The sequence below is a fragment of the Mus musculus genome, chromosome 5, assembly GCF_000001635.26.
Source record: "Mus musculus strain C57BL/6J chromosome 5, GRCm38.p6 C57BL/6J".
NCBI classification, from domain to species: Eukaryota; Metazoa; Chordata; class Mammalia; order Rodentia; family Muridae; genus Mus; species Mus musculus.
The window spans coordinates 99,979,405-100,204,031 of record NC_000071.6 but is presented as its reverse complement, the minus strand read 5'-3'; the positions used below and the strand labels follow the sequence as shown (position 1 = coordinate 100,204,031).

Genomic DNA, 224,627 nt, shown 5'->3' with positions numbered 1-224,627 from the left:
AAGGGGACTGCAACCCCATACAAAGAACAATATCAACTAAACAGACCACCCACCCCCAGAGCTCCCAGAGACTAAACCACCAACCAAAGAGTAGACATGGAGGGATCCATGGCTCCAGATACATATGTAGCAAAGGATGGCTTTATCTGACATCAATGGGAGGGGAGGCCCTTGGTCCTGTGGAGGCTTGATGCCCCAGTGTAGGGGGATGCTAGAGCAGTGAGGTGGGAGTGGGTGGGTGGGTGGAGCACCCTCATAGAGGCAAGGAGGAGGGGGCGGGGATGGGGATGGTTGTAGAGAGGGGGCTGGGGGATCGGGAAGGGGGATATCATTTGAAATGTAAACAAATAAAATAATAATATAATAATAATAATAATATGCCAAGCTAGGAAAATTGATCTAACTTCTTGTTGTCCTAGTAACAGTTCATCTTGAGGTTCTTCGTTTAAAGCACAATAGAAAGCTAGATAATAAACAAGTGTTCCTTTAATTGAGGTGAGTGGAAATCAGTTTCCTTCTCAGCTGTCAGAGGCTCGCTCAGAGCAGTAGGGAAGGGAAGACTTGAGGAACATCACTTTCACCGCTTCACCCCTGCATGCCCACCTTCAGGTGCGCCATGGACGGGATCAGATCGATCTTATCCATGCACTACACTGCCCTTGGAATTAATAACGGCCAACAAAATGTCACTGAGGGGCACACTGTTGGCTCTTAGTGGCCCTCTTTGGATGGTGGTCTTCAGGGCTCTGGGCCAACCAGAAGCTGTAACAGTTGGTACAGATCCAAAGCAGGGACAAAGACTTGAGCTTTTGTGAAGGCAAAATCTCAAGGTATTCTCTAGAAAACAAGCAAGGTCAGCGATGGGCAGTAAGCAGAAACTACAGCCGGGGATCCCAACCGCTGACTTAGATTAAGGAACCTGCAAATAAAACTCTAGAATCCCACAAGGATCAAACTGAAAGTTTCTTCCTGTTAAAATATCAGGATAGAGCCTCTAGTGAGATCTGGCTGTAAGATTAGTGTTTAAGAAAGAAAGAGAGAGAGAGAGAGAGAGAGAGAGAGAGGGAGGGAGGGAGGGAGGGAGGGAGGGAGGGAGGGAGGGAGGAAGGAAGGAAGGAAGGAAGGAAGGAAGGAAGGAAGGAAGGAAGGAAGGAAGGAAGGAAGAGAGAAAGAGGGCGATCTGGCACTGGGACAGTGGATGGTACGGACTACAGGGTCTGCTGCAAGGTCTGGACCCTCTGAATAGACTGTGTGAAGCTCACTCATGGTCATCCTGACAGGCCTGGCAGCTGCGTTCTTCTAAGCATAAATATTGGTGGCCAGACTCTAAGAATCTAATGCCAGTGTCATGTGGATTTCCCTTGTTCTGATGCCTACCCAGTATGCATGGTCTAATGATCACTCAGTTCCTCCTGCAGTCTATGAATACCATGAGCTATGCATACAGTATGTTTCTCATTGTAGTTAATACCCCAGCCTTTGGTTTACTGCACAGTCACTCATACACCAGGCCACACCGAGTCTTTCCTCAGGGAAAGCAAGACCTGAGAGCAAGACCTGAGAATACTGATGTCTGGTGCTAACCAGTGAAGCCTGTTAGTAGATGGGAATATGGTCAACCTTTTATTATGGCTGACTGTCTTCTACAGAGCGTTTTAAGATGTCACATGAAGATGAGCTGAATAGTCAGCTGTGTGATTATCTACTAACAAAAGTGCAGCAAGAAAGTTGGTGGTGTGTGTGCAATATGTGGCTTGTGTGTGTATATGTGATGCGTGTGTTATATATATGTGGTGCTATGTGGGTGGGTGTGGTGCATGTATGTGTGGTGTATATGTAGTACGTATGTGTGTGTGGTATGTGTGTATGTGTGCTATTTGTGTGTGTGTATTGTGTGTATGGTGTTCGTATGTAGTGGTATGTGTGCATGTACATAGCATTTGTGTGTGCTGTGTATGTGTATGCTATTTGTGTATGCATGTGTGTGTATGTGTATGTGTGAGTGTGTTTGTGTGTGATGTGAAGTCCTGAGAAAGGTAGCTCCCTAGTAAAACTAGATACCATACCTCATAGTCTTTTGTTAAGGTTACATGATCTTTCTTTTTTTTTGGGGGGGGGGGCTTCCAGACAGGGTTTCTCTGTGTAGCCCTGGCTGTCCTGGAACTCACTCTGTAGACCAGGCTGGCCTCGAACTCAGAAATCTGCCTGCCTCTGCCTCCCAAGTGCTGGGATTAAAGGCGTACGCCACCACTGCCCGGCAGGTTACATGATCTTATTCCTAAAAGGACTAGAATATAGTCATGGCTCAAAGCCAATGTTGGGCGGGCAGACGGGTGGATGGAGCTGAGGCTGCGTAGCTCTGACTCTGCCTTCAATGGTTCACAGGTGCCGCTACCAGTTGGCGAGTTCTAAGGCTGATTTGCTTTTTGCACATGAATTTTTCAAGTTCCTCCTTACACTTGAAATATGACTTAGGGAATTGCTAAATTCAGACTATAGCATTATGGATTTTTCCTGAACAAGATGCAAGCAAAGGCATCTGTTTAAATCCTCACTCTGGAAGATATGGCTTCAGCGAAGGAAGTGCCATGAGCGGGGACATTTGAAGACGCACACTAAGTGAAGAAGAGCCTCTTTGTCAGTCTCAGCTGATTCCCACAGAAAGTGGAGACCATGAAGAGTGGCACACCTTTCATCTTTGCAGAACTAAAAATCTGGGTAGTTTTTGTGACTCACACTTCTTTAGGACATTAGTTGAAAATCACTTATAAATGTCTCTGGGGGTGTCCAACTGTACCTGATATCTGTGAATGTCATGAGGCAGTACATCAATTAATGCCCAGTCTGCAAACAAAGCGACAGGATAACTTCTCTAGCATCATCTTTTCAGATATTAAAAACACTGATTATTCAAATTAACCAACACAAAAGCGACTAGGAGGTACAGAGAAAGGTCTCACCATGCAGTTTGGCTGCAGTAAGGGACCAGGCGGGTGAACCACGGAAGAGCCCTGCTGTACAGGTTTCCTTGACAACTGTTCCCATAGAAGCAGTGTTCAAAGATAGACACAGGCACAGCAACTAGGAAGATTAACTGATGAACATGCCCCAGTATCTAGGACAGCATTGTTTGACAACATTGTGGCACCCACTTCTAAATTACAGTGACTGGGTGTTTTACGGTGGAGTTCCCCATTTTTCTTCCCCAAATAAGAAATCCCCTTTTAAAAAGGGTAACAACCACAATTCAATTGCTGCCTGGGGGGGGGGGATCTCTCCTATGTAACCTCTATTTTTTTTTTCATTTAAAATTAAAAGTTCTGCCAAAAGGACAGCCGATGAACCCTTCACAGGTTGATGGAGGTTGGTTCTTAGAGATTTAGTCATGGCTCTGTTAAAACATCTCCTTTGTGGGGGTGTGAGGTGTGCCTCAGAGATCTCAGTGCACTGTCAGATACCAAGAAAGCAATCCTTAGTCCAAACCACCATGCGAAGAGTCCCCCTGAGCCAGCCACCCTCCTATTGGCTGTGGAACACACATGTCTCAGCCAGCAACTCCCAGTGTGAAGAGATCTGTGTGCAAACAGTGGAAAAATTGAGAAAAGGAAAAAAAGGGGAGAGGGGTGGAGTTAGAAGTGCAGAGGATGCGAAGACCAAAACGCACAAAAGGAACCCAACAGGTCGGAATAAAAGAACCCTTTGAAGTGTTAAAATAGGATTACTAAGCCAATTCTGGTCACCCACATACTGAAAGATCAGAAATGTAATTATCCCAGCCCTGAGAAGTAAATACAGAAAATAGGACGCCAGAGGGAGTATACCAAAATAAAGGCTTAAATTAATAGAAGCACCCTAAGAAATTGCCTTCCTCTTGTCTTGTTTCCTTACTGGTATTTGCGATGCCTTTCCCCAAATGTACAATTATCTCGGCAGAATGAAGCAAGAAATGGAATTGCAGTGTAAAGAGGGCCGAAGGCCAATTCCTAGGCCCAAGCCTTGACTGTCACCTGGGAGGCTGGCTGCTAGGATCCCAGGGTAGCCTGGAATATCACAGACTCAACAGGTCTCTGTAAAGCCTACAGAAACGCTTACGAGCTATTTCACTTAAAATGATACACGCAGAGGCAGGTGGATTTCTGAGTTTGAGGCCAGCCTGGTCTACAAAGTGAGTTCCAGGACAACCAGGACTATACAGAGAAACTCTGCCTCGAAAAACCATAATAAAATAAAATAAAATTATACAAGCAGCTGTCCCTCCTCCATTGTGAGAAGTCTGCCCATATCTCTTTGCCCTGCTGGGAGAAATGGATTGGCCAGTGTGGTGGCCCCTCCCACTTTGTGGCTTGGCCTTGGCTTTCATGTATGGTGGTGTTTGAAACCAGAGATGTGTTTACTCTACATGCAATAAAGGTCAACCTGCTGTCTAGCCATTGTGGGTGTCGTCATCCCAACCAGATGAAGATCAGAGACAGGCTGGCCCAATCACTTCCCACAACTATCGATTCCCTCAAAGAGAAAGAATTGCACTGGGCTTTTGTCTTTGACTAAGTAGCACGGTTCAGTCACTTCTAGTTTGTTGGTTTCGAAGTGTTAGAAGTAAAGAGTTCTTGTTTGTTGCTGCCACTAATTGGAACATTTTAAAGCCTGAAGTGTGTTTAAGGAAGCTGTAGCCAGCAGGCCAGCCAATTAACATTCCCTTATGGTTCCCTCTGTGTTCTGTGCCACAGACACAGCCTGGGCAAGGTAGACATCAGTCCCTACAGCACCCGCAAGCCTTCTTGTGCCCCACCCCTACCCCTTAGGGCCCCCATTAAGAAACTGGGGCAGACAGCTCCTGCTTCAGGGGTACCGCTGAGAGGAGAGCAGCAGGAAAGAAACACAGAGCTGAAATTTCTTGTCAGGGAAGTGGGAAAGAACAGAATGTTCCAGAAACACACAAAAAAGTGCAAAAGTAGGAAGACAAGAAAGGTTTCATAAGGACCCCGCTCTTCACCTGTGTACTTACGTGCGAGCAAGAGTGCGTGTGCGTGTGTGCGTGAGTGCGTGCCCTCCTCCGTCAGCCTCTGAGAGCTGAGATTGGCAGGCATCAGCCCCCATGCCTGGCATGGATATTTTCACTTGATTCGTCGGGCAGAATAAAGCGATGGGAGGGTCAACCCTACACCGTGTCGGATGGTCTTGCAGCCTCTCAGTTTCCTCACTGTACATCTGCCTGGTCATTGTTCGGTTATATGTGAGCAAATCTGTACCGCTTTCCCCAGACTATACCTCTCCTCATAGGGGTTTACAGGACATAAAACAGTAGGTCTATGTGACACCTAAAAAACAAAAAAGAAATTAAAAAAAATCATATTTCACATGTGTGTTTTCCTTTTGAAGCAGACCGTGGGTTTTGTTAGTTTGCTTGTTTTTGTTTTTTGTTTTTGCTTGTTTGTTTGTTTTGACAGCATCTTGCTCCATAGCCCAGGCTAGCCTAGAACTCACTAGTCCAGGTTGGCTTTGAACTATTGATGATTCTGCTGTCTCAGTGTCCTGCGTGCTGAGTTTACAGGTGTGCTTCGCCACACCTGTCTTTCTTCCCCTCCTCTCCCTTCCCCCTCTCATATTCAATGCCAGGCCTCAATGTATTCTGTCTAGCTGGGCAGGATCCTTCAGTGTGTGGAGTCTGGAGCCCAGGTCTGCTTCACCGACCTGGCACTAGCTTCCCTGTGTGAATTTGAGAGGGTTGCTTGAGCCCCCTGCCTTCCTTTCTCCATATGTAAAATAGAGCTAAGAATAGCGTCTTGTGAGCTCCTCCTGCCAGCTCAGTGCCCGGCAAACTGTACGTTATCACTTTCATTGAGGCAATACCAGTTACTTTTGAGAAGACCAGAACTGCAGGTGTTAACTTCTGACTGATAAATAGGCAAAAGCATAAAGCACTAAACACCGACAAGCCGAGGTGAGTTTAGAAAGACTTTCAATAACACTGATAAAATACCAGATTAAGTGACCTTTCTGTATCGCCTCCTGATTTGTAGGTCTGGGTTCTAATCTGCTCAGAAGCATCAATTAAATGAACACTTGATTCAGATCAGATTATTAAAGTAATAACTGCTAATAACAGAAGATTCGAAGACAAAAGAGACAGAAATTAAAGTCATTCATTCTTCTAGCATTAAAAACAATTACTAACGATTTGCTACACAGTCTAGTACGACATGCCACTTTTCTGTAGACTTTCCCCAGGGCATACGCACATATGTGTGAACATGGGTTTATTCTTCAAAATCAAGAACACTCGAGAAACTCATATATACTAGGTTCCCATAGCTGCCACACAAAGTCCCTCAAACTGGGTTACTTAAAACAAAAGAAACGTATTCTTTCCAGGGGCTGGAGCTAGAAGCCTAGAAACAAGATTTGCGCACAGCCTCCATCTGGTGGTCCTGGGGAGGTGAGGACCGGGCCTCCGCCTGGTGGTCCTGGGGCGGGTTGGGGGCAGAAACCCTCTCTTGCCTCTTTTAGCTTCTGGAATTCCTGAGAGTGCCTTGTTTGCAGCAGTCTAACTCCTGACCTGCTTCTGTTCTCACATGACCTTTTCCGCTGTGTCTCTCTCTCTCATTGATCCGATTTAACTCTCCCGTCTCTCTCCAGTATGATCTTTTCTTAGCTGAGCTCATCTGCAAATGTCCCACATTCTGCAGTTCCCGGTAAACCTGAATATCCGGGACACCCCTGAGCCAGCAGTACAGCACAGCACGTAAGGAAGGTATTTGGCGTCAACCATACGATATGCTATACACCCCTCCATCCCACCGCAGCCCAGAGAGCAGAATCAGATTTCCCCCTTCCATTTTGGCCTCCAGCCCAGGCAGTCTAGCCCAGCTTCCTTCCATATATCACTCCCTGAGCGTCTATTTGTTAGGTAGGGTAGATGTGGGGCCCTGAAGTGGAATTTGGCGCTTCTGTTATCCAAGACCTTGGAGAGAGGACTGCTTTTTCCCAGAGTCACAGAACCTGTAACTCCGATGCATAGAATTCACCGATGCATAGTATTATACATAGCCTTAGCGTCGGCTGCCATGGTAACCACAGTCATCATATGGTTACACTCCCCAGATTGCTGCCCTTGAGTAGATCCTGTCTACCTGTTCACTGGCCCGGAGTTCTTTCTCCTTTTCCATCTTTGTTTATTGTACAATTGACCTCAGGCCACCTCTGTTTACCTTCAATGTAATTTTATATCAAAACACCTCTCTGTCTCTTGTTATTGGAATTATTTAGGGTCCTCTCAATTTACCCCAGCACTGAACTTGAGGGACTGCTGTTGTTACCTTAGTCACTTTCCAGTCAGGTCTTGGGCTCCGTATGCAGGGAGCCGCCTCCACGGACGGGCTGCTAACAAGCAGTCTGGAGACGTTGTTGGTTGCGCAGAAAATGCACTACCTTCCTTGGGGAGGTGCCCGTCCTCTGCTGCTGCAGAGCCAGCAAGTAACTGCGGTGTCACTTTTCCCACAGGAAGCACCATGTGCTTGAGCCAGAGATAGCTGCTGCAAGTCGCCTCTGCTTTAGGAATGGCTCTGCATTGCCTCAGAATACACAACTTATCAGTTTTTGTCACATTTCATAACTTAGGGTGATTGCCCACCATAGACTAACTGTGATGAATATCCTCATTCATTAAATAAACATACATGAAACACCAATGCATGAGCTATTGATTCAAGCCCGCTAGGATTTGAAGGTCTTTTCTTCAGTAACCCACACCTAGTGCCAGGAGGGGGAAAAAAAAAACCAAACATCTAAAGAAAAAATGGAAAATAAGTCTCAGAGACAGCTTAGTGGGTAAAATGGTACCGTGCAAATGTAAGCCCCCAGAATCCTTGTAAAACCAGCTATGCAGCACCTGTGTCTAATCCAGAAGCTCCTACAGGGAGAGGGAGACAGGAGAATTCTCAGAAGTTCACTGGCCAGCTCATCTGCTGTATGCAGCAGTGAAGTACAAAGAAATCCTCAGAAAAGGTACCCGTGGTGGTCCTCTTATCTCTACATTCTAGTTGTGGCACACACATTTACACACACACAACACACACGCAAACACACATACCGCACACATCATACACACACACACACATTCATTATACATACATACACATCATACATGTATACACACACCATACATACATATCACAGACACACACATTATACACACACATCATGCATGTACATACATCGCACATATCCACATTTACACAGACACACACTCATACATGTACATACATATACATCATACATATACACACGTCATGCATACATACATACATATCAGAAATAGACATACATAGACACGCACATCATGTATGTACACACATCATAATACTCACATGTACACACACACGCACACACACACATACACACACACACACTGAAGTGGAGCTAGATGATAAAACTACAGAAACATCGAGTGAGCACAGTGGGGAGTTGGGGGGGAAGGAGAGCCTGCTCTTTGATGTCACCTGTCCCATCTGTCAGGCTGGAAAAAGAAAGGGTTTTTAACAAAGCAAGCCACACCCACACATGGATTTGTCTTTTTGGTTTTCTTCTGTTGTTTTGTTAACAGAATCAACAGAAATCAATCTACCACGTGAGGACACCACCAAAAGCAATGCATGTTTTATAAAGGCAGATGACAGACATTGCTGGTTTAGAAAACCACCTGCTCACACAGACAACTAATATATCTACTCCAAGAGATAATTGTTGTGAGTCCAGTGAACAGGATGACAGTGGGGACCCAGAGCAGCCAGCAGGCCGTGTCCTGGTGAGGTGTGGCTGAGGGCTTTCACAGTGGCTTCTGTTTGCTTGAGAGATTTCAGAATTCTATGCTTCTCCGTAGCTCTGTCAACAACCAGGTTGGCACACAATGAAAACTTGCAGAATTGCTCAGATTCTGAGAGCAAATCTCTGCAGCCTTCTATTTCAATTTCCTTACTGAAGAGACCCTGCCTGTCTGAGAAATGTTGTCCTGAATTTCAAATGCATAAATTTTTTTTGGCACACTGAAAACCGATTTTTTTTTACAATTTTGTACATTAGTTTTACATAAACGCAACATTTTAAATAGCCACATGTCTAAATGTTCTCAAGCGGGATTCCTGCACTTTTTAAGAGTGTGTGTGAGTTGTGTGTGTATGTGTGATATGTGTATGTATGTGTGTATGTATATGTACATATGTGTGTGGTATGAGTGATATATGTGTGTATGTATAGTATATGTATCATGTGCATGTGTGGTGTGTGGTGTATGTGTGTGTTAAGTGTGTGTGTGTTGTATGTGTGTATGTGTCATGCATGTATGTATATGTATGTGGGGATATGTGTGTACATGTGTATATGTATGTGGTATGTGGTGTATCATGTGTGTATGTGTTTGTGTGTTGTGTGTGGTATATGTATGTTGTGTGTGTGTGTCATGTGTGTATGTGTTGTGTGTGGTATATATGTGTGTGTGGTATGTCATGTGTGTATGTGTGGTGTGTGTATATGTGCATATGTGTGTGTTTGTGGTATGTGTGTGAATTGTGTGTATGTTTTTGTGTGGTATGTATTATATGTGTATGTGTGCTGTATGGTGTGTGCATGTATTGTATAGTATATATGTATGTGAATGTGGCATGTGGTTTGTGTATGTGTTTGCATAGTGTGTGTTGTGTGTTGTATGTATTGTGCGTATGTATGAGTGTGTATTGTGGTATATATGTGTTTGTAAAGCATGTGGTGTGTGTGTGTATATGTGATGTGTGTACTATGTGTATGGTGTGTGTAGAGGATGGTTTCAATTCTTCATTTAGGAAGTTTGTGTAATAAACTACCTTAAAGCTTGGTGGCCTAAGACTTAAGCCATGTTTGACTACCTTATTGTCTATGAACCAGGATTTCAGGCTTCGCTGGGAATTTCCTATAGTCTATGTCACAGCAGTTAAGCCACTCAACAAAATTCACTGGTGGCTGATGGAACTGGAGCAGAGAGCTTCAGTTACCTGCAACAGTTCCTTGATGGCTAGAGAGCTGTCTGCTTTCTCTGTGTCAAGATCTAACTGGGTAGGCTGTCAAGGCTCAGGGCTCCAGACCAACATTCCAATAAGCAGGGGTCAGGTAGAAGCTACTGTTCTTTAAAGCCCAACTCAGGCCCTAGGACAGAGTCACTTCCTCTGGGGATGGTGGTGCATACCTTTAATCCAAGCACTCAGGAGGCAGAAGCAGACAGATCCCCCTACAGAGGGAGTTTCAGGACAACCAAAGCCACACAGAGAAATCCTGTTTTCAACAACAACAAAACCAAACAACAACAACACCACAACAACAAAGTTCAAGAGCCTGCTAGGATAAGTGGAAGTGATATTGATTGCTCCACCTCAAATAAAAAAGTGATTTGTAGGCCTGAGAACTTAGCTCAGTGCTGGGGAGGTCCTGAATTCAACTCCCTAGCAATGAAAAAAAGAAAAAGAAAATGGTATCTGTATCTATCTCTTTAATTTTCTACAGTGTATACTTTGTTTTTTATTGGGAAACAATATATTAAATATGTATCAAAGAAGACAAAATAGTATCCAGCTCTCCAGATACATATCTACCATTTTCAGCAACTGTTGACTCTTGGGCTCTCTCATCCCCACCCTTCCACTCTCTGTTCCTGTAGTATTTTAAATCAAATCCCAGACACCACATGAGCTATCACTCATCCACTGACGGGGAGCCAGCAGTAAGGGCAGCTGTCAGAGGAGCTGTCTACTCCGTCCATCCAGGAGCTTTCTTTCATTATTAACAAATCGCCCTCACTACCCAGAGGACCTTTTCTTTCAGTAACTGCTATTGGCACTTCAAGGAACAACGACTTTCCTGCTCAGGCTCTGGTGACACTCACTAGACTGGAGACTCAAGAGATTTGAGAGACTCGGGACACTCGGATCTGGTGTCAGCACCTACTGGCTTTGATGGAGTGACGTTGGCAATGGCTTTTCTGCCCCACTGGTGCATCTTTAAATCACTGAAACTCACTGTTGGTCCACTTTAAGATTTGGTTAGAGACACTAAACAACTTGCTTAGGCTCCAAGGATGGCAGAAGTGAATTTTCCTTGAGTCACACTTAGACTGGTCCTACCTTGGTCCAGTGACATTATCACATAATTTCAACCTTCTTCCCTGAGGGTAATGCGGTGAAGGATTAATAAGAACCTTTGAAAATGCTTTACTGTCTTAAAAAAAAAAAAGCTTTGAGTAGTTAATGTATTTTCTGTCTAATTAATTGTTTGACAGTTCTATACATGTATACAGTATATAGGGACTAAGTGACCCCTTCATTGTCCTCCATGATCACGTCTTCATCTCTGGTGACCCCTTTCTTCCAAATTAGGATTTATCCTGTTTGGACGCCATTTTGTGTGCATGGGTCTTACCCAAGTCAGAACAGCAGCTCTGTGTTTACATAGACTGACAGTGAGCGTCAGTCAATGCAGAGACACTGAACTGATCTAAGAGCTGAGATTGAGTAGGTATTAGGTGCTCAGCCCTAAATGGGGTATCTATCCCCTACAAAGGCCCATGGAACATTGCAGAATAGCTTTTTTTGGACTCAAAAGTCCAAAAGCTGTAAAATGGATTCCGACCCCCGACCCTCTTCTGCTTGTCTCATTCCCCTACTCACTTTCTCTGTACAGGTAATACCTTACTCCTTGTATAATTTATTATTTATTTAATCAAAATGTGAATATATACATACCCACATGCATGCATATTTTCCTACTTCCCCCACTCTTATACAAAAGATAGTACTTTTCTATATTCTAACTGTAGTGAAGGTATTCCTAAACATGCTATGTAGCCCAGGCTAGCCCCAAACTTACGGCTATTCCCCTGTCTCGGTTCACCAACTGCTCAGATTATAGACATGAGCCAGCATACTTAGCTTCTCAATGGGTGTTCATCAGCCCCTAATGTAGACCAGCTGATGCCTCTCTAGTGTGCTGAGCGTGGGAAGTGTCATCATCAGGGAGAGGTGGGTGGGAAGGTAATGGCGTCAGAGAGAACTCTGGAAGGCTGATGGCTGAGAACTCTAATTCCCTCATTAATAGAAAGGAAAGAATTAGAGATCAGAGACATGTACAAGGGAGGTGGGTGGGTGGGTACCCAAAGGAACATTGTCTTCTTTCTAATTCTACCCAAGAGCAGCGCTGTCTCTTTAGATCTTTACTACGGAACTGAGCCGTATCAGTTGTGTGACTGTGTGTTGTGTTCCAGCTTTGCTAGTCTAGCCATAGATCAGAATCTAGAGAGGGAGCAAGGTCCAGCCAGGAAGTTAGCGCGCGTAGGTGGCTAGCTAGTATTACTGTTAGCACTGTGGTTTCACACAGAACGTTTTGTTTCATGACTGAGTTTTCAAAATTCTCAAACATATCATTACACCCACACCAAGAACACAGAGAAACAGCTTCTCTTGGAGCTAGGAGTTTGAAGGAGGGGTGACATGCAGGAACAGGAGCGATGTGCACACTTTCCAACACGCAACAGAAAGTCTCAGCTGTGTGCATGTCTCCGGTCTCCATTCCTTCCTTTGTAAAGACACCCAACTGCTAGTTAAGTCTTTCACAGGAGATGCCCCCACCTTCTTCATATCCTGGTAGTCTCACTCTTCATCCATGTTTGAACAGATTCTTCTAGAATTCAGAAAGCCCATCATGCAACATTATGTGTGTTGAACCCTTTGAAACTTGACCCAGGGGCTCTCCTGACATCTGGGGTAGTTTGTGGGTCTCCTGTCTGCCTTCACTTTTCCCCTTGATTGACATGAGTATTTCTTGAACTCAGAGTCTTGGCAAGTATGGGACAGTGATCCCTTAATTCCTGCCCTAATAAATAGCCTTTCCACAACACAGGGCTGAGATTCTCCTTTATTTATTCATGATTTTTTTGTCATTTTATTTTGAAGCAAGGTCTTGTCATGCAGCCTAGGCTGGCCTTAAACTCACAGTCTTCCTGGTTGAGCCTCCTGAATGCTGAGACTGCAGTATGACCCATCACACATGGCTTGTTAATAAATCTTATATTTTAGAATCATTTTACATCTGAAGAACAACCACAGAAACAGGACAGAGGCTTCATGTCCCATACCATTTCTCTGTTGTTCACACATGACATCAACACATCAGATATAGTTGCAAAAATGGACTCAATTGTTGTAATTGAATTCCATAGCTTGCTTGGATCTCTTTAGAATGTTGTTATATTCCAGAATTCTGTCTAAGATACCACATTTTTGAATATGTTTTAGGTTCTTCTTTCCTGGAATAGCTTATGACTGACTTTTTATATTTGAACCATCTACTCCTAGGGTACTAATCATGATTCTCAACACCACCACTCCCCAGCCTCAGGATTGCGCATGCCATGGAGACTTGATTTTAAGACAGGTTGTTGGTTTGGGAGAATCTCAGATGCCTCATAGGAAGTTAAATTGTTCCTAGTTACTTGGCATCCAGATTTGTTACAGTTCTAGAGGGCGTGTAGTCTCACCTGAAGGTAAAGGAATATTCTAGATTTCCCCAAGGTTCTTTGCATCCTCAGGACTCCCTGGCAACACATCCTCTGGTGTCCTCAGGACTAGGGGAGAAAAGTGAACTGTGCTTCAGGAGGAGAGCTGCAATGAGGCTCGACTTGGAGGAGTGCAAACAGAGGAAGGGAGAGGGGCTACAAAGCAACAACCGAGAGAGAGAGAGAGAGAGAGAGAGAGAGAGAGAGAGAGAGAGAGAGAGGGAGCCAGCTGCCATGCCATATGGCGATGCAGGTTACAGAAGCTTGTGTGGGCTTAATAAGGTGTCGTGCAAGTATCCAAGGCATGGCTGTTCCATCTAAGAGGGGAGGCCAAGATCAGAGAGATCTGGTACCATTTTGGGGTGATAGTAAAGAAGTCTTAGAGGACTGTTCATTGGCCCCCAGAAAGCTATGATGTAGACCCATAAATATGAGGGGAACATCAATGCTTCATTCACTTTCTTTGGAGTTTAGATCTGTAGATGTTAGAAAAATTCCTCTATTGGAGGGCAAAGTTAAAGGCCCTTAGAATTGTCTAGAAACAGTGATCGGTCATTAAAGACACTGAAATGTGAGGCTGGAGGATGACTCAGTGGTTATGAGCACTGATTGCTCTTCCAAAACACCGGCACCCAGGTACCACAACTCTCTGTACCTCCAGCCCCATAGGATCTAACTACCTCTTCCGCCCTTGTCCTGCACTGCATACACATACAGACACACACGCAGGCAAAACATCCATACACATACAACTTGTAATAAATACAGTCTTGAAAAGAAGCTTAAATGTCAGGAGATGTTAGGAGTTTATATTAGGACTCAAACCTAAATATTCAAGTTTCTTGCTTTTACCCAGAGCCAAGAGCTCTCCTGTCCCTCTAGGGAAAAAATATCTGAGCCAGCTAAGGGTTCTCTCCCATAGGCACTGCTGTGTAATCAACTTCTAAAAGCTGAGTGGCTGAAACTATCACCACCATTTAGTTGCTCAGAATTTTGATATCAGGTGAGGATAGGTTGGTCCAATCTAGTGCTGCTTCACGTAGCATCTGCTGGGACACGTCACTTTCAAGTTGACTGCTGGTTTAGACGTCTTGATCCTTTTCCATGAGAACTTCTCCAAGTGGCCACTTAGGTTCCCTCGCAGTATGGACATCAGATTCCAAGGATAGAAAGAAAGCCAAGGCCCAGGAGAAGCACATACCTTGATATCTTCATATCAGGTCCAGACCACATGCAGAAAGATGGGAAAACTCTGTCTCTAAGTGAGGTAAGGAACAGACTGTGTGCTATCTTTAATGTGCCACATGGAAAGGTTAAAAGCAGAATGTCAAGCCTGGCCATGGTGGCGAACACCTTTAATCCCAGCACGGGGAGGCAAAGGCAAGGGGAGCCCTGCGTCCTATTTTTCTTCTAGACTTTGGATTTTGATTTCCCAGACCCTCCTAACAAGTGCCTGAAGGCTAAGCAAGGTTGGACTCCATTGCTTGAACCACAGACTGATCCGAGAACTGCCTAGTCCAGAGCGGAGAGGAGTGAGCGGTCACAGAACACGAAGGACAGGGGATTGGGAAAGAACGCATGGGAAAGCATCCTGAACAGAGGTTCTCAACCTGTAGATCTTGATCCCTTTGGGGGGGAGGGGTCAAACGACCCTTTCACAGGGGCCACATGTGAAATGTTCTGCTATCAGAAATTTACATTATGGTTCTTAGCAGTAACAAAATTACAGTTAGGAAGTAGCAAGGAAAATAGTTTTATGGTTGGGGATTACCATTATGTGAGAGCTGTATTAAAGGGTTGCAGCATTAGGAAGGGTAAGAACCACTGGTCTAGAAAGCAGAAGATAGCTTAGATATCAATGTTAGATTTTAAAACATAAGCTAAGTGTGTGGGTGTGTGAAGGACCGGACACAATCACTTCCCACTGAATGTATAGAAGAGACACTGTAAAAAGGTGAGGATCACTTGATAATTAAAGGGAAATAGTATTTATTGAAACAGAAGGAAAAATATATCCTGATTGGAAAGTCCAAGTGTGTTTAGTTATCTGGGAATATAGTTGTTCAATCTACCTGAAGCAGGAAGGACTAACAAAGGGTTTGGAGGTTTAATGGTTACTGCATTCTATTGATGTTGAAGGCTAAGGTGTCTTAGTCCAATTTCTGTTGCTGTAATAGAATGCCAGAGGCTGGGTAAAGAATAGAAGTTGATAAGGCTCACAATTAAGAAGTAGTTGTGGTAGGATGCTGTTGGCATCTAGTGCGGGCTTCTTGCTGCATCCTGACATGGTGGAGGACATCCCGTGGTTAGACTGAGCATAGAAGTTGCTCTAATACAGTCACTTATGCTACCACATGGCTCTCACTCCCCTGACATAATCTAATCCTAATTATTTCCCAAAGGCCTGACCTCCAGGTTCCCAACACAGGAAATCTGGAGGACAGTCCCAAGCCAAACGCTAAAACACAGACATTGGATTTTATTTGGTGGGTCCCAGGGAATGGGGACTGCTGGTGTTTAGGGAGAGTCACTGGCAAAGGATGCATTTGGGTGTAAAATCTGGTAGCCATAGATAAAGCGGCCAGTCAGGACCCTGCTGAAGGCCTGGCTAACTCTGAAGCCTACTGGTGCTGGTAGAAATGGGGAAAACAACGTGCAAAATGGAAATAAGAATTTGTAAACTGACAGCTCCCCTGCTTAAAAAACAGCCACAAAGCCAACTTTCAGTATGCGTTGGCACAGCCTCTGTATTTATAAATACACTGTATTTACATAGGGAGGAAGGGAAGCCTGTAACACTTCCATATGCTGCTATAACATAACTCTCCTCAACTACTTGACTGGAGAGCTTGCTCTATACATTAGTAAGAAACAGAATAATTAGCCAGAAAAAAAAATCTCTGCACCTTTCTATGAAAGTACTTGTGTGTGTGTGTTGTATATAATATGTGTGCACTGTGTGTGCATATATGTGTATGCACTGTGTATGTGTAATTATGTGTATGTATATGCACATGTGTGTATGCAATTGTGTACATGTAGGCATGTGTATATGTATGTGTACATATGGTATGTGTGCATATATGTGTTTGTATGCATATGTGTGTGCATGCATCCACTTATTTTTAATGTGGTTTGCAGCAAAATCTTAGACTTCAAAGGATGCATCCAGTTTCATTGAGGAATCAGATGGCTTCCTGTTCCCCTTTTTGCTTCAGTTAGACCTAGTGTTGGATGCAAGGGACTTCTGCTGAAGCAGAGGGAAATTCACTCACTGAGTTGTCAGTGGAAGGTGAACTTGGTAGTTCCCAGGACAGTGACATTGTGGAGGCTCCTTAACAATGGGCCAAAGCAGCCATGTGATTTGCTGCTCTCCCTCTACCATGGGTCAAGTCTGTTGATTCTACTCCATAATCTAATTTGAAACTTGAATCTCCTCACTATCACCCACAAAATTCAACCCACACTACCTTCTTGGTCACAGAATGTCCAGTCAGTTAGGTCCTCAGCTCTCCTGTAAAGAGATCGACTGGCTGTTGTCTGTCTCACGTCTCCCTTCTCTCCCTTTGCTAAATACAACAAGGAGGTCCCAGACTCCTGCTCCAGCCACTCTGGGGCCAGATCCAAGACTGATGAACGAGGGTTTTCTCCTTTAGGAATTTAGAATTAGGACTCAAAGACACCAACAAGCTGTTGAAGTGCTGGGTCTGAAGACCGGGGAACCGGAGGCCGTTTGAGGGAGGCCAAGTAAACAGAGAAAGCAGAGTTTATCTAGAGCACGATAGTACAGATGAGATCCAGACAGAGGGCATTCACCTAGAAGGAGAGGAGATGGAGAGAGAAGAGAGGCCCCAGGAGAGAAGGGGGGAGGGGGAGAGGGAGGGAAAGGAGGGGGAGATTGGCTTAGTTACCTGGTTTCACAATATCACTCCTTCTAGCTCCCAGATGTTCCTTCCTTGGGTTCAAATCATTTCCCTACAACCTTGTCACGCTCCCACCTGCCTTCCAGACAGTTTAAAGCCATTCCTATTTTTTGTACCAAGCATGCCCTCATTAACAATCTATGGTATTTATTCCATGTTCTGTCTTACACTAATTGTATTATACTGTAGCTGCTGCCTCCGGGTCTCTCTCTCTCTCTCTCTCTCCTGGCTGCCTTTGAACTTCCTTAAGGGTTGAAAGTTTGTCTGCTATCTTTTGAATTCCGGTGCTCAGGAGAGTGACAGCCATACCTCAGCTAACTATCTAGAAAGTACTTTTCTAGTTAGAGGTCAACCCTTTCACATCCTGTATCGATCCCAGCTTAGTATGACTGTGTTTCACATTGAGTTTTGACAACATGAACATCAAACACAAGTGATTGCTTCTGATTGGCCAGAGTCCCTGAGTGGTGCAGTCGGAGCTGGTAAAGTCGGATTCCTGGGGTGGGAGGGGCCATGGGAGGTCACTGCGGTCTGGAAACAGGGAGGGCATCAGATTATCATGGAGCATTCGCCATTTGATTTTATTTAAAAATAGATAACTTCACATACACGAAATGTGTAGCAACAGTAGTGCAAAGATTAAACAAACAAACATGCAATGCATGTTCCTACAGTAGGGCAAGTGTCTAAAGCCCCAGATAGTTCATATTCATATGCATTCATATAACTTACAGGGTGGGAGTATTCCTTCTGCTAAAAATGTATTTCATGAAACAACTAGAGGTTTCTTTCTGCTCGTGTCTGGATTTCCTAAGTTTTAATAATAGCTCTGTGATATCTCAGCTAATTAGATATGCATTAGATTCTTGAATTTTCCTATGATTGCTTTGGTCCTCCCTCCCCCTTCCTCCCCTCTCCTCCCTCTTCCTCTCTCCCTTCTTCCTCCCTCCCTTCTTCCATCCCTCCTCCCTTCCCTTTCCCTCTCTCCACTGTTCCTCCATTTTCTCTCTCCCTCTCTTTCTCCTTTCCATCCATTGTTGATGTGGTTTCTTTGGAAAACATCACATGAATTCTTCTCTTCTTTTAGTTTGATTCTTTTAGAATAAATCTACCCAGATCCACATTACTGTCATAGGGCTGAGCTTTTGTTCAACAACAAAGTTCACTGAGGATGTAGTACGCTGGCTGCTAAGCAGGACAATGGTGTGATCCTGCCTCTCAGCCAGTTCCCTTGCTGCCTCTTCCCTTCTGGCTTGCCAAAGGGTGCCATGCAGGCTACAGTGGGGGAACTGGCATCAAAGGGCTTACTCAGCTGTGGTCCCTGCATGCTACAGTACTGACTGGACAGGAAGTGTCCCTGGAGCAGTAGTGGAAAGTCTGTTATGAGGGTAGTTAACTGCTGCTGTCTACCCGAGCTGAGGCCTCTGCCTCAGGATACAATCCGTGTGTGGTACTGCAAACCTGGTCAAAAGCTGGTGACTGGGATGAAGCCATGGGCATTACTAAATACTAAAAATGCTGCTATTGTTCTGCTAAATGGGTATAATGTGCCCATCAAATTGTAATCTAAATAATTATGTTTATTTCCATGCTATTATTAGCTTTGGTCAGAGACAGTCCTTTTGGCAGTGGACAGTAGTAACTGCAGAGATTTATAACTGATCAAAGTGGTGAAATTAAGAGACTGTTGCACACTCAGCCGTGGATGGAAGACTCTGAACTACCCCTCCTAGGCTCAGCCATGGATGGGAGGTTCTGCACTACCCCCTCCTAGGCTCAGCAGATAAATTAGAATATGCCATGGCAAAGTGCTATCCCATAGGGAAGAACAAATAGCTGTGAAGCCAGACTCCTTTGTCTTGGAGCTGGCTTTACATGCTATATTTCTTACCAAAGGATGCCATGTTCTCTGTCCACACCAACACTGACCCGGTGACATTAACCAGGAGATCCAAAGGAAAGAATTTGTGATTCTTCTAGTATTACTAGTAATAAAGACCATCCCTTTGCTGAGGACTTACTCTCTGGATTGTATGATGTAATACAATGTAACCCTCTCAGTGATCCTGTGAGCTGGTTGGTTACTTTTATATACAATGTAACCCTCTCAGTGATCCTGTGAGCTGGTTGGTTACTTTTATATACAATGTAACCCTCTCAGTGACACTGCGAGCTGGTTGGTTACTTTTATATACAATGTAACCCTCTCAGTGATCCTGTGAGCTGGTTGGTTACTTTTATATACAATGTAACCCTCTCAGTGATCCTGTGAGCTGGTTGGTTCCTTTTATATACAATGTAACCCTCTCAGTGATCCTGTGAGCTGGTTGGTTATTTTTATGTACAATGTAACCATCTCAGTGATCCTGTGAGCTGGTTGGTTACTTTTATATACAATGTAACCCTCTCAGTGATCCTGTGAGCTGGTTGGTTCCTTTTATATACAATGTAACCCTCTCAGTGATCCTGTGAGCTGGTTATTTTTATATACAATGTAACCCTCTCAGTGATCCTGTGAGCTGGTTATTTTTATATACAATGTAACCCTCTCAGTGATCCTGTGAGCTGGTTGGTTACTTTTATATACAATGTAACCCTCTCAGTGATCCTGTGAGCTGGTTGGTTACTTTTATATACAATGTAACCCTCTCAGTGATCCTGTGAGCTGGTTACTTTTATATACAATGTAACCCTCTCAGTGACACTGCGAGCTGGTTGGTTCCTTTTATATACAATGTAACCCTCTCAGTGATCCTGTGAGCTGGTTGGTTATTTTTATATACAATGTAACCCTCTCAGTGACACTGCGAGCTGGTTGGTTACTTTTATATACAATGTAACCCTCTCAGTGATCCTGTGAGCTGGTTACTTTTATATACAATGTAACCCTCTCAGTGATCCTGTGAGCTGGTTATTTTTATATACAATGTAACCCTCTCAGTGACACTGTGAGCTGGTTGGTTACTTTTATATACAATGTAACCCTCTCAGTGATCCTGTGAGCTGGTTGGTTCCTTTTATATACAATGTAACCCTCTCAGTGATCCTGTGAGCTGGTTGGTTACTTTTATATACAATGTAACCCTCTCAGTGACACTGCGAGCTGGTTGGTTACTTTTATATACAATGTAACCCTCTCAGTGATCCTGTGAGCTGGTTATTTTTATATACAATGTAACCCTCTCAGTGATCCTGTGAGCTGGTTGGTTACTTTTATATACAATGTAACCCTCTCAGTGATCCTGTGAGCTGGTTGGTTACTTTTATATACAATGTAACCCTCTCAGTGATCCTGTGAGCTGGTTACTTTTATATACAATGTAACCCTCTCAGTGATCCTGTGAGCTGGTTACTTTTATATACAATGTAACCCTCTCAGTGATCCTGTGAGCTGGTTGGTTACTTTTATATACAATGTAACCCTCTCAGTGATCCTGTGAGCTGGTTATTTTTATATACAATGTAACCCTCTCAGTGACACTGTGAGCTGGTTGGTTACTTTTATATACAATGTAACCCTCTCAGTGATCCTGTGAGCTGGTTGGTTCCTTTTATATACAATGTAACCCTCTCAGTGACACTGTGAGCTGGTTGGTTACTTTTATATACAATGTAACCCTCTCAGTGATCCTGTGAGCTGGTTGGTTACTTTTATATACAATGTAACCCTCTCAGTGACACTGTGAGCTGGTTGGTTACTTTTATATACAATGTAACCCTCTCAGTGATCCTGTGAGCTGGTTGGTTCCTTTTATATACAATGTAACCCTCTCAGTGACACTGTGAGCTGGTTGGTTACTTTTATATACAATGTAACCCTCTCAGTGACACTGCGAGCTGGTTGGTTACTTTTATATACAATGTAACCCTCTCAGTGACACTGTGAGCTGGTTGGTTCCTTTTATATACAATGTAACCCTCTCAGTGACACTGCGAGCTGGCTACTTTTATGTAACTCTCTCAATGGTGCTGTAATCTGGTCACTTTTATATACAATGTAGCCCTTTCAGTGATCACGTGAGGTGGTTACTAACCTCACTGTTTCTCACAACAGAGCCTCAAAGATGTGAAAATAACTTGCCAGCTTCAAAAGTTAAAAAAAAATGAAGGGAGAAGCTGGGTAACATTTGTAACTCAATATTTGGGAAGCTGAGGCAGGAGGATTATGAGTTCAAAACTAGTCTGAGTTACACAGAAATTCTGCAGGCAGGCTTGGTACTCAGTTAGTTTAGGAGATCTTTGTTTTGTTGAAGAAACCTTATAGGCCAAGTCTCAAGTCTCTTCAGCATAGCCTCTCTTGTTTGTCAACCCTCACGGTCAGGTCTAACCTTCTCTCAGTCCCCAGACAGCAATGAGATGATCACTGGATCCTCTTTTGATAAGGCTGTTCTGGGGTACACATGGAGCAAGCCACGCTGCTTTAGTTTGCATTATTCAGCAACACACTCTTCCCAGAAGATAGCTTTTGTCCTCCTTGCATATTTTGATTTCTAGTCACAACAGCGCATGCAGCACTGCATACCTAAATGTGTAAGCAGCCATGACCTTCTGTATATTCCATCACATGGCATGCTTACATGTTTCCTGTTTCAGAAATTATTAGCAACGAGCCTGAATCCAAAGAGAGAGAAATTGTCTTTGGCTGGGATTCCAAGAAACAGTCCCTGAACAGGGGTCATGAGCAAGTGATTTACAGAGGAAATGCTCCTGATCGCCAGTGACAAGGGAAAGGGGAGCATAGAGCAAAGGTGTGTGCAACTTCTGCTCTTGCCTGTCCCAGGGGAGCTCAGCAGTATTAGTTAATACCTCAGACTTGGTCTCTAGCAAGGCAGGGAGTTGAACTTTGGTTCTTCTGCAGGGCAGGCACTGGCTTAAAGGCTGTAACCCTGCACATCTGGCTCTCTAGACTTCAATAAACCAGGCAGCTGCTGGGGAGTCCTCTGGGGAAGATGATAGGAGTGAACTGCTGGGGAAAAGGTAGGCAGAAGTGGTCTGGACATTCAGAACACACGGGGGCATCCTGCTCATATTGCCGTGCAAACAATGTCCAAACTACAGCCCAGTGGCTAAAAGCGCAGTCAGAGGAAGCTGCTCTGCATTTACACCCCAGCTTGGCTCCCCCAGATGCACAACCAGCTAAGACTTGGTTTCCTTTGAATAGGTGAGACTTGAGATCTGTGTTGGAAGGATTATTTTGATGATAGTCACAAGCAGATTTTCAGTAACTCTGATTCAATACAAAGATAAATTGTGGAACGTCCCCAGCCCAGCTGGACCATATGCCTTTATCCTTGAAAGTTTTTTTTTTTTTTTAAGTCCATGCTTGTAACAAGATTTGGCAAGCTTTACAGAAAGTTACACAGCCTTCATCTCCTCTCACTTTGTCTGTGCAGAGAACCCTTGCCTTAAAGAGAGAACTCAGCAGCTTTTTCTAAGTTCTTGCTCACTACTTCTTTCTGTCTTTAACACTTTAGGATAGAAAACTTTGAACAGATTTTTTTTTAAGGGAAAGAACATAATGAGCCCCTGGAGAGAAATAGAAAAAACCCAACCCAGTTCCAACAATTATCAGTTCTCAGCCAGCCTTGTTTCATCTGCACCCTAAATTTATCCCCTTCCTATTATCTGAAGCAAATATTGGACACCGTTACCATTGCATCCATGAATATTTTACTATGTACTTCCAAAAGATAAGAACGCTTTTGATTTTAATTTAAAATTAGCATATGCTAAGGCTGCTCTTCTTCTTTCAATGCAAAGAGTTCATGCCTGTGAATTTTCACGCTTGTATAGATGTGTGTGTCCATCCTTATGATCACACTGCTGAGCAAACATGTCACCATATAGGAGGTGACATTCACCAGAACAATACCATGACCGGAACTTTTTAAAAAGCAGCAACAAGTAAGCTTTCAAGGATACATGTGACCCTGTCTCTTTATAACCATGAATAGCTCCCCAACCAATATGCTCACAGTCTAATGCCTGCTGTCTCTCTTACAAAGGAAAAGGTCCTGCCTGAGCACTCTTGCATGTCCTACACAGCATGTGTTCTAAGCAAGTTCTGACAAGAGGACCAAATAAACAAGGCACTTCTCCACTGGCCAGTGATAGGGATACAACTCAGGTCTTCTTCTGTGCCCCCTCTCTACCACTGACAGCGTTTTGCTTTATTTCACTTTAGGAAAGGTGTCTTGGCATTATCAGGCTGGTCTTGACCTTAAGATCCTTCCAATTTAGCCTCCCTAGTTGCTGAGTTCATTGCACTCAACCAAAGCGATACATTCTACAACAATGTGTTTATTCTCTTCTGCACAGAATCACCTTCCTGTGCTACCCCGATCTCTCTCTTTGATGGAAATTTTGTGACACCCCCAGTTCTCATACAATACAATTAGCCATGCTAACATGACTTTACATTTTTTAGGGGATGGAATATTTTAAGATGGTTCATGCCTTCTTTTTTTCAATGACATGGACTTTTAACTCAATACTGGTTTTATTTCTTATGAAAATCGCTGCAACTGGTAGAGCTGAAAAGGAGGGCAAGTCCTTCGCTAACGTGGGTGTGATGGCACATGCCAGTGAGGGTGACATCTTCGAGACTGAGGCAGGAAGATCTAGAGTTCAAGACCAGTCTGAGATACATAGTGTGATCCTGCTCCAATGAGGAGGAAGAGAACAAGAGGGGTGAAGAGGGAGAAGAGAAAGAGGAGGCAGATGGGGAGGAGGGTGTGGAGGAGGACGAATCACAAGTGGGGTCACCTTACTTCACTCAGGAGAGTGGGAGAAACATTGGCATAAAACTGGGACTAACAGTTGGAAATGCTGCTTCTGTTGAAGGACTCTTCCCATAAGATCAAGTGGCAACGCAGGGGCACGACATTTCCATCATCACAGTGAACTTTAGTTTCCAAGGTCTCAGGCGACCTCTAATCTATAGACAGCCTTATTCTGGATGTTTTGTGTAGCACTTCCTTTTGGTAGCTTCACATGCTCCTACATGGTACTCATGCCCTATAGATATGTCGACAGAGAGAGAACCACATTCCAGTGACAGGAAGAATGAAGGAAAGGGCTGTGTGTGGATATTTAGCAGCACTCTCTGGTACTAAGATGTCTGGAAGAAGCAGTGTGGCTAGGTCCAGCTGTTCTGCATTGTCTCCGCCTCCCTCCTGTTGCCAGTGTTCAGTCCTGAAGAGCACCCAGCCTCTCTGCCACACTACTCATCCCCTGCCTCACACACCCCACACCCCACCCTTCTGCCTCTCCCCCAACAAAGCTCTGAAACAGACCCACAGAATGGACAGAAAGCAGATCCAACATGCTCTTAGTGTCTCATCCAAGTGCAGGTCCACCACAGCTGGCTTCTTGTCACTAGAGAAAAACAAAACAAAACAAAACAAAACAAAACAAAACAAAAAGAATTAAGCCACGCTCCTGTTCCCACCCCATGCAGGAAGGACTGAGGAAGTGAATAGAAAGTGACAGTGGGGCAGAGTTATCAAGACTGAGTGCTGAAGTCACTCACACTGCCTCCTGGGCCAAAGCCAGGTTTGTTGGCAAGAGAAAGGGTGAGGAGAAGTGCTGAGATGGGTCTTGAGTGGGCAGCAGAGATTGTCTGCCATGCTAGGAAACTCAAAACAGTGCCAACTGTTGGGAGACACTCAACGTTTTCATGGCATGGTGGATTCAACTAGAGTGCTGGAGAGATACAGATGAATTGCTGTGTCTTCTCTACTGCTATGGCCAAACTGCACCCAAAATTCATACGATGAATCCCCAGTCCCCAGTGCCTCAGAGTGTGGCTGTTTGCAGACAAAGAAACCACACAGTGGCAACCAAGTCGCTATTAGGCCACTAGGGTTGACCAGAATCAAACCTGGCTGTTCCTATGAGACAACCAGGACAGGATCACATGAGCAAAGAGAAATGGCCAGGCAAAGAGACAGCAGAGCCTGGGTACCAGCCCACGGAGTAGGGAGGCCCTGAATGAAACAGGTCCTGCTGGCACCTGAAGTGGAAGCCTCCAAACTTCAGAGCTGTGGGAAGATTAATTCTTTGTTTAAGACATTCAGTCTATGGCACCTCATTATAGAGACCCCAGAACCTAGCCCAGCATTCGCCCTCTGATGTCATCAACTATCTTGTGCCTCTGCTTTCTTCACTATCAAAGGGGTTGGCTGCAATCCATGCTCATTAGGGACTGGCTACAATGCCTGCTTATTGGAGGCTGGCTGCAGTGCCTGCTTATTGGAGGCTGGCTGCAGTGCCTGCTTATTGGGGACTGGCTGCAATGCCTGCTAATTAGCATTAATGAAGAACTAAATGAGTTGTCTCTATGAAGAACTAGAACAGTCCCCAGCACACAGAAAGCTCTATGTGGGTAACTGTTAGGTGCATGTGTGTAGTTACATGCAAATGTATAAGATTGACCTATCTACTCTCCCTTGTCCCTCCTTTATTAACCAATAGTGAATAAGAATAACTAATCTGATATGAGCCCGACAGTGGAGTAGACATGGATAAAACCCTGACCAAGGCAGATTAGTGTCTTCTGCTCTCACTGAGCTTGTGCTCTGGAGGAAGAAAGCTACAATAACTAAGTTTTTAAGCCACTCTGTAATGGCTGGGATTCCTTATTGTGCTGAATGCTTTGAGCTAGAACACCTAGTGATGAGAGAGAAAATAGAAGGTGAGAGAGAGTCAGCCACGTGGAAGAACTTCCCAGTGCAAAGGGAGTTTGACCTGGGCTAGCCTAGTACTGGAGCCAGTGTTGCTGGAACTGGATGAGGTTGGGCCTGGGCCAGGATAAGGCTGAAGTCCTGTCCAGGCTCCAGACCACACAGAACCTTGTAGTCGGGGGGGGGGGGGGGGGGCGGGGGGGGCGGGGTGCTTGACTTTCATTTTAGTGCAGAGAGAAGCCGCTTTAGAAAAGTGTGTTTGTTTAATGTGCTTGTTTTTAGCCACTGTGGCTGCTGAATGGACAATCATTGAGAAGTGTGAGTAAAAGCAAGGAGACAGGTTATAAATAGTAACAGGATGAAGAAAGGTGGTGGTAAAGGAAGGGAGATCCAGCGGGAGGAGCCTATCACACCTGTGCCTCTGTGTGTGCGTGCATGCATGAGTGTGCGTGTGTGTGTGTGCATGTGCATACGAGTGTGTGTGTGTGTGTGTGTGTAAAATGCCAACATTGTACTCCTGTATCATGTGGTTTCTGTAGAGGACCTCAGGCTCTGTCTTTTCTCACAGGTTTAGGCTGCTCTTCCAATTCACTCCATTCCTGGGGTATCAAGATACACGTGTCACCTCTGGATGGAGTTTGATGTGCAGCAGAGTCCAGGGCTGCTGTACAGGGAGTCATCCACACAGAGATCAGGGGAGAGACAACATCCCTGACTTAGAGATGGGCTGGTGTGTCCATCATGGCTGGCTGGTTATGCATTGGTAATGGATGGAGCTTCCTCTGGAAAAAGCATGGTGCCTCGTGCTGAGACTCCCCTCTGCCTTGGCTCTGCCTCCTCGTCTTCCCAATCCTACATTACAGTGTAGAGGGAAGTCTGTAATGTGCAAATTCACCCCAGTCTTCCAGGTTAGGCTAGATATGGCAAATGCATTTGAATATCCCCTTCAATCTCTCTACTTAGACTAGGTACAACAAATGTGTGTCTCACTGACAGCATTTAAGGTTCACGATGTCTTCTCAAGGTAAGCATTCCTATGTCAGTCAAGAAGCTTCTGTGTGGGCTGGAGCGATGGCTCAGCAGGTAAGAGCACTGACTGCTCTTCCACAGATCCTGAGTTCAAATCCCAGCAACTACTTGGTGACTCACAACCATCTGTAATGGGATGCGATGCCCTCTTCTGGTGTGTCTGAAGACAGCTACAGTGTATTTATAATAAATAAATAAGAAGAAGCTTCCGTATTTGCCTTCTCTGGTTTAGGGCAAGGGCAATCCCCCAGGGGCAAATGGGGGAAGAATCTCATGATGTAGAGGACACTTTCAAATATTAGCTAAATGTGTGTAGGATGGAAATAAGAGTGGAACGTTCTTCTGGAACATAAGTTTCCAGGGAGGTAAGTTTCCTGGTGCTCCCCGAACACTTAAAGCCCAAGGAAGAGCACAAGTGTCCCTTCAGTCAGCAAGGATGGCCTGAAGCTCTGGTCATAAGAAGGTCACAAGCAACCTTGCCAATTGTAGCTAAAAAGACCCGAGCCCCTCTGCCAACAAGGGCCTAGGCTGGTTGCCTGGCAACCAGAATGCATTCTCCTTGTTCAATGTTTGAGGCTTTAATTCACCAACCAAGATTGTTCTTGATGTTGTTTACAATCCGGATTCATCTGTACACCTCTACTGGCGAAGGACTTATCTCCTCCCCCTACTGAGTGGGCAAATCTAGACCAGAAATGGCAGTCTGTAAGAGATGGAAGATTGTCTCATGCCCATTTCACATCTGAGACCCAGAGAAATCAAGCTCACCCAGTTAACAACACAAGAACCCGCCTGTACGCACGCAGTCTACTCCCCAGGAGACTGTTGGGTAATTTCAACACCTTCATTTGACCCCCACAGGGACCTCCTCACCCAGGACTCCAGAGCCTGGCTTGCCTATTGATCATGCAAAGCGGCCCTGTATGCTTATGGAATTACACCCAAGCTCACTAACTCACACTCAGCAGGAATCATGCTGAACCTGTGGAAATCATCAGGCCAAGACTAAAATGAGGGCCCTCGTTAGTCTCATCCACTGTATCCATAGTGACAAAAGCTACTGGCAGAAGGCAGCCAAGGAGAGGTTCAGCCAGCACTCCTCAGGGAAATGACAGAGGCAGCCAGCCTTTGCAAGGTCGAAGGCTCTGAGTGCGAAGGGCCACCTGCGGGAGAGGGCAGGAGCTGGGATCTGGGAAGACCAGGGTCCAGACTGCAGGCAGTAGTTTAACGCGCAGGAAAGTGTGTGTGTGTGTGTGTGTGTGTGTGTGTGTGTGTGTGTGTGTGTGTGTGCAGGGCTGAGCTGTTCAGCAAACCTAGCAGTCAGTGGCAGTCATGCTCTGAGACCTCAGGACAGGCTGAGACCTCGGGGCAGGAGGTTTTCAGGAACCTGTTTTTGTTTGTTTGTTTGTTTTTTGTTTTTTGTTTTGTTTTGTTGTTGTTGTTGTTTAAGAGTCATCAATGTTTATTGTTACTTTTATTCTGGGAAAAAAGACCCTGAATGCACTTGGGATTCATGCTGATGCTAACTTTCCCCAGACACCCTCCACGTGTCACCATGATGCCCAAAGAGTCCTGGGCATCCTTCAAGGACACAAGGGTAGGGAGGAGAAACAAGTAGGTTGTGGGGTGTTAAAATCGGGCTTTGTGAGTCAGGGGCAGCCTCGGATTTCTGAGGGGGGAAGATGAGAAGGCTTGCAGCTCAGTAAGCAGCAACCGAGTGCCTGTCTTCACTGTGATGAACTGGCTAAGGCAGGGACCTGCTGACGGGGGCCAAGCAGGTTCCTCGGCACAGCCCACTCTCCGCTCCGCCTGTGGGCATCAGATTCAAGGTTCACTTTCCTCTTAGTGTGACTTGGTTCTCTGCATTTCACCACCTGCCCAAAGTGGGCCTAGGGGTGTGGGTGGAGTGTGGAGTACTAGCAAATTATAGAATATTATTAAGTTGTGACAAAAACATTAGCTTAACGCCTTTCCCGAGACCTGTATTGCTCACGATTCCAAGCCAACGACATAACAAGAAAATAACTATTCAAGTATTCTAATTGGTTTTTTAAAAGATCTTTTTCAGTTTGTGTGCTTTCTTAATTACCCCTCTCAGTTGTTGATCTTTACATAAATATATATTTAGGAGTTTATAATCCACAATCTATCAACACGGTCTTAGGGTCAATTGTTTAACAAATAAATAATAGGGAGCAGGGAGTGTGTGTCTTTGTGAGGGCGCCCATCACATCTCATTGACATGACATGCTCATGAGCCTGAACCACCCCTGAAAGCAAGCTCACTCAGCAAGCATTTGTCTAACATCCGTATTTGTGTCTCTACCACCTTGCACAGGCAGCTGCCACTGAAGGAGCATTTAACATATCAAAAGGAGCATAAAACTTTAATATTGGGGTGACCTTCCAAGGGTGGAACAAGAAGGCTGGAAACCTGGAGATGAGGTAGTCTGGACATGTGTCCATTTGGAGGGACAATCATAGTGAAGCCAGACGAGAAAATGATCAGGCCATGCCAAACAGCTGGACAGGTCTTTTGTCTTGGTTTTTGAGACAAGGTTTCATGTAGCCGTAGGGACCTTGAACTCACGATACACATAAGGATGACTGGAACTTCCGAGTCTCCTTCCTCCCCTCCCGAGTGTTAGACTTTTAACAAATAAAATATCCAACTAAAAAAAAAAAGAAAGAAAGTTAAAAATAAAGGAAGAAATACACTCGTGTGCACAGGAATCCTTAGAAATGGTTAAGAATGTGTGAGTATCTTTGGGTGAAAGAGACTTTTTCATTTTCAAGTAATTCTGGAAATACAGAGCTCATGTTTTAAGAAAAAAAAAAAGAAAAGAAAGAAAGAAACATTTGGCTTTATATTCAGACTATTTCATGTCAAAAGCCATCAAAGCCAAAGTGAATATAAAGAGGATAAACTTAAAAGAATTTGTTAGGGACATCGAAGGATAATGTCAGCCCTGGTTACCAGAAAAATAACAAGAGAAATGGGGGAAAGCACTATACTGACTATATTTAAATCTCTGAAAATAATAAGAAACTAATACTTTTATGCATGGCTACAACCCTTTAGAAAGTTATTTGGAAACATCAGTGAACACGAGAACTATACAGCTCACAATGACTGTATTAATTAACAAGCTGACGTCGTTTGTTTTATTAGACAAAGTCTCTTGTGGTCCAGGATGGTCTTAAAATTCTGATGCTCCACCTCAGCCTCCCAGTGCCAGGGTTTAGTATGTACTACCATGGCCGAGTTGAGGCACTGATGATAAATTATAGGCTCTAGTGCATGCCAGACAAGTCCTTTTACTGAGCTACACCCCTAGCCCCACAGCTAGGAACTTGTCTCAATATTAAAAGCACACATACTTAAGTCTATTTATCCTACATGTTGTTAACTGCAGGAACAAAATGGAATCAATCTAAATGTTTATCAAAAATGTTATTATTAAATAAATTGTAATATATCCGAACTATGGACTATCTGTGAGGTTTTGTAAAGTAACTTAGCTCAGCTTCTTTGGCAGTGAGAGTTGTCTCCATTTTTCTTTGGTTTATGAAAAGGCCAACAACAAAAAAATCCACTGCTGACACTGGATTCTTTAATAAAGGGCTGAACATTTTCCCTTAAGATCAGGAGAGAAGAAAAATGTCCACTCTGGTCACTTCATTCAATCTTATGTTGAAGAATCTATGTGGAACCATTAGTCAAGAAAACAACAAACAGAAACATCCGTACTGGGAAGAACGATGGGAAACTGCAGAGACTCCTCAGGAATGCAAACACCTAAGAAATTCCGCCAAGAGTGGGTCAGGATACAAAATCAACCGTGCTTCCTCTTGGAAGCAACGGACAAACTAGGAACAGAACTAAAGAATATCCATTCGTAATAACATAAAAAACCACAATATATTTAGGAATGAATTCAGCAATAGAATTAACTATACTTTAGAAACTATAAAACATCTCTGAAATAAGTCAAGGAAAACTTAATAGCACGGGACTGACTGCACTTCCAGTCTGGGTCTCATCCCCAGTGCCCACATGTCAGTTCACGGCTGCCGTAACTCCAACCCAAGGGAATCTCGTTCCCTCTTCTGGCCTCCAGTAGGCATACATGTAGTACAGATATAAATGCAGACACAGCACCACCCACATAAAATAAGTATAAAACTTAGGTAAGTGGGAAAACGTCATTTTTTCAAGTACTTGAAGAATAAATAAAAAGACGGTATTCTCCCAACTGGTCTGCAAATTCTCCCCAACCCAAGCGAAAATAACAACTGGCTTTGCAGAATTTGACAAGTTAATCTAATTATGCCTATGCAAATGAGAGTTCCCAAGAATAACCAAAACAATATCAAATGAGAAGACCAAAGGTGGAGGCTGTCTCAGCCCTGTGACACAACAGCACAGAGCACTTTGTAATGAACAGAGAGAGACACACTGGCTTACACTTCTGTGAGACAGAAAGTCCAAGATCACAGGAGTGGCATCTAGCCAGGCCCCTCTCGGTCTGCCCTGCCGCAGCAACAGCATCAATCCACTCTCAGGGTCAAATACTTTGGATGCTAATTATCTCTATTGTGACCTACTTCCCAAGTTTGCAATACATGGTCTTTGGGGGATGGATTTAAGTCAAAGCGGACGATTCATACATCCTGATTTCAAAACCAGCTATAGTAATTAAGACAGTGTGGTACTGACATGAGGTAGACACATGGATCAATGGAATAGAATTAAGAGGCCAGAAATAAACTCTTACATTTGCAGTCAATTGATTTTCAATAAGGGTGCCAAGACCGTTCGGGGGGGGGGGTTAATGTTTGCAACGAACAATACTGGGCCAGCAGGATAGCAGCTACATGCTAAAAATGAAGTTGGACCCCTTCCTCACACATAGAATAAGGCAGAGACTCAACTCTAGGAGCTTAAACTATGAAAGTCTTGGAAGAAAATATGGGAGTGTCTTTTGTAGCCTAGCATTAGGTAAAGTCGTCTCAAATAGGACATCGAAAGGATAAATAACAAAAGGACATAATTTAGGAACTCATAAAAATTAAAGATGCTGCTGTCTCACAAGACACTGTGATAGGAATTCAAAGACAGGCAGTGGCCTGGGAGAGAACATTTGTAAAGCACACACCTAGTTAACACCCAGCATGAAGAACTGTCACGACTCAATAGCTGACAGTCAAGCGTCCTAGTTTAAAAGTGAGCAGGGATCAGAGGAGCTTCCGAGATATGCAAATGTCCAATAACCACATGAAAAGGTACTCAAGACCCTGAGCATCCGAGCAAAGACTATTAAAGCCACAATGAGACAACACTCTAGTCACTAGGACGGAGCTCTACGGCTCCGTTATTTATTAGATTATTTATTCTATGTGTATAGGTGGTTGGGTTTTTGTTGTTGTTCTTTTAAATATATATATTTTTTTATTTACATTTCAAATGTTATCCCCTTTCCCGGTCCCACCCCCACAGGAAGCCCCCTATCCCACCCTCCCTCACTTCCCCTGCTTCTATAAGAGTGTCCCTCTACCCACCCACCCACTCCTGCCTCCCTGCCCTCTATTCCCCTAAACTGGGCCATCTATCAAGCCTTAATAGGGCCAAGGACCTCTCCTTCCACTGACGCCAGACAAGGCCATCCTCTGCTACATATGCAGCTGGAGACATGCATACTCCTTGGTTGATGGCTTAGTCCATGGGAGCTCTGGGGGGTCTGGCTGGTTGATATTGTTGTTCTTCCTATGGGGTTGCAATCCCCTTCAATTCCTTCAGTCCTTTCTCTAACTCCTTTATTGGGGACCCCGAGCTCAGTCCAATGGTTGGCTGAGAGCATCCACCTCTGTATTTGTAAGGCTCTGACAGGGGCCTCTCAGGAGACAGCCAGGCTTCTTTCAGCATGCACTTCTTGGCATCCACAATAGTGTCTGGGTTTGGTGACTGTATATGAGATGAATCCCCAGGTGGGACAGTCTCTGGGTAGCCTTTCCTTCAGTCTCTGCTCTACACTTTATCTCCATATTTGCTTCTGTCTGTATTTTGTTCTCCTTCTAAGAAGGACTGAAGCACCTTCTTCTTGAGCTTCATGTGGTCTGCGAATTGTATCCTGGTTATTTGGAGCTTTAGGGCTAATATCCACTTATCGGTGAGTGCAATTATGTATGTCCTTTTGTGATTGGGTTACCTCACTCAGGATGACATTTTCTAGTTCTATCCATTTGCCTAAGAATTTCATGAATTCATTGTTTTTAATAGCTGAGTAATACTCCATTGTGTACCACATCTTCTGTATCCATTCCTCTGTTGAGGGACATCTGGGTTCTTTCCAGCTTCTGGCTATTATAAATAAGGGCTGCTATGAACATAGTGGAGCATGTGTCCTTGTTACATGTTGGAGCATCTTCTGGGTACATGCTCAGGAGTGGTATAGCTGGGTCCTCAGGTAGTACTATGTCCAATGTATATAGATGTTTTGCTTGTATATATATCTACTCACCGTGTGTGTGCCTGGTGCCCAAGGAGACCAGAAGAAGGCAATGGATCCTCTGGAACTAGACCTACAGACACTTGTGAGCCACCATGTGGGTGCTAGGAATTGAACCTGGGTCCTCTGGAAAACCTGGGCTGAGCCATCTCTACAGCCTGGATAGACTGTGTTTCTTAATGGACAATAACAACTGTTGATGAGGATGTGGAGAAATTAAGATTCGAATGCACTATTGGTGGTAGTGTAAGATGCTATAGCCATGTTGGAAAAGACATAGACAATGCCCTAAAAATTAAACGTGGAATCACTGTCTAACCCCTATGCATGTCCCTAACAGAGATGGAAATGCCTATCCACAAAGGAACATAAGCATATGTCACAACAATATTACTCGGATCACCAAGAAAAGTGTCATCAAAAGATGAGTGGGAGTGCCGGAAGACGGCCCAATGAGTAACGTGTTTGCCACACAATTGTGAGGATCCAAATTCAGATCCCCCAACACCCTTGTAAAACTGGGTAGGCCCCTTTAGTGGCCCTCTTGTACACCCAAAGGTTAGACGGTGGAGACAGGAGATGCCCAGGACAAGCTGGCTAACTAGCTAAGCCAGTTCAACAGACTCCATTGCAGACTGCTCTAGGTGCTTTCCGTCCTGAGAAAAAAGTGCTGACCAAACCAACTCAGGCGAGGAAAGAATCTGTTTGGCTTACACTTCCACGTCTCACTCTTTCACTGAGAGAGGCCAAGGCAGGCACTTGAGGCAGGGACCTGGAGGCAGGAACTGAAGCAGAGGCCAGGGAGGGGTAGGTGCTGCTTACTGTCTTGCTGCCCATGGTTTAACCAGCTTGCTTTCTTACAGAACCCAGGACCACCTGATGCAGGGTAGCACCGCCCACATGGGCTGGGCTCTCTCACATCAATTATCAATCAAAAAAATTGTCCCACAGATACACTGACAGGCCTGTGTGATGGGGGGCAGTTCTTCCCGGTGACTCTAGATTGTGTCAAGTTGAAAAAAAAATAACCAGTAACCAGCTCACCCTCCACAGCAAATAAGTGGAGCCTGATCAAAGACCATACGTGATGTAAACCTCTGACTTCTACACGCGTGACCACACGTGCCTCGGCACCAGCACACACATGCGTATTCACCTATATGCAAACACGTATACCCACATGCACATACATGTGTACATACACGTGCACAAAAAGAAGAATGACTGAATAAACTGTGTATTTATTCAATAGACTATTATTTGTTTTAAAAAAGAAATTAAGTATTGCTACAAACTACAATATGGGTGCCTACATTAAATAATCCAGACGCAAATGGCCACATATATAATTTCAGTTGTACAAAATACCCAGCCTGGGGAAAATCCGTGGAGACGGATTTTTGGAAGAAGTGGAAATAGCATAGAATGAGATTTGTTTCTGAGGTAATAGAGGTGAACTAAAATCTGTTATTATTGTACAATCATATGAGTACAGTAAATAGTGCTGTGTCTTTATATGGTGTTTTGTGCGCTGTGTAAGTTACATCCCAAGGTGTGTGCTCTTAACAGGTTAGTCAGTTGTCTGTGATAGACTTTTAAATTGGGAAAGAGACTGCCATAGTAATGCATGTTTGAGCAAGTATACAAATATTTCCAACAGCTACACACCAGGCTAACACTGAAGTAGGGAAGCAAGGAGGAGCTTGGAGACCTTGGAAATTTATTATTTTTTAAGTATATATATTTGGAATTTTTCCAATATATATATACACATATAAACATATACACATACACATATATACACATACACACACACACACACACATATATATACACATATACACATATACACACACATATATATGTTTGGAATTTTTCAACTTTTTGACTGAAAATAGAAAACCTTATAATTTAAATTTTTTGCCATTTTAGTTAACATACAAAGTAATACATGTCTTTATATTTTGGTGGAATGACATACTTTTTAAAGTGAAATTGGCCCGGACAGGTAGCTCAGTGGTTAAGATCTTAAGCCAGCATCTCGTTCCCAGCACCCGAATCAGGCAGTTCTGAACTGCCTGTAACTCAGGTGGTTCTACCAAAGTATAATGGCCCACATAGAGGCAGGGGACGATGAATGGGCTCCAGGTGACCACCAGGACAGCCAAAGAACTAGCAAGGGTGTTTTTCTTCCTCCTCCTCCTCCTCTTTCTCTTTCTCTCTCTCTCTCTCTCTCTCTCTCTCTCTCTCTCTCTCTCTCTCTCTCTCCCTCTTCCCCGCCCCCTCCCCCCTCCATTTTAGTCAAAGACTGGACTGTGTAGCCAGCCTAGCCTCAAGCCTGCGATTCTCCTGAGTTAGCCTCCCAAGTGCTGGGACTACAGACATGCACAACCAAGCACAACTGACCAGTGAGCTTGAAGGACAGGGAGGCCGGGCAGGAGACTGGCAGCAGCCAGAAGAACAAGGTGCCTTCAAGCTCATTCATTGTAGATCTTCAAGGGATGGAGTCCAGGCTTCTGGTTCACAGGGTAGATGAAGGAGCATAGTGCCCAAGACCTCACAGAAAGTAAGAAGATATGGAATGGGAGTGTGAGTCAGAAAATGGGTATGGAAGGTGTTTTTAGAACACGAGAAATATGTTTTGTAAGGCTGAGGGTGTAGAACCTTGTGTTTAAATGAGGGGTTGTTACAAACACATAGAACTGGGAGAGAAAAGGAGTGTCAGATGGTAGATTTATGTTTGGATGTAAAGTTGGGGCCCTCATCGTCTCGAGGCAGAAGGGGTGTGGGGAACAAAATGGAGAGAGGGTTACAAAGGATCAGAAGGTGTTGGGGGACAGAAAGGGTGAGAACATCTTCAAGGAACCAGCATCCAGGACTGATATTTAAAATATACTTAGCAGCCAATGCAAAAAGGAGACCAGCACCGGACACTGGCTGCGCCCCCTCCTGGCAGAACCCGGGAGATCTCTGCTTGATCAGCGCTAACTCTTTAGTGGCTGGTGAGGCCTCAGAGTAGATGTGGATGGATGCAGGCACCTGGGTAGCAGATCCCAGAGTAAGGAAACCAAACCCTGCAACTGTCGGTTGCCAGGAACTTTGAAAGTCTGAATGAGAGCTCGTTAAATTCCTCAAAAGCAGCCATTTGTGGTTTAAAGAACACCACACCATAAAAATCATTCGTCCTTAGCACTCTGCTTCGGAATGGCTTTCTTTTTTAAGTCAAGTCAACAATGGATGCCTCACATAAATGAAACACACGTTGCTAAAATGTCCAAAGAAAGCACTGGTAGACATTAAAACCCTTTGCAGACTCCCAGTTAACAGGGAGTATGGAACCACATGGAACCGGACAGCACAGGATCTGTCCTTTCCCTGAGGTTCTCCCTGGGAACTGCATCACAAATGCTTCAGGACAACGCAGCCTCTCCCACCCGAGCAGAGGAACCAGTGTGATGAGCACTCAAGAGAATATGGGATGGTGTGTGGGGAATCCCAGGTGATACAGGGCACACAGTGTGGAGACTGTCACTATGGTAATCGCATCAGCCCTAGCCATGAGTCTGCCTCTGACAGAAGACAGAGTCCCAGCCACCCTGTTCACAACCCCATCTTAGGAAAGACTGAGAGACACCACTTCAGATATGCAGGATGAGGGCTGAGCCTGGAGGACAACCTGGAAATTCGGCCCTTCTCATATGGTCTGCTTCTTTGAAATATAGTTTTCTGACTGACGAAGACCTTGCTGGTCTCCTAATCTGGCCTGTTAGAGATGAAGAGCATTTACATGTACTTATTAGCCGCAAAAGAGGGGGTTTGTGACACACATCACTTCTTTATCATTCAAGGCCTAGAGGAGACAGCCTCGGAGGCTCATGGGGATGATGCGGAATGCCTCGGAGACTCATGGGATGACGTGGAATGCCTCAGAGGCTCATGGTATGATGCGGAATGCCTTGAGGCTGGTGGTATAGTAGCCAAGGCCATGGGTAAACTCCTAAACAGTTGAATTCTTTCCCACTTACCCTGTTCAGAACTGCCCTATAAAATGTTTTGATTTGTTTTTCTACCTCCTGATTAATGAAGGCACAGGGCATGTTCCTTTAGAGGGCCCTTTCAAGAGCTAAACAAGTCTATGGTTACATTTAGCCAAAGGGGGGGGGGAGATTTCAGTAATTAATATGTCTGGTACAGGATAATAACAAAAACCACCCCCGGTGGGAAAGGGAGTAGGGTAGGCATCCCCCACCACCACCACCACCATGTTTCTTCCAACCTGGCACTTGTCCCTGCCCTAGGCTGGCCAGCTCCTCCAGGAAGGAGTGGGGGGAAAGAGCTAAGGAAATGAGGTTTGGGAGTGCTTGCATGCAGGATGCTCCTGCCCACGGCTGTGTTTCCACTCCGTCTCCTTTCTGGGGCTTGTCAGAATTCAGCTTCTCACAGGTGCCCACTGGCAGGTGCTGACCACCCAAGATCCTCTGATACCATAGGACCATGCGCCCCATCCCCACTGGTGGCTTTAGCTACCCCCCCCCACGCCCCCAGCCCTTGACATGAGGTAAATTTAGTGCCTCTTTCTGCTGAGGTCACTTGGTCATTGAGTGGGACCTTGGTTTCACACTGTGGCACTCTCTGTGGGATTAAATTGCTTCCCCCCTGTGATATTCGAGCTCTTTTTTTTTTTTTTTTTGTCAGTTTTGATTTCTCAGACCTAAGCCACACCTTAGTCTGTACAAGGTGTACAGGGTAGAGTACAAGGAACACACGCTGTGCCGTGTGAGAAGTCTGCCCTGAAGCCTCTCAAACCAGAGGCTGAGACAAGCTGTCTTGGCTTCCCTGCTGTGGAAGTGAAGGAGGTGCCCACTCCTCAGAGCTTTGTCTACAGAGACCTTCCCTAGTGCTCGGCAGCCCTGTCTGCATCTATATATAAGGTAACAGAGACATCGCACAACTCCCATAGTTCTTGCAAATCCTCCCTGGTGATGTATAGCACCGGGGTTTGGTTAGAGTGTTGACAATTAGTATAGTCAGGGAGGGGGACCCTGCAGAATGGGGGGACACTGAGTTCACAGGAAGCATCCACTTAACACCTCCATACCAGAGTATCCCTACTCTTCCAGTCACAACTAACTTCCAAGATCTTCCTTCCTCCCTCCTTTTCTTTCTTTCTTTCTTTCTTTCTTTCTTTCTTTCTTTCTTTCTTTCCTTCCTTCCTTCCTTCCTTCCTTCCTTCTTTCTTTCTTTCTTTCTCTCTCTCACTCTCTCTTTCTTTCCTTCCTTCCTCCCTTCTTTCTTTTCTTTCTTTCTTTCTTCCTTTCTTTCTTTTTACTTTTCTGTTCTTTTCTCTTTCTTTCTTTTGTTTTTTTCTTGGTGTTGTTTTGTTGGCAACTGTGGGTGAGACAGGGTCCTTCTTTAAGACAGAGTACCTGGCTATCTTAAGTTGCAACATGTAGACCAGGTTAGCCTCACAGTGCAGGCAATCCTCCTGCCTCAGCTTCTCAGGTGCTACAATTACAGGGATATGCCCTCCTACCCAGCCAGCTAAGAGGGGTTCTTCAGCAGGCAGATCTAATGCCATTTCTATAAACTTAGCTCAGCTTCTGGGTTTCCGGTTGTCGGATGAGAGCTAACTATAATTTCATTATGCAGGGGTTTTTATCATAATGGGATTCATTGAAATTTCACCAACAGCAAGGATTGCCAGAATCTACAGGAGTGTTATTTATGAGCTGTGCAAGTCTGATGTTTCAAATAAATAAGGGAAGTGATTTGAGTCATGAACAATAACAAACTGGCTGCCCTTGAGAAAGAAAATGCACAAGAGAATAGTTTCCTTTGAGTTCTAAGTGTTCTGCCATGGTGTGCATTAGAATTCACTTATATCGGTAAAGCCAACACCCTTGCTCAGTCGCATGAACTCTGTGCAGGTCAGCAGAGGCCAGACAGCAGAGCTATGGAGCAAGACGGTGCCACAATCCAATGTCTTGTCATAGCCCTATAGGATAATGTCCCCATCCTTCCTGATAAAGTCTGTGACTGGCATATACCACAAATCGGCCTACAGCCACCTTCCTAAACCCCTTGGTCTGTAACTCAGTGCTTGGCCCTTTCCTTACAGCATGAAGTGTTTTGAACTCCATCAGTAAGTTGCTTGAAGGCACAAGATGAATCTCACATGCACCAAGAGATAACCAGGTCTGGGATGTTAATGTTGTTTTTTTAATTAATTACTTTACTTATTTACATGCCAAACGTTGCCCCGTTCTTGAATTTTTTTAATTTTTTTAGATAGAATCTTACTATGGAGTCCAGGCTGGCCTTGAACTTGCAATCCCCCTTACCCCCGTTTTACCTTATAAATACTGCTGTTAAGTTATGAACCACAATGCCCTGACTTAGTCACGTACAGATTTAGTGTCTATGCATAACAGACAGCAGATTTTAATGATTGGAATGTCAGTTAAAGAAAGATAAAAGCACAATCAAGCGTGTATTTTGTCTCCGGCCCTCTTGAACCATAGAGCATAGAACGGAAGTCCCATAAATGATAACGGAATCTGCTTTTAGCTACGAGTTCTTCTCTGTAGCCAGCCTTTTAACATATCCTTCTACACTGTCAACATCACTGTCAGGTCTGTGATTCACTCCACTCTGGGGTGATCTCTATGGACATTTTAGAGACAAAGGAGGCAATGATGGAGTACTGATGGCAGTTGGAACTGAGCCTACTGTCTTCATAAACTCAAGTCGGTTTCTAAAGCAAAAGTGGGCGGAGCTCTGAGTGAACGGAAAAGCATGCGCAGAGCAAGCTTTGTCAACTCTGCTACGGAGAGCCAAGGAAGGAACTCTCATAAACTGGAACTTTCCCCCCCACAAAGGCTGTGACTCTCACAACCACATCAAAAACCATAGCTGGTTCTTCATCAAAATGCCCTGGGGCTGGAGAGGTGGCTGGAGTTAGGGGCACTTGCTGCTTCTGTAAAGGATGGGGAGGGGGAGGCTCCAACACTCACATAATTGCTTACAATCATCTGAATCTCCAGTTCCAAGGGCTCCAACATCCTCTTCTGGCTTCCTTGGACACCAGGCATGCATACAGGCAAAGCACTCATATACATAAAATAACATAAAATAAATAAAATAAATCTAAAAACCACAAACCAGGCATGGTGGCACACATATGTGGCATGTGCTTATGACCTCCGATACTGGGAAAGCTGGGACGAGTGACTGCAAGCTGTGGCCTGCTTCCAAAGCCTATTATGTGCCTGTTGGGTAATAACTTTGAGGGAGTGGGAAGTTTGTATGTCAGAAAGTAAACAAAACTTGCAAGTCTCTGAAAGCTATAGCTAGATTCCTAAGGCCCCCTCCTTATACAAGAAATAACAGGCAACAGTAATGACTTCGAAGGGGGATCCACCCTCTGTCCTGGGATCCACTGCTGGTTTTCCTCTCTGCATACTTCTTGTCCCCTGACCTATAAGGATAAGGAACAGAGAAGAGTGAGCAGAATAAGGATTTATTAACCAAAGAGAAAGAGAAAGCTCTAGATGGGTCACAGCAGCAGCAAGGAGACTGGGAAAGTTTACCACCAACACCAAAAACTCCCTGACAGAATTAGAACTAGAAAAACATTAGCTTAAAAATCCTCTTTCACAGGTCACGTCTACTGTCTGTGTTCGCTCCTTGGATACGTGCAGAAAATGTATTTAATACAGAAAGTGCAAAATGTAATGTGAAGGTATATGTCTTGCACTTTGAATGCCTATTCAAACTATATAGATTCATATAGACTTGGTGTCTGGTTAATTTTGGTGAGTGGTCCTTTTGTTTATTTGTAAGTTCTCTTATAATGAAATTTATTTTAAAAGAGTGATTGCCATTGAAGAGAGAAGGTCTAGGAGTTTTTAATAAGTTCAGGAAGGTCCTAATTGGCTAGCTGTATATATGCAAAATAGGTGAAAATACAAGCCAACCAGAGGAAAGTTCACCAAACTGAGAAGGGTTCTCAATTAAGACCTTATCTCAGACCTCTCTTCCCCTTTTCAGGGTGTCTCATGGGTATGGGAGAGGTAAAATGAGGAAGTGGGGGTATACCTAGAGGTTTCCAGCCTCCATTTCTGGGCATTGGTGCCCATCACAGCCTGGAGCCTTTCCTACCTCCTACCTCTATCAGAGCACAGTATTTGTGCTGCCCACACTGGGGTGGGCTTTGTTTCTAGTAATGCAACTGTCTTTGAGTGATTCTAGCTCTTGGAGTCGTCCCTCGTTCATGCTCTGTATGGAAGTCCAATCAACTCCCTGCTTTACCAAGTGCAATCCTTCCTTCAGCCTGCTGGTGGTAAACATGTTTATTCTCTGAGAAAAAGCCTCACAACTGCACATCAGGGTTGTATTAGTTTTCTCCTTATTGCAAACAAAACAAAACAAAAACCTGCAAAGCAGCTTAAGGAGGGATGGATTTACTTTGCCTTACAGTTCCAGGGTAGAGCCCATGGTGGTGAGACGTGTCAGCAGAAACCTGAGGTAGACGGCACATTGTATCCGAAGTCAGGAAGTAGAGAGAGATGGATGAGACACCCAGCTTTCATTCAGTTCATAAACCAGAGCCACCTAAGTTCAACTAACTTAACCTAAATAATCCCTACAGACATTCCTGGAGGCTAACCTAGAAAATCTCTAGGTTATGCCCAGAAGTTGGTCTCGGAGATGAGTCTAGATTCTTTGAGTTGACAATCAATATTGACCATGACATGAACCTCTCCAAAAGACAGATGCCAAGCTGCCAATAATCCCACCACTCAGGAGGTGGGGGCAGGGATGTAAGGCCAGCCTTGCTATAGAACAGAGTGAGTTCTAGCCCAGCTGAGGCTACATGAGACTTTGTCTCAAACACCCCACGCCCAACACACACACACACCACATACAAACACACAAACCACCACCACCATCACCCACATGCAAACACACACACACACACAAACACACACACTGACTCCAGGGAGCTAGGATGGGCCTTTGTGCTTCTTTTTAAGTTCCATGGGTGGGTCTCATATGCAAATTAAAAGGAACCACTTTGGCTGGATCTAGATGATATAAAACAGGAGTCTGTGAATGTAGGTCAGTGGTAGAGTGTCTGCCTAGCAAGCCCTGAGCACAACCCCCATCGCACAAATGTACACATGTACCCATGCACATGTGCACACACACAGAAGAATAAACTAGAGGGGCTGGAGAGAAGGCTCAGTCGCTAAGGGCCTGCACTGCTCTAGAAAACGACCTAAGTTCAGTCCCCAGCACCCATATCAGGTGGATCACAACCCGCCATGCCTCCAGTTCTGGGGCTGGGGGTTTATGGATGCCTCTGGGTTCCAAAGGCTGCTGCACTCACATGCACAGGCACTCTAATAGACACGTAATTAAAAATAAATGGCTTTTAAAAGAATGAATCAGAAAAAAAAATGTCTAGCTAGAGGACTCTTCCAGTCAACTTAAAAAGAAGTGAGCGAGCGACAGAAGTAGATCGGGTTGAGCACCCCTGGAACCTCAGCGCCTGGGAGGCTGAAGCGGGAGAAACTCTCGGGGATTCTCTACCTACTCTCCCACGGTCAGCTTACTCTTTTCCTCTCCTTTCTTGGTCAGGTAGTCATAAAAATGTACGAATTGGCGTTTTAATAACGCCTCCCACCCCAGGCCCCAAACTCCCAATAATGTTGTGTTCATAACTCTTAGCAGCAGCAGCAGCAGCAAGGATCAGTGGTACCCCACCCCCACCCCATGCATACCAGATTAACTCATGGTTCCAATGCAGTCTTAATAGCCAGCCTGGGCATCCCATAAGGGGACAAGAAGTAGGAGTATAATCCTCAGACTGGGGCTCAGGCTGGGCCTCAAGCAATTTTTAACCTCACAGGCCACCTGGAGAGTCTGAAAAAAACAAAGTTAACTCTCTTCAGAAAACGCCCCTCACCACTCAGCACGTGCTTTCAGGGGGTTCTATACTAGAATTAACTTTTGAATTAACTTAATTGAATAAATCAAAGTCCCATTCCTTAATATATGGTAAACAGAAAGCCGTAAGACCTCAAGAATCGAACGGTCTAGTAGTCAAAACAGAACAGTGGCCAGAAATCAACACATGCGTAGATAATGACAAGCGCCATGGAGAAGAGAGCATTCTAGAAGCCAGTGGCAGAGATTTTGTATAGGTTGAGTTGAGGAGGGAGCTTAGAAACTTAGAAACTTGTGCTTTGAGAGGCAATGGTTTTAAGTAGATGGGTGTGGTGGATTGATCCAGGCGACCCTACCAGGCATAGCAGGCCAGTCAAGTAAGTTAATGAAGAATTTAAGATTAACATGACTCTGGGCTGTGCTGCTTAGGGGTCAGTGCAGTGACAAAAGTTGGGGTCTGGGGTGGGGCTGCTACTAAAATGCTGAGTAGTGTCTTATGAACATACACACACACACACACACACACAGGGGAAATGAGCAAGTTTGGCTGTAGGGGAGCGGCCTTGAAGTCCTCCGTCCATTATCAGGGTCAGAAGTTAGCCCTGTGTCTGCTCAGTAAGATGAAAGAAAACCACGGGAGGGCAGCGGGTGGTGGAGAACTACGCTGGGCTCGTGGGCCTGAAAGTGAATTTTAGCTGCTGTATGCAAAGTCCTTGGTGTGTGGACAGAAGGGAGCCGGTAAGAAGGTTACAACAGGTCAGGAATAAATAACCAGCAGGCGGAGGATCCCGGATCCCGTCCTGCCTTTTGTTGGGTGAGGAGCGCCAGGCAAGCGCGTCCACCTTGGCTTAGGAAGGAGGCGATTGGACCGTCCGCCCGCAGCCGCAGCCCCGGGTGACGGTGAGGGAACCGGGGACGGGGGGGGGGAGGGGGGGAGGTACAAGACGGGACCTCAGAGCTCTGCTGTCCACCCGAAGCCCCGCGACGGGGACCCCGGAGTAAGTCGGGGACGGGCCGCGTTGCGGCGGGAGGGGGCGGGCGGGCAGATCCCACCCCTTCCTGAAGGAAGCGCCCTCCCCACCGCGACTGCCACCGCCGCCGCTGCCGCCGCAGGTCACGGCCCGCGAGCCGCCGCCGCCCGGAGCAGGTAGGCGCGGCGCCCTCATCCGCCCCTGGCCCCTGATGCCCTGCTCGTCCTGCTCCCGACCCAGCGAGGACCCCACCCGGGCGGCCGCGGTGCCTCCCCAGCCCCCGGGCGCGTACTCCCGAGCCCGAGGCGGGCGGTGCAGCTCCGCGGCGCGCCCGTCCCGCTCGCCGCCGCCGCAGTGTCGCCTGCGGCCCCCCGCCCCGCCCAGTGACAGGTGTCCCACCACCGCGGGTGGGGTCCGGGGAGGAGCGGCGGAGCCCAGCCTGCCGGCCCCGGCGCTAACTTGCGGTGCCCTGAGCGCAGCCCCGCGGCCGCCCTACTGGGCGCGCGTTCCTGGGAAGAATCCAGGATTTCGGGCTTAACCAGGGGGAGTGCGGGGGTGGGGTACGGGTCGCGGTGCACGAGGCGCTATGGTTATCCACGGTCATAATAATTTTCAAAAGTCGACATTCTTGGGTTATGGAGAGAGCCTTCGCTGAGTGGTTTTCCCCCTCCTTAAATGAATCAAAGAGGGAATAAGGGGTTTCCCAGTTGAAATTCATGTTCCTTCCTCCCCACCCGCCCTCCATTCATCCCTCTCTGTCCACCCCTGACCCCCATGGCACTTTATTATACCCTAAGCACTTTGCTGGTCTTTTGGTCGCGGTTTTTCCGACCAGATCTTTCAGGGCTGAGCCAGGGTGGTGATTGCCAACGTGAGAACAGAGCCCAGGTGAATGGAAGCCAGCCAACCCCCCTGGGCGATCCCAGGCTGACCTCCGACATACATGGTCCTGATAGGGAACCGAAATGCACGGATGCATTTAAAAGGCAAGACAGAATAAAGCACTTCTTAGATCTATTACAGTAACACCGCCGAAAGGGCGATATTAGTTTCTGCTTCTTCAATTCTCTGCTTGAATCGAAGACAGATTTTAATAATGCACGACTGTAACTCCATTCTGGGCTGCAGTTAATAAAAAGGGTAGGCGAATGTGAGTGTATGAAGTCCATGGTAGCAGTTAGTAAGCTGACCCACATAAAATGTCCCGTGTTGAGGGTAGACCGTTAGGCGCATACACGTTAATAGATGCAAAATGAATAATTTTACAATCTCAACTTGGGGCAGATACCTAACTTTTTCTTACACATGTCCTGGAGAAAACCCTGCTTCCAAAGTAACCATAGCTGTGCACGAGCTCTCTCTCTCCCCCTCTCTTGGCCTCCTTCTCCCTCTCCCTCTGCTCCTCCCCACCTTTTCTCTGTCTCTGTCTCCCTCCCTCCCTCCCCACTCACCCCACTACTGACCCACCTGAGGCAAGGTCTCTCTATTATGTAGCTCTGGCTGTCCTGGAACTTTCTATATAGACCAGGCTGGCCTGGAATTCGCAGAGATCCACCTGCCTCTGCCTCTGAGTACTGGGATTAAAGGCACGCACCACCATGCCCAGCAACTGTCATCTCTTAATGAACTAGAAGTGTGAATTTAATTTTCTTGGCATAAGCATGGGGATTTTAATGGTTTGCCCTTGATGTACAAATTACTTAAATGTTTTTTGCAAGCCTCCCAAGTTGGAAGCTGACAAACTGGATATAGTAAATAAAAGGGTAAGGAAGTTTTGCTAGCATTAGTAATAATTGACAGATGTTATGACACTGGTCAAACATAAAGAGTTTGGGGGGAAAATGCATGCTTATTGCGATCTGCAGGTTAACTGAATAAAGTCTGTTTGGTTTACTTAAATTTGCATTATAATATCTTGATAGCGATTTCTTAATCTGTGTTTCTTGTCCAATGCTTTTCGAGGGAGGTCGGTTGCTTTAAAGGGTCATCGTTTTTTCATGGACACAGCAATACTGTCAGTTGGCCTTTGTTACAGCCTGCTGTCACCTTGCTCAGTCACCTTGCAAGAATTCTGTGTTCAGTTGTGCTATTCTTGGTTTCCCTGTGGCCAGTACCTCTTTGGTTCATGGTCAGGTGAGCAACATTCTGGAGACCTGAGGGAGCGAAGGGTATCTGGCCCCACAGTCTTAGTCCTTTGTATCTCTGTACATCAGGATCATTTCTGGGGCCTATTAAGCCAAAGGATGCGGAGAAGATAAAGTTTTATCTGCCAGTCTTCCTGTTCCTGGAGGAACCTGTAGCATCAGACTTGGGACTCAGTAGTAATAAGGTTGACCTTGCCAGGCCCAGGCGCCTATCATTACTATGCCGTTGTATGTGTTGGGTATATATGAGTGTGGTGTGCACACATGTGCACATGCATGCACGAGTGGAGGCCTGAGGTCAACACTTCTTCCCTTCAGCTCTCTCCACTTTTACTTTTTGAAGTAGAGCCTCTCAGTGAGCTGATTTATTCAGTCAGGCTGGCCCAAGGAGTTTCAAGAGGTCTACCTGCCTCCCTCCCCTACCAAAGCCTGGGGTTATAGGCACCCAACACCATGCTTAGCATTTAACACGGGTAACTCAGGTCCTAACGTTTACATGCCAAGCACTTTATAGGCTGAGCCTCTCTCAGCCCAGAGTGGAAATACTTAACTGAGAGGGATTTCAGACAGGACAGTATATATATATATATATATATATATATATATATATATATATATATATATATATATATATATATATATATATATTCTCTTGTAGCTCAGTATTACCAAGTATAACTTTCTACACTGATGGGAATAATCTATAAATCTGTCTTATATGATAACCATAAACTTTAACATGAGGCTGTTGAAACGTGGCCAGTACAACTGTGGAACAGATTTTAAATTTTATTTAACTTTAATTAACTTAAATTGCCACATAGAGATAGTGGCTACCATGTTGGTCGATGCATCTCTGAATTCCCACCACTCATTTCTGATAGGGATACATCTGATGGCAATTATCCCTTAATTAGGAAGAAGTAGAAAATTGCATTATGCTGCCAGGACTTAACTCAGGAATCGTGTTTTATAGAAAGGCGCTTGCATGCATGCTAGAGTTCTTGTCTACTCTAAAAACACTTGGCTTTTTAACTCTCTGTCTCTGCCACTCACAAACATAGTCATCGGTCCAAGTTGTTGGGGACAGTGTTCTGGTGGGCGCTCACAGAAGAGCATTATCTGCCCTTGTGCACACTGTGGCCCATCAGTCAATCTACGTTGGCTTCTGCTCTAGCTAAGTTTGCAAGCCAGGGGGGAGATATTTGGAGAAAGGGAGGAAGGCTTATGGCCATGCCTGCCTGTACCCTTCCTCTCACACTGTCAGCCCTGAGACAAATGGCACACGAGTCGCTCCCGGGACAGCCAAGGGCTGAAGTCTTTGCTCTGTATCACTCCATGTCTGGTTTCTTTCTCTGGAGCTTTAAGTTAGACACCCCACCCCCTCCATGGCTCCACACCGCCTGTAGGGTTTACCAAATTCACTTAAAATACCGCCTACTATCCTTTTTAGTGAAACAGGGTTTGAGTAAGCTTCTACTGGAGAGCTTCCATTTTTAAACTAACTTGCTTTGGTTAAAAACCGTTATTTTGATGCTGAAGACAGCACATTTTAAATTAGATTTCACAAGATATTGCCTCTCACCTTTCTTGAATGAGCAGCCCTCACCCATCCCAGAGACCTAAGATCCTCTCTGCAAGGGAGAACTGAAGTTTCTGAAGATTCCAGTCTCTGGGAAGTCACTACCCTTCAGTCAGTTATTTAGAAATTATTGAGTGTGTTGAGATATATTAGAGATAGGTTAAAATAGCCCTAAGGTGTTTATGCCTTGAAAGTATTAACAGTCTAGATGGGCCACTAGCTCATGGTTATTTCATTAGGTAATAGGGATGCGTAAATAAATTTAATGAATATGCCACATAATTCCAGTACCCTCTGAAATAAAGTAACATGTTTATTTAGCTTTAATTAAAAAAGGAAACGTTGTTAGTGTTTTCATACATCATGGTGTTTTTCAAACTGCTTGTCTTGGGTCTTACAATCAATTAGTAGATGAGGGCCATCCTTTTCCTTCTGAAACAGAGCCAGAAAACTGTCTGTGCATCGTCCTCAATGAAAGTTTTTCTTTCTTCGGTGTATAATAATGACCAGGCCACAAGGAAGCGTGCAGAAGCAGTTTGAGTACCAGAGACACGGGACCTCTGGGTTTAAACCTTTGCTGCACGGCCTAGTTCATCTGTGCACTGCAATGTACATGTGTTCATTGTCTGTAGTCACTGTTGTGTATGTGTGTATCCTAGTTCAGATCCGACATCCTGCCTGTGAAAGTTCCTCTCGGGACCCCTCTGAGAAACGCTGATGGGAGATGTAGGTAGCCTCTAGCAGAAACTAGTACTTAACAGTAAGTAACTCCACACCAAGTGCCCCATGTGAGTTGTCCTGGTTTTCCCTTGATGGGGGAGTTCTGTTTCCCCACAATACCTACATCTATCTTATTAGGTGGAAAGCGATCAGTCTGGAGACACGCCATGTATTCAATCACCCTACGCCCCATATTCTATCATCACAAACACAGATGAGCATCTGCAGACCTGTGGCCCTCATAGACACGATACACTAATGCCCTGTGCAAATGTCAGCCGACAAACAGCGACTTTCTGCGTGAGACAGAGCCTGATGAGAGGGGAGTCACCACAGTTGTAGGCTGCAGAGACCTCGCTGCTGCCAGCCAGTGTTCTCTGAGGTTAATATCCTTCGAGATGCAGCCTGGTACCTAAAGAACCCACGCATCCTGGAGACTGCCTGCAGAGTACATCTCCAGAAGTGTTTCCGTTCCTGCCTATACGCCCTAACTTCTGCATTCTGGTTTGCAGCAAGCAAATGAGAAATACTCTAACAGGTCCATCTCCAAGCCCCCCCACTGCTTACAATCACCTGCATTTTCTTTTCAAAAATCACTTCTTACTTGTGAATGCCTCTTCGCAGTTCCTAATACAGTGAACGGAGACTAGCCCAGTGGTAGAGGCTTACCTAGTGTTAGAGAGGCATTGCATTTATCCCCCAGCACCACAGCTGGGAAAAAAGTGTTTAATATAAATAAGGGCATAAACATCAGTATCTTAGGAGGTCTTAAAGCTGAAACTGGAAAGCCTTCCCCCAACCCACTCTAATCTAGAAGCAGATTTCAGTTTTCCTTAAAGACCAGGCTAAATACAAAAGATCACTTATCCAGAGACCCTGCCAGGTAGGAGAGGCCTAAGCATGCTATCACGCTAAATTTACTTCGGTTAAAAGTCCAGAGGCTGCATGTAACACACACACAAAAAAAATCTATAAAATATTCAGACTTTGTTCGAGGCTCCGGAATTGTCTGTCTCTGTGGGCAGTGATAGACTTTGCCTCTGGAACAGAAAGAGGCTTGAAGAAATGTCTTTGAAAAAGCACTGAAAGCCGTGTAGACGATGCCTAAGGAGTAATCATGCTTAGCTATGTCAGGAGAGGAAATTAGCCTGTTGTTGAAATGGCATTGTCTCACGCCGAAGCGTTCATAATGAATGATCGTGATAATCAACTGACTGTAGATGTAAATGTCTCCAAACAGGGCTTGGAGATCCAGCCTACTTTTCATTAAACCTGTGGGAGACCGAGCCATCTCTGCAACCCCTCACCAAATACTATTTTTTAAGAAAGCATTTGGTGTGTTTTTGAAAAAGCCTCATGTAATCCAGCATGGCTTTGAAATATATGTACATACGAGTACATGTACATGTATGTGGATATGTATATATACATATAGATGTATATGTGTATATATTATTCATCTCTCATTCACCACATCCTGACTGCAGTTTCCCTCCATCTGCTCCTCCCAGTTCCCTCAGCACCTCCCTTCCCCCCAGATCCACTCCTCGCAGGTTTCCCTTGAACCCTTTATATATCAATATGAAAGATAACCTGTTGGGAACAAAAAATGGGGCCCTGGGGAAGAGGGGGGAAAGACCCACACCCTGCCAGAGTTTTACCTATTCTCTGGTCTGTCAGGTGTGGGAGAGCTGCCATACACTTTCCACTCATCCCTGAGTGGGCATTCAAGCCTCTGACCCACTCTTCAGGGGGTGGCCAACGGGCAGCCCTATCTGGGAACCCTGGAACTACTTTACTAAAGCCACCAGGGTTATTAAGAGAGAGGGATGAGGGAAGAGGTTCCCAACACTGACCAGAGTAAGTGCAGCGGATCTTGATGGAGCAGAGACTCTCTATGGTTTTAGAGCTTTGTTATAGAAATGCAGGAGGAAAGAGGGAAGGAAGGAGAGAGAGAGAGAGGAGAGAGAGAAAGAGAGAAGGCTAGAGAGAAAAGAGAGTAAGGGAGAGAGGAGAGGAGAAGAGAAGACAAAGAGAAAGGAAAGAGGAGAGGGGAGTAAGAGAAGTGAGAGGTAAGGGAACAAAGGAGTGAGAGAGCAAGAGAGCGAGGTGGGGCTGAACAGCCCCTTTTATGGTCTTCACTGTTGCTAGGTAACTGGGGAGGAGTTTAACCTGAAGGTCAGAAGCTTGGGCCATTGTCCACTTGACTACTGACCATGCTTCTCTTGTGGGGGCTGTGGGGGGCGGTAACTTAGGCAGGGGCCAGAGTTCCAGGAGCATGAGGGAATGCCTACCGTGTCATAAATGTGAATTATGACTTTGGGGTTCAGACCTCAGCTCAACTGGAGACCAACCTGTCTGTGCATAGCCCAATGTCCCACAGTAACCAATGGATTCCAGTCCTTCTTTTATATGCTGAAATTATAAGCACCTGGCAAAATTAAACATTTTAATTAGATTTGTTCTGTTTTTCTTCATACTTGTGGTGAGTTAACTGACAAGGAAATGTTTTTTAGATGGCATTACTTGGAAGTTCGAAAACATAAATTAAAACTGGCTTTCTGTAGCTACAATGGGTGTTAGACTCTGTGGAACCTGTACTTGTCAATCAGTCTTCAAACTGTGTTCCTTCTGTCAACTCATAAGTGAATAAAATTGTAAAGAAATGGTGATATTGGGCTGGAGGGATGACTTCGTAGTTTAGAGCACTTGTTGTTCTTGCAGAGGACCAGGGTTTGATTCCTAGCACCCACATGGTGGCTCACAACCATCCGTAACTCCAGTTTGGGTTCTGACATCTTCTTCTGACTTCTGTACACAACAGGCACAAGCACGGGGTACCTATGGACAAAACACTTACACACATTAAATAAGCAAACTGGGGTATCATTGTAAAACAGCATAAGTGGACATATTGGTTTCCTGTGAGTTTAGAAGTATTTGTCTATTAAAATGTGACTCTGTGATGCAGCTCTCTTAGAGTTCCTAGCAGAAGTGTATCACAAAACGTCTAGGTCCAGTTTTGCCAAGAGGTTTATACAGAAACACAAAGACTTTTATGACTGTGTTCCCACATGCCCTCCACATCAAACATCTAACATTTTGCCATTCTTGTCGATGGCAGCACAGTGGCTGCAAGAATCATATTTATATCCTTGTAACGTTAGCGGCTAATGCAATTGGTCTTTTAAAAGGCGATTATCTTCCCTGTGACATTTTGATTGGTATTTCTCCCTTTTAATTTCAGCTTATATGTAGCATAAAAATTGATTTACATGGAGAGGAGTGGGTTGCCATTTCATACTGTAATTTTGATTGTATATCTAGGCTTGTAGAACTAAAGAGAAAATTTCTCCATTAACTGAATTGCAGAGCAGACCCAGTTATGATCCTATAGGGGCAAGTTGTGATTTTTTTTTTTTTTTAAGATCAGGCCACTTAAACTAAGCCAGTGTCTGCTTGCAAAGCCATAAACAGAGTACAGAAATGTGGCTTCTTATTAGCTATAGTGGCACTTGAAGTATGGCCCCTGGCTCAGAATAACTATTTGTGGGGAAATGTGGGGTGTATAATTGTGTGTGCAAGCAAGCACGTGTATGCATGCAAGTGTGTGCATGCATCCATGTGTGTGCATACAAGCGTGTGTGCATGCATGCATGTGTATGCGTGCAAACATGTAAAGCTCAGAGATCAATGTCAGGTGTCTTAATTTGTTCTTCATTTTTGTTTTTTGAGACAGGGTCACTCACCAAACCTGACTCTCACCTTTTGATTAGTCCAGCTAGACTGCAGACTGTAGGCATCCTGTCATCTCTGCTCTTTAAGCCCTGAAGTGCATGCATGGCTTTCACATGGCTGCAGAGGATCTGATCTCAGTGCTGACCAAGATGTTGTCCCATTCCCTCTGGATAATTTTTCTCTCCTTATTATTATTATTATAATTATTATAACATGGATTAAAAAGATTTATTTATTGTTATATGTAAGTTCACTGTAGCTATCTTCAGACACACCAGAAGAGGGCATCAGATCTCATTACGGATGGTTGTGAGCCACCATGTGATTGCTGGGAATTGAACTCAGGACCTTTGTAAGAGAAGTCATTGCTCTTAACCACTGAGCCATCTCTCCAACCCCACATGGATTTTTTTTTAATCTTTTTTTTCCACATGGAAAATTGAAGAGAATTCTTCTAGGTGGCGATGGCTTCTAAAAGCTAGACAAAGCCTTTGGATGTCACATGACTTATTTCTTGGAGTATAGTCACCACAGAAGGAAGTGGCTTTTTTACTCTTTCAGAGCCTGGCTATTTTACATGAGTTCTTGACACACTGCTGGCCAGGCTCTCTTAGCGTGACTCCCAGCTTAGACTTACGAGTCTCTTCAGCTTCACTCCTCCCCTCAATTAAATCATTGCCTCTCTAGGGTTAGAAGTTATATTGTGCAAGTTAGTTTTATCTTAGGGAATCTGACTATCTAATGGCATAGGCCAGAAAAATACTATAAAATTTTACTGGCTAAAGCCACTCTTCTGTTCCTACATTACCTGAACTGCTCATATACCATCTAAGAGTTGGATAGCTGGCTTAGTGAATATTTGGCTCCCCAAACTAATGGTATCCACTTCCAGGCCTGTTGAGGGCAATCTTTAATTTTGACTAATTTAAATTTTACCAGCTTTGTATGGTGCAGCATCCTTCCATCAAATGGTTCAAAGACACAGGCATGGGCAGATGGTGAGCTGATAAAATTCTTGAAGACTTGCTACCTTGGACAGCGCCACCCACATGAGGCTGGGCAGGCAACCCAAGAGGTTCCTAGCCTGGTTGTGTGATAAAATCATCTGAGGAGTTAACAATCAAGTTGCACCCTCAAACAGTTAAATCAGAATCATGCGTGCACGTGTGTGTTTGGGGGTGGTGGTGGATGGACAGCACACTTTAAAAAAGAAACTTTCATGTGATTTCATCAAGTTTGGCTGGTTAGGCAGCATCAGGATGTCAAGGAAGCCTGTGTGCCCTAGTGTTCCCTCAGGGCATCACAGAGTGTGCCTTGGGCCAAGGGCCAGAAATGAACACAGGAAGGCCAATGGAGCCCATCTTATCCTAATCAGGAAGACTCTGACAAATCTATGGTGTTAGATCTAGGCCATTTTCCTATCATGTTGCCATAGCAACAAGGGCTCACTTACCCCATAGTGTCCAAGTACCAATTTGATTTGCTCAAATTGGAGGTGGGGGAATTGTGGGAGCTGAGGGTGTGGAGGACACCAGGAGAACAAGCCCCATAGAATCCACTAAGCAGGGTTCATAGCAGCTCAAAGAAACTGAAGCAACCACCATGGAGCCTGCCTGGAGCTGTGCAAGGTCCTCTGCATACATGCTATAGTTGCCAGCTTGGTGTTTTTGTGGGACTCCTCACAGTGGAAGTGGGAATGTCTCTGCTTCCTCCCCACACCCCCAACGGGTTGACTTGCCCAGCCCTGATAGGATTTCTTTTTTTGTTTGTTTTTATTTATTTATTATTATATGTAAGTACACTGTAGCTGTCTTCAGACGCACCAGAAGAGGGTGTCAGATCTCGTTACGGGTGGTTGTGAGCCACGATGTGGTTACTGGGATTTGAACTCAGGACCTTCAGTGCTCTTACCCGCTGAGCCATCTCGCCAGCCCTTATTGCATCTTTTTTTATGCCATATTTAGTTGATATCCCTAGGATACCTGCTCTTTTCTGAAGAAAAACAGAGGATTTCACCTGAGAAGAGAGGTGTAGGCAGGGGGAGGGGGACTAGAAGGAGTGGAGGGAGGGGAGACTTCAGTCAGGATGTATGAAAGAAAAATAAACGGAAAAAAACTTGCTTCAAAACTAACAAAAAATACAGATTCATGTTTAAAGTTAAAAAATAAAAAAAGTTGGTCTAAAACTAACCAACAAAATTGGTTCCTTGTCAGCTTGACACAAGCTAGACTCTAGCTGCTAGAGTCATTTGGGAAGACAACTTGAAGAGTCTCATCTTCCAGCTGTGGGTCCTGGGAATCAGACTCAGGTCATGAGCTTGCCATCGAGCACCTGACCTGATGAGCCATTTCACCAGCCTATTTACTTCATTTTTAGTTGTATCATAAAAACACACCCACACATAAAGCTTACCATCTTAGTCATTTTAGAATGTACAACCCAATTGTGCTAGGAATATCTCTATTATTCTGCATCCTGTTTCCAGAACTCTTTGTTTTACAAAGTTGAAACTCTATACTGATTGAACAACTTATCTCTTCAGTCATTCTGTCTGTGTGTCTATGTCTCTGTGTGTCTCTGTCTCTCTCTCTCTCTCTCACACACACACACACACACACAGAGAGAGAGAGAGAGAGAGAGAGAGAGAGAGATTGTCATCCGTCTAAATGGGTTTTTAAAATAGTAATATGGAACAATGGCTATTGCTGTTATTGATAGGAGAAACGTGTCTAGACATCTGCATTTTAAGTATATGAGACTTTACCCAGTCCAGTATACACACATTTCTTCACTATCAACCCATATCCGGACTACAAGATTAAGAGCCAGAATGTGGGAAGCTTGTACGTATTTCGTGGGAATTCACTGACTGTAGACAGTGATTTGCGGTTTATTGCAGGCTCGTTGCTGATTTAGTCTGATTTGTCCTGTCATTCACCTTTCTGTGACAATTTAACACATCTCGCAAATGCTAAGATTTCATCAAATTTAAGACATAATGAACTATAATTCCACTGCCAGAGCATACTGAGCATGTATCACTAAATACCCTTTCTCCCTCCTCCTCCGTCCTCCTATTCTCTCATAGTGGGTAACAAATCGGGGATAGATTATTTTAGGAGCTGTGTAGACATATAGGAGAAGGAAACATGCCCTCTCTAGGAGAGCACAGCTGAGTCCACAGCCACACGGCCACTGAGTGCTAATGGTAATATGAGTTTGCCCCAAATGAGGGTTAGCTGTGCAGGCAAACTTTGTTCAGAGAAAGAACTAGAAGCTTGCTGCTCACACTTATTAAGCTCTTAGTGTGTGAGGAGTGCGGAGCTAGGTAAGTCATGTGACTGCATGCTCACGCAGATATGTGACGTAGGTTCATTAATCTAGTCTTCAAAAATAAACGAATTGGAATGTCCCGTGATGATATAAATCGCCTAAAGTCAGACAGCTAAAATTCCCCCATCTCCTGAAAGACAAACTCAATGTGTTAACAATGTAATAGATATTTAATATTGCTACAAGATGGGTTTTAAGTGTTCTCAGCAGAAACAGTGGTATGTGAAGTGTTGTGTATGCTAATTAGCTTCATTTAGCCTCTCCTCAGTATGTACCTGTCTTAGTTAGGGTTTTACTGCTGTGAACAGACACCATGACCAAGGCAAGTCTTATACAAAACAACATTTAATTGGGGCTGGCTTACAGGTTCAGAGGTTCAGTCCATTATCATCAAGGTGGGAGCATGGCAGCATCCAGGCAGGCATGGCACAGGAGGAGCTGAGAGTTCTATGTCTTCATCCAAGGCTGCTAGTAGAAGACTGACTTCCAGGCAACTAGGGTGAGGACCTTATACCCACACCCACAGTGACACACCCATTCCAACCAGGTCACACCTATTCCAACAAGGCCACACCTCCAGATGGTGCCTCTCCCTGGTTCAAGGATATACAAACCAATTCCAAACTCATCTCCCCGAGGTCTTCTCTTATTGACTTTCTGAGTCCCACCTTCTGTGGGGTCTTCTCACGTCCATTCTTACTGCAGACAGACTCAGCTATTTTAGGGGGGCTGTTGCTGTTATACATTTATTATATTTCCTTTTTTTTTTTTTTTTTTTTGCTTTTGCTGTAGGATTCTGAGACATTTACTTTTCTGTGCTTTATCAAACCCTTTCTATCAATGCTCATTAACTTCTGTAATATTTTAGCTCGCTCTCTGGTCTCACTATTTCTGCTATCATTTCTTTATGTCTTTATTTGTATCTCTTGATAGAACAACATAGTATACACAGTAGTATTTATTAATTTACTCTAGTTTTGCTTATGGTGAAAGCTCTCTTCTCATACCAAAGAACAATATTGGTGGATAGAGAGGGAGGAGGGCGACCACAGAACCACCTGCCACTGGCTTCCCTAGATGGTCTTTGTCTTAGTCAGGGTTTCTATTCCTGCACAAACATCATGACCTAGAAGCAGTTGGGGAGGAATGGGTTTATTCAGCTTACACTTTCCACATTGCTGTTCATCACCAAAGGAAGTCAGGACTGGAACTCAAGCAGGTCAGGAAGCAGAAGCTGATGCAGAGGCCATGGAGGGATGTTCTTTACTGGCTTGCTTCCCCTGGCTTGCTCAGTCTGATCTCTTATAGAACCCAAGACTACCAGCTCAGAGATGGCACCACCCACAATAGGCCCTCCCACCCTTGATCATGAATGGAGAAAACGCCTTATGGTTGGATTTCATGGAGGCATTTCCTCAACTGAAGCTCCTTTCTCTGTGATAACTCCAGCTTGTGTCAAGTTGACACAAAACTAGCCAGTACAGTCTTTATTAGATGTTTTATTTTATTAAATATCTTTCCACATCCATGAACTTCAGCTTTGACACGTGGATGCTTTATGTCAATAATATCAATATATTTCTCAGAATAAACTCTTTTAGGTCAAGAGGCTGTTCTGAGACTAAATCTGGCTATGTTGCCAGGCTGGCTTTTAACTTCTGAACCCTGATAATCCTCCTGCCTTACCTTCCTGAACATTTGGACAAGAGGCATGCATATTTTAGTGTCTTGTTGACATACCGTGTTATATCCGATTTGCGATTTTTCCCCATGTTGTTCATATGAGCAGTAAACATGTGTATTACATGCAATAATTACCTTTAGGGGTCACATTGTACATATTCTTTTATGTCCTGAAGTTTCTGTCTATATACTATAAGAGTCTTTAGATGGGTTATTCTTTAAGACATAGTTTAATGGTTGCATAATATATGATGGGTTCCTTATAATTAAATCCTTACAGTTTTTAAAATGTTTATATTACATGTTTGCTTATTTACCATGTCAGAGAATGAGAGAACAGCAGGCAGAACTCACCTAACTCCTTCTGCCAGAGTGGAACTCAGGTCAACAGACTTAGCAGAAAACACCTTTACCCACTAAGCCATCTTGTCGACCCCTTGATCCCTATTTTTTTTATACTGCTTCAAGTTTTCCTGATTGTTTACTGTCACAAGGAATGCAGGTGTGTGTTGACCCATGTATAAACTTTTCCTCCTACCTCTTGAATTAGCTTCCAAAGGCCTCTGTGAATTGCCACACACAGGGTAGCTTAAAACAGCAAGGGCTTATTCTCTCCCAACCATGGAAGCCAGAAATTGAGATTTAAGTTGCTGGCCCTTCAAGGGCTCATGCTCCCCTCTAAAGAGTCCAGGAAGCTGACTGTCCTGCCTCTGCCAGCTTCTGGTCTCCCTGGCATGTGGTGCTGTCACTGCTCTCTGTGGCTGTCCTCTGTGTCCCTGTGTCCTCCCCTCTCTTCACAAGGACAACAGCCACACACCATAAATCCATGATGACTTCAAGGTTGTCAACACCTGCCTCTGCAAAGGCCCTGCTTTCAAATAGTCACATTCACGGGAAATAGGGATTAAGACATGGACATATCTTCTTGGTGGGTGCAAGAGTCAGCGCCACTATAAATTTGTGTTGGAGGACAGATTTCTCATGCCTCCTGATCCCATTAGCTACTTATTTTCCAAAGGCTACACTGAGGCTGTCCTTGGTCAGTGGTATAGATTGCCCCTCTTACCTATAGTCTTTCTTGCATTAAGTATCTGTTTTAAGATGATCTTTACCTTTTGGACAGAGTGGGGGGCGGGGAGAGGCAGAAATGAAGACTTTGCTGAGATCAGCAGAAATTCCTGTACGCAACTGCAGACGTTTCTTTTCCGGTGACTCTTGCTCTTTGTCTCTTGCCTTGGTCACACTGCCACACCACCGCCTCTCTGGAAGGCTGGAGAGATGGCTCACTGATTAAAAGCACTCATTGCTCTTGCCCAGGACCTGGGTTTGGTTCCCAACACCCACGGCGGCAGATGGCCATCTGAAACTCCAGTTCCAAAGGCTCTGCCACCCTCCTGACCTCTGTGAGCACCATGAGCACACAATGCACATACATATCTGCAGGCAAAACACACATGCACAAAAACACAATAAATCTCAAAAGGAGAAAATGAGGAAATGCTTCCCTGGCCAGCACCTCACTAAGCATGTCCCCAAATGTCCCCTCCAGGTTGTAGCTTCAAGTTTTAAATTGTCCTCTTGCACTAACTTCTGTTCTTTTTGGGGCAATCAAAAGCCTGACAGAAGCAGGTTAAGGGAGGGAGTTTATTTGGCTTCAGCTCACAAACACTGTCCGTTGTGGTAGGAAGGACGGTGCCAGGAGCTTGGGGGGGAGGGGAGCTGGTGGTTTTGCATCCACAGTCAGAACATGACGGAGATGGACGCTCACACGCAGCCCCTTTCTGCCTTTTATTTAGTCTGGGACTCCATCCTTCGGAATCATGATGCACACTTACAGGTGGGTCTTCTCATCCAGTTAACCTAATTGAGAAAGTTCCTCAGGCATGCCCATGATGGCTATACATCCCATCAACTAGACAACCACCTTATTTATTCCTTACCGATTCCTTTAAAACAACCATTTTCAGTGGCAGGTGACTGTTTTGTTTTGTTTTGTTTTGTTTTGTTTTGTTTTGTTTTGTTTTGTTGTTTTGTTTTGGTTTTGCCTCCCCTGTCCCAGACACATTCGGCAGTATCTGTAGGTACTTCCGTTGTTACAGCCAGATGGGAATACTATAAAGACCAACAGGTAAGTGGGGAGTGTGGCTAAAATCCTTACAATGCATGGATCAGCCCTCCACAACGAGGAGTTAGCTAGCACACGATTTCAGCCATGACTGTATTGAGAAACTCTGTTGTAGCCTTTACTGTAGGCTTGTGGGTCTTTTTCATTTTGTAAAATTTTAAATACATACAAGCCCCACTCCTCAGCCCTCTGGTACCTGCTACAAGAGGCCCACTTGAGAAACAACCCAGGTCTAGATTGGTACCTGCATCCCTTAGGTTGAATTTATAGACATCTCCCAGCTTCTCGCCTAAGGGGCACGCCCCCTGGCTCCCAGCTTCTCGCCTGAGGGGCACGCCCCCTGACTCGGAGTAGTGATGCCTCTGCTTACTCTGGCGAGCATCCTTCCTCCGAGACGGCTTCTATGCCCTGTGGCCTCGAACCAGTCAACCCAAACCCACTCAATTTGTTGGGCAGAAGTGCGGCAGTGTCCTGGTGACAATGTAAGGGGCACAAGGCCTTTTACTTCTGCAGCTGAAGAGAGGCGTTTGTCTCAGGGCTATGTTTTCTGTTCTGTTGATTTGTTGGTTTCTGTGCAGGACAACATTAATTTTATTGCCAAAGTTTATGATACACTTTGTAGTTAACATGTGTGAGGGCAGACACACACACCCCGCCCCACCACCTTTGTGGGCTTTTATGACACCTGAGTGAGGAAGGCTGTGGTAGCTTAACTCCTGACTGTGCTAATGTCACACAGTAGGTGTGCTGTGAGTTAAGACAAGTTCTTGGGTTTTTGTTTTGTTTTGTTTTTTGTTTTTCCCTTCAGGATTTTGTGGTATTTTTTCTTCCAATTTGGACAAATCATTGCATTGTAGGGCTTCCAACATGTTTTTCTGCCTCAGCCACCCTGCTGCAGTGATTATAGGGACTTACTGTCACACCTGCCCCAAGACACGCTTTGGAATTGTCCCCTCCCTTTCTTCTCATTACCTAAGTTGGGCTGAGGCGCAGGCATCTGGGCTGTGAGGAGTGTGAGCTGTGGCTTTGGAGCAGCCCTTGCTGGACCCCGATTAGAAAGCTGCTCCTGTGTGGCGTCCTGTCAGACCCGAGCAGCTCCTCACTGCCTCTCCCCTTATCTGATTACCCTATCCTTCAGCAAAGTTTGCCCCCCTCCCCAATGATACATCCTGTATGTGGTAAGCAGATTCATTTTTTTCTATTACACCTTGTAATTGCTGTTGTTGATATACAGGAAAACCATTGATTTTTTTTTTTAAGGGTTTGCTTTGTATCCAACCAATTTGCCCAGCTCTCTTGTCAAATTGAGCTTTTTAGTTAGGCCCGAGGGTATGAGGTGAAGGTGCAGCTAACGGAAGTCCTTCGCCTAGAACAGGTCATTTTAACTTCTTTCCGGTGTTACACCTGCTATTTCCATGTGACATGAGTTAGCAGTGGTGCTGCCCGTTGGTTTTAGATTGACATTTGTCTTTTCCCAGCCTGCTTTTTTCAGGGTGATTAGCAGACCTCACTCTCTAGTCCACTATGGCCTGGAGTTCATGTGGACCAGTTTAAACCAGACCGGCCTTAAACTCACAGATGTCTGCCTGCTTCTGCCTCCTAAATGCTGGGATTGAAGGTGTGCCCCGCCACGTCTGCTAGCCCACGATTTCTTAACGCTGCTTCTAGCAGCAGGATGTGTGTAGAGGGGCACAGGGTCACCTTTACAGGTCTCATTAATGAAATAAATTTAAAATAGACTCAGGATGGAACTCCAGGATAATTTGTAGGAGTCAAGGAGAAGAAAGAAGCAGGGCAGGCAGAAGGAGGAAGGGTGGAAAGAGGTTAAAAGAGAACATTTGTTTATAAGCTGGGCAGTGGTGGCATATGCCTTTAATCCCAGCACTTAGGAGGCAGAGGCAGGTGGATTTCTGAGTTCAAGACCAGCCTGGTCTGCAGAGTGAATTCCAGGACAGCCAGGGCTATACAAAGAAACCCTGTCTTGAAAAACAAAACAAAACAAAACAAAACAAAACAAACAAACAAACAAAAAAACCAACGAGTTTTGTTAGAGAATACAAATAAAAGATAAACCATGAAGGGCAGGATGGGTCCACTGGGGGTTGGGGTAGAAAAACATCTAATGCCAGGCAGGGTCTTTGTTCCTTGTTGATTTTATTCCAGGAGTACAGAATTGCTCTCCTCTGGCGGGTGGCATGGGTCTGGGGCGTGAGAGCAGATTAGGAGATGCTTATCCAAGGATCATTTGATTCCACCTGAGTCAGCTGGGGTGGCTCCCGGGAGCTTGAAGCTCAAGATGTGTCCAACACAGGAAGGAAAAGCAACTAACTGCATTGTCAGTTCTGCTCTGAGCCACCACCGTTAGCCCCCCACCTCCATCAGCCCATCTTCCACTTTGTCATGAGCCGCCACTGCAAGGTCCCCTAGTATCAGCTCATCTTCTGCTTCGTCATTGGCTGCACAATGCCTGTACATCTTGTACATCTGCACAATGCCTGAGAGGCCAGCACCAGCCATGGAGGCCAACATTAGAAACTGAGTTGTGAGCAGCCTGGAGATTCTCTTGCGTGGTATTTAAAATCTGCCTCCTGAAGACATCTTTTAATTCCTTATCTACCAGGGTATTTCTGACCACAGGCCTTGAATTTGTCTCCAAGAAAAAGAACACATTAATGTGTCTGAAGTAATGCTTGGGGAGGAGATAGCTCTTTCCTGCCCACCCTCCCCCTCATCTAAAACAACAGCAACGATCAATGGTCTGCTTTACTTTATATATGCCAATGTGTGGGTGTGTGCATGTGAGTGCAGGTACCCACAGATGCCACGGGAGCCAGGGTTACATACAGTTGTGAGCTGAGCAGCAAGGATGCTGTGTACCAAGCTCCATTCCCCAAAAAGAGCAGCCAACACTCTTAACTGCTGGGCCACCTCTTCCCACTTCTCCTTTAACCATTCTTAGCACAAAAGCTCTGGCTCCTGCTGCCCCAACTGGCTAGACTTGGTCACCCAATCCAATGTATCAATTAGCAAAAACAATAACGCTGAAAAGCAGAGAGAGAAGATTCAATAAATAGGCACTGGGAAGAGGACCAGATAAAGCGGTCCAGGGAACTCCCCAGTTCATTTTCAATGTACTTTACGTGAGGCTTAGCGTTAGAGGAAAATTTGGAGCAGAGGTCAAGATGTACGTGTAATGAAGCGTCTGTTGTTGCCGGAGCTTTGGTCCTGGGAGATCTTCTGGTAAACTGTTCTTCTGTAATCTCTTTCATCACCTGAGGGGACCTGTCAGATTCCTGCATGATCTCTCCTGTCCCAGGGTGTCTGTCCCCTTGTTCTCAAGTTGGAGGTGCCCATCCTCTGAGGTTCTGCTCTTCCTGGAACCCAGAGTGGCAGCGGTTTAGGACAGTGACTCCTCTTCTGCCTCGCCACTGAGAGGAGGATGAAGGATGAAGGAAGCTCGGCAGATAGAAATGGGCAAGAGTCCGACCCAGAGAAAGAAGAGGGACACAAAGGCCGAATGCCGGCTTTCATCCTGCCTGCGAGGCTTCCATCCTGTGCGCAGGCTACCTTGTAGGCTCAAGTGAAGTATTAATGCTCTTTAGCAAAAGCAGCTTCCTGGTGCCTGTGGCCAGGGGGAAGGTTGCAGATAGAAGCCTCCTCTAAAACAAGCTGGACTCGTTGGTAGTGGTGGGCTATCTTGATTTACATTCTTCCACTGATCGGGGCACATCTCCATGGCCCTTACAATTTATCAAGAGGCTGGCTGTGCCCTGGAGCTGGAAGCCACACACTAAGAAGATAGATCTTTCTGGAGCATTGGAAATACCCACCAGACCTAAGGACAGTAATAGTTGACATTTCTCTCTAAATTTTTAAAGATCATGTATATATATGTATATGCATGTATGTGCAGAACTCTCTCCCCCTCTTCCTCTCCCTCTCTGTGTATGTATATATACACATATGTGTGTAGATCTGTTTGAATGTGTGTGTGCATGTATGTGTGCATATGTGTGTATATATACATATGTGTGCAGGTCTGTGTGTACTCATGCATGGATGTGTGTGTGTGTGCATATGTGTGCATATACACATACATGTGCAGATCTGTGTGTGTGCATGCATGCAAGTGTGTGTGTGCATGTATACCTATATGTATGTGTGTATGCATGTATGTGTGTGTGCATGCATATGGATCAGTGTGTGGTGTGTGTGTGTGTGTGTCTGTCTGTCTGTCTGTCAGAGGAAGATGCCCAGTGTCCTCCTTTATTACCCTCTGCCTATTCCTTTGAGACAGAGTCTCTCAGTGAATCTGGAGCTCACGTGTTTGTGCTCCTCCCCATGTTGTGCCAGCAGCTAACAAGTCCTGCAACCCCCTCCCTGGATGCTGAAGCTGCATATTTGTCCTGCTACACGCGGCTCCTTGTGTGGTGCTGGGGATCAAATCACGTGTCCTCACATTTACACAGCAAGCTCGCTGGCTCCTGAGCCATCTCCCCAGCTTTCTTCATGCTTGTAAAATTAAATTCACTAAGTATAGGAAATAATGGTTTTATTTGTTCATATTCATCCCCCTCACCCTTCCTTAACCCAAGTTCTTTGAAAAAAATGTCTCACAGATGCTAACTGTCCTTTCAAGATCCACAGCTAGGGATGTAGCTCAGTGAGTAGTATTTACCTAACATGGGTGAGACCTAGGATTTAGTCTCCAGTATGATGGTAGGTAGGTAGGTAGGTAAGTAGGTAGGTAGGTAGGTAGGTAGGTAGGTAGACAGATGGACAGACAGACAGAAAGAAATAAAAAAGGTACTGACTGTACCTGAAAAGGCAGAGCCATTGACTAATGTGGATTTTATTTTAAGGCTGATATTCTGGCTTTGGCTACCCTTCTTCATTCAAGATCATGATGGCCTAGGAATGCCTACGGCAATTCACATTTTGGTTCAAGAGCAGCCTAAAGGATTCGGTTGATAGAACAATTCAAACAGAAAAGGTTTGCCTATTGCTTTGAACAAATACCCTTGGTTTTGACTCAGGAAATACAGTTCTTAAAGTAACTGCTCAGACTCTGGGACGGCTAGATGTGAAAGAGCTCAGAGAGCTACAGACAAGATCCCACAAGGCTCTAGCAACTATTAAGACAATTGTTGCTGGTACAAAGACCGCCCACGGGCTCTGCACTGTGTGGGGTGGGGGCACCTCATGCTCTTCTTTACTTGGTATACAGGTAGCCAGGCACTTTCATCACGTGTCCAGGAATTAAGTGTCACATTTTTGAGGCAGGTATCCAGAGAACTATGTTCCTGTTTTTTCTTTAATAAAGTTTGGAAAGTGACTGTGAGAGCCAGGATGTAAAACCACATCAGTCTCAAACTATGAGCGTTACTTTCCTTTTTATTTGGGAATGAAATTGGTCTACAGTTTCCAGTGTTTAGAAATATACTTACTGATTTGGGACATCGGAAATAGTCCATCTTCAAGAAGAATTTGAGTAGCTTACCATATTTTTTCCATGTTCTAGCATTTTTTTTCACATTAAAATGAACATTTCTATAAACACTTGTAACTGTTAAAGAATAATTTTCAGAAAAAAAGGTAATTTTGTTATTCTCATGTGGATTCAAAAGTGGATACCAGTTAAAAACGCTGAGCTCACTAACCACTGACAGAGGTGTTGGAGTCAGGCAGGCAAGTACACTGTAGGGCAAGTGCTCTATAGTTCTCAACCTGTGGGTCTTGACCCCCACAGGGGTCACGTCAGATAACCTGTATATCAGATATTTACACTGTGACTTATAACAGCAAAATTACAGCTATGAAGTAGCAACAAAAAAACTTTATGCCGCGGGGGCATTGCAACATGAGGCACTCTGTTAATGGGCTACAGCACTGGGAATCACTGTTGTAAGGCAGCAAGATTGAATTCCAGGTAAACAGTGCCCAGTAACGGTGTAAATAAATGGCTCTTCTGTGGGAGACTGAGAAAGCAGGAACCAGTTGAGCTTGTCCCTTACCGAACACAATCTGCATGTCTAGAGATAAGCACTATTTTTATTGCTTTCAGTTATCCATAGCTTAGTTTTACACAGCTTGTGTAGTTACTGGTGTTGGTTTATGCATGCATATATACACCAGTGTGCTGATACGCAAGTATGTGCTACAGACAAAGTTAATGCGGTTTTGTATGTCTTTCTCTTCGGGATATTTGATATGTCAATCTTCTGTGGTAGAACTAGCTTTCAGATTTCCCCAGGTCATTTTGCTCCTAGTAAGGCTGGATGGCTGGCATGGTCCCAGCACTTAGAAGACTAAGGCTAAGGAAGTGCGGAAACCCTGCCCTGACATTTCTGCTCCTTTAAAAATGTATTATTTGTTGCTTTTACTTTCTTGTTGGTGCCTTTGTCATTTTCTGCATGTCCTTTATTGAAGGAAGTAATGAAAATACTGTGGTCATTAATTTATCCTACGAAGTAGCCTGAGCTACATCACGCAACCTGCTCTTCTGAGTTGCATGTCTGGCTGGGTGCCTCTCTCTTGAATGAAGCATTGAATTGCAGGTCCTCCAGACTGGTGAACTTGTTAGTTTCCCTAGTCGCCTGAACTTTTTTAAAGATTTATTTATTTATTTATTTATTTATTTATTTATTTATTTATTTAATGTATGCGGGTACACTGTTGCTGTCTTCAGACACACCAGAAGAGGACATTGTATCCCATCACAGATGGTTGTGAGCTACCATGTAGTTGCTGGGTATTGAATCTGGAAAACGCAGTCAGTGCTCTTAACCGCTGAGCCATCTCTCCAGCCCGTTGTCTACCTTCTTGACTGCTCCCTTTTGCTTCGATGCTTCTGACCTGGCTTGTATATCACAGTGGTTCTCAGCCTTCCTAATACTGGGACCCCTTAGTGCAGGTGACCCCCAACCATAAAATTATTTTACTGCTACTTCATAACTGTTATTCTGCTACTGTTGAGTCATAATGGAAATATCTGGTATTCAAGATTGACATCTGACCCCCAAAGAAGTTATGTTCCACAGGTTGAGAACTGCTGGTATCTTAGCTGCTGATCGCTGGAGTAGAGGAAATGTCTGCTCTATTTAAAACAGGGTGTTTGGGGCTTTTGGGGAGTGTTTGCCTTTTTCAAGATGAGGCCCTAGTTGTCCTGGAACTTAATCTGCTCCAGGCTGACCTTAAACTCAGAGATTTGCCTGCCTCTGTCTCTGGGATTAAAGACCAGGATTAAGGCAGGGTGGTTTCTAAGTGCTCAACCCACTCCAGCCTCAGGTGATGACTACAGACTTATCTAGGCCGCTGCGTCTCTCCCTCTTAGCCTCACCTCTTTCCCTCCAGAAGTTGGCCTCACCTTACCTTAGCAGGGGAATGGACAGTAGGCAGGCTCTGAGTATTTATCCTCCTGACATGTGATTCCTCCCTCCTGTGGCTAATGACCATCTTAAGCTGTTGTGTAGTGCCCCAATCTCAAATGTTCAGTCTCCATCTCCTTCCCTATTGCCGTACAGTGTGATCACATCTCTTAGGTTTTGAAAAACAAGCACTGTTTACATTTATTTAGACCTCCATTCACCTATAACTATCCTTTTGCCTTCCCTTTTTATTAATAATGTTTTTGTTGGGTTTTGTGGGAATATTCTGATTTTTTTCTTTTCCATTTTTTATTAGGTATTTAGCTCATTTACATTTCCAATGCTATACCAAAAGTCCCCCATAGCCACCCACCCCCCCTCCCCTACCCACCCACTCCTCCTTTTTGGCCCTGGCGTTCCCCTGTACTGGGGCATATAAAGTTTGCATGTCCAATGGGCCTCTCTTTCCAGTGATGGCCGACCAGGCCATCTTTTGATACATATGCAGCTAGAGTCAAGAGCTCCGGGGTACTGGTTAGTTCATAATGTTGTTCCACCTATAGGGTTGCAGATCCCTTTAGCTCCTTGGGTACTTTCTCTAGCTCCTCCATTGGGAGCCCTGTGATCCATCCATTAGCTGACTGTGAGCATCCACTTCTGTGTTTGCTAGGCCCCGGCATAGTCTCACAAGAGACAGCTACATCTGGGTCCTTTCGATAAAATCTTGCTAGTGTATGCAATGGTGTCAGTGTTTGGATGCTGATTATGGGGTGGATCCCTGGATATGGCAGTCTCTACATGGTCCATCCTTTCATCTCAGCTCCAAACTTTGTCTCTGTAACTCCTTCCAAGGGTGTTTTGTTCCCACTTCTAAGGAGGGGCATAGTGTCCACACTTCAGTCTTCATTTTTCTTGAGTTTCATGTGCTTAGGAAATTGTATCTTATATCTTGGGTATCCTAGGTTTTGGGCTAATATCCACTTATCAGTGAGTACATATTGTGTGAGTTCCTTTGTGAATGTGTTACCTCACTCAGGATGATGCCCTCCAGGTCCATCCACTTGGCTAGGAATTTCATAAATTCATTCTTTTTAATAGCTGAGTAGTACTCCATTGTGTAGATGTACCACATTTTCTGTATCCATTCCTCTGTTGAGGGGCATCTGGGTTCTTTCCAGCTTCTGGCTATTATAAATAAGGCTGCTATGAACATAGTGGAGCATGTGTCCTTCTTACCCGTTGGGGCATCTTCTGGATATATGCCCAGGAGAGGCATTGCTGGATCCTCCGGTAGTACTATGTACAGTTTTCTGAGGAACCGCCAGACTGATTTCCAGAGTGGTTGTACAAGCCTGCAATCCCATCAACAATGGAGGAGTGTTCCTCTTACTCCACATCCACGCCAGCATCTGCTGTCACCTGAATTTTTGATCTTAACCATTCTGACTGGTGTGAGGTGGAATCTCAGGGTTGTTTTGATTTGCATTTCCCTGATGATTAAGGATGTTGAACATTTTTTCAGGTGCTTCTCTGCCATTCGGTATTCCTCAGGTGAGAATTCTTTGTTCAGTTCTGACCCCCATTTTTTAATGGGGTTATTTGATTTTCTGAAGTCCACCTTCTTGAGTTCTTTATATATGTTGGATATTAGTCCCCTATCTGATTTTGGATAGGTAAAGATCCTTTCCCAATCTGTTGGTGGTCTTTTTGTCTTATTGACGGTGTCTTTTGCCTTGCAGAAACTTTAGAGTTTCATTAGGTCCCATTTGTCAATTCTTGATCTTACAGCACAAGCCATTGCTGTTCTGTTCAGGAATTTTTCCCCTGTGCCCATATCTTCAAGGCTTTTCCCCACTTTCTCCTCTATAAGTTTCAGTGTCTCTGGTTTTATGTGAAGTTCCTTGATCCACTTAGATTTGACCTTAGTACAAGGAGATAAGTATGGATCGATTCGCATTCTTCTACATGATAACAACCAGTTGTGCCAGCACCAATTGTTGAAAATGCTGTCTTTCTTCCACTGGATGGTTTTAGCTCCCTTGTCGAAGATCAAGTGACCATAGGTGTGTGGGTTCATTTCTGGGTCTTCAATTCTATTCCATTGATCTACTTGTCTGTCTCTATACCAGTACCATGCAGTTTTTATCACAATTGCTCTGTAGTAAAGCTTTAGGTCAGGCATGGTGATTCCACCAGAGGTTCTTTTATACTTGAGAAGAGTTTTTGCTATCCTAGGTTTTTTGTTATTCCAGATGAATTTGCAAATTGCTCCTTCTAATTCGTTGAAGAATTGAGTTGGAATTTTGATGGGGATTGCATTGAATCTGTAGATTGCTTTTCGCAAGATAGCCATTTTTACAATGTTGATCCTGCCAATCCATGAGCATGGGAGATCTTTCCATCTTCTGAGATCTTCTTTAATTTCTTTCTTCAGAGACTTGAAGTTTTTATCATACAGATCTTTCACTTCCTTAGTTAGAGTCACGCCGAGATATTTTATATTATTTGTGACTATTGAGAAGGGTGTTGTTTCCCTAATTTCTTTCTCAGCCTGTTTATTCTTTGTGTAGAGAAAGGCCATTGACTTGTTTGAGTTAATTTTATATCCAGCTACTTCACCGAAGCTGTTTATCAGGTTTAGGAGTTCTCTGGTGGAATTTTTAGGGTCACTTATATATACTATCATATCATCTGCAAAAAGTGATATTTTGACTTCCTCTTTTCCAATTTGTATCCCCTTGATCTCCTTTTGTTGTCGAATTGCTCTGGCTAATACTTCAAGTACTATGTTGAAAAGGTAGGGAGAAAGTGGGCAGCCTTGTCTAGTCCCTGATTTTAGTGGGATTGCTTCCAGCTTCTCTCCATTTACTTTGATGTTGGCTACTGGTTTGCTGTAGATTGCTTTTATCAAGTTTAGGTATGGGCCTTGAATTCCTGATCTTTCCAAAACTTTTATCATGAATGGGTGTTGGATCTTGTCAAATGCTTTTTCTGCATCTAAAGAGATGATCATGTGGTTTTTGTCTTTGAGTTTGTTTATATACTGGATTACATTGATGGATTTTCGTATATTAAACCATCCCTGCATCCCTGGAATAAAACCTACTTGGTCAGGATGGATGATTGCTTTAATGTGTTCTTGGATTCGGTTAGCGAGAATTTTATTAAGGATTTTTGCATCGATATTCATAAGAGAAATTGGTCTGAAGTTCTCTGTCTTTGTTGGGTCTTTCTGTGGTTTAGGTATCAGAGTAATAGTGGCTTCATAAAATGAGTTGGGTAGAGTACCTTCTACTTCTATCTTGTGAAAAGGTTTGTGCAGAACTGGAATTAGATCTTCTTTGAAGGTCTGATAGAACTCTGCACTAAACCCATCTGGTCCTGGGCTTTTTTTGGCTGGGAGACTATTAGTAACTGCTTCTATTTCTTTAGGGGATATGGGACTGTTTAGAAGGTCAACTTGATCCTGATTCAACTTTGGTACCTGGTATCTGTCCAGAAATTTGTCCATTTCGTCCAGGTTTTCCAGTTTTGTTGAGTATAGCCTTTTGTAGAAGGATCTGATGGTGTTTTGGATTTCTTCAGGATCTGTTGTTATGTCTCCCTTTTCATTTCTGATTTTGTTAATTAGGATTTTGTCCCTCTGCCCTCTAATGAGTCTAGCTAAGGGTTTATCTATCTTGTTGATTTTCTCAAAGAACCAACTCCTCGTTTGGTTAATTCTTTGAATAGTTCTTCTTGTTTCCACTTGGTTGATTTCACCCCTGAGTTTGATTATTTCCTGCCGTCTACTCCTCTTGGGTGAATTTGCTTCCTTTTTTTCTAGAGCTTTTAGATGTGTTGTCAAGCTGCTAGTATGTGCTCTCTCCCGTTTCTTCTTGGAGGCACTCAGAGCTATGAGTTTCCCTCTTAGAAATGCTTTCATTGTGTCCCAAAGGTTTGGGTACGTTGTGGCTTCATTTTCATTAAACTCTAAAAAGTCTTTAATTTCTTTCTTTATTCCTTCCTTGACCAAGGTATCATTGAGAAGAGTGTTGTTCAGTTTCCACGTAAATGTTGGCTTTCCATCATTTATGTTGTTATTGAAGATCAGTCTTAGGCCATGGTGGTCTGATAGGATACATGGGACAATTTCAATATTTTTGTATCTGTTGAGGCCTGTTTTGTGACCAATTATATGGTCAATTTTGGAGAAGGTCCCATGAGGTGCTGAGAAGAAGGTATATCCTTTTGTTTTAGGATAAAATGTTCTGTAGATATCTGTCAGGTCCATTTGTTTCATAACTTCTGTTAGTTTCACTGTGTCCCTGTTTAGTTTCTGTTTCCACGATCTGTCCATTGATGAAAGTGGTGTGTTGAAGTCTCCCACTATTATCGTGTGAGGTGCAATGTGTGCTTTGAGCTTTACTAAAGTGTCTTTAATGAATGTGGCTGCCCTTGTATTTGGAGCGTAGATATTCAGAATTGAGAGTTCCTCTTGGAGGATTTTACCTTTAATGAGTATGAAGTGTCCCTCCTTGTCTTTTTTGATACCTTTGGGTTGGAAGTCGATTTTATCCGATGTTAGAATGGCTACTCCAGCCTGTTTCTTCAGACCATTTGCTTGGAAAATTGTTTTCCAGCCTTTCACTCTGAGGTAGTGTCTTGTCTTTTTCCCTGAGATGGGTTTCCTGTAAGCAGCAGAATGTTGGGTCCTGTTTGTGTAGCCAGTCTGTTAGTCTATGTCTTTTTATTGGGGAATTGAGTCCATTGATATTAAGAGATATCAAGGAAAAGTAATTGTTGCTTCCTATTATTTTTGTTGTTAGAGTTGGCATTCTGTTCTTGTGGCTGTCTTCTTTTTGGTTTGTTGAGGGATTACTTTCTTGTTTGTTCTAGGGCGTGATTTCCGTCCTTGTATTGCTTCTTTTCTGTTATTATCCTTTGAAGGGCTGGATTCGTGGAAAGATATTGTGTGAATTTGGTTTTGTCGTGGAATACTTTGGTTTCTCCATCTATGGTAATTGAGAGTTTGGCCGGGTATAGTAGCCTGGGCTGGCATTTGTGTTCTCTTAGTGTCTGTATAACATCTGTCCAGGCTCTTCTGGCTTTCATAGTCTCTGGTGAAAAGTCTGGTGTAATTCTGATAGGCCTTCCTTTATATGTTACTTGACCTTTCTCCCTTACTGCTTTTAATATTCTATGTTTATTTAGTGCATTTGTTGTTCTGATTATTATGTGTCGGGAGGAATTTCTTTTCTGGTCCAGTCTATTTGGAGTTCTGTAGGCTTCTTGTATGATCATGGGCATCTCTTTCTTTATGTTTGGGAAGTTTTCTTCAATTATTTTGTTGAAGATATTAGCTGGCCCTTTAAGTTGAAAATCTTCATTCTCATCAATTCCTATTATCCGTAGGTTTGGTCTTCTCATTGTGTCCTGGATTTCCTGGATGTTTTGAGTTAGGATCCTTTTGCATTTTGTATTTTCTTTGACTGTTGTGTTGATGTTCTCTATATAGTCTTCTGCACCTGAGATTCTCTCTTCCATTTCTTGTATTCTGTTGCTGATGCTCGCATCTATGGTTCCAGATCTCTTTCCTAGGGTTTCTATCTCCAGCATTGCCTCGCTTTGGGTTTTCTTTATTGTGTCTCCTTCCCTTTTTAGTTCTAGTATGGTTTTGTTCATTTCCATCACCTGTTTGGATGTGTTTTCCTGTTTTTCTTTAAGGACTTCTACCTGTTTGGTTGTGTTTTCCTGCTTTTCTTTAAGGGCCTGTAACTCTTTAGCAGTGCTCTCCTGTAATTCTTTAAGTGACTTATGAAAGTCCTTCTTGATGTCCTCTATCATCATCATGAGAAATGTTTTTAAATCTGGGTCTAGATTTTCGGTTGTGTTGGGGTGCCCAGGACTAGGTGGGATGGGAGTGCTGCATTCTGATGATGGTGAGTGGTCTTGATTTCTGTTAGTAGGATTCTTACGTTTGCCTTTCGCCATCTGGTAATCTCTGAAGCTAGCTGTTATAGTTGTCTCTGTTAAGAGCTTGTTCTTCAGGTGACTCTGTTAGCCTCTATAAGCAGACCTGGGAGGGTAGCTCTCTCCTTAGTTTGAGTGGGCAGAGTATTCTCTGCAGGCAAGCTCTCTTCTTGCAGGGAGGGTACCCAGATATCTGGTGTTCAAACTGGACTCCTGGCAGGAGTTGTGTTCCACTCACTAGAGGTCTTAGGATCCCGTGGGGAATCCTGTGTGGGCCCTTGCGGGTGTCGGGCGCCTCCGCTGGCAAGGTACTTCGGGGCTCGAGTGGAACGGAAGGGGCTTGTGCCCCAGGTCAGGCCCGGGTAGTCTGCTTCCCTATTTCCCGCAGTCTCAGGTTCCGCGCGATTGGTTTGGGGCAGGGGCTGTGTTCCACTCACCAGAGGTCTTAGGATCCCGTGGGGAATCCTGTGTGGGACCTTGCGGGTGTCGGGCGCCTCCACTGGCAAGGTACCTCGGGGCTCGAGTGGAGCGGAAGGGGCTTGTCCTGATTTTTTTTTTTTAAGATGAGCCTCATCTAGCCCAGGCTAGCCTTGCAACTTGATATGTATATAGCCAAGGCTAACCATGAGTTGCTGAGCCTCCTCCTTCTACCTCTCAATTTCTGGGACTTCAGGTATGTTCTACCACACCTGGCTAATAACACTTGTTTAAAGCATTTTCAATTTTTATTTATTTGTTTGTTTGTTTGTTTATTTATTTAGTGTGTGTGTATGTGTGTGAGTGTGTGTATTGTGAGTGTGCAAGTGTGTGCATATGTGTGAGTGTGTATGTGTGTATGTGTGTGAGTGTGTGTATGTGTGTGTGAGTATGTATATGTGCAAATGTGTATATGTGTGTATGTGTGAATGTGTGTGTGTGTGAGTGTATGTATATGTGTGTGAGTATATGAATGTGTGTATACGTGTGTGAGTGTGTGAGTGTGTGTGAGTGTGTATATGTGTGTATGTGTGAGTGTGTGTGTGTATGAGTGTGTGTATGTGTGTGTATATGTGTGAATGTGTGTGTATGTGAGTGTATGTATATATGTGTGAGTATATGAATGTGTATATATGTGTGAGTGTGTATAAGTGTGTGTGAGTATGTATATGTGCGAATGTGTGTATGTGTGTGTGAGTGCATACGTGCACCCTTACACAAGGGTGGGTGGGTGTGTTCATGTTCATGGATTCCAAGGACTGAACTGAGATCATTAGACTTGGCATCAAGTACTTTTACCATTGAAGCATCTTGCCAGTCCCAATAATATTTTTAATGGGCCTGTATTCAATACAGTGTGTTGCTGGGTTTGATAGGGACATTTCATGTGTATTTCCTGATACCTCTTTCTGCAACCCATACCCCCCACTCCAGCCCTCAGTCCTCACTGCTCCCACAGACAGTTGTACCTCTTTCCTGTGAAACCACGCATCTTGCCTTCCATTCACACCCAGCCCTTGCTGAAGGCAGGCCACATTTGCTTTCTCTGTCTCACTTCTTTTTTCCGAGCCTCAGTGCAGTGGATCTCTGAAGTCCCAGGGAAACTGTTGTGTGGGCCATGGATGGTGTCCTCATACTTCAGCCTCTCATCCACTCTCGTGACCCCTCCTCTCTGGTTGTCCATCCCACTTCCCTTTGCAGCGCCCCCTTTGTCTTTCCACTGCTTTGTCCTGTCTCCTGCTCGGGCCTCTGCTTAGCTCTCCTCTGTCCCCACTGTCCCCTTTCCTTTGACCTTGCCCTATGCTCCCTCTCTGTCACCCATAAGTTAGATGCTCAAATAGGCATTATCAGCCTTTGCACTCACCTGAACCCTAAGCCTGAAGTCTAGGTATATATTTCGTGCCTTGAATATCTCCGTGGTCACACCTCAGAGATGAGAGAAATCAAGGCCCATCAAAGATGATACAGAGGGCAGAAGAAGTCGGTGGAACTGGTGAGCTAGAAGAACAAGAGAGAACTCTGTGGCTAGGGACTGAGTCGTAAGTGACTTACTCCTAGCTTTATCTGTCCCTGCTGTTTAGAATGCCTGCCACCCCCATTCCAACCCTTCTTTCATGTGGCTATGGCTCTCTGAATGTGGGCACCTGCCAGTGATATCAACAGTAACTGGGAATTTGAAATACAAACTCATAGACTTGCCAAATATACTGTACTAAAACTTCAGGGCCAGGACCAAGGAGCCGCTGCAGGTGACTGTATACCACCTGAACTTTCAAAACCCCCCCACTCAGAGAATCCACACATTCTCCATGGTGCAACATCAGTGGTACCTATCTACTCTACATGGATGCAGCATCAGTGGTACCAGTTTATTCTCCACGGTGCATCATCATTGGTATCTATATCTATTCTCCCTAGTGCAGCATCAGTGGTACCTATCTATTTTTCATGTGGTAACAGCATCAGTAGCCAGTCTATCTGCAGAGATCTTATTGACTCTTCCAGACACAATTGATGACTTCCTCATCCCTGCCCCCCTGGCATTTTATTCATGCCAACTATGTAGCATTTGTTCTATTACAGCTCGCTCCATAAGCATCTCCCTTCCCCTTATGCCATCTCAGGTTGTTATTGATCATCACATCTCCAGCACCAGGCATGTGCCTGGAACCAAACACACAAATGTCACGTTGTCACAGATGGCTTTTCTGTTTTCTGCACCCAGGATCCCTTTTCATTTCCTCCATGTTCTTCCTTATTTTCCTGAAACTGCCTTTGGAGTATAAATAATCGGGACAAGGTCCTGCCATGCAAAGGGAAAATTTTCATAAGGTTCAAGCTTTTAACCCTCTTGTCTCTGTATCAGTCAGGGTTCAAAGAAAGAAGCAGGTCACACTAGAGTCTATGCACTTACGTGTGATAGGTTATAGGCATCGGAACCCACATAGTCACGGAGATACTTCAACTATTGGTGTAAGTCTGTTGTCTTCTTTCCTTCTGAGGCTGGGGCTTGACACACTTAGAATTCTGACACTTGGGAAGGGAGAGATGGATGTAAAGGAGGCATGGGAGGATAGTAAGGGAACACTAAATTCCATACGCACATGCCAGAGCTCATATGCATGATGATCAGAATCTATCGGCTTCTGGATCTGGGTTGGCTCCGCCTACCTCTAACCCTGTTACTGTGAGGGCCCGGCTGGAGAGAGGGCAGGGTACCATTCATTACAAAGATAAGCACATTTCTGGCCTGCTAGTGAAGCTGCAAAGGGTCCAGAGAAAGGGGACCAGATGCAGATCGAACAGCTGTCCTGTGTCCAAGGACAGATGCCAGCAGGCTCACAAGGACGTGTTAGCTACAGACACATGCTCAGCATTCCAAGGACAAAAGACAAACTGTTTATTGAAATCATCCCACAGCGAACATTTAATATCCTCCCAGTGGTTGCTAATTCGAGTTGCCCTCCAGACCTCCAGTGTTGGTGTTTGTCCTCCATCTTGACCAGAAGCACGCAGGAGGGAATCCTGTGAAACGTAATTCAGAGGAGCCTAACCAAACTGCTCTGAATCCACCACAACAGCCACGTGTCTGATCCTGAAATACCAGAATACCAGAGGCTTGGGGCTGAAGCAAAAGATCAGAGATTATTTTCCCCCTCTTTCTAAAGCAAAACAAGCAAAACAAGACACAATATAAGCTGGGTAATGAGAGAAACCCTTCAAAGGTTAGCATGCAATAAAATTGGCTCTAGAGCAGTGAGTGAGGTTTGCATGCGAAGCCAAAAGCTGCTTCTCCAAAGAAGACTTTCAGCAGCCAATAAAAGACAAAACTGTGCTCAGTAGATTGTCTCGCCGGTAGGGTGGATTTTGGAAAGATTATCAGTAAGAGATGAAGTCGAAACATCTCCATTTAATTAATTGGAGCATCGTCTAGGCATTAGAGTTAACTGAGAGGTTCTGGCAAGTGTGGCGTGTAATAAAGGGTAATAATGTTTAGTTGAATGTACTGGTGAGAGGCCAAGAGCTTGGATGAACTCCACCACTCTCAAGCCGCATGGCGGTGAGCAAGGTCCTATAGCTCAGTAAGCCACTGTAAACTGACAGTAAAGCTGGTCCACGCACTGCAGTTAAACCATGATGAATGAACAACAGAATCCACGTACGGTGATTGGCAAAGCCACTGCCAATAGTTGGTTACAATCATTGTGTGCATCTAACTTTTATTGTTGCTATATCCCAGGAAATGCTCTCCAAGAAGGTTGATTGCAAAGATGTTGTGGTGGTTTGAATGGGTTTGGGCCCCATAGATGCATGTGATTGAATGTCCCAGGGAGCGGCACTGTTAGAAGGAGTGGCCTTGTGGGAGTAGGTGTGGCTTTGTTGGAGGAAGTGTGTCACTGTGGAGATGGGCTTTGAGTTCTCCTATGCTCAAGCTCCTCCCAGTGTGGCAGAGTCTCCTGCTGCCTGCAGATGAGGATGTAGAACTCTCAGCTCCTCCAGCACCATGCCTGCCTGCAGGCTGCCATGCTTCCTCCATGATAATGGACTAAGCCTCTGAAACTCTAAGCCAGCCCCAATGAAATGTTTTCCATGGTCATGCGGTCTTGGGCACTCTATGGCAGGCCAGTTTGGTAGATGGATTATGTATTATCAGAAGAACTTCTCTCTACTTATTTTTATGGTTTCTTTAGACTCAAGTATAATTTCCAGAGCCCAACCCCAAGGAGTATCCCTCCGTTTTCCCATAAAAGGTCTTTCATCTGCATTTTGGTCAGGGTCTGCACTCTCAGGCCCTTGGGTGAGCATGTGGATCCGTGGTTAAAGCCACTGCCACCCTGTCTGCTTGGTGGGTGGGTGACTATGTCCCTTGTGTGAAGGAGTGATCGCATGGCCACCTTGTAACTCAGTTGGTAACTCAGTTGTTGGCCGAGGAAAAACAGACTCATGATCTTCCACATCTGTAGTTGCCATTTTACAACCGTAATCAGAAGCTGTTAGACTTACTGTTGTCGGAGAGAAAGGCCTGGATGTCTCCCTGTGTTTGTTAACACAATGAGAAACAAAGACTGAGGTGTCCTTTAATGTTGTCTTTTAATTAAAGCGCTCCCTAAGTCGCTTCCTACCTCTCGATTACCATCAGGGTTTCATAAATCTTCATCCCCTATAAATCCTCACTCCTGTCCTCCCTTCTCTCCATCTTTAATTAGGTGGTTGCAGCTTGTGACCCCTTGCATGGTGAGAATGCCTGAACTAGACTTTGAGAACAGCACAGTCCCTCTGGTTTTATTATTCCATTGCTGTATTGATCCGCTCTGCCCAGCTGTACTCATTGACATGCGTCTTTTGAAACAGTCGGCAGATCTTATCAATGCAGTAATTCCCGCCCCCCCCCCCCCCACCGTTTACCAAGCCCAAACAAGCTTTAATCCAAACATGAGTTCCCTCAGAATCAATAACAGGGTCTCCAGCTTTCAGAAGGTTTGCCTTAGCCCAGCTACATACTCAGATTAAAATGCTCCAAGCGTTCTTGGTACTTGCTACTCCTACCTCCAAACTAGCTCTTGAATTTATCTACTTCAGTGTCTAAGCCACTGCTGCTTCAGTTTGGAGCACCAGCTCTCTCCTCCTCGCACTCCCATCCCCACCCACCACTGCCTTGTGACCCACCTTGCTGGGGAGCCTGCTTTGGTTTGGGGCACCAGCTCTCTCCATCAACACATTCCCTTCCCCACCCACCACTGCCCTGTGACCCACCTTGCTGGGGAGCCTGCTTTGGTTTGGGGCACCAGCTCTCTCCATCAACACATTCCCTTCCCCACCCACCACTGCCCTGTGACCCACCTTGCTGGGGAGCCTGCTATGCTTTGGGGCACCAGCTCTCTCCATCAACACATTCCCTTCCCCACCCACCACTACTCTGTGACCCACCTTGCTGGGGAAGCCTGCCTCACTTAAATCCTGTTTCCATTGCTTCGTTCAAGCTCTGCCTAGAGCCACACCCTCTTTCTGCTTCACCTGGCAGGGGGATTCCTTAAGGATGACTCTGCTGTCCATCTCTGCTCCTAGGAGGGGTTGGGCCTGCCTTGCTGTGGGCTTTTTCCTTTGCACTGAACCAACCATAGCTGTGTCTGTCTTCTCTGGAGGACTTAAGGATTCAGGGCTTGCCTTCTTGGTAACCTTTCCCCAACACCCAGTACAGTCCCTCATCCAGAGAAGGCCTGGAACACTTATCCAGTGACTGGTAAGTGGCTCTCTATATACAATATACAGAGAGCTCTACATAGAATATAGATTAATCTATAGATATAGTGGTCTATACATAATAAGGAAAGACTAATAAAGGCAATTACTTGATTTTTTTCTGAAAAACAAATTGAGGTAGATGTACTTTGTTTACAATTTAAAAGACATGGCATAGTCCTTCATAGCTGATGGATGAAATTCGGGGTTCCCAAAACACATCTCTCTAGAAATAGGTAACTACTTGAATGTTGAGTGCAATAAACGCCTTGGAGAAAACAAAAAGCTATAATTTTTACCCAAAAAGAAAAAAGAAAATAAAAGAAAGCCACCCCCAACAGTAACATGTTGGTACATGTATATTCTGCAACCTAATTTTGAATTATGATCATGCTTTTAGTTGTGCTTTAATAAAACTGGTGACCATGACCTGGACAAAGACTTGTTGCTTGACTAAACATTAATCAGACTCCTGAGTTTTCTTATAAGCCCATCTGTACATGTTATAAAACTCTGGGTTTGCCGGGCGGTGGTGGCACACACCTTTAATCCCAGCACTTGGGAGGCAGAGGCAGGCAGATTTCTGAGTTCGAGGGCAACCTGGTCTACAGAGTGAGTTCCAGGACAGCCAGGGCTACACAGAGAAACCCTGTCTCAAAAATAAATAAATAAATAAATAAATAAATAAAATAAAATAACTCTGGGTTTAACAAGAGCCTCCGCCCCTCAATAACTAATAAGACTGTAATCCTCCCTGGTCTCCTGTATGATGGTTCATTTCTTTGTGAACCGCCGTGGAGGCAGCCTCTGAGCATGTCTGTGAAGGTGCTTCCAGTGAGGTGTAAGAAGGGAGATCCTGAATGTGGGCGGTGCCATGCTGTGAAACAGGGTCCCAGATGGGCAAAGGCGGGAGGGAGCAAGTTCCTGGGGCAGCGCTCTCTGCTTGCTGGCTGCAGATATTTCGCACTCCTCTTGGCAAGCTTTTCTCACCACAAGGACTGTATCCTCTCAAGCCATGAGCCAAACGAACTTTCATTCCTTACATTGCTTTTGTGTGAGACATGTTGTCATAGCAACAGACAACAACGTATCTCACTGGCTGCTGACCATACTGCTCTGTGTGCATCCTTTTAGGTACATTCAGTCAGAACTGTGCCACTGCCATGGTCCTCGTGGTAATTTCCCATTCTGCTCCTTTATGTTGATCCATGCCTGCCTGTAATCAGAATCAAGGTCCCTGTGACTGAGAGCAAGGTCCCTCTGCTACACGGCACACTCTGTTGCTGGGGCCATTGTGTCTTGCAAGCTTGTGCATCAGCAAAGATGCCACTTACAGGCAGTCATGCTTGCTGTGAATAGACACAGATCTTTATCTTCAGCATACAAAGCCATCGTCACTAGGTTGCTTGGTGTAATGGCCATTCCTGGTTGTCAACTTGACTATATCTGGAATGAACTACAATCCAGAATTGGGGAACTCTCCTGTGATCCAGATCTCGAGGCTGGAAGACACAAATTTCTGACCTGGATCTTGAGCCATGGTGGCCATGAAAAGCTTGGGCCCAGGAGAGGTAGTACATGCCTTTAATCCCATGAGACTAAGGCAAGGAGATCTCTGAGTTCAAGGTCAGCCTGGGACAAAGCAAGTCCCAGATGCAGGCTTGGTGGGTACACACCTTTAATCTGGGCCACACCTTCTGCTGGAGATGTACATAAGGACACTGGAAGAAGGAAGATTCACTCTTCTTTGCCTGCTTGCACTTACTTGCCAGCACATCTGTTGGAACCTACTTCTACAGAAGCCCAGCTGAAACAACTGGCCTCGTGGGACTGAGCAACTACTAGATTCTTAGACTTCCCATTCACAGCTGACCATTGTTGAGGAGATGGACTCTAGACTGTAAGTCATCATAACAAATTCCCTTACTATATAGAGACTACCCATAAGTTCTGTGACTAGAGAACCCTAACTAATACGCTCGGTATTCGGTCATTTATGTCCGCATTGATAACACCTTCAACCAAATCTCATTCTTTTGTTGTTGTTGTTGTTGTTGTTGTTGTTGTTTTGTGTTTTCTTTTTTTTTGAGATGGGGTTTCTCTGTGTAGTCCTGGCTGTCCTGGAACTCACTCTATAGACTGTTGGCCTCAAACTCAGAAATCCTCCTGCCTCTGCCTCCCAAGTGCTGGGATTAAAGGCGTGCACCACCACTGCCTGGCAATGTGTAACCCAGGCTGGCCTCGAACTTGCGATCCTCCTGCCTCTGCTTCCTTCAGCCATCACAACCCGCCCAAATCTCATTCTTGCAGCTGGCTTTTTATTTGGTTTTTTTTTTTTTTTTTTTTTTTTTTAGTTCCTTTTTATTCTTTTATTGTGTGTCTGGGTATTTTGGCTGTGTGGATGTCTCTGTACCACATTCGTAACTGGTACTCATGGAGGCCAGAAGAGGGTGTTAGATCCTCTGGAACCAGAGTTACACTTGGATGTGAGCTGCCATGTTGGTGCTGGGAATTGAACCCTGGTCCTCTGGAAGAGCAGCCAGTGGTCTTAACTGCTGGGGCATCTCTCCATCCCTCATCTAACTCTTTAGAACCTTCTGTTCCCATGCCAAGCATAGTGGCTTTCACGTGTTCTGTGCCAGCTGTCCATGGGTGTGGCCTTGTTCTGACACTTCCATAAAATGGAGAATAAAAGAAAAAAAAAACCCACCCTCTGAGTTGCTGAGAAGAAAAGGGTTTCAGCCCGAGAAAGAGTGGGATGGGAATGAATGGGACTGAAATTCATTATAGAAGGAAACTGTCAAAGAATTAAAAAATAAAGTCATTTTAAACTAATTTATGGAGGACAGAGGGGAGATTGGGGGAAGGGACTGGGAGGAGAGGAGGGAGGGGAAACTTCTGTCAGGATATAAAACCAATAAAAATTAAAAATAAAGTGGTATCAGTAAAACATAGATTATTATATTTTTTCATGTAATTTAAAAAAATCCCTCCCTGTCGAAGCTTCCAGCATGAATAGAACAAATAGATTAAGTACAGGACAGGATGCTCTGGGGGGAAGCGTTGCAGGATGCTGCAGGGAATTCTGGGACATGTTCAGTGCAATGTTCAGGAAGAGCTTTCCATGGAAGCTTTACAAAGTCCCGGGACAGGCAAGGGGCTGGGCAGGCCAAGGGCGCAGCCGTGTGCCACACTGGGGGAAAGCGTACTTTGGAGGAACAAGACAGGGCTCACAAGCCCCAGCAGGATGGGAGGAGTGTGTGCTGAGGTCAGAGGAAGGGTTTGAACCCTTTTGTCTGGCTGGCAGGAGTGGAGCCTGAGTTGTGTTTTAAAGGTATCTTCCTGGCTACTGTGGGGAGCAGCGTTTACTCTGGAACCTGCTTTGACTCCCTGGTACATTGAATCTGAGGTCTGTAAGATGAATGACCCTGAGGCTGTGGGGCCAAGAACCACTGTTACTGTACGATGGCGCACGGCCAAGAGTACACCCGTGGCCCTAGCACATACAGGTAAAGGACATGATAGGGTTAAATACGGGGCGGGGTCTCAGAGGATTAGTGGAGAAGCATTAACGTGTCTCGGATTTTCGCTTCTCGCTTTTCAATTCTCAATTCTCCACGAGCTCAGGTGACACGAAGAGAACAAAGCTTTGAGGGTGTGAGGTCTCTGCTTTCAGCGTACACAGAGAGTGAACAAGCAGAGCAAATGTGAGCTGGGCAAGCATCCCGGTCCGTGTACTCACGCGCTAAACCCTCAGCATCCTAGCCCATCTACTCATGCGCTAAACCCCCAGCCGGGCAGGTTTCTTCCCTCGGTCACTAGAAATGCGCGGACTCTGGAGACCACTACAAATCCGAATCTGAATCCTTAACCAGAACAGCAAAGCAGCCACAATGCTGAGGAAGCAATAGTAGTTGTTTGTTTGTGGAAATCCTCTCTTGGGAGTTAACTCTATGTGGAAAGCCATGCTCTAGGCCAGCAGGTGAAGGGTTAAAGTCACACGTAGAATGGTACCCTGGAGACACTTTCATTAAGAGCTACCATTCTGCTCTAAATTAAGAGATCAGCTGATGTAGAGTCTGTGTGTGAAGAGATCACAAGCGTTTGTCTCTCTGTTGTGGTTAAATTTATTTTGATGGGGTTGTTTTTCCCCTTTGTTGCCTTCAAATTAGATGAATTGCTGTATTTCTTTTTATTTTACTACTAAAAAATATATAAGCTAATACATAAAAACATGGACTGATGCTTTGATACATGTGTACATGGCATAATGTGTGAACCAGGTTAATTATGTCTCAGACAATGGTCTCTTCTTTACAGTGCAACTCAGAACCCTTCTGCTTTCCCAAGTGTAGGGGGTACATCATCCGTCCCCTGTTGTCATCCCGCTTCACAGTTGCACACCGGGGTGTGTTTCTGGAACTTACTACCTGCTCCTAGCCCCACCCTACCCTTGCTAGCCTCTGACAACTACCATTTTACTCTACATTAAGAGATCAACTCTGAGATCAGCTGACTTAAGAGTTTGTGTGTGATGAGATCATGTGGCGTTTGTCTTTCTGCTGTGGTTCAAGTTACTTGGATGGGGTCATTTTACCCCTCTGTTGTCTTCAAATATCTCAAATAAATAACATAGAGAACTTTAGTTTTATAATAAGCCTTAATAAGCACTAGATCTAGGCAGATATCAACCCCCTAACCTATTTTGTCTGCTTTCCTGTCAAAATCCCTAAGATATTACTTCCCACATATTTCATTTGGGTTGCTCCTGCTCCGTCGGGCCATCTCTCATGGCCATGTGTTCATGATCCATACTACCCCATGGTGACATCCCTCCTCCCTTGCTCTCCCCCATGGTCCGTGCCTGAGACCCCAAGTCTAGAAGCCAAAGCCCTTCCTTCCCCTCTTCCGCCCAGGCATCCTTATTAACCAATCAGGAATAACTTGGGGGGAGGGGGAGCAAGGTTTACACAACAAAAGCTTATGCTGTGTGTGGGGATTCACTCATGGGTACAACCAGGTCTCGAGGACCACTACTTAACATTTGAATGCATTGCAGCAGCCGACCAACCCCAGCATCTTTCTGAGCCTGGCATTCCATCTAGTACGACGATCTGTACAAATGGTGGGTTTGATTCTTTTTGAACGCTGAATAGCATTCACTGTCACGGGTCCATTTTCTTCACCCTTGGATCAGTTGATGGACAGGTAGCTTGTTTCCACATCTTGGATGCTGCGACTGGTTCTACAGTAAACATGGGAATGGCGGTATCTGCTGGGAATACTTGCTTCATTTCCTTTAGAAAGGGTACTGTCAGGTCATGTGGTTCGATTTTAACAGAAATCTCCGTGATCGCTACTGACTTACTTTCTCGCTGTGTAGGGATTTCCTTCCCTCTACATCCTTGTTGGTACTTACCTTTCTTCTGTTGCAGAACAGGAATTCTAAGTGGAATGACCTAGGGGTGGCATTGCGTTGTGATTTGATTTGCATCTCTCTGTGATTGAGCGAAGCATTTTTCATCATTCTGATGAAAAATGACACATCTCTTTGGACCCATCGCCCCTCTTCCTGGGGCTGGTGCCCCTTTGCTAGTCCGGATATTATTCAGTCTGCTGGGATATATGAGGCTCCTTAGACGTGTGACTTGCAGAGGCTTTCCCCCCTTTCTGTAGATCATCTCTTCACTCTACCAACTGTTTCCTTTGCTGTGTGCCAGCTCTTTAGTTTGCTATCATGCTGTCTATTTAAGAATTTGTATCTCGTTTTGGACAAGATCTTACTGTGTCGCCTCAGCTGGCCTAGCACTCATGATGATCCCCTTCATCCCTGTCTCCCAAGCACTGAGTCAAGTAATCACTCCTCACTGTCAGTCATTTCTCTCCAGAAAACAACGCTTCTCAGAATGGAGCAACTTTCCCCCTATATGTATGACACTACTCAGACACGCTGCGAATCCTAATGGTTACATCCCCAGCCCCCTAGTCAGTAAATTCACTCTTAATTTACCCTAGAGATAGCTCAAGATACTAGGGGGATTCCAGTTCATTAGCATACCCAATTAGTGTTCTATGAATTGTTTGTATCAGAAGGGAAATAGATTACCTAATAACTGATGAGATTTTTCAATCCCCTCTTCTATTGGGACCCAGGTGTTGCATATGCTACGACCAAGCCAGCCCCTGTTGAGCAATTTCTTTAAAGTTTGTTTTAGATGCTATTTATCATTGTGTGCATGCACATGCATGCTACCATACGAATGGAGGGAGGTCAGGAGAAAACGAAGAGGAATCAGTTTTTCCTTTGTGGGATCCGGGGATTGTGCTCAGGTCATCAAGCTTGTATGTATCCAAGCGTGTACTCACTGAGCCACGTTGCTGGTCCCTGACATGTAATTCCTATGAGACATTTATCCTCTCAGTCCGTTCTTGCTATGCTACCGAATCCCATAACCTTCTGCTTTAAGAATGAACTACAAAGTCCCTGGAGAGGAGACTGAGAGGCCCATGGACAACCACCATTGAGAAACCAGGCAACTAAATCACAATGAGAAGGGCCTGTGACTCTAGGGGAGTGGCAGTAGGAACAAAAGAGGGAGCTTTATCCACAGGTTTGCCATGGGGGAGAGGGAAGGGAGGGGGAGAGAAGGGGGGAAGGGGAGAGGAAGAGGAGAAGGGGAGGGGAGGGGGAGAGTAGGAAGGGAGGGGAGGGAGAGGGGAAGAGGAGGAAGAGGAGAGGGGAAGAGGAGGAGGAGGAGAGGGGAAGGGGAGGGGAAGGGATGAGGGTAAAAGGAGAGGGGAGGGAGGAGGGAGAGGTAAGAGGTGAAGGGGAAGGGGGAGGGGGAGGGGAGGGAGAGAGTCCCATCCACCAGCCCTTGCCTAGGAGAGGAAGAGAATGTCAATATCTGACCCATCTTCATGTAGAAACAGACAGGACATGAAAAGAGCTTGATTCTGAGCCATGAGGGGGGCAGTTAGGTGATGACCGCGGAGTAAAGTCACCTAGCTCCAAAGCCTGGTGCCAGCCATGGACACCACGTGGGCTGGGTTAGACTTTGAGGTTAGTTGCCACCCAATGCTTTCTGAACATGTTTCCTGATAGCTTCAAGGAGAGTTGGGAACCACTCTGTTCCCTTCGCTTCAAGCTCGAAAGCCCTTGTTAGGATGTGTGACAATTCCATGTGCTAGTTTTATTGACTAACTGGAACCACCTTTGCTGATGATGGTCTGAGTCAGGGTTGTCCACGGAAACAGAACCAAGAGGGTACAGGTATAAAGATGTAGTGTGTGACATGGCTCATGCCACTCGAGGTTTGCAGCCTGCTAGGTAGAAACCCAGGGAAGTCCAGGCTATGATGCAGCTGGAGCCTGGGGTCCAGCAAAGCCACTCCTGTTAAGTTTAGAGTTGTAAGGCTGGAGATCCCAGAGTTCAGCTGTTCAAAGATAGGAAATTGGATGTCCTAGCTGGAGAGGAGAGATCTGGCCTCCCTCTTGCTTTTTGTTCTCTCTGAGCCTTCCACAGACTGAACAGCGCCATTCAATGGGTGGGAGTAAACCCTGTGGACCTAATGTTCTGCTTTCCTTCTGGTAGTGTGAGAAACAGTCTGAGCAGTGGCAACTCGGAGGAGGGGAGAGTTTATTTCAGCTTACACTTCCAGGTCATAGCTCATCACTGAGAGAAGCCAGACAGGAACTCAGGGGAGAAACCTACAGACAGGAACCACAGAGCAACTGCTGCTTGCTGGCTCACTCTCTGGATCACTCACTGGCCTGTGCTTTTTATATATTCCAGGACCACCTGCCCTGGGGATGGGGCCAGCCACAGGGGGCTGGGCTCTTCCACACGATCAAGACAATCCCTCACAGAACTGCCCACAGACTCCCCTCCCCCCACAGACCTGATCTAGGAAGCCCCTCATTTGAGGCGTCTTCTCTCAGATAACTCCAGGTTGTGTCAAATTGACAATGTAAGCTAACCAGGACACTCAGTCTCCTGAAGCCTTCTCTGAGACACATCTACTTGCTATCAGAGCATCCTTTAACCCTTGCTGCATCAGTGTGTGACATGAACCACCCTTGGTCTGGGATGTTGCTCAGTGGTAGAGTGCTTGCCTAGTATGTGTGAGGCCCTGGGTGTGATCCCAGAACAGCAAACAAAAGAAACAAGCTGGTTTCAGCCTTTAATCTACAGCCACGTGCGCGGTTGTCATCTGTAGCCTTCTGGGTGTAACAAAAAGAGCAGTAGAAAGTGGAGGAAGGAAGAGTTATTTATGAGACCCACTCCAGGTTGCTTTTATTATTTTTACTGGATATTTTATGTATTTACATTTCAAATGTTATCCCCTTTCCTGGTTTCCCCTCTGGGAACCCCCATCTCATCTCCCCTCTCCCTGCTTCTATGAGGGTGCTCCCCCACCCACCCACCTACCCACTCCTGCCTTCCTGCCCTGGCATTGCCTTACACTGGGGCATCGAGCCTTCCCAGGACCAAGGGCCTCTCCTCCCACTGATGCCAGAAAAGGCAATCCTCTGCTACATACACAGCTGGAGCCATGGGTTCCTCCCTATGTACTCTTTGGTATGTGGCTTAGTCCCTGGGAGCTCTGGGCAGGGGGTGGGAGGGTGAAGGTGTCTAGTTGGTTGATATTATTGTTCTTCCAATGTGGTTGCAAACCACTTCAGCTCCTTCAGTCCTTTCTCTAACTCCTCCATTGGGGACCCCACGCTTAGTCCAATGGTTGGTTGTGAGCACCCACCTCTGTATTTGGCAGGCTCTGGCAGAGCCTCTCAGGAGACAGCTATAACAGGCTCCTGTCAGCAAGCACTTCTTCGCATCCTCAATAGTGTCTGGGTTTGGTGTCTGAATATGGGATGGATCCCCAGGTGGGACAATGTAGGGTCAAAGAGTGGAGCAGAGACTGAAGAAAAGGCCATCCAAAGACTGCCCAGATTGCTTTTATACAGGGTACTACATGGTGGAAGAATCTGCATGAAGGAAGTGAGCATTTACCAAATGTGGAGCGACCACTGGCTTTGGAAGATCAGGTCCTGGGCAGCTAACTACACTCCATCAGCTCCCGCTTCTGATGGTTGCCATTCTGCTGATGGAGTCGTTCTGCTTGGGTTCAGGGGACGTGAGTTCAGTTTTTGATTAGTTCTTGCTGAAGGAAGGATGCCGGATGACGTACAGCATGCTCCTGTACCCTCTGCGCACCAACAACCTCTGGTGGTATATTTCACGTGCTTTCTGTCCTTCAGGAGAAGTCATTGGCATAAAATGATCTCCAAGAGACTTCTTAAAGAATTATTTATATATATTACGTGTGTGTGTGTGTGTGTGTGTGTGTGTGTGTGTGTGTGTGTGTATTTTCCAGTTAGGAAGAGCACATGTATGTCACTGATAGGTTAAATCTTAGTCTTAACTGCAACCCAAAGAAGTAGGTACTATATGAACCCCATGCTGTGATGAGAAAACTGAGGCTTAGTAAGGTTAAGCAAAATGCATCACCCCACTGATCCAGGTCACACTCGTGGCCCTTGCTCTAGCCTGAGGTCCATACAATGGGATGTAGAAGAATAATCATCAGTTTCTTTGCATTTGTAGCACTATCCACCAAGAAGCTGGCAGCTGATTGACAAGGAGCTCCACCGTCAGTGGTCAGGGATGGCTGGTCCTGCTCCTTGCTCAGGGTCAGGATTCTCCCACTAGCCAGGCAAGCTTCAACCTGTTTGCCTGTCAGATCTTTATCTCCTGGAGTTCCTGGGAGTTTTCTGTCCCTGGAGACTTGGCTGGAACATTTCTTGTTTTGCTTTGATTTGTTTCAGGTTTGCTTGTTTTCCCTTCACTGAACTAAGTATTGATGTCAGAGCCTAGGCAAGAGAGAGCCTGCATCTCGTGGGCTCAATCTTGTTCTAGAGCTCAGAGCTGACACGGCGTGTCAGAGAGGCTGCTGTTGTGCAGTCTCGCAGCTGGGGACCAGGGCACACATGGCGGCTTGCGGTCAGACTATTGTATGGCTTTTTTGTTGTTGTTTATTGCCTTTGGAATAGGCAGATACATGAAATAATTGCACACCAAAGGGCAAGCAAATAGACTTCAGAACTGTCCCCAAACAATCACATCACCATCGACAAATCACATCAGTGACAAAACCCAGGCTTTCCCCTGCCTCAGAGGAGGCTTGAGTCCTTCAGGAAGTATTTGACAAGTAGGGATTAGATTTGTGCATCTATGAAAGCTCTGTGAGGATGGGGCTGAGGGGGTATCTCAGTCGATGGAGGGCTTGTCTAGCAGGAACCTTTGTTTAATCCCCAGCACCACAGAATCCAGGGCTGGTGGTGTGTGCCTGTAATTTCAGGACTTTGGAAGTGGAGGCAGGAGGATCAGGAGTTCAGGGACATCCTGACGATGTAGCAAGTTTAAAACCATCCAGGACTAGATGAAATCCTCTCTCAAGGGAGAGAAAACTGGAAATTTTTACATACGTAGGAAAGATTAGCCATTTTAAAGTCAGGACACCGTCCTCTGGCCTCAGCTCTCCCATGGACTGGGGGAAACACGGTCACTCTGGTCTCCTGGGTATCACCTAATTCCCAGGGCAAGGTTATGTATGTCACTGTCACCTAAGGATCATAGGATGTTTCCAGTAGCTTATGAACAATGGCTTTGCCGTTTGGACTTCAGCATCTACATATACTAATTAGCCACAGAAGAAAAGATTCCGCTGTGGCAACAAGAATCTAAAGACAAGATGGCTTTAAAACATGGAAGGCTTGTTTGTCTTTTTAATTTATGTAACAGAGGGTGGGTGTTACGAATCAGTGGGAGAGGAGGTTCTGATAACAGCTAGGCCATCTGCAGCGTTGTGAATGTGCAGGGTCGCTGTTGTTTTAGATCAGAGGCAATCCCTCCTGTTCATGTCCCATTGGTAAGAAATTAATCATTAGCTGTGCCGCAGCCCAGAGGAACTGGGTTGCCATAAGTGGGACAGCTGTGTGCCCAGATCTTCTGCTCACACAGGGGAAGAAGGGGACGTTGACTTTCATAGACAGCTGGTAATCTGCCACCACCAGCTCTTTCCTGGCTCCCAGAAAATCTCCATTTCCTACAGTGCTCCACCACTGTAACTGGAAGGCATGTGTGAGTGTAGAAGGTGGGTAACCTGCCATTTAGTTTATAGTGTGTAAGACTGCATGCAAGCACTCCAACCTGAGTTTGATCCTCTGAACACATACACAATCACACACACACACACACACACACAGAGAGGATGTATACTCACATGTGCATGCACATATGCAGACATTCACAAATATCACACATACATATACACACATTATATATACACACACATTATGCATAAGTAACATGTACACTCACGCACATTATATATACACATGCACATACATGCACACACATCACACATACATACACATCACGTATGTACATTATACATTCATATTATATACATATATATACACATACACACATTATGCACACACAAACATACATACATGCAGTATACACACATATACTATACATACACACAAACATATACATACATGAATATATGCACACACACACACATTATAATCACACAGTAATAAGACTATGAAAGAATCACATCTACCCAGGCAGAAAGGGCAGTGTGTTACCCAGAAACCATAACTTCCAGGTGGAGACTTACTGTACTCACGAAATACAAGCATCCATTCCAAGTCCACCCCAGAGCTAGCACCTGCTTTCTGTCCATCCTGCCGTCTCTGTTGGTTGAGCCACTTTGGTCTCCATAAGTGAGACCACACAGCACTGTCTTATGTTCATTAAATGGCATTTGTCAGAATTCCCTTTTTATGGCTGGCCTTGCACTTGTGACAACCCTTGAGTGCTGGGATTGCAGATGGGAGCCACCATGTCTGCCCCCCTCCAAAGCTACGTAATATTCCATTGTATGTAAAGTGCCAAACTTTTTCGCCCACTGATGGGCAGGCACTCGGCTTGTTTCTGTCTTAGGCTGCTGGGAATGCTGCTGCTCTAAGTGTGCGTTTACATGCATCTGTTCACATCGCTGGCTTCCATTCTTAGGGTTTGAATTAGGTGCTTTTCTGTTGCTCGGATAAAATACATGACCAAAAGCAACTTCGAGGAGAGAGGTGCTTACTTTTGGCGTACAGGTCTAGAGGCAGAGGGTTGTGGCAGAGGAAGGAACAAGCAGCTGTTGATCACATTTTTTTTGTCTACACACAGGAAGTAAGAGAAAGAACAGGCTATCTAAAACTTTAGAGTCTACCCCCAGTGACAGAATTCCTCCAGCAAGGGTCTTCCTCCTAAAGGTTCTGTAATCTTCCCAAGCAGGCCCAGCCACTGGGGATCAAATGCAACCATGCTGCTATGCGGCCGTGTGGCCATGTAGCCATGCTGCTGTGCAGTCATGCAGCCATGCTGCTGTGTGGCCATGCAACTGTGCAGCCGTGCAGCCATGCTGCTGTGTGGCCTTGCAGCCATGCAACCATCCAACTGTGCAACCATGCAGCCATGCAACCGTGCAGCCATGCGGCCATGAAGCCATGCATCAGTGCTACTGTGCATCCATGCACCCATGCTGCTGTGTGGCCATGCAGCCGTACAGTCATGCAGCTACTGCACTTTATTTCTAGCTTTTTCATCTCTCTGTTGAAATTTTATTGGGTGACAGACAGTTGGTATCTAAATGCCTTGGAACACATCTCTAGAAGGAAGGAACCTTGTCCCATTGTTGTGAAATGAATCTTTCCTCATATTCTTTGGGGCGAGTTTCCTCACAAAGCCACCCCTGCAAGAGAGGGTACTTATCATAGTACAGGTGAGTGGCCACTTCCCAGGTCATAGTAGGAGGTGAGCGGACAGTCTAGCACTATGCCAGCCTGTAATGAAAACTAATTGACCTCCGTTTTGCGTGGAGATGGGTGGAGCTGGACCTTTAATGATGTCACCAAGAACGTGTTCTTCTGCCTTCTATTCACCCATGGTCACTGTGGTGGCTTCGGATCCTCATGTTTATTGTCTCATGGCTACATAGCAGATGCCATAGCACCAGGTACTGGAGTTTTACTGCACCATCCCAAGTGAGAAAGAAGGAACATAGATGGAAAAAGTTTTCTTCCCATCATTGAGGATACAAACCCTTCCCATTTACCATCCAGGGCACTTCCTTTTGTACCTCAGTGGCCAGGTCCAAGAGAGTCTGGAATGGTAACTTGTCAAAGGAAGGTGAGGCGGCTGTTTGGCTTATCCAGTCAGGGCATATATGGTGTCCTTGGGCTGAGCACATTGCTGTCCTGAGTAAAATGAGATTGTTCTCAACTAGGAAGCAAAGTCAAATCATCCATACATGGGTAGTGCTTGTTGTTATTCATAACCAGGTAGGTGAATTGAGAGGCTGCAGGGAAAGTCAGGTCACAGTGGATCCAGGTGCTAGTGAAGGGATTTCCTCTGGGGGTTATCTTTGCACGGCATGGAACAGTAAGTTCCATCTAGTTCTAAGAGAAAGAGTCCTCTGGGCCATGTATATAGGGGGACCCTATAGTCATCTGCCAGGTGAATGAGGGTGACTGCTTTTAGAAATCAAAAGAATGGTGGAGGAAAAAAAAAAACAGTCACTGCTGGTTCTGTTTAGAAACCATCATATTTGGGGAATGGCAACATTTTACGGAAATTCTTCACTACAACTGTATTGCATGGTGTGGTTTGATTTGCCAGCATTCTTAAAATTTTTGTGGTAGGGGACTGACCTTGTAGATTTAATGATGCTGCTTGTATCTGTTGATCAGGGGAAGTCGTCATAGACTCTTAAGGTGATACCAGGTCACCTGACTCTTGTGACATTCAGAACTCAGGATGGGGTGAAAGTACCTTTCATCTCTGGGCTGGGGACTTATTTGTTGGCTCCCCTTTCCATATCCTCGTGCTGATTGTATCTCTGGGTCTAGAAAAACCACGGAGAAACAAAACAGATAGCCCTGGTCATTCTCACTTATAATTACAAATGGGTTACAATATAATACAAGCTCTCCACGTTTGCGCACAACACATGTGGCAGAGATTCATTCCCAGGAGGCTCTGGTTCATAGGCATTGTGACAATTCCGGCCATTAGTAGGTGGCTCATTCATTGTTTCTGCTCTGTACCGCTGGCCCCAAGGGTACATGAAAAATTACTATAGCAAGGAGCCCATCTCCTGATGAATTACAAAGTAAGAAAGGGAAGCAAAGACCTAGGTAGAGCTTGTGGCAGAGTACAGAGTCATGTGTCACTTACCAGCAGGGACACATCCCGAGGAGAGTGCCACTTGCTGATTCCATCCTCATGGGAACACACGTCCACAGACTGACTACAAGTCACCAGGCAGTGTCATCTCCGGGGACTACAGCTGTGTGCAAGCTTCCTCGTGGGCAGTACTAATTCATGATGCATGACAGCACTTGGCAGTTCCTGGGAGGCTGGCCAGACAGGAAGGAATGGTTTCACTGTATTTCCAGTCTTTATAAAGACATGCAGAGGCCAGAGCCATTATTCTCCCCCACTTTACTGATGAAGAAACTGAGGCACAGACCAAGCTTAACTAATGTGACATAACTAGGAAGTGGCAGAGTTGGGAATCTAAGCCCTTGTCCCAAGCAGATTAGCCAAACCTGCCTGCCCCCACTGGCCCCAGGCAGACAAAGATTCTCCTCTCCAGACAGCCTGTGCTGGTGCTGAAAACTGTGAAGTGCTGTCTCAGCCTCCGCAGCTTGTCAGTCACCAGTAGGCGTGGTTTAAAGAGCTTCAAACAACAAAGATCTGGTGGGCTTTTCCATCTGGAGATGAGAGGTGTTTTCCATCATATGGGACAATAAAAGATTTGTCTTCAAGGCCCTCATACTGACCACAGGATGCCATTTTTCAAGGCTTTGATAGCTGGAAGAACTACATGTTCCCTGATAGCAAAAGTATGAATAAGAATATTACTATCGTTGTTGGCGTTTTCTAATAGGGTCCCTTTATGATGTCTTCGATAGCCTCAGCCTCCCACGTGGTGAGATGACTGCCATGAGCCGCTTTGACTTATAAACTTCCCCCTTTTGAACAAGTTATAAGGTGGCTGGGGTCTTCGATAACAAGCTCGTGTGGGAATAGAAAACACGTTTTCAAGAGAGTATAACTAAATGGTGGGAGATGCCACAATCCTTTAGCTTTACCTCCGGGGGAGTGGGGGGAAGACAAGAGTTTTGGGGACACAAAAGGAGCAGAGGTAACGGAGGTTCTCACTGTCTCACGCAAGACACTGAACAGCCTGTGCAGAGCGGCCTGCCTCACACCCAGATTGGGTAAGCGCACCGATCGCTCACACTTGGGCGGTGACAGTCATTGGAAGAGAACACATGGTAAACCCACAGAGCTGGCAGCACCGTCTCTGTGAGCTGTGACCATCTGGGTAAGAGCTTAGCAAGTCATTTGGATAAATAATGCCGTTTGGAGGAGAGTTCCAAACCAAGGCTGAGTGCCAGAACCCTTTCAAGACAGTCTTCACAATCCTGGCTCTTTCCCTCCTTTTGTCAAAAACTCATCAGATCACATGCCAGATATGCTCAGCTCTCTGGGGCCATGGGAACATTTATCCTGGGTTTCTTCATTGTGAAATATTATTGGAAGATTAGTGTCAGCAGAGTAAATACTGCACAGAATAAAAGGAATCGTGGGGCTGGAGAGATGGCTCAGCAGATAAGAGCACTGACTGCTCTTCAGAAGGTCCTGAGTTTAAATCCCAGCAACCACACGGTGGCTCACAACCACCCATAATGAGATCTAATGCCCTCTTCTGGTACGTCTGAAGTCACCTACGGTGTACTTATGTAAAATAATAAATAAATCTTTTGGGCCAGAGTGAGCAGGGACTGAGTGAGCAGGGTTGACCTGAGCAAGCAGAGGTCCTAAAAATTCAATTCCCAATAACTACATGAAGGCTCACAACCATCTGTGCAGATACAGTGTACTCACATATGTAAAATAAACCTTTAAAAAAAATCACAACTACTAGACAAAGATAAAATTCTTTTCTAAGGTAATTCTCTTTTATTTTCTATGTATGGGTGCTTTGCTTACATGTATACACACACATATACATATGCATGCATACACACACACATATATACACACATACATACACACATGTGTATATATGTGTGTATATATGTGTGTGTGTATATATATGTGTGTGTATATACACACACACACACACATACACACACACACACACACACACACACACACACATATATATATACCATGTATGTGCCTGGTCCCTAAAGAGGCCAGAAGAGAGCATTAGACCCGCAGAAGCTGGAGTTACAAATGGTTGTTAGCCACCATGTTGGTGCTGGGAATTGAACCTGGGACCTTTGCAAGAACAACAGGGCTCTAAGCTGCTGAGCCCTGATCTCTCCAGTCCCAAATCCTTAGGTGTGTGGAAGAGGCTTCTTCATCTAACTCAAGAGAAGAATGGAATTTATCCTTATGTCTTAGGGTTGCTGTTGCTGTGATAAAACACCATGACCAGAGGTAAGTTGGGAAGAGAGGGTCCATTCAGCTCACAGTTCCACAGAACGGTTCATCATCGACAAGAGTGAGGGCAGGAACTCATGCCAGGCAGGAACCGGGAGGCAGGAGCTGATGCAGAGGCCATGAAAGGGAGAGTTAGGCCTACTGGCTTGCTCAGCCTGCTTTTTTATAGCACCCAAGACTACTGCCCGCAATGGACTGGGCCTCTCCCCTCTCCTATCAATCATTAATTAGGAAAATGCCTTACAGCTGGACCTACGGGGACACATTCTCAATACTCTCTCCTCTCTGACAACCCTAGCTTGTGTCAAGTAGACATAAAACCAGCCAATGTATCCCACTAGTTAATGAGAACTTTGAGTGATGTTTTCCCTATATTTAAAAAACATTTGCTATTAGCATCTGTATGTGCTTATGTGTGCATCATATGTGTGGGAAGGAACAGCCATACTACGGCACATGTGGAAGGCAGAGGACAATTTTGTGGAGTTGACTCACTCCTTCTACCTTTGCCTGGGTTCCAGGGATTGCACTCAGGCTGCCAGGTGTACGCAGCAAGTGCCTTTTCCAGCTAAGCCACCTCTCCAGCTCTGGTGACATTTTCTAATGTAAGTGGAGCAGTGGGCCAGTTTGTGTTCAGGAAATATAGAGAACAACATCTCTGCCTTTCCTTCTGTTCTTAGACTGACGCTACAGTCATGTGACCAAGAGAAAGTTACACTGTTGAAACGTGTATGCAATGCCCACATGACCTTGAGACCCCATCCAAACTTTTAGTTCAAAAGGGGGACTTTGTAAAGTCAGAGTCCCAACTGGACATGGTGGCTCACATTAATAATCTCAAAACCTGGGAGCTAAAGCAGGAGATGTTTGAGGCCAGCAAGGACTCCATTCTTAGACAACCCCGAGACAACATCTGCAGGTTGACTTACCAGACCTGTTGTTTCCAGGGCTCTTTCCATCAAGTTCCCTTTCTGAACTTGCCCGTGATCCCAAACAGCACACAGTAAGTCTTGCTCATCTTCCTGGAACCCGACAAACCTCTAGCAGCAAGAAGGGAGAACATATCAGTTGTATGTCTCCTGGAATTTCTTCTAAGCTGAGTGTGAACTAACAGAAGACCAGTGGATTCTCTGTGCCAAGAAAGGAGGTGTGTAACAAGGGGCACCGGAGAGGCAGAAAGGAGCAAAGTGTCATGATTTGTCACATGGGACGTTGGCAGGCCCATGAAGCCAAAAGGAGGCCTTGAGCTCTTCACTGAAGTCTTCTGCTCGATAGATGGTCTTGATGCCTAACAGAGTCTTTTGCAAAGAAAAAGTGGGCAAAAGGGTGGTGTAAATAAGAGGACTTTCCCCTTCTACACAACACACACATGCACACACACACGCCCACATACATGTGCACACACACACAGGCATGCACACATGCATGCACACTCACACATGCATGCACACAGATACATATGCATGAACACACATTCTTTCTCTGTTTCCACACACACATGCACACATACATGTGCATACACATTCACAAAACATGCACATATATAAACATGCATGCACACTCACACATGCATGCACACATGTACACATACATGTGTACACACACAGGCACGCACACAGATACATATGCATGGACACACACTCTTTGTTACCACACGCACACACACACATGCACATGCACACATACATGTATACACACACTCACCCTTGCAGGCACTCATGCACACACTCACACAAGCATGCACAAAGATACATATGCATGGACACACACTCTCTCTGTCACATACACACACACACACACACACACACACACACACACTCCCTGTTGGTCTTCCGCTCATACCTGTTAGCTCCCAGAAGAACATAGTATGGTGAGTTCTACCGTATGTCTGATTTATGTCCTTTAGTGTACAAATCTTTTTCAATGACTTCATCTGACTTATCTCATTATAAGCTCCTCAAGTCTTACCAAAATAATTTATAACTCTTTAGGAGCTAGTCAAATTCAATAAAACAATGGAGACTCACAGCTTTTAAAGACAAAAACCAGATGACTGATTTCAATATAAAACCACAAACCTCCTAATAAAAAGGACACAGGAAAAACTGAGATCAAGGGATGATAGGCAAGAAGTCCCTTAGATTTGACATCAAATTCGGAACCTTTAAAAATAGAACTGGGCAGGTTAGACTGTTCAAAGCAGACTTTCTTGCTTTGCAAAGCTCTCATAAACAAGCGAGGCACGATGGTGCACACCCATCCCAGGTGTTGAGAGGCAAGAGGAAGGAAAGGAGTTCAGGACCCGCCTCCGGCATCTTGTGAGTCTGAGGCCAGCTTAAGCTTATGTGACTCTGTCTCAAAGGCAAGTGAGATGGCGATGTCCCAGGGATAAGAGTGCTTGCTGCACAAGTGTGAAAGCCTGGGCTTGGTCCCAGAACCTGTGAGAGCCAGATGTGGTCACGTGCACCTGTAACCCAGCACTAGGTATGACCAGAGACAGGAGGATTACTGGAGCTTGGGGGCCAGCTGGTCTGGGTGGGGAGGGTGGTCAGCTCCAGGTTCTGTGAACGACTGTTTCACAGAGATAAGGGCAGGGTCAAAGAGCCTTACACCTGACCTGACACCTGTACATGCATGCACAGGTGTGGGTATGTATGCATGCTTACACACAGATATCTGACCGGTTACTTGCACATACATCCACAGGTATGGGTATCCACACATGCATACATACATACAGACACCTGACCTGACACCTGCACATCCATGCACAGGTGTGGGTATCTATGCATGCTTACACACAAATATCTGACCGGTTACTTGCACATACATTCACAGGTATGGGTATCCACACATGCATACGTTCATACAGACACCTGCACATGCATGCACAGATGTGGGTATCCACACATGCATACATACTACACACTCCACACATAAATACACAGATTCTTTGACGTGCCATTTTGTGGTGAGAGATACTTTTAAAAACAGATAGTTATGGACCTTTAATATACAAAAAAAAAAAAAGGAAATCACATTATACCACATACTTTGAACTCACAACGACCTAAACCCCTAAACAGGAAGACCTGAAGTTATAAAAACAATGAGAAGGGAAGAGAGAGAAAGCCTCATGACAATGATTTTTTTGTTTAGAACACTAAAACTTGGGGAACAAAGGAGAAAGTAGACAAATGAGACTTTGTCAAAATTAAAAACGTGTGTGCCCCAAAGGATGCTCTCGACAGTGAGATGGTGACTTACATAATTGGAGAATTGGGGTGCATGATGGGAGATGAATATCCAGGACATGTGAGGATCAATAAGACAATTGAAAAGGTGAAGGGTCCGTAGGCGCAGTTCCGTGGTAGCGCGCTTACCCAGCATGTACTGGGGCCTGCATGTGCTACCTAGTGTTGAAAACAATGAAGTATAAATAAATTAAGTAGACATTTCTATAGAGAAATATACAAACGACCAGTAAGTGTGTGACCACACAAATCTAGGGAGGTGGGACATTTACATAAAACTCTCTGGAAAGCCGCAGACGAGGTCAATATAAGCTCTTGAGAACTGGTCATATTAAGGTCAGTTCTTAGTTGAAGATGTTAGACATTTACTGGTATGCTAGAGACTGCCAGTGGGGAGACAGTGTGAAGAATAGACAGGGTCTCACTGTATTATTTCTTGCAACCGTGTGTGGATTTGCAAGCATTTTAAAAGGGAAGACATCAAAGCTTACGTGAAATGTTTTGGAAGAGGCACTGGGGTAGTTTTGCCGCGAGCTAATAATGCGACCGTTCATAGACGGCTCCCCTGGCATCTCTTCATGGTAAGAAAGGGCAATTCTCACCTAACCTCAGGCGGGGTATAGAGCACGTTTCCTATAATTTAGACATAAGTTGCCCTAAGAGAGTTAAACTAGCGAAAGTAAAACAATTTAGAAACCGTTGGGGTGTCTAAAGCATCAAGTGACACGTGTGAAGAATAACAAAACGGGCCCCACCCGCCTGATGAGAACCTGAGATCACAGCCCTTGGGAGGTTCAGGCAGGAAGATGGCTGGAGTCAGCCTGGGCTACATAGTGAGATCATCTCAACACAAACAAACAAACAAACAAACAAAACAAACACCACTCACACAAAGTAGGGGAGGGCTAAGGAAATGGCACCATGGGTAAAGTGCCTACCAGGCAACATAGGGACCTGAGTTTGGATCCCCAACACCCAGACATGGTACTGTGCACCCCTAATCCCAGCACAGGAGTAGGTTTGAGGACTCAGAGATGGGTGGGTCCCCAGAACAGCCAGCCACTCTAGCTGAAATAGTGAGTTCAGTTATTTTTTGGAAAGACATTTAAAGAAAAAAATGTTATTAGCAGAAAAGCTATCTGTGCCTTTCTAGAAAAAGTGGTTCCCTGAGAAGGAAGTACTGTTCTGAGTCCTACTCTGAAGATGGGAGCCCAATGCTAACACACCGGGCCATCTGCTTAGCCTCTCTCTATAGTTACAGCACTTCCAGAACAAGGATTGCACACACTCGAGGCTCTTTACCCACACTATTGTCAGTCCTCAGCATGGTCCTACAGTTGTGCTTAACCACCCAGGCACCTGTGGTTCCCACGGGTGAGGACCTCCTGTGAAGTGGGCTCTTCGTTGTCTTTCTCTGCCTCTTCAAATTCAGCAATCTCCGTGTGGTGAGACAAGAAAACTACAGATTTCAAGAACTAAACTCAGGCCCAAGAAGCCAGTTTCTGACATAACTGAGGTTAAGGCCAGGATGGGATCCAAACATAGGATCCAAACTTAGGTCCTTATGTTGCCCGGTAAATTCTCTTTCCAGGGGAACCACCCTGAGTGGAACCCATCTGTAAGTGACCTATTTAGTGATAGATCTACAGTGATCTGTTGACCCAGTCACTGCTAGCTTCCCTCCTTCCTCCTTCCTTCTTTCCTTCTCTTCCTTCTTTCCTCCTTGCTGCCTTCCTTTGCTTTCTTTTTTTCTCTTTCCTCCCTTTACAGATGTCTACAGATAGAATTGTGTTTGTCTGTCTGTTTACTATAACTCATAGCTTTATTATGGGCACACATACATTAATAAACATTTGTTATTCATATTGTATATGCTGCAAGTGTTCAACATTGTGCATTCTATAAATGGAAGCCATTGGTGACTAGGCCATCCTGTAGCTTCCAATAGCATCAATGCATATCCATTCACTTTCCATTATATTAGCTATCTACACTCAGCCATGATCCAAGACATCAAGTGGAACATTCCAGAAGTAAATATGTCATACACTAAAATCTGTGCTGTTTCTGAGCACTGTGATGAAATCTTGCTAGTGTTTATAAAATCTGGCCTGCAAGGCTGGAGAGAGAGCTTAGCAGTCAGGAGCGCACACTGCACACAAAGGACCTGAGTTTGCTTCTCAGCACACAAGACATCCACTCTCCTGTAACTCTGCTCTGGTCTCTGATGGGACCTGATGTCCTCTTCTGGCCTCTGCAGAGACCTGTACACACACTCACACTCATGCTCCCATACACAGACACACACAAACACAGATGATTAAAGGTAAGATTTTAAAACTGACTTACAAAAACATTTTATCCTTTCACTAAATGAAACACTTCAAATATTTATTAGATTTCTCCAAATAGACTGTTTTCCCAACACCGGGTAAATGACATAGTCACCATAGGTTGTATTTTACTGGCCAGAAACTGAAATGTCTGTTAATTGGACCCATTATACAAAACCTCATCATACTTATGATCTCCAGTCCTGTAGATTAATAATTTAGTAAATAATTACTATAAATAAATTTGTGACTCCCTCCAGCCTAAAGAGAAAGGACTCTGTATTTCTTAAAACCTGTTCTACTTAGAAGATATGCTATATATGTTATAAAAAATGACTAATCGATTCTGATAGGATTTTTTAAAAGATTTATTTAATTATTTATTTAATGTATCTGAGTATACTATAACTGCCTTCAGACACACCAGAAGAGGGCATCAGGTCCCAATACAGCTGGGTGTGAGCCACCATGTGGTTGCTGAGAATTGAACTCAGGACTTTTGGAAGAGTAGTCAGTGCTCTTAACCACTGAGCCATCTCTTCAGCCCCTGATAGGAATTTTAAGTAAGAACAATATTAGGCCATTCTGGGATAACTGTTTACCCAGATCCCTTTAGGTAAATTGTTTGGGGTTGCGTATACTTAACCTCTTCTAAGTTAGAGTTTCTCTCTCTCCCCCTCCACCCCATCTCTCTTTCTGGACAGTCTCACTATATAGATCTGACTGCCCTGAAACTTACTATGTAGGACACGCTGACCTCGAACTCACAGAGATTCACCTGTGTCCGTTTCCAGAGTACTGAAAACCTATCTTTGAAATGGTGCTGGCCACATTCAGGGCAGGTCTTCCCATCTCAAGTGACCAAACTAAGAAAATATCACAGGCACCATCACGGGATAGCATGCGTCAGAGAATTCCCTGTTAATAGTCCCACCCTGGGTAATTCTTCATTGTGTTAATATGATGGCAAAACTCTAGTCATCACAGTGGTAACACATTTTTAAGACAGTGCAGGTCTCTATTGGTGAGATCCTCAGAAGGGGAGATCTCTGTAATAGTCAGAGCTTCCATACAAATGGGGGTGCAGAGCAGAAGCATGGTGTGGGCAAGGAGGGTGAAAAACTTCCTTTGTGGTGTGTGTGTCTGTGTCTATGTATGTGTCTATGTGTTTATGTGTGTGTCTCTGTGTGTGTTTATGTGTGCACGTGTTTGTATCTATGTGTGTTTGTGTGTCTGTGTGTGTGTGTATCTGTTTGTGTCTGTGTCTCTTGGTGTGTATGTCTGCATTTGTTTGTGTCTGTGTGTGTGTGTTTAGCTGTGTGTGTCTGCATTTGTGTGTCTGTGTTTGTGAATGTGTCTGCATCTGTGTGTGTATCTGTTTGTGTTCGTACCTGTGTGTCTGTGTCTATGTGTGTTTCTGTGTGTTTATATATGTGTGTGTGTGTGTGTGTCTGCATTTGTGTGTGCCTGTGTCTGTGTGTGCATGTGTGCATGTGTTTGTGTCTGTGTGTTTATGTATGTGTGCCTGTGTCTGTATGTTTATGTGTGCATGTGTTTGTGTCGGTGTGTTTATGTATGTATGTCTGTGTTTATGTGTGTGTCTGTGTGTGTATCCTGTTTATGTGTGTGTGTGTGTTTGTGTCTGTGTGTTTATATGTGTGTGTCTGTGCCTGTGTCTGTGTGTACATGTGCTGAGACTGGCCATTGTTAGTAGTAAACTGATAGCGAGCCGTGAATAATAGAACATCAGATGACCAGTAACCATTTATTTTATCTGAGATCTGCAGGGGTGGGTCAAATATAATGCTCCCTGTGACCCGTAGTAGAGGACTCCATGGGACCCTGATTCATGGAGATTCAGGAAGATGTTTCTGAAGCACGGGGTAAATCCTCTGTATCTAAGGCTGAAGAGGCTGAAGAGATTGACAAGCACTAACAGACCCAAGAGTTCACCACAATGAACACAAGACACTGCCGATCTGGATGGCTGAGGGGAGGGTGGTAAAGACTGACCAAATTCCCTGTCAGATCCTTTAGTTAAACACTAAAATCAGGAATCCCGGCTTTAGTTCTGGGATGCTAATTACTGTGGTTTCTGGAAATTGCTACTATTCAACCAAAACATAAGAACTTTTCAAGATGAAATTGGCCATGGCTGACATTCCCGACTCTGGCTTCTAGAGATGGGTGGAGAAGCCTGTTGGACTCAAAACAGCGAGTCTTCTGCTCCGCCCACACGACTGCCTTCCTCCTCTACCTTCTTCCGTCCTTTAGAAAAGGTAGTCGTCAGCTATCTTCAGCTATGCAGAGAAGCAAATGCCTTTTGTATTATCTTGGTAAATTGTCTGTGCTCTTGGAACTGGCATAAGAGCTAGGATTTGACCCTCGACTTCAGACTCAAGATGATTTATCTCAAAGCATCTTTCAAACTCCCCTGACCTGAGTCGCGATGCACCTTGACTCTGTAACAGGTTGAAAGTAGAACAAAACAGCTCAAAGTGAAAGCATTGTGCCTTTGAGAACAACTAAAAATGTTTCTGTATTTACACAACATAAAATGCCTGTAGAGCGAGAGGCTAAGGAAGTTTCTCAGCCTAAAAATCCACAGTGGGTGACTCTACACCACAGTTTAGTAGGGTTGCCTTCCTGGATTTCTGCTGAATGTTGTAACATCAGTTGAAGACGTTTGTATCTGCTTCTTGCATCTCTGTCAGAACCCAAAGCACTGCAATGGTAGATCTTTCTTTGGACCATGAAAAAACGCAAAAAGATTTTTGATTGTCCTGTTTTCTATGGGATTTGCCTGGGAACTTAGATTCTTCTAGTGTGGCAGTATGCATACAGGTTATATTAACTTAATTAGATTATGCTATGTGTGTATTTTGAATTCAATTCTCTCTCTCTCTCTCTCTGAAACAGGATTTCTCTGTGTAGTCCTGGCTGTCCTGAAACTCATTCTATAGACCAGGCTGGCCTGGAACTCAGAAATCCTCCTGCCTCTGCCTCCCAAGTGCTGGGATTAAAGGCGTGCGCCACCACTGCCCGGCTCAATTCTCTTTTAACGTAATGATAAGCTTTCTTGTTAATGTTACTGTGTCTTAAGGTATTAAGAAAAACAAAAACAAAAACAAAAGGGAATCAATAAGGAGGAAAGAAATCTTAGAAAGCTGTAAGAATTGAAATGCTTTTAGTAAAGATGGATTTGTGTTAGGAGATTAAGATGGCAGGTGTTTCTCCAGAATGGGGAAGAAAACTGGAAAGCCCAAGCAAGTCCCCAAAGCTCCAATTAAGTTATGTAAGGCACGTGGAAGATGAGAGCCAGGTAGCTAAGCGAACTTTATTCAGAAGCATTTAAGCTATACCTAAGCTTTAAATATTATACACTAACTAAAAGTACCACACTGGTGTAACAGACTTCTCGCTATTAAATAAATGTACCTGGAAGCTATCCTAATGTGGAAAGAGATTAAAACAGACACTTTGCCCCTTGCCCTCTGAAGTCAACTATGTCCCAGAGATGATGAGACATCTCCCGAAATGACCTCTATGCCTGGTGATTCTTCTTTTGTTTAGAGAGACCATGGCAACTTCACCAGGTGGCGTCTACCCAGTGTCCATTGTACAAAGAAGGAGGTCACCACAGGGCAGCACTTGCCTCCATGTCACCATGCAGAGCTCTGACTAATCCTCACAGTAAGGAAGGCACTGGTAACAGAAAGGTCCAAGGAGCCAGGGGCTCCTCCTGAGAACTCCTGAGGGCTAAGCCTTCAGCTAACCCTAACAAAAGAAGAAAATGATTAATTTTGGCCTCCTGCATGATCTTAAACACACAGCAAGAAAGCATCACCAAAAGTAAGACTGTTGATAATAATAAAAGACAAAGAGTAGACCAACTCGTGCCTGTGGGCTACTGACAAGTGAGGTGAGTAACCACAGCCTCCCTGGCCATAGTCCAGTAAAGGGCTCTCATCTTTTCTTAGCAATGAGCACATTGCTCCTTTTATATTCCTGGTATTTTTGTTTGTTTGTTTACGACATCAGACTAAGGCCATGTTGGCATCCGCATCCCAATGGTAAAAGTTCTTCATAGGGAACAAGGGTTAATTCTATGATGATCTTAGCACTCATGCCGTCAAACCCTAAACCTTGTGTACTCCGATACTGCCTTGGCTTTATCTACTCTTTACAGTCTGTTCACCCTCAGATGGTCCTGGGATGACCTAGCACTATCTCATCCCCTTGATCACCCTCCAGAAAGTCAATTAAGAGCCAAGTTGTGAGCCCTTTCTACACCCCCAGTGTCCTCTAGAATCACCCAGATTGATTCTATGTCCATCTTCTAGATGATTCCAGCTCTTAACATTTGAGGGGAGAGTGTGAGGTAGCTACATAACCATTGGCAGGCTTGGAAGCCATCAGGGATGCCATCCTTCATGACATTTCCTCCCTCCAAAATTGACATCAGGTAGCTAAATAACAGGCTTGGAGGCCACTGAAGAAGGACCATTCCTTCAGAGCATCCTTGCCCTTCAGTGCCAGATACTGCTCCAAGAATCCCCTGGTGAGGATGTGAACATCATCCGGCAGGAAATAGCCACATGGACCATGGCTGCACCTTCTCCACCCATCATCTCTAGAAGTCGAAGTTGGGAGTGTTAGTTCTCATATTTTGGTTCAGCAGTAGCATTTTCCATAAACCACAGTAATTAGCATACCAGAACAGAAGCCTGGATTCCTGCCCCATCCCACCCCTGAAGACCCTTGACATTGACTGTCTGTAAGGGATGTGTTTTGGTCACCTGGCCTTGTGTTTTTTTGAGACAGGGTTACTCTGTGTAGCCCTGGCTGTTCTAGAAATCACTCTGTAGTCCAGGCTGGCCTCAAACTCCCAGAGATCCACCTGCCTCTGACTCCTGAATGCCGGGATTAACTGCATATGCCACCACTACCTAGCAGAATTCTTTTACTTACCTATCCACCATTCCGTTTTTCACCCTAGCAACAGCCAATCCTGAGTCAGAAAGGAAGCGTTCACCCTCCTTCCTCACACCCTGCTTCACCCCAGTCTGTGAGGGATGGAGGCTCTGGTTAGGTTCCCCGAAGTAAAGACCTGCACTGTGGGAAAACTCTGCTAATTAAGGTTGAAGTCCACCATGACAGATGGCCTCTGGGCTTGGCACAGTATGAGAGACTCTTCACTAGCGGGACTTCTCCTTCTCTGACCCTGTCTGGGGAATTCTAAGCCCCCACACATGCCTGCACCTGAGGAATGTCACATAACCTTAGTGTGGCTACAGGATCAATTTCCTTTCTCCTGATAAAATCTATTTGGCTAGTACCTGAGATTTCTGAAGCGCTTCCCCGTGCTAATGAGGCATTTCCATGCCTTAATCCCTCAGCCAATGACCTTTGCCCACCTTGAATGATCCTACCCTCAGCCCCCCAAAACTTTATAAGCCTGAATCACCCTAAGTAAAGTTGATCTGCCTCCTGATAGCAGGTCCTGGTGTAATTATTCACCAGATGCACTCACTGGCTTTCTAAACACCTTACACACACACACACACACACACACACACACACACACACACACACACACTCACACACTAGTTGTCTCCACTCCCACCGACCTTGTGGACCTTACCAACTTATGATCCATGATTGTGGGGAGACCCACGCTGCACTGTCTTTTTAAAAAAAATTTGTTATCCCTGTGACAGCTAGTGTTTTATTGTCAAGTTGACACAATGTGGTGTCACTTGTGGTGTGAGTATCAGTGGGTAATTGTCTGGATTATGCTGGTCCGTGAGCATGCCTGTGAGAATTTTTTAGTTTGGCCAGTTGAAGACAGAAGACCCACCTTGAATGTGACCAGCACCATTTATAAATTGGGCCCTGGACGGAATGAAAGGGAGAGCAAGCTAGTGTGAGCACTAAGTATGTATGAATTAACTCACGACTCCCTGCTCACGATTGTAATGTGTTACGGTCAGTTCTCTCTGGCTCTTGCTGCTGTGACTTCTCCATAATGATGGGCGGTAACCTGGGACTGTGAACTTTTGACCCTTAAGTTGCTCATATCGGGATAACTTATCACAACAGCAGGAAACGAAGCTAAGACATTCCCCAAAACCCAATGTCTGTGATTTTGCCAATATGCTTATTGGAGCTAATAGAAAACATTGTTTGCCAAGTATTTATTCATTTTGAGAATCTACTAGAACTGCTCAATAACAGCCACAAGGAAAGTTCAGATTTGCAAAACATCTGTCATTTCCCCCGAACTGCTAGTTTATTTAGTAGCCATTTGTTTCTCACTCTTCCATAGACTTAAGCACATGTAAGATTCATCAGGCCATTAATGGTAGTTCTAAAAGTACTCTGGACTATACTGTTGGTACCAACCCTTCTACATTCCATACTACAAAGTTCTTAATCTCTTCTTAAATGAGTCACTGAGTATGTAAAGCTATACATTTTCATGAGAAACCTCCCAGTGGGTCACTGGTAAGATCTGGAATCTCTAAGCTAGTAACAAGCAATAGTAAATAAAGTTGAATCGTGATTTTGTAAAATACATGGGGTGTTCTTTCTTCCCTGTTGGGCTCTCCATCTTGAAAGCGTTATGTGGATTTTTGTCTACGTTATTAACCCCTGTTCATTTGATTTCAGTTGCACAGGCATGGACGGGAAGAAATGCAGCGTGTGGATGTTTCTACCTCTCGTGTTTACTTTGTTTACTTCAGCTGGCTTGTGGATAGTGTGAGTATACTTCAGTTGATGATTTAAGGATTCAAGTGTAAGGGCTGGAGAGATGGCTCAGTGGTTAAGAGCACTGATTGCTCTTCCAGAGGTCCTGAGTTCAAATCCCAGCAACCACATGGTGGCTCACAACCATCTAGAATGAGATCTGGTGCCCTCTTCTGGTGTGTCTGAAGAGAGTGGCATTGTACTCACATACATAAAATAAATAAATCATAAGCCTTCCACTCTGGGAAGGAGTGGAGCTGGAGCAAGAAGAAAAATAAAATAAATAAGTAAACAAGTAAAGGATTCAAGTGTATAAAGGATTTCAGAGAAAAATCCAAGCTTTGGTATTATGACATATTTATAGAAGTGTACTTATAAGTAACTTTATATATAGCAAATGATGTTTTTTAAAAGTAAATATATATTTATACATATACACATACATACTAGTTTAACCTTACTAAAGTCTCCATTTTATCATCCTTTATTAACAATAACAATATTTAATAATAAATTATGCAAAAATAGGTAATGAAGAAGACTGGTTTTTGTCTTCTGTTCCATCTCTCTTTCCCTTAACCTCTAACCCCCATCAAGACAGGTCTTGCTGTGTAGACTAGGCTGGCCTTGAACTTGCAACAGTCTTCCGAGTGCTGAGATTACAGGCATGTACCACCACACACAGCCATGTGAACTTCTTGTGAAGCTTTTTGTTTACCCAGAGTCTTACTCTAAAGGCTGTTATGGAGCCTGTCCTGGGATGATTGGCTTATACCACTATAATGAATCTTGAAAACTGATGATATGAGTTAATATTTGCAAGATTTTCCTCATTTGACACCGATGTGCTGTGGACTCCATCTGCAATCTAGTTATGACAAGATATGATGTATTTATAAAATAGTTATCACTGTGCCAGAAGACCTGGCTTTACCACAGAAAAAGCTCCCTTAGTTGATGATTCAGTCAACATTTGTCTCAAGAAAACTCATGAAGAATGATGTCACTGGCCTGGGACTGTGTGGCCAATGGGAGAGCACTTCCCTAGCACATAAAAGGCCATGGGCTCTGTCTTAGCTTCTGTTCTATTGCTGTGATAAAACCCCATGGCCGAGACAACTTATAAAAAAGAAAGCATGTGGTTTGGGGTTTCCAGTTCCAGAGAGTTCATGATTGCAGAGCAAAGACATGGTGGCTGGAAAAGCTGAGAGCTCACATCTTGATCTGCAAGTAGGAAGCAGAGAGAGCTAGCTGGAAATGATATGTCTTTGAACCTTAAAGCCCACCCCACAGCAATACCACCCTCAACAAAACCACACCTCCTAATCCTTCCCAAGCAGTTCCACCAACTGGGGACCAGGTATTCATTGTCATTCAAACCACCACAGCCTTGATTACAAAGAGTGGGAAAATAAAACCAAACAAGCAAACAAACAGAAAAGGAAGAATTGAGACCATATATTCCTGAGAAATTCTATTAAAGCTATAAGGTTTACCCCCACCACCAAGTTTTCAGATTATAAGTATCATTGCTAGTTTGGAATCTCTTCAAAATTAACTCTTGTAAGGAGTTGTTGTTTTTTTTTTTAAATCATATATATGTCTCTGTGTGGTATGTGCATATAAGTGTAGATGTCTATGAAGGCTGGAGCCATCAGATGCCCCTGTAGCTGGAGTCACAGGAGCTGTGAGCCACCTGGCACCAGTGCTGAGAACTGAACTCAGGTCCTCTGGAAGAACAGCGCATGCTCTTAACTGTTGAGCCGTCTCTCCAGGTCCTGATAATCAGTGACCCATTAACCCTGGCATTTAGCTTTAAAGAACTAGTGGTCTATGGGTAAACAATTGCAATTGGCACGGTTGTGGTGGTGCACACCTGTAATCCCAGCACTTAGAAGGCTGAAAGAGGGGGATCGTAGGTTTTAGGCCAGTGTGAGCTACAGAACAATTCCAAGGTCAACCACTGCCATAGTGAGATCCTGACCCAAAAGAAAAATAAATGTAGTCAAAGACCTTTTTCTATTTTCTGGTTGGTTGCTTAGTTGGTTTATTGAGAGAGAGAGTCTCATATAGCCCAGGCAGGTCTTGCACTCCTGATGTAGCTGAAGATGGCCTTGAATTCCTCATCCTACTTCCTCCATATCCCAAATATTGGAAATACAGTTGTATGTGTGCAGACATTCCTACTTAAAGAGTGTTTTCTTGCCAGGCGGTGGTGGCATACACCTTTAATCCCAGCACTTGGGGGGGCAGAGGCAGGCAGATTTCTGAGTTCAAGGCCAGCCTGGTCTACAGAGTGAGTTCCAGGACAGCCAGAGCTATATACAGAGAAACCCTGTCTCAAAAAAACAAAAAACGAAAAAAAAAAAGTTTTCTTAGTTAGAAAATAATAGATATGGCATGATATAGATAAATTAGACATTTAACCCAATTAAATTGACAAACAATTCTTAGGGTTTTGTTTGTTTGTTTTAAAATTTTTAAAGTAGTCATTTTCTCTTGCTAGGTACTTTATAGCCGTGGAAGATGACAAAATTTTGCCATTAAATTCAGCTGCAAGGTAAAGATTTCCTCTAGAGAATGCACTCACTGTTCCCCCAGAGTTACCAGTGACATTGTCCTAATCCGTGCCTCTGTGCTTTGTCATCTAGGAAATCGGGTGCGAAGCATGCTCCATACATCAGGTAACTCTGAGTCTGCCTGGCCTGTTTAAGGAAAGTGCATGTCAGATGCACCAAGTTACAGACGGGGACAGCCGGACCCTAAGGCTTTCCCCTCTTCCAGTTTTGCAGGTGACGACCCTCCTGCGAGCTGTGTGTTCAGTCAAGTAATGAACATGGCCGCCTTCCTAGGTAAGAGGAGCAGGGACAGAGAGCTTCCTGTGCTCTGATACATCTCTGCTTTAAATCTTCCTAAATCCTTATCAAAACAATGGGGTACCTGGCTGAAATTTAGTGTCAAGTCAAGTCAGTATGCTGAAGGCAGCTTTTGTTTTAAGGGCCCGTTTTCCCCCTCGTAAATCCTTTTGCATCCCCCCTGCCTCCCTCCAGCCCTCCTTCCTTTATGGTGCTCATCTCTTCCTTCATACTCCGAACTTTATTTCTTTTGCTGCGCGAGATAGCATATTTCACGTGTCATAAAATCTTGCTGAGACTGTAAGAGGGTGGCATGTGGTTGCTTTGAAAAGGATGCCTTATTTATTCCTTCCTTGGCGAAGACGGGTACGTACGTAGGCTCTGTGATGAATATCTCCCTTAACATTGACCCTAGCACGGCATCCTCCTGTGTGCCCACATACATCAGGCTGCCCTGTGAAAACATAGGTTTCACGAAAAGTACCATTTCTCTGGAGCCCAAAATCCTCCTTTAACATCCTGCCCCTGAGGATCTGAAAGTACTTACACAACCCTGCCAGTCCTCTGGGAACAGAGAAAAGCAGCCATGTTCTTCGTCTTGTTGAATATCACCTGCTCTTCTAAAAACACCCACGCATGTGCCTTTAAACCCTGAGAACAGAAGCAACTGAAGTCAGCCTGGTCTACATAGTAAGTTCCTGGCCAGCCTGGGCTACATTGAGAGCCCCTGTCTATAAATAAACAAGTAAATAAAGAAATAATCCAGTAAACCCATTCACTCATGGCCTACATGGCTACTAACAAACGCTCGCAGTTAACAGAGCACAAAGCCCCAACGGTGAACCTGAACAGCTGCGCCGAGGCCTCCCGCAGACCCTCTGTGATCACCGGATCACAGCGTGTGGGCGGGCCTATAGGCTGCCAGCCTCAGCCCTGAGCATCTCCCGGGGGCTCAGCACAGACATTGGCAGCCGTGATTTCTGCTCCAGACCCATGGCTGAGTGTTTTCCCATCTCTGCCTCATTTCCTCACAGTACACAGGAGCTTTCCCTCTCGCAAAGGCTGCCACAGCTGTCCTCCACGGGGCTTCAAGGAAACCAGCGAGCATGCCGCGAAGCTCCACATTATTTCCTTGGTATACTCTGCACAAATTGATACGTCCCAGTAGTCTTTGGGATAGGCTCTAAAAACTGCCAGTTTGCAACAACTTACGTGTCCCGTGGTCACAAAACCTGCGATTAACAAATTATAAAAGCATTTGCAGAAGCAAGCTGTGCAAACGACACCCTCTTCCAGGTGCATCGTCCCCTCATTCTCTGGCTCTCCCTGCGCCTAGAAGAACAAGTAAGCTTTTACCAGCCTTTGCTGGAAGGTGTCAGAGTGGTCTGTGTTCAGCCGTTGTTACCAATCATCATGCTTGATGCCAGCTGGTGGACGCAAAAACTGATTGAGATTGGTGTTCAGTGAGAGCAACGCCGCAGTCACTTATTTATCAACTGAGAGTGGAAAAGAATCTTTTTTTTTCTTTAAAGATTATTGTTGTGTATGGTAGCTGCTTTCTTCTCCCCAAGGCTGGTCCCCAGTAGACCTCAAGCTATCACTTTAAGCTCTCCAGCTGCCTTTAAAAATAGCTTTCACTGCTTATAAAGTCGCTGCTTTTGACAGCCGTATAGGCAGTAATTTATAATCTGAAAGAGAGTCCATGTGGCACTTATTAAAATTAGTTAGCGGGGATCTTTTATCTTTTTGACAGACTAATCAAAGATTAAATGCTCGGTTATTCTCTTCACAGAATTAGCTGCCTTCTCTGTCCTGAATGTACACTTTCCTCTCCACTGGGGGCAAGGACCCAAGACAAATGTGTTAAAAAGAGCATTACCTTGCCCTGGGGAGGATGAGAGGGTACTGCAAATAGCTAAGTGATCCCAGCCACCTAACAGCAGCCGCCCTCCCACCCCCCTTCAGCCAGAGCATCCTGGCTGCTGTGCTTTCCCGCAGCCATAAATAGGAATCGCTGATGGATAAACAGTAGAATTAACAAAACAGAAGTCAGCCGCGTGCCAGCTGAGGATTGTGACGGGGAAATGTTATTCTGAGTTCCCCGACTGGAAAACTCCAATCAGTCCTTAGACATTTCATTTTTCAACGTCAGCTATGTTTCTAATTGTGATCTTTTATAGAGAGGAAAATTAGAGAGGGGACTCCCATATAACAGCAACAACAACAACAACAACTTATGTAGGTCCCAAAATAGCAGAGGGGTAGGTTTTAAAGTTCTCATTCTAAAGCTGTTTAATACAAATATAAATTTCTTTCATTACATCTTGTTTGGGGGCGGGGGAGGTAGTTTACACATGTCACATGTATGTGAAGGTCGGAAGACAACTTTCAGAGGTTAGTGCTCTCCTACCATGAAAGACCTGGGGATTGAACTCAGGTTCTCAGGCTTAGTGGCAAGTGTCTTCACAAGCCATCTCACTGGCCCCCAAGTCAGTCATTTTTAATGAAACTTAAAAGTATACTTACTAACCTATTAGGGGATAGAGAGATGGCTCAGATGTTAAGAGCACTGGCTGCTCTTCTTGAAGACGGGGGTTCAAGTCCCAGGATCCACATAGTGGCTCGAAACTAGCCAGTCCCAAGGGCACCTGACACCTCCTCTTCTGAACCCTGCAGGTATTGCATATCTATGGTACACATACATGCAGGAAAAACACATAAAGTAACTATTTTCCAAGTTGTAAGTATATCTATTGGTCAAAGTAGCTGTAATGGGTGGGAGATAGATGATAAATGGATGATGATGATAGATTGATAGATAGATAGAAAGATAGATAGAAAGATAGATAGATAGATAGATAGATAGATAGATAGATAGATAGATATGAAGATGCCATACTTCCCAGAAGCTACTTTTGAGAAGTTATAACTTGATCACTATGTTGAAAATTGGCTCTTCTAACAGATCTTTTGACTAAAGATAGATTAAGTTCATAAATTCTTATAAAGCCAAATCCTCATTAGTTCTGTCTTTCTAAAATTCAGACTAGAATCTATCTTGAAGGGAGACATTGTCTCTTCTGAGCTGGTTGGTACAGAGTCGGGGCTGAAAAGGGCAAAGCCTGGTGTTTGGAATGTGACTGTCAAAACTGGGTGTCAAATCATCACATTCAGATGGAGGTTTCTGCTCATGATAAAGCAACTTCTCACCCATATTCCAAACAGGAAGCCGCTGCTTCCAGGAGGTAGGCACATCCATGATTCTAGACAAGACATTCATAGTTTCCAAAGTGATCCACATCCCCTGTGCTGGGCGGGGGGCCGGGGGGGGGGGGGAGACACTGTCAGGTGGGTCAGCATGAGAAGCCATACTGGATCTGTGTTTACATTGCATGTCAAAGTTCTAGCACAATACGTCCACAACGTTAAATGCCCGGCAGAGAGTTCCCAGGAAAAGGCTTCTCACTAGTTGTCTTCAGAAGAGATCAACAGTGCTAAGTTTGTGTTTTGTTCTTCTGCCGTGACATCATACAGTGTTAATTAGTGAGTGTTCCTTCCCATGGGGCGCTGTGCTAAGCCCTTCCATTCTGATCTAAGGCTGCTTTACCAGTCCTGCCTAATTAGCCCTCTCCTACCTTCTTCCTGTTCCCATCGTAACAATGAATATAGTGTCATGCTTTTGTAACTAGTAGACTTCTAGTATAACCTTCCTTGTAACTCACAGCCTTCTGGTATACCTCCAGAGATATTGATTGTAGAACAGTTGTCAACGTGGTTACTCTCTGATCAGTCATAGGCCTTAGCTGGAACATATGAATCAAGTTTTATTCCCATTGCTGGTCGGAGGTACTCAGAGTTACAAATGAGCTTTGGATCACACCGCTCAACACAGTGAAACCTAGCAACTTGGGAAATGCAGGCATGTAGATGGATGGCTTCCCTCTGTTCACAGCTGGAGAGACGAGGGTCTGGAGTCAAGGGTAAACCCTTAGTAAATAATTTCCAGTTAAATTGCTATATAAGTAGGGTAATTTTGTCTTTTCTGATGAAATACAATATCAAAATAGTCATAGGAAGTTGTTACTACATTCCCTTATATGTGGATATGTTTAAGTTAACTGCCAATTATCTTTCTTCATTTATAGACTAACTTTAAACACACACACAGACACATAAAGACACACACAGAGAGAACTATCTCTACATAAGCAGTAATAAAAGGTGATCTTTTAGGTTAGTGACTTGAGTTCAGACTGTCCTCAAGGCCTCTAGTACAAGTGGGTTGTGCCGATATGCCAGGGCTGTTTGACATCCATGGGAGGTCTGCCTTTTCTGAAGAGAAATGGAAGGGGTGTTAAGTAGATAGAAGGAAGGTCAAGGTCAGGAGAGGGACTAGGAGGAGAAGGAGGAACTGTGGTTGGGATGTAAAGATAGGTAGGTAGATAGATAGATAGATAGATAGATAGATAGATAGACAGAACAGACAGACAGACAGTTGATAGATAGGTGAGGTAATGGGTGGGAGATAGATGATAAATGGATGATGATGATAGATAGATAGATAGATAGATAGATAGATAGATAGATAGATAGATAGACAGATGATGTAGTGGGTGGATGGATAGATGTTTAGATAGATGGATGATAGATAAACAGATAAACAGACAGACAGAAGTGGGGTTTGAAATCTAACCCCCATTCTACCTTTATACTCTCAATTCACTTTTTAAAAGTGTCCTTTTAAAAGCAAGTGACTAATATCACTTGAAGGAACTACTTTTCGGTGAATGTGATTTGTCCAGATGTGATAACCTTGTCCTCTTTCCCGTGTCTTCTGGCCTTTCTGTTCTAACACTGCTATAAGCCAAAGGTGGCTGACCAGCTAATCCCGAATCCCGAATCATGTCATTTGTCCCTGTCTGCTTGGATTGTGCCATGACTCTGCAGTCCTCTCCTGGCCCAGCCTGGGCTTCGCTTTTGAAAGCTTGGGGAACAGCCCTGTTAGCAATGCTGTCATCCTTGCATCAATGCAGGGGAAATGTACACTGGGCTGCTTCAGGTTGTCCCGGCCTGCAGGACAGTGGAACAGGGTCTGGGGAACCACCTGTGGAGAGAATGAGAGGCGAGAAACACAAGGACGGACAGCAAGTCTGATTGATCAAGCTGTCAAATTTTTATTATTCCCAGGCAGGTTTTATGGCCAGGCAGGTTTTATGCCCACAGAAGCAGGGTATGGGGAGGGGGATGACACAGAATTGCTTTGTTTCTGGGGGAATGCACCTGTTCCCAAAAGCAGGATATTGGCTAGGTAAAAAGTTCAGCAGGAGGAACAGAACAGAATGGGTTGCTAGGTACATGTCCACAAGATCTATAGCTATTTGTTCTTAACTGGGGGTAGTACTTTCCCACAGAGGCCTCAACTTTTCCCACAGAAATCTCAACTAAGCTAATACTTTTCCACTAAGGCCAAGACTTTGTAAGTAAGCACTTATGGCTGACAAGGCAGTTAACATTCAAACAGGGTCGCTCCCAACATCAGGTCCCCTCTGATTCCCCAAAAGTTCAGAATAATAAGGCGAATGGAGAGTCTAAGCATTGAATGAAAAGGTCCTTTGAGAAACTGTCTGTCTGTCAAGAACTAGAGGCAACTAAGGACTCCTGAGAGTGGACAAAACAGTCGATCCCCGGGGAAGAGCACACCAGCTGGTTATCCAATATCGGTCAGTCAGTCCTGAAAACACATTGGCAATCAGCATTACACAGACCGAGCAGGTTGTGTTTATGTATTTAGGGATATGTATATATACATATACCTATGCATACATATATGTGTCTAATAACAATTAGTGAGAAAAAGAAGCCATGCGTGAGTTTGTAAGACAGCAAGGAGGTGTATTTGGGAAGGTTTGGAGGGAGGAAAGGGAAGGAGAAAATGACATTCTAATAATCTCAAAAATAAAGAAATAATAAGGAAAATGTGTCTGTGGTGAGATTTAAGACATGTCGTGAGAGCCAGCCATGGTAGCTCATGTCAATAATTCCGGCATCCAGAAAGGTAATGGAGGATCCCAGCACTCGGGAGGCAGAGGCAGGCAGGTTTCTGAGTTCGAGGCCAGCCTGGTCTACAAAGTGAGTTCCAGGACAGCCAGGGCTATACAGAGAAACCCTGTCTCAGAAAAAAACAAACAAACAAACAAACCCAAAAACTAATGGAGGAGAATCTTGGGTTTGAGCCTGAACTACAGACTGAGTTCCAGACCAGCTTGGACTGCATCTAGACTACATTCTGAGTTCCAGAACAACCTGGACTGCATAGCCTGGACTACATAGCCTGGGCTACATAGCCTGGACTACATTCTGAGTTCCAGGCCAGTCTGGACTGCCTAGCAAGACCCTGTCTCAAAACAAGTTTTTAAAGCGTCTTACTGTTTTGCCATGGTTTTAGACTTCTACCTTTGTCTAGGCCTGTGGTTTACGTATTTTGATTTTATGGTTTGTTTCCTCCCCAGCCCTCGTGGTAGCTGTTCTGCGCTTCATCCAGCTAAAACCAAAGGTTTTAAACCCATGGCTGAATATCAGCGGTCTGGCGGCGCTGTGTCTGGCTTCCTTTGGAATGACCTTACTTGGTAATTTCCAGGTACTTCCTCTGGCATTTCTGCCTCCCTCCAGTGCTGGTAAGATTATTCGCGTCTAGATTGTTGCAGGCTGAGGTATAGTCACTGTATGTATGGCCCATGTTATTCTGCATGAACTTCAAACACAAGTAGACACTTGGGTCCTGCATCCCTGTCCCCAGGGTCTGACACGTGAGCGCTAACTGCAGGCATAGATGCCACAATGGCTGAGAAGTAGCTCACAATGGCTGGGTTTCTCCTACAAGGATTCCTTTAGAGGGCGGCTAACGCTTGTCTTCATTGCAAACTGTATCCCAGTGTGCTTTCCTAGATAATTCAATGCTGACCAGCGTCTATAATGAACACGTGCATTTCACAGTAACACGTTTACATGAAAGTCAGGATGGAAAGCTACGAATTTCTCTAGAATCCCTGATTCATACAGAGATGTATTAACCCTGACTCACCCTCCCAGAACTCAGGAGCCCTGTACACACACCTGGAAGAGCAATTTCCTCTTGTCCTGAATGGTTTTTTTTTTCTTTTCTTTTCTTTTTTTCTGTAGTTGGCTAATTTCCCTGCCTCCCTTTGTTCCCCCGTTCCCTGCACTGTGAGCAAACAAGATATATATCTGATCTCCTCCCTGACAGAGGCACCCAAGACCCTTGGCATTCAACTGCACTCGTGTCTTTGTTTTTACCAAAACACGCTAGTGGGTTTTTCTGCAGCTCTTTCTTGTTTTCACCCTGCCTGCAGCTGATTCATTAAACCAGGGCCATTTCCTCCTCAAGGCTTCGCCTTGGCACCTAGCCAATCGATATTTTTTTGCACGATGCGTTGTTAACAACCCTATTCCATGTCAAGCTGGATAGCCAGGAAGCTACACTCTTAGAGCATATGGCCCAGGATAACAAACTGCCAAGAGCACCTCTGTTGAGATGGCTGCCAAGATCTTGGTGGCGGCCTTCACGAGGGCTGGACATGGAGGTGTAGCTTAGTTAGTACCCACCCCAGGGCATTGAGCTCTGATGACTACTGAAGTGCATATTTCATTCTGAAGTCCTAGAAGAATCCCAGAAATGGGTTGTCTTGGAGAAGGACGGATTTTAAAGCTATGAATGATGACACCCAATGAGAAGAACACCCTTGCTGGATTGTCTGCGAGGAGCATTTAGGGAACCGATAATCAGCCCTCTAGTATATGGGATGAGAAATGTCCCCATCACTACCTCCTTTTACAAATTTGAGAAAGTTTGATCCAAAATATTACCTATTTTAAAAATCAGGTAAAACAGGAGTAATAAACGAAATGGGTTACATTCAACATGAGAAATTGATTTCCTAGAAGTGAAATTTAGCTTGAGAAATCATTGCTTTAAATGAGTTTTGAAAATATACCTTTTGAATTATGAGGGGGGAAAGTGGCTTCTTAGTAAAGGGTGGGGCAGGGGAATCTATAACCAGAAACAATAGAAAGATCTTAAGAGAAAAGCAGTATTAATTTGGTGCAATACTTACAGCAACACTGTCAGACAGTAAAAGAGCTAAGGGGAGTGTAAAGTTTTAAAATAATATTTCACCGTGGTTTAAAAGCTGTCTCCTGAGCAGATTTCACTTTCCTGTAGGTGCGGTTAAAGTGCAGATGATTTTATCAGGAGTTTTTGGTGAGAGGCACCTTCCGTGCAATAGCTGCGTGCTCATGTGGGGAGTTCTTACATCCCTGACAGCCAACGGAAACAACCTAGAGGAGCCTCAGTGTTTGGACTCCGCCGGTCCTTGAGACTGGATCTTCAGACACAGTTGTTCTTTAATGGCCTGTGGCTCTGGCTAACGCTCAGAGCTTACAGTTTTCTTTATGACTATAGGAAAACAAAACCCAGAGAATTCCTATTAACATTGAGTGGGCCTGTGTTACACAGACAAGCCAGTTGTCTCAAGGGTATCACTGTGTGCCAATCAAATCTTCCCATGCCAGAACTGGCGGTTCTCAGTAAGCACGCATCCACATCCCGACCCTCGTTCTCTCTCAGCTTGAAAAGCAGAGTCTGGGATGTGTGCCCATAGGAACTTGACATTTTCCTTTTTTATGTAACTCTCCTGCTTTTTCATTTCCTTTCCTTAAAAGCTTTTTCTGGAAAATAAATTCAGGAAATAGATCCCTGCCTCCTGCGGGGTTTTCTAAACAAATGTTTTTTAAGTTTGGTGAAAAAAAAAAAAACAAAACGATCTCTTTCCCTCCCTCTCTGTGGATTTTAACCATTTGAGAATCAACACAAAGAGGCTGGAGAGACCAGGAAGCCCAACCGTTCTAGTCTCTGCAGCCCCACGCCTGAAGACCTTTCCCCATCCCTCCCTGTAGTTGCTCACAGCCTGTGTGTCTCCCACCGCTGTCTCCTAGCTCACAAACGATGAAGAAATCCACAACGTGGGGACATCCCTGACCTTCGGGTTTGGCACTCTGACCTGCTGGATCCAGGCCGCACTGACACTCAAAGTCAATATCAAGAACGAGGGGCGGAGAGCTGGGATCCCGAGAGTCATCTTGTCAGCTGTCATTACCCTCTGCGTAGTCCTGTGTATCCTTTGAGGGCTCTTTGTCAGGGACAGCAGAGCACAGGTAAAGACCATTGCCCTTCCCCCTGTGTAGAAAAGCTGTCAGGTCAAAAAGCGTCAAAATGAACCTGTGCCTTTGTGCTCTACCTTTACAAAGGTCTAGCCAGGGGCTACAGAGATGGCCGGGTGGTCAAGAGCACTTGCTGCTCTTGCAGAGGACTGGGGTTTGGTTCCCACCCCCCACATGGTGGCTCACAACTGCCTGTAATTCCAGAGAGGGTATGCTGTACCCCCATCTGGATTCCTCAGATACTGGGCACACTATGGGTGCATATACATACATGCAGACAGTAGTCACACACACACACAAATAAGTCTTTACATAAATAAATAAAAATTAATAGTCAGGTCTGGTGGAGCATAGATGAAATTCCCAGAACCTTCGAGATGAAGGCTAGAGAACTGGGAGATTAAGATCAGCCTTGCCTACATAGTGAGTTCAAGGCCACACTGGACCACATCAGACCCTGTCTCAAAAATAAAAGTAAATAAAAAAAAAATATATATATATATACATATATATATATATATCTCAGACCAGATTTTTTTTTTATACCAAGCCAAAGAGAGACGGGTAACTTAAACCAAAGCAGGTTCTGCTCTCTGAAGATCCTTTCAGCCTACAGGAAAGGTGTCAGGCATTCTGCCGCCAGCCAGAGATTCCATTCATGAAAACCACAGTACAGAAATCCAAAAGTGTTGTGATATTTTTTCCATCTTAAAAAAATGTATCCATGACTTTAAGTCTTACTCTGGGTAGGTTATTGGTTATCCTTAAAACGAATCGCAGGGGACAAATGCTTATATCTCTCAGGATTATACGTTTTTCTGGAAAACAAGTTCAGGAACTGGGTAGCCTAGGGGTGTGGTTTTCCTGGATAAAGATTTGAGCCTTTGGGGTGCTATGCTTTTTCTCCCCTTAGACTTTGAACCAAGGGAGGAGAGACAAAGAGGAGCTGGGCAAAAACCAGCCTTGATTCCTAGTGAACAGGGGGGGGGGGGGATCAGCTCAGACCCCATCTGCACCCTGTCATCAACAAGCAGAGGGAGGGAAAGGCAGAGTGTACCTCATTCCCTCAAACCCCAGACAAGCCCCCAGAGAGCAGGGCAAGCCAGCGCATAGCCCTGGCTCAATAGAAGTCACCAGTCCCTGTCTGTGTTGGTCACTCTTCTGTTGGTCTGTGTTGGTCTGTTGCTGTGATAAAAATACCCTGACCAAAAGCAACTTAGAAGATGAAAGGTTTGTTGAAGCTTACAGATCTACGGGGTTCAGGTCCATCATGACAGGAAAGCTTAGTGGTCAGAGCAGGAAGCTGGCTGTTCATTTTTTTCACCCATACACAGGAAGCAGGATGAGGAAGTGGGGCAAAGCTCTAAAGTTTCAAAGCCTGCATCCGGAACATACTTCCCTCAGCAAGGCTCTGTCTTCTAACAGTTCTGTAATTTTCACAAACAGAACCCCCCAGCTGGGGATGAAGTTTTCAAATACACGAGTCTGCGGTTGGCATCTATCATTCAAACCCCAACCCCACCCCACCCATTACTTACACTGAGCACAGAGCAGATGAAAAGAAATCAGCTTTTATTCCTAGTAAAGGGGGTTCGAATGGCTCGGGCCTTGTCTACACCCTGTAGTAACCAACAGCTACTCAGGCAGGTTCTCCTCAGAAGAGGGAGTCACAATTCCTAAATGGTCACCCACAGCTAACACTTACACACCCCAGTCAGCAATACCCAGTGCTTGCTGAGCGCTTACCCCGTCTAGGCATCGTTCTAAGCTCGTGAAATGTATTGATTCTTTCAATCAGAGGTTGAGCTTCACAGGTAGGCTAATTTGTCCAGGATCCCACAGATTGTAGCTACCTGATGCCACATGGTCAAAGAAATCAAAGCTGCCATGTCCCCAACGAGTTAACCCAGCCCTGGTGACATTTTCTACCCTCAGTCAGAAGAATGTGCAGACTGTCTGTGACTCTGGGGCTGACAGTTAATGGTTCCGATTTGGTTGCATCTGAACACTTGGAAGCGCTGCTGCCTAAGTTAGGGTTTCTATTACTGCGACAAAAACACCATGACCAGAAAGCAAGTTGGGGAGGGAAGGGTTTATTTGGCTTACACTTCCATATTGCTCTTCATCACTGAAGGAAGTCAGGACAGGAACTCAAACAAGGCAGGATCCTGGAGGCAGGAGCTGGTACAGAGTTCATGGAGCTGTGCCTACTGGCTTGCTTTCTTGTAGAACCCAGGATGACAAGCCCAGGAGTGGTATCACCCATCGTTGGCTGGGCTCTCCCCCACTGTTCACTATTTGAGACACTGCCCTACAGCTGGATGTCATGGAGGCATTTCCTCACCTGAGGTCCCTTCCTCTTATGACTCTAGCTTGTGTCAAGTTAACACAAAACCAGGGAGTCCAGTTGCTTAGTGTCTGGGTTTCCTGAATCCAGGTTGAATCAGGAGAGTAAAGATTGCTGAAGTAGTTCCACCTGCTCTTGCAGTCTCTGGAAGTCCCTGAAGATAGGTCTGTGCATTAAAGACAGAGCACGGGTCTAAGTCCACAGATAAATCCAGGGGGCATATCTGATTTTTCTGAACAAATGTTTTTGGTTCTTAGACTGTTTGTATTTCACCAAAACATGCTGTGAGCTTTTGCTCTCTGCTCAGCCCCCATACTTCCATATCCATGGTCATATGTGTGTGCACACACTATATGTATTACACACATATATATTTCTTTGATATGGGTATATACACATTTAGGGAAAGGACTGTCATCTAATATTTTATTGGTCTTTTGAGATTATTTTGGGTTTTTTTCAGAAGTTTTTAGATTTTAAGTTTATTTTTACATGTATGACTGCTTTGCCTGCATGTGTGCATGCTTGAATATATGTGAACCAACTTTATACCTGGTGCCTTTGGAGGTCATAATAGGGCATCGTGCTTTATTTAGTACTGGAATTACAGATGGCTTTGAGCCACCATGTGGGTGCTAAATGAGCTCCATGGAAGCTGAGAGGATGGCTCCATGGTTAAGAACACGGTTGATCTTTCAGAGGACCAGGGTTCAGTTCCCAGAATGCATGTGGGGCGCATAACCACTCATAATTCCAGTTCCTGAGACCTAATGCCCTCTTCTGAATATCAGACCGATCAGGTGTAGCCCATTAGTTTGTCCTTGGGGGTGTGATAGGTGGCCAAGATTGGTGGATTGTGTAAATCCACCAACTCGTGCCTGTATGAGTGACTTCCAGCAAGCTCCCCACTTGGCCTCCATTTCTTGACTCTCAGTGATGTTACAGGAGATCATCTGTGAACACATCTAGAAGCATGCCCAGCGCGGCACACAGCTCAATACAGTCTAATACCACATGCAATTATCAGCTTCAGCGAGCCCTGCTGCTGTTAGCTTGCCCAGTGATGGGAAGACTAATGTGGTTATGCCCGATTACCTTCCTTAACTCCTGTGCCCTAGATTTCATCCTGATGGCCCAAGATATCCACATGTACGCAGCCAGGGTCCAGTGGGGCCTGGTCATGTGCTTCCTGGCGTACTTTGGCACCCTGGCTGTGGAGTTCCGGCACTACCGCTATGAGATTGTGTGCTCCGAGTACCAAGAGAACTTCCTGAGCTTCTCAGAAAGCCTGTCAGAAGCTTCTGAATATCAGACGGATCAGGTGTAGCAACAGTTTGTCCTTGGGGGTGCGGTGGGTGTGGCAACAGGGGAGGGGCCAGGAGGATACACTCACGGGACTCGACACATCACCTCACGATGCTTTTCACACACACACACACACACGGATGCACACTCACGGCCATATCTGACAGAAGAGCTTTTCAGGGCAGGTTACTTCTTTCTTGAACAAGCACAAGCCCTCATGTATGGAAATACACGCTGTCACACCGAAAACATGCACGACAGAGCCAGAAGCTTGTGCATGACCACCTCCCCGCCCCCCACGCCCTCCCAGCAGGCCTTGCGCTTCTCATCCTTTTCCCGGTTCCAACCTGGCATCTTCCTCCTGCAAAGTAAGGCCGGCCGAATGTAAAGTGAGAGTCAAGCCAGCTCCCTAAGTCGCCTTCAGGTTGGAAGGGTTTGAGGCGAGCACGAGGGGAACTTGAGTGGAAACCTAGGAGCATCTGGCTGCATGCACCCCGCACTAAAGCTGGCCGTGGCCTGAGAGGCGTGGGCAGAGCTTTCCCATCAGTCTGACATCATCACTGTTCAGCGGTCGGCTTTGTGGATCCAGAGAGAGAAGCATGCTACAGAGAGTGAGCGGGAAAGAAGCCGGCCACCAGCATTTGGACTTGAGTCACTCTGCCTGAGGAAGATCTCCAAACGTGAATGCTACCGGGGACAGTCAGCCGCGAATGGCACGAGGTACGGCTGAGAGGGCGTGGCTTGGTTTTTCCTTCCACAGTGCATCACCCACAGTTCCAGTTTGCATTTTCTTTTTGAAGTGCCACTCTCACGGGTCTATGTAGGCCTCGTGGGCAAAGGTGTGGACCAAAGGCAAGAACCTTGTTTTGGCTTCAAGTATGAAAGGGGTATACGTGCAAGCTTAATTTATATCTGAAGAAATAATAAGAAAAAAAGATTCTCGAAGAATCGCAAAAGAAATCTACATGGAGGTGAAAGGTATGAGGGCTCTGAGGAAAGACAGGAGGTTAGCCCTCTTGCTGCTAGTCCAACCCAGGGGAGATTTTAACATCCGTGTGTTGCTCAAATTTTATAGTTTGAGGACTGGGGACTTTAAATTAAATTTGGAAGTTATAGAAGCAAATTAAAAACATCGCCCTCCCGCAAATCACATTGGCACAAATGGAGCTGCAATACTGCTAAGCTGTTCGGAGATGAGCCCAGAGGTGCAGGAGTTCAAGGCCATCCTAGATCCCTGTGCCAACAACAGAGTGCCAAGTGCACAAGCACCCCCTCCCCCAACCAAGTGCACAAGCACCCCCTCCCCAACCAAGTCACAAGCACCCCCTCCCCAACCAAGTCACAAGCACCCCCTCCCACATTGTTTCAAAAAACTCTCCAAACTCCTAGGGGGCTCAGACAGCCCGGAATGTAATGTGGAAAACGTTGTTTTGTAAATTCACCCTGAAGTATAGCTTCCCAAGGAAGGGTTCAAATGCTAAATCTCCGCCCCCCAGCATAGCGCCGAGCACGAGCACACAGTAAATGTCCAAATGAACAGATTTGCTGCTCGTTTCTGAGTGGAGGTGAGGAGCATCAAAGAGATTCAGAGACAAACGACAGAGTGGAAGACAGAGTGAAGAAGGAGGGGGAGGACTCATCACTACAGGGCAGGGCAGGGCAGGGAGTGAAAAGCCCCCAGTGGTGTGAGAAAGCCTCGAGTAGAGTATTCTCTTATTAAAAAAGGCGTCTTACCGTAAATACTCCAGGGGGATGTCTGTTAGTTTTGAAACTGCTATGAGGTTTCTCTTCTTTCCTCCTTTTCACTTTTCTATTTTAAAGATTTTTATCAAAGAACAAACGGTTTTATTTTACTCTCCACACTCCAAGTAAAGAGCTTTCGGTGACACACTTCTCTGCGTTCTTAAGAGTGTGCAGCAGCAGCAGCGGCAGCAGCAGCATCCAGCCAATACTGACATTACTCACTGGGACCTGGCCACTGAATAAAGGGGTTTTATGCTAAATCCTGACTTCCTTGTTTCTTACACTAACAGTTCTTCGTGGGTGTGCACGTACACGTCCGTGCTTGCTGTGGATAGCTTGCAGAACACGTTCTTTAATGCTCATTCTATTGTGACGGATACAGTTCAGGATCAGTCAAATGGAAGAGGTGCATGGGTGAAGAAGGCAGGCCTGGGGCTGGCTCCCTTGCCCTCAGTGCACCCCAGGCTCTCCATCCCAGCTGCCCCCCAACCTCCCGGAAGTAGGTAGGCTGGAGGTCTAAGCACCTGGTGAGCAGCCTCATCCTAAAGTTACCTCAGTAGCATGAAGTCTGGTACAAACAGAAGATGTTCATTATGAATAAAACACTGCTGTTCTGTCCTATGGGTGTTAGGAATTCCATGGCAGGAATGGAATCGAAAGCCAAACATCTTGTCTGAGAAAATATTTTTTGTACAATAAAGTTTTAGCATATTCTTTCTCTCCTCCCTGATCTTCCCCACCCCCACGTCCAATTTCTCTCTTCATAAGAAGCTAAAATCAAAGCAAACTAAAAAGAAAACCAGTAAGGCAAAACGCAGTGTCTTAGTCAGGGTTTCTTTTTTTTTTTTTTTTTTTAAAGATTTATTTATTATATGTAAGTACACTGTAGCTGTCTTCAGACACTCCAGAAGAGGGCGTCAGATCTTGTTACAGATGGCTGTGAGCCACCATGTGGTTGCTGGGATTTGAACTCTGGACCTTCGGAAGAACAGTCGGGTGCTCTTACCCACTGAGCCATCTTACCAGCCCCTTAGTCAGGGTTTCTATTCCTGCACAAACATCATGACCGAGAAGCAAGTTGGGGAGGAAAGGGTTTATTCAGCTTACACTTCCATGCTGCTGTTCATCATCAAAGGAAGTCAGGACTGGAACTCAAGCAGGTCAGGAAGCAGGAGCTGATGCAGAGGCCATGGAGGGATGTTACTTACTGGCTTGCTTCTTCTGGCTTGCTCGGCTTGCTTTCTTATAGAACCCAAGACTACCAGCCCAGGGATGGCACCACCCACAAGGGACCCTCCCACCTTGATCACTAATTGAGAAAATGCTTTACAGCTGGATCTCATGGAGGCATTTCCCCACCTGAAGTTCCTTTCTCTGTGATAACTCCAGCCTGTGTCAAGTTGACACAAAACCAGCCAGTATGCAGAGATCTCACAAAAGGACGTGGGGTGTTTGTGTGTACGTGTGTTAGCACATGGAATCTGCCCAGTTGTGTTGTTGACATACCCAATGACACTCCATTTGAGGAAGCTGTGTGTCCCAGAAAATACCAGTTATGGGTATCTTCCTGGTTAGGAGTAGGAAGGACTTTTTGTCTGCTCTCCTTCCTCAGGGCTGGGATGTTGTCTGGTTTGAACCTACACAGGCCTTGTGTCACTGTCACCGGCTCTGAGTTCACATGTGTGTTCTAGACATCAGTTCTATGGTGTCTAGAAACAGTTTCTTTGGGATCATCACCTCTGGCTCTGACTCTCTGCCTCCTCTTCTGCATAGAGGGGTCTTGAGAGAAGGGGTCTTCTTTCTTTCTTTCTTTCTTCCTTTTTAAGATTTATTTATGTCACTGTCTATGTCTTGAGACACACCAGAAGAGGGCATCAGATCCCCAAATGGTTGTGAGCTACCATGTGGTTGAGTCACCATGTGGTTGCTGGGAATTTAACTCAGGACCTCTAGAAGAGCAGTCAGTGGTCTTAACCGCTGAGCCATCTCTCCAGCCCGAGGGAAGGGGTCTCGATAAAGGCCTCCCAGTTAGCGCTAAGTGCTCCAAACTCACTCTCTGCACACTGTCCAGTTGTGGGTCTCTGCTAATTACCATCTACTCAGAGCAGCAGCTTCTTTGATGAGGGCTTAGTCTGTGAGCTATGGTATAGAAATGTGTCATTAAGAACCACTGTACTGCAGTGGGGTCTCCCCTAGGCTCATGACATTTAGGCCCAGTTCTTGGCCATCTTACGCAGTATTTTGTACAGGTTCCATGTCATGTCATCTGGGTTACCAAAGATCCAAAGTGATAAGTACCATATTTCCCCTTACATATGGACGTCATCTTTTAAGTTTTAGATATGTGTGATTCAATCCAAAAACCACAGTGGTTAGGTAGCTGGTCAGGGACGGGGGTTGGGAGGCTGGGCATAGGAATGGGATCTTCCAACCCTTTTTATTTTTAAACGATCTCACACAAATACAGATGGAGCTCAGTGTGACCCCTTAGAGCTGAAATTCACAGCACTCATAGGAAGCCATAGCTGGGGCATCTTCATACAGAATGAGCAGCCCTGGCTGTCAGGGAACAAAGTCCCACACATACTGAGTTTCCTGTTGTCCAACTGAGCCTCTCGAAGGAGAAAAGGCCAGAAGTATTTAATGGTCATCCCAGCATTAGAGAGGCAGAGGCAGGAGGGCTGGGTTCCACTCTAGAATGAGCTACATAGTAAGACCCCTATCTCAAACAAGGAGAGAAGGAAGATTAAAGTATTGCCATATATCAACCCTTCCGAGTTATCCAGTCCAGATCTCCATCCTGCTTGGTCCACTCTTTACTAATTAACGACATCTCCACTGTAAGGCATCTCAGTTTTAACCCTTTATCTCAAGCCCTTAAACCCACCCTTGAACAGTTGTCCTGTGTAAGTTAAAGATGTGCGTCTTCCAATCGTTACAGGGGTCTCTTTCCCCTTACTCCTGTATCTGTTCTCACAGCCAATATTTGTGGGGAAACCCAAACAAAGTGACCTTTGAAGCTGAGTGCAAGCCAGGCATGACAGCGCACACCTTCAATCCCAGCCCTCAGGAGGCAGAGGCAGGCAGACCTGAGATTCCAAGGTCATAGTGAGGTCCAGGGTGACCACGACTACTTGCTGAGGCCACTTCTAGAAGGAAGAGGAGGAAGAGGAGGAGGGGGGAGGAGGAAGGAAAGAGGAAGGAGGAGGAGAAAGAAGAAGGAGGGAGGAGGAAAGAAAAGGAAGAAGAGGAGGAAGAAGAAGAAGAAAGAAAGGGGGAGGGGAAGGGGGAAGCAGGGAGGAGGGAAGGCGAAATTTAAGGCCAGCCTGGGCTACATGAAACCCTCCAGGTCTTTAAGGATGACTGTGAATCTCTACTGCCACCATCTGGCCCTATCTGCTAACCATCTCTCCTGATGTCTCCTAACAACAAACCTGGTCGGCTTCCATTATGGGTTCCCTTCAACCTGCTCCTGACACGACAAAGCTTAAAGGCTCTTAAAGGCTACACTTGTTCATTTTCTTTCCTGTGCTGACGAAACTCCAGGGCTTTCCCATGTCCTCAGACTGAAATCCCAGCTCACTACAATGTCCCATAGGTCCCAGCCCTCTAAACCTTTCCTTATTGCTGAGACTCCAGGGGTAATCTACCTTCAGATATGAAAATCTCACCCTCTTCACCGAGTTGGGTGTGGTCTCTCCACTCTTCAAATCAGCCTCCAGAGTCTACATCGACACTAGTTCTTAGGATTTGTTATGGACTAAGTCTTTGTAAAACATGATCTCGGGCCAGAGAGATCTTACTTACTGATAACCTGGACAACCGGAGTTCAATCCCCAGGACCCAGGTGGTAAGGAAGCCAATCTACAAGGTTGCTCTCTGACCTCCACATGTATGTCATGACACATGCACAGAGACATTAATAAGGTACATACATGCTTGTAACTGACTAAGATTACAGTGCACAGCAGCTGGGGAGTCGGCTCAGTGGTTAAAGCACTGGATGCCCTTTCAGAGGACCAGGGTTCAATTCCCAGCAATGACATGGCGGCTCACAACATCTGTAACACCACTTCCAGGGGGTCTGATATACTCTCATCTACCTTCTACCTCTGCTAGGACCAGGCTCATAACAGTGTACAGATATATGCAAGCAGGCTAAGAATGGCTTTATTTGGAGATGTGACCATGTTGGAGTGTGTCACTGTGGGCTTTAAAGCTCTTGTCCTAGCTACCTAGAAGCTAGTCATCTCCTAGCAGCCTTCAGACAGAGATGTAGAACTCTCAGTTCCTCCTGCACCATCCTGCCTGGACACTGCCATCTTGGTGATCACCCATCTTGGTGATAATGGACTGAACCTCTGAACCCGTAAGCCAGTCCCAATGAAATGTTGTCTTTATAAGAGTTACCTTGGTCACGTGTCTGTTCACAGCAGTAAAACCCTAAGATACCAAAGAAAAGCAATACCACCATTGAGGAAGAGAATGGGGCGATCTTGACATTCCTAACTGCACACTGTGGCACAGGCCTGTGCTGGGGAGGAGAGGCCGCGTCCTGCTCCGTAACATTGACTTACTTCATGACTTAGTTGATGTCCTAGTTATGTTGACTGCTGGATGCCAGGTCAAACATAAGATGCAACAGCAGAAAACCACTGTCTGACTCCCAGACTCTGCGCTAGCTGCTGGCGCAGCTGAGACATCTCTGCTCTGTGGTATCCAGGGTCTCAGCTCACTGACTAGAAAGCCTGAGGCTGGAAGCAGTGGCTAGCTGACTGCTTGCAGCCTGGGTTCCTCGGCAGGCGGTGTGAATCTGGGTTCCCACACAGCATGGAGGTAGCGGCTTCCCAGGAGCAAATGTGCAAACTGCAGCACCTGACTAGGAAGCTCTCGAAGCAATACAGTGAGAGCGCTGAGGCAGGGGAATTGGCTCAGGGTTCGAGCTTTGGGTGACCTTTCACTGTGTCCTCACAAGGTAGACAGGGAGGAGAGGGAGAGAGAGATCAGACAGTCATGGGACTAAAAAAACTGGTGAAACCAAGCTCTCTCCTGTCTTCTCTTCCCCTAATGAAGGCACCGACCCACTGGAGCAGGGCCTTATCCTTATGACATTTATTTACTTGTTTCATTTATTGAGACAGAGTCTTACCACGCGGCCCTGCTAATCTGAAACTCACATTCAGATGGTCCAGGCTCAGCCTCCAGGGTACTAGGGTCTAGATGGGTGCTACTACACTTCATTTCATCCAATTATCTCCTGAATGCCTACCCCGTTGGGATTTGAACACTGGAATTTCAAGGAACAGTCCTGGCGAGCCACCACAGCAACCGTCTGACAATGCCCGTAACGGCTCGAAGGGATTGGCCGTACCTTCCCGAGCTTGGAACTCTGCCAGTTCTGGCAGCTACCCAGGCCACTTTGCTGAAAGAGTTAAAAGACAAATGTATTAAGCACAGCTGAATGGAATGATGGGTAATAGTTGGACAAACAATATACTTGGCCTAAAAGCTTGTTAGGAAGATCAGAAAAATATGATCTTTGGTGAATTAGGGCTTTGAATAACACGTCCTGGTGTTTTCTTGGCAGATAGGGGTTTCTATATGATCCCTTTCCCCACCTCTCCCGGGCGCACTGAAAATCCTAACACCCAGTAACAAAGACCGCAACCCTATGGGGGGCGGGGGGATTAAAATGGAGTTAGACCCTCGCTTGCATTACTGTCAGGGCTCATCATAGTCTCTTCTTCATCTGCTTGGCTTGCTTCCTTCTTAGGCTTAATCTCAAAAGTTGAAACTTCAGGTCTAACTCTTCCCCTAGTCAAAACTCCATGATTTAACAGCATTTCTATGCCGATCAGCTCTCAACCTCAGCCTGCTCTGCGGTCAGGCCAGAGCTTTAGGCTCTGGGCTCGCACTCACTGGTTTGGTTACTTCTTACCTCTGTCTCCCAGTCTACATCAGCTTTCCACTTTACACATCAAGTCACTGTCTCCATAGCAACAGCTATCCAGTTACTCAAGGTAAAATTGTAGGCGTTTCCCTTTCCAGTCCTGTCAACCTAAAGTGGTTATCAACACCTCTAAGACATCCATGTCCATTTCTGGTGTTACCACACCAAAACCAGCCACTGCTAGCCCTTCCATACAATAGTCTCCGATACAGGATCCGGCAGACAGAGCAATTAGCGGAGTTGAAAAATTAAAAACATTTCCCAGACATACCTACAGGAGGGTCTGGAACTGAGTTACTCAGTGAGATGTAAAACACTCTAAGGTCACTAAAATGCAAGTGTTTGGAGAGGTTGTAATAAGCAGGCTTGTACCCCACTTCTTGGCCAGCTTCATGGGTTAGCCATTGCTGTGACAACCGTGGCGGTTCCCAAACTCACCACTGTGGGGCTTCCTGGGGTGGTTCCCCTAACTGTCCCTCCTCTAAGCCTTCCATTGGTTTATGTAAAAACGCCTTATTCCTTTGTGGTCAAAATACCTGAGTGAGACCTTAAGAGATGGAGCATCAGCAAAGAGCGCTTGCTGCCCTTGAAGAACACCTACGTGTAGTTCCCAGCATCTACCTCAAGTGGCCCACAACTCCCCGTAACTCCAGTTTCAGATCTGATGCCATCTTCTGGCCTCCACCCACAAGCACATGATGGCACACACACACACACACACACACACACACACACACGCGCGTACTAAATCTTTTTTAAAAACACCCAAGCGCTTTCTGCTTCCAACTCTCTCCTCTCATAGGTCTTCCTATAGCAACCCATTCTCCATCAAACACAATTTAAGTCACCCAGTCCCGCTCAGAATTCCCCAGTAGCTTCCGACCACATCTAGAGTACAGGCTAAGAATTTCACTAGGATCCAACAACCTAATGGTCAGGCCTCTTCTGTAGACCTCTCTAACTGTATTCAGCCACGGGGCTCCCTAGTCCCCAGTCCCAGCACTTCTACCTAAATCTCTACATTTAATCCACACACAGTGTTCTCTCCCCTTCTCTATCTGGTCTCCCATGATTAGGTTACAAGCCCTGCCCGCCCTCCCAGACCTTACTTTGTCTTTGTTTGGTTTCCTAACATCTCTAGAGGATATGCATGCTGACCATAGGGACAATGTGCCCTCATGTCAGCCCAGGACTCACGTCTTGACAGAATAAACCTGAGAGAAACTCAAGGGCAGATTTTACTCATTACTCTATCAGCAACAACTGCGGGATTTTTGATTTGTTTTGAGACAGAGCTCACGTGGCCTTGGCTACCAGCCTGGAACTCCCTATGTAAACCAGGCTGGCCCCTGCCAGGGATTGTAACTGCAAGTCACCAGGCCGAGCTCTGCAAATTATTGTTGAACATTACTGAGGATGGTATAATATGGACATCAAGGCACAGGTGGTAGTATAGCAAACTGTTATGGGACATAGTATATTTAATTATTTTTTTATAGGAGTAAAAAAAAAAAAATTCCTGAAAACAAGCCCCTTTAAACACTGCTGCTAAAACTTGTCTACCCAAAAGGAATGTATTTTTTAAAATGTGTTTGATACAGGAGAGGAAAGGGGATTAGCGGGTGGGTTGTGGTTGGTATTACTGCCAAAACTTTGTCTAACTCCTCTGCTCTTGCAATAGCCTGTTACTGGCTTTTAAAGATAAATGAACTGTTAGTCATGTCCCTGCTCCCTCCCTGTTCCCACCTGATGCCTTTCAACGGGGCTGTGGGGAAGCAGCACCACCTGCTGGGCAGAGCCGGTCCTGCACCCACACAGGCATTTAAGGCCCTGCTGTCAACCAACCCTGGAAACATCAGTGACTCTCAGCCACCAAAGCCAGCCTAAACAGCAGACCTCTCAGCTCCAGAATTGCTGATTAGAGCCAGCTTCTGAGATTTCTCTCCCTCAAACTACGGTAAAACACTGGAAGTCAGTGCTACTGAGGGAAAAACACCAAAATATATCTAGCTTGACAAGGAGTCCCTTGCCCCCGGCTATAAACAGAGAGACCGGGAAAAACCCAAATGTTATCACACACATCTGACTGCATGTATGCCTGTGGACCACACGAGAGCCTGGTGCAGGGAGAGGCGTCAGATGTCCTGGGATCAGAATTAGATGGTTGTGAGCCACCGCAAGGAATCAAACTCCAGTCCTCTGCAAGGACCACTGAGCCATCTCCGGCCCCTTAAAGATGTTTTTGATTTTTGTTTTTAATTTTGACTTATTGTTGTTGTTTGGCTGGTTTTTTGTTTGAGTAGCCTTGGAGATCCTGAAACTACTCCTATAGGCAAGCTGGCCTGGAACAGAGTTCCTACCTTTGCCACAATTAAAGGCTTTCCTCCAGGGCTGGGATTAAAGAGATGTGCCACCACACCAGGCTGTCTCTCAAGTCCTTACTTTTCTAATTGCTGTTATTAAAGGATAATCTGTCTGCCATCTGCCCATGAACTTGTCTACAAATATATATGTACGCATGAAGTGAATCCTTTCGTTGGATGTGATTTCACCATTTACAAATTATTCCCATTTCTATGACTTAACATGAATTTATTCTATTTCCTAGTGACAAAACCTGAATCAATGTAACATTTTTTCCTGTCCCCTTCCTCCTCATATTTCCAAGACTTTACCCCTTATCCAATGCATCCCCCCAAAATGATTCCTACACCATTTTCTTAATTACAAAAATAACTATTTCCTTTAAGTATTTTTTTAATATAGCCTTTTAAAAAAACGAGAGGGCAGTGGTGACCCACACCTTTAATCCCAGCACTCAGGAGGCAGAGGCAAGTGGATCCCTAAATTCGAGGCCAGCCTGGTCTACAGAACAAGTTCCAGGACAGCCAGGGCTACACAGAGAAACCCTGTCTCAGAAAAACCAAACATAACACAAACGAGAGGGCTCAGTGGATAAAGTTCCCTGCCACTAGCAAGACCCACAGCCTCCGTCTGACCCCTGCCCCAGATGGAAGGGAAGAGAACTAACCACCACAAACTGTCCAGCCTGTCCCCTTCCTCCCTCTGTGTGTGTGTGTGTGTGTGTCTGTCTGTCTGTCTGTTTGTCACACTCACACACACACACACACACACACACATGCACACACACCAATTAAAATGAGGGGGCGAAAACCATGGTTATCAAAACGCCAAGAAACTTTCCTTACACATTGAATGCTGTCTGAATTAAGTCGAAATAACGTTTGAATCCAAATTGAAGTGACGCAGTGACGTTCATTTATACTGTTAAAACAGACATGCCTCGCACACACCCAATGCAAAATCTAAAGAAGTTCACTCTCCCAGTGGCTTCGGCCTCGCTTTCCTCTCTGCCTCTGACAGAGTGAGGCACAATCCACACGTCTGTATGAAACTGTATGAGAAGAAAATGCCTTTATTAATTAATGACACGACACTGACCCATCAGAATGCATCAGAATAAACAGTGCTGTTATAAAATTTACATCTTTATATCCATTTCAGAGGAAGTGTTACACATTAGAGCTCTTTGTGCTGTTACACTGGTTTCAATAGAACATTTTTAAAAAAAATAGTCATTAACATATACTCTCAAACTGTGTAAGACACAGAAAGGCAGCTATAAAACACGATAACACTGGGGGTTAGTGGAGCCCGCCACGGCCTCAGCTGTTCCGAGCACTGCTCAGAGGCAGGCTGGTGCTTGTAGCACTGTTCCATCCTGACTGACCAGACCACCTGCTCCGGATCTGTTCTCTGAGCAGGGACAGGGCCTCAGTCTTGTGGACGCTGGGCCGTGAGTCCTTAGTGCAGCGGTGGGACGTGACCTCGAGGGACAGGGACGGTGGGCTCCTCGTATGGGTACCTTTGAAGCAAGTCCAGTCTTTAAAATAACACAGGCTCTGGATAATAATTTCTCAGAACTAGCTTTCCACTTGGTAAACAATTTGATAAACATCACAAATTTGATTAGTATTTTGCAGTTTCAAATACACCCCGGGCTTGGTAAGACAGATTTATGGTCTACACATAAAGTGTCTTTACATGAATTTGGTCTTCATGGAACGGACAACTTTTCTCACATTATGTGCCCATGGAAACTAATCTGAGCACATGTCCATGTATATACCCTTGCACATGTCTGTGTGCACACATAAGTACGTTACTTTTACAGTTAGAATAAAGCTAGACACTAGGGGACGGCAATTCTTCCTCAGACCTGGCTCTAGGTGGACGGCAGGTAGAGCTCGCTGAAGGACGTGATGAGGTTGTAGTATGTCTTCTCGTCGTCAGTGAGCCCCGCGTTGCCAGGTCGCACCACCACAGCCACGTGCACGTCCGCCTCCTCAGCAGCACTGGCCTCTGCGGAATCAGAGTACAGGTCAGACACCAGGGCCTGACGCCCAAGGTGACAGCCTAAGACGAGAGAGGGCAAGTCACCAGGGAGAGAGAACTGGGTGTGAGCCAGGTGGATTTTGTTGTAGCTAAAAGGTGGCACAGTGAGGAAGAAGTCTAAGTCTTTACATATATAAATTCTACGCTAAGGAGCACCTAATTGTATGTAGCAGAAAACAGCCTGTCCTATTCTACGCTTTAATTAGAACCACTGATGAATGCCACACAGGCTGCTCTGGCCCACGCCCTTTGTCCATTCTTCCAAGTCACCCCAAAGAGCTGAGCTGTTTCTCAAAGGGCAGGCTGTGGGGTCGAACACCAATTATTAAGTAGATCAGGGCGAAGGAGTCCTATGATCTAATGCAGGTAAAGTATATGCTCTCACCATCTCAGGTCCCAACATGCCATGCCCCTGCCTAGACTCCACAATTTCCTACTCTTCAAGATTCCACTCAAAACCTGCAGCCCCACCCTGCATTACAGAACCTGTGTGCTCCTTACAGCCCGTACTTAGCTGCCCTAGCAAGGGCTTTATGACTGTCCATCCCCTCTCTAGGCTGTGGTACTTATGATCAGGCATTGAGCTGGTGCTGGGTGAAGAGTAAAGACAAGAGCAGTCAGATGAGATTAGGTAAGCCGGGTGCTACAGGAGACCTCTCTAATGTACCCTGGATTACAGTCCTCTCTCCATTTGACTTTTATGTGAAAACCATAGCTAGCATCACCTGTAAATGCATCTACTGCGTGCTAGGAACCACCCTTGACAAACTTGAGGACAACGTAGCCCCCGCCTTCATGCCTACCCCATTCTCTTGCACAGCTCAAAGGAGCCTCCTCCTTACCTTGCCCCTGTCTCTAGACACCGAACTAAGCCAGCAGCAGGCCTCAAACTTCCAACTGCCAGCCTGACACGATGCCCAGTGCTCTAAAACAAAGGCTGGCAAATCACATCGAGCCACTTCTGTGAAGTTGTACTGGCACGCTGCTACACCTGTTCATTTGCATACAGTTCGTGACCGTTCCTGCACTATGAAGACAGGGCCGGCCGAGGAGCTGACAGAGACTCTGGGAACTGAAAGGTGCATATTTACTATCCCATCTTATAGAAAAGGCTCGCTAACTCTTGACCTAGGCACTAAATACTTCAAGTGTGCTCTGCAACACTACAAGCTACAATTCCAAGAAGGCTTTCATTTCCCTCTTCCATACTTTAAGCATCATTTGGAATATCAGCTTGGTTTTATGCCCTGTCTTGGTAGAGAAGGGATGGGGACGTGATACAGAAAACCTCACAGGACCAGAGACAACAGAAGAGTAAAGCAAGCAGCCTCTACCTTCCCGTTCCAGCTACGGATCATCCACATCCATGTTCTGGCCCTCCTGACTGTGTGCACGCCTGCGCACCCACGAGCTATCCTTAGCGGATTTCATTTAAGGCTAACTAATCCTATTCTTTAACATTGGGACTATAGGCAGGCATGGTTTATAGCCCACACCTTTAATCCCAGCATCCGAGAAGCAGAAGCAAATGCCAGAATGGTCAGGACATGGAGAAACCCTGTCTCAAAACAACAACACACAAACAAAACCAGACAGAGCCGGGAATATCTACTGTTTCTTCACTGTACACATCTGCTTTTACTCAAGTTAGAAATTAAGCTGTAGAACTTCAGCCCTAGAGAATCGCTTAAATGAAATGAGAAAGACTTGGAACTTCGGGTGTACGCAGATTAAAAGTACCTAAACACAAAACCATAATGAAAGCCTAAGCAGTCCTGAGGAGGTGTGGGCAGGAGACAGCTGAGACGGAATGGGCACTTGCCACCAGCGCTGACAGCAAGAGCTCAATTACCCAAACCCACATGGACAAACAGACAACCATCCCCACCTCACACACACGCATCGTCTTCTATTCTGTGGACAAGCAGCTCAATGTACAAATGAACAAGAGTTAGAATTAGTGTGTGTACACACAAGTGTGTGGATGCATGTGCTGTGCATGTATACCCATGGAGAGAGAAGACAACCAAGTGTCAGTCCTCAGACACGGGTGACCTTTTCCTTCTGACACGGGTCTGTCACTGGTCTGGAAGGCCCTGGGATCTGCCCGCCTCCTCCTCCTGAGCACCGCGGTGACGCACACCAGCCACTTTACAAAGGTGCTAGGGAACAAGCATTTCGACTGAGCTGCCTTCACAGCCCTGGGAGTTACAATCATGAATAGAACCTAAGTCAGAGAAAGACTGAAGGGTCTGGGATCACAAGATAAACTCAGCTGGCGAGACGGCTGCCTGGGGTACAGCCACAGAGCAGACCTTTAATTCTGTCTATGGGGTAACCAACTATGGAAAGTGCTACTGAAATTAGAAGCAACCAAAGCAAATTCAAGCTAAACCAGCTAAACTTACCAGGACAACACAGGAAAAGTTGGCAAATTATCATTCTTCACAGAAACACTGCACACACCCTGAGCTTACGGTGATGGGAAGGGAGTCTCCTTGTACTGCTCCCCAAGTCCCGTAACAGCAAAGTACAGCTTCAACTCAGGAAGCAAGTCCACAGAGAAGTGCAACCAGAGAACGTTCCACTGCAGAGTATCGGGGTCCCCGCTATTGATTTCCTGCCTCGGGCTGGAGCAATGGCTCCCTTGTTAAGAGCCTGGTTGCTTTTCCAGGGGAGCTGGGTTCAATTCCCAGCACCCACATGTTGATTCACAACCATCTGAAACTCCAGGTCCAGGGGACCCAATAAGCTCACCCCACTTCCACAGACACATACGGGTGTGCCAAATCATCCATGAATATAAAATAAAAATAAGTACATCCTTAAAGAATAAATAAGCCTTGGCTTGCTTTGTGTATCTGCTTCTCCTCCACTGCAATCAGGTATGTAAAAGAAAAACTTCAGGGGCTGGAGAGGTGGCTCAGCGGTTAAGAGCACTGACTGCTCTTCCAGAGGTCCTGAGTGCCATTTCCAGCAACCACATGGTGGCTCACACTCATCTGTAATGGGATCTGATGCCCTCTTCTGGTGTGTCTGAAGACAGCTACAGTGTATTCATAGGCATAAAATAATAAATAAATCTTAAAAAAAAAAAAAGTTTTAAAAAAAAGAAAAGAAAAACTTCCAGGATGTGGAAGAATATAAGCAGTTTACAGAACTCCAGCCCAGCCAGACACACAGGAGAGAACCTGGTCCAAACCTCAGGGTAACAAGGCACTGTGAATGCTGCTATCTGCCAGATTACAGATTCCCGCCAAGCTACCAAGGACTGCAAACATACCTTTCTCTTTAGTAGCAGGGACCACTGTGACAGGCTCATGTGTGCGCACAATCATTTTTATTATCTTGGCCTCGCTTTCTTGAAAGAGAGTCGCTCACTGAACCAGAACTTCTCACCTGAGTTAGGCTGGCTGGCCAGCAAGCTCCTGGAACACGATGCTATGTGGGTGCTCATGGTTGCAGAGCAAGCACTCTTACCTACTGAGCTACCTCGCTAGCCCTGAACCCTTCCATGATGTTCCCTTGGAACGTGGCCCAGACACCCACTTATGCCACGTTAGGCCACCACACATGAGAGAGCTGCCACGGTGGATGGTGAGCTGCACCCAACAGGCTCAGGCAGTTCATCACCGGTCTCCGCCGGGCGGTGGGAGGTTGGGGACCTTGGGAAAGGGCCTTCCTGGCAGGTACAGGCCAACAGAGGGTCTAACCCAGACCTGCTTCCTGAGCGGTGGCTACGGCAGAGGGCAAGCCGCTCCAGGGCCCACACCTCTCCCACCTCAGAGGCTACACCCTCTCAACAGTACAAACCTCGCCTCCCTTCAAGCTTCAGGCGCTGCATCACCATGGCAATAACACCAGGCCAACAGCAGCTACCCACCTACGGTGACATCCGTGAGAAACAGGATGTTGTTGGTTGAACAACCGATGCTATCAGCAATCTTCCGGTAACTCTCACTGTCCACTTTGTGTCCAATCTTGGTGTCAAAGTGACCGTCGATGAGCTGAACCAGGGGAATGGAAAGGACTGGTCAGTACAGATCTTCACCCTGCAGGCCTTCCTCTGAAACGCATGCCGATCACAGTGACTGCATCTCACAAAAATTTACTGAAAAGATATCTAATGGACTGCTTTACAGAAACTACAAAAAACAAGAGTTTTACGGTAATAAAAACGTCGCATTTGGTTCTCACCAGCACTGCACTATGCCCTCCACTCCAGTCTGCACTCACTGTTTACTTCTCGGACTGGGTTTTGCTCCAGATGTTTGTAACTATTAAAAAGCTGATGCTGCACACCTCTGTTCTCTGACTCACCGAAGGCGACTTTTACTACTGAAGCCAGGAGGTAGGTATTACCATGCCCCATGCACTTGCTCTGCTGTGTACAGACTCACTCACTGCTGACCTCACTGCACACAGTGTGCATCTGTATCTACAAAATGACCGTCATCTATTCGAGGTTCCACTACTGGTTTAATATCTGCTATAGAAGACAAAAGAATATATATGTTCTTTTATATATAAAACTATATGGAATATGGCACCATCCAAAACCAAAATGTTCCTGAATATCCAACATAGGTCCAGAAAATACAAATTCCGAGATGGAGGCACAGCTAGGTGACATAGCACTTTCCAAGTATTGCAGGAAGCCACGGGCTCTAACTCCCCTCAAGAAAGTAACAGCCAAACTAATTCTGTTTGGTCAGCCCTTCTGAGAAGAGGAGGAGTTTTGAGTTGCTGACTGTTTGTATTAAAAAAATAGTACATCTACTTTCTAATGTGTCAGCATGTTCATATACACTTGTATCACTTTATACATAGAGTAAAACATATACATTAAATATAATACATACATATTATTTATAATGTATACATGTATGTATATATTAAAAATTTATAAATAAAATAAAATATGGTTTTAGTAGTAGCCTCATCAGAATTACTTAAGGGTGGGTATTTAAATGTATTCTACACCTCCACTGACAACTCAAACTTCCTAGCAAAAGAAACACTGCTTTTCATATTTTGATGTTTGAAATAGTGAGGCCTCCTTGTGGGCCTCAGACCCACTGTGCAGGCAGGCTAGCCTGGACAGTGTGACACTATTACCTTAACCCCGAGTGCTGGAATAACAGACGCTCTGGCACGCATAGCTTGGAACCTACACTTTGTATACCAGAGAGACAGAGAGAGAGAGAGAGAGTGTGTATATGTGTGTGTGTGTGTGTGTGTGTGTGTGTGTGCATCCACCCTGGGTTGCATGAAAAAGGCAGCTGAGTGAGCCACGCAGTGGGGCAGTAAAGCAGCCCTGGTTTGCGCTCTCTGCATCAGTTCCTGCATCCAGGTTCCTGCTTGAGTTCCTCCCTAACTTTCCCAAATGACTTGATGGGGCAGTGAAAGCCAAGCAAATCCCCCCAAGCTGCTGCTGGCGGAGTTCTTACCACAGCCTTAGCAAACAAGGTCGGACACCAAGTAACCTACCTCAAGAATGTCTCCCTCTGTGGAATGGCCGAAGAGCAGCTTCTGTGCCTCCACGCTCCCTGAAGAATAGATGTATACCTTCATCCCAGCCTCTCTCCACCTTCTGACTGCAGGAACCACATCTGCAAAGAACCTGGAGAGAACCCGGCAAGTTACACGGCAAAGGCACACCGTCCAGCCAGATGACAATCAGACACTGCACAGATGCCACGCCCTCCTCTGCCTTGGCTCCAATGCTAGCCTGAGAGGCAATTCCATGAGACAGGGATTCTTGTGGTTCTAATCAACAGGTCATTGGACTTCCAGGATCACAGATTAAAACCAACAAGTTTGACAGATGGAAGCGTATTTAACAATAAAAAAATACGAAGAAATGAACTAAGGAAGTGAGCAGTGGATGGAGAGATGGACCAGAGTTAAGAGCACTTGCATGTTCTTGCAGAGGACCTGGATCTGCTCCCAGCACCCACACAGCACCTCACAACTGCCTATAACTCTAGTTCTAAGAAATCCAATGCCCTCTTCGGACCTCCATGGGTACCAGCATGTATGTGGTGTACATAACTGCTGGGCCATCTCTCCAGCCCTCTCACTTTTCCTGTCTGCAAAAGGCACGATAGTTGTGAGAGGCAGGGCAACAATGCTGTCACTGGGACCCAGGGTCACTGGTGTGCCATGTAAGGTTCAGGGAAGCCCACCTCCCAACATCACAGATGTACACCATCACACCAGGCTCAAGTTGCCTCTTTTTAGGAAGCTATTTTAAAATAGAACTAAATGTCTCCCCCCTGGCCCCAAAGCCCCACATGCAGAGGTACTATGCTGAATGAAATACTTCTGAAAACAAGAAAACAAAACAGCTCATTTGCTACAAAAAGGCAATACTGATCTGATTCCCCCATCTCTCTTTAGACAGGGTCTCTTATGTAACCTTCCCTTGCCTGGAACTCAGAGATCTGCCTGCCTCTGCCTTCTAAATGTGCGGATTCAATGTGCATGCTACGGTGCCTGGCAATTTATCACCTTTCACTGACTGCACCTAACAGAGGGGAGAGAGGAATGCGAGGTTACACTGGGCTTTGAACTGCCTTATCGTGAGCGCACATACTCTGCCTTCATGCGGCCAGCCGTGAAAGCTGCCTTCCACATGTGGCCTTGCAGCTGTTTGAGCGCTGTGGTCTTTCGGTCATGGGACATCTGCCAGTACACGTTGTCCACCACAGCCTGGATCATCTGCTGCAGATCACTGCCAGAAGCCACGGGTATCGGAACAGCCCCGTCCAGATGTGCATCTTCCTCGGCCTTCAAATCAGACACAAACTAAGTTTATTCATGCACTCATTTAAAAAGCATTCTATGCCTACACTTTCACACACACACATGTACCATGCACACGTGTGTGTGTTTTTAAAAAGATACAGCAGAAACCAGGCAGGACAATTTTTTTTCCAGCAATCAGTTATCCTGAGAACTGCTAAAAATTAATCTTAAAGGAATGACTGGGCAAAATAGATCATTAGATAAAAAAGTGCTTGCCACCACGCCTGATGACCTGAGCTCAATCTCTGAGACCTATGTGATCAAAAGGAGAGAAATGGCTCTCAAACTGTGCTCTAACCTTCACAAGCACTCCATGGCACATTCATATTCTCTCTCTCTCTCTCTCTCAAAACATTTTTTAAAAATATATGTCATTCTAGAATACTAGCTTGTGTTGCCTTTCTTGCTAAGCCAAAGGCATGCTGTGTGAGAAGAAAAGGGCAACGATGATTATAAGTCTGGTGTGCTGAGTCAGTTGATAGCATACACAAGCCGGACTGATTAACACCTATCATGTTCTCAGTGCTTTGACTGGAGAGGGAACAGGGACAAGTATCATTACTCAGTTTATGGCCAACAGAGAGAAACCCAGAAAGTGACAGCACTGGCTCACTTCCGCCTCTCTTGGCCACAGTGCTGCACTGGGTAGAGGACCATCAGGAGCCATTGTAGAAGACCCGAGTAGAAGCCAGGCATACCGGTGTACACCTTTAGTCCCAGCACTTGGGAAGCAGAGGCAGCCAATCTCTGAGTTTAAGACTAGCCTGGTTTACAGAACAAGCTCCAGGACAGCCAGGGCTTCACAGATAAATACTATATTGAATTATTAAAAAAAAAAAAAAAGACCCAAGTTCAGTCCCAGAAGACTCATGTCAGATGGCTGACAAATGCCTGTGAATCCAGCTCCGGGGTTATCTGGTGCCCTCCTCTGGCTTCTGTAGGCACACACAGACAGACAGACACACATACACAATTCATTTACAAGGATTTTACAACAATACAATGCGTTATCTAAACCTAAGAGAATATGTATGTATAGAACACTTGTTGAGACAATAAAAAAGATACCCTCAAGATACGTAGGAAAATACTGCATGACTCAAAGGATGTTCCAGTTATTTCTAGTCCTAACCTTGCACAATAAAGAGGAGACCGTGAACAGCCTTCTACACATCCCGAGTAGGAAGGCTGCTGGTGAGGGATGCACAGCATGGAAGGTCTCTGCCCTGAGGAAGAGAATGTGCAGGAAGAGAATTCGGGCTGACTAGGGAGCAGCAGAGAGCAGGCTGAAGACAGGGCCAACGGTAACTGGTTGAGGAGTCTGGTAAGGTGCCTGGATGTGAGGGACACTGTACTGGGGGAGTCTCCCACCGTGAGGTAGGAGAGTAGAAACCGACAAGCTGCTGACACTTGGTGACATTAATTACATGGCCTGACACTGCACAAAGCCTTCTGTCTGCCACCAAGAAAGGCTTCATTTCACAAATACACAAGGCTTCTATGCAACTAAAACAGTCGCTGAAAGAAGCAATTCTGCTGACACAGGTTGCTCTGACTTGCTTGTCTTATTACACACTGTGAATTCCTAGGCAGGCAAGCCACTGCAGCTTCTACCTGGACGCAGGGCATGATTTACAACATGCTCAGGGCCTGCTAAGTCCCCAGGTCTCGCCCGTTCTCAGAGGCTGTGGGATGCGATGAGGGAAGTCCTAACCTGTTTCCTCAGCAGGCTGACGTCCTGCTGACACTCCTCCTCCTCCCAGTGGGTCTGCAGGTACTCCTTGACATTTTCTTTGATGTACGGAAATAAAACATCCTGGAAAGAAAAAGAGTAAAACAAGAATTAAAAAACAAGAGCTGGTTATTTTTCTGAACTACATCACACAATCTGAGTCTTTTATAGTCTCACCTTAACTAACAAACAGCACAAAGGAAGTCCCAGTGGAAACTGCTGCCGTGGGCCTGTTCCCAGTGGGACACAAAGGGAAACTAAGAAACCAAGGGGCCAGGAACCGGCCAGCTGGTCCTGCCTGTAATAATGACGCTTTGTTGGAGTACAGTCACAATCATTTAGTTAGACGGTTTCTGGCTATTTGGGGCCACAGTGGTCGAGTTAAGACCATTTAACCCACAAAGCCTAAAACATGTTCCCCAGCCGTGTCTACAAATCTGCTAACTCTCAGACCATTGTTTGCTTGCTTTATTTTCTGGATTATCTGACTTTATTTTATGTATCTGAGTGTTTACCTTTGTACGCCTGCCTCAGACCTGGCATTAAGACGGTTGTAAGGCACCGTGTAGATGCTTGGGTGCTGGGAACTGAACGTGAGAGCAGCAAGTGGTTTTAACTACCACACCTCTCCATCCCGAGGGCATGGATGTCAGCTGGAAGGTATCCAGATGGCAACGTTAAAGGGACAGTACAACAACAGACTTGGTCAGACTTCCTCCAGAGCATCCTCAATAGGCTATGCAGCTAGTTGTGTGCCTAACAGACAGGAGGAATTACTCAAGATTGACTAAACCTATATGATATAGTGAGTCCCAGCTACAAAGGGAGACCCTATCTCAAGGAAAAAAAGAAAAAGATATGCAAATTTATATGCAAAGCAATTCACTAATAGATAGCATATCAGTAACTCATCAGCTGAGATTATAAGCTCTCATTGATCAACGTTTAATTTATTGGGGGACGGGGTAGAGAGCTAGCGGCTCTTACAGAGGATCCAGAGTTGATTCCCAGTACTCACAAGGTTGCTCACAACCTCTGGCTCCAAGGGACGACAGCCACACCTCTTCTGTCCGCCTTAGGTACTGACAAGAGCGTGGTGCGCAGACACACAAATAATTTATGTTTTAGAGTATTGTCTGGTGCCAAGGCTGGAACCCAGCCAGGGCCGTCTGCTTTCTTTAAGACTTGTTTTCCTTATGTTAATTGTATGTAACGAGGGCACGTACACCACAAGCGCAGTGCCCACAGAGGCTAGGTGTCAGACTCCTCTGGAGCTGGGTTACAGCCAGTTGTATGCCGCCGGGGGTGGTATACCCCTCCAGCCCTCCAGCCTGGCCCCCACCTTCTAAGGAAATGCCTTACTGATACACTTAAACTCATGGCACCTTCTTTAGTTAAAATGTCTAAATGTACATACATCTCCTCAAATTATAGTATGGTACATACAACCATTTCTTTTAAATGTCTACTGTGTATGGAGACATGGAAGCTGGGAGTAAGGAGTGGAGAGGTGACTGGAGAAGTGCCCGTCACTGCTACCGACTGACTCCATGGGCTGGGGTGGGAAACACGCGTCACTGCAGAGCAGTGCAGGAACAAGCCAAGTGCGGGGGGGGGGGGGGGGACTGTGCAGGCTCAGGATGTGGTGGGCTAGCCAGTCTTAGAGATACATCTAAAAACTTGAGAATAGGTTTATTCTCAGTATAGAACCCATGCATACACTGCAGAGGTCTTATATTTTAAGTTAAAGCATAATGAATTAAATTCAAACCTGCTTAAAATCACTCACTTTATTAATTTATTGAAAAATCCACTAACTGCCTCCACCTTGAGACGGGCTCTCTACTTGGTCTAGATTGGTCTCACACTTGCAACCTCCTTACACCTCAGTCTGCCAGAGTATCTGTATATGCCACCACGCCTGACTAAACGAGACTTTAATAAATGCTACAAAAATCAGAAATGTGTAAGATTTTTTTTTTCTTTTTTTGCCATTTAAGTTTGCTATGTAGTCCAGGCTAGCCTCAAACCCCCATCCTCCTGCCTCACCCTCCCAAGTAACAGGACTATAGGCGTAAGCTAACACATCCAAAGAGCCTGAAGGGAAGCTCAGAGAAATGATAACAGAACCAATCAAAGGTCCTAAGACTGTATCACAGCCCCTAAAGGTTCTGGGACCTTCTAGGGAACCAGCGAAGTCAAACTCCCAGAGCACACTCCGCTGCTGATGTCGTCCATGATGATAAAGACATCTTTACAGGTAAGTCAGCAGAGTGACTAACTTAGCAATTGCTGCCGGTCACCTTCAAACAAGTATCAATGGTTTCTAATAAATGTTAAGATGTTACTGACTCTTTCCCCACCCCCTTCCTTCCTTTCTTCCTTCTTTTCCACTGGGAGTATGCAATGGGGTTTTCCACAGGCCATGCAAACACAAAGACCAAATGCAGACATAAGAATCCAACATCAGATGCCGGGGCCTAGCAAACACATAAGTGGATGCTCACAGTCAGCTATTGGATGGATCACAGGGTCCCCAATGGAGGAGCTAGAGAAAGTACCCAAGGAGCTAAAGGGGTCTGCAACCCTATAGGTGGAACAACATTATGAACTAACCAGTACCCCCCGGAGCTCGTGTCTCTAGCTGCATATGTATCAGAAGATGGCCTAGTCAGCTATCAGTGGAAAGAGAGGCCCATTGGACATGCAAACTTTATATGCCTCAGTACAGGGGAACGCCAGGGCCAAAAAGTGGGAGTGGGAGGGAGGGTATGGGGGACTTTTGGGATAGCATTGGAAATGTAAATGAGGAAAATACCTAATAAAAAATATATTTAAAAAAAAAAAAAAAGAATCCGACCGACATCAGGGCTGGGGAAGCTGAGAGCACTGGCTGCTCTTGGAGGGGGGACCCAGGTTCCATTCATGGTGGTTCACAACCATCTCTACCTCCAGAGATATAATGCCCTCTTCTGAGCTCCACTGGGCACTTACCAGGGAAACTCCAGGGGTCATTTACCTTGGGGATATGGCCATTGGCAGGCTGCCCGTTGTACTAATCTGTTAGTGTGATAAAACATTCTGACCAGCGTAAGGGAGGAAGATTTATCTGTGCTCACCGCAGCAGTTAGCTGTGCAAGATCAAGCCAGGCAAAGATCAGTATGGGTGGAAGAAGGGTAGGCCAGAATCCATACCTAACAAAGGACCTACTGGCTGCTGCTGGCTGCAGGGAGGGGTCAGGGTCATTTACCTTGGGAATATGGCCATTGGCAGTTGTAAAAATCTCAGTTGGTGTGATAAAACATTCTGACAAAACCACCTTAAGGAAGGAAAGGATTTCTTTGGCTTATACTTCAAGCTCCCAGTCTATTAGTTAGTTTATATCAACTTGACACAGGCTGGAGTCATCAAAGAAGAGGGAACCCATTGAAAAAATGTCTCCATAAGATAGGGCCCAGCTCACTATGGGTAGTGCCATCCCTGGGCTGGTGGTGTTCTGTTCTATAAAAAGGCAGGCTGAGCAAGCCGGAAGCAGTGCTCCTCTGTGGCACTCCACTGCATCAGCTCCTGCCTGTGCTTCCTGCCCTGCTTGACGCCATGGTGTTTCTTTCCAGCAATAGTGACCCTGACTGAGACAGCTACTATGAGCAGGTAGGGCAGGGACTCAAGTAGCAAACACTTTCACGGCTGCTTGATGGCTAGCTTGGGCTCACTCACAGCATGCTAGCTTCCTTCTACAGTCCAGGATGGGGGTGGGGGGCCTCCGCCCCCTGCAAGCCCCCTCAGGCACACCCGTAAGCCAATCTGCTCTGAGCAGTTAACCAAGGCTTTCCTCTAGGCTTTGATTCTTGGCTATAGCCAACTGACAGCGTTATCTAGGACTAGCACTGGCGGGCCGGCCCTACCCGCCTCACTTTCCTGTACACTTGGGCAGCACTAAGAACACCCAATGGGATGTTCATTTTAAAAGAGAAGAAGGAGAGGATAAAGTTCGGAAGGTCAAGTGTTAGGGGAGTAGGGTTCAGGGGAGTGGGGAGCCAGACCAACCCAAGACCTTTTCAGAGGTCCTGGTGAAAGGACAAAGGGACCTTTAGTTCTGTGTCCTTGTCCAGGTGTGGACTTGGCAAGTCAGGTCTAGGGCTGAAGCCAGTGCCTCAGGGGACATAAGGCTGGCCCCAATCTTCCCCCTGGCTGTGATTAGCAGCCCCAAGGCAGCTGGGCCTGAGACGTCCTATGCAGTCTTTGCCAGCACTGTCTGATCTGGCTCTGTTGACCTTGGCCATTTTCCCCTTGCAAACAGTATATATATGGTGCTGGAATGCTTAATAAACTTGCTTGGCCTGAGACAACGCTGTGCAAGCCCTCCAGACGCAGCTTCTATCTTTCTCATCCCCAGCACCTGTCAGGACCTAGTCACCAAGAAATGACCTGCTGGTTCAGGTTAGGGTGGACATGACTAAGATTGTATATGTATAGTAACAGATAAACTACTGTTTAAAGATGCACTCTTTACTGTTGTTTCCCAAACACACATTTTTCATGCTGATATTCGAGTTTACAAAGCACTAGGGCTTACGGCTCCTACTGAGAATGGGAAGTCCTTGCGCACATGCGGTGGAGCGCGGACCTCTGAGTTCTAGGGCAGCCGGAGCTACACCGTGAGAGCTTGTGGCAGGATGAAATGCTCTCCACTGCTCAGTCTGATTCCCAGTACGGTAAATGCACCGAGGACTAGAGGTAAACAAGTCACAGAGCGGCTTCCACACACACAGAGATTAGAAAGGCTCTCCGGCAGGGTCACCTGAGACCAGGTATAATTTTACTCAGTGTAGAAATTACAGTGCTTCCATACTACACCACAGTGGTCAGAAGGCCCTGAAAATACACGATCCTACTCCTGGCAAAGCCGGCTCACTGTGTTACGTAATTAGAATAATTACTCCAAGTCATTCGGCCCTGCGGGCTCTCCTCACTTGGCCTCCTCCAAAGCTCCTGAACCACTGTACAGACAGACATACAGTCAGACGCACACAAATATGCACAGCAGGAAGGTTGTGGAGCTGGGGGGTGGGGGAGGGTGGGGGTCTGTCATTAGTAACAGCCATGAAATAAAGTTAGGATATCTAATAGTGAAAGAAAGATGAAATTTCAAGACCTGTAAGTCATATAAAGTACTCAGAAATTGCTGGTTGTTTGTGAGCCTAGAGGCTGCCTGGGGCTGAGAAAAGAGAAAAACAAACCTGGGTATGCCTCGTAGTTAAAACATTCCTGGGAACATCTTTACCATAAGATAAAGGGGGCTGTGAAGACATAGCAGGGCTATATTATCTGAGTCAACACCACCTGGCCGGAACCTCCTCTCTGTCTATTGCCCCTTGGCACTGGGTAAAGTCATACATCAACTGGTTGCTATGTGAACAAAGATAAGCCCCCAGCCCACAGGAACAAAGTCCTGATGCACTGTGTTCTTTCTGTTAATGTTTGAATAAGCCAATAGTGTGTCGCTATGCTGAATTCCACACCCCTAAGCCCCTCACCCCATAAAAGCCCCTGGCTTTCGAGCCTCGTGGCCGACATCCGTTATCTCCTGTGTGGGATGCATGTCGCCCCGGAGCTCCGTAATTAAACGTCCTCATGTAATTACAGCGAGTGGGTCCTCGTGTTTCTTTGGGTGCTCTCACACTCCCGAGACTAGAGTGGGGGTCCCCGAAAGGGGGTCTTACAATAGTTAATAGACCAATGTGAACAAATGTCATCTCAGCGGTTTGGGTACATAATTAGAAACTCAGGTGGGTGTACATGCGTGCTGAGGTGTGAACCAGGGCCTTCTACATACTAAGAAAACGCCCCACTAGAGAGAATGCCCACGTCTGAGAAATTTTAAAATGTATCTAAAGCCAAAATCTAAGTACAACTGGAAAATGAAAATCACCAAGGTCTTCTAACATCTTCTGTTTACATCCTCAAAACCCCTTATCCACACTTCACCTGCTCAACAAATCCCTTGTCCACACGTCACCTGTTCAACAATGACAAAGAAGCTGACCAATCGCTTGGACGGTCTCACCAGGCGTGCCAGTGAGAGCAGAAGCACACAAACAGCCCGATGGGCACATCCTCCATCCAGCACACGTGGCAGAGATGCCCTGACGGAGCGCAGAAACTCCTCTTGACTTGAACAAGGAAAGAAAGAGCTGAGCACCAGACTCTCCCTGCGAGCTCCTTTTATACTGACACTCTTCCTACCTACTGGGTAGTCCAGGCTCCCTTACACTCCTCCTTCTCCTCACACCCTCACTACACCCCACCCCTGCATAAGCTCCATGGTAGGAAAGCAAACTGGCTCTCCTGACAACACTGCCTGACGAGATGCCACATATAGCCACTCCTCTACTAGCAATGGACCTAAAAAGCTCAAGCAATGTTTACTGCAGCACTGGTAATACAGCAGAGGGCCTGGGGGAGTCGAGACCTTCAGCAGCATCAGCAACTATGAGGGTGGTGGGTGTGTAACTCTAGCACTCGGGAGCTGGAGAGAGGAGGAACATCGGCAGCTGCACACCGACCCTGAATCAAAATCAAAACACGGCATACAAGTCAGTGTGATAAAGTCACCTTCATCAGCACAAATACAAGACAGGATAGTCTTAGGGGTTCAGCTAAATGTGTGATATTTCCTTAAACTAAGATCTAAAGCAAACTGGCGTGTTTGGCCCCTAGTTGCACTGTTCAGGGAGGTGTGGCCTTGTTGGGGAAGGAGGTGCATACTGGGGTGAACTCAGAGGTTTCAAAAGACATATCATCAGGATGTAAGCTCTAAAAAGAAAAATGTTACAGATGTTTTACTTGCATGTATGTCTGTGTACACATGTTCTTAGAGGCCATTGAGGGTACCAGATCCCTTGGAACTGGAGTTATAGTCAGCTGTGAGCCATCATGTAGGTGCTGGGAATCAGTCCTAGGTCCTCTGGAAGGGCAGTGTTCTTAACCTATAAGCGATCCATCGCACCAGCCCCAAAGGATTGTAAGCTCTTAGTTACCACTCTAGTGCTTTGACGGTCTGTCTTGCTTCCACACTTCCTGCTGTGATGGCCATAGACTCCTATTATATAAGCAAGCCCTCAATTAAATAAACATTGTCGGGGCTGGTGAGATGGCTCAGTGGGTAAGAGCACCCAACTGCTCTTCCGAAGGTCCAGAGTTCAAATCCCAGCAACCACATGGTGGCTCACAACCATCCGTAATGAGATCTGACTCCCTCTTCTGGAGTGTCTGAAGACAGCTACAGTGTACTTACATATAATAAATAAATCTTTAAAAAAAAAAAATAAAAATAAACATTGTCTTCTATGACTGCCTCGGCCATGGTGTCTCTTCACAGCAAACGAACAGTGTCTAAGACACTAGCTGGGGACCAAGCTTGTGAGGAACCGCTGAACCAAACAGCAACAGCCTCATCCGTGAATCTTACACGCGTTCTCGACCGGCCAGGAAAGACGCAGCAAACCGGAATCTTCTGCGGCAAAACTTTATTGCTTACATCTTCAGGAGCAAGAGTGCAAGAGCTTTATTGCTTACATCTTTAGGAGCCAGAGAGCAAGAGCGCAAGAGCTCTATTGCTTACATCTTTAGGAGCCAGAGCAAGAGCCAGAGCAAGAGTGCAAGAGCGCAAGAGCCAGAGCAAGAGCTCTATTGCTTACATCTTTAGGAGCCAGAGCGCAAGAGCGCAAGAGCAAGAGAGAGAATGGCGAAACCCCATCCCTTTTAAGGAGAATTATTCTCCGCCTAGGACGTATTACTCCCTGATTGGCTGCAGCCCATCGGCCGAGTTGTCGTCACGGGGAAGGCAGAGCACATGGGGTGGAAAACTACCCTTGGCACATGCGCAGATTATTTGTTTACCACTTAGAACACAGGATGTCAGCGCCATCTTGTAACGGCGAATGTGAGGGCGGCTCCCCACACGTGAACACTGACTGAAAGCCAATAATGGAGTGACTGGAGTTGTCTGCTGCAGTTCTCATCTCAGAACTCCCAGAAATGAAAAGTTTGAAAACTGGAGCCTATTTAAAACTGCTTGTCATCCACCGGATCCCTGCCTCACCTACAAAGCCCCGCCCCCACCACGCACCGGAAACACACTAAGCCAGAACGCAGTGTCAGAGCAAAACACCCAGAGGTTTACATCCTCTGGTGACAGTGTGTTCGCTAGCTGTCCTACTCGGGTGAGAAGATGTAATTCATTAATTCTCAAGACTGTATTCATTCTTTAAACACATACTCAGAGTTTCTATGTGACACAAAGTGCCTTCAAGTTACTTTGAAAAACGGCCAATGATTATATCATGGCCTGGCATACACCGTAACACACATACAAGTGCTCTAGAACATACTGTTTAAAGCCAGCAGTGGGAGTGGGAACACAGTGTTGGGAGTATAAAAGGTCCAGGGCTCCACGCTCAGCTCCAGTGTGTATGTGCTGTGTATATGGGGCTAGAAAAAGAGCTCAGAGTGCACGGGGTTCTTTCCAGAGGACCTGAGTTCAATTCCCAGAACCCATGTCTGGCTACTGAGCCACCTATAACTACAGCTCCAAAGATCTGGGTCCTCTGGACTTGACAGGCATGTGTGCACTCACACCCTCTCTCACACCAGGCATGTGTGCACTCACACCCTCTCTCACATGCACACCATTAAAAATACATTAAAAAGAGAGAGAGGGAGCAGGTGGAAGGGGGAACTGGTTGGACGACTTCATTGGGTGACACTTGCCACCAAGTCCAATACCCTGAGACCCACATGGTGGAAGGAGGGAGCTGACTCCACAAGTTTTGCTCTAACACAGACACACATGTGTGTGCTCATACAAGTATATGCAGGAAATAAAGGGGGGGTGGCTATCCAGATATCTATGAGTTGACAGCCAGCCTGGCCTACATAGAGAGAACTTATCTCAAAAGAAAATGAAAAGGCTAGTCAGTGCTCAGTGTACAATCCAGTGAGATTCCAGGGCTGCAGAGATGGCTCGGTGGTTAAGAGCACTGACTACTCTTCTCAAGGTCCTGAGTGCAATTCCCAGCAACCACACGGTGGCTCCATCTGTAATGGAATCCGATGCCCTCTTCTGGTATGTCTGAAGAGTGACAGTATACTCACATACATAAAATAAAGTCTTTTTTAAAAAAATTCCAGAAATGATCCTAACTTTTAATGTTAATTAAATCCTGATAATTTTACAACATTCTAGTATAAAAACCATGCTGCTGCTAACCCTAGCATCTACAAATAAACCCATGGGTGTTTTTAGTGCACCAGGTATCTGAGGGGTTTACATCTAGCAGAGCACAGAGCAAAGGGCAGTGGCAGCAGGGCAGAGTGCTTGCCTAGCGTGTGCCAGGGCCCAGGGTTAAGCTCTGGGGTGGGGAAGGCTACAACACTAAATGAGAGTGTTTGCTTCCCAGGGAACTGTAATTATACCCACTAAGTGCTGACGGGGATGCCGGGCCAGCAGCAGCTTCTTTCCATGTAGCTCAACAACAGCTCAGGCAGTGAACGCCATTAATGCGGTGTTTCCGACAATGGAGCTGTAGAGGCTGCCTTGTAAACATTTAGAAGACAAAATATGGACGTGCTGTTTACGGCTGTGGTTGTTTTGGTGAGAAAGTCACAGAACCACTAAAAATCAAATAGTGGCTGCAATATTTACCTAAGTTCCCTTTGAAGAAAATGGGGATGAAAGATCCTTCCTAGGAACAGAGCTCAGCTAAGGAACTTAAAAGTCTTCCAGGGGAGCCCCGGAGTACAAGTGATAGAGGCTGAAACCTTAAAAGATGGTTGACCCAGAGAAGAAGAAAACACAGAGAGGCCACTATGTTACTAACCTCAAAGGACATGGGAAAGGAAATGGCTTAATGTGATTCTTAAAAATAAATCAACTTTCTAAGCAAGAAATAAAACTCAATAGTAAATAGTTTACAGCGTAGAACTCTGTTGTGGGCGATATAAGACACAGAAGGAAATGGAGAAGGCAGCTCTAGTAAGAGCCTCCCTGGGCTCCACACTGGGGGCAGATACTTCTCCTTCCATCTTTCATGGGCTCTAAACGCAGCTCGGGGTGCTGGGGAGACAGAACCTTCTGCCTATCCTTTCAGCTCAGGCTGGCATGCGCTCACACTGCCTCCAGGACCAGCAGGACTGGCCCTCTTCTGTTTGGTCTCTAGTGCTAGCAGTACAATCTTCTTAAAGCCTGCATTCGGTGTGTAAATAGGGGTGGGGAAGGGGAGGCACAGCATGAATGCAAAGGTCACGAGGCTTAGCAACAAGTGCTTTCACCCAGGGGGCCATCTCACCAGCCCAAAAACATCTAAGAAAAGAGCACAAAATTGATTTAAAAAAAAAAAATCGGGTATAACAGCAACACCCCTGTAATCCCAGCAGCACCTGGGTGAAGGCAAACGAATCTGGAGTTTAAGGTCATCCCTGGCTATGTGGGAAACATGAGGCCAGCCTGAGATATATGTGAGAACCTGTGTCAACCACAAAAACAGATTTCACGAGTATTTTTTGGTCGGGTATGATAGACTCTTGCCACATAGCCCAAGTTGGCCTGAAACCTGAGTGCTGACATTATAGGCTCATGCTACCACACCGGTTGTTGGAATATTTAAATAAGGCACTCGCCCACTAGAAGCCATTGATCCTGAGTGAAATTAGGAGAAAACAAATGCAATGGACCCCAGCAGCTAGTCATATGTAACTGTGGCTAAAGAGTCCAGTAAAATCCAAATTCAATCAAAACAGTCAGACTGTAGCCTCAAGAGAGAGCAAAGCCAAATCAAGCCAGGCAGTGAGCCGGTGGGCAAGCGTAAATCTGGGGACCACATCTGTGCTGGGCCCTGTAGCTAGCACCTCCTGTGGGTAAGACAGAGGTGAGCCTTACAAGCATCACCCGGCAGTGCGGCGGTGTCAGGTGCCTGTTTTAAAGTTCCAAATTAGGTTTCAGGAATTGCATAATGATAAAATGAACTTCAGGAGCCATTCCCAATCTTTTGTTTCCTGAAGTCCTGGCTCTCGACCAGACTTGTTTCCCTAGGAAACAAGAGGGCAGCCATACCGTACCGTACTGCCAACTGGGTGACATCACCTATGGAGGGAGGAGTCTCTCCTAAGGGGGAACTGTTTGCTGAGGACAGCGGGCTTTCCAGGCAGGAGGGAACGCTGCCTTTCTTCTTTGGGATCAGTTCATGTAATCCATCCCATCTCCCTGCTAGTCAGCAGAAGGCAAAGGAGATGAAAGAGGTGACAAGCCTTGGCCTTTACATAACCCTGTCTGAACAGTGAGGTTAACCCTTCTTGATTAACGTTTCCTAGTAAAGTTTTAGAAAAAACGTTCACTTAGCTCAAAGCAAGGAAAGCGTGCTTAAGACAGACAGCGCTGCACAGTGGCATAAAGACAAGCTTCTGAGGGAGGCTGCCCGTAACCAGCATGGCAGGGGTGTTCACACAGTGAAGTTTCAATTCCTATGACTTTAGAAAAAGGTACCCACCCTGCCAAAGCAACCTCGCTGTTCCATATATGTAGACTATAACATTGCCTTCTTCTCCCTTCAGGAATAGTGCTGTGGGCTGAGGGCACCGCTCAGAGTTAGGTGGAATGTGCTTGTTTCTCAGGCCCATGGCTTCATCCCCAGCAGGTGGGGGGAGGGGAGAGACTGAATCCAACCCAGGCCTCTGATCCCGTTCATTCTTTCTTAACATTGACCCAAGTGACTGGAAGGTTCACGTCAGACAATTTACATCTCTGTGTCCTCTGGCTCCTGAGATGCACCTCCCTGTCACCTGACCCTGTCTGCAATATGGACATGCGCCACTGAAAACCGAGTCTGTGAAAGTAATCCAGGCCTGCTCCAATCGGTGAAGCAAGGCACACCCTCACCTATTCTAAGGCCACTTCCCTTGGCCCAACGCAGCAGAACTCACGGCAAAGGAGTTCTACTTTACATGTGATCTTCATCTTTATTATTGGAGTTTTTAAAGGCAGGGACTAATGTGTAGCTTACACTGTCCTCAAACTCATGATTGTCTGTCTCGGCCTCCAGAATGACAGGAATGTGCCACCATACCAGGCTCAAATAGCTGTCTGGCTTTGTCTGGACACTTCTAAGGATGGGAGTCAGTTCATAGCAAGGTGTGTTCCATCTGCCAGGACCTTTCCATGGTTACAGTGCTGAAGGCTAAACCTCTTTCCCTAGGACAGATCAGAAACTGACAAGCGCTTCTGTGCTCTGGGGCGGGAAGGACTCTCAGACTGTCCCTCGATGCCCCTTTCTCCGTGGAGACAGAACCCAAACAATAGGGTCCCTTTTGAAAACTGTTTTCTGCACTCCAAGTAAATCAAGAAATGTGCTCATCTTGTAAATCCCGTTAGAGAGGTTAACTGTAACTAGGGAAAGATAAATTCTAACCTACCTAAGTGCAGATGGATGCCGATGAACAAGGGAGGGCTATCGTTACAACTGGCCTGGGCATGGGATAAGTAAGGCTTTAAAGGAAATTCAGAAGATCCTCACGGAGTTCCAGGCCAGGATCCTAGTCGGGAAAGGATTCACGCTTATTACAAGGAAACAAACTCGACATAGTAGATGAAGAGGCTGAGGTTCCAAGACGCTTTATAATTGGCCCATGTACAATCAGAACTCAACTACAAGGTTCTCAAAGGCCAACGCCAAGGGAGGCTATCAAAGCCTCAGGGCAGGGGGTCCTCAGGGGGCCCAGCTCACCAGCACCAACTCTCTGGATTCTGATGTCATATGCTATTTGAAAACTAACAACAAAGCTATGCATCTTCCCAGAGACTTGGGAAAGGGGGATGCAGATACACCTGGAGACAAGGAGCCAATGCCAGCCACTTATCCACCATAAAGACAGCATCTGCTGCTAAATATGGAGGAGCCATCTGGGCCAGCAAATCCGAGGCCCAGTCTCTGCAGCCCCAGTGCTGGGATTACAGGGAAGCTCCGGGTCTGTTCTGTTGTTATTGTTTTGTTTTTACTTTTTACATGTGTTCTAGCGTTCAGAACTCAGGTCCTTGTGCTCAAGTCATGAACTTTACTTTGCTGACTAAGCCAGCTCTCCAGCTATGAGAGATTCCAAACCAAAACCCAGAGGGATTTTTGGCTAATTTGGCAGTTGTCACCTTAACTATATTAATAGTAATTTCCTCTCAGGAGTAGCAGCATTTTCCCTCCTCTGTTCAAAACCAAGTATCTAATCCCCAAAGTTAAAATTCCGGCCTTAAGCACTATCTCTTTAATGACCCCACATGACACAATCCTTCCAAAAGGCAAGACCTGGGCCAGCAAGATGGCTCAGCAGGTAAAGATGCTTGCCTCCAAGCCTGGTCGCCCACCCATGGTGGAAAAAGAACCTACTCCTGCAAGATGTCAGACATGCACCACGACACACACATACCCACGCACTCACACTAAATAAACCTACAAAAAAAAAGTGTCAAGTCTTTTAAAAGGATTATAGATCCATTCGATATTATAAAAGATCATTTGAACCATCATAGTCCAAGAGCAGTCTGGCCAAGAACTACGCTGTAATCTTGAACCACATGGTCCCCAAGCCCTTTCTTGAAATTATGACATTACACGGATACTTAATTCTTCTCTTAGGAGAGAATCTCTGTGTAGCCTAGTCTGGCCTAGAACTCACAATCACCCGGCCTCAGTCTCTCCGCTGTTTGGACATCACAGGCTTGTCGCCATGTCTAGCAAAAAAACCAAACAACCCATTTAAAGCTTTCCAAGGATATGATGCCCACAACCCTACTGAGGATGAACAAACAGAGGATGCCTATTTGAGCTCCCATACAATCAATAATTAGCCTTTCATCATTTTTGTTGGTGGCCCTGCCACGGGGCTAAAGTGCTGTGTGTGGTGCTTCCTCAGTTCAAGGCAGCTATGGTGTACTGTGTGGAGAAGATGTGAATGGCTCTGCACTGCAGTATTAGTGAATAGCACAGTACATTAATATATACATTAAATATGGAAAACAGAAACACAGACGCTGCTCATAGCGCCATGCCGAAGGAAACCATCACAACTGTTCTTACACTCAACAAAAGAAAAACATCAATGACACTTTATCAAATGAGAGCATTTTCCCCAAGCTCAGAAGTGACAGTCAGTCTCCCATGTAAGATGACCACAGGGACTGCCGGCTGCTGCCTGTGTTCCCAGGCTAAGACACAATGCCCAAGAGAAGGCTCATTCCATAACCACAGAAAAAAAGAGCAAGTGGTTGTTCCAAAGCATGTGTATGCCCCAACTGTCACAAACCATGCCAACCATTCATTATCAGTTAACTCGGCTACATTAAGTGACTTTTAAAACTTTGTAGTACAGAAATATGCAAATAGACTTTGTACTGGCAATGCCTGCTCCAATTCTGCTGGTGCACCTGACCAACCTGACCAAAATACTGACAGATCACAAAGCAAAACACCAGTCCAGTAGCTGCAAAAATAATATCCAGAGGCACGGAGAGGCAGACCTGGTGGCATTCAGGACGACGGAGCAGTGGGAACTAGATTGAAACTAGAATCTACAGCTGCTGAATGCCCAACCAGCTGTGCGGGTCCTCTCTGGGTCCTAGGAATTACTAGGCTGCTGAGATAGTAAAACGTCCTGGCCAGGAACCTATCCTGATCCAGGACTATTTCTAACTCAGAAAACAAGACAAAAGAGCTGGTAAGTAAAAACCAGTTTAGGGTGTTGCCTGTAATCCCAGAGAAGCAACAGAGAGATACAGCAAGAGAAATTACCACTGCCCAAACCAGGTTTGCGGAATCACACAGCCAGGACTGTTGACATTGGGTAAACATATAAATACATCTAAGTAATATAAACAAGAAAAAAAAAAGCAAACTGTCTGCCAGTGCAGAGGCTCAGTTCCCCAATCAGAGTCTCTTACAGGGTAAGTGGCTCAGCGGGAGGCCTAAATTGCATGGCCCCACCCAAGTCTCCACATAGCTTCTCTGTCTGACTCTTAGGAGGAAAGCAGAGGGGTGTCTCAACCTTAAATAATTGGCTGCATTTGACTACTTAAGAAATGGAAAATGAGGCTGGGCGTGGTGGCTCACGCCTTTATCCCAGCACTAAAGAGAGACTGAGGCAGGCCCAATCTCTTTTGAGTCTGAGGCCAGCCTGGTGTACATACAGAGCTCAAGGAGAGCCAGGACCACACAGAGACCCTGTCTCAAAACAAAGAAAAAATAAAAAATAAATAAGTAAAAGGAAAGGAAAATAAGTCTTTACAAAGATTACTGACAAATCAAGAGGCCCTTTCAAGGTCAATTTTGACAATGCTTCGCTTTCTCAGTCCACGCTAACCACAGAATATGCAGCAGCCGGCAGTCCCTGTGGTCATCTTACATGGGAAGCTGACTGTCACCTCTGAGCTTGGGGAAAATGCTCTCACTTGACTATTCATTCTGGTCCAAGGGTACTGTCATCAAACAGCAATACAAAGTACGGGTTTTTTACCATATACTTTTATGGTATTTCATAGTGATTAAAAGTATTCCCATAGCAACCGTTCTCAGTCAGCACATACAGTGAGCAAGCAGAACAGACTGGATAAAGGTCAAGAGCACTTGCTGCTCTGGCAGTGGGCCCAGCAGTTCCATTCATGGCGTCCTCTTCTGGCATCCCTACATGGCGCCTTCTTCTGGCATCCATAAGCGCTGCATGCCTATGTGTGTACATACTCAATACACAGAAATAAATGCATTCTATTAAAAATTTTTTAGAGATGGAATAAAATATCCTTTTAAGATTTATTTATTATGTATACAGTGTTCTGCCTGAACAAATGCCTGCAGGCCAGAAGATGGCACCAGATCTCATTACAGATGGCTGTGAGGCACCATGTGGTTGCTGGGATTTGAACTCAGGACCTCTGGAAGAACAGCTAGTCAGCACTCTTAACCTCTGAGCCATCTCTCCAGCCCTGATAAAATACTTTTACAAATGTTAAGTTCAATAGCAGAAATAATAAGAGAGTGTTTTGTGTGTGTGTGTGTGTGTGTGTGTTTTAAGAGAGGACCTCATGTAGCCCAGGCTAGCCTCAAATTTGCTCTGTAGCCCATGATGACCGTGATGACCTTCGACAAAACACTTGGCATTTGCTGGGGACGGAACCTGGAACCTCAGGTATGCTAGCAAAGCCACATCCCCAGCCAAGAGTAAGGGGTTTTGATCATGACAAATTAGGTTCAATCTCAGGCATTTCACACAACTTTTTGGACCGTATTAAATCCATAGTGCATACATCGTCACAGGTTTTGAAGACAGGCTCAACACCTCACAAGTAAACAGCACCCAATGCTTCTGTCTGCCATTCTGGGAAATAAGATCATCTTCAAGTTCACACACCTACTTGACTAATAATAATGCTCAGAGTATTACTCTCAGCTCCGTGCTGAAAGCTGGAGAAGGGCGGGTCTCTGTCATTCTCCTCAAAGAGTTCAAGGATCCTTCAGACACCCTCCTGAGGACTCACAAAGTCCATGTTCCCAGGCGTGCAGCGGCGGCCTTGAGAAGTCGGGCTGGAAAGCTAAACTTGTTCAGACAGCAGCTCCCAAGCATGTCTCATGGACTCTCTGTTCAATTCCCACAAACACCCACAGAACTCGAATTCTTCTGAATGGAACTCATTCTTCCGACCATACTTTTATTTTGACAAATTCATGTGTATGTGTAACAGCAAAATAAAAACATTCTAAGACAGGACCAAGAAACTCATTTATATGTACTTACTTTTCAACTTTATGTTCTGTGGTTTTTGAGACAGCGTCTCTGTAGCCCCAGATGTCCTGGAACTCACTACGTAGACCAGGCTGGCCTCAACTTTACAGAGCTCCACCTGCTCCTGCCTTCTAGTGCTGGGATTAAAAGCTTGTCACATGCTCAGTCCTTAACTTTTTAGCAAGATTTTTAAATTTTTATTTTATACATACTTTGTCTGCACATATATGTCTATGTACTACTTGCGTGCCTGATGCCTATGGAAACCGAAACAGTGCATCTGATCCCCTGGAACTTCAGTTACAGACTGTTGTAAGCCACCATGTGGGTGCTGGGGATTGAACCTGGTACTCTGGAAAAGCCCCCAGTGCTAGTAACTGCTGAGCCACACCTCCAGGTCCTGTATTTACTTATTGTTGAGATAAGTGTGTTGCCCTAGCTGACTTCAACCCTCCTGCCCCAGCTTCCTGGGCAGCACCATGCTTGATTGCTAAAAGCTATCCTTTAAGGGAGATTCCCAAATCATTATTTTGTAGCTAGCCTTGAATGTGTATATAATCTGGTATCAATCTAAGTCACTAGAGCATTTTTATTACAAGGTCCCATGGTGGCGCATGCCTTTAATCCCAGCACTCAGGAGGCAGAAGCAGGCGGATTTCTGAGTCTGGTCTACAGAGTGAGTTCCAGGACAGCCAAGGCTACACAGAGAAACCCTGTCTCGAAAAACAAAACAAAACAACAAAAAAAAGAAGTGGCTCACAGGCATCTGAGGGAAGAGACATTACAGTTTCCATGCTGACTTATATGAGCTTATCTTATTTAACAAATCAACTTTCCAAAAATGGTACATATTTAAGGCCATATCCTGACCGCGGCTGTCATTTAGGTCCCGTGCCCTGCGGACAGCAGACAGAGAGAGAATAGAGCTGGTGACCTACAATCACCTCCCCCCATCACCACACACAAAGCAGTTAATTATGTAACAAGAACAACAAAGTGGACACAATTATCAGCATTTAGGCAGTCTTGAATTTTTCCACTGGTCTCTACTGTAATTAAAATCTTGGCAAAATGGCCAACTAGACTTTTCCAGAACCTTTGCTATGTATCTAAAACACCATAATTCTTATTTAGGAAGAAAGAGAGAAAGAAAGAAAGAAAGAAAGAAAGAAAGAAAGAAAGAAAGAAAGATAGATTGATTTGCCGGATTTGTGGCACATGGGAGTTCGAGGCCAGCCTGAATTATAGAGGTTATTTAAGAGCCTGTCTTAAATAAAATAGCTGTTATATTTGGAGACCTAAAGTTGTGTACAAACATTATGACCTACATCTAGAAAAATCAGACAATTGTAACAAGTAAACAATCAAAATAGACCTTAAAGCAGGCTGCAGTTTACTGGACGATGGGTTTTCCAACTCCCCCCCCTCCATACTACCCTCAACTATTCTATCATAAATATCAGTGCATAAATTGACTACATGGAAGAAAGTCAAGTCCTAAGCCTGTGAAACTGTGTTAACCCGACAGATACTCAAAAGCTTCAAGATACCATGGCTTTCTAAGAAAAATGAATGGAATTTTAGGTGTGTTCTTATAGTCTCAAAACCAGCGCAAGTGAGATGGTGCGAAAATCAATTGCTATTGCCCAAGATACCAGAGCCACTAGAAATCCTTTCACTTTAGTCTTTGCATTGGGAAGGCCTAAACCTCAAGGACCACTAAGTCAAGGCCACCACCTCTGCGGGCCGCAACCTTCAGCACATGGGGGACGCTCATCCACCGGGCGACACACCTACCTGCCAGGCCGTGGGAGCTCCAATCACCCCAACTCCTCCCAGCTGACCTGCCCCTCCCCAAGCCGTTGCTGAGACCATCTCCACTTCTTCCTATCCTTCTCCACCTAACCGAAAGCAAGGACAGGGGAGAAGATGGTGGCGCGAGGAAAAGCACCCCCGCAAACCGCCGCAGCTTCTCTTCCCCATTCCAGAGACATAAAGCCACACCGCCTCTCCTGAGCCTCCCAGGCAAAATCTCCAACACTTAAAATTTCCCTTTCAGATGCTTTTAGGCACAAGTAACTTCCCCGCTCCCTTCCGCCCCTCACCTTCACGAAAGCAATCGGGGTTGTGGTACCTTCGATATCTAACAGGATTACGGTGACTTCGGCGGGCACGGAAACCACGACCATTTCCCTGCCGGATGCTACCACGGGCTCGGCCTTGGTTAAGGAGGGCAACACCGCCTGCGCGTCTTGAGCTCCCGAGGGCCCAGCAACAACCGAGGCGCTGGCGACAGCGAACGACCAGGGGCTCAGAGACAGAGCTGGGACCCGCAGTTGCAGAGGAAGCCGCCTAGGGTACTACACCCGACGAGCAGGCGAGCCGCGCAGGCCCGGACCACGTGGGCAGCCGGAGGGGCGGGGCTCCGGGATTCAAAGGGGGGGGGTGGAGGAAACAAGGAGCGCGTGCCTATTGGCCGCCGGCGAGCCGCGAACCCGTCGGTCAAAATAGGCCTCGCGTGGGCGGGAACAAAGAAGCGAGCACCCAAGCCTGGAGCCTGGAGCCCGAGCGCGGGCACCAGCCCTCCGCAGCCTGCTGGAGCCTGCGCGGGAGGCCCGGGGCTCGTGCAGACGGGAGTCCCTTGAGTGGCGCGCCCGGGACGTGAGTGCCCCTTGTCTTCCCCGGCACCTGACCCCTTCCCCGCCCACCGCGTGCACCTTGGCACAGCTTCAGTCATCCGAGCAGGCCCCGCCCTCCGCCGCGGCCTCAGCCAGCCTCGGAGAACGAACGCACGGAACCCGGGCTGCAGAGAGAGATCCTGCAGCCACGGCCCCTGAGCCGACACCGCCCCGAGGCGACGGCGGAAAAGCCGTCCCCGCCAGGACGGAGGCGGTCATCGCGCACAGGCTTTCTGCTCGGCTGGTTGCAGCCGGCGCGAGGACAAAACACGCGTGCGCCGGGAGGGCGGGCGAGCGAGCGGGCGGACGGGCGCGCTGCAGCTTCAGCAAGCGGCGCGGGGTGCACGCCGCCCTTTTGCCGGAGTGGCCGCCGCTGCAGCAGCAGCAGCAGCTCTGCACTAGGGGACTGAGGGCGCAGCAAGGGACTGAGCCGAACTGGACGCGCGACGCCAACGGCTCTCAAGGCAAGAGGGACTGTGGCCCTGCCACGGCGCCGCTCGCGATTCCCGGTCCCGCACGGCTGACTCTCCCCGCGGCGCGACCTCGCTCCTCATCCGGAGCGCGGCGATGGAGGTCCCGCCCCGGCTCTCCCATGTGCCGCCGCCATTGTTCCCCTCCGCTCCCGCTACTTTAGCCTCCCGCGGCCTCTCCCATTGGCGGCCACGGGCTCCCCGGCAGCTCGCCCCGCTCCTCCCTTCGCTCGCTTCCAGCGCCTCCCGCCAGGGGGCGCGCCGGAGCCCGCGCCACGTCACCGCCCAGCAGCCCTCCCGATTGGCGGGCGGGGCGGCTATAAAGGGAGGGCGCAGGCGGCGGCCGGATCTCTTCCGCCGCCATTTTAAATCTAGCTCCATACAACGCTCCGCCGCCGCTGCCGCCGGGACCCGGACTGCGCGCCAGCACCCCCTCGCCGACGGCTCCGCCACCATGGAGGACATGAATGAGTACAGCAACATAGAGGAGTTCGCAGAGGGATCCAAGATCAACGCGAGCAAGAACCAGCAGGATGACGGGTACCGCACGCTCCGCTCCTCCCCTCCCCCAGAGCCCCGCGCGCGCCCTTCGTCCCTCCGGAGCCGCGCGCGCTGCCCCCAGTCTTTCCCCGAGTCGATTCTCCGCGTGCCCGCTGGACCCCAGTAGCCTTCCCCACTAGTGGAAAGTAAGATGGGGTGACTCGAGAGGCCCGCCGCGGGTGGGGGAAGGGAGGAGGGGTTGGGGAAGGAGAGAGGCGCCGTCGGTGTCCCGAGTGCGCAGGCGCCGCGTGGGGCCCGGGAGGGGGGAGGGGCCGGGTTCTGTGCGCCACTTGCTGCAGCTGCTGCTGCCGCTGCCGCCTCTTCATTGTGTGTGTTGGCCGCTCGCGAATTTTCCTGGGTTAGGTTTGGGAAACTTTTGGTTGGGGCACCAGTAGACGACTGGCACTAAAAGTTTCCTAGGTAGCAAAGTTGGCTTTAAGGCTGTGGGCAAGAGTCTACGTAAGTTGCGGGGGAATCGGTGTAAAAGTTGTGCTCTGCAATCCAAAGCAAGCAGGGCAGGACATCTACCAGATTCTAATGGCTTTTTTTTTTTTTCTAAGTTTTGAGTTCGCGTGGTACAAAGCAACGTGCCAGCTGGCTTGAACAAGTGGTTAAGATTTTTGTGGTCTAATGTTAGTGTTTGTAGTCAAAACAGATTGCGTCTGGAGAGTAAGTTGCCCTGTATTTAATCACTAAGTTACTGTTAAGCTTATTTTTCTTAAATAACTTTATTTCTAGTAAAATGTTTATTGGAGGCTTGAGCTGGGATACAAGCAAGAAAGATCTGACTGAATATTTGTCTCGATTTGGGGAAGTGGTAGACTGCACAATTAAAACAGACCCAGTCACGGGAAGATCAAGAGGATTTGGATTTGTGCTTTTCAAAGATGCTGCTAGTGTGGATAAGGTAGGGCTGTGTTTTGCATTGAGTCTACTGCGTTGCTTGCAAGTTGCTCTAGGCTTTTAAGTCCAAACTGCCTTGTCTTCCAGGTTTTGGAACTGAAAGAACACAAACTGGATGGCAAATTGATAGACCCCAAAAGGGCCAAAGCTTTAAAGGGGAAAGAACCCCCTAAAAAGGTCTTTGTGGGTGGATTGAGCCCAGATACTTCAGAAGAACAAATTAAAGAATATTTTGGAGCCTTTGGAGAGGTGGGCTGTGTTTGTGTATGTATGTGTGTCTGTGCTCGTGTTTGGTCAAGTCTGGGGGGGTTCATTAATATTTCACCGGATGGGACTGAATTCTCTTGCTTCGTCTTCACTGCTGCTTTCTATGTTGTAGTGGAAACCAGTATCTAATCTTACTTAGCCAAAGCCCCAAAGGTGTAAAGTGTTTCACCAATTGGTGGCCTCTGGGGTGTAAGGTACTATAAAAAGATAAAACACAACTTTTTAGAACATGGTGGTCAGTAGATGTGTCTGGTGTTTGTGAAGAGCCTGTGGCATTATATAATCTTTATTAACTGGTGGGTTTGTTTGTTTTGTCTGTGCACCTGATTTCAGATAGAAAATATTGAGCTTCCCATGGATACAAAAACAAATGAAAGAAGAGGATTCTGTTTTATCACATACACAGACGAAGAGCCAGTAAAGAAACTGTTAGAAAGCAGATACCATCAAATAGGTTCTGGGAAGGTAAATCCCTTAACAACTTAGAGGATTGTGTGTGTGAAGTCAGTGTGAAGAGAAACTTGTTCTATGTTCAGAACTTGGAACATCTGCAAATTTTCTGTTTATTTACAGTGCGAAATCAAAGTTGCGCAACCCAAAGAGGTGTACAGGCAGCAGCAGCAACAACAGAAAGGAGGCAGAGGGGCTGCAGCCGGCGGAAGAGGAGGTGCTAGGGGGCGTGGAAGAGGTGAGACCTCCTTGGGCGAGTGAGCGGTACACTGAAGCAGTGAGCTGCTAGGGACCTGACCTGTAGGGAAACACAGCTAGAGTGAAACTAAAGAGCTGACTTGGGGGGGGGGGGTTGAAGCCACAGTGTAGGGGACAGGAATGGATCAGCTTGTGGTAGGATTGGGACAGTCCCAAGTTGTTTCCTAACCTTCGTTGTGCATTGTTTCAGGTCAGGGCCAAAACTGGAACCAAGGATTTAATAACTATTATGATCAAGGATATGGAAATTATAATAGTGCCTATGGTGGTGATCAGAACTATAGTGGCTATGGCGGCTATGATTATACTGGGTATAACTATGGGAACTATGGATATGGACAGGGATATGCAGACTACAGCGGTAAGAACACTTAACTCAATTGTGAAGTACTTTCCCATTCTGAACTTGTGTGTATGGGCTTACTGTTGAGATGTTTGGAGTAGTCATGTTGTATAGTCATAGGAAAGTAAGACGGTGGTTATTTTAAAATATAATTAACAGCTATTGGCTATTACTGACTGTTAAGATGGCTTGATGTTTTGATGTTCAGCATGCATAGTTTCTTATAGGGTAGATTTTTTTTTCTGTTTAGAAAAACGGTTTTCTTAGGAAACTTTGTTAGTGAAACTCATATCCTTTCCACAGGTCAGCAGAGCACTTACGGCAAGGCGTCCCGAGGGGGCGGCAATCACCAGAACAATTACCAGCCCTACTAAAGGAGGACGCTGGGAGAGCAGGTGTGTGAGATGCAGGAAAGCATTGCACTGGCTAATTTAACTTAAAGATCAATAGACAAATGAAAAACACGAGTAAATGATATGTTGTGTAGTCCTTGCTAAAGTGTTACTGTTTAATTGCTTTATGAGCCTGTTTTGCCTAAAGTGTCTATAGATCTTTAACTTTAAAGTTTTACCTCACCTTTTTTAGAACTACAGAAAAACTTAAGAGTTTTTCTGTTTGCTTTGTGTACCAGGAGGTGTAGAGGAGTAATTAAACTTTTTTAGAAGTGTTAACAGGTAAAGTACTGAAATGGGTACAACTTAAGGAAAAGAAGAATGTTGTCTTCTAACTCTGACATTATACCTTGTTTGTACCCGCCAGCGGGAACTTCATTGCAGGCCGTGTGTCACCCTGACCACGTCTATCTCTGGGGGTCGCACGTTGCGGGCAGAGCGCAAGGCATACACCAGAAAACGCTGTCCTGTGGTATGGTCTCTTCCAACTTCATGTACCAGCGTAAAGATTAAAGTGGAAAACTTCAGACTTTGGCTTCTTTTTTAATCTTTTTGGAGATTAAGTGTCTAAACTTAACTTAAATGGTTTTTTACAGGAGTTAAAGTGCATAAATGCCTTTTTACAGCTTAATCATTTTGGTCTTCTGTTTAGTGTTGTATTTCAATTGTGGAGCCTCATTTTAAGTGTTCATTCTTTAAGATTTAATGCTTGCTTTTTCTTTTTATAGCTAATAGTGAAATCTACAAACCAAAACAAGAACTTTTAAATCTGGGATATAAGTTAAAGATCATATGCACAAAGTAATTGGCTACCGTGTTACCATTATAAACCTACCTGGAATTTGTGTTGGTAGCATCCAGTTGGCTTACTAGGGATGCTTCTGTTCTGGTTGGCCCTCACTTGCTAGATGCAGATCAGGGAAGATTGCATTCCCGTGTTCTAAATTCAGTCCATCCTGTGTCATTTGGAACTCGAGTGAGTTTCAGTGCCCAAACTGTACTTTGCTGATGAACATGCGTGTGATCTTTAATTGAAGTGAGGACTTAAGCAGTCCATGAAAGTGGACCTTTGCACACTTGTGGGGCTGCACACATCTAATGGGTGTTTCGTTTTTGTTTTAGGAGGTGTAAAGAAACCATCTTACAGGACGACATTGAAGATTGCTTGATCTTCTGTTGACCTAAGATGATTATTTTGTAAAAGACTTTGTAGTGTACATGACACAATTGTGTCCAACTGTATATAGCTGCCAATTAGTTCCTCTGTTTTACTTTGTCCTTTGCTACCTGTGTTATGATGACTCAATGTGGATTTGTGTTCATACAAATTTTTATTTGTGTGGTTTCATGTTAAACCTCAAATAAATGCTTCCTTATGTGATTGTTTTCCTGCGTCAGGTACTGCATAGTTCTGTGGAAATGTAATTTTATAAAGAAGCAATAATCAAGACAGACGCAGCTTATTTTGTAGGGGGTATTGGTCCACAGGAAGAAACTGGTTGTAGTATCCCCTGGTTTCTGTGGGTGTTACTGTGCTTACAGTCTAATGCTTAATTTCTCTGTTGATAACTTCTACACCTTTTGAATAATGTTTCCTCCCTGGGTATCTGGAGACTGACACTAGTCTGTTGTGATTGGTGACACTTCCTATCACATGGTGTGCTTTCAGATTATGGTTCTAAGGAAAGCACCTTGGTGTGCTAGGGCTGTACCTCACTGGCAAGTGTCCTTTGCCTGAGCACAAGTGATGCTCTTGTTTCTATCTCATCACCTTAGAAACGGACCTGTTGGCTACCACAAAGCTTTTTAATTGGCTACCTTTGCTCTGTGCTTATCTAACAAACCATGTGTAATTCACAGATGACTTTAAAGAGAGTCCATGGTTTGTCTGTTAGAGGTAAATGCAGGGGGGAAACTGGTGGCCAGGGTTTCATCCATTCTATCTGCAATTATCCACTAAGGTCAGTGCAGTGGGCTGAGGTTTTAGGAAAATTAGCAGTAGTGAATCCATCCCACCATAGTACACAAGCTAAATAGATTTAAGCAGTTTGCTATGCAGGCAGAGGAAGGGAGTTGTGGAAAGTCACATGGTGTATCTTTTGGTGCATTAAAAACTTAAAAGATTTAAGTAATAAAGGCTTTGAGCTTTTCCATAAATGTTTGGCTTAGAGGTCTCTCCACGGTTCCACAAAAGCTTCTGGGTTGGGGTACATGTTTAGAGTACTTGGTCTTAGACCAGTGTAAGCTTTTTATACTGATATCTTTTTTAAATGCCTACAACTTTGTTCCAATGATATTTGTACTTGCTAGGCTGTCAAGTTACCATGCCTTGGCCTCATTTTCTTCTGGCCAGGTACCATTGTTGGCTATTAAAAAGAACTGTTTCAACTTGCAACCAGAGAATAGGAGGTCATTTCACATACTGTTAGTAGGTATAGTATCCAAGAAAGAAATACAATTAGGTGACAAGTTGGCATTGAAGATTGTCATTTCCCCTGATCAAAATGAATAAAGTCTTTTTAAAATAAAATCTCAGTTAAGTCTTGCTATGTATGACTTTAAGAAAATACAAAGATTTGAGAATTGAAGGGTGAGAATGTACTTGGTCATTGAGAGATCTTGAACTTAGGAAATTTCTTTAGTGTTGATGAACCCACAGAAATGTGAACTCGCCAAGGCTGAGTAGTGTGAACATTGCTTAGTTGGATGAATAGACATTAAGGTCAGTGTCCATTCCTAAATATTTATTTTGACAATATCTTGGCCACTTTTTAAAGATGAGGCTCATGTCATTGTTGGGCTACTAACGTGAGTAACCAGAACCTTTTCCTGTTCAATGTGTGTTGTTCATTAGTTCTGACAGGGAACCTTTAATAACATTTCATGCTATCATAATCAGGACTTGTTTTCATTGTGAACTAAATGGACATTAATTCAATTTACAAGTATACCTCAAGGGCTGGGTGAATATTTCACATTCAAGACATTTTAGGGAGCTGGGTTGGTAGTGTGTAAATAACCCTAGGTTGGACAGGGTGGAGTCAGGTACATCCTTCACCCATTACCTCCCATCCTAACTGCATTGATAGCTTCAAGTTCAATTGAGATATCTGGTCTCAGACAAGTTGGACAGGCTGGTAAGAGGCTCTGCCCATAAAGGCACCGGTTCCTGCAATGACCTGGAGGCTCTTCAGAAGATGGAAAGCTAACTCCATACCTGCTATACTGCGTGCTTACCAAAGAGCAATCAAGGAAATGACCCAAAGTCGGTGCACATTCACCATTTGGAAGGCAACACCAGATGCCTGCATATGTACATAACCATATGGAATCACCAGTGTGAAGCAGTGTTGACAAGTGGAAAGGCCCTCTTGGACTTTGGCCTACTAGCTGTCACCTGTAACCTTGACCTTGAGAACAATGCAACCATCTGAGGATGTGTCCCTGTAAAAATAGGGATCACTTCAAATTGGTTGGGTTTTTTTCCTTCAAGTCTGTTTTAGTATTTAATTTTATAAAAAGTAAGGATCCACCTTGTCTTCCCACTGAAAACTAAAATGTGGTCTGGGATTTAGAGGGATGCTGAACTGAGACTTGAGCCTCTGGCTTTCCATTAGGACTCTAGAGTGCACAGTTGAACAGAGCTGGCTGTCAAGTGCTGTGCCTGCTGTGCAAAGCAGTCAGTGAGTTACCACACATAAAAATTGCAAGAGCTTGCTTTCTCAAAGACCAATACCCATCTAGAAATGGGGGACCTGAGAAATGGCTTGGTGGTTAAGAGCAAGTACTGCACTCACAAAGGACCTGAATTCAGCCCACACAACTCCAGAGTTCCAGTGGCTCTGGCCTCCTTGGGGACAATACCAGAGTGCTCGCGCACACACAGAGCAGGTGTCTGTGCTAGTGAACTCTGATTAAATGACAATAATGGTAGACTTACCAACAGTCCTTGACAAACTTCATTGCATGGTCTGCAAGTTGGGGCAGCTGCTGGTTTATAAGCACTACCCTAACTACAGGTTTTTTATAAATACCTGAGACCCAGATTTCTGGATGAAGAATTTGCTGCTTGAGAGTTGTTTGGATTTGGGACTGGTCAGTGTTCTTTAATACTCCTGGGTAGGATCTCTTCAGGAAAGAATTGGTTACAATGGATCCATTTCTCAGGTTGAATACTCAGGATATCAGCAGCTGCCATTGTCCCTATGAAAGATATGTCCTTGATACTGATTCTGATTGTCCTTGGACTATGAGGTAGGTAGCTTGTATGTGTGTATACATGCCAGGAAAAATTTAAATGTGTGTTTGTATGTTGTTTTGCCTGGATGTATGTCTGTACACCACCTGTGTTTGGTGCTCATGGAAGCCAGAAGAGGATGTCCGATTCCCCTGGAATTAAAGTTAAAGCAATTGTAAGCTTCCTTGTAGGACCAGGGAACTGAACCCAGGTCCTCTGCAGTAGCAAGTGCTTTCAGCTGTCTGTCAGCCATCTCTCCACAACCCCAAATTTTTGAGACCTCAGGGTCTAACCAGACTAACCTTGAACTTGTAGCCCCTGCTTCAGTCTCTTGACTACTTGAAATCCAGGTTATGGTTTTGGGGGCTTTTGGTTGGTTGGTTACTTGAGGGTTTTTATAAACTTAGTGAAGGAAGTTTGAGTGATTTCCAGATTTTTTTTTCATCACCAGAACGCTTTGTTTTCTCTCCCCATACTTTAGAATTTGTTGAGTCCAATTTCCACATGTAGCTTGTGATGAATTTGTATTCCTCCTGCCTCAAGTCTCCTTAATGCTAGTTTACGGGTATGTAAGACGCTCTTGGCTGCCTTGTTAAGTGTGTCTGTTTGTGTGTGTGTGTGTAACTTTAATAGCACTGACATTTCTAGTATAGGTAGGGAGCTGTCATAGCTGAGGCGGTGGGCATCATGCCAATTAAAATCAAATAGTTATCATCAGCCGTACAGATGTTTCTATGATCTCTGCCACACTTACTAGAATACTGAAAATGAGACCAGGAAATTACTTTTTTGGTTTTTCAAGACAGGGTTTCTCTGTATAACCCTGGCAGTCCTGGAGCTCACTCTGTAGACCAGGCTGGCCTTGAACTCAGAAATCCACCTGCCTCTGCCTCCCAAGTGCTGGGATTAAAGACACGCGCCACCACGCCCGGCTAGAAAATTACATTCTTAATAAGACTTGAGCAGCACAATCCCACATCACTATGGGTACAGACAGAGAGGGATGCTCAGGACAGCATCCCTGCTGTGCTCTGGGAAAGGGAGAACTTTAAAGCACTAGACCTTGAGCATCCTTAGGAAGTATTAAAAGTTAGTCTTTAAATGGCTTTGGAAATAAAGGACTCCCTCCCCCCCCCCAAATTTTACCTAATGTACATTTATTTTTCAGTAGTTAATGTGTCTTAGAGTCCATCAAAGGTGTGACCATACTGACCCAGTTCTTTCCTTGCTTAATTAATTATAAAAATTGCGTTAATTAAAATTATTTAATTGCTGTTTGCCTGGTGTTTCAGGGCACCAAGATAACAGACATTAGCAAAAAGGGTTTCCCTCTTATTCAAGACTGATAAATTCAAATGTTTCAGAGCTGGAGAGATGGCTCAGTGGTTAAGAGCACTGGCTGTTCTCCCTAGGACCAGAGTTTGAATCCCAGTACCCATAGGAGTAACTCACAATCATCTGTGACTCTAGTTCCTGAGGCTCCATTGCTCTCTTCTGTCCTCTGCAGACACTGCATGCACGTGTGGCTTAGACAGGCATGCAGCCAAATCACTCATGTAAACACAAAGTAAAAATAAGTCTCAATTTTTTTGAGACCATGTAGTATACTTGGATGGAGGCCAAGTGTAATTCCCAGCATCTCATATCAGGCAGCTCACAGCTGTGCGTGCCTCCAGTTCCCGGGAAGCTGAGACCCTGTTCTGTGCTTCCCCCCACACACAGCCATCGCAGCCACGAGCCTTCCACTCACACACACAATTAGCTCGGCTTGGTGACACACAGCTTTAACCCCAGCACTCAGGAGACAAAGGCAGGTGGAACTCTATTAATGCAAGGCCAACCTGAGCTATCTATGAAGTGGCAGGCCATGCTGAGCTACATAGTGAAGCCCTGTCTCAAAAAAAATATAAATAGATAAAAATAAAACTTGAAATTCAAACGATTCATTCCAGTTCCCTGTTGGAGATGGGATTATTGAGGTTTTTTGGTTTGGTTTTTCAAGACTTGGTTTCTCTGTGTAGCCCTGGCTGTCCTGAAACTTACTCTGTAGACCAGGCTGGCCTCAACCTCAGAGATTCATCTGCCTCTGCCTCTTGAGTGCTGAAATTAAAGGCCTGTGCCACCCCCACCCAGCCAGGACTGTTGTTTTAATATGCTGGGCCTCCAGAAAGGATTTCATGACAGATTTTTCCAGTGATGTAGCTACTTATCCTTTTGGCTAAGAGTGTAGATTTTTCAAATGACACACAACCAATGTGGGATTAGCAGGCTAGCATTTTTAAATTTTTGTATTATTTGTTTTTGAGGGTGTGTTATGTGTATGTATGTGAAAGCCAGGAGTTGCTTACTACTCCAGCTTTTTACATTGGTGCTGAAGACCCAAATTTGGGTCCTCATACTTTTGGTGCAAGAATTTCACTGGTTGATACATGTCTGCAGCCTCCAGGTTACTACGATAAAATTACCCAAATCTTTTTTGTTTTTTCTTCTCTAAGACATAAATATTGACCACTTGATGAAATCATTCTCTGCCTTAAAGATATCAGAGAGGAAACTTCTAGCTTTGTTTAAAACAACCTGCTAGAGACTCAACCAGAAAACATAGTCATTTCTGACAGTTTCTGGAAAGTATATGAGCTGGTAGTATATCTCAGTAAGAACAATGGTCTAGGCTTGAGACTTGGTAGGGTGATTGCCTAGCATAGATGGAGCCCTGGGTTCAATTCCCGATGTCCCATAGATCGTGTGGTAGGTGTACATGGCTATCATTCAGCACTGCAGGAAGTTGGAGCAGGAGACCAGAAGTTCAAGTTCAACCTGAGCTACAATGTGGGATACACTGGAGCCTGTCTATAATGAGAGCCATGTACACTGACACTTACGTGAGAAGTCTACTGCCACGAGTTGTCCTTTCCTCAGAAATAGCCCAGAATTCACTCCTATTTTTGTTCAGAACTACATATTCACATACATTAGAATTGCCCAATGTATACTCTGAAGAGTATATATATATATATATATATATATATATATATATATATATATTTGTACACACATACATATGTCTTCGTATCATTAGATATTTTTGATTTTTCAAGAGGATGAATATACATGATTCTGTTTCTAGAACCTGTGGTCTAGGTAATGCAACCCTTTTTGCAAACAGAATGAGAGAATTAAAAAAAAAAAAAATACAAAAAACTGAAAGCACTGGAGAACTAACTGGGACTCACCTACAGGCCTGTGGGCAGACACAGGGGCACACTCCTGTTATCCAAAAAAATAAAAAAAAATAAATAAAAAATAAAAAAATAAATAAAACAAAAAACCTAGCAAACCAAAGCCTTGGCACTTCCTCTGCCAAAGGAGTCAGTTCCCAGGGTGTGCAGAAGACACCAGACTCATTCATGGTGCAGCATGGCCTCTCGCTCTGGACACAGAGTCCTTGCTCCCCTCGGAAGCCAGCCTCTGCAGCTTGTCCCTTGGCATTCTTGTGTCCCTGACTCCCAGTAGGATAACCCTCCAAGTTCTTCTGACACCATTCTAGAGCTTTTCTTGCCCAAAGTTCTAAATGCTTTGACATTCCTTCTGTAAAGGAAGGAGTTCCGGAGGCCCACAGGCCACGTGGTCAGTTTGTTCCAGGTTTATTCCATTCTTGATACTACTTTTCTGTACTTTACTGTTCTTGGTGCTGTGTCAAAACACCTGGCGAAGAAACAGTCAGTAGTTAAGAGCACTTGCCACTGTTCCAGAGGATCCGAGCGTGGTTCCCAGCACCCACAAGGTGGCTCACAATGTCATTCCAGCTACAGAGACCTAATGCCCTCTTCTGCACATGTGGTGCACACACAAACATACACATATGTATTCATACACATATATATTTTTTTTAATTTAGATAGGGTGTAAGTAGCTCTGACTGTCCTGAAACTCTCTGTGTAGACCAGACTGGTCTTGAACTCAGGATCCTCCTGACTCTGCCTTCTGAGTGCTGGGATAAAGGTGGGCACAACTAAAAAAAAAAAAAAAAGAAGAAGGAAGGAAGGAAGGAAGGAAATTTAAAAATTAATGGTTTGTATTGGCTTCCAGCTTGAGGGTACAGTCTACCACGGCAGGGGAGTCACAGCAGAAGGATAGAGTTTCTCAGTTTCCTTTCTCCTCTTTACTTTAGCCTAGGACTCCAGGCCATGTGAGGTGCCACCTACATTTTAAAGAGGTCTTCACTCTGGAAGTTAAGCCTTTCTAGAAACATCCTCATAGAGAAGCAAATGTGTTTCAATGGTTATTTTAAATCCGGTACAGTGGACAGTCAAGGTTACTCACCACATAAACATCGAGTAGCAAGAATTGCTGCAATTTGAATCTGGTCTGAGTGTGTTTTGAAAGAACTACTGTACTGGAAACTTTGGTCTTGGAAACTTCGGTTTCGGTGTGCGATGTTGAAGGCAGGGGACCTTAGGGGCTGAAACTTGTGCTGCAAGTGTCTTGGAACCCACCGAGCCTCTTCAGCCCTTCATTGTGACAGTATGTGTATGTCATGTATGTGTTATGGGAAAGCAGAGTCTTCAGTTTGGAGTCTTACTGAGAAACAATGCATCACACTATATAGAGAGGGAAGACTCGCCTTCCCAAACTTCTTTACACCAAAAGGCAGATGCGTGATACCGGCTCTATCAGAAATCTCTCAGACCAGACCTTGAGCAAGCAGCTGTGAGAGGAAGAAAGAGGAGTGCTGTGAAATCCTGTGAGAGGGGGCCATCATAGCAGCTGCCACTGTTTAGAGAGTTCGGGGACTTTAATAACCACACCCAATATTTAGCCTTGATGCTGCCAGTGCTGAAAACAATGTTACCTTTGTGTAGCAAATCAGCAGCCACAGTAGAGACTGGTGTCTTAGTCAGGGTTTCTATTCCTGCACAAAGCATCATGACCAAGAAGCAAGTTGGAGAGAAATGGGTTTATTCGGCTTACACTGCCGCTCTGCTGTTCATCACCAAAGGAAGTCAGGACTGAAACTCAAGCAGGTCAGGAAGCAGGAGTTGATGCAGAGGCCATGGAGGGATGTTACTTACTGGCTTGCTTCCCCTGGCTTGCTCAGCCTGCTTTCTTATAGTACCCAAGACTATCAGCCCAGGGATGGCAACACACACAATGAGCCCTCCCCTCTTGATCACTAATTGAGAAAATGCCCTACAGCTGGATCTCATGGAGGCATTTCCTCAAGGGAGATTCCTTTCTCTATGATAACTCCAGCTTGTGTCAAGTTGGCACACAAAACCAGCCAGTACAAATGACCCCTTGTCAACTTGACAAACACATCACTTATTAAGCCTCAACCCTTACTTTCTTATTCATCCCTGAGATATAAATAACTTTAAAAGTCCCACAGTCTTTACAAATTCTTACATATTAAATTTTCAATCCCTTTAAAATACCCAATCTCTCTTAAAATTCAAACTTTTTACAATTCAAAGTCTCTTAACTGTGGACTCTACTAAAATACTTTCATATTTCAAGAGGGAAAAATATCAGGGCATCGTCATAATGAAAAGCAAAATCAAACTCTGACCAATGTCTGGGATCCACTCAGACAATGAGTGTCTTCTGGGCTCCTGAAAGGGCTTGGGTCACTTCTCCAGCTCTGCCCTTTGTAGCACACAGCTTGTCTTCTAGGCTCCAGCTGCCTGTACTCCATTACTGCTGCAGTTCTTGGTGGTCATCTCATAGTACTGGCATCTCCAAAACACTGCTGTCTTCTGCTGTAACTGGACTGCACTTTCACAAATAGCCTCTCATAGGCTCTTTTCATGGTGCTAAGCCTCAACTTCTCTGAATGGCCACTTCAATACTGGGCCTTCAACTGCCACTGAGGCTGCACCTTCACCAATGGCCCTTCCTGGTCTCTCACAGTGCCAAGCATCAGCTGCTCTTCATCACCCCTTCATGTTTCAAAACCAGTACCACCTGGGTGACTCTTAGACATTACCAAGTCTGGCCGCCAACACAACATACAACTGTGGCTGCCTCTGGAACACAGCTTCTCTGTGCTCTCAGGAAACACTTCCCAGAAGATTTTACTTTAATGATGTTGGTCTCTTCTTAATCACTGCTAATTTCTTAGCTCCAACTAACCGGCATCAGTCATCCCAGTAGCGCAAAGATTTCACTTTGATAGTAAATACAAGTAATATCTTGTAAATCAGAGCTGACTTTTCAGCCTCAGCTAGCCAGAACCACAGAATCTTCACAATCAAAATATCAACAGCCCTGATAAGAGTCTTTAATCTTCCCTCTGAAATTTCACAAGCCATGCCTCCATCATTTGCACTGTTCTCAACGTTATCTTCCAAGCTCCTACAGAACATCCCACAGAGCTCTGAACATCCAATGGTTCTTCCCTCTAGCCCAAAGTTTCGAAGTTTTCCCACAGTCCTCCCCAAAACATGACCAGACTGTCACAAGAATAAACCACTTTGCTGGTACCAATTTTTGTCTTAGTCAGGGTTTTACTGCTGTGAACAGACATCACAACTCTTATAAGGACAACATTTAACTGGGGCTAGCTTACAGGTTCAGAGGTTCAGTCTGTTATCATCAAGGTGGGAACATAGCAGCATTGAGGCAGGCATTGTATAGGGAGGAGCTGAGAGTTCTACACCTTCACCTAAAGGCTGCTAGCAGAATACTAGCTTCTAGGCAACTAGGATGAGGGTTTTATAGCCCACACCCACAGTGACACACCTAATCCAACAAGGCCACACCTATTCTAATAGTGCCACTCCCCGAGCCAAGCATATATAAACCACCATGACTTGTGTCTATGTGGAGCCAGTATTGTGTAATTTTGGAAATAGTTCCTGCATAAGAGTGATCAGTTATGGTTCCCCAACCCCTTTTGAAAATCTGAGATACCAAATTAGTCCAGGGTTTCTTCTCTCTCTCTCTCTCTCTCTCTCTCTCTCTCTCTCTCTCTCTCTCTCTCTCCCTCCCTCTCTCTCTCTCTCTCTCCCTCTCTCTCTCTCTCCTCTCTCCCTCTGCCTCTCTCTGCCCCTCTGCTTCCCCCTCCCTCTCCCTCACTTCCTCTCTCCCTCCCTCCCTTTCCCTCTTCTGGTCCCTCTCCCTCTCCTCTTGAAATAAGCTTGCTCTTGAATGGAAATAGGAGAATCCTGTCCAGGATGGAATGGTTTGAGGGTGTCAGGAGCAAAGCCCTTTGTGTGCGAAGTTGGCTCAGGCCTCCTGGCTCTGGCCCTGATCCCAGCTATGGCCCTCTCAGGTGGCACTCTGCAGCCGTGAAAGGAGGCCATCCGTAGCTCACAGTGTCCAGAGCACAGCAGCTAGCTGATGGAAGCAAGGTCGGCAGTGCCCACAGGCCTGCAAGATGAGCAGCTCCAAACTCAGACCACGAGATCTAAAAGCATCTGCCCCCTCAACTCTCAGTGTAGCAAAGGGTGACCCTAAGCTCCTTATCCTCTGCCTCCACCTTCTAAGAGTTGGGGTTACAGACATGTGCCACCCCACCCATTTTGTGCAGTGCTGGGGACTGAACACTGCTAAGAAAGCATTCTTTTAATCAGCCAGAGCCCTGGACCTGTCATGGTCACCATGGAGGTGTTTCTCGATGCTTTCAGACCCAGTTACATTCATGGCTACCTTGTGAAATTCATTCTTAATGCCAATAGATAAATTACAAGGGAATGAAGAATGGAGATATAATAAACATATAAAGTAGAAGCATTTCCAGGGCCTGGAGCCATGGCTCTGTGGTTAAGGGCATGTATAGCCGAGGACCCACTTGCAGTTACCAACACCCATGTCAAGTGGGGCACAACCTAACTCCAGCTCCAGGGGATCCTGTATTCTGTGGATACCCACTTGTGATGGTTTGTATATGCTTGCCCCAGGGAGTGGCACTATTAGAATATGTGGCCCCGTTGGAGTAGGTGTGTCACTATGGGCATGGGCTTAAGACCTTCATCCTAGCTGCCTGGAATCCAGTATTCTGCTAGCAGCCTCCAGATGACGATGTTGAACTCTCAGCTCCTCCTGCACCATGCCTGTCTGGATGCTGCCATGCTCCCGCCTTGATGATAATGGACTGAACCTCTGAACCTGTAAGCCAGCCCCAATTAAATGTTGTCTTTTATAAGACTTGCCTTGGTCACGGTGTCTATTCACAGCAGTAAAACCTTAAGACACCACTCATACAGCAAAATCTTTAAAACCAAAAAAAAAAAAAAAAAAAAAGTATTTCTATGACAGTAGGAGTATAGATCCAAAAGTTGGCTCCACACGAGTGTGTGTGTGTGGGAGGGGGGGGGGGGACTGGAACAGAAAACGTCAAACCAGGAGTTTTCAGAAGTACTGCAAAGTACCGCTTTACAGTATGAAAAACGTTCATTTCTTTCAAAAGTTGACTTTATTTCAGCGGGAAACACGAACCTTGTGACACTTTTAACTTAGACGGTTCTGGTCTCCCTTCCCAAGCTCCACAGAAGCCTGGAGACTCACCCGCATCTCAGTACAGTGGCGTGCAAAGCAGGCAGTCGCCTAGGAACCAGCGAGAATCTCCTCAGTACCCCTTCCTGCAGCTCCCTCGCCTGTGAGGAGGGAACACAGCTCTCCTTTCTTGATCTTCATTTTACTGACTCGGGAGTTTGCTCTTCACACACACATACCCTGCGGTCATCTCTCTGTCTCATACACACACACACACACACACACACACACACACACCCTGAGGGGTCATTCATTTCTCCCTCTCTCCCTCTCCCTCTCCCTCTCCCTCTCCCTCTCCCTCTCCCTCTCCCTCTCCCTCTCCCTCTCCCTCTGTCTCTCCCTCTGTCTCTCTCACACAGAGAGCTGCAGTAACAAAGTAAAAATATAGGGCTAATTATAGGCTGTCAATAATGAAGAATAAATGAACTAGTGAGGGGTTTTAAAAGCTTTGTTAGAGGGCTGGTGAGATGGCTCAGTGGGTAAGAGCACCCGACTGCTCTTCTGAAGGTCAGGAGTTCAAATCCCAGCAACCACATGGTGGCTCACAACCATCTGTAACGAGATCTGACTCCCTCTTCTGGAGTGTCTGAGGACAGCTACAGTGTACATATAATAAATAAATGAGTAAATCTTTAAAAAAAAAAAAAAAAAAAAAAAAAAGCTTTGTTAGAGGCCCGAACCCTGGAAGGTCACGTTGGTAGTGGGAGCCGTACACCCGGCCAGAAAATACCAGAGTGGCTCACTGGAGCTTTCTTTAAGCTGGAGAGATTACGTATCCCTTTCTACCCGGCTGAAACATTCCCTCCGGGGATGTTGACTCCGGAAGTAAACAAACTTGTGTCTGGGAAAGCAGAAACTTGTTAAGATTCTCCAGGCCCTTCACCACGGCTGCACACTAAGCTACTGCTGAGGTTTGGAGACTTTGGCCAGGTGAGCTAGAGGTTCTCCAACTGGCTGAGCTGTCGGCAGGTCCCCAGAGCCCCGCTGCTCCAGCTAGCAATAATTACTCACTGTAGGCTAAGTATTCCAGAGATTCAGACGCCCCTGGCTCGTTCCTGCTCCTGTAAGTAACCTCTCACCCACACTCCTGTAAATGATCCTGTAAATAATCCCAAGAACCTAGCTAGTGCACCCAGTTGGATTTCAGGAAAATGTTACTTTGACCTGTTGCTGTTACCTTTGTAGGGTGCCCACACAAAACAGAGGACACCTTTAATCTCAGCACTGGGAGATAGAGGCAGGCTGATCTCTGTGAGCTAGGGGCCAGCCTGGACTACATTGTGAGTTCCAGGTCAGTCAGGTCCACATAGTTTCTCACTTGTCTCAAAAAGGGAGAAGGGAGGCAAAATCCTATCTAGAATGAATAGACAGTGACTCTCAGCCTTCCTAATGCTGCAACCCTTTAATACAGGTGACCCCCCAACCATAAAATTATTTTTCTGCTACTTCATAACTGTATATTTGCTACTGTTGTGAATCGTAATGTAAATGTCTGCTATGCAGTCGATCTTATATGTGGCCCCCAAAGGGATCACAACCCACAGGTTGAGAACTGTAGAATAGATATTTGTGTCCCATCTCTCCAGGAAAAGCCACACAACTACACAAGTAGAAAGAGCCCAGGCAACTGTTGTGACACTTTCAGTATCAACTGTCCCCCACAGACTCATCTGTCCAATGTGTGGTCCTCAGGTGTCAATGTGTGGCATTTTCCGGAGAGGTGATAGAAACTTGAGGAGGGCCTAGGTGGAAGAAGTAGGTTCCTGGAGACTTGGGTTGAAGGGCTGTGTGTGTGTGTGTGTGTGTGTGTGTGTGCATGTGTGTGTACATGTACACATGTTGGTACATGTACAAGTACATGTGTGTACGTGTGTGTGGAGACCAAAGGACAGCCTGTCTTGTTCTTTAAGGTAGGGTTTCCCGCTTGCCTGGAGCCTGTGGATGAGGGTGGGTGGCCAGTGAGGCTGAGGGCTCCACCCATCTCCCCGTCACCAGCACTGGGACATTCATTATAAGCCCACCTCATTATGTCCAGCTTCTCACATGGATTCTGAGGGTCAAGCTCAGGTCTTCATGTGCACACGGTGTGCATGCTGCCCACAGAACACTTCCTTAGCCCCACTACTGTCTTCTTAATTTCATATTTGTAGAGGAGCTTTAATCCAGCACCTGGCTGCTCTGGCAAGGGATCACATCCAAAGATATGACCCAGTGGAATACAGACACACCACACACCTTTAACCCCTCTGGCTGGAATACAGACGTGCCCCTAATAGATCTCAAACAATGGCATTTAATCGAGGGGCAGACAAAGTGATGAATCAGAGAAAAATTTGACAGAACGAGTCAGAGATAGGATCTGCCCAACTCTCACAAGCACAGACAGGAAGAGAGGGTATACTTAAAAAGCAGTAAGGGAGAGAGAACTCAGTAGAATAGAATTCAGCTCAGTTCAGTTCAGTTCAGTTCATGGAGTTCAAAGACAGTCTTTCCAAGCAGAGCAATTCAGTCAGAAGCTAAGAGAAGCCAATCTGAATCATCTTGAAGAGGAGTTGGAGCCAGAAGAGCTGAGTTGAACCAGCTGGCCAGAGTTCAGAAAGGGCCAAATTCATCAGTAAGTCTTGAAGGTTGAAACATTCTAGGCCTGGGTTGTCAAGAAGAAGAGCTCTGGGCTCAGGCTTAGGTAGGGCTCTCACCTCATCTGAGGAATTAAAAACAACATTTACATTTACACATATGAGTTATATATGTGGACATGTAAATTGGTTAGAAGGTATTAGTTTTCCTGTTAGCTTTTTCCTTTTGTTTTTCATTATTTTTTAGATTTATTTTGTGTTATGTGTATACATGTTTTGTGTACATGTATGTGTACATCTGGTGCCAGGGGAAGTCAGTGGAGTGTGTTGGATGCCTGGGACTAGACAGGATGACAGTGAGCCACCCACTGTGTGAGTGCTGGAAACTGAACTCCAATCCTCTGCAACTAACAAGTGCTCATAAGCTCTCAGCCATCTCTCACCCTCAGCCCTCTCTATCTCACCCTCAGCCCTCTCTATCTCACCCTCAGCCATCTTTCTCACCCTCAGCCCTCTCTATCTCACCCTCAGCTCTCTGTATCTCACCCTCAGCCCTCTCTCTCACCCTTAGCCATCTCTTACCCTCAGCCCTCTCTATCTCACCCTCAGCCCTCTCTCTCACCCTTAGCCATCTCTTACCCTCAGCCCTCTCTATCTCACCCTCAGCCATCTCTATCTCACCCTCAGCCATCTCTCTCACCCTCAGCCCTCTCTCTCACCCTCAGCCATCTCTCTCACCCTTAGCCATCTCTCACCCTCAGCCATCTCTCTCACCCTCAGCCATCTCTCTCACCCCTCAGCCATCTCTCTCACCCTCAGCCATCTCTCTCACCCTCAGTCATCTCTCACCCTCAGCCATCTCTCTCACCCTCAGCCATCTCTCTCACCCTCAGCCATCTCTCACCCCTCAGCCATCACTCATCCTCAGCCATCTCTCACCCTCAGCCATCTCTCTCACCCCTCAACCATCTCTCTCACCCCTGTCTTTCATTATTGATGCTAACATTGTGACATGAGGTAAAAGTTTGTCTCCACAATTTTATTTGAATATTACACATATTAGATATGTATAAAAATATAACATGGTGCTCCAGAAATATGAAAAAAAGTGTTTATCTGGATCAGTTTTTAAAACACTGAAAATAGTTTTACTTCCAAAGGGCTAGAGAGATGGCTCAGTGGCTAAGAGCACCTGCTGTGCAATTCCGGGCACCCATATGTTAGCTTAACTGCCTACAACTCAGCTCCAGGGGATCTGCTGTCCTCTTCTGGGCCTCTGAGGGCACCAGACATGCACATGGTTCACGGGTGTAGACACACACATTCATATACATAAAGTGAGATAAAACAGTTCAAACTTTCAGAGAAAAAAAAATGCCTTCCTCAGACCTCTCACATGATGGAAATATGAGACTAAATTAATCAATTGGTTAATTAACAACTGTTTCTATTCGTTTTTTCTCAGAGTTTGTGTGTATGTGTGTTTGCGTGTGTGTGTGTGTGTGTGTTTGTATGTGTGATAGGAGTGATGTGTGTGTATTTGTGTGTGGATATGTGTGTTTTTGCATATGTGTATGTTTTTGTGTGTGTTTATATATGTGTGCGTGTGTGTTTCTGTGTATGTGCTTGTGTGTGTGTGTGAGTTCATTATGTTATATAAGGACTATTGTAATTTTTCCCCCAAAACTAATATTTCACTTGCGGTTACATAACAAATTATCATAATGCATGTTTTTATTCCACTGGTAAATATTTAAGTTTAGCCAATTTCCTGCCAGTAACATAATACTGTGGGGGTATGATATAGGTTTTATATTATTTTATTTATTGAAAGTGTGTGTGTGTGTGCATAACTGTAAATGTACCTGTACCTACATGCACCTGTTATGGTACATATATGGGAGTCAAAGGACAACTCTATACAAGTTCCAGTCTTCCATATGCACATGCAAGGCACACCCACCTGCTTACCCGCATACATACATAAATACACATACACACACACACACACACACACACACACACACACTTTACCTTTTTTTTTTTTTAAAGATTTATTCATTATTATATATAAGTACACTGTAGCTGTCTTCAGATGTGCCAGAAGAGGGCATCAGGTCTCATTATGGGTGGTTGTGAGCCACCATGTGGTTGCTGGGATTTGAACTCAGGACCTTCAGAAGAGCAGTCAGTGCTCTTACCCGTTGAGCCATCTGACCAGCCCACACTTTACCTTATTAAAGGCAGAAGAAAACAACCATGGCGTTTGTAAAGCCACTAAAGTGAATAGCTGTGAATAGTGTGGCTCAGTGGTTGAGCACTTGTCTAGTATGTACTGGGTTTGGGTTTGATTCCCACCACCACTAAATTAATTAATTGGTTAATTAACAACTGTTTCTATTCAAGTTTTTTCTCAGAGTTTGTGTGTATGTGTGTTTGCGTGTGTGTGTGTGTGTTTGTATGTGTGATAGGAGTGATGTGTGTGTATTTGTGTGTGGATATGTGTGGTTTTGCATATGTGTGTGTTTTTGTGTGTGTTTATATATGTGTGCGTGTGTGTTTCTGTGTATGTGCTTGTGTGTGTGTGTGATGTGTGTGTCTATGTATGAGTGTTTGCAGATGTGTGTGGTTTGTGTGTTTATGTATGTGTGTATTAATGTGTGTGTATATATGTGTGTATTTGTGTGTGTGTTTATGTGTATTTATGTATTATTGTGTGTGATATGTGTTTGTGTGTGTGTGTGTTTGTGTGTTTATGTGTGTTTTTATATATGTGTGTGTTTATGTGTGCATGCATGTATGTTTCTGTGTGTGTGATGTGTGTTTGTGTTTATGTGTGCCTACATGTGTGTGTTTATGTGTGTTTGTATATGCCTGTGTGTGTTTATGTGTAGATGCATGTATATATTTCTCTGTGTGTGATGTGTGTATTTGCGTTTGTGTGTGTGCTTGTATGTGTGTTTATGTATGATATGTATGTGATATGTGTTTTGTGTGTGTTTATGTGTACATGCATGTATGTGTTTCTGTGTGGGTGATGTGCGCCTGCCTGTGTGGTTTGTGTGTGTGTGTGCGTGCGTGTGTGTGTGTGTGTGTGTGTGTGTGTGTGTGTGTGTATGTGCATGTGCATGTGCGCGCGTGCATGCATGCGCAAGGTGTTTGGGATCAAGCCCAGAGTCTTACAAATGCTAGGCATGTGCTCAGTCTTTGAGCTGAATCTCCAATCCTAATAGTTACTTTATGGGTCAGTTTAGGTTGTTTGCCTCTAGAGACTAATAGTGTGGCAGCCATTGTGACATTCTGATCATACACTATACCAATTGTTTATGGAGCACATGGACAAGGTCATCAATGAAAGGCAGCACTTGAAGCTCTGACGATGTCGCCCAGAAAGGGAATTTGTAATAAAACAAAAAGAGAACAAAGGACAAAATCCTGGTGAAAAAATAGAATTTAAAGACAGATGAAGGGAGGCAAACTGGAAGGCCTTCAGAGCCTAATCCAAGAATGTTGCGAGAGCCATGAACACTTCCTTTTCTGAGGCTGCCTGCAGGTGAGGTGGAGACCTCAGAGACTTCTGTTTGAACTTTGTTTTGTTTTGTTTTTTAATTTTGAGGCAGAGCCCAGCCATATGCCCCTGGCTAGCCTAAAACTCAAAATCTTCCTGCCTCCAGCCCTGTGAGTGGGAGAATTACAGGTGTGTGTGAGCCACTGTACCTGGATAGGTAGGTCTGGAGTTTTAGAATGGAACTGTATTCGCATAGCACTGGAGTACTTTAGAATCAAATTAAGAATAAGAGGCTAGCATAAAATGAAGTAACAGAGGTGAAACACAAGGATAGTGGCTAGTAAACCCGGGCAGAAGAGGCGGCTGTTAGTGCTAAGCCTTCCAAGCCTATCATATTCCACACCAGAGAACACAATGAACTGCCTGTAAACAGAACGTTTGGCACCCTGATGCAGAAGAGCAGAGGCAGGTCTCCATCTCTTCTGCAGCCTGAGGCTCCAAGTATCCTCTTCCCTGGTCGCTGAAAAGTGATAGTCTGTCGTCTCATCACACTTGACAGTAACCCTGGGCTTTGGTAGAGAAGACCATTCACCCCTTGTTGAAGAGACCCAGGGTATGGAATAAGAAAATTTGAAGTAGGACCTGAAGGATTGGGTAAAAGCAGTTTTTCTTTCCCTTCAGAAATATGCCAGACTGGCAAAGACAGCTCTCAGTTCATTGTTGGAGTAGAATAACCCAGATGACAATGAAATCTATACATAGCTGAAGCTGTTGGTATAAGGCACCATTAAAAGACATGGATGTAAGTGGTCACTCTCCTCTTCTCGGTGACTCTGCAGTTGTTTGGCTATCCTTTGTTGGTTTCCACTGAGGCTGGTCACAGTCAGTACCTTAGCATTCCTGCTATGGTGAAGGTGGACCTCAGTGCTTGCAGGTTCTTTGTGTATTAATCAGTAAAATAAAAGCGCACAAGGATACTTTACTCAGAGAAAACCAGCGGTGCAGCTTAAGGAGGAAGCTGTTGTTAGGAGCAACAGCAGTCCACGTGAGCAGTGTTCTCACGTTATGCCAAACTGATGCTTGGGCTTCTTTGTATGGAGTGTGATGGAAGGAGACAGTTACCAAGGGGCATCATTTCGGTGGCTTTTTGATTGACAGAGCGACTTATATTGTTCTAGTATAAGTTGTAACCATTTCTCCACTGTGCATGTCCTTCCTCATAATGTATCTGATTTTAACTGTACGCATGCCTGATTAGTCATAGCATTAAATGATTCGCCCCAAAAGTTTACCCTGGAGACACATAAAAAAACTAATGTAGGCTAAGTTGGCCTTCCTATCATGATATCTAATGTATTGGAAATAAATTTGAATTGAAACTGTTTCAAGGTTGATGTCATTAAGGAGAGGGGCATTCACTACTCCGCTGTTCAGAGAGGGTCATGCATGAATCGACACGAGTACAGGTCCTGTGTTGCAACAGGTTACCAGGTACATTGTCTGGAAACAGGCGGTGTGTGCACAACGCGTGCAGGTAAGGGCTTCAGGCTGCCAAGCAAACTGTTAGAAGCGGGTGTGTGTATTGGCAAACCAAGTAGAACTGGGGTGCTAAACCATTCCCTGGGCTTGCTGCCTCATGACCACAGGCCAGGATTTGGTGATCAAACTGTTTTCTTTTAAAAGTGTGTGTGTGTGTGTGTGTGTAGATAGATAGATAGATAGATATAGATATATACATATATGTGTATATATATGTATATATATTACAGTGTATATTATATTATAAAAATATGTATGTGTATATCTATAGATACACACACACACACTGTGGTGGCTTAAATATGCTTGTCCCAGAGAGTGGCCAAGGAGGTGTGGCCTTGTTGGAAGAAGTATATCATTGCGGGGATGGGTTTTGAGGTCCTGTGCTCAAGCTTCACCCAGAGTGAAATGAGACTCTCTTCCTGGCTGCCTGCAGAAGACGGAGTTTTCCCCTAGCTGCCTTTGGATCAAGATATAGAACTCTCGGCCCCTCCTGCACGGGTGTGCACACACCCGCCTCTTTCCAGAAGATGTACCTGGTAACCTGTTGCAACACAGGACCTGAGCCTGCCTGGATGCTGTCATGCTTCCTGCCATGATGATAATGAACTGAACCTCTGAACCTGTAAGCCAGCCCCAATTAAATGTTTGCCTTTATAAGAGTTGCCTTGTCAGCCATCACTGGGAAGAGAGGCCCCTTGGTATTGCAAACTTTATATGCCCCAGTACAGGGGAATACCAGGACCAAGAAGTGGGAGTGGGTGGGTAGGGGAGCAGGGTGGGGAAGGGTATAGGGAACTTTCGGGATAGCATTTGAAATTTGAAATGTATATAAACAAAATATCTAATAAAAAATTGTGCAAAAAAAAAAAAGAGTTGCCTTGGTCATGGTGTCTCTTCACAGCAATCATACCCAAACTAAGACACACACACACACACACACACACACACACACACACACACACACACACACACATATACACAGGACCGGGGAGGAAGAATATGTGTGTCTTGTCTACAAGTACATCTGTGCACTGCATATATCTTATGCCTCTAGCAGAGGGTGCTGAAACCCCCCAGAACTAGCGCTACAGACAGATGTGGTGTGCTGGAAACTGAACCTGGGTCCTCTAAACAAGCAGCCAGTGCTCTTGACCACTGAGCCACCTCTCCAGCCCCTTTGTGTAGTTTTAGGGACAAGGGAAGACTTCTTTATCTGAATATTATGGAAGTTATCATTCTCAAACGAGGACAGAAGGATGTTGAATTATTAAGTAGCAACAGAAACAGGAGAGAGAGGGAGAGGGAGAGAAAGAGAGTGCATGTTGAAGGACATTCCAAAGTCTGATCAACTATTTCTAACCTAAAAGAGAACTTCTCCAGGGGCAAAAATAGCTAAATCCACTATTTGGAATTTTAAACTGAAAAGGACGATTCTCTGAAGTGGTGTTTTTATAGTATATTCAACAGAATGCTACTTGACATAAGATTTTACCCGTGAAGACTCTGCAGCAGGGAACATAGGGAACGTAGCTCATGCCGTAGCTGATGAAATAACCCCAGTATATGCGATTGTATGTCTTTATTCTAATTTCATTAATAATATTTAAGGGTGCTGTTGAATATATAAAATGTCCAGAGCAGTTGTATTTGTGGGTGATTTGTCTTTCTTGTTTTTGAAATTAAGCTTTTTATGAAAATGAGTACTGGGTACAGATATGGCACGGGGCAGAAGCAGGCAGGTCTCCTTGAGTTCTAGTGCTGCCAGGGTCACAACAGCAAGTTCCAGGCCAGCTAGGGCCACATACTGAGGCTCCAGCAGGGGGTGAAATGAATTAAAAAGATTATTTTTAAAAAGATTTATTTTATGCGTATGAGTATATTGTAGCTTTCAGACACCAGAAGAGGGCATCAAATCCCGTTACAGATGGTGGTAAGCCACCATGTGGTTGCTGGGAATTGAACTCAGAGTCTCTAGAAGAGCAGTCATTGCTCTTAACCACTGAGCCACCTCTCCAGCCCCCTAAAAAGATTGTTTTTAACTATCAAAGATAGCAAAGTTAGGAGTGGGAGAGAGGGGCCGGGGACAACATGTCTGCCGTGCGAGCATGAAATCGTTTCATTTCCCGTTACTGTAATAACAGGGCAATCCCTCCTTGGATCTTCTTAGACTCGGTGGCAAGCACTTGCTATCTCTTGGAACCAGATGATACCTGTGATGGTTTGTATATCCTTGGACCAGGGAGTGGCACCATCTGAAGGTGTGGCCTTGTTGGAATAGGTGTGACCTGGTTGGAATGGGTGTGTCACTGTGGGTGTGGGTATAAGATCCTCACCCTAGTTGCCTGGAAGTCAGTCTTCCACTAGCAGCCTTTGGATGAAGACATAGAACTCTCAGCATCTCCTGTGCCATGCCTGCCTGGATGCTGCCATGCTCCCACCTTGATGATAATGGACTGAACCTCTGAACCTGTAAGCCAGCCCCAATTAAATGTTGTTTTGTATAAGACTTGCCTTGGTCATGGTGTCTGTTCACAGCAGTAAAACCCTGACTAATACAATACCTTTTTAATAACCATATATCAAGAAGCAGATCCTAACCAGAGGTTGCTTAGGGTTGCTCGAGTTTTGGTTTTCAAACTTTAAATGCTGATGTTCGTTAGATTTTATGCAAGGTTTTTTTTTTTTTTCTAGTCAGCATTAACTCCTTGATTCTGTGGGACTGGTGAATGTGCCCTTCCATATCCCTTAATATTCCTCAGTCGCCTTCCCTGTCTCCAGTGAAACATGGGCTTCTTAAATGACGGGGAAACATTGCAGGCATTGCCAACCCAACCCAGCGACTACCCTACTTCACTCACAGGATCTGCCTCTGGCCCCACAGACCAGACCCATTCACTCCTCCTTGTACGCAGGCCCCAGTTCTTGAGACCGACATAGGAATGTGGCATCTGAGACCATCACTCGACACCTCCACCCCTGTCCCCAGTTGTTCTCGCTCCATCCTTACCACTGGCACAGTGTGGAGAAGAAAACCCCCAGCTCTCATAAGCACGGCTGTACGGCACCTCCATTACCAGTTAGCTGTTGGATTTAAAGTACTAGCAGACAAAAGCAAACATATCCCTCCTTAGGAACTAACAGGGTGTCTACTTAGACAAGTATGTTTTAGCAATCTTTTAAAAATAGTCTTCTGAATTTAAGTCTTGTCAGAACCCATGGAGTATGACGTGGTATATTTGTTTTTGCTGAGTTCTTTCAAGACTTGAGCTTAGTCATTCCCGATACAACATAATTCGAGGTAGCGGTTATGGGTCCTGAGAAGAACCAGCAGTCCCCTGCAAAGCAACCCTTTCAAGAGAGGCTATTTTTAAGCTCTTCAGACCAGAGGAGAATTCCTCAGGACAAAGGACAACAGATGTACCAAAGTCCTACTGCTGTTGAAACAAGTGACATTTGGTGGCTTAAAGTGATTTGGATTTGTTACTTTACAGTCCTGAGGGTCTCGTGAGGTAAAAAGTTCCTTTTAGGGTTGAGAGAGTTTAGTGGCCTTCCTTGATCTCTCCAGTTTCTGAGGCCGCCTACATTCCCTGACACCCAGTCTTCCCCCTCTGTATTTAAGGTTGGTAGTGTAGCCCCTTGTTCAGATCTTTCTCTGTGCAGTCCCTCATCTTCCTGCCTCTGACGAGGACAGGCTGATCTTCCCATCTCAGGAGCCTTAATCATCTCTGGGGACAGCCTCCTTCTTGTCACAGGTAGGGCCATTAGCTTTGGGAAGGAGGATGTGGATATTTGGGAGTGGAGGACAGTACCCAACCGATGTATCACAACAAAGGTTCTGCCCACAAGACAGGCATGACCAGACTGAGATTCATAGAACTCTGCTTCGTGCAGATCTGTCCAAGCTTGACCTTGCAGAGAGCCATTCCTTCCTGCTCAGAATCTCTTTTAATATCAAGAGGACATGCACAGGAATTCAACTGCCTTTTAGATTTTGCCATCTGCATGACCAAGTTTGGGGTTTGATTTTCAGAAATTTCCACTTGCTGGCCACATTAAACAAGGATTTATCCTCAGACAGATAAGACCACCCCTCACTCTTCTTCTAGGCCTGAAAGTAGGGTTTGAGACTTTGAGCTTGTATTATTTAAGCTTGTAGTTTATTTTCTTTGAAAATCACCCCCCTTTTTTAGATTTAATTGTATTACATTTTGTGTATGAGTATTTTGCCTGCGTGTATGTATGTGCTCCACATGTGTGCCTGGCACCTGAGGAAATCAGAAGAGCATCAGATCCCCTGGAGCTAGATTTACAGATGGTTGGGAGCCTCCATGTGAGTGCTGGGAATTGAACCTGGGTCCAACAGCAACAAGGGCTATTAAACACAGAGCCAACTCTCCAGCCCTAAAGAATATTTTTTAAAAAGATTTTATTTATGAGCCAAGTCATAGCACACACCTTTAATGCCAGTACTTAGGAGGCAGAGGCAGAGGCAGGTAGATCTCTGTGAGTTTGAGGCCGGCCTGGTCTACAGAGTGAGTTCCAAAACTCTCAGTCAGGTATAAATGGGTGAGGACCATCAAATAACTTAACCACGGAGGATAAGGAGACAGAGACGGAAGATAAGGAGATCTTCCTGAATCTTCCCCGAGATGTTCAACACTGATGATGTTAGGTCTTAAATCCAGGACAAATGGCGAACGGAGGTGCCAATTTAACAGGTAGTTGAGCTTTAATCTACTAATGGTGACTTTTCTATTATGATCCTTCCATAGTAATTTCCCTGAACCCTAGCTCCTGCACAGTTAAGTTGTCAGAACTATAAAATTAAAAATACATCATGGCCAGCTGTGGTGGCACACACCTTTGAATGAGAGGCTGAGGCAGGCACACCTCTTGACTTCAAACCGGAGCTGGTCTACAGATATAATTTTGGCCAGCTAGGGCTCCGTAGTGAGACTAAATAAATCATCCATCAACATCATTATGTAAAACTGTGGTTGGAGTTACTATCTTTACTTTCTAAGAAAAGAAAGATATTTGGAATATCCAAGAAACTGGACTTCAATTCCATCAAACAGTTACACCTACCGTAAGGTCTGAAGTAGAATTATGGACAGTTACAGCTGCTGCAGTGAATGACCAAAATCTAGTCTCAGAACTTTAGGAAGGCAGAAGGAAAAATGTGCAGTGGTGTCCACCTGTAATTCCAAAACTCTGGAAGTGGAGGCAGGAGGTTCAGTTGCAGAGACATTACAAGGCTGGCCTTTCTGGGTATAGTAGTATGTTGAAGACCAGCTTCAACACCTCAGGGTAAACTGAGGAAGGTCTAGTACGAAGTCCATGATTGGTCACTCAGAAGAAGGCTTTTCTCTACAAAATTAAAGCTTGATTTACTAGGGTCAGCACTTCCTGTGATCAGCAAGAAACTCTCTGAACTCTTTAAATTCTTTGGAGTTTGGCAAGAAGGAGAAGAGAAAAAAGGAGGCAAATTACACACACACACACACTCACACGCCCACACATACACACATGCTGTGTGGGTAAAGCAAGACAAGCTCCAACAACTTCACGTGTATACATACACACATACACACACACATACACACACACATTCACACACTGGGCGGATGGAGCAAAGCCCCAGCCAACTTTACATATATACACACATGTGCATTTTGTGGATGGATGGAGCAAGGCTCCAACAACTTTATTTTTTGCTCTTAGACGTTTCATGCTTGCTAAGACAGAGTTCTCTGTGTAAGAAAAAGACTACCTCATAGCCACAAGTTCCATATTCTCTAGAAACAATCACCAGAAAAACGTATTCTTTAAAAACAGATTAAAATCATTACACAAAAGGAAATTACAACAGGATCACTGCTTATGTATTCCTCCTCTGAAACTCACACCTAACTACACATTCCCCATCTGTCTTTCTCCCCACGACCCCACTCCCCCTATAGCAATAGTTCTTGGATTAACAAAGTTTAAGCCAGCCAGTCTCTAGTAGCAAGGTTTTCCCTATGCTTAGCTGATGGCAATTTGTATTTACCAAGAAACAGATCACCATCTCTCTTTTGTTTTATTTTTGATGTCTTGTACAGCTAAGCTAGCTAATCCTCTATTCTCTATTATTATATTCACGATAGAATTATTTTTCTCTTCATTCACAACCCTGTCTTTTCATGGGTTTCACCGAAATCTGTGGCCATATCCCTGGATACAAAGTCCAGGAACTCAGACCTAGCATAGAATGGATTCTTTTTGACTGTTGACTTGCCCCAGGCCTCTCTAACTTCCTGGTACAATTACGTGACATAATCCACGGAAGCTCAGTGTGATGCTCTTCTAACCTGTGCGGCCCTCACTGCTCTACAAGGAGGGGGCACATTCTACTCTTAATTCTGACTTTATTACGTCTTTCTCGAATAACAGTGTAAAGCGTCTCCTTAAACCTTCAAACAACATCCCTAACTTCCAAAAACCATTTACATCAATCAGGAATTCCATAAAATTAATTCATCTAAACAATATTATTTTATAAAAGTTTTTCCTCATTCGTGTTGATCTGCAGGACTGATCTGCCCAACAGAGTGGGCTATCACCCAGGAAGTAATCGCACCAGACTTTAAGCAGTGAGGGTCTCCTCACACCCAACGACACCAAGCCAGATATATGAGGAATGTACCAATGACAGCCATGAGAAGGCACATCAGTGGCTGGAAGCAGTCCTGACATGAAGCCCCTGGGGTTGTGCCTCTTCAGGATGCAGCCATCGCTGTAGGGGTGGTTCTAATGCTACAGTTCGGTTCCCCAATTGGCTCTCGATCTGTCAGTAAAGAAAGCCATGGGCTAATTGCTAGGTGGAAGGAAGAGTGGGACTTCCAGGTCCCTGGAGGAAAAAGAGACAGACTGTGTGTGTCTTTAATCCATGGATTCAAGGGAAGCTGGGTTGGGGCTGGGAGTATGGCTGGTTCCTGAGCTAAGTTGGGATGGCAAAGCGACACACAATGCATCATAGCTATGTAAACTGGTGGGCTGTCTCCAGGAAGCTTATCTGCCCACTGTAGCGCCCCCTGCATGGTGTCTGTCAGTAGTGCATTCAGTCATCCCAGTACTTGAGAGGTTTAGATAGAGGGTTGAGGGTTTGAGGCTGACTGGGCCAAACCAAACCAAACCAAACCAATCCATGGAACTGGACCAAAATGTTATCCTTTTATGGTGGCTTGAACGAGATGTTCCCAAGTGTCTCCAGCATGTGAATATTTGCTTTCCCAGTTGGTGGCCCTGTCTGGGGAGTCAGGAAGTGTGGCTTTGCTGGAGGAAGTGTGTCACTATGAGTGGGGCTTTGACTTTTCAAAAGCCACACATCCCATGTTTACTGTCTGCATCAGGATGGTGGTTTAAGACCTGGGTCCTGAGCTGCAGACCCTTGCCTTGTGATGACGAAGAGTGTTAGATGCTAGCCTCAGACCATGAGGAACTGAGTCAGGCTGGAACTCCGGACCATCAAGAACTGCTTAACCCCAGCCTGACCTTTCCTTTCTGTTCCACCCTACAAAAGCAATATACCTGGGTAGCAAAAACAACTCACCCCGTACCACAAAACACCTGTAGCTTTATAACTACACACGCGCGCGCACGTGCGCGCGCGCACACACACACACACACACACACCTAAATGTGCTCAGCCTTCATCCTCACTGTTCCAATAAACAATCTCGGCCCGTTTGATCAACTTTTTAGGGTTCTTAATGCAGGAGTTCCTCCTTCCTCCCTACTAAGGATCATTCCTTCAGGGGCACAGACACCCTCTGAGCTCACTACACAGGCCAAACAGCCACCAGTTGCCATCTGAGACTGCTGGTCTTTGTGTCTGCTGCCTCCATGAGCAAAAGCCAACTACCATACATATACTACCAGTACTGTACTGGAGCTCTGGGTAAACCCAGCCTCTCCCCAACTCCCTGCTCTCCTCCTGCTCTCCCCCTCCATCTTCCTCTAACATCTTCTTCCCAGACTCTCTACGACTCTGAGAAGTCACTGCCAGCCATGCACCCAAATTCTTCAGGACAAGATAAACTCCAGGTTTGACACAGAGGCTCCCTGACCAGTCCCTAGAAGCTCCAGGAGGTTCTCCTGCCTTCACGGACTCACAAAGGCTTAGAGGTTGTGGGACCCCGCCTCCCCAGGTTTAACTCTGTGATTCCCCCGAGTCCTACAATTGTGGGTACGTCACTCCTGATTCTCAGGTCCATCTTCTCCCATCTAAACCCAAGGGATGCCTCAGCCAGTGTGACGAGACTCTCATCCAGCCCTGCCTGTCATTTCAAATCGGAACCACATTTTACAAAATGAGCTCTAAATTAACGGCCCCTACGATGCTTCTTTGGCTTGGTGATCTTTAAAAGCTCTGCCGTAGCAAGCTGCAGCCCATCAAACCCATTCTATTGACTACTCAAGTTGGCCCCAGTTCAGAACTTTGACCTTTGACCTTCGAGCCCAAGGCTGTTCCCATTCTTCACTCCTGCCCCCTTTTCTGCAATTCCTGTTCTGACCACTAGGTCCTCTCTTGTCACCAAAATCTTGAAGCCAAAACCAACTCCACCTCCAGTTCCCTGTTTTTTTTGACACCGCTGATGAACCTTCTCCCTGTGACCCCCCCCCCTTTCAGAAACAACCTCCACCCTGCTTACCCTATCCACCTCTCCATCCTTCATGGCTGTTCCTCCTCCAACTCCTACCCGACCCCTCATTTCTCAATTCCTTCCCATGGGCAGCCACTCCAACATCAGACTCACTAGCCCCTGTAGCCACTTCCCCCTTCACCTTTACCCTCCCCTCTCTACACCCAACCCAGAGCAATCTCATTCTCTGTAACCGAAGTGGCAGGAAGAGATGGGCCCACCCAAGTCCACATGCCCTTCATACTGTCAGAAATGGACAAAAAACACTTGAATAGAACAGAATCTTGTTCTCTGAAACCCACTCCACTTAGAAAACAATTCACCCAGATGACTCAAATCTATGACCTTACCGGGCATTATTTTATATACATACATATGGGCTGGCCAAGTTAAAGGTGTGTGCCACCACACCCAGTTATAATATGTATATCCTGACTTCTACCCTCACCCAAGAGGAAATGGATTGTATGTGGAAGGCAGCCAAGGACCATGCTGATAAACTCTGTTATCAGAACAACACCTTCTCCTAGGAGGACAAAGCAATCTCTTTAAGATACCAGCACGCAGGCACCAGGACACAACACCAGGTGTTAATGGTAACTCATTTAGCTGAGGGCATTTGACAAAATGTTTATTCTGGAGTTAACTTGACAAACCAAGGTCACTTAGAACCAGTGTAAAGCCTGCTCTTTTCTCATCCTGCTTCACAGAGGAAAGAAAGTGTACCAGTGTGGACAGTAACTCCACCCGGACGTCAACAGAGTCAAGCTCCAAGGACTACAAGAGGGACCCTCACATCTCACAATGAACTTCTAGACGTGGACTTTAAGGATTCCAACAACAGAGAGGAGGAGGCCAAAAGGAAAAGGAAAGAGATGGCAAAATGGTAGGAGAGAATGCCACGCCAGCTTCCAGTTCAGGGAATGGCATCCTGGCTCAGGAAACCCCAGCTCGACCTGTCACCCACTGTCCCAGGGAGGTGGAGTCAGGCCCCCACCCTCCGACCATGCTTTCAATGCAATCAAACTGGCCACTGGGCTAATTTGTGTTCTGATCCCTGGCCTCCCTCCAAGAATTATCCCAGCTGAGGACAATGGGGGCACACGGAGGACTGACTGACAGGTTATACCCGTGCCCCATCCTCTGACCTCCACTGACATTCCTCAATCAATGTCTTGGCCCAGGGAAGAGGTCCTGAATTCTGGGCCCCCTGACAGGGCCCCACCTCAGCTCATCACAGCTCAACATGGACGGCAGAGTGGCTGGAAGAAAGATTTCTTTCACACTAGCTGCCATGGCCTCTTTCTCCTTGCTTGGCATGAGCCAACCAAAACCAATAACTCGGTGGTTTGAATGAGATTGGCCTTCATAGGCTCACCCAAGCTAGGCTCACTCTCTTTCTTTTTCTACCTCTCAGCCATTGGCCCCGTGCCTGCACATGTACAGTCATGCTCCCTGCTGTGGTGATAAGGGACTAAACCTCTTGAAAAGATAATCAAGCTCCCAGTTAAATGCTCTCTTGTAAGAGTTGCCTTGGTCATGCTGTCTGTGATGGTTTCTATATGCTTGGCCCAGGGAGTGGCATTGTTATAAGGGTTGGTCTTTTGAGTAGGTGTGTCTCTGTGGATGTGGGCTTTAAGACCCTTGCCCTAGCTGCTTGGAAGTCAGTCTTCCACTAGCAGCCTTCAGATAAAGATGTAGAACTCTCAGCTCCTCCTGCACCATGCCTGCCTAGATGCTGCCATGCTCCCACCTTGATGATAATGGGCTGAACCTCTGAACCTGTAAGCCAGCCCCAGTTAAATGGTGTCCTTTATAAGAGTTGCCCTGGTCGTGGTGTCTGTTCACAGCAGTAAAACCCTAACTAAGACAGTCTCTCTTCACAGCAGTTAAAACAGTCACTAAGACATACTTTAGTAATAGGAGTCTCAAGCATTCCCCATGATCCACCCTCTACTCCTCCTGACTTAGTCTGCCTGTTCGATGACACAACTCTCACCCACTCTTTATCCTAATGTCTCAGTGCCCACTCCCACTATTAGGCCTATATCTCCTGTCTAAATCCAAGGCTTCTTACACCTCCCTTCCTTGAGACTGTCCGCCATTTTTCTCCCTAGCTTAGACTCAGATCGCATTCCCACCTAAAACCAAGCTTCCACCCACACAGTCTTTTATTTCCCCCTCTGTTTTTTTTTAAACTAAAAATAGAATTTTTTCGTACATATCTTTGAGTTTCTGTTTGTGTGAACAGACACCATGACCACAGCACTTCTTACAAAGGAAAACATTTGATTTGGGCTGGCTTACAGTTTCAAAGATTTAGTCCATTATCATCATGGTGGGAAGCATTGCAGCATCCAGGTAGACATGGGGCTGGAGAAGCTGAGAGTTCTATATCTGAAGGCAGCAGGAAGAGTTAGTGAGACCTCCAACAAGGCCACACCTCCTAATAATGGTACCTCTTATGGGCCTATGGGGGCCGTTTTCATTCAGACCACCATAATACAATATAATCTGACTATGGTTTAACCTCCCCCTACTCCTCCCAGATCCTTCCTACCTCCCCCTTCTATCTGAATCCATACCCTTTTTGTCTCTCCTTAAAAAATAAACAGGCATCTAAAAATAATAAGATAAAACAAAAACAAACAAGCAAACTAGAATAGGATAAGTAAACAAAGAGAAGGAAAAAAACAACTGAAAACACAAGAAACACAGAGACACCCATGTGTTCGTGCACACAGGAATCCTATAAAAATGTAAAATCAGAATCCATAATATATACCCAAAGGACATGTAAAGTATGAAAAAAATAAGTAAAGGAAAAAATTATCCTGACAAAACCTTATGAGACAAAATATCTTCGAAGATGCCACTGAATTATTTTTGTGTTGGCGTGGGGCCCATCCTTAAGAGTGGTTTGTTTCCCCAGTGACACTCTGTTGAGAGATAATTTTTCATTTCTGAGTGATTATTGTTGTGGTTTGGATAGGAAAAACCTCCATAGGCTTATAGATTTTAATGCTTGGTCACCAGGGAGTGGCACCACTAGGGGGTGTGGCCTTGTGGGAGGAAGTATGTCACTTGGGGGTGGCCTTTGAGGCTTCACATACTCAAGCCAGCCCCCCACCCCACCCCGTTCCGTTCCTGCTGCCTGCTGATACAGAGATGCAGGCCTAGAACTCTAGGCTCTTCCACCAGCACGTGTCTGTCTGGGTGCTGCCATGCTTCCTGCCCTGATGATAATGGACTGACCTCCGAAGTGTAGGTCAGCCCAAATGGAATGTTTTCCGTTAGAAGGATTGCTGTGGTCGTGGTGTCTTTTCATTTTTCCTCGAAGCCCACGGACCCCATCTGGTGCAGGCTTGTGCAGCCCTGTGCACGCTGCCACAGAATCTGAGTCCACATGGCCGTGCAGTCAGCTGTGCTGCGTTTTGAAGGCTCTGCTTCCTTGGTGTCCTCTATGCCCACTGGCTTTTAAACTCTTTCTGTCTCCTCTTTTGCAGGGTCCCCTGAGGTCTGAGGGGAGGGCTTTGATGGAGACATCCCATTTAGGGCTGATTGTTCCAGTGTCTTTCACTTTTTGCACATTGCCTGGCTGTGGGTCTCTGGTGGTTCCCATCTGCTGCAAAGGAAGCTTCCCTGATGGACTGAGCAAGGCACTGAGCTATGAGCTATGAGTATAACAGGAGTTTGTTAGGAGTCATTTTACTGCATGTGTGTGTATGTATGTATGTATGTATGTATGTATGTATGTATGTATGTATGTATTACTCCTCTTAGGCATCAGAAAGTCCAAGGGTACTCATCACCTGGTCCAGGACCTCCATAAATCAGCCAGACCACTGTCCCTGTACACACTCCTCTCCCCCACCCCCTCCTTTGCCACCTTCTTTTCTGTCTTTGATCTTACAGATATCTGTCTTTTTACCTCCCCTACACTTGCCATTCTAACCCTAGTTTTGCCTTCTCCTGGGAGGACCCAGACACACTTCCAGCCCAGCAACTCATCTGGGTGATTTGTCCTAGGCATTGTTATTGTTTAAAAAAAAAACAAAAACAAAAACAACAAAATCTTCAACATTCGATTTACTAATGAAGATTCAGGAGTGAGATCCTGGGGTGAAAACCTGCTAGCTCAGAGGGACAGAGAAAGCACCCAACTGGCCTGCCTATTCTATCCGTGTCCCAGAAGTAAAAGCCCTTTCTCCTTCCCCATGCTGCCTTATATACCCTTCACCTTAAAGACCCTCCTTTCTCTTTCCTGGGTTTTCTTATGTTCACTTCCTGTCAAATGGTTGCTTGCTCTGTCTCTTGACCTATGGGTGACTTTACTTAATCCTGTTTATAGAAAGCTCTTGGATTAAAGGTGTGTGCTAGGGCTGAGCCACACTACAACTAGAGAGAGATTTTTTTCAGTATACAACTTCAGGGTTCACAGTATGATCAGACATCTTACAACACCCAGGGATTCTGAGATAGCCTGCATCACTTTAATCAGACTTTACAAAAGGACCTCCCCAATCTAGATCTGTATCCTGGTTTCCTTCTCCAGTATGAACATGAACTTGAATGAGTTCTTTCCTACAGACCAGTCTCAATGCTCTACTACCCTCCTCAACTCTCTGGTGTCTTGGGGGTCTTGGGTCTCCAACTGTCTTAATTAGGGTTTTACTGCTGTGAACAGACACCATGGCCAAGGCAAATCTTATAAGGACAATATTTAATTTCGGCTGGCTTACAGGTTCAGAGGTTCAGTCCATCATCATCAAGGTGGGAACAGGACAACATCTAGGTAGGCCTGGTGCAGGCAGAGCTGAGAGTTCTACATCTTTATCTGAAGGCAGGTAATGGAAGACTGACTTCCAGGCAGCTAGGATGAGGGTCTTAAAGCCCATGCCCAGTGACACACCTACTCCAACAAAGCCATACCTCCTAATAGTGCCACTCCTTGGACCAAGCATATACAAACCATCACACCAACTATCAAATCACCTATCTAGGTGTCCCAATGTCACAAAAAAGGGCGAATTGTATTCTGAGCCAAGATAAAGGAACTCCTCACTTGCCCATCCTATAACCTTAACATGCACTGCTTACATTATTAGACTGACTTAATATCTATACGGATTCCCAACTATCCCTCACTGATCAGCCTCTTTATGAAGCCTCTAAATGGTCCTTGGGAGAGCTACTCATATCCCACCCTTGAACCTACTTAAGTCCACTCCTTACTGTGCCTCTACCGTGGCACTTCCAGACCTACGCTGACCCTATCTCTTCTTACATGCTAACCAAGCACAAGCCTTCACAATACTCTGCCAAACAAGAGAGGGCGATATATATCACTCCGTAATCTATTTCTCTAAACAGCTAACCGAGGTCACTAGGGGTTGGCCCCCTGCCTACAGACCTTGGCTGTAGTGCCACTGCTTGCCCCCAAATCAAACAAAATCCTGACCCACGTATCCTCACTACCTGCTCACCCAAGAACCTCACCAGCCACCATGATTTCCTCCCTCCCCAGCCAGAGTCCAGCTTCTCCATGCTTGCTTATCAGACCCCAGCCTTGTATTTGAGCCTTTTCCACCCTCAACCCCACAACACTCCTCCCCAGTAGCCCTTCCTCACCCCCACATCTCCTTCACTCTTGCTAGGAGACACTCCACCCCTCTCCTCACCCTTTTGCTTACTTTGGTTACTCCTGAAAAAGACCCAGACTTGTTTATAGATAGCAGTACCCTAAAACACAGCAGGATATGCTATACTTGAAGGGGCCAGCACTGCTCTGGCTAGGCCACCAACTGCATCCATCAGCAGGAGGCAGGGTCAGCTCTCCTGCTCTGTCAGGGCTGGCTCACCCACCCCCCAGACCTCCAGAGCCAGCTCCACTGTGCTGCCCAGTCAAGGCTTGGGGCCCCACTCTCCAAGTGCTGCATCCCGGAAGGGCTGGGACAGCTCTCCTGCTCTCCCACCCTCAGGGTGGCTCTCCTGTGCCTCCAGCTCCACTGTGTTGCTCCCAAGAGGGGCAGAACCTGCACTCCTGAGCAGCCAGCGAGCAGCAGAGCCAGCTCATTCCCGGGACAGCTCTACTTGCTGCTGCAGGTGGCAAGAGGGGGTGTTGGGGAACTGCATCACCTCTGTGCCACCTCATGGTGGAGGAACGCAGGATCAGCGCTCCCTCCCTCACCTGTGCTTCCTCCGCCCCCCCACCCCCGCCCCCCACCCCACACACACACCAGGGCTAGCTTTGCTGTGTGGTCCAGCAAGGTTCAGGTCCCACTCTCCTGTATGCTGTTATAGGAAAGAGGTGGGGCCAGTTCTCCACAGTGCCTCAGCCAGTGAGGGATGGGGCCAGTTCTGCACAGCCTTTGGACTGTGTCTATGTGGTCCCAGGTAGCTGCCCAAACCAGGGACGCCCCTGTGGTCTCTATTGGTAACGTGAAACACTGACACTGACACCAACCCCTGCTGGCCCTCAGGCATGGTCCTCAGCTGCAGCACTGGCTGGGACGTCATCATGGCTTCTGAAGGGGGGGGGGGGGGCTGACGACAGGCTATTCCTTTCCACTCTTGAGTCTCCAGTCTCCAGTTCCACCTCTCCTCACAATGCTCAAACCGCTCCACTTCTCTTTCTCTCCCCATATGTCCACCACATATTTGCTCATTGTAGTGGCTCCTGCTGTGGGTGGGCCATGAAGCTGGCGGGCCTCTGGGTGACATCCTCTGCCTAAAAGTGGGCCTCTAGGTGCCTCCAGCCAGCCAGTGTGACATCAGTGGGCAGGCCGTTGTATGTCTACGCCTGTGCCACGTGGTGGCTGGTGGGGCTTTGTTCCTGTTCCTGTCTTTCCTTGCTGGTGCTGTGAGGCAGGGCAGCAGGCAGGCCTCTGTGTTTCTATGGCCTGCCCACACACAGTGCAGCAAGGGCAGGTCTCTGGGCATCCTTCGTCACCCACACCACTTGGCATGGCAGTGGAGAGTCTCTCTACACTCCGACATCTTAATCTAGAGAGAAAGGCCTTCATAACTCAAAGGGAACACCAATTATTAACTTCCTTTTGATACAGGAACTCTTTTGAGCATCTTTTTCCCACCTAAGCAGCCTTTGCTGTGCTGCACCTCAGAAGACATGAAAAGGGCAGGCAAACCATAACCAGTAACCAAACCAGGCTGATCAAACAGACTGATAGACTGCGCTGTCATATCCTGACCAAAGTCTAACAATGGAACTACCATCCCCAGAGCCAGTCTTGTACACACACACACACACACACACACACACACACACACACACCACTCCTGTCTGCAACCATCTGCCCCTCTGGTGGCTGGCTCCTGACTTACTCCATTCCCTACTTCAGTCTTTGATCAGCCTCCGTTCTCCTTCCAAGGCAGGTGCTCCCTCATCTCCACAGACAGGTTATTTCAAAATGGCTGACCCAGCCCTGTGAGAGTTACCAAAAGGCACATCCTAACTCCAATCTCTGCCCTCTCCTGTTTTCATCTCACCAAATGAGAGGTCAGCTACCTGCCCTAGACCAGCAGGTAGACTTCATCCATATGACGCCACTCAGGTACTTATTAGTATTCACAGGTACCTTTTCTTTTCTTTTCTTTTCTTTTCTTTTCTTTTCTTTTCTTTTCTTTTCTTTTCTTTCCTTTCCTTTCCTTTCCTTTCCTTTCCTTTCCTTTCCTTCCTTCTTTTCTTTTCTTTTCTTTTTCTTTTTTTTTGGTTTGATTTTGTTTTTTGAGACAGGGTTTCTCAGTATAGCCCTGGCTGTCCTGGAACTCACTTTGTAGACCAGGCTGGCCTCAAACTCAGAAATCCGCCTGCCTCTGCCTCCGGAGTGCTGGGATTAAAGGCATGCGCCACCACTGCCCGGCTCACAGGTACCTTTTCAACATGGGTTGAGACCTTCTCGACTGCAGATATGAGAGCCCACACTGTACTTTATACTCTGAGATCGTTCCTTGCTTTGGCTTGCTCTCCACACCTTCAGTGACCCTGAATGTATCTATTTGACTACTCAACAAATATCCACCTTACCTCACTCCCCTGGACATTCCACATCCCTTACCTGCCTCAATCCACAGAGTAAGCAGAGATGATGGATGGGACCAAAAAAGAAATCCTCACCAAACTACAGAATTCAGACGAGGTAAAACTCCTACCCTTGACCCTAATCAAACTCCAAGGCTTGCCAATAAATCCCTAATCAATCCCTTTGAGCTCATATACAAGAGACCTCCCTCGTGCCTTGGGGGCTCAACACCTCAACTTCTGTCCATAGCTCACAGCCTTCTGTCCTACCCTCCCTCCCTACTATGGCAAATGTGGTATACAGCTCAGATCCATCTCAGTCTTCCCTAACACCTAAATGGCACACACACACACACACACACACACACACACACACACACACACACACGGTCATTTACTAATCCCTACCACCACAAAATTAAATAATGTTAACTGGGTTCAATCTTTATAGACTCAAGAAGTCCTTTCCCAACACACACAATCTCCAACTTTGTCTCTACGTCCCACCAAGCTCAAGACATTTGGGCTTCCCATTTCCCAGACCCCACCAATCACAGCTGAACAATCACCAATGGCTCTGTCCTCCCGTCCAGATGCCCCAGTGCTCTTAGATGTGTCTCTGTTTTATAACAGACTCCTCTGAGATCAAAACATTCCATCCTGTAGGAAGCTCCTCTAGCAGGTAAACAACTCAAAGTAGTTCAGGAACTCCCTGAAACTGACCAGACTCATTGAGCCCTTCCTTGCCCAAGTAAGCAGAGGCCAGCTGCCTAGAGGACTCTCAGATAAGCTGAGGGACAAAGAAGACTCCCAGAGGAGAGAAGCTGCCTGGAATAAGCAGAAGCCAGCAGAGCTGCCTGAAACAGGTTTAGGGCAACTGAAGGACCTGAAAAACAAAACAAAACAAAACAAAACATTCACAAACTGTTGATCTGTCTGCAGGCTGTGAGTGCGCTCCAGGTTCCCAGCTTTGTGAGCTGTCACTCATGCTGGGGTGGGCTTTGGTGAAGCAGCTGTCTTTGGGTCACTTTTGCTCCTTCAAGTAACCCTTCACCCATACTCCTGTAAGTAGACAAGGGGTTTCATCTCCTATCATGAATGAGCTCGTATTGTGATGACATTCCAACATGGATGTCAGGATTGCACCTAATATCCAGAAGAGACTCACACAGTATGGCTGCCTACAGATGAATCTCTTGAAAACGTGGATGGATGCAGATGGCCCTTTCTCAAATACTGGCCTTGTGTCAATTTTCCTAGCCAGGGAACACGGTCAGAAGTACCCATGAAAGGACAAGGAGTCAGGTCCCTTACAGGATGGGGTGTGTATGTGCATAAGAATGGCATAATTTGGGAGTTAACCATAAGAATTCCCTCTACATGGGGTACCTAAAACTTCAGATTGAGAATGTACATCCATGGGGCAAATGGCCCCCTCCAAACTTTACAACTGTCAATAGATCAAAAAACATTTCTGTTCCTGTGAGCACAAATAACCGAGCCCCTGGGTACTCATCCCCAGTATTGGGAACACCAGGATAATAACAGCCATCCCTTCTCTAATCCCAACATCCCTCTCATAGAAGTGCTGCAGCTTGCAAATTCCAGCCATGCCTTGCTGTACATGGCTGACCTAGAGCTGGGTTTGTCTGAGGGCCAACCAAATGACATATACTGGGGTAGTCATATCCAACCAAGCACTATAGCATGACTTTCATGGATCTCCTGGCTTCTCTAACCTGAATAATTCTAGCTAACATTTCACTGTGTGGCCAGGTCTACCTCTCTGCTCCCTCTGAATATCCATCTCTGAGTTCTTCTCCCAGAGACCCTCTCTCTCTGCATGGATTTTTCTGACACTCCTCTTCCCCCATTTTCTGCTCTGCTGTTAGCTGTCAGATATTTATTAAAGCCAATCAGAGAATGTCTTAGGCAGGTGAGGAAGGAACAAGTATTTACATATCCTGCCAGCTTAGTGCTGGCACAGCAATTAACCATTGAGAATATGGGACACACTTTCATAGCTAGTTGATACAATATGAAGGTTGCTCCACAGTAGCACAAACCAAACACCCTCCAGTTCCAGACAGGCCAACGGCATAGGACAGTGCAGTGGTTTGAGTAAGAATGCCCCTCCCCTGTAGATTTAATGCCACTCATTAGGAGTGGCACTACTTGAAAGAGATTGGAGTGTGGCTTTGTTGGAGTAGGTTTGGCTTTATTGGCAGAAGTGTGTCACATTTCACATCACATTTCATTTGATATTTCAAATGCCCAAGCAAAGCTCAGTGGCTGTCTCTTCCTATTGCCTTCGGATCCAGATGTAGGACTCCCAGCTACTGTTCCAGTATCATGTCTGTCTGCATTCCTGCCATAATGACAATGGACTAAACTGTAATCAAGCCCCAATTAAAAGAGTTACAGTGGCCATGATGTCTCTTTACAGCAACAGAACACTGACTAAAATAACAGTTGGTACAGTGAGCCGGTATTGCTTTGACAGGCCTGACCACATGGACTTTGGATTAGGAAAGCAGTTGAACACTTTATGTGGGGTTTAATGAGCCACACTAGTAAAGACATGGAAGACAGTGGGCTTCGAGCAATGTAGATTATGAGAACCTGGCTGAAGAGTTTTCAGAGGAGAAGAATATTAGTACGTGGCCTAGTGACCATTCTTGTGATATTTTGGCAAAGAATGAAGCTGCGTTTTGCTCTTGTACAAAAAGGTCTGCCTTAGGCTAAATTGAGGTTTGGATCAGTGGTGTTGGCAGAGGAGACTTCAAGTCAGTCTAATATTGACTGTGTTGTATGGAGATTAGGAGCAAGCTGATTGAAGAAAGGTAAAAAGTGTATGGTGTGAGGAGAAAAGGAGCAACAGGAAGTATAATGGAGTGCAAGGAGATTAAAAGTTTAAAGGAGAGCCTGATGCTAAGTGGAATAAAGGGAGCTAAGGGCAAGAGCCCACCCAGCTCAGCTTCTACCATGCAAAGGAATGGAAGAAAAGGTTAAGTAGTGAAGGAAACGATCAACAACAGAAAGCTGATGCCGATGTAAGTGAACTAGAAGGTCCTCTTCCAGAGCCAGCAGATGGAAGAACTTGGCAGCTTCAGCTACGTGTCTGGCTTTAGAATCAAGGTGTTAGAGTCAGGAAAGGGACTGTGGAATTTCCTTCCACAGCTAGAGGAAGTGCTGAAGCCAGACATGTGGCAGATACATAGCTGCGTGAAGGCCCAGAGAGGGCACTGAATGAAGCTGTGAAGTGAATCCTGGATTGCCCTGGAGTCCCCAGGATATTGAAGATGCCAGAGTCATGGGATACCCACCAAGGAAAGCTGCAGACTGGGTTTGTAATCAGCCCAAGGGAGAGAATTACGTGGTCTGCTTTGTGATTTTGATTATGATTTTAGAGAGGGTTACTGTTGAGAGATTGCCTTGAGTCTCAGAAGAGACTTTGAACTTTGGAGTTTTAAACAGTTATTGAGATTGTGATAGACTATGCAGACTTTTGAAGTTGAACTGAATGCATTTTTGTTGTTGTTGGTTTTTTTTTTTTTTTTTTTTCGAGATAGGGGTTCTCTATATAGTCCTGGCTGTCCTGGAACTCACTTTATAGACCAGGCTGTCCTTGAACTCAGAAATCCTCCTGCCTCTGCCTCCCAAGTGCTGGGATTAAAGGCGTGTGCCACCACTGCCCAGCACTGGATGCATTTTTGCATTATACTATAGCTGTAAGCCTATGGAAAAGAACACAGCAATAGATCACTGACCAAGATAGACAAGGAGACAAATTGTACCCACTCGGCTCCTAAGCCAAGCACCAAACGGCACTTACTTTGCATGTCAGATTGGCACTTAACGTTTGCTACCTTGGAGGGAAATGTACCACAGTCTTCCTCTCTCCAGACTTAGTCTTCTGAGTTGGCTAGCCTATCCATATCTTCTCCATCATAGTAGGAGAGAGAGAAGCCCCCTGCTACTCCCCATACCTCTGAGAAACCCTAACAGTTGACAAACAGCACTGCTGCAACACTAGGGACCCAAACACGTATAATACGGCCAACTGACCAACCAGACTGGGGAACCTGACCCTTGTACAATAACAAGTATAGTCACCCTAGAAGATCAGATACACACCCTGGCTGTAGTGGCCTTCCAAAACTGCAGAGGACTAGAGTTAATAATTGTCAGAAAGGGTGGCATCTGTGCCTTCCCAGAGGAAGAATGGTGTTTCTATGAAAACCATTCCGGAATAGTATGAGAAAATGCAGAACAATTTTTAGAGAGAATCAGAAGTAGAGACAATGTAGACAGTGTTTTCTGGAAAGACACACCTGTGAATTGACCCCCCCACACACACACACAACAGGCTCAATCAAAGTTACTATACTTATGATTGTATTAACTTAACTCTTCAGTTCCTTCCCTTTCAACTGTCTCACCAAGTTCCTCCAACAATGAGTACAGGCTTTCACCACCCAAGGGGATCACTGAAGTCTTCATGGAAGCCTGATCAAGGTATTCCCTCTGCCTTTGAGATGGAGCCTTGCCCTAGCAGGAAGTCGCCTCTGCAAAACTAAGACCTTTACTCTTCCAGGGTATGTTGTGTAACAAATAGCCTCAGGCCAGGATGAGTATTGGGCGATAGCCATGGGCCATGAAGAATTGCTTAACCCCAGCCTGAACTTTCTGCTCTGCCTACAAAGACAATATTCCTGGATAGAGAAAACAACTCACCCTGCCCCCATCCAAAAATAGCTGTAACTTCCTGGAAGCTCTGTGTGTGTGTCCCTCAGCCCTCTGAATACGCTCAACCTTCATCTGAGGAAAGGTTATGGCCCCATGCTGCTCCAGCGGACAGTTTCAGCCCATTGAGATGGCGTCTATCTGCTCTCTGCCTCACTTTCATTACACCAGGCTCTTAATCCTTTGGAAAACCCAAATAAACCCTGCCTTTTCTAAACTGCCCTACTTGTGATGATTTATCACAGCAACGGAAAAATAACAAATACAGCTTTGCTGAAAATGATTATTGAACCTGTGTATACGCTATGTGCGTGATGCCTGCATGTGGGCACGCAACCTGGAGGCCAAGAGGTCAGCTTCCCGGCATTAAGTCTTCCACTTTTGCCTAGGTGCCAGTCACCTTTATCTGCTGAGCTCTCTCACTGTCCCCTTTAATGTGGGTTTAAATGTAGGCATATTTAATCTATATGTAGTATCTACATATTTAGCACACATAGCTCTGTCTTGCCATGCTTCTCCCATTGACCTCTTCTCCATTTTTCCCTCCCATTGAAACTCTTCTTTCTCCCAACAACCCCCCTCCTCTTTCCTTTGTGTGTGTGTGTGTTTCCTTTGTGTATATGTGTTTGTGTGTGTGTTTGTGTGTGGGAAGCCACATGTGCCGTTGCTGAGTGGCACTGACTACTGCTGGCCACCACGCATAAGATTGGACAAACAACCAATGTGTACATATGCAGTAAAGTTTTTTGCAAAGACACTGCCTGGCCCAGGCATGATAATGAGGTTCTGTAAGGTACTGAGAGTATAACCAATCAGATGTGAGACATGCAAATGAGGTATGATAATGAGGTTCTGTAAGGTACTGAGAGAGAGTAGCCAATCAGATGACGAACATGCAAATGAGGCTTAGTGCATAACCAATCCAGGTGTGAGACACGCCCCTCCTAGGCCTATAAAAGCAGCACCAGTTCTGGGCTCGAAGTCTTTTCGCCTCTACAATCAAGCTCTCCCAATAAACGTGTGCAGAAGGGTCCTGTTGCAGCGTCATTCTTCCTGGCCAGTCGAGCGCGCAAGAAGTGGTGCCGAAAACCCGGGACAAGAAACATCTTCAGGCACGAGCGAAGACCCCCTGCTACAGGGAGGATTCAGAACTGCATCACGGGGAAGGAGCAGTCAATAAAGGTTCCCGTAAAACAGACTGCTGAGAAGGATCCGGCGTGGATTCAGAACTCTTCAGCTGGGGAACGGTGGTAATGAAGTGTTCCTGAAAAACAGACTGCTGAGAAGGATCCGGCGTGGATTCAGAACTCTTCAGCTGAGGAACGGTGGTACCGGTGAGTAGAAAGAAATTAATGTGAGAGGCATGCTCTCCTACGAAATAGATCTGATAATTGTTGCTGGGGTTGCTATCTTTCTTGCCTTGATCTTATATCATGGCTTTAATTGTCAACTCCCAAAATGTAAAGATACAAAAAATAGTATAAAAAATAGTAAAAAGCAGAAAATTAAATCAATTTACCCTCCTCTCGAGGACTCTGAGTCGTTAGAATTGTCTAGCTCAGAGGATTCCGAATTATCAACAGGAGAGGAGGAAGATTTGAAGGAGGCTGCTGCGGAGTATGAAGCAGAAAGATCTGGCCCAATAGGGAGGAGTTTCAGTGCTCCCCCACCTACTCCGCCTTATGCAGATAAGAAAGCAATTGGCAATGGTCACTCTTTTTGCACTCCTAAAGGGTTGCAAAAATATGTCAGGCTTTTCCTGTTTTTCAGGATCATGCTCAACAGCGATATTATGAGCCAATATCGCATAAACAAGTAAAAGAGCTAGCAGAGTCAGTAAGGACCTATGGAGTTAATGCCTCATTTACTCAGTCCCAAATTGATAGATTGGCTCACAATGCCATGACTCCTTTTGACTGGATGAGTGTGGTAAAGGCATGTCTTACGATGGGACAGTATCTAGATTGGAAGTCTATATGGCATGATCTGTGTTTGAGTCAGGCCCGTGTTAATGCTACTGCAGGGCAACAAGCATGGAGCTTTGAAATGCTTACAGGTCAGGGTATATGGACAAACAATCAATTAGGATACCCAGTGCAGGTCTATGATCAAATTAATCAGGCAGCAGTGAAAGCTTGGAAAGCATTGCCTAATCGAGGAGAGGTATCTGGTAACTTGACAAAAATTATTCAGGGAACTAATGAGCCGTTCTCTGAATTTGTGGCTCGCATGATGGAAGCGGCAGGACGTATATTTGGTGATGCTGAGGCCGCAATGCCATTAATTGAACAATTAGTTTATGAGCAATGTACCAAAGAATGTAGAAATGCTATCACCATGGAAAGGGAAAGGGCTACAAGCATGGATGAAAGCCTGTAGAGAAATAGGAGGACCTCTTTCAAATGCAGGGCTGGCTGCCGCAGTTTTGATGGCGCAAGCAAAAGAAATAACCTGCTATAATTGTGGACAAACAGGTCATATGCAAAAGCGGTGTACAAAGGGTAGAAAGAGTAGGTTTGAAAAGACAGAACCAGGTACTTGCCCAAAATGTGGGAAAGGAAGACATTGGGCAAATGAATGTAGATCAGTCAGAGATATAAAAGGAAGGCCAATACCTCAGTTTAAAGTGCAACAGCCAAAAAACGGGGTGAGGGGCCCCCGTCCCCAGGGCCCCCAAATGTATGGGGCATTTCAGACCACAGTGTCCATGAGGCCACCCAGAGACTGAGGAGAGCCACTCCGGGTTCAGCAGGATTGGACATCTGTGCCACCTCCAGAGTAATTCTTACACCTCAAATGGGGTGCCAACCTATTTCATCAGACTTTAGAGGTCCCTTACCAAAGGATACAGTGGGCCTACTGTTGGGTAGGTCCTCTTCTGCTTTGAAAGGATTGATGATACATCCCGGAGTTATAGACTCAGATTATGAGGGACAAGTTAAGATTATGTGTTCTGCACCCCGAGGTATTGTAGCCATTTCTCCTGGAGATCGCATTGCTCAATTACTGATTCTTCCTAGTTTGCATAACGTGTTCCCTAGTAGCCAGGATTCCCGAGGAGATAAGGGACTCGGTTCTACAGGAACTAATGTGGCCTACATATCTTTAGATTTGGATAATCGTCCCACTTTACAATTACAAATAGAAGGAAAAACCTTTCAAGGTATAATGGATACAGGAGCAGATAAAAGCATTATATCCAATAATTAGTGGCCCGCTTCTTGGCCTGTTAATCAATCGTCACATAGCTTACAAGGATTAGGATATGAGGCTACCCCAACTATAAGTGCAAAATCCTTACAATGGAAAGATAAAGAAGGAAGAACAGGGGCTTTTTCAACCTTATGTACTCCCTTTACCTGTAAACTTATGGGGAAGAGATGTGTTGTCAGCCATGAACTTTATATTGACTAATGATTACTCTCAGAAAAGCAAGGAAATGATGAAAGGAATGTGATATATACCTGGACTAGGTCTTGGAAAAAACTTACAAGGTAGAATTTCACCAGTTAAAGCCACAGAAAAAGTAGATAAGAAAGGGCTGAGTTTTTTCTAGGGGCCACTGAGGAGCCTTTGCCCATTCCATGGCGTACGGAGGACATGGTGTGGTTGCCTCAGTGGCCTTTACCCTCTGAGAAGTTAAAAGCAGCTAAAGAATTAGTACAAAAACAATTAGACCTGGGACATGTGGAACCCACTCAATCACCCTGGAACACCCCTATTTTCGTTGTAAAGAAGAAGTCAGGTAAATGGAGATTGATACATGACCTAAGAGCCATTAATGCACAAATGCAAGTTATGGGTCCTGTACAAAGAGGACTCCCCCTACTCTCAGCTCTACCTAAGGATTGGAGAATTATAGTAGTAGATATTAAGGATTGTTTCTTTTCCATTCCATTAAATAAGAAAGATAAACCTAGATTTGCATTTACCTTGCCTTCTATTAATCATATGGAGCCTGATAAAAGGTACCAATGGCGGGTATTACCTCAAGGAATGGCAAATAGCCCTACCATATGTCAGTTATATGTAGGAAAAGCCTTGCAACCAGTTAGGGATGGTTTCCCCTCCTTAAAAATTTGTCATTATATGGACGATATTGTGATTTGTGGACCTGAAGAAGAAAGTATACAGCAAGCTTATGGCTTGCTTAATGAAACTTTAAAAAATAATGGCTTGATTATTGCCCCAGAAAAAGTACAGCAGTCTGACGTTAGTCATTTTTTAGGAGCCACTATTACTTTACGATGTGTCACCCCACAAAAGATTAGTATTAGAAAAGATCACCTAAAGACACTAAATGATTTTCAAAAATTATTAGGAGATATAAATTGGATTAGACCTTATTTAAGAATCCCTACTTCGGAATTAAAACCTTTATTTCAAATTTTAGAAGGAGACTCACATATTACCTCATTGAGACAATTAACACCTGAGGCTTCTGATGTTCTTAGGAAAGTGGAAAAGGCGATCCAAGCAGCACAGTTAACTCGTATAAATGAGCAAGAACCTTTGTACCTATGCATATTAAGAACCATAAATTTGCCAACTGCTGTGTTATGGCAAGATGGTCCTTTAGTATGGATACATCCAAATATATCCCCTAATAAGACTATAGAGCATTATCCCACCATGGTAGCAAACATGGCACACAAAGGGATAAAAACTTCAATTACTCACTTTGGAAAAATGCCTGATAGCATAATTGTCCCTTATACTGTCGCACAAATGCAAATACTGTGTGCTACTATAGATGAATGGGCCATTCTTAGATGCAGTTATTCTGGTTTAATTGATAATCATTATCCTAAACATCCGTTATTACATTTTATGTTATTACATCCAGTAATATTTCCAAAGGTAACGGCTAATACCCCTATAAAGGGAGCCATTGATATTTATACAGATGGATCTAAAACAGGAATTGGAAGTTATGTAATTAATGAAAAGGCTGTAAGGTTGCAATTTACACCAGGAGCCCCTCAATTGGTAGAATGTTTGGTGGTTTTAGAAGTTTTTAAAAGATTTCCTATGCCCATAAATATTATCTCTGATTCTGTTTATGTAGTTAATGCGGTTCTAGCATTAGAGACTGCCGGAAAATTTAAACAGTCTAGTCCTGTATCTGAAATTTTGAGGAAAATACAAAATTGTATTTTGATGCGTGAGCATCCCTTTTATATTCAACATATTAGAGCACATACATCATTACCTGGACCTATGGTTAAGGGGAATGCAATTGCTGACTCAGCCACCAGAGACATGGTTTTCCTATCACAAAGGTCTATAGAAAGTGCTAAGAATTTTCATCAGCTTTATCATGTCCCTGCTTCTACATTACGACAAAAATTTAAGCTCACACGAACAGAAGCCCGAGATATTGTCCTACAGTGTGGTAAATGTGTAGAATTTATTAATGCACCTTCCGTGGGTGTTAATCCTCGCGGATTGCGACCCCTAGATGTTTGGCAAATGGACGTCACGCATATCCCATCTTTTGGGAAATTACAATATGTACATGTATCCATCGATACCAGTTCTGGTGTCCTACATGCCTCTCCCTTGACAGGGGAAAAAGCAGTTCATGTCATATCTCACTGCTTAGAGGCCTGGACTGCATGGGGCAAGCCCCTAGTGTTAAAGACAGATAATGGTCCTGCATATACTTCTTCTAAATTTAGTCAATTTTGCAAACAAATGCAAGTAAAACATATTACTGGATTGCCCTATAATCCACAGGGCCAAGGCATCATTGAGAGAGCCCACCGCACTCTGAAACAATATTTGCAAAAACAGAAAGGGGAAATAGAGGCTATGACGCCAAAGATGGCTCTATCCCTTGCAATATTTACTCTTAATTTTCTAAAATTAGATGATGCTGGAAGATCACCAGCTGAAAGGCATGGACAATGGCCTCAATCGCCCAATGAAATGGTCAAATGGAAAAATGTCCTTGATAATAAATGGTATGGCCTGGACCCTATCTTAATCAGGTCCCGGGGAGCATTTGTGTTTTTCCACAGGGTGAAGAAAATCCACTTTGGGTCCCGACGCGACAGACAAGGACCATGAAAGAGCAAGATGAACCCCAAGATGATTCTCCTGCTCCTGATGATTGAAACCAGGATAAGTATACCTTTATGGGCCATAGTAAGATCATGGCCAGTACCTTTACCGGTACATTCCAATTCTTCTACCTAGCCTTTGTTTTTTGCAAAGGAATGTTTTTTGGATGTGCCTTATGCACAACAAACTCCTCAAGAGCCACGGGTGTATAAGAGTACTAGTTTTCATTTAAATTATACATTATGCTTTGTGCATAATGTGGATAAACCTTTTACACCCTGTATATTTTTTAAGAAAAAGATTATCTCTAATTGGGCAGATCAAATTAATACTGCTGACACTATAAGTCAGATAGCAGAAAAAACGTCTGAGGCATTGCTTACCCTGCAAAGGGTGGATTCTCATATCACCTCAGGGTTAATGTTAGTGAATCAGAGAGTGGATATTTTACAACATGACATGGAACAGATGATGGATGTCATACAAATGAGTTGTGTGGCACCCACTTTGCATGTGTGCATTACTCCCAATAGGTACATTAATAATTCTTTTATTAAAAGTACAGACCTATCGAATTACCTGAAGGGGAACTGGTCGCAGGAGCTGGAAAGGTTGCAGACGAGGCTGCAGATGCAGATCCTGAACCTTAATGGGACCAGAGTGGAACCAGTGACCCTTGGAGACTTTACCTCTTGGCTTACCTCTGCTTTTTCTTACTTTAAGGAATGGGTGGGAGTGATTTTGTTTGGTGCTGCCATATGCTGTGGACTGGTGTTCATGCTCTGGTTGGTATGCAAATTCAGAACCCAACAAAAACGTGACAAGGTGATTATAACTCAGGCACTTTTAGCTATTGAAAACGGCTCCTCCCCTGAAATTTGGTTATCTATGCTCAAGAATTAGTCAGCATGAGATGGGATGAGAGAGACTCAACGATCATTGATCAGCCCTTGCTCATCAATAGGGTGATCATGATTTCCCCACTAATTCATTTTTTGGCTGGCCTCTTTTGCAGAGTTCGCCCTAGGTCATTTAGCAGTTATTGTCACACAGCACTGCGGTATCCAGAGACGGGCAACTTTCCTCGTGCACAGTCCAACCTAAGACATGGGGCCCTGTGGCGATAGGGTTACCCTATGACGGGTAAGGCTGTGACATTAGAGGAACGACCTAAAACAGGAGCCACGGTGGATGGGCATAATTGCACAGGCCTAGTCCAGCCTCATTTTATTAAAACAAACGGGGAGATGTGGGAAGCCACATGTGCCGTTGCTGAGTGGCACTGACTACTGCTGGCCACCACGCATAAGATTGGACAAACAACCAATGTGTACATATGCAGTAAAGTTTTTTGCAAAGACACTGCCTGGCCCAGGCATGATAATGAGGTTCTATAAGGTACTGAGAGTATAACCAATCAGATGTGAGACATGCAAATGAGGTATGATAATGAGGTTCTGTAAGGTACTGAGAGAGAGTAGCCAATCAGATGAGGAACATGCAAATGAGGCTTAGTGCATAACCAATCCAGGTGTGAGACACGCCCCTCCTAGGCCTATAAAAGCAGCACCAGTTCTGGGCTCGAAGTCTTTTCGCCTCTACAATCAAGCTCTCCCAATAAACGTGTGCAGAAGGATCCTGTTGCAGCGTAGTTCTTCCTGGCCAGTCGAGCTCGCGCAAGATTTGTGTGTGTTGTGTGTGTGTGTTTGTATGTGTGTGTATGTATGTTTGTGTGTGTGTTTGTGTGTGTATGTGTTTGTGTGTGCGTATGTTTGTGTGTGTGTGTTTGTGTGTGTATGTGTTTGTGTGTGTGTGTGTTTGTGTGTGTGTTTGTTTGTGTGTGTTTGTGTGTGTGTGTGTTCTGCTGCATTACATGAGGACCACTTGAATGAGCATAGGTGCAGCATTATTTATCCAGACAAGAGCAACTTACGCATTACTACACCATGAGGAATGTGGCCCTCTTCCCAGCAACTATTAACTGCCTATAGGTCTCCAGGGAGGGGGCGGGGTTAATGAAGCTCCACCTCCATCCGTGAGGAAAGGTTCAAGACAGTCTCCTGGGGGAAGTCTCATGAAGGTCTTGTGTCTGTCTAGTTTTATTAATTTTTTTTCAAGATAAGATGTTGTTATAGATTCTGATGATTAGCTTCAAATTCCTGAATTCAAATGACCTTCTTGCTTCAGCTCCCAGAGTTGCCAGGATTGCAAGATATCTTCTTCATACTGAGTGCAAATATTTAATTTTTATTTATTTAATAATTTATTTGAGATAGGTCTCAAATAGCAGCACACTCTGGCCTCAAACTAACTATAACTTCTGATTATCCTGCCTCCATCTCCCAAGTCCTGGGACTGTAGGTTGTGTGCCAGGATGTCCAGTTTATGTACTGCTAGGAATGAGCCCAGGTTCCAAGTGTGCTTGCATGCTACACACAACTTTACCAACTTAGCCCCAGCCTCAGCCCTTCAAGTCATTGTTCTCCTCCTCCTCCTCTTCCTCCTCTCTTCCCTCCTCCTCCTCCTCTTCCTCCTCTCTTCCCTCCTCCTCCTCCTCTTCCCCCCTCCCCCCCTCCTTCTTTAAAACAGGGTGTCATTATGTAGCTGTGGCTAGCCTGGAACTCACAGTGTAGATGAAGGTAGTCTTGAATTCACAGAAATCTACTTGCCCCTTTGCTTCACAAGTACTGGAATTAAAGTATGCCACCAGGTCTAGCTTAAGTCTCTCTCTCTCTCTCTCTCTCTCTCTCTCTCTCTCTCTCTCTCTCTCTCTCTCTCTCTCGGCCTTTTCGAGACAGGGTTTCTCTGTATAGCCCTGGCTGTCCTGGAACTCACTTTGTAGAACAGGCTGGCCTCAAACTCAGAAATCTGCCTGCCTCTGCCTCCCGAGTCTCATTTTTAATGTCATTAAAATGTGCTTTTCTGTGCAGATGACAGCATTCAGAAAAATTATTAGTCACAGGTAAATAACATTGTTTTTGTAGATTTGTTTATTGACAGAAGACATCCTTTCTCTTTAATTCACCATCCTGATGCCTTTCCCACAGTACACTGTCTCTATAAAGCATCCAAAATGATCCATTTCAGTTTAAGGAAGTTAATAACTTTAATCTGTCCAAACCATTTCACGTTCCTCATAACTTTAAAAATGAAAACAAAACGTAGGAGGCTCTGGGAGGTGTCATTCCTGGATCCCTCCTCTCAGATGCAATTCACTATACTTCCTTTCCCCTCTTCTCTTAGCAGCACTGACTTCTTTGTTCCCGTGAGCATCAAGCACTCTCCTACCTCGGGTCCCCTTTCCTAAGCTTGCTGTGTGGTGTTTTCTCCACTTAGGGTCCTGGTTCTCAACCTGTGCATCGTGACCTGAGACCATTAGAAACACAGATACTTACAATTCAAAACAGAATCAAAATTACAGTTATCAAGCAGCAATGAAAATAATGTTATGGTTTTGGGTCACACACATGAGGAGCTGTGTTCGAGGGTCACAGCATCAGCAAGATTGAGAACCGCTGCTCTAGGGTCTACTTGGTTTCTTAGTTAGGGTCTTACTGCTGTGAAGAGACACCATGACCAAAGCAACTCTTATAAAGGACAACATTTAATTGGGGCTGGCTTACAGGTTCAGAGGTTCAGTCCATTATCATCAAGGCAGGAACATGGCAGCATCCAGGCAGGCATGGTGCAGGAAGAGCTGAGAGTTCTATATCTTCATTTGAAAGTTGCTAAGAAAATACTCACTTCCAAGCAGCTAGCATGAGGGTCTTAAGCCCATGCCAGCAGTGACACACCTACTCCAACAAGGTCACACCTCTTAATAGTGGCACTTCCTGGGCCAAGCATATACAAACCATCACAACTGGTTATCTCCTTGGAGTCTCTTCTTGTAAACTATATTCTCTGTTCTATCTTTTGCAGCTTTAAAAAAGATTTGTTATACATGTGAGCTTACTTGCATATATGTATATGTACCATGTACATGCCTGGTACTCTTGAAGGCCAGAAAAGGGTATCAGATCTCCTGGGACTGGAGTTACAGACAGATGTAAGCTGCCATGTGGGTGCTGAGAACTAAACCCCAGACTTGTACAAGAGCAGTGTGTGTGAATTGATGAGCCATCGTTCAGCCCCCACGACATCTTATTTTCTTGTCGCTATATGAAATTACAACATCGACTTATTATTTGTCCTGCCCACTGGGATGTAAGCTCCATGTGACTAGAGACTGTTTCATACATGTATATTCCCGACACCAGAAACTTAATCATGCCTCGTCTTGCATGTCTGATGCAAGGAAATCTAAGTAGAAACTACTTCCGCATTGAAGAAACTTTTACTTCCTTGTTTTGTTTTGTTTTGTTTTGTGTTTTAGGCAAGCTATCACTCTGAAACTCAGGCTGACCTCAAAATCAAGGCTATCCTCCTGCTGCAGCCTCTCCGTGCTAGGACTGTGCAACCCATATGCAACTTCTAAGAAAAATGGATTGAGAGGCATTTTGAAAGTAGGAGTTGTTAATTGAGTGGATGGGCGGGGTGAAATTAAAATGACTATCTGGTTTTTGGCAGGGTTGCAGGAGGGGGTGGAGATGTCAGGAAGATGGAGGAAGTAGATTTGTGGGAAAAAGTATAGTTTCAGACATTTGAAACTCAGGACGTCTCTGGTTTTCAAAGTGGAGGTATCACATAGATCGTTGGGTGTGCCACTTTGCAGTATCATGACTAAATTTTCTTATTGTTTGATTTTTTTGTTTTTTGTTTTTGATTTTCGAGACAGGGTTTCTCTGTATAGCCCTGGCTGTCCTGGAACTCACTCTGTAGACCAGGCTGGCCTCGAATGCAGAAATCGCAGAAATCCGCCTGCCTCTGTCTCCCAGGTGCTGGGATTAAAGGTGTGGGCCACCACATCATTTTTGAGTGGTAATTTTTCAATTGTGTTGAAAGGCACCCATTTGATATTTCAGTTAAACAGGTAGAACTAATTATTGTAGCAGATTTCATTACTAAAATAAAACCTCACTGTTAATAGTTGATGAACCTCTATATTTTTTAATAGAATCTGAACTTATTGATTACTGAGACTGATATGAAGGTTTATTGCCGGAGAAATGGGTAACTTCACCTAGTATCATAAAACTAAAAACAAGACGGGCAGTGGTGGCGCACGCCTGTAATCCCAGCACTTGGGAGGCAGACAGATTTCTGAGTTCGAAGCCAGCCTGGTCTACAGAGTTCCAGGACAGCCAGGGCTGCACAGAGAAACCCTGTCTTGAAAAAACAAACAAAACAAAACTAAAACTAAAAAAAATTTTTTTTTGTTTTGAGGTTATAAAACAATTGTATCATTTCCACTTTTCTTTTCCTCACTTCAAACCCTACCACATAGCCCCTCCACTGCTCTTTTAAATTCATGGTCTCTTTTTAATTGTTACATATATGTGTATCTATCTATCTATCTATCTATCTATCTATCTATCTATCTATCTATCTATCTATCTATCTACCTACCTACCTATCAATCTATCTATCTATCCATCCATCTATCTATCTATCTGTGTGTGTATATGTTTGTGTGTATTCCTAAATATATAAATACAACCTGCTCAGTCTGTATAATGTAACCTGAATGTGTATGTTTTCAGGGCTGACCATTTGGTATTGGGTAACCAATTGGTGTGTGCTTCCCTGAGGGAGACTATTTCTTCTGATGTCAGCATTCACTGTCACCTGTACTTTTATTTTATGCAGATGTGTTTTTTTTTTTTTGACTGCATGCATGCCTATGCACCACCTGTGTGCCTGATACCAGAAAAGGCTAAACAGGGTGTCAGGTCCCCTGAGACTAGAGTTACAGAAGGCTGTGAACCGTCTTGTAGATGATAGGAACTGAAGCCAGATCCTCTGCAAGAACAGCATGTGCTCTTAAGCGCTGAGCCATCTTTCTAGCAACAAAAACAAAACCAACTCTTAACAAAATGCTTTAATCCTGCTGAGGATGTTCTTCAGGCAAATAAAGGGCCCATCCTGGTCACATGCTAGTTAACGTGATTGAAGGCTGTGAGCTTGTGTGCTTTGTGTAGCAATGTGTTCTTCTTGTTGTTTCTTCTTGGTCCTGTTATTTGATGTTTGAGTAAACCATCCACACCACCTGTAGATTGGATCTAGAAGGTTAAAGCCATTTCCTTATCTCTGGGCCACCTTGTCCTGGAGAGAGTGACTCCAGTCAAAGTATCAAATCCATGCTGATTTTTGGTAGTGCTGTGGGTTGACTCTAGGGCCTCCAGCATGCTAAGCACTGGATTAGAACTGTTCTTACTAGGGCCTCACGTAGCAGCATCCCAGCATGGCCTGAAACAAACTCAGAAGCCTCTGTGGGGAAGGAAGCTTTGATGGCCTGGACACTGAGGGGTGATATTGCTTCCTTCCCAGTGGTTTGGGAAAGTCAAGTGTAGCTTCCCCAACCACTTCTTATGTGTGGAATAAAGCTTAGAAAATACCTTTTCTTTCTTTCCTCTTTAAGAAAGTTCATACATCAAGAAATCTCTGGGTATATTTATGCCAGTGATAAAGTGAGAGAAAGAGGAGAGCCATTTGAATTCTCTAGGCGAAAAAAGTCTGAAAGATTTTGATCATTTAAAAAAAATCAGCCGGGCGTGGTGGCGCACGCCTTTAATCCCAGCACTCGGGAGGCAGAGGCAGGCGGATTTCTGAGTTCGAGGCCAGCCTGGTCTACAGAGTGAGCTCCAGGACAGCCAGGGCTATACAGAGAAACCCTGTCTCGAAACAAACAAACAAACAAACAAACAAAACAAAAAACAAAAATCAATGAGCAATTATTGGGTCAATACAGTCTCTTACATAATTTCTACCTTTATATAATATCTGTTTTTATATAGGTGTGAAAATATAACTAGGGTATAGAGGAATGTTATTTTTGTTCTTCAAAAACTAATGGTGTCTAGATGGCTGTAATTAAGAAGAGCAGAGATAAAGAAGGATAATGGGCTATGCAAAGTGGTGATTAATTCACCCTGAGGGGTCTGTGAAATGCCACAGATACAATGACATTGACTGGGATGCTGGCAGCCGGATAGCTCACCAGGCCAATAAGGTTGAAATCACACAGTTGAGAAAGAAGTTCAGGTTGGAGGAAATGACACAAGGTGTAGAATTTAAGGCCCTAGGCTAAAAATGGTGGCTCAACCCTATAATCTCAGCATTCCTGAGGCTGAAGCAGGAATACTGCCCAGAGTGTGAGGCCACCTTAGGCTATACAGTGATCTCCAGGCCAGCCTGGGTTACAGACCCTGTCTCAAAAAAGAAAACAAAACAAGGCACGTAGGCCTTAGTGTGAGGAACTCTTGAGTAACACTCAAATTCCAGAAGCGACAGGGCTGCCTGTGAATTAAAGTAAACTTTTTTCGGTAAAATGATGTCTTAGTTACTGTTCTACTGTTGTGAGGACCAATGCAATGTGTAAGAGAAAAGCATTTGGTTGGGGGCTTGCTTCTAATTTGAGAGGGGTAGTCCAGTGTCAGCATGGTGGGAAGCAGGCAGGGTAGGCAATGACCTGTGGGCTGAGAGCTTTCCATCCTGATCCACAGGCAGCAGGCAGAAAGGCCTGGTATGGCCTTTGAAACCTCAAAGCAAATTCCATGAATACCATCTCCCAACACAGCCATGCCTCCTAATCCTTCCCAAACAGTTCCATGGCATGGTGACTAAAACATTCAAACATAGGAGCCTTTGGGACCAATCTCTAAACCACTACAACCAGTTTTTCTAAAAGGCTCATCATTTAAATCCATAGGATAAATAAAAACCTCGGGTTCATCCAAGTTGTTGCCAACCTGCAATATTTGACTTGAGTCATCTTATTTGGTCAGTATTTTTGGATGGTAAAGAAAAACGTGGAATCACTTCTTTTTCGCCAATCATCTTGGTGGTTGCCTGTCTGTGATTTGCTCAATGTTGAAGACATTTCCACTATTTGATGCATATTCTTTCATTTTATGGATTCTGTAACAAACTGTAGTGATAAATCTTGTTTTAATCGTTGGGATTTTCAGATTATGTACAGTTACTGTAAATTGACTTAAAGTACACCATGGGAAGCATTTATTTAAAATTTTTTTATGTGTTTTGCTAAGGGGTAATGCCAGGTTGGCCTCAACAGTCCTTCCTCCCTTCTCTGGGATCACAGTTCTGGGATTACAGCGTGTACCTAATTAGCTGGGCTGAAGTCCTGTCCCTGTATGCTGTCTTTTGTAAACTTCTCCAAACCCTGTTTGGAAACTGGATACTTACTAAGCAGTCGAGTGGTTGACGACAAAAAAAACCAAACCAAACCAAACCAAACCAAACCAGAAATTCCATTTTCTTCTAAGTCTTGCAGGAAGCTTCAAAGTCTAACTCCTGAGTAGGAATTCCAATAGGTTTCTTAGCGATTAATTTTAAAATCGTGAATCACACGCCTAACGGCGTTTCATTTTTTTCTTTTTATAAAATCGCCACCTCAACACCACAAACCCAGAAACCTCGTAAAGATGATTCATGACATTTATATATCCTGTTTAATACAAGGACTGTAACTCGTAAAAAAAAAGGAGCCCTGGAGTCGACCTTAATACATACACTTCCCAATCCATAGTGACTTCAAAGAATCGTGGCCGGCGTTAGGCTCTTGTAATAACGGAGGCAAAGCTTAAGACTAGGGAAGCAACTCTGAGAAGAGGCAGCCTCGACCATCAAAGCCGCCTTTGGACAGCGCCGCGGCGGAGCCTCAATGTCACCCGGCGCAGGG

General features: G+C 45.3%; 4 protein-coding genes and 2 long non-coding RNA genes across 28 annotated transcripts in view; 2 read left to right on the top strand and 4 right to left on the bottom strand.

Moving 5' to 3' along the window:
* Positions 1-38,424: 38,424 nt before the first annotated feature.
* Tmem150c (transmembrane protein 150C) lies at positions 38,425-126,160 on the top strand. 5 transcript variants are annotated; one of them, XM_006534877.3, is made up of 8 exons: positions 38,428-38,646; positions 108,336-108,425; positions 110,920-110,973; positions 111,065-111,097; positions 111,198-111,265; positions 117,778-117,905; positions 120,281-120,458; positions 123,971-126,160. In XM_006534877.3, exons 2-8 carry the CDS (start codon positions 108,346-108,348, stop codon positions 124,177-124,179), a joined length of 750 nt encoding a protein of 249 aa, XP_006534940.1. In that variant the 5' UTR covers positions 38,428-38,646; positions 108,336-108,345; the 3' UTR covers positions 124,180-126,160. The 5 variants fall into 5 exon arrangements, with proteins under 5 accessions (XP_006534944.1, XP_006534940.1, NP_878261.1 ...); NM_182841.2 differs by lacking the exon at positions 38,428-38,646 and adding an exon at positions 44,457-44,566; NM_001382850.1 differs by lacking the exon at positions 38,428-38,646 and adding an exon at positions 44,609-44,664.
* Positions 88,371-94,281, bottom strand: Gm36167. Of its 4 annotated transcripts, XR_880476.3 has the most exons (4): positions 93,794-94,281; positions 93,268-93,461; positions 92,697-92,814; positions 88,371-92,587 (listed from the first exon to the last, which is right to left on the bottom strand). It is a non-coding gene; the product is annotated as a predicted gene, 36167 (long non-coding RNA). The 4 variants fall into 4 exon arrangements; XR_389408.4 differs by having other exon boundaries at positions 88,371-92,814; XR_389409.4 differs by having other exon boundaries at positions 88,371-92,814; positions 93,389-93,461.
* On the bottom strand, positions 108,759-126,070 carry Tmem150cos (transmembrane protein 150C, opposite strand). The gene is made up of 5 exons (NR_045993.1): positions 125,892-126,070; positions 111,816-111,919; positions 111,643-111,722; positions 111,021-111,118; positions 108,759-109,637 (listed from the first exon to the last, which is right to left on the bottom strand). It is a non-coding gene; the product is annotated as a transmembrane protein 150C, opposite strand (long non-coding RNA).
* Positions 126,161-135,106: 8,946 nt separating the features above from the next.
* Enoph1 (enolase-phosphatase 1) lies at positions 135,107-165,004 on the bottom strand. 8 transcript variants are annotated; one of them, XM_006535190.3, is made up of 8 exons: positions 163,759-163,835; positions 144,986-145,038; positions 144,791-144,892; positions 142,865-143,058; positions 141,757-141,889; positions 140,150-140,273; positions 136,091-136,233; positions 135,107-135,265 (listed from the first exon to the last, which is right to left on the bottom strand). In XM_006535190.3, exons 1-7 carry the CDS (start codon positions 163,811-163,813, stop codon positions 136,097-136,099), a joined length of 798 nt encoding a protein of 265 aa, XP_006535253.1. In that variant the 5' UTR covers positions 163,814-163,835; the 3' UTR covers positions 135,107-135,265; positions 136,091-136,096. The 8 variants fall into 8 exon arrangements, 7 of the variants coding, with proteins under 7 accessions (XP_006535253.1, XP_030110636.1, XP_006535252.1 ...); XM_030254776.1 differs by lacking the exon at positions 135,107-135,265 and adding an exon at positions 135,267-135,736 and having other exon boundaries at positions 144,986-145,106; positions 163,759-165,004; XM_006535189.3 differs by lacking the exon at positions 135,107-135,265 and adding an exon at positions 135,267-135,736.
* On the top strand, positions 164,096-170,455 carry Hnrnpdl (heterogeneous nuclear ribonucleoprotein D-like). Of its 9 annotated transcripts, NR_152866.1 has the most exons (9): positions 164,810-165,312; positions 166,051-166,219; positions 166,303-166,464; positions 166,816-166,947; positions 167,056-167,170; positions 167,381-167,551; positions 167,837-167,928; positions 168,293-168,397; positions 169,048-170,455. NR_152866.1 is itself a non-coding variant. In XM_006535074.3 (8 exons), the coding sequence occupies exons 1-7, from the start codon at positions 164,870-164,872 to the stop codon at positions 167,905-167,907; spliced, it is 1,263 nt and encodes a 420-aa protein (XP_006535137.1). In that variant the 5' UTR covers positions 164,134-164,869; the 3' UTR covers positions 167,908-167,928; positions 168,293-169,311. The 9 variants fall into 9 exon arrangements, 6 of the variants coding, with proteins under 6 accessions (XP_011247812.1, XP_006535137.1, XP_006535140.1 ...); XM_006535074.3 differs by having other exon boundaries at positions 164,134-165,312; positions 168,293-169,311; XR_003955673.1 differs by lacking the exon at positions 167,381-167,551 and having other exon boundaries at positions 164,167-165,312; positions 169,048-169,311.
* A 53,910-nt stretch (positions 170,456-224,365) lies between these two features.
* 4930524J08Rik (RIKEN cDNA 4930524J08 gene) overlaps positions 224,366-224,627 on the bottom strand; it is a 732-nt gene continuing 470 nt past the window's right edge. The window contains exon 2 of the mRNA XM_030254981.1: positions 224,366-224,627. This exon is cut by the window's right edge and continues 368 nt beyond it. Coding sequence (XP_030110841.1) covers positions 224,480-224,627 — 148 coding nt within the window. The 3' untranslated portion in view covers positions 224,366-224,479.

What these genes read in the sequence shown, in the direction of transcription:
- Tmem150c (XM_006534877.3), top strand. Translation starts at nt 108,346, where the DNA reads ATGGACGGGAAGAAATGCAGCGTGTGGATGTTTCTACCTCTCGTGTTT. An exon ending in CCTTACTTGGTAATTTCCAG is followed by an intron (nt 117,906 to 120,280) that starts GTACTTCCTCTG and finishes GCTGTCTCCTAG; the next exon opens with CTCACAAACGATGAAGAAAT. An exon ending in TACCCTCTGCGTAGTCCTGT is followed by an intron (nt 120,459 to 123,970) that starts GTATCCTTTGAG and finishes CCTGTGCCCTAG; the next exon opens with ATTTCATCCTGATGGCCCAA.
- Enoph1 (XM_011249550.3), bottom strand. Translation starts at nt 163,813, where the DNA reads ATGGTCGTGGTTTCCGTGCCCGCCGAAGTCACCGTAATCCTGTTAGAT. An exon ending in AATCCTGTTAGATATCGAAG is followed by an intron (nt 145,039 to 163,758) that starts GTACCACAACCC and finishes CACTGGGAACAG; the next exon opens with GCCCACGGCAGCAGTTTCCA. An exon ending in CAGAGGGAGACATTCTTGAG is followed by an intron (nt 140,274 to 141,756) that starts GTAGGTTACTTG and finishes CCCCTGGTTCAG; the next exon opens with CTCATCGACGGTCACTTTGA.
- Hnrnpdl (NM_016690.4), top strand. Translation starts at nt 164,870, where the DNA reads ATGGAGGTCCCGCCCCGGCTCTCCCATGTGCCGCCGCCATTGTTCCCC. An exon ending in TGCTAGGGGGCGTGGAAGAG is followed by an intron (nt 167,171 to 167,380) that starts GTGAGACCTCCT and finishes GCATTGTTTCAG; the next exon opens with GTCAGGGCCAAAACTGGAAC. An exon ending in GGGATATGCAGACTACAGCG is followed by an intron (nt 167,552 to 167,836) that starts GTAAGAACACTT and finishes TCCTTTCCACAG; the next exon opens with GTCAGCAGAGCACTTACGGC.